Source organism: Corythoichthys intestinalis, chromosome 11 (assembly GCF_030265065.1).
Source record: "Corythoichthys intestinalis isolate RoL2023-P3 chromosome 11, ASM3026506v1, whole genome shotgun sequence".
NCBI classification, from domain to species: Eukaryota; Metazoa; Chordata; class Actinopteri; order Syngnathiformes; family Syngnathidae; genus Corythoichthys; species Corythoichthys intestinalis.
Genome location: NC_080405.1, coordinates 35171946 through 35404654, shown reverse-complemented (window position 1 = coordinate 35404654; position 232709 = coordinate 35171946). Strand labels below are relative to the sequence as shown.

The following is a 232709-nucleotide window of genomic DNA, read 5'->3' as shown; positions in this document are numbered from 1 at the left end:
TGATTGACGTGCACTTCTCGACACAAGCCAGAGCTATCAAGCTATCTGCCACGCATTAGGCATGGCGTGCCCCTCTGGGAGGGGCCTAAGTGGTAAATGATGTTGCCGAGACACTCTCTGTCAACAATGTGTGTGTTTTTTAGACTGTGTGAATGCTGAGGAGAGCAAAGTATTCAATCAAAGATTTGATTGAAAAGCCCATGTGTCCTGAAAGATCAGAAATCTGTGCCCTGATGTGTGGATAGCGTGGTTGCATGTGGTGAAGCAAGCTTAATTGTTTTGATCCAAACAATATCGGACTATTAGAGTTGAACAATTTGTAAAAATAAAAGCAAAATACTATTCCACACTTGTCTGATCTCACGGAGCAACAATTTGCTGGTGACAACTTTTCTGATTGTACTGATTTAAAGAAAAAAAAAAACAAAAAAAAAAACAAAAAAAAAAAACAGTACAGGCCAAAAGTTTGGACACAACTCATTCAATGCAACACAAATGACGGTCTCAACCCCATTGATAAAGAAATAAATTCCACTACCCTCGTGAGGAATAAGCGGCATGGAAAATGAATGAATGAATGAATGAATAATTAACTCTAAAAAGGCATCCCTGTGAAGTCAAAAACAATTTTAGGTGACTTCCGTTTAAAACTCATCGAGAGAATGGCAAGAGTGTGGAAAAAAGTAATCAGTGCAAAGGGCGGCTTCTTTGAAGATACTAAAGTATTATACATGTTTTTTATTCATTTTACTTTTTTTTTTTTGCTATTTTTTTATTGCACACGTGTTGATTCATAGTTTTATTACCTTCAGTGAGAATTTACAATCTAAATAGCCATCAAAATAAAGAAAACGTACGAATGAGAAGGTGTGGCCAAACTTTTGGCTTGTACTTTATATCCTGTATTTATGACACTGGCAGCTAGGGGGCACACTGACTTTTCTAAATCTGTGACATGAATTCCCTGAGCAAAGCCTGTGGTCTGCTGCCTTTGTGTAAGCATATTCAAGTATTGTACAGTACTGTAACTGTTACTATAAATGACAGGATTGAAAGGCCAGACTGTGTTTACGAATCCAAACTTACTATCATAAAGTCGTCAACTTATGTGGCTTTCACAACAGCCACAGCTATGCCAAAAAGCTTTGTAGAGCACGTGACTTTGCATAAACAAAAACAACAATACAATCAACCCAATCCTTCGATAAACACAACACTTCCTGTTCATTGCTACACCCTCTTTCAGGATTGAAGCATTTCCTACAAATGTGCTTAGAACTTTGCATTAATCATCTCAACTGGAAAGAAATGTAAACTTTTGTGACATAATTCTTTATTAAGATTTCCTAACATGCTTATTGTTTTTACCACATTAGCTGTAATTTAACTGCTCCGTTTCTCTGGAATAATTTTGTTAGGCTGAACTTACTTCCCTTTTGTCCATGTGAGTGTTCTCTCTCCACTGATATATTCGGTGCTGTTTTTGTTGGCCCCCTTGCAGCCGCAGTTAGATCTTCGGTCCTTTTCCCAAGCGATACAACCCACGCTCACATCAAGCAGTATCTGACCCCTGTCTCCATGACACATGACAGGTCCACAGTAGTGTGTGTGCTTGTGTGTGTGTTAAGGTTGTAAATATTTCTGTGCCTCTTACAGATATGCACTCGATTACACAGAGCAAATGTGAGTATGCATATATAGCAATGAGTCCAATTGTGACATCCTTAAAGTCACACCCCCCCCCCCACACACACACACACATCCTGCTGTGATCTTAAACCACACACACAGATGTTCCTAATGGGACAAAAGCAGCATTCCCATTCCTGTGGATAACCATTCTGTTTATTTTTCTCTTTAAACTAGACTTGACTGCCACTTTCTCTGGTGAGAAAAAGGATGAGAGATGATAATAATAAAAAAAAGTGCAGAGAAAGGCTCCCACGGCAGTTAAGACTTCCAAAGTCAGCTGTCAGAACCAAACTGAAAAAGCTAAGCAACTGTGATTTAAAGGGGGCACTCATGTCTTGTATAATGGAAGCTGATACCTGTGCAGATTTGTGCTTTTTCCAACATGAGGAAATGAGCTTGTTGTAATGTTGAAAGCTTATATTTACGAGTCATGATATTACACTAAGTCCTTTTTCCTTGAACGTGGCCGAGCATAGGAAGCCACGCAGGTACGCTCAAATCCAGCAAGCATCTGCTGCTTTACAACCAGATTGAATTAGCAATTACAGTGAGTAAAAAGCAGAACAAAACATCTGGAGCTGTAAGGAATAGAGGTTATAAATCTGAGCAAGAGCAAGGGGGGTATGAAAATGAGCCAAAGTGAGATTCTCAAGGACAGTGTCTCTGATTGGTTCATTACTATGGCAGAGGTGTCAAAGAAGGACCTTAGGCAATGGGAGAAGTGGGACCAAGCACCAGGTTTTAGAGGGCATAAACGAAATACAAATGGATATAGAGTATAGAGTGCTATCACCAGTCCGTAAACTGAAAAGGTGTTTAATGTTCTTACAGGAAAGTAAGTAGATAATCGAAGAGAAGTACTGTAGTTTAATAACCGATAATGGGGACAACACTTAATTTGGTTCATAAGAATTTGATCTTCAAGGGCAGAATGAATACTGAGGTGCTGGAGAGACCCATATTAGGAAAAAAAGTTGATAATTTTGTTGTCATCTGGTAGAAATGGGGTGGATTTCTTTCTTTCTTTCTTCTCCCCCCCACAACTTTGTGAACATTGCACAAGACATATTCCCATTACCCCCTAATATTTAGAGAAAAATAAAATCATGACTAATATACAATGCAGTAATGTGTAGAGGACCACCTTAAGCTTAGTTATGTTCAAGCCTTTGTAGTACTATAATGTAATTTTGGCATATACAGTGACATAAAAAAGTTTGAGCTTACAATAAAAACATTTTCTCTTGCGACTGTAAGGAAATAGTGATGCAACTAATGAGGAATCCCAAACAACTATACAGCTGTCCGGAATTTGGTTGTGATTTAAAATGGCATTTGAGTGGTAATGAAAAAGTTATCAAATAAGGAAACCTAACGTTCCAAATTTAAATAAAAAAAACAATTTGTTGGGTTTTTGAAAGACAGCAAAGTGCCCCGGATTGAGGGGGTGATTTCAGTGAAAGTTCTGTATGTGTGATCTATGTGTGAGTCTGTGACCAAGATTGCCAACTACCTGGAAAAAAACCCCATAAAGGACACCTCATTGGTCGAGCCCGCCCGATAACCGTCACTGTTTAAATTTTTTTTTTTTGTATTTTTAAAATTGTAATTATCATATTATAATAATTTTACTCAAACATGAATTAATTAGGAACATATTTGAGTGGTATAGCCTAGGGCTCATGGAAAAACAATAATTATGATCAATGTATTTGCAATACAAAAAATATTACAATAAAATGAACATTTGTCCTGCTAAATGTAAAACTGATTTAACACCTAAGGTTCTGAGCCCTTGTATGTGCGCGTGTGTGTGGTTGTGTGTGTATATATGTGTATTTTTGCCCCCCCCCCCCTTTTTTTCTTTAATAAAAGTGCAAACAAACTCTGAGGTAAACTTTTTTTTTCTTTTTAACTCTAAGTGCATTCAAGGTCCCCTCAGCAATAACATTTCCGCACATGATCACTCCAAATATAATGTGAAAATACAAATTAAATTTACAGAACACAAAAAATTATAATACAATTAGTGAAAATAAAGTACACAGTGAAAAACAAGAAAACAAATGATCATCATTTTTCAACATACTTCTTTCTCGCGCTTCACTCAGACGTCTTATCTCTCACACTCTCATGTTAAATGTACCTCGACCAATGAGATGAGTGGGACTTCATATTGTTCCGTCAGCTCATTGGTCAAAAAGCAGGAGCAGTGTGGAATGCGTTTCCATGCATATCCTTGTAAAGCACCATACCAATATTCGTTCGGTATACAAATAGGACACTATTTTCAAGTTTCATTATAATACGGGACAAAGCGCGTTGCTTGAAAGCTGGATAAAGGACGCGTACTTTAGTTTCTGAATACGGGACGATTCTGTTTTTCAAGGGACAGTTGGCAACCCCATTTGTGAGGCACCAGATGTTTGTAAGCTAGTACTGAGTAAGAATAGTTAGCCAATTAAAGTATGAAATTAAACTCATAATCAGTCAAAAAAATCTTAACCATTTGGTGGTTATTTTGTATGGGTCCTTACTCCATCATCGCAACATTCAAGTCATTTACCAACTTGGAGATGTCTTGCTTGCTAGAGTATTTTAGCTAATGCTATCAGTAACGAAGCCAGTGTGGCAGTGTTACCAGCCTTAGGCTGCTTTTCCAATTCCAAATGTGGCTTCTACCCTTTGGCCATCACACATTCGGGAACCTGTTTTAAGTAAGACACTTTAATTTTATTTAAAAAAAAAAAAAGCTGTAGTTCCAAGCATCTGGCAAAATGCGCTCGTGTTCACAACAGCTTTCAATCTAGGGAATGTGAGGTTTTGTAAATTATAGCTGTCAGGGACACCGAAAGATTACAGATTTAAATCTGCATTGTCTGAGGCTTTGGAGTTCCCGTGTTCTCCCTCTACTTGTGTCGGTTTCTTGCACGTATACACCAACTTCATTCCATGGTTCAAAAACAGGCATGTTAGGTTAATTGAAAACTCTAATTGCCCGAAGGTGTGAATGTGTCATCTAAGATCAGATAGGCTCCAACGCCCTTCCAATCATGAGTTGTTTTACACAGTCGATAATTATTATAGTCATAAAATCACATTTCCAGTTTAAAAAAAGAAAAAAGGCAAAACCACTGACAGGGCAATCAGTGAAGTAAGCCACATCAACCTTGGAATTGAGAAAATTGTACCTGTCATGATTCACCTACACCAATTCAGATGCATAAGTAAGACACTGCAGATGTACAATTGTAAATGTCCTGTACCGTTAAAAAAAAAAAAACCTACAAAAAGGGACAGTCATAGTTTGAATAAAATAAAAAAAAAAACATGACACAAATGAAAGCATTCATGAGGGACAATAACAAATGCATCCTATCAATTAAAAGCCCGTGTTTGCATTCCCACTCCAAGCCAGACACTTGGTGGATGTTTCAAATAGGTCAAGGTTGAAGTGAAAAACAAAAGTTAGTCAATAATCAGTCGAGGTACGCCATTCCTAATTTGTATGCTAATCTGGACGATCATTGCGCAGGCCCTGCTTACCATTCTACATCTGCATGCACTCATTTAATTATCCAAACACAATTCACAAAAGTCACTGGAAACAAACCAAACCAAAATAAAATCATTTGCATATATTTAAAAGAGCAGATAAACTCCCTGGAGGTTGGTTAATATTTTAGAGGCATAATAATAATATGCTAAATCATTCACATTTTATCCAGCACCAAAACAAAGTGGCTTTGTCGATGTAATTAGGGTGTTTTAGAGTTGAATCACCCTGGCAAATGACCATGTTTTTCTCTCTGGGAGATCGGTGTGTGAACGTAGATATACCTCTCTACATGTTCGTGTGTGTGTGTTTGTGTTGTATTGTCATGGTTCTCCTCCATGTGCGTGCGTCTTAGAAAAGGATTGATTAAAGAGCGAGTGTCTGTCTCAGAGCAGTTAATGAGGTTTAGTCCCATGAGCTGTGAGGATTTTGGTGTGTGTGAGTGCACACGCATGTATGTTTGTGTATGTGCACGTAGACCTAGTAGAAGACACTGTTAATTGGCTAAGACTTACTTTCAGCAGGGGGATAGTCAAGGGCACAGTGCCTTCGCAATTGTGAAGTTATGTTGAGCACTTGCAGAACACTACGATTTTGTTATTTTAATGTAATTTGTCTATGTTCCACAATGTTTGCATGTTAGGATAAAACATGAAGATGCCCCGCTGTGTTACTAATCGAGAAAACAAGATGCTCATAGAAAATTGAATGGGAAATCATTTGCCATTCTGGGCTTTACCTGAAGCCCAGGATGTGAATGAAACATATTCATTTCTATCTCTGGGGATGAGGAAAAAAACAACAAAAGAGGAGATTAAAACAAGAAATGCATAAAGAGAAGGCAGCTCAAGACAGAAGATTGGAGGAGAATAGTAAAAGAGTGGCCATGGTGGAGAGACACCATGTTACCTGTTTGGATTTCGTCACACACCTGTCCACCTACAAGAATATAAAGACCTGTATGTTCCTTTGCAGTGCAACACTCAGCTAGTCTCAAACAAGGGGGAGCATTGATGCTTTCAAGTGGAGCACAGCTCAAAGTAGAGCAAGACTGTGTGCATGTGTATGCGTGTGTGCGCACGCGTGCGTGTATCTGTGCACGTGTGTAAAACCCAGGCATTTCCCCCCTTGGGACCCACACAAACACGCTTCCCATCTTTCCTTTGAGTTTTACATTCAAAGGTTCCACTCGTTCAACTGTCAATCATCCTCTCAGCCAATCAAGGCCCTCCCTTCTCAGTCTGTTTATAGATCAAGGGTGGTTTAAGCGTATGTATGTGATGTGACTGGAATTTTGACTATGACTAATACTAATAGTGTAAATATTCATATTTTTTTAGACCCTACCAGTAGTGTCAATCAAAATCAAGTCTATTGTGTCATATACTCGGAGCACGCTGGAAATTTTTTTATGACTTTAAGCTCTGGAAACACACTAACTATAAATCTGAAAGGAATCTGGACCAAGAGAAATATGTTTAAAATGACTGAATGAGGTAGTAACAAGGATGCATGAAGCAAAGGAAGAACATTCTTTGCACAGACGGAGGTTATTAAAGACATATCTTTGTGTTTATTAAGGCTGGTGAGTGTGTGTATGTGCAGATTTGTGTAATCAGTGCTGCATAGTAGCATTATTCCTTGTACAGGGTTATCGCAACCCAGATATGTCATGCTTAATTTAGTAGCTAGGGGTACAAGAGAAATAACTATATTGCTTAGGAAATTTACAGTATGGTGTAAAAGTCTTATTTGTTCTTTTTGCATTGCTCCAATGAGCATATACTTGTAATAGCCATATCTTAGATGAGGCCAACCTGTTAACACAAACTACTTTTGGTTTAATGGTGGATGAACATACAAATACCCAAATGGTAAGAATTCATTGATGCATATACAACTTTAATCAGATATAGACTAAAATCTAAAGGCCCAAACCGGATCATAGTTCTGTGTGGTGTGTACAGTATGTGCTGATACATCACAACTACACCTGGGATGCTATGTGTGATAAACAAATAGAGCATCAGGTAGGTGACATCTGGCATCACCTCTGATTGCCATCCATTATGATGGAACAATAGTTTCCTGTGGGCCACGCTAACGATGTGTGTGCGCGTTTGTGTGTATTCGTGTGTGTGCGTGAGATCAACAGGGGAAATTAACCCAGCCATACTTTGTCTGCTTTATGCCAGCAGGGAAATTGACAAAAGTGAAGGGGCATGGTGGGAAAGAGAGGAATCGCTCACACACCTGCTATTTGGGGAGATAGACAGCTGGCATATGTTGGTTGGTACCTGCCTGCCATGCCTGGCAATGAATGGTTAGTAGTAGTGGCCAACAGAGGGCAGCAGAGAGCTTCTGAGCCGATTTGGCCCTCAGAGGCCAGTTAGGAAACTTCAGTTTGAACTAAACTGTCTCCTGGAAATGTCACCTCAGTGAAGAAACCCACTCGACAAGTTCTGCTTCTTAATTTAAGTATAATTAATGGACTGATGCAGTTTGTGCATGAAGCAAAGTTCAGTTCATCACCGCCAAACTGCCATGGTGGGATAACTTTGTTTTTTGTTTACACCCAGATGAAATGAGGTGACAGTTTGTTTTGACCTGTAGGCCATTGGTAATAGTGGACTGTGTGTTCATAGCACGTCTCAGAGAGAAAGTAGCTCGATCTATTCACACGACATGCAGAGCCGTGGCCTCCAGGCTTGGGTTCCTGCTTCGGTAATGATTGTGTTCCCCTGTGGAATGTACAACATTGTCTTTCCTCAAACGAGGGAGACACACAGACACATGCACTTCAATATGCATGAACCACACAAGGTTGTAAACGTGCACAGACCAAATATGACACACACACGTGTCACATACATTAGCTCCACACTATCCGAAGCATTGATTTGGACTCCTTCTCAGGCTTGCTGGGCTCTGCTGTGATCAATCAGCAAGCTTATAGCCCACAATGTGTGGCAGCTTGTATTGCTCTTTCTCCCTCTTCTCAAGCGATCAGAGAAAATCCCACTCCAAGCAAGCGCAATGCACATTCATGCAATTTTAATGACTCTTAAATTAACCATCATATTTTTTTGCTTCACTTCTTCACTGACTAAATCGCTTAATATGCATCAACGCTGGCCTCACTTGTGGATTAGCCCTGACATTTTTATAATTCCTTTGCACAGGCATTGTGTTTATTTATGAGTGTGTAGGCTTTTTTGGCTGATAAATGGCACAATTAAGCAGCGCTCAGACACTTGAGCAGGCATTTCAGGCTGCTGACAGATTTTTAGTGTCCTCTTCCTTGGCTAACGATGAAAGTAAATAATGCCTTAACGAGGTTGCCGGAGCAGTTGTTTTAGGATTCATTTTATGCCTTATATGTGCTTTGAGCAGCAGCGGCACTTGAACAGACGCACCCCAGATTCTGATACTTTGAATTTAATTTGGGAAGCTTGTTAACAAATTCCCCTTATAATCACTTTCAAGGTTACGTGTGAAAATTGTTTTTCTTTTTTTGACACTTATTAAGATTGTCCCCAATCAAGACTAACTGCATTATTTATTCCTGTGTCTCATTTTTCACAACATTATTTTTGATTTCTTGATAAATTTCAGCTGTATATTAAAAAAAAAAAAAAAAAAAAGACTTGTGAACTTCTCACTTCCTGTATCTGGTAATGAAGGGTCCCTATTGGCTGCTGCGGGTTCTGAGAGAAAAGCAGTCTGACGCAATACTTTGCAACAGTGTTTTACAGTATTGTTTTACAAATGATCGTAAAGCATCGGTACAACAAGGGAGAGTATTAGCCTGCTACCTGGGAGGAGGGGGGCAACTTTATGAGCCCTCTGAGGCAGAGCATTGAGCGCCAGAGCTCCTGTGCAGTTAAGCAGTGGGCTGTGGCCCTACAAGCTGCCCCCACATTTCCAGAATGCCCTTGGACGGAGTGTGTGTCTGTGAGAAAAAGTGTGGGGCATGCATGCTCATGGGCTAATGAGTGCATGTGTTAATGCCTACGTGTGTTTGTGTGTGCGTCTGAGTGTGCACGGACGAGATGTTGCTGGGTTGAGTCAGTCTCCAGAGGAAAGGAGAAGGACAAATGCTCCTTAAAAATAGCCCCTGGGCAGCTGGTGTACACAGTCTATCAGCAGTCCGTCCCTGGGGCCAATGAGGGAGGGGGATGGAGAGACGGGATGGATGTAAGAGGGAGAAGTGTAGTGAGAGAAATGTGGAAAAATAGGCTAGAATGCGAGTGCAATTGAGTGAAAAGAGGAACAAAAGGTAGAGGAGAAATGACCGAGCATGGAAAAAAAGACCAAAAAAGCTAAGCAAAAAAGAACAAAGTTGGTGGTCAGTGAAAGAAAAAAGGATGGAGAGCACGTCTTCGTCTCAGCGGATGTCACAGTGCAGGCGTAGGATTTTAGAGAGCAGCTTTGTCCCCAGACATCTTCAGTTACTAATATACCAGTGTGCCTTTCTCTAAATCGCTCCCAGTCGGCGAGAGTAGAGATCCACAAGACCCACTGAGACCCTTTGTGGAAATAACTCAACTCCATTTGCTCTCGATAAGGGCTTCTAACAACTTGCACTTATACAGTATGTGTGTATGTGTGTGAGGTTGACCGTGTATATTGAATTTACTGTTCAGTGAAAGCAACGGACATGCACTTATTAGGAATCTCGAGGATTTTCAATTCTCTTCAACAAAGTTATCAAGCTATTAGATATTTATGGCGCTGCAAGTTTTCAGATTTTAAGGATCCTGTGTGTGTTTTATGCAGAAAAATGATTAAACCCAGAGAGATCAGATAAGATTCTCCAAAGGAAAATCAGGTAGGTACAAGTGTGACTGGGAAAATTTGTGGGTGTATTTTAACTTTAAATGAGAAATAAAGAAGTGGAAGTCATTCTGTTTGCCTGAAGGATCCCACACTCTCACAGTATCATCTACACACCAATTAGAGTCCCTGACTTGGGAAGGATCAATGCACTTCTGAGTGTGTGTAGGCGGTGTATGTGTCTATGGATGTATTTCGCTAGTTCCTCTACTGAGCTAATTGAGCTGTTTTTTCAACAGTTGGGAGCTCTTTGGCTGCGGACAGATGCCCTTGGGCACAAGGTGTGTATGTGTTTGTCCCAACGGTCATGTGTTCCACCCCTCCAGAGTGATTGTGAGAGTTTGTCCGTGACTGCTCAAAGAAAATGCATGTGTGTTTGTGTGTATGTATAAAGTGTTTGTGTGCATGGCATTCAGGCTGTTGGTCTGTCATTGGCGTATTTAGCGGTCTCTAGACATCATTAGTACCCTGACTGTCACATTGGACTGTCTTAGTTGAGCTCTTTATAAAGCTTTGTTTAGAATACCCTGGCCACATGTGCTCCGTTGCGACTGATGAGGCTTGAGCGGGTGCTGATGGAGTGTGTGTGTGCATGTGGAAGTGGGGTGGTGATGGAGCAAAGCCACCCTGACAGAGATGTTACCCAGCAGCGGCATCCTGTGCTTCACACACGCACACCAACACACACATATGCACACACACTATAACCTTTTCTCAAAATGGTCCATCTCTCAATAACATGGTATCAGATTTAACTTAAGAGTAAGGGATACTTGTTGACAATTCAGATATGTTTTCTTTTCGGACATACAGAGCCCAAAATGTTTGCTATGGTCAAGCTGTCATCCTTTATTTTGATTTTATGAGCATTGTGTTCTCAGTCGTTTGTCAACAGGTTTACATCTGCATACAAATGCACAGACATGCTGCAGAATGCTCCTTATAACAAAGTTAGGTGTAAAAATTTGGTGTCAGTTGTCTATATAATCTTTAATTATCTGTTGTTTTATGTAAGAGTAAACTTGTAAAGGTGCAAGACAAAACTTAGTAAAAATGACATTCATATAAAAGACAGTTCCTCAAAGTATTTGACTATGCATATCGCAAATTTCTTAGACTGCTGATGATTGAAAACGTAGTATTTAAACACAAAAATTGACAAAGTGTATGAGTGCAGTCATTTTGTGATGTCAGTTATGCACAGTGTTGTCACAGATTACATGAAAAAGTAATTGCTGATTACGCCTCAAAAAAGTTATCTAATTACTTTACAGATTATTTTATCATCAAAGTAACTAAGTTACTTTTAAAGTAATTTATTGGTTACATTTGATCCATTTTTCTCCATTTGCTGCCTCAACATAAGAATGACAACAGAAAAATGTCATCGCGTGTAATTCACTTTCTGATAATTGAATTAAAGGGGCATATCAGAATTTTTCACTTAAGGCTTAATCTTCGAGTTAGCTGGGGTTTAATTTGTCGATAGAGTTGATTTCAACCACCATTGACTTGTGCTAGTTTAGCCACTCTGGAGCCCTGAAACTAACAAAAAACTGACAAAGTACATGGAAAGTTACTTTAAAAGTAATTTATCAGTTACTTTTTACCAATTTTTCTCCATTTGCTGCCTCAACATAAGAATGACAACAAAAAAATGTCATCGCATGTAATTGACTTTCTGATAATTGAATTAAAGGGGCATATCAGAATTTTTCACTTCAGGCTTAATCTTCGAGTTAGCTGGGGTTTAATTTGTCGATAGAGTTGATTTCAACCATCATTGACTTGTGCTAGCTTAGCCACTCTGGAGCCCTGAAACTAACAAATAACTGACAAAGTGCATGGAATTTGTTGAAATCAACTACACCTACTAATTAAACCCCTGCTACCCGAAGATTAAGCCTAATGTAAAAAATTCTGCACTTCGGGTTAGGGTTTAGGGGTTAACAGCATATCAGTGCCAATGTAAAAGAATGCAATTTTACAGCACAATAATCAACAACCAAAAAATAAATTGCACAGTAAAAAAAACACAAAGGTGGGGGCGGGCGTAAATGCGCGCACAACCCTGAAGTACACCGTACACACACGCGGTCAATTTGGCCACAAAACGTGGCAAAAAATAAGCTCTTTACACTAAATCGGACTTCCAACACATCCCAAAGATGCTAAGCGAACACATCAACTCATGGCATAAATGTGCAACACAAATATGATGTGAACAATGCTCGTTGATGACTTCCCGCCGTTGCAATGGCAAAGCTACGAAACGGCCACGTATGTAGTGGCTCCAGCTTATAGCTGGAACCTTCCAGAATAAAGGAAAAATACTCACGTTCATTCATGGACGCCTACAGATTAACATACCCTCTCACATCTCAAGGTGGCTGCACTCGGCTCGAATGTGTGGTTGCTATCCTCACGCATCCCAAAACACTTAGCGTGTGTGACTCAAGACCAAAACAGGAAGTAACTATTAGCGGTTACCATGGAAACGAACGCGTCTTGGGGACCTTTCTTACATTTTCTATTCAAAATGCTCTTCGTACATGACTACAATATTCTTCAGTCTACATACTTTATGAGGCAATAACAAAATAGTAACGCACAGACACTAAGGAAATTAAACTTGAATCAAATTCCTGGTTTGAAAAAATGAACGCGTTAGATTGCTCGTTACTGAAAGAAAGTAATCAGATTATAATAACGTGTCACTTAGTAACGCTTGATAACTTTATGCCAGCCCCTTGTCAGGGGGACACATCCTGGAAATACTGCCGTTTAGGTTTTTCTCTTCTACTACACAACAGAAAAATGAAATTATGTGTTTTATTATTTATTAAACAAGAAGATCAAATGGATATTTCGCTTCAGTGGAGATAATAAAGGTGTTGTCTTTCCTTATTTGAGAAGCGTGTCAACTGGAGAGAAGTTTAATCTCTTCTCTTTGGATTTGGCCTGCAATTTTTGCTCCAAAGTGACTCCTTAATGTTTTTGTTTCCTCAATTCAATTACAGAATTATGTGTCAAATTATTTACTTATTTAAAAAATGCATTTTATCAAATATTTCTGGTGTGGCGCCAAAACCTTTCTTACCAATAATGATTTTCCCCCTCCACAAATCAATTGACTCATAGGTTATTTTTTACAGATTGAGAAATATACAGTCTTGAAAATGGCTTGTTGTCTTTGCTGATGCAATGTTAATTTCTTGAAAAGGTATTGTTTTTCAGATATGAGGTTTCCGCTGATGTCTGAATGCTACAAAAAACTAAAATACAAACACCAAGAACAATTTAAAAGTTCTAATGTTTTCTGTTTATTACTGAACTTTTGTCAAAACTACAGCAGTTGCAGTAGAGACAAGTAACAATTCACATGTGCCTCAAAGAACTAGAACTAGAGAAACTCAGAACAGGTGCGAAACAAACTTTGAAGAAATTTGCTGAAGGTTCATAGTGTTTACTAAGAATGTTGAACACAATTGTCATAATTGTCTTTAAAGAAAGACAGGGTAATAATGTCCACTGTCCGTCTACAAACGAGTCAAAGACAATTTAAATTTGACCTGAAATTGTGTGTTTAAAGATAAGTTGAATTAAAAAAATGAAAATAAAAAAAGTATTTGTGTGTTCTATGCTCACGACAAAGCACACTAGAAATCAGTTAAATTTCTTCAAATGTGGCCAGATTTTCTGGGGGGGGGGTTGCTTGGCTTGAGTACATTAAACTAGTGGAAAAGGGAGCTAAATTTGATAATTACAAAAAAAAAAAAAAAAAAATTATCCTAGAATATGCAAGAAATGTTTCCTAATCAAACATATGACAGAGGTGAAATAGTCATTCTGAGTACAATACTAAGTGGAATAAAGTCAAAACTAATTAGACTATTTAGATTTTTTTTGTGTTTTTTTTTTTTGGATGACTTGCTTCTTACTCAGTACAAATTGAAACTAGAGCAAATTGGGAAGCTGTTTCTTCCTTATTCAAGCGTTATCAGTGTGTGTGAAAAATAATTGGTGAACTCTCTACCTGAATGGGAATTCAGTCGGGTACAGCCGCATCGCTACTTCTTTTACATTTTAACCGACATGGGCTAAGATACATGTTCCTAACAATATGGGCAGGATAAGTCAAAGTAAAACTCAAGATTAGCTTGATTTTGTCTAACTACTGGCAAAGAATGTTGCAAAAAATGCTGGAAAGTAGAAGAACTTCACTATAGTGGTTGATAAAATAGTACTGTAACATTTTGAGAGACTATATTATTTTCACAGGCCTACTTAGGATAATAGGAAAGAGCACCTTCTGGTTCTTCCGGCTACAATCACATAATGACCAGCATTACCTGTTTACTTGCACACCTATATCAGTTGATTTAAAAAAAAATGGTCACACCTTCTCAAAGGTGTTTGGCGTAGTGACGAGCACTCTGCACGTGACCTCTACAATGAGCTCTCTCCCATGGGAGTAGACTGTGAACACCAAGTGTATATACAAGCACAAAACAACAATTATCCTACAGTGGTGCTGCACTGTTTGTGTTTGTTCTATTTACTCAAGAGATTTTAATGATCACTCTCTTGTATAATCATATTTTGAAGCATGTGTCTCTTGTTATAAAATGCTTAACCAATGTGGTGTTATGAATTTTACTATACATGCACGGAATTATTTGCATGCACAGTATTACAGTTGAGTACAGTATCTTCATAAATATTTCCAATGAGTTCATAGATACAATGCAATATACTATACTGTAAAATATTCTTTGTTCAGTGTTCAAATTAGAAATATTTACCCTAATTGTAGGACTACAACATGCTACATCTTTTCTTTTATCTCTTTCTTACTTTCCTCATTTGATGTAAATATCCCATGATATGATGTGGACGCCTGCGGTTTATAGTCCAGTGTGACTTATATATGGCGGAAAACACAGACAAGCCTGAAAAAGCAGTTTCTGCTCTTGCACTCCTCTTTAAAAGAAACTGCTGTATTTTAAGCCAAAAGAAGTATTGTGTTTGATAGAACAATATGTCTATATGCTGCCATAGGAGATTCATGGCTCATTAAACCCCCTAACCATTTTTAATTTGTCCATTTTACCCTGGAAACCCCCGTTTACAGATGTCGCGCAACAGCTTTTGTTTCAACCCAGCCATAACACGAAGGTAATTAATTATATTTATTATTCAAAATGTCATTTTTTTGCTCAGAATCATTAATTGATGTCTAATATTTCGTTTAAAAAAAAAACGACTTTAAAACATTATTCACTCGCATATTTTTAAACAAATGGTGTCACACTGAAAAAAATGGTGTCTGTAAAAATGTCATGAATATCTACCTCATAACTATCGCTTATCGAATTTTTTTTTTTTTTGTTACTGTTGCATTTTCTCTGATATGTTAGGTGATAAATAATCGATCCAAACAAAGAAAAATTGAAAAAAAAAAAAAAAAACATTTAAAAGGGTAAATATGTGAAAAAGAACATCTTGACCACTCCTTGATGTCTGCGATTTCTGCATCGCGACTCTTGTTATATTACCATGTTTCACCCATAAAAAATCCCAAAAAATACAGCTGTGGCCATTCACATCTGTGTCTTCACACTCAGTGATACATGCTACGTGGAGTTTTTGGATCGGAACAAGGTAAGTACGCGATAATATCTCGATAAAGTCATGGCGTCTGTAATTCTGCTCTCACACGGACTCACCTCCTGATAGGATTTTGCTGTTTAAAAAACATTAAAAAAAAAAAAAAAAATCCCTCCTGTTCAAAATTCCCCCCCCCAAAATTGAGATTTTAAGCTTTCCAATGATGCCATGACACATGCATATCGGACAATTTTGGAAATTTGGCCAAAATGGGGGTATCAGAGCGGAACTTCAAGTCACCTGAGTGTTTTCCGCCATAAACAAATGTTCCTGTAGATTTGGTCAGTGCGGTTTATAGTCAGGCGCGGTTTATAGTCAGAAAATTATGTTGTGTGACAAATATGTTGCAAACCTTTATACAATGGTCCGACAATGACCACCTGATAATTGTAAAATACATGTTAAAAATAAATTGAAGAATTATTATTAAAAACAGTACTCATACAAAAATTAGCCATGTTTGCAGCATGCTGAGAAATCCAAATGTTCATCTCGACCGTATACACTTTTCATTTGATGTTTCAACACTAATTTATAACATTGGTACATGGGGCCATAACAATAAATTATTTTGAAACAGTTTTATATACACAAAATAATATCTAATATTGATCAAAATGGTCAATGATAATGGTACATTGAGAAAAAAATCTTTTGAAATTTTGGGGGGTACAACGACACATTTTACCTGCCACTTTCACCAACACAACAGCCCCCCCGCCTCCCCACACTTTTAATCTTAAACTGATGATAAACTAAACTAAAACATATGAAGTACTGAGCTTTATCAGAATTTTACTTCGAGAATAGTGCATAGACTATTGGGCATAAGATAAGAAAGATACACTCATGACCCTGGAATTACAGGCTATGGTTACCAGCATCTGGTAACTAGCATCTGTCACCAGTAAATTTCTCAAGGTCTAACAATATGGCACAAGTGTTAGTTTTGAAAAAAGCTGGAGCAACAATTTATATATATATATATGTGCATGTTCACTCATAATCATAAACATATTGCTAAATGAAAACCCTGTTCAAAGAATATGTAAAATATAAATCCAGTTTTTTTTCGTTTTTTTTCTCCCTGAAGTTGTGTCATAATGTAATGAGTCTTTTAATAATTTTAGCATTTTGACAAGAAAAAATAGGGTTCTATACAGAATCAATCAATTATTAAAAAAAAAAATTATAGGCAGTAAAAAAATAGTAGGTTCCATGTTGAAGTAAATTGGCATAGTATTCAATGTATGTACGCAACAAAGCATGAACCATCAATATTTGTTGAAAAAACATTTTTTTGATCAACTCTTTTTAATAGAATCATTTAATTTATATATGTTTTACCACTTTGACTCTTTTTAAAAAGTGCTTTGTATGCAGTAGGCGACTAATAATTGGATTACATCTTTCACAAAGCTCTGACCTGTTGAATCAACAAGTTATCAATGCTGTTTTCAAGAAAATATCTAGCTGGTGTTTGCTGTCTCTCTCCACCAGAGCAGCTGGCTCTGATGGTTATCTCTCATTTATTTTCAAACATACACGCACACACACTCCTTCAGCTCATACACTTGCACACACATTTCTTTTCTCTTACATTGTTTTTGATAACTTGCAGCAGAAATGCTCCACTCAGTCCTCAGGCGTGCGTGTGTCGTTACTTTGAGATATACACCAGAATATCGTCTAAGTTTCTTTCCCAATACTAGTCATTGGCTTCCTCTCCAGGGACCTTCAAAACCTAACTTACACTTACTTTATAGGACTTTTGAATGTTTTTGTGACAGAATCGAAGCAAGAGTTGGGATAAAGCTATTTGGTGAGCGCATCCGAGGTTGCGGTTAGTGTGTGAAAGGGCTGCGGCTTCGTGAGCGAAATGACAAAGTTAGTTTGGACCTTACAGATCTTTAAATTCCCATGGGTCACCCTCCCTCTCTGTGCTGATTGTGCGTGCGTGTCAGATGATTGCTACCTGGGCTAACAGAGACGAGTCCCTCAGGTCCCTCTGTGGAGCTTCACAGGTCTGGTCAGTTAACCTCCATCTTTCTCTTTGATCGCCGCCGCTCAGATGACCCACTGGGAAAACAAAACAAATCTCCGTCAAATGTCTTTGAGCACAAACACACACACTCACACACACATGGAAAGTCTTCCCTGATTCGCTACACACACACACACAAATAAACTTACACATGGACATATGCCAATGCCCACATCCCCTCGTTCGCACTTCTAGACTAACGGAGTAATGCTATAGAGGCGGTGTCAGTGAGAGCAGGGTACTTAAGGTGCTATTACACCTCCATTACCTTTACTCTCATGTGCAATCAGAGAGAGGTGATGGCCCACGCTCTGGCAACACTCTTGTCTCTGCTGACAAAACTATGGACACAAGCCTCAGGCCAATCATAAGGCAAAGGTAGAAGATTTAATCAGATGTGTGGATGTGTGCGTCAAATTGAGAAGGGCAGTAGTACAGCTAACCAAGCGAGGCCTCAGTGCACCAGTGATGAATGGAATGATGGATACGCCAAGTTTCATGCGACTGTGAATTCCCTTAATGAAACATATGAAAAGAAAACAGATTCCCTCCCATCCTCTCCTTTCCTTTATCTCTCTCTCTTTTTCTCTCTCTCAACTGGCCCTAGATAGTTTTGCCCACCCCCCACCCCCATGCTCCTCTGGGACCCCTTCTCTGTGTCGTTAATCAGAGCTCCTCTGCTCAGCTTCCCTCTCTTTTTTCTTTTTCCAGCCAACACACATACACACACATGCAGTACATGCACATGTGCAGTCTTCTTACCCCCCACACCCCAACACACACACCATCCTCCCATGCATCCTCAGTCCCATCCATCATAAAACAGCAGTGGGGAAGGTGGTACGACGTGTGCGTCAGTGTAAGTGTGCGTGAGATTGTGAGTGTGCACGCAGGCACACATCGCCGTGTCTCCTCAGCAAAAATGAATTGAGACTTTACAAGAAGAAAGCAATTAGGCCGGGGCTTTGCCCTATCATTCACTGGCTAATGTATCAGAGGCAGAGTGAATATTATTAACACACAGGGAGGGGTAAGACTCTGTGGGTTTTTACACCCAGAAGGTAGGACAAGAAAAGACTAATGATTGTGATGAAGTAACCCTGAGTTGACGGGTTTTAATCACTTGTAGGCTTTGTGGCTTCGCACTTGATGTGTTTTATATGATAACTGCATGGCTTCCAGCTCCATGTCCCTGTCATTCTCCACAGCACTGGAATGGAAAAATCAAAAGTGTCATTATCAAACATGGACAAGGATGACTGCATGCTATGCAACAAGATTACTCATTCATCAGGGCGTGAGTGTGTGTGGGCCGCAGGGCTCACCAAAAAATGGAAAGCATGAAGCACTGATGAAGAGCATTGGTATCAAGTACTTAAGCTCTATAACTTGCTATTTTAAGTATTGTTTGTCACAAGTTACTACATTATATTTATTCATGTAAACACAATGTAAACTAAGGGTGTGAAAAAATATCAAATGGTGATATATCGTAAGACTTGGCTTCTCAAAGGTTATCGATACGCTCATGCCAAGAATCTAGATATCGTTTTAAAGAGTTGTCAATGTTTAAAAAAAAAAAAAAAAGGAACCAACAAGTTGCTACCAACCTCTTCCACCATGATAGTGTTCTACAGCTGCCATTACCAGCGCTCAACGCCCAATCCATTAAGACTGGGAAGGGTGAATCAACGTTAATTCGAAACCAGAGCACAAAACAGTCCCTGTTTCCAATTTTCGGGGCATTTACAGGTCACTTTCCGTTCATTTTAGGCAAGGGCGTAGGTTTGGTCTCAACATTGGTAGGAATGATTTAACAGCATAACCTGCATGTACACTTTTTTCCTGGGGATGGAACATTTATAAGACCAAACAGATTATTGAGCGAGGGTCAAGGCTACATTTCTCCCAAATAGGAACCCAATTACCGTATTGGCCTGAATATAAGATGGCCCTGATTATAAGAAGACCCCCTCTTTTTCAAGACTCGAGTTTGAAAAAAGACTTTATGAACACCAAATTATTTTTTATACAAAAAATAATTACAGTACATCTGAAACAAATGATTATAACAATATATTTGAGAGAAAAAGCATGTTATTTTGCCTTATTCAAATCTTAACATCTGAACATTTAAATATGTAAACTAAAGTGCAATCACATTCGTAAATGAAGGGCTTCTGGTTTTTGAAATGTTAATAAACCAATCTATTGTGATAAAACAACAACATTGCAATTACTGCATTGATCATCAAAGTGAGGTCTAACTGTAACTGTAGTCTTGAAACAAATCTGAATAAGGAAAAACATTGCAATAAAATAATGCAAACTGGTTAAACTTGAGAGTAGCTGAGATCTGACATGACAAAACTTTACTCCTCAAGTTCAGCATTCGCTTCAATGATATCTGGCACCATCTTGCGTCGTGAATGGGCATAATGTCTAGACCCCGAATATAAGGCGACTCCACTTTTTCAGTCTTATTTCAATGCAAAAAACACCGTCTTATATTCTGGCCAATACGGTAATTGATAGGCTGAATGATCAATGAAAAATAAATCTGTATTGATTTATAATGTACTGACGTTCATTTGAATTGGTTTAGGTGATACAACGTTCGATTGGAACCTTTGTTTTCAAAAACTACTAAATAAACAGTTTGAAGTGCAAGTCCCTTGTGGTGGTTTGTTGTGGCGTTTCCCCCGCCTTCTCAACATTGACGTCTATTTACATTCCTTACAGTGGCTGCTGCTGGCCGAAAAAAAAATTCTAATATCCCTCCCCTTCGAAGGGGACGGAGGAGGTGGCATGTTGTCGACATGAATCTGTCAGGGCTGTGTGAGTGTGCGTTTGTGTCTGTGTGGCGGGGTGGGGAGTGGGGGTGGGGGGTTGTCAAGTCATCAGCCAATCAAACGTGCGTTTCAGGGGGGGAAAAAAATTGAACGGCACATTCAGCAAGTGAAAAGGGATAGAGGATGTAAGTCTGAACATAATGAAAATGATTCACTTAATAATGGTAGGGTCTCCTCACTACAAGTGGGAATACAATCTAAATTACCTATGGCTCAGGTGACTTGAAGTTCCGCTCTGAGACTCCCAATTTGGCCAAATTTAAAAATTGTCCTATATGCATGTGTGATACATCATTGGAAAGCTTAAAATCTCCATTTTCTGGGGGAAGAAAAAATTTAAACAGGAGGGCATTTCTTTTTTTTTTTTTTTAACGGCAAAACCCTAACTGGAGCTGAGAGCATGAGAGCGCATAATTAAAGACGCCGTGATTTCAACGAGATATTATCGCATACTTGCCTCTTTTCGATCCAAAATCTCCATGTAGCATGTACAGTATCACCGAGTGTGAATTGAAGTGTGAGTGCCAGTGAATGGCCACAGCCGGATTTTGGGGGATTTTATGGGTGAAACATAGTAATATAACAAGGGTCACGATGCAGAAATCGCAGAGATCAAGGAGTGGTCGAGATTTTTATTTTCATATATTTACCCTTTTTAACGTTTTTTTTTTTTTTTTTCAATTTTTTTTTGTTTGGCTCGATTATTTACCATCTAAGATTTCGGGGGAAATGCGACAGTTACGAAAAAAATATAATTAGTTACCTTCTTTTTATGGCTAGGTTGAAACAAAAATGGTTGCGCGACGTCTGTAAATGGGGGTTTCCAAGGTAAAACGGACACATTAAAATAGTTCGGGGGCTTAATGCGCCCTGAATCTGCTATGACAGCATATATACACATAGTGCTATCAAACACAGCAGTTCTTTTGGCTTGAAATACAGCAGTTTATTTTAAAGAGGGGTGCAAGAGCAGAAACGTTTTCAGCCTTGTCTGTGTTTTTCGCTATATATAACTGAACTCACTGTATATTGTAAATAAGGTTGCTTACAAGTTGGTGGGGACAATTCGAGCATCCTGAAAAGTTGGTAGTGTTATGTCCCTACCATCCCTATGCAAAGCTACAAACTTGAGTTTAGGGCATTTACAGGTCATTTCCTGTTGAGATTAAGTCACTGTCTATTAATTCCTGGGTCACTACCTGTTGTGTAACCCAAAATCAACAGAGAGTGACCATTAAAATCCCTGAAAATCAACAGGTAATGACATGAAATGGCCCAAAAAACATATATAAATCGCACCGGAGTATAAGTCGCATTTTGAGGGGGGAAATTTACTTGATAAAATCCAACACATAGAACAGATATTTATTTTTGAAATGCAATTTAAAATAACAATACAACAGAGAACAACATGCTGAATAAGTGTAAAGTGTGTGTAAAATGTGAATGTACTGTCCTCACCAGGACGCTACGGCTCGGTCCTGGCTATACAGCAAGCTAAACTCCCAAATGACGATGCTGGACGTCCTTATAATTTGCTGACTTTATTTCGGCCGTCATTATGACACCATCATTTGAAGAGTAAAACTAAAAATAGAAATAATACAAATCAATTTCGTCCTCGATACCAAACAGGTTCGCATCAACGTAAATAAATGAAAATTAGCTGCTATTACAGCAATGACACAAACGATTAGCATGCGTTCGCTAGCATTAGCACATCTTTCAAACAACCACACAACTGGCTCTAAGTGTACGTTCGCGGGTGGAAAACACACAACAACAACAGAAAAGATGATACGCACAGGCGCTGCCTCTGCAGAGATATTTTACAAGCATAAACAATAAACGTAGGTTCGCAGCCGTGTTTCTCTCTCTCTCTCTCTCTCTCTCTCTCTCTCTCTCTCTCTCTCTCTCTCTCTCTCTCTCTCTCTCTCTCTCTCGCCCACTCGCTCAGACGCTGCGTAGCTGTCCGCCTTCTTCTGGCGTTTGAGCGCTCTTCTTTGCGTAAACAAGTGCGAGTGCACCCCCACTTAGGCGTTAAAGCGCCACACACTAAAAGTGTGCATTTCATTATAAAAAAGTCAATAATACAATTGAACACACATTGCCAAAGGCAGACCCCGAACGTGTCGATAGCTATTAAGAGTTATTCCGATACCTATAACATAAAGAACATGCTAACAAGTTTACCAAACCATCAGTGTCACTCCAAAACACCAAAATAACATGTGAAATGATATAATAATGTGTTAATAATTTCACACATAAGTCGCTCCTGAGTATAAATCGCACCCCCAGCCAAACTATGAAAAAAAAACCTGCGACTTATAGTCCGAAAAATACGTATATCCTAGAGCAGGGATGGGCAAACCGGTCCCCGAGGGCCGCAGTTGGTCCTGTTCTTTGTTCCAACTGATTCAGCATTGACATTTAAACCAATGAGGTTTCAGCGGAAACAAGAAGCACCTGACTGCAATTTACTAATTGCACTTTTAAGATATTGTGGGGCAAATATGTATTTAGTCAATCACTAATTGTGCAAGTTCTCCCACTTGAAAATATTAGAGAGGCCAGTAATGGTCAACATGGGTAAACCTCAACCATGAGAGACAGAATGTGGAAAAAAAATCCAGAAAATCACATTGTTTGATTTTTAAATAATTTATTTGCAAATCATGGTGGAAAATAAGTCTTTGGTCTATACCAAAAGTTCATCTCAATACTTTGTTATGTACCCCTTGTTGGCAATAACGGAGGCCAAACATTTTCGGTAACTCTTCACAAGCTTTTCACACACTGTTGCTGGCATTTTGGCCCATTCCTCCATGCAGATCTCCTCTAGAGCAGTGATGTTTTGGGGCTGTTGTTGGGCAACACAGACTTTCAACTCCCTCCTCACCCTCTTGCGTCAAAATGATAAGAACGGGGAGCAAGAATCCCAGAACCACACGGGGGGATCTAGTGGATGTCCTACAGAGAGCTGGGACCACAGTAACAAAGGCTACTTTTAGTAACACAATGCGCGTCCAGGGACTCAAATCCTGCACTGCCAGACGTGTCCCCCTACTGAAGAAAGTACACGTCCAGACACATCTGCGGTTCGCTAGAGAGCATTTGAATGATCCAGAAGAGGACTGGGAGAATGTGTTATGATCAGATGAAACCAAAATAGAACTTTTTGGTAGAAACACAGGTTCTCTTGTTTGGAGGAAAAAGAATACTGAATTGCACCATACTCACTGTGAAGCATGGGGGTGGAAACATCATGCTTTTGGGCTGTTTTTCTGCAAAGGGACCAGGACGACTGATCTGTGAAAAGGAAAGAATGAATAGGGCCATGTATCGAGAGATTTTGAGTGAAAATCTCCTTCAATCAGCAAGGGCATTGAAGATGAGACGTGGCTTTGTCTTTCAGCATGACAATGATCCCAAACAAACAGCCATGGCAACAAAGGAGTGGCTTCGTAAGAAGCATTTCAAGGTCCTGGAGTGGCCTAGCCAGTCTCCAGGTCTCAACCCCATAGAAAATCTGCGGAGGGAGTTGAAAGTCCGTGTTGCCCAACGACAGCTCCAAAACATCACTGCTCTAGAGGAGATCTTCATGGAGGAATGGGCCAAAATACCAGCAACAGTGTGTGAAAAGCTTGTGATGAGTTACAGAAAACGTTTGGCCTCCGTTACTGCCAACAAAGGGTACATAACAAAGTATTGACATGAACTTTTGGTATCGACCAAATACTTATTTTCCACCATGATTTGCAAATAAATTCATTAAAAATCAAACAATGTGATTTTCTGTTTTTTTTCCACATTCTGTCTCTCATGGTTGAGGTTTAACCACGTTGACAATTACAGGCCTCTCTAATATTTTCAAGTGGGAGAACTTGCACAATTAGTGGTTGACTAAATACTTATTTGCCCCACTGTACCAGATTGGTGAAAGGAGGGCCTGGTGATGGGTTGGAAGAAAATCTGGCACCCACTAAGGCCTTTTGTGGAATAGTTTCCCCACCCCTGTGCTAGAATGATTTCCTGACCAATGTAACGATAATTTGTATCGTGAGATCATCATTATCGTGATTGTGTAAATCGTGTATTGCAAATCGTATCGTATTGTGAGGTACAAGATGTTTCCACCCCTAATGTAAACATCTATTAAAAACGTTATATAGTGCACCCCTGTCATACTGTAGCTCATCAATAACGCCCCTCCTACAACACCAATTTTCATTATACAGTCACATCAGCTCAAGTGCAGTTCCATGTTGTGCTGCAACATGCCAAGCGGCACTGAAAACTAACTGGAAGAGATGCAGTGTAATTCACAGCAATAAAAAAATCTAGTGAAGGTCCCCAACTGCTGTGAGCTCCCAGCAATAGTCGTTACCACACTTGTGTACGAGACATGCAACCTATGTAACATGTAATGTCAACAATCTGACATTTTTCTAGTTTGAATTGGTAGCTGCCTTCTTTGTGATTGAACGGAAGGTTAAAAAATAAATCTACTTTCTTGGCAGTGCAATTGCGGTAGAGCGTAAAAAGCAGCACATCTTAATTTTCAAAACTCCCTGCACCTTGTTTGGGAATTTTACAGCTGCCTTGTGCCAAACCTGGAGTACTGGCGTCACGAGGGTGTGTCTTTGTTCTGTTTTAATAAATTATAAATGGTGTGGACTAGGAGTCAAAATGGCTTTTACTGTATTAAAATAGTGATGGTCCTAACCTTGGAAACCTTATTGCAAATTATAGCCAGAAGCGACAAGGACTTTTAAACTGGTAGGTGAGGTGTTTCTTTTACGACCACTTCAACTAAATTACAATTATTTATTTATGTCTCCCTTTTTCTGCTCCCCTTTGCCCTTCCCATGATACACAACTGTTAAAGTGAGGAAGAGACAACGCTATAAAAGAGACAGGGGTGACTAAGGTGGACTTTTGATGGACAGAGTCAAGAAGGAGCAGGCAGGGAAGAGAAATGGTGAGCGAACAGTGTTGATTCACTGATGCGTAGAGACAAACCATTTGCACCTCAGCAGAGTGTCCCTTTTCTGCCCGTGAGTGTGTAAGGGAAACTGGGTTGGGATCTAGGATAGGTCACAGACTAATGGCGAAGGTTTTTTTAAAGAGCGTTTTAGTCTAACATCTCCGCAGCGGCCTTAAATGTCATGCATTTTAAAAAAGTCAGGACTCACCGGGGACGTGCTGACATGGCTGTGTGCTCTCTCTTCAAACGGGAACCTGATTTAAAGCAACATTTCATGCTCTCTGGTTACATTTGTTGACATCACTCAGCTCTTAACAGCAAATGTGATATGATAACTCAATCAGGCAAAACGCTAAATATTGAGATAAGCCTGTCGTGACCCTGAAGAAAAATAGGAGGCCCATGTGTTCCAGCCTGTTTCTGTGTTACAGTCACAATTACTGGAGATTACAGCTAAATCACTTCCACATGGGCTCAATGAAAACTTTACAATCTCCCACAATACATGGCCAGGTGACTTTGTTTGGACAGAACTAGAAAAGGAGTGGACGTAAAGGAAATAAAGCAGAAAGCCTCTGTACAACAGGGACTACATGACCTGGCCTTGGTTCAAGTTTTTACATGTGAACCATCATGCAGCTATCATTCACTCTCCCATGGACGTCTTTTCCAAAATCAAATCAAATTGAAAGCAAATGTGCCGGGTCAGACCACACGAGAATAAAACACATTCTTGTTGTTTCACAATCTACCACCAGAAAAGCTGGCTCAAAGGAAGACTGAAAAAGAATGAGCAAGCAAATGTGAAAATCAAAATCAGCTTGAACATCAGAGAAAAGAGAGAGGAATGCTGAAGAACGGAAGCCCTTGAAATATATTTGTTTTGCAAAAGAGAAGAGACAGCAGACAAAAGTTTCATTCCGATAGCTAGGAGGTTTATCATTGTTTTTCTTTTGACTGAATTAAACCCATTCCAAATTAACATTTTATTTATTATTTTCCCAAGATTTACAACAAACATTTCGAAGGGAAGCATAATAAAACTCTTTGGCAGCAGTATTTTATATGGAAAAATGGCGCGAACCAACCACAACATAGTTGGAAAATTCACTACACTCTCTCAGCCTTTATAACTCCTACAGTGTTCTAAATTTGCACGTATAACGCAAATAGTTTGTGATTTATTATAAAATGTCAATATTTACAGAAGATTGGGATTTGACTATCCAGTGTGCATAAATTTGCTCAGGTTTATTTTCACATCTTTTGAGCACATCCTCTTGAGTTGATGGAGTTCAGAACTGCCCTGGACTTCAATGAAAAGCCTAGAATGCACAATTTGCACACACTAGATTTCTAATAAATGATACAACTGAAATATACAGTGGAATGAAAAAGTATCTGAACCTTTTGCAATTTCTCACATTTCTGCATAAAATCATCATCAAATGTGATCTGATCTTTGTCAAAATCACACAGATGAAAATACAGTGTCTGCTTTAAACTAAAACCACCCAAACATTTATAGGTTTTCATATTTTAATGAGGATAGCATGCAAACAATGACAGAAGGGGGAAAAATAAGTAAGTGATGTAAAGGGCGTATTGGTTTGTGTGAATTTACGGGCACTTCCCTCTGCGTTTATTTTTAAAGGCGCATCGCGCACAACCCCATGCTTACAGTTTTATCTTAATGAGCAAACTTTATTTTAAATATATTTTAAAATATCATATTAAAATATGAAAACCTATAAATGTTTGGGTGGTTTTAGTTCAAGAAGACACTGTTTTTTCATCTGTGTGATTTTGACAAAGATCAGACCACATTTGATGATTTTATGCAGAAATGTGAGAAATTCCAAAAGGTTCAGATGCTTTTTCATACCACTGTATATTGATATAGCTACTATCAAATAATATTAACACAGCATTATTAGCATTATGAAACAAATTCTCAGTTCTCAAAGGGTCACATTTAGTCCCTCTTCACTTTGAGGATAAACAATTTTTAAATAATTTAATTTTTAGAACAAAATTTAATAAAATAAAAACAATAAATCAAATAAAAGCAAACAAAGTTAGACATGGCAATTAAAAAGAGATGTTTTCTCTAAAATACTTGGTTCACTGCTGAATTGTACTAGTGCTGCAACGATTAATCGATTAACTCGAGTATTCGATTAGAAAAAAAAAGATTTGAATTAAATTTTGCTGCTTCGAGTATTCGTTCAATTAAAGTGGTGTTGTAATGGTTTATTTTGAAATTGTTTGCATTTAGTTTTTTATTGATTTGGGTGGATACACTGCCCTCTTGTCTGCCTCTTTTCACATGGCTGAATCCAGCTGCTCCATGTTAAAACCAACATAAGCCAAGTTTTTGTTTGAGCTAATGTTTCATGTAATACATTTGTAATTTAGATTATTGGTATATTTAGCCGTTTTTTTTTTTTTGTTTTTTTTTTTTTTTTGTTGAGGGAATATGTGTCTGGACCATTTGTTAAGAGCTTTGTAAAAAAAAAAAAAAAAAAAAACATTAGCATTTTATAGCATTTAAGCTATCGGACTTTTGCTATGTACTAACTAACTAGCTAGTTCATCGATTAATCGACTACTAAAATAATCCATAGCTGCAGCCCTGCTTTCAACAATTTACATCGAAAATAAAGACATTGGTGGACTGAAAATGGTTCAATATTACATGAGATGTCTTGTTTTCTCATGTATATTTATAATTGCTCTCTACCTAAAAAAAATATGTTTTATCCGATTACTCGATTAATCGATAGAATTTTCAGTCGAATACTCGATTACTAATATATTCGATGGCTGCAGCCCTAAATTGTACAATTTCAGAATGTTCAATTTGTAAGGATTATGACACGGATTATATTCATGCAAATATTCAAAATTGAATCAGCCCTGAATTCAGTATAAATAAGGACAAAACAAAGACAAACATTGTCATTTGATGAGTCATTACTGGTCTATGTTCCTGAAGCCTTATTTGGTACTTCATTACCAAAATAAATGTACGGATGTAAATAATAGCTTCATTGACATAATCAAGTTTTAACTACCTTACAAAAAGTTTTATCCAGTGCACGTTACCAGTCATGAGAAATGCAACCAATTTAGAGCTTTAATATCATTTTATATGGTGGGGGAGTGTGCTACATTTTTTTCTTTGGCTTGCAGCTTCCAAAAAGCATCAATTACCAATGCTTGCCTTTTATGCTCCTCTCCCCAGCCAATCATTTTATATAGTCTCTGTCAGTAAAAGGAAGGAGACATTTGCTAAGAAAAGGGAAGTTATTTCTACTTTCCCCCTTTTAGTACATACTGTAAAGTAAATGTGTTGAAATGTACAAAAAGTGAAACAATGGAGGGTAAAGTCAGAGCATGCGCTCGTTAACTCAGGCTGGAATACCTACCTTGCTTTTATAGGTGGCAAAAGATACTAATCCCTCAGTCCAATATTTATTTAGCCCAAGTTTTTGCTTTCCTGGACCCTTGCTATGCATCTCCCCGGCTCACTGCTTATGTATTCCTGGCCCTTGATGTATTCCTGGCTCAGGAAACAAGTTTTAGTGGCCCGCAAGGGCTGAGTGAGAATTGACAGTGTGTGCCAGAGTGAGAGGGAGACGCAAGGGGGGGCCTGTTTTACTTTGTAAGGTCACTCAGAGTACATCTGTATGGAGTGGGAACTCACTCGCTTTCACTGTCACAACCACTCACAACAGCCATCTGTAATGTTGTTATGTGGAGCACTGTGTCCCTTTGTCCCTTGCACACACACTCACATACTAAAAAAGGTGAGCATACATGTGCATTGACCTCCACGCTGCGTGCTGTGTCGCTGTTTACACGACAACAAATGAACCGGCGCGAACACACATCACGCCGGCTTCTAATTGCAACTCCATGTGGTTCTCATGAAAAAGTTGTTTTAGGGTTTTATTCCGCTCAGCTGTCAAACAATCCAACCGTGTTTTGAAATATAATTGTGGGGACCGTAAGAGTTTCAAACCCAAACCAAAACATCGCGGCGATTCTGGTTTCTAATGTTTCTAATTTGTTAAAATATGCTGAGTGAATGACAAAAGTAGAAGTCCGAGCTGCCAAGAAAAACATATCAGAGGCCGGGCCGTGTGGAAATACAGAGTCTCTTTTAGAAACATGATCAATGTAACCTTTGTTACAGGAAGGCGAGGGAGAGCGAGGGGCGAGTGGGAGTGAGGGGGCCAAAGAGACAACTTACACAGACACTTGTGTACATGTTTATTTATCACCATATCCTCTCTGGATGCAAGGGTCAAAGGAATCCTCCAAATCGGAGCTGCCTTTTGGGTAAGTATGCAGCACGCAGCGATATACAGTACGCTGTAGATGTACACACATGCACTGTTGTGGTGAAGCCAATTGCGGGGCGAATATGTTAGAGAGCAATTTTGGTGTGTCAAAGTGTCAAAAGTGGAGTGGAAGAGGAGAGGTTTAATCATTCGCAGATGGGAAGTGGATCTTTTACTTCTCGTTTATGCTTGTTCGCTCCCAGGCTGGACCAAGAAGGATGTGTAACCCACCCCCCAACCCCACCCTACTTCCACCCCTCACTTTTCAACCCAAAACTAACATACAGCCTGGAAATGATGTGTGTGCGATTGAGAGAGAGAGAAGAAAATTCAGATGGTTGCAACATATCTCTCCTCCACCCCACCCCCGCTGCTTTCTGTTACTCTTTCCCTTGCTCTCTCGTTCCTTCCCCACATATCTGTTTCGCCGAAGAATAACATACAAACCTCTGTGAAAGGATTCATGGTTTATTAAACCAGAGGTCCTTTTCCTGTTTCAACACGGACAAGAAAAAATAAATAACATCATTTGCTTTCTCTCCCTTCTAAGCTATATATCTGTCATTTTTTTTAAAAACTCCGCCAGCAAAGTTAGTCTCAATGTGGGTTTATTTGTTGTTTTTTTTGTGGGGGTACAACCGCCTGTCATGGGTTTTTGATGTAGACAGTGACACTTTCATTTCTACCTGAGCTAAGTGCAAAGGTAGGGAATATCTTAAGTGTTAAAGGTTGAAATGAGTCCACTTACATTTTAGTCAACATTAATCACAGTTTTCAGACATATCTCTGTCTTCATGACTCCTGCCCATTATGTCATAGAAAGACATGGGGGTGTATAATATGACGAGGTAACGGCAATTATACAATAGTTACGTTTCAATTGCTCCAAACGGATTTGATATCATTGAAAATAATTCTTAGTTTTATTTTATTGAGGAAACATTTCATCAACAGAACTTGTCATTAAAATTTTGGCCATCTGGACACGACAGGTCCTTGTGTGATTAGATGGCAATGTGCCATCCGTTGCCAACATTTCTGGTTATAAAAACACGGATCAGTTTAATCATACTTTATTCCATTGTGTACATGTATTTTATGTTGTTACAGACTAACAAATGACGTATGTCAAAATAGTCGAACATGTGCCAAGATACCGTGACTGCAATACTGACTCACCGAGCTGCTGAATGTGTAAGGGAATGTCTATATAGATCATGTAAGCTATGGCTTGAATTTAACACAAATCTAACCAAATATTACATAAAAGCTATACACCTATACCTAAATATATACAAATACTAGCAAAAAGAGACCTAAATATTCTTAAATGTCCTGAATCACACCCTAAAATGATTTCTAAATATTCCCAAATGAACTAATATACTATCTAAAAGTAACACCCACTTGATAGAATACTGGAACACTCCCTAAAATGTATCTAAAAACTGGATTTAATCAAATACCACCTAAAATTGACTAAATACTTTGAAATCTACTGAAATACTTAATAATTGTTGAAAAACACTCTAAAAGTAACTTAAATGCTTTAAAGCATCATAAAAGTCTCACTGAAAATAATTTAAATACTCATAGACGTACTCGAACACTTTAGGAAAAGTGACACTAATTTCTCTTAAAGGGATCCTCTATTTTTAAGACAAGTAATTCTTAAATATAAATGTTAGTATGGGTTATAATAATTTGATATTAAAACCCCTCTTAATGTTTTTGTTTTAATAAAGTTTGTAAAATTATTTTAAGTGATAGGTCGCCATTCTTGTTACGTCGCAGTGCGTGACGTCACCGGGCCCGTTGCCGAAATTCCAGCATGTCATTCGTTAGCTTTCCCAACATGTCGTCAGTTCTACCCTTCCTATTTTAACCAGATCTGAAAAGTGAAGAGCAGGACAGCACTGTCGGTCGTTCACAAGACGAGCTTCAAGGTAAAATGCGTGCAGCAAATACTTGATCAGACAAAAGTTGGGCAAAACTGGTGATGCACTCGCTGCAAGTGAGTCTCAATGGCAACAGAGCGAGAGAGTGCTGTTGGGAACACCGGTTGGGAGCGAGAGTGTATGCTGTTGGGAACTCCGGTTTTATTAGCAGATATTCAAGGTAAGCATTTCAAACTTATCCCAATATAATTATGTAGATTGTTAGCATCCACAGCTGTCGTGTGCTTTACATACAGTACAGGCCAAAGAGCACACAATGTGTAATCCATGTCTTGTACATTGTAACGCGTGGTAAGTAGGATACATGTATTAAAGTACCAAAAAGGGGAGAAGCTTCCACTTATGCTCATTTATTCACAAAAAATAATATTTCCACCTTGACCACTCTTCACTCGGGAGCAAAGCAGTACGCAAACACGCGTTCCCTGACAAACTGCAACATTGTTGTAAGGTCCACGTCAGAGTCACTGTCGTCACTGTAGCGTGCCATAGTGCTTTAATTATTTAGTATGATTTGGGGAAAACTCCCACGCACGAAAAATAGTCAACAAAAAAGATAGCAATAGTAATCCAAATCTGCGTTTTTTACTCACTTGAAGATCCAGGAATTAGACCGATCCCATGGCAATGTTGCAGCCGCGATCAGGCCGTAGATTCCACAAAACAGACTGATCCAAAAAGCCGCTGTGGGACCGACGAATCAAAAAAATGGACAGATCCGAAACCAATATTGCAGGACGGATAGATAGACGGATCCCTTACTTGACTAAGGATCCAGGAAAAATGTTCGGGCGCCAGTTGTAACGCGTGGTGGGTAGGATACGTGCATACAGGGACCAAAAAGGGGGAGAAGCTTCCACTTATGCACATTTATTCACTAAAAATAATAATTCCACCTTGACCACTCACTTCACTCCCCTTGTTTCCATTTGACTGGAAATTGCATCCAAAACCAGCACATCGTGGCATTTTACTTCGCGAGTTTAGGCAGCAATAAGCAATTGTTGAACACCTACACATTTGGAAAGATCCCAATTACGTCATCACTGTGAGCCCGCAAACCATGGCGCCAACTTACGGTCAAAATTTGTACTAAATATTATAAAATATTGCCATTGATTTAACATTTTATGTGTTTCTAACAACATATTTTAGTACAAGAGAACAATTGTGGTTTATTAGAGCCTACATGTATTTAAGTTAGAGGATCACTTTAAATATAAGTATCGGAAAATAAAATCTGTCCTTAAATAGTGATTCAAAATGTATTGTACATCTAAGAAAGACCCTTCACTGACTGAATCACATGGTAAGGCAAATACGTAATATTTTGCCACGTTTTGCTTGTATTTAATAAACGTTACTGCTTCTAGTGCTTACTGGAAGTTAGTTTGATTGTAGCTGTTCAAAACTCCTCAACTAGCTTCAGTAAAATTAATCCGGCTCCACAGAAGATAAGGAATATGCCTTTGAGTATTCTTATATTGTCTGCCTTCGTGTGGTGTTCAATAGTGCAACACTCGTGCTATCATTAGCCTGTCCATGAAATTCAGCATTGTTTGCTAGCAGTAAACAAAACAGACTTTGTAGTACAGTGGTACCTCTACATAACCTCTACATATTTGTAAATCAAAATGGTCGTATGTACAGCGGGATTTTCCCATAAGAATACATTATAATTCGATTAATTTGTTGTACAGCCCAAAAACCTACGCTAAATCCCTCATAAATACTGCAGGTATAGATAAAATTACAAATAGCAATTAAACATAGCAAAACAAATAAATTATGAATAAAAATCGGACTAACAATAATACTGTCTAACAATAATAATAATGTAATAAATTGGGTTCTAATGTGGCTGTTGTGTTTTGCATGCTGTTCGTGAACAGAGCGTGAGAGAGTTGGTGAGGAGTGGGAAGTTTTTACTGTCTCTTATCATTTTCTGCTGTTGTGGGCATCGGCTACGGCGGACAGTAGTCGTGTTTTGTTGCAAACGTTCTGAAATAAATGATTAAAAACCTGACGAAGCTGGCGACTTTCTTGGTGATGTTGCAGTAATAATAAATCAGAAATAAAAAAGCGTTTTTATTGTCACCTAACTTATAGAAACTGGTGAAGAGAGGTTGGAAGAGAAAGCAGGTGGACGTAGAGGAGGACCGTTAAGATCATAGACATATTCCAGCGGTATTGTTGAGCCAGTTCATTGACGCGCACGCTAATATTTTTCTATCATTTCCATCTTAATTTTAATGGTTAATGTCACCGTTTTCCTTTTTTCACCACTTACACTAATCTTCTCGGGACCCATGTTGGTTTCTCTCAAAAGAAAATCTGCCGTACTGCTGTTTTGCGTGAAAACAATGAAATTGTGACGCTGTTGTAAATCGTCGTATTTTGAGCATGTCGTCATATGTCGAGACTAATGACGAGTCAAATTTTACGTCGGATATCGAAAAAATGGTATATCGATGTGTTTGTATCTTGACGTACCACTGTATTGCTGTGAAGTTGTTTTACATTCTCAATTTTCTTTGTTTTTTTGTTTAGTTTAACCGTAAGAATTGGCACGGCAATAAGAAATTTGACACTGACACCATATTTTTTTTTCTTAATCATCATCATAACATAACAGGTTGTTATTCATTTTTGTGCCACAAAAAATTTACAGCATCTTGTTTCCAACCAATGGAAATTGTGCCGCTTCTTTTACGATCCTTGGCCACACATTGATTTAACAGGGAAAAAAATGTTCAAGCCTTGAAGGAGGTCTCTTGTTTTTGTCCTTAATTGTAGTCGTGTCGCTCAGTCTTTTTAAATTTAAGTGTTTTGAACCTTCCCTACGCTAACGTTCTGTTGTCAAGCGAACTTTTGTCTTTGGGACACCAATCAAGCACACGGCCCCATTAATGCAGAGAGTGTGACCGCAGAATGAGTCCCTTGGTTTACAAGCTGTCTCTGCAGGGCCACCGCGTGTGTTAGAGATGGCCACACTAGGATAACTCTGGCTAATGTATTGTCCTGAGCCTGCACCCTGACACTTCCCCCTGCTGGCGCCTGCCCATTCATTACTGCTAATTTGACATGTTTACGGACCCCCCCTCCTTACATTACATACTTAAGGCGATCGACTGACCTTAAATGGAAACACCTACAGCCGAGCGCCACATCAATACCACATGAAGATGTTTGTGTCTGTGTCCGTGCACGAGTCTTGAGTCTGCACATAGCTGTGACGCAGTGCATCAATACTGAGTTAGTTATTAGTGGATAATCAGGAGGAGCAGCTGAGTTATGTCTCCCAGCATTACAGCGATAAGTGTGTATAATGCGACTAAGAGGTCAACAATTCAAAGTAATCTAAGATGTGTGTGAGTGCGCGGGGGTATGTGTATGTGTTTGGATGGTAAGAAGATGCAAAAGATGTGTAAAAGATCCACACAAGTCCTAATTTCTTTTGTTTGCATTTTCACATATTCAGCACTTAAATACAGTGTTGTGTCATTAAATGAGCAATCTTGCGTTGTCTTTCACTGATACACAACATTAATCACCAATTAGCTTGTCCTGCGACCGGCCACCTCTCTCATTAGAATATGATCGAAAATAATGGTACTTAATGATGCTTAGGAAACATAATTAAAAGACTGAGCTGTAGAACATGTGGATGGACTGCGGTGCATCAATCAAAGAGGACCCTGTCAATCCATCGTTCATCGAGAGTGCACAGACTAAAAGAAACAGGGTGTGCATATGTGCCGAAAACCACTGGCCTCTATCACGACCTCATTAGGGAAAAATGAAGGGCGGATGTGTCCTCATCACAAGATACCGTTGGTGCTTCAAAGAGTGAATGACATTAATATGAGACTCAGTCACTCGGCCTATCTAGAATACTGGAATACATGAAGAAAGAAAAAAATAATAAAGGGTGTTTCTCTCTGAGGTAGCTGCTTCCAGCCCTAATTAGCATCTGAATAAATGGAATAAATATCCTACATTATTTATGGATTTGCTTTTATCATTAATCAACATAACAAAAAGCGTGTCTAATATGCTCACTGAGGGGGGGATGCGTACGGCGAAGAGATAGAAAGAAAAATAGTTTTTTTTCTTTAGTAGAACAATAAAGATAAGTGTCCTAACATGCTTGCTGAACCCCCCCGCCCCCCCCCACACACACACATTTTGCAGGCCTCCCCTCGCTCTATATATACGATAAAATCTATCTTTGTATCTCTATCGCTCTAACATCCATTACACACCTCAGCCTCTTACCCTCCCCACTCATTAGACCACTGCACAGTAAATTAGCAGCAGCAATTACAAGGCGTATAAAGCATGTGCTCTGCCGACTTCCCTCTGACAGGTACCACACAGATCATAGACAGACACACCGAGTCACCGCCATAATTACTGTGGGAAACGACCACACACCCTCATAAGTGAGAGCACAAACCTCAAATGTGAGTGCACGCTCATCCGCCGTGTAGCCGCGCAACTCAAATGTGCTCTGTCTTGCTGGCAGCCAGATGTAGAGTGGTGCTTTTTGCACCTGCAAAAGAAACATACAGTAGCCACAAATACACATTAGAGACATGCCTCCACAGTAGTGGTAGCTGCAGCAGTACACTTGATTTGGCAACCACAGTATGTTCTGAATGCTACACTCTCATCATGGATTTGTAGGTGCATAAAACAACAGCAATCAGGTGTGCTTTGGGAAATTATCCAGTTTCGAATTCTTTATCTGAAAAGGTATATTTTCTTCAAAGAAAGTATTTTGAGGCATATTGTGACTAGCAGAACAAGGAAATCCCCATCCACAAGGTGTCAGAGGTTGCAATATTATCTTGTGTATACAATATTTTTGACTTATTGTTTGGTGTTCAGCCATAACTTTGATGTAAAATATGTGCCTTGGCTCAGTAAAGTTTGGGAAACAGTCATTTAATCAGTTAAATGTTGGTAGTACGTATACTGATTCCCATGTAAACTTGGATGGTGTAGAACTAGGATATTTAACCTTTTTTTGTATAATGAGAAAACTTTTTGACATGTTCTTGCTCCTCCAATGAAAGTAATAAAGTATGATTTGTGTTATATACAGTGTTGGGCACGTTACTTTAAAAAAGTAATTAGGTATAGTTACTCACTACTTCTTCCAAAAAGTAACTGAGTTAGTAACTGAATTACTCTATAGTAAAAAGTAACTAGTTACCAGGGAAAGTAATTATTTCCGTTACTTTGAAAAAAAGTTGTTGTATGTCAAAGAATTTGAAATTTTCTGAGCAGTATTCGCGTCAGTTGAATAAAGAAGAACAGACAGGTAGTTAAGTTATAGAACCTTGTAATATTTATTGCACCTCACCAGCAACATATTTATCCTACACTTGAAGTGCAACAAAAATAAACAGTAAACAATAATACAATAAACAATAAAATAACAATCAGCTGTAAACAATATAAAGTGAGTTTAATAAATTAAATCTAACTTTCACAAGCTGAGACAACTGGTCAAGTAGACATAGCCGACTGTACTTCAAGTATTTTGACTTGAAATAGTGTTTATATCTCCAACTCGTAAAGGACAAATTTTCCTCTGAATGCTCTGCCATCATATCCCTCTGCATCTGTTTTGCGTGTGTGTGTTTGCCGCACGCGCTTTTCCGGTTTGTGTGTGAAAACACTGGCTCTGATTGGCTTACCATGACACATGACTCTAACCCTCAGCCAATCACAATCCCTTCCATCGCATATATCCAGGTGGTGCATTCAGGTAGCCTCGTCCCCCTACTCCTCCCGTCACCCTCAAAGCGTCTGCCGCCCTTAAGATGGAAGCAGCATTCTTGCTAGCTGACAGTGGGGGATGGGAACAAGGCTAGCATTCAGTTGTAGCAAACACAGAAACGTTAGCAAGCTTTGGAAAGCATTGTCTAATTGAATGAGCAGGGACAAACAGCCTGGAGTTATAAGAAGTACGTGCTGTAATATTCTGAGACAGAATTATCCGAGGCACCCTAAAGTGCACACGGCGCCAATATTGTTTTACTCACGTGATGCGGGAGTGAGTTAGAGACACGGCCTGCCGAGAGCCGTACCATTGTGTTAATGTTGAAGTTATATGTGCTATTATAGAAACAGAGTGCCAGTACGTCCTGTGTGGTATTTCTTTGCTAAGAAAAAGCACAAAACAAAACACGTGCGCTATTCTCGAACCTGAACGCACCCCAAGTCTTGGATGACAAATAAACAGAGCAGAGTAGATTAGCTACGGCTGGTAATTTCTTCAATTTATTTAGAGTAAGTAACGCACCGCTTTTGACTGTCAGTAACGGTAATGGTGAAAAAAAATAATTAGTTTGATTAATGGCGTTGTTTATAACGGCGTTATTCCCAACACTGGTTATACAATGACTAATGACGCTATCTAAGAACGAACAGTCAGGAGAGAGCATGGATACATCAGGGCTGCAGATAAGTCACCAGCTCATTTAATTGGGTGCCCACTTTCATTGTCTTTTGTCAAGCATTAGTGACAATCTTTGGTAATGTACTGTTTTCTGCGTAATGTACAGTAAAGTTCTCCATGTGACATGAAAGCGTTGCATTTTAAGGGGTTGAGAGGAGACACCTTCATTGGTGGCGAATGGAATCGATGTATGCCACCCACAGCAAGTCACCTCTCTCATATGTGCCAGCATGCCTGTGAAAAGTACTATCATAAAAAATAAGCATGAAGGCAACAATATGAGCATCCTAGAGTTATATTAGCACACCATAAATCATGCTGTAAATTTAAAAGACATGTACGGTCGAATATGGGGGGCTAGTCAAGTAAAGCTACATTCAAAAAAAGGCAGTAGTTATTACACTGGAAACTCCCCCTTTCACCCTTGGTACATGATTATTAACACATCTGTTTTTACATCTAAAACAACATGTAAAACACAACCAACCTACCCAGTTATTGTGCAACTTTAATGTTCGCAGTTCGCACGACAAAGGCATTGGGGCTGACAATGCAAAATCTTTTTCAGACAACCCTATCATTTACATGGTGATGGCGTTTTGGGGGCTGAAAATGCAAAAATTAAAGGGAAAAAAAAAAAAAAAAAACGCCTTCCAGAGTGGAAATCTTGAAAATGCTCCCTCCTGTCGTTCCCTTCCAAACAGTTGACAATGCAAAAGTGAGTTTTGAAGAAGGGGGTGAAAATACTGATGATCTCAGTGCATTCAGACAGTCCGACTGTATGAAAAGTGGTCCTCAAGTAGTAACCTTGTACATGGCCTAACTGCATTCAACCATAGACATCATCATTATTGACGAGTAAGCTGCACAACAGCACTGCACAACTCCTTCAAGCAGGGGGCCGCCCACATCAATAGGATCTATGGTATTCACAAACACGCACACAGCGAACACGGTAGATTTCGGTTCAAAAAGTATGAAAGCTGTACCACATACAAACAGGAAGGATTGTCTCAGGAGCGATTTGTCTGAGGATTCAAGGTAATTATTATATTTTTCGTACCATGCATGCATTTTGAAACGTTGTGAAAAAATTGAGAAATTCGCCGCTAAGGCATTGGCATTGGCATCACAGTTCGCAATATTTACATAAAATAAATGCTAACTGCATGTTTTTTTTTGTTTTTTGTTTTGCTTTTAATCAAGAATCGATACTGTTTTACATCCATATCTATAAGGAATTCAGGGATTTAAGCATTTATTCACAATAATTTTAATGTAAAAAGCTCTTTGTTGTGGTAAGGCTGTGCCACGGTGAACTTAAAGATGAGCTGCATATTCGACATATTTACATAAAATATATGCTACCTGCACGTTTTTTTTTTTTTTTTTTTGCTTTCAACCAAGAATCGAGACTGTTTTACGTCCATATCTATAAAGAATTCAGGGATTTAAGCATTTATTCACAAGAATTCTTAACTTTGTCTGTGATTCCACTCGGTCAGCTTTGACGGCCTCGCCAACAATGCAGGCCCCCTATTTGTCGGCCCCGCATCCCACGTCCTGTCAATTACATTATGAAGTCTATGATTCAACAGTATTCAAGAATTTGATCAACTAAAAAAAATACTCTGCCTGAAGCACTTAGCTATGTTGTTATTTGACCAGGATGAAAGAGGAAACCGCAGAAGGGAAGGGTAACATGCAGGAATGAAGTTTTGGTTATGCTGCCCCCTAAACATTGGGAATGCATACTACATTGGGAAATTTGAGGTTTCATGCACTTTTGCACTTCCATGTGCACGCAGTTTTCCCCACACATAACGGTCGTGTAAACGTGGAATTAAAATAACGGCAAAACGCCACTTTTGCGTTATTGCGTAAGATCGCTGTGGCCTTAGACAGTAGTTTAGGCAGGTTTATCTATACTGTACTATGAGAGATAAAATCAAGTACAATATTTTACCTTTTTCTTGTAATTGTTTTATTTTTTGTTTTAGCTTTTTATTGCCAGTTGTTGATAATCAAATCAGGAATTGCCTTCTGTTTTAATGTATTCATGCTCATTTAATAGATACGGCTATTTTTTGTTTCATTCTCAGCTGCTCATATATACGTAGAATACTGATAGATTTATTGTCTGTTGCTTCATAGAATGCTACTGTTCACATTTATATTTCTATGTACCACTTGTCCTCATTAGGGTCATGGGTGAGCTCAGCCTATCCCAGCTGATTTAGGGGGAGCGGAGCTGTGACAACCTGGACTGATAGCCAGCCAAATGCAGGGCCCACACAGAAAAAAAACACCCACACTCACGTTCACTCTTATGGACAATTTCAATTAATCTGACATGTTTCTAGAATGTGGGAGGAAGCTGAAGTATCCATGTGCCCTCATATGTACAAGAGCATATACTATCTAATTATTCACGTACAGTTTGCAATCCGCATCTGCATATTCTGCTCTTATTGCCTGATGAAATCAAATTTAATATATTTATTATTTTTGATGCATTACTTTACTGAGAAAATAATTTAAAATTTTCTTTTTTGAAGGGCTAATATAATAGTTTGATTCTATTCAAATGTTATCAATATTGTTCAATTATAGTGTTATCTTTGACAAACTGTTTACTTTACTACTAGGATTCTCGACCTGTAACCTTGGAAAAGAGCTCTTAACCGATATTAAGTGTGATGAGGAATGCAGCTCTTTGTCCATTGTAGCGATTTCCCAACACTGAATATTATTAATATTCATTCCTTGTCTTTTTGCTCACTGACTAGCTGTGCTTCCATTGTCAAACCCACCCCCGACTCCCCCCCCCATCCATCCTTTCCTCTCCATTTCTTTCCTTTCTTTATGCGGGATCCCCATGGGGGGATCCTGTTTTTGCTTTCAAATACGCCTCTCCACCACCCTTCCTCTCTTCATGTGTCCATACAGAAAGGAGAATGTGCGAGACGGTGCGGAATATGTGCATTAATATATTTCATTAGGATACTAGTAGCACAGAAACTCCTGAAGAGCAGTGCACTTGATGTGTGCCGAGGTTGTTGGCGCCTCTGGTTCTCCAGGAATAGTGTCTTTGAATACAATGTCTCCAGAGGCTGTAGAGGTCTGCCCCAGGCCTCCTACTCCTATTGTCCTCCTCCACACTGACCACTCTATCTGGGCCTGTAAAGCTTGAGCAAAATGGCTTCACCTTTTGTCTCAGTGTATTTATGATTTATGTGTCTGAATGTGGGTCTGCTAAAATGCTGTGTGTGTGCGTGTGTGTGCGCATTTGGGGAGTCCCTGGAGCCGCGTGTTGATGCTCGGCGCTAATCAAAAACATTAGGCTCCACAACTCATTTTCCTCTGCATGTAGTCACCTCCGTAATTCAATATTCTACCTCTTACAGCTAAATCATGCACAGCACTTTACTGTTTGTCAGCAAACTATCAACTCTCTTATTGGATATACAGCTCTGCACAATTATAAACCTGCAAGCAATTAAAGAGTGCACACAGTGTTTACAAGTCCTTCATTCGTCTCGACTTTCAGGTTACGAAAGCCTCCAGTTACCACAGAGACCCTGCAACACTCGGAGGTCAGCAGAATCCCAGGATCCGCCAAGGTAATCCAATCGCGGCCTACCTAAATTACATATGCAAAAATAAAAAGAAATTAATTTTCTGCTGATGACCGGGTATGCAAATGATGACTCAATTATGGTGGGCTGGTGCGTTTGCAATTAATAACCTTGGAATCATCATTAACTAATATGTTTAGGAGGAAACTTGCCAGGCTAACCATGTTCACCATGCCATTGATAATGCATTAATGAATTTGATTCATTAGGGAAAGAGTCCTGGTGAGAAGGGGGAAGGGATACAGACCTTAGCAATTAGTCTCTGCAACTCCTGTTCTTGTGCGTCAGTTGAGTTTACCAATGGTTGCTGCCAACCGTCCCAGTCAAAATGGATTGGCCGTCTAGCACGGTCAAGTGCACTCAAACTTGAGCATTCACAGCCAGTCCTCCCAGTTTAAAAGAGTTGGACGTCTATTATTATTAATGGCAGGTGATGAGTTAAATACTATAAATAAAAAAATCAACTTTGGAGTGTTATTGGGGTCAATAACCAGAGGGCATTTCTGTTTTTGTTTTAGATTATTATTATTTAGTTGTTTTAATTTGGTTTTTATTAATATTTTATAAATTTTTAAAAATTCATTAAACATGTATAAAAACAATGATAAATAATTAAAAAAAAACAATTGAGAGTTAAAAATAACTTAAACCAATAAAGACCTGGTTAACATCACATTTTGTGTCATGTGGACCACAATATTAACATTTGGTATACAAGTTAACCCTTAAATACCTGCAATATGAAGCAATTATCAGACAAATCCCAAACTTAAAAAAAAAAAAAAAAAAAAAAAAAAAAAAAAAAAAAAAAAAAGGTCCTAATGAAACCTTTTTTTCAAATTTGTAAAAAGAAAAGTCAAAAAGTCAAAATAATATGTGTAATAAGCCCTCTAATATCTATAAGCCTTGCTAAATCCTTTTTTTTTTTTTTCCTCATGGAACCTGCAGATGCATGCGTTGACTTTCATCCATCATTTTTTTTTTCAAAAAGAAATGTCCAAATTCTTAATTAGTCTCAAAATCATGAAATTTTAGGTGTATCAATAGGTTTTTATTAAAATATCAAAAATAGTCACTTGCCTGATAAAGCCTGAAAAAATCTATAATGGAATATATCTATGTATATACAGTATATATGTCTTTTTGCTTGTATAAATGAACAAATTACATTTACACCACTTTATAGAGGAAATTATACTTGGTGACCTAATAAGAGTACAAATGAGATTTAAACATAATTTTAGTTAAAATGGATGGCAAGCACCGTATATAAAGAACCACGCACATAATAGTATTTAGTGTTGTATGAATTAATGTGGTCATATGTACATAGCACACTTTGATTTCACTGGAGAACGATTTTTTTTTTTTTTTTTTTTGGGGGGGATGTTTAAAATTAGTTTTTTTTTTTTTTTGATGATTTGAATAAATGAATGAAACTAAAATGAGCATGCTCAGTCCAAAATTGCAGTCAGCTTTTTTTTCAAGCATGTCAAGTTTAAAATAAAAATAAAATGCGATAATGGAAACATTCTTATACATACAGTACCATGTAATGTTCATCCAGTTACCACACTGCTTGTCCTTATCATGGTAGCAGAGAAATTTGGCAAGAGATGAAGTAGACTCCTGGGCTGGTTGTCGTCTAATTGCAGGGCACATATAAACTAAACAACCATTCGCACATTACATTCACACTTACTGACAAATGAAATCTTTCAATTAAGCTTACATGCACATTATTGGAATGAATCTCACACAACCTCAGCCAAGAAATCCTAATCACAAGACTACCAAAGTTAAAATCTATTCCTGCAGTTTCAATTCATACATTGTCTACATCCCTTTTATAATCACTAACTTTTGCATAGATACAAAATTAACGCTAGATGAATAATAATAAAAATGCAGGACAAAGTCACAGACAAGAGGTAACTTTAATTCAACATTGTGAGAGTCCAAAAGTTATCTTACAGCTCATCAAAAACAATAACAATCTATACAGTAGATTTTTTTCCCCTTCTCTTAGAGCTTTGTAGTGTATTTGCAGTCACGGACAGAAAAACATAACGGGAAAAAACAACTGAGGAGGAAAAAAAAAAAAAAAATAGACACCGGCTATTTGGTTTGCATCTTTCATTTTCGTTGTACAAAACTTTACCAATAATCATAATGGGGATGGAGCTAAGTTTCCAAAGAAGCCATTCATTTGTGTACGACAATAGACCTCTGTGGTGTGTTTGTGAAACAGATATGGCGCGGCCCCTCACAGAGAACAACAACACAAGTGCTTGAAAACACCCGTCTGTCAGCGGGCGCCTCTCTCTTTAAATGCTCCTTAACAAAACCAGAAAAGCAGAGAGAAAAGCCCCATTCTCTGTCTGTCTGTCCAACAACAACTTGAACGCACACACACACACACGCACACGAAACAATTGTTAAAAAAAAAAAAAAAGGCTACAGAAATGAGCTCCTGTTTAGCTTGAAACGAAGCCATGTTGTAAAGTGGACGCGTGGGGTGAACGACACAGGGATGGACTACTCAGGTCTGAACTGTGATTCGATGTGTGTAATAAGATTGTGCTGTGGCAGCGCTTCGCTGTGCTACTTACAATTAAACAGTTCTGTAAGGTGAAATGATTCCTTGAAGCAAGTCAAAACGCGCCATTGCTGCTGTATTTTTGAATGTTGTTGAATTATGGCTCTTTGTGTTCTCGTGTGTGTTTGTGCTTTGTCCCCCAAGTTCCCATGAATTCCTCTGTGGCAAAGAGACAATTGTGGCAAGGCTAGAAAACTGTACATGTGATTGAATGAAGAATGGAATTGCATTGTTAAGGCATCTAGACTGCTGGTAAAGATTACAGGGACAGAAAACAAGTGTGTAGAGATAGAGTATGTAAGCAAGCATAAATAACATGGGGAAAGAAAGAAAGAATGTGCACACACGCTCACACGCGCACACACAAGGACAGTGCCACTCGAGAGAAGAACCCATGCATATTAACAGTATCAATCTGGAAAAACAAAAAGATATATCTTTACAGTATATATTAATGTGTGTATATATTCTTTAAAAAAATCTACTTCAACCAAATACTCTGAATAAGATGCTACTTTTTGCCATACAATAAACATTTTCAAAAGGAACCGGGAAAAAAAAAAAAAAAAAAAAAACATCAGACACGTTTTATTAACTTATACAAAAATAGACAACGGTGTGTTGGTGAGTCCCATACAAAACCAAAAGAAGTCACATTTAAATAGTGAGAACAACAGTGATTCATGTAACAGAAGACAGTGAAGTATGTTCACAACACAACTAAACAAAGGTGACGTACAAATACAAGGGATAAATACATTATTTATAGGATATTTTACACAAACCCCCTTTTGTATCCAAATCCTTGCTGTATTTCTAAATCTTCTGTACTGAGAAGCTGCCTTAAGACATTTTTCAAACTAGAACTATTGCAAAAAAAAACCCCCAAAAACAATAATAAAGCCAAACAAAATAAACCAAAAATTCACCTTTTTATATACAAAAATATATCACACATTTATTTTAATGTCATATTTGCTTCCCTCCTTCAGTACATTGCTGGCTGGACACACACGTCATTGGGCTTTTCAACGTTGTACGAAATCATCACATCTTTGTTTTTAAACTTCTGTGACAAGCTCCATGGTGACAGTTTTAGTAGAATTCAATCAGCATTAATACAACAAAATCCTTGTGTTTTGTTCTTTTTAATTCTGTTTTATTTCTGTGTGTGTGGTTTTTTTTTTTAAGTAAACAAGCTAAACACTTTAATCGTTGTTTGTGCATGTTACAATTGGCTTCTCCAGTAATCAAAAGAACAAAGATACATAACATGAAAATGAATCCCGGAGCTACACTAATTCAACCAAAAGGGATATGACATGGCAAAGTTGTTCCATCTTCGCAATCCCAGTGGAGTGGAAAGGCCTGAGTTTTGAACAGAGTTCTTATCGTCACTTCGGCTCCAGAGTACAACACGCACTCGAGTCTTGTTCCTCTCAACATTCTTCTTTTCCAGATCCTCTACATGGGTGGAACAATCATCCCCGGAATCGCTGCTTGTGGGAAAAGAGGGGGAGGAAAGAGGGAGAAAGCAAAGGGGTGAAGAGAAAAAAACGAGTGAGAGGTCAGTCATGTGATAGCTGGGTTTCATCTGTCATCACAACAGTGCCATAACCCAAATGTGCTGCAGCAAGGACACGTCTCACTCCCTCATTATCTCTTCAAATCAAAACATTTTCCTGCTAACTCGCCACACACGGACCACATCATTCCAGTCTGGCACAGGCTTCTTCCCAAATAGTTTCATGTGAGCCCTGCCATTGCTAATTGTTAGCAGTTACACTAGAGTATGTGTGTGAACAAATGTAACATGGACAACAAAGGCTATCAGATGATGTTTGACTCATGGAAATGAATCTAAAAGCCTTTTATACACTCAATATTTGTATAATCACATTTGCATTAAGTACACTTGCACAATATCAGATGTAAGAATTTATTACAAATGCCTTTACTAAAATAATCAAGGTATTCTTTTAATTGAACAATATGCTTATTCTTGTGTTTGGAGTTAGCCTGTAGGTGTGAAATAATGCTTTCTAATATATAAGCAACCTTATCAACTAATTGACGGTCATTGAGGGCGATAGAAAATTCCATTTCAACTGCGAGGGTTGGCAATACACGTCGATCTTCGTCAATGGCAGTCATTTTGTTGGGTTTCTGATATGTCCTAAAGCAAGGGTTAGGCATGTGCCGGTATGATATTTTGACGGTACGATAACCGTGAGCAAAAATACCGCGGTTTCACGGTATCACGGTATTGCAATTATAGCTCCAAAAAATTTTGAGATGTATGGGTTAAAAAAAAAAAACTTTTTTCCATTGAACAGGATTTTTTTTTTCACACCATAGTTGGAAATTGGAACATGAATATATTGTTAAAATAAATAAATTATCAATAAAAAATATTTTAAATACAATTAAACTAAATATAATTTATAGACTATACTCACAGCCACAGCTCAAGTTGCTCAAGATTAGAGCAAGAACAAAATAATTTCTATAAAAAAGTAAAAACACTTCTGAATAAAATTTTTTAAAAATTTATACTGCATGACTTTTTTTTTTTGAGGGTGGAAAAGCTTAAGGGAAGTTTCGCCATTTTCAGCCACTGTGTCAACTCTAGTGTACATGATGTCATGCCTTTGTGTTAAAAAGAACAAAGAATTCATAAGTTAGTTAAAATTGTATAAGTTAGTTAAAATGTAAATATTGTTGTGGAAAGGTTTCATCTAAAAAATAAAATAAAATTAAAAAAAAAACATTGGGAGTGAGACCCCCCCCTTGATCCAGCGAACGTGGATTTGTGCTTAGGGCAAGATCATCTTTCGCAATTAGCGATCTTTGACGTTATCACTTTTTCCCCTTCATTCAAGCGAATCAAGCTTGTTTTCTCACTCTGCGGCTGTCACACTCAACGAAGTTGCTCTCCCAGGTAAGCCTAGGCTAACAATCATCTTTGTAAGCTTTTAGTTAGTTTGTATATTGAATTTGAAAGGAAAATCTGTGTTTTGTTTTTGGCGAACTTTTTCCATGGTGCTAATCTGTTGAAGCTACTCACATGGAAAAATCTAATTGTACAACATTTTAAATGTATTCATTTTGTATATTGCACCTACCACGATTTGAGAGCTCAATAAATTGAAGAACAGTACACCTTATGTTTGGAGTATTTGTTTTTGGGTTAGCTGGCTGGCTAGCCGATAGCGTCACTTTCACACACAGCAACAAACGGGAGGGGGTGAGCGCTGCTGCGCCAAGCCGCTTCTGGCTGCATTTTTGACACAAGAAAAATAGCGAATACCGTACTACGGTCTGACGGAAAATTTTAGTGGTTTTGAAACCGCGACGTTTTCACACCACGGTAAACCGTGAAACCGGTAACTGGCACATGCCTAGAAGGGTGTAGGTTTGGTCTCAACATTGGGAGGGACGATATAACAGCATAACCTACATGTCCACTTTTTGCTGGGGACGGGACATTCATATGACCAAACAGATTGGGTGAACGGGGGTCAGGGCTACATTTCTCATGAATATGAACCTAATTAATTGATAGGCTAAATGATCAATGCAAAATAAACCTGTACTGACTTATACTTTAATGTGTATTGGTTCAGGTGATAAACAACATAAATCTGTATTGACTTATACTTTAATGTGTATTGGTTCAGGTGATAAAACGTTTGATTCAGACCTTTGTTTTCAAAAACTACTAAAACATTTTGAAAACTTCCAGAATAAATGTCTGGATTTTATTAGCAAATTTAAATTGCAATATTTGAACATAAATTATATTAATATACACGTGTTAATCATCCCTTAACTATCCAGGAATGCAAAAAAATAAACATTTGTCTTAAGACCACTCAACGTTGTGTGTCTAAATAAAGAAATTAAATATAACTGAAAAAAAAAAAAAAAAAAAATCGTAGTCAGGGATCAACAAAAAAATTTTTTAGTAAGTCTAATAAATGTTAACAGCTTCATACTTGTATTTTGCAGGTTTAATGTTAACTCTGTGGTCGGACTTGTAGTAGCAAAATTAGTAGTGTGTTCCCCACCTCCACAGCATTGATTTCTTTTTACATTACTTACAGTGGCTGCTACTGCTAGTGGTCGAAAAAAAAATAATTCAAAGGGGGCGGAGGAGGTGGCATGTTGTCGACATGTTGCATTTTTGTGAGGGCTGTGAGTGTGTTTGTTGGGGGGGGGGGGTCAAGTCATCAGCCAATCAAACGTGCATTTGAGGGGAAAACATGGACTGGCACATTCAGCAAGTCAAAAAATGTAAATGTAAGTCTGAACATAATGCAAATCACTTAATAATGGTAGGGTCAATTCTATCCTTGCAACTTTTGGGAAGACACTCTAAATTACCTATATGATATAAAGTCATTATATAATGCAAATAAGGTTGCTTAAAAGTTTTTGCTGGGGACGGGACATTAATATGACCAAACAGATTGGGTGAACGGGGATCAGGGCTACATTTCTCATGAATATGAACCTAATTAATTGATAGGCTAAATGATCAATGCAAAATAAACCTGTATTGACTTATACTTTAATGTGTATTGGTTCAGGTGATAAACCGTTCGATTCAGACCTTTGTTTTCAAAAACTACTAAAACATTTTGAAAGCTTCCAGAATAAATGTCTGCATTTTATTAGCAAATTTAAATTGCAATATTTGAACATAAATTATACTAACATACATGTGTTAATCATTCCTTAACTATCCAGGAATGCAAAAAAATAAACATTTGTCTCAAGACCACTCAACATTGTGTGTCTAAATAAAGAGTTTAAATATAACTGAAAAAAAAAAAAAAAAATCATAGTCAGGGATCAAAAAAATAAATAAATAAAAATAAAAAATAAGCCTAATAAATGTTAACAGCTTCATACTTGTATTTTGCAGGTTAGCAAATTCACACAGTTTAATGTTAACTCTGTGGTCGGACTTTTAGTAGCAAAATTAGTAGTGTGTTCCCCACCTCCACAACATCATTTTACATTACTTACAATGGCTGCTACTGCTAGTGGTCGAAAAAAAAGGGGGCGGAGGAGGTGGCATGTTGTCGACATGTTGCATTTTTGTGAGGGCTGTGAGTGTGTTTGTATGAGGGTGTGGGGGTTTAAGTCATCAGTCAGCCAGTCAAACGTGCATTTGAGGGGAAAACATGGACTGGCACATTCAGCAAGTCAAAAGATGTAAATGTAAGTCTGAACATAATGCAAATCACTTAATAATGGTAGGGTCAATTCTATCCTTACAACATTTGGGAAGACATTCTAAATTACCTATATGATATAAAGTCATTATATAATGCAAATAAGGTTGCTTAAAAGTTGGTGGGGACAATTTGAGCGTCCTGAAATGTTGGTAGTGTTATGTCCCTACTGTCCCTATGCAAACCTACACCCTTACCCTAAAGGCAGTACGTTTACATGTTATATGCTTATGTGTCAACAAAAATATGTCGGTTCACTTTTCTCCAACAATACACAGTAATAAAAACTAGCGATCAAGTCACATTTCCACATTATTAGCAATAGCTGTAGTAGTTGTTTAAGTGCAAGCTGTAATGCTTTGCTAAGGACACAGTTTGATGATGTACAGTAGATGTCATACGAGTACAGCGCTTGCCGAACTACTCAATGAACATAGATCAAGGACATTTAAACAAATAAGAAAGTCTGACAGTTGCTTGGTTTTAGGGATGAAAAAGAGACAAACTTTTGAATGGGATGGCGTGGGACGCAATGGTTTATGGCTGCATATCTACCAAATTGCAATAGACAGAGACAGCTGTGCATTGCGCAGAAATATTTTGCAAATATTGTGTAGTTAAACAATATGGTGTCTATTATCAAATTAAAATAAAAAATAAAAATAAATAAATCTTGTTATTAAAGACGCATCATTGTTAAGTCTTATTTTATAGTCCACCACGAACAGACATGTCTGAAAGCGGCCAGCCGGGAATGATCCGACACACGGCTCTATGTTTGATGAGCCACATTCAGTGTAAATTGTGGGTCACATCACGTCGTGGTATTTCAGCCTGAAAGCAGCCTTAGAGTCAAAACATCTTCCTCCATGATGCTTCACAGCTCTAAATGCATGCAAGAAAAGTTGAACTTCTAACCCTTAAAACGGTAGTACTTTAGTGGAACCTCCAAGGTCACACCAAAATGTGTACAGTTTGGACTTTGGAACAATATACTTTGGAAGTAGAACAAAGACGTGAACTTGAGGTTGAACAGTCTCGCGGAAAGACACGATAGACGGCCATAAATCTTCAGCGTTGTGAGTGAAGCATCATTTTGGTCAGAGGTCATTTGAGTTTTTCTAAAGCTTTCTAACGACTCTACTTAATTTATGGAAAAATATAACTCAGCACTTGAACAGTTGTGTTATATTATATATTGTTTGGCTTCCATTTTAACTTACTAAAGATAAATAATAACTAGAGATGTCCCGATCGATCGGGATGTCCGATCACGTCATTTTCAAAGTATCGGAATCAGCAAAAAATATCGGACATGCCTTTTTTTAATATATATATATTTTTTAATTAAATCGTTTTCTAACTGTATTTAACGTTACAGACATAATGTGTTACACTCTTCCAGAGTCTTTACTTTAAGCTTAAGGTAGAGTTATCAAATTTATCGCGTTACCGGCGAGAATTAATATTTTTTACATGTATCACGTTACAATATTTAACGCAATTGACGCATGCGCTGCACGACCCACTCACGCATTGTCGCGTTCAATCTATAATGGCGCCATTGTACCCATACAGTATATAGAGTTAAAGGCAGCATACATTGAGTAGAGTGAATTTTGGCAGCCTTTGGAACCTTTTTTTAAATGGCTAGAGCCTTACAATCCCTCTCCCAACAATTAGAATAATCGTGGGAAGCAATGTGGGGAAGAAAGGTAGTAGTTGATCTTTATCTTAACACCCTATGTTATTTCCCAACGCAGAGAAGATATATCAATTGGTACCACGACGCACAGTCATGGTTGCACTTCCCATCATGCATTTGGGCAGAAGCTAAATGGCTACAGTATCATTTACTGAAAGCTCAACAAATACACCAGATGGCGATATTTAGCCACAATATACAAAGTCACATTTATCCTTTAAGAATTACAAGTCTTTCTATCCGTGGATCCCTCTCACAGAAAGAATGTTAATAGTGTAAATGCCATCGTCCGAGTTTTATTCATTTTTTTCTTAATGCATTGCCAAAATGTATATGATCGGGAAAAATTATCGGGAATGATTGGAATTGAATCGGGAGCAAAAAAAAAAAGCAATCGGATCGGGAAATATCGGGATCGGCAGATACTCAAACTAAAACGATCGGATCGGGAGCAAAAAAACATGATCGGAACAACCTTAATAATAACTCTTTCACTGCCATTGGCGATGATAGATGTCCAATCGTATCATCCTTCCGCTGTGAACTGAAAAGAGTTCATCACTAGTAGACGTCCAAATCCATTTGAACTGGGAAGGTGGCAGTGAGTAAACATTCGTTCATTTGCTGCCAAACCTCCCACTTATCTGGTCAACTTTTTATAAGTGCTCTGATATTGGATCGGGCCTCTGATTTAACGAGTATGACTGGTGATGGAACAGATAACCAATCTGGTCTATCACCAGTCATGCTTCACTCCTTAAGTCGTTCCCTCCCCCCAGTTTTACACATAAGCCATCACATGGGGGAATTTTTCATATAAGATATCGGCTCCCTATTGATTCTCCTCTCTCTTCAACCCACTAATTCCCAGGTTATTTCCTAAATGCGTCCTTCTTGTTGGGATTAACTGAATGATGTGTGTGTGTGCCCGCTTATGTGTGTGTCAGTATGATCAGCGTGCAGTGGCCCCAGCGCTCATCAACGCCGACAGAGGAAGTGAGGAAGTGCTTAGCTCGAGGCTCTGATAAAGATTCCCATCCATCATTTCTCTGGCTTGGGATCTCAACACCATACAACATCCTGCCTAGACGGGCCGAGTATGAGTGCTGTTGGATGGAAACGGGACAGCAGAATGACCCCTGGTGGCACAGCGCAAACCTCCCCGTGGACAGCGGACACAGCACAAGGCAGGAAGCAGGAAGTGAAAACAGGAAATGGAACACATATGCGTTCTCACTGACAAGTGAAGCGTGACAAATAAAAAATGAGAAGGAAAGGCAGGGCAGGATGAGCCGCGGCTGTGAACGAGCTGGGTGGGACAGCGTGGGATGGAAATCAACAGAGGAATAGTTGACCAAAAAAAGAGAAAAGAGCGGGGTAACATACTTCAGGAGAAGGCCAGGCCCTGCAGGGAGCTGGCTGATGAGTACTTGCTAGAGTCCACAAAAGACTGATCTAAAGTCAGGAGGGACAGTCAGGGATCAAGGAGTGGAGAGGAAGAAATAAAAGGGTGAGGTGGAGGAAAAGGTGAGAAATTGTTATTAAAAGGAGGCTAATGAGGCAGCATTGGCACTTAAAAAGTCGCAGGAAATGGTTTGTTTGAGGAAGTACAGGAGAATAAATTATGCTGTCCAACTTAAAAGTTTCTATGTATCATTAATACCATATTGGCCCAAATATAAGACGTTTTTTTTTTTTATGCATTGAAATAAGACTGAAAAAGAGGGGGTCGTTATATTCGTGGTCTAGACGTTATACCCATTCACGACGGTAGATGGCGCCAGATATCATTGAAGCGATGTTCTGTCATGACAGATCTCAGCTACTCTTTTTAGTTTAACCAGTTTTCATTATTTTATTGCAATGTTTTTCCATATTCAGATTTCTTTCAAGACTACAGTTACAGTTAGACTTCACTTTGACGGTTAATGCAGTTATTGCAATTTTGTTGTTTTATCACAATAGATTGGTTTATTTAGATTTCAAAAAACAGAAGCCATTCATTTACGAATGTGATTGCACTTCAGTTTACATATTTAAATGTTCAGATATTAAGATTTGAATGAGGCAAAATAGCATGCTTTTTCTCTCAAATATATCGTTATCTTTATTTGTTTCGGATGTACTGTAATTTTTTTACTGTATAAAAATTTGGTGTTCAAAAAGTCTTTTTTCAAACTTCAGTTATGAAAAAGAGGGGGTTGTCTTATAATCAGGGCTGTCTTATATTCAGGCCAATACGGTACATTGTTAAAGGGAACCTCAAACTTAAAGACTTGTAAGTTCGAATAAGCCACAATTGTTCTCTTTTACTAAAATATGTTATTAGAAACACATAAAACACATGAACATTGCCATTGATTTAAAAATCCATAATATTTAGTACATGTCTTGATCTACGGAGGGCGCCATGTTTTAGTGCACAATATACGCTTAGGGTGATGACGTAGATTGTCACTGTCACCAGACGAATACTACCAGGTTACTGCAATTCCTTCTATGTGGCGAGACGTCCAACACATGCACAAGTACTTACTATTTGTGTTTTATTGGGTCTTTTATTACCTTTTAATTGCCTCAAAGTACTTTTTTGCATGTGTTTCCCTCTCAGACTTTCAAGCATTGTGTTATATTGTAGTAGCTATAAAGCAGATTGTTCATCTGTGGACCACATTAGTCACGTAGCATATTTAAACCAACCTTATTTGATATTACTACGTTTAGGTATTTGCTTAAGGCATCTTTAGTATGTTCTTTCTGTATGCATCTAAACAAAACAAGCTGAAAGCGCACGGTAGTACTTTGGGTGTCAAATTCGCCCCTTGAAGGATGTTTCCCAGATGTACCGTTTTTTTCCCCCCTTCCCTCGTCTCGTCTCATCTCATCCCGTATTTCCTGTTCATTTTGCATTTGCTGCTTGTTTTGTGAAATATCAACAGTGCTGTCATGTTAATTAATGTTCCCCTCGAGTTCAAATTGAAAGGTTTGAACAGATAACATGTTTATGTCAATAGAGTCATACTCTGGAAGCCCAGCAGCGTAAGCATGTGCATGTACAAATTGTATAAAAGCAAAAACATCAAGAGGGGTTTCATATCAAATTATTTTAACTCATAATAACGTTTATCTTTCAAGGACTACAAGTCTTTCTATCTATGGATCCCTTTAAGAAGATTAAAAAGAATCAGATTTGAAGATGAGGTAATCCTTCATACATCATGTTATGTTGTTTTAGTTGTTTTTCTCCTTGTCTCCTTGTTCTGCTAACCTATAGGAATTAGAAAAGGCAAACTGTGATTTTTTTTTTTTGGGAGGGGCTGCCTGGTCATCGTAAAAGGGGAATCCCACCCTTCTGTGGTGCCTTCTCAAGCTTTCTTTTTTCCCCTTGATGTTTATGTTTTTTTCTTTATTCAGATACCTACAGCCTAAAAACACAACATTACAGTTATTTTTTAATACCAAACTCTTGATCTAACTTCCTTCATTTTTAGTATCACTTTTGAACTCTCTGCTAAACCTGGAATTAGAAGGCAAGCCTAGAACATATCTAAAGCACGCTTTTTCCACAGCTGTCAATATAAGAGTCGCAGGCATGGCTAAATTATGATACAAAGTGTGATCTATAGTCTGGAAAATACAGTACTCTTAAGTAATATTTTCCAGTATTATTACAAGAAATGTATTAAATAACGAAAAGTGAGTCAATCCGAATCTCTTAAGGCATTGTGTTGGACTGTGAAGTTCCAGTGTGCACCAGTCACTTGTCAGCTACATCATTCTTACCTTGCAGGCTGTTAGCGGTGGCGCTGGTGCACGTGGGCGGCGGCGAGTTTTGGGGTCGTACGACAGGGGCAAAGGCGCTCTTCTGCTTGACGGCGGCGGACACCATATTAGCAGGGGAGAAGGAGAAGATGCCGGAGGAACTGCTGCAGTTGGAGGGCAGGCTTGTCGACGACGCCATGGTAGGGCTGGACGGGACGACTGAGAGGTGTGGAGGGGGAAGGGGAGGTTGGACAGAGGGCATGAGAGGGGGATGGAAGGTGTTTGGGAAGAGGGATGGGAAGGAAAGATGAAGACGGAAAAAAGGGAAAGATACGGGGTTAGAGAGAGGGCCGAGGGCAGAGGACGGGCACACGGGACGAACAGAAGGGGACTGGTCAACGGATGATGGCAGGAGGGACAATAATTCAGATAACTACAGTAGCTCACATGTGTAGCAATAGACAAATGACTTTATACAGGAGTTGAAATATAGGATTTTAATTGTTATAGCTTCTCATAGGGTAACGAAAAATGAACGGGACATAAGGAATGGATTGAATTTATTCATATAAAATACAAATTCAGCTGAAATTCTGCACTGACAAACATTCTAATGCTCGAACAAAAGTATTGTAATTTCATAGAAAATAATATAACATAATTTGTGAAAAGGCCAAAAAGAGAAAATTGAATAATTTTACTCAATGGCTATTAGTTGGATTTACTGTACGTGTTAGACACCATCTTCCTCAGCCAAATTCTGTCTCTCCCACTGACATCATCCCATCTATCCACTTCTCAAGGGTTTGTCTTTTGTCTGCTAATACACTAAGAGCATTTTCCCCCTCAGTGATTTTACAATCAGCCAAGTCGTATTTCACCTGCCCTCTGATATCTGCTTCTGCCTTTATTGTTGTTATTATCCAACACTTAGCTTTTATGGCCCTCCCTGCCAAATCCTTGCAATAAAGTCATAATCCATTTATGAAGGGGCCTAACTAATCAATTAATGAAAATTGGACCTACAAAGGCAAGCTGAGGGGCCATTGATTGAAAGTGTCTGTGTGGGGCCGATGAGCCTGTTAAAATACTTGTTAACACCCAGGAATCAAAGAGCCGAAATGGAATTGCTTCTCTAGCAATTAGTTTATTGATTTAATCAAGGGTCTTTAATGTAGAGAGTGAATGTGCGTGAGCTCTGCTAGTACAGGGTGTGTATGTATTGGGGGGGACGTTAAGGTGATCTGCTCCCCTTTTCCAATAAAGGGAGGATTTGTGTTTGACTCTGTTCTTAAAGAAATAGATGAGCCAGCTAAACGGCTCAATTTGCTCCTTGTACATCAAATTTTGTGTCCACCTCACAGTGTTTAACGAGCAAAAGGCGCTGGCCCTGCCTTTCGTACCTCCTTATTTGACTCATGGTCATAAGCTCGAAGATGTGATGCATTTACTCACTAGCATATGGGGAGTTGCCTGCGGATCCATTGAGGAAGTTGGGCGAGGTGCCCAAGGTTGCCATGCCAGAGTTAGCGTAGCCATTCATGCTAGTGGAGACAGAGCTGTAGCTACCCTGCTGGGGAGTGGAGCTGGGGACATAACCATGAGGGGACACACTGCTTGTAGTCCTACTGAAACCTATGGACACGGAAAGAGGGAGAGGCACGGTAGAAGGGAGTAGAAGAGAGAAAAGATGTTAAGGATATAGAAGAAGGCAGATAATAATAAATCCATGCAATGCTGCCATTGAAAGAGTATGCATGACACCGGAGAGAGGCAGATTTTCTGAAATCTAACCCACTGAGTTAAAAGTGGTAGATACTAGGGGTGTAACGGTACACAAAAATCTTCGGTACGTACCTCGGTTTTGAGGTCACGGTTCGGTTCATTTTCGGTACAGTAAGAAAACAAAATGCAAAATATAAATGTGCTAGTTGTTTATTACAAACTTTTGTGCTTTCAACAATAGGAACATTAGCCTTTACAGAGCTAGAATTTTGCTCAAAAAGTAGCGGGTATTTAAAGATAATCCAAGAACAATTTGCCTTTCAGACCCCGCGTATTGGTCAGCTTCCTTTCTGAAAGAAAGAAGAAAAAAAGAAGTCCTGTGCTAAAGAGAAAAGCAAACCCAATGACAAAGAATTTAACATGTATTTTACAAATGAAATGCCTCAATGAATAATTTTTTCCCCTTATGAACGGTTTTCAAAAGCTTTATTGGTGGATTTTCTCAAGTTAAAGCGCCACACAGAAATTGATAAATTTAATTGTGTAAGCAGGATGTGTGTATTATTCTTATTATCTAATTACAGGTGTTTTAGCTCATTTCAATTTATTTTATTTAAATGGACTATTATTTATTTTATTATGTGTTTATATTTTACAAATGTGATCTATATTGTATATTTTATGTGGTATAACATTAGTTCCTATGTGAATATTAGTTCCTACTTGTTTGTTGTGGTAGGAGGGTTTTGTATTGAACACGGGGCCGTGTTGGTTATTATTATAGCAGAGAAAACAGCAGTAAATCAACAAAGTCAACTGTGCCCCGATCTACCACTCAAGAGATCTGATGGACTCAAAAAGTAGGTTACGATTGCATATTAGTTTGAAAATCGACCGGATCCACTGTATTTTTACACGAGTGACTTCCGGCCCGATCCTAGCTACCGGTAGTAGTATTGACGCAGGAGGGCCACGTCTCGCCTCAAATAATAAACTGCCGTTCTTTTCGCGTGCGTCGCGTTGAGCCGCTTCTGGGACGCGTCTAACACGCGGCCGCACTGCAACTAGTGTGCATTAGCTGATTGACTAACGCCCGCGTTTCGCTGCGTTCTCGCGGCGGCCACGTTGTAGCGCCGTTGACGTTTCTGGGTTATACTGTCCTACCGTGTTGGTCCTCATTATAGTAGAGAAGACGGAGTAAATATAATCTACACAAAGAAACTGTAACCCGATCGACTGACAGCCTCGAAAAGTAAGGGTTAGATTACGTCAGACACTCTTTCGGTACGCGTCCGTTCCGAACCGAGCACCACGTACCGAAAGGGTTCAATACTATTACATGTTCCGTTACACCCTTAGTAGATACCACACATTTCAAACCAAAGCCACTGCATTGTGTAATTGGCTGTAACAAGGAGTAGAGAGATGTTATCTCTAGTTACTTTCAGCTTACTGTTCCTTGAATTTAAATAGGAAATGGTAGAGGACAGCTCAAGAGCTGTTATTTTAAATTGCTCAGTTATGCAATGTGACAAGCAGGGGTACAATTGGATTCCATTTGTGTCCCTCAAAGGTACAATTAAACTATTTTACCCCAGATGTGACTTCTAAAGTCAAATGCTCCTTGCATTGAACAAGGTTATACAATTCAGAATTGAGAAAAAGGGCCTCAGGAGTATCGCAAAAGTGTTTGAACCTCTATAAAGGGTACCATCACGCAACATGTGGCCTCACTAGACCTCAGTTCATTGAGCGGTAAGACATGTGTTTGTTTTTCATTGGCTTTTCTAACAAATCCCAAAAGAAAAAAAAACTAATCCAGTCGTGTTAACCGAAGGGCATGAACGGACAAGAAGTATATGATGGCTGTTCCACCGAGACTAGAGACTTCTTACCCTGTGTTAATATGATATACGGACACCTTCTAGATGCAATGAAAATATTGAATCGATTAATTTTTCCAAAAGATTGTTTGTAATAAACTCATTCGTTGTCATTGATGGTGATAGAATCAAAGATCAAAATGGATTGACTGGACGCCTATCACAGTCAACGGCATTGAAACATGATCACTCAATCCCAGCGGAACCATTTCAAATGGGTTTGATGTCTATGACTATACCAGTACTTCTCAAATAGTGGGGCGCAGAGCATTGCCAGGGGTGGCGCATGTGACCTCGGGGAACATACTTTTTTGCCATACTAGTATAATGTATCATTTTCAAAGTGTGCACAGTATTTTTGAACAAAACAAGAGCACACAGCAAAGACCACTGGAGATATGACGAGCTAAGACGAGGAAATACGACTAAGCGTATGTAGCGTTTGGCTTTGACTTTTAATACAGTGGGAGACGAGAAAAGATCAGTCTGTGTCTAAAAATGTTTGCAACGGACAGCAGGAAGCCACATCAAATAAGATGTTACTTATAAACATTAGACCCCACTCACATTGATAAGCCACTTGATTTTTTTTCAGCCAAGACATGCCGAATATTGCCAACAATCATCCCGCTTTGTTTCGCAGTATTACATCAGTAAACCAGCAAGCACTGTTAGCATCATATAAAGTGGCATACCAAGTTGCTCAGTGCAAAATAGCAAAAATAAAAACTGTCCCACTGTCCAATGACCCTGTTGTTTTTGTTCGATTATTTTTTGTTTTTACGGTTGAATGGTTATTTGAATGTATTATTTATTGATTGATTTTATTAAAATTTATTTGTCACTATTAAATGGTCAAAAAAATGTACCGTGAATGTATTTTTACAGATTGGATGTGACTTTTTTTTTTTTTTTTTTTTTCAGGCAAAGTGATGCACTTTAAGTCTTTTCTATACTTTATTGTAAGTTGAGCTATATTGATTCTTTAATATTAAAAAGGACAAAATATTATGCAGAGTTATACTTATATTCATAATTTATAGGCAAATGATACAATTTACAGTGGCGGCAGAGAGTTGTGGGGGGGGGGCGCGAAACGTTTACGTCTTCCTGGGGGGGCGGCGTAACAGAAAATAATTGAGAAGCACTGGACTATACAGTGGGGCAAATAAGTATTTAGTCAACCACCAATTGTGCAAGTTCTCCTACTTGAAAAGATTAGAGAGGCCTGTAATTGTCAACATGGGTAAACCTCAACCATGAGAGACAGAATGTGGAAAAAAAAAACAGAAAATCACATTGTTTGATTTTTAAAGAATTTATTTCCAAATTAGAGTGGAAAAAAGTATTTGGTCACCTACAAACAAGCAAGATTTCTGGCTGTCAAAGAGTTCTTCTAACGAGGTCTAACGAGGCTCCACTCGTTACCTGTATTAATGGCACCTGTTTTAATATTATCGGTATAAAAGACACCTGTCCACAAGCTCAGTCAGTCACTAAACTACATACTTATTTGCCCCACTGTATATGGCAGTAAATGAGTCCGTACAAGAAATTCCAATTAATTTGAGGAGTTCAAACATATAGATACTGTATGTTCACAAGCTGTCAAGGTTACTAATACGATAAAAGCCTCTAATTTTTAGGGTACAACCCAGTAGCACCCAAATGTCTTTCTAGAACTACATTTTTTTGCAGGACACAATAAAATGAAGAGGTCAATTTCTGGTTTGACAGATGCACCACTTTGTACTTTGTACATGGATAATTGCCAAACCGATATGAGTCTAAAGCAATGTTCGAACAATCTTAGATGGAATGTGGAACTGTGAAAAGGTAAAGAATGAGAGGAGGAGGAGCGATAAAAGAGCGATCCAAGTATTACAACAAGAGGCCTCTAACCTACCTGGCTTGTCTCCAACAACAAAAAAACAGATATAGAAATGGCAATTCATACTAAGAAATCGTTTAGCCTCTTCAAATATTTCTGCTCTTTATTCTTATCGAGCTGCTGGCTATAAGCCTGTGAACAGTAGTAGGGGAAGATAGAAGACTCTAAATACTGTGCATCCCAGGTCCAAAAGCTGACACAGCAGAAAAAACACCTGGAACTGATCACTAGTGTACTCTCTAGTGCAATAGTAGCTGCACTTTAAACATCAAAGTAGCCTCTTCTAGCATATTTAGCACATTTGCGGTAGCAAATAAACCATAAGTCAAGAGGCTATTTTCTTCACAGCTTACAAAGTATTTCGAGAGGAAGCTCATTGAAATTATTGAGACACTTCCAGTGGCTGATCCATCCAGCCGATTTTCTCTTCTTCCCCAGATACATGTGATGAATCACCACTGACTGCACCCACATCTCTCTTTGTCAGACAGGGGCCGACCCCAGTCTAATATACACACCCCTAGGACCCACTCATATTTCTCCATCGTGCCTCATCTGTGAATCTCAACTTCTCCGTTTCTTACAATCTCTCTGTCTTTCTTGCTCTATCTGCACTGTTGGCTTTGTCTTGTCACTAATCGCTTCCTTGTTTAACTTTTACGAGCTAAAATTACTCACACCTTCTAATCATCGCACTTGATGACGAGATGTCGAAATTATGACAATCAGGTACGTTTCATTTTCACTCACCCTGATTGGCTGTTTGAGCCACTTCCGACCCAGTGAAGGAGTTTACGGCCATCATGCCCGCGTGGACGGATCCAGTGCCGAGGCCGGCTAGCTGGTTGTGCCCTCGCGGCACAGTTGTATACAGGGCCTCTGCGATATCCGCTGCTCGTTTTAGAATCATCTCCTGATAATAGGGGAGAATAGAAAGAAGAGCGGTCAGATTCTATCTTTTGTTTGTCTATGTTTTTCAAGCTTTAGTACACGTGAGAATTTACGTAAAATAAAAATCTTTCAATCATGCGTTTGGGTTGGAAATTTAAAGTGCCTATGACAGCAAAAAGCATGTTTATTTCATATTTCACGCGATATTTTATACTCCTGAATGAAACGGACCTCTTGGATGTGTGTGGAATCGATCGATTTAATATTTAATTTTTTGAATCCTGTGCCATGAAAATGAATACCTTCCCGTAATTGAGGAGGAATGCGAATGTGACGTCATCTGGGTCAGCATCTCACAATACAGCATTGTAGCATACTTTATAGCATGCAGATGGATTGCGGATTCAACTGATTTTGCGGATTCGTTTATTTTTGGCATCACGCCAACCAAATGTGCTGCAGGGTTTTGTTGGTGCACCAGGGAAAGGTGTGTGAGCGTTTTTGGGTTTCAAAAACCCCCACCCCGAGATTGGCCAAAACAAGTTCGACAACTGTGGGACCAGTGGACTTATGAGGAAGTAAGTAAACATCGTGTGCTCCTTGTCCACGGAGAATGCCACTCGGCCAACGACCGGCGGCTTGTCGCACAACCCCCTCAGTCCTATTCACATGCCCACCTGGAGAGCGCTATACTAGTTTTATGCTCGTGCGGTTCTCCATATCATCCAGACTTCCAGCCCCCTCTACCCTTTTCGTGTGCCCGCCAATAGACCACTATCCTCGGGTTGGACTCTGGCAGCTACGTGCTCCTCTGATGTCGGCCGGTTTGTCCGGCGGTCATTCTCCAGCTGCTTCCCCGGCAAACGAGCTCTCCTGCCAGCAGCAAGGGAACGACGAGATGTAACTTGCTCGCCGTCGGAGGAATTGCCGATCAGTAAAGACAATCAACAACCCCGCCGCCGTGTGACATGAACCGGGGTAGTTTTGTGGGATTTTCGCTTTGAAAGGTGAAAATAAGGCTTTGAAACGCCGTTCGGTTCGGGTTAGCATGTCGGCTACCTGTCACGCCTCCTGGTTTCTTTATACTCTCCGAAGCCGGGGCAGGGAAATGTCAAAAGTGGGACTGACTCCTGCGGTGTAAAATATCATTTGGGAGGTGCAAGAAGTCGATAGTTTTGACCATTATGGAGTAATTTTGTCATGCCATACTGAATAAATGTATTTTGAATATTTCATATTCCATTCAGCAAAAGACTGTTATTTGTCATGACCATACCATATATTTAGCAATTGGGGAAAAATGCTTAGATTTAAAAAATATCCTTTAAAAATATTGGAGAAGAGAGATTGAAACAATGACATTTTGCTGTACCCTTCTTCACATTTTTCTCATTCTGAATACCGTAATTTCCCGAATATAACGCACACTTTTTTTTCCCCAAAATCAACTTGTAAAATCATGGTGTGCATTATAAACGGGTACATGGATGGAGACAGAAATATATATATATATATATATATATATATATATATATATATATATATATATATATATATAAACCGATTTTTTTTATTGACATGGCCACGTTGTGTTGAAGAAACGTCTGCGGCGATCCGTTGCCGACCATTACGGTACGTGACGTCACCATTTTGTTTCGGTAATACTTCACTCTAATCGACCAAATGATTTCATCTGTGCTAAATTCTGCTTTTTTTCACTCTTCATAAAGCACAGAATTTAGTTTCTTGAACTCATTTGAATCGACGTTTATTGCAGCTCCGCAACTCTGACCATAACAAACGTAAGCATACACACTTCCTGTGTCCGTCAACTATATCGGTCCCTTGGGAAACTCAAACACAAATAACAATAGTTCCTATTGTTACTGTCGTGTTGACAGCGATGAGCGCTCACGGATTTCCGACTTACGTTTTCACTTTCATTTTACCGTATCCATGGAATAAACATTTATTCATCATGATGAAATGAGCAAGTTATACAGCAGCCTTTAAAAGAAAAGTCACATCAGTTTTGTTTTCTCCTAGATTCTGCTAAATTGGAGAAGTTGTCAAATCATATTATTACTGTAAATATTGTCAGTTTATGGTAATGTTTTGAACTACAAATGTGCTATGCTTGTGCTGTGTTTCAACAGACAGTAAAATGACATTTGTGTATCTTTACACGAGCTCTGTTTTCTTGTATTCTTCTATTTATTGGTGCTAAAATTAGGGTGCGCATTATAAACGGGTACAATAATTTCCCCTAGATTTTACAAGTAAATTTGGGGTGCGCATTATACACGGGTGCGCCTTATATTTGGGAAATTACGGTAATTCCCCCTCATTGGGTTGAATTCTAAATCAGATGAAATCGTGACCCTGCCAATATCATCCTCCTGTTGGGGACCCTAGAGCGCTATAATGACAGCCAGGGTTAAACGGCAGATTAGAAGACTAATTTCTTGTCATCTGCGCTTTGCCAAAATGATGTATATAGTCGAATCGTCTCAAAATATGATTGTAATTCACATAATAATGCTATTTAAGATTTTTTTGTGCTGTCGCAGGCAGTTTAAGCTCCTTTTATAATCATTTGATCGAACAAAGGTGCAACGAATGAAAAAAAGTTAATTGTGATCCATAGGTTATGAATTAAACAATCATATTATTTCTATTTTCACAAAATTGAACTTAATAATAAAAAACAAAAATAAAATTTGAAAAAAATAAATAAATAAATAAATTAAATTAAATTTGATTTTGTCGGTGGGTGTGTGATTCCAAAACACAGGTGTCAAACATCATTTTGTGTGGCCACGAAAACAAATCATGTGCATTGACCTCATGTTTCCTGATAAAATACCACAATCGCAGGTTAATGTCAGTTTTAAACCCACAAACAAACAAAAGCACTATCTAGACCACCTGCAAGGGTGCTTTGCATTTTGTCTTCTTCTTGGTAAGGAAACTAACTAAAATGGCTAGTCATCTTTTATTCATAGATGGATCTGAATGATATTTGGTAGCTGTATTCTAGGAATGTATACACATCGGTTTCAGAGCTGGATTTATAAGTTTTTGTCTCAGGGCTGATTAATTCATTTTGGACTTATTGTTAACGGTAGGTTCGGAGCTTGCCAGTAGAGGGCATGCACGTTCTTCAGGTGTGCTTATCATGTCTGTGGGCTGATGATACTTTTAGTGGGGCGGGGGGTCATAGTTGGTCTTGTTGGTGGCACATCCTACAATGTTTTTCTGGCATCTGATTTCACAGGTACATACCTGTACATTTACCGTATTGGCCCGAATATAAGACAGTGTTTTTTGCATTGAAATAACACTGAAAAAGAGGGGGTCGTCTTATAGTCGCGGTCTAGACATCATACCCATTCACGACGCTAGATGGCGCCAGTTATCATTGAAGCGATGCTCTGTCATGACAGATCTCAGCTACTCTCCCCATTCACGACGCTAGATGGCGCCAGATATCATTGAAGCGATGTTCTGTCATGACAGATCTCACCTACTTTTTTTAGTTTAACCAGTTTGCATTATTTTATTGCAGTGTTTTTCCTTATTCAGATTTGTTTCAAGACTACAGTTACAGTTAGACTTCACTTTGATGGTTAATGCAGTTATTGCATTACTGGTTTATTTACATTTCATAAACCAAAAGCCATTCATTTACGAATGTGAGTGCACTTTAGTTTACTTATTTAAATGTTCAGATAGTAAGATTTGAATGAAGCAAAATAACATGCTTTTTCTCTCAAATATATTGTTATACTCGTTTGTTTCGGATGTACTGTTAATATTTTCTGTATAAAAATTAATTTGGTGTTCAAAAAGTTTTTTTCAAACTTGAGTCTTGGGGAGGAGGGGGTCGTCTTATAATCAGGGCCGTCTTATATTCGGGCCAATACGGAATATAGGCCCTATGAGGAAACCCTAACTACTATGTTGTGGCCCATGACAAAAATGAACTTGAGATTGTTGTATTATTTTGTATTACATATAAAGGTGCTTATCCAGGTTAGAGTGTTACATTGTTTTTATTTTTATTTTATACTTCCATAGTTAGTGTAAAAAGGAATATTTGCAAGGGTTTCATCTAAAATAGGTATGGTAATATGTGACGGGACTTTTGATTGTCAATAAAAATGGTTAAATGTTTCTTCAAAATTAGTTAATATTTAACAAGAGTGTCTAATACCAAGTTTGGTTTTTTACCTCAGAGGTTCAAGTAATCCCCAAAAATAGACTCCAATATAAATCTCAAACAACGGCAGAGTAGGTGAAGATGATGACACTGAAGTTTCTGTGCCTTACCTGGTTATTGTGAGGCATCCCGTACAAGGCTTCCACCAGGTCTGCCGCTCTCTTTAAGATTACTTCCTACAATCAGGAACAAAAAGAGGAGGGAGATTGCTCATGAGTGTGGCAGCTGGAGGACTTCAGTCACTTTCATTACATTTCACTAGCAGCATTATGCTGTGAATGCAGAACAGAGGCTGTACGACAGGAAGACGGCAGTGAGAGCAGGCAAGAGGAAGAGAAATGGGTCTGTCCGTGCACTTTGTTACTGGCTGGGCAGTTTGGGAGCGCATGGGTAAGATACGGTTAGCTGTGAATAAAACATGAGCCTGTATCTCTTTATCAGTCAAGCATCTTTTGCATCTTCTCCCTCCTTCCTGCTGGATCATGTATCCCCTGCTCATGATCACGTATCAATCTAGCTTAGCACAACATATCAGCAGTCTGACAGCGATACAACTCCCCTCTTAGCTGACTTCAAACCCTTCTCGACCGTGATAATGTTCCACATGAATAGCCCGACACCCATGTTTATGCAGTGTTGAATGGAGTGGAATATCCCATATCAAACATTTATTCTTGCATAGTGTTTCTGGTCTTTGTGCTCATTTTCTTTCACTTACCCTCCTTTTAGCCTGTCTGTTCTTTTCGTTTAGTCTACGTGTGTCTCAAGGCGGTCCTTATACTGGATGTGCGTGTATGTGTGTGATGTAGACACCTTGAGCTCTGCGAAACCCTTTTTAAAAGTTAATGTGCCGGGGCCAGGATATATGCTGGAGGCGCGACAACCAGAAAATTGCTGCCCCTTTCCCTCCAATACTCCCTCGTTTCTTTCTCTCCCTCTAACACACACACACACACGCTGTGCGTTATACCCTCCTCAGTGTATCCCTCGCTGTGAACAAGCCCTGGAGCATGTGTGCTCTCTGTTCCGTGACACACCGCCTTTCAATCAGACCTCATATCACACACACAGGCGCGCACACACATGCGGAGGCTGTCGAGCACGCCCAGGACATGACGGGAGGGTCAGCAAAGCAATAAAGATTGTAGAGCGCTGTCCGAGGTGCTAAATTCACTCAATAATGGGAGCGCTGCCTCTGTGTTAACCTCCCATTACTAGCAGTATCTGGGGGAGAGTGGGGGGCATGCTAGGGGAGGAGACAGGAAAAGAGGGGGACCAGAGAGGAGGCCCGCTTGGTGTGATTGAGAAATGTAGAGGCCCGAGTGAGGTAAGTGGTTCTTTAGTATGTATGCGTCGTTCCTCGCCTGCTTGTCGCTACTTTTCCTCCATGCCAGATGCCTCCTAGGGATTGGTGGATAGGTAAATGGATGGATGGGGGAGGAGGAGAGGAGGGAGGATGGGGAAATGAGGGAAGAGTGAAGCATTATGGCACAAACAGATCCCCAGCTGGAGAAGGACAATGTTCATGGAAAACGTGCGAGATGCCAAAAAAGTGGTTCAAGGCCTTCATGCTTACTGCTCATGTATTAAAAGGACATAATCATGCTTCTTCACACAATTAAAAACATGCACTTCAGGTTAATTAAATACTGTGGGTGTTATAATGAGTTTAAGTGCCCAGCAAGTGACCAGTCCTTGATGTACTGTGGGAAAAGTGAACCCACCCCACCCCCGTACTGTATAAAACATGCTGCTGGTTTGACTACTTTTATTTTACTTAGTAAGTGACAATATTGTTTTCGTCAATGATGACTATAACGAAAATAATTCGTTGACAAAAAAATGTTTTCATGACAATGACGAGACGATAACGACCAAAAAACCTGTCTTGGGAGACTAAAACATAATGACACGAATGCCAGTTTTTGTCTGACAAGACGAGAATGAGACGAAAATGCACCATAGTTTTTTGCCACACGTGTGACATTTTATGTGTTAGCCTCATCGTAGCTGTGTCTGGTTGTATCACTCATGTGACGTGCTGCGCCCCCCCTACAACACACCTGCTAGTGTTGTCTCCAGTCTCTCAATTGCTTGTTTTGAGACGTACACGCTAAGATTTGTCCTTTTATCCCGGGAAGAGGGCATAGCATTCACATTCGCGTTAGCATCAGGCTATTGCTAAAGGCAAACGTCCTCTTCAACTCTCGGACAACTTTTTTTTACATATAGTACGTGGCATTTAGGTGGGTATAATCAATTTTTTAAAATTTTACAGACAAAAACATTTTCATTAAAAGTCGACTAAAACTGGACAAAAGTAGTCTTGAGTTTTTGTCAACAAAAACCAGACGAAGACAAACACATTTTGAGATGACAAAATTATGATTGAGACTAATAAGGATTATCATCCAAAAGATATAGGCTAGGTTCATACTACAGGTCTTAATGCACGAATCCGATTTTTTCGTGTTTTTCCGACTCGAGTCAGGTATTAACTTGACGGTCTGAACGGGACAAGTCGCATAGAAGTGGACCATTTCAAATCCGATCTGAGTCATATTCGTATGTGGTTCAAATCTGATCTGGGCCACATTTTTTCAGAACGTGACTGGTGGTCTGAAGTTTCTGAACTGTCAAGACTCCCAAATCGGAATTCATGCAGCAATTACGTCAGCAAAGAGCAGGAGGCACGGAGGACGGCAGCCATGTAGGCATTAGCACCTAGCCTGAACTCTGCTTTTAAGCATGTAGCAGGCTTGACCACAGACATAAATACATAAAATGAAGAAAAGAATAAGCCTTACAATTTTCGATTTTCATTCTGTGCGCCGAATGAGCAATATTTCATTATTGCACACATGGCTGAGTCGGGGCAAACTGACGTACCCACGTCATTTCTTGCACACACGTCAAGCCTCGTGTGTGCGTGAATGTGTTCTATCAGTCCATATAAACTTTGAATATAAGACTAAACAGGGATTATTAATGTCTGTTATTTGGGTCGTCTTTTTGGAAATCAAAATATGATCACTCTGGAATGACATAAACTAGCATGTGTAAGTTGTTTGATGCTTCTGTGCATGCGGGTCTCTTTGCTGAGCGCATCTCGGACTGCAAATTAGTGCGCATGCCTGATACTTGAACAGTCTCAATGGACAAAGGCAGTCTGAACGGGCACGCCAAAAAAACAGATATGGCAAAAAATCGGATTTGTGCATTAAGACCTGGAGTATGAACCTAGCCTAAGACTAAGACGAAAATTACAAGGGCCACCAAAAACAACACTGGTTAGTGATTCTATTTTTTTCATTCTCTTTTTAACTGGCATGAGACAAAAGTTGAATCACATCCTTGGTCACAAAATCAAAGGTTTTTTTTTTTTTTTTGCTGCCAATGACTGTGATGGATGTCAAAATGACTAGTAGGGTTGGCACTGAATGATCGAAATCAATTGCATGTCTATCGTTGTCAATGCCAGCCTATGTTTAACCCGCACAGCCCCCCAAAAAAAGTTACCAAACATAGTTTGCTGCCAACCGTCCCAATCAAAATGGCTTGGTTGTCTTTCTGTCTTCAATGGCAGCCAATGCTTTTATTTTTATACATTTGTTTATTTAAACAAGGATTACTTAGAAAGAAAAGGTGGGGGTACATTTACCCACCTCAAAAAAACAGTGAATGATCAATACTAGCTCCTCCTTCAAATGGATTGGACATATAAACCCGTCAGAATAGTATATTAATCTCATACTGTTTTAATTAATAAAAATGTTTTTGATTGAATTGGGATTGTTTTATTCCTACATGCAAAAGTGACAACCTGGCCACATGAGTATACAGCATCAATTTAATGTCTCCTCTCTCCGTTTCCCATTTTCTCTATTAATCACTCTTTCATGGTCCAGTGCCTCTTCTGCTTATCGGTCTCTCGTTAGCAAAGGGATCTGTCCAGAAGCTAAACGCGATTAGGCAGCGCTCCAGAGTCATTCTGATAAACAGATAAATGTGGTTAGCGCCGTGCTGCCTGCCTTGCCCTGCTGCTGTAAGGAGAGACCATTTCCTGGGCGCAGGGTCTCTTCCCGTAAAGTCAGGCCCGCCGAGACGTCAACAGGAAGGGGAACCTGATCCAGAGCAGAGCCTGGCTTCGTCTGGCAGGACGGTCACTCATTAGCCGGGCCCAGATCCCCTCCCCTGCACCACAACCTGAGCTACTAAGCACCGCACGGTCCGCCTGTGATACGGCTTCCAGCACTCGCTGAACTATTAGCAGCAGTGTGGTGCAGCTGGACGCTGGCTCATCATCTCAACATATGGAGACAAAGCAGGCATTTCCAGGGTTCATTAAGAATCTCCTCACTAAAGGCGCCTCGGGGAAAACTTTGTTCCTGATTTAAGAATTGTGTGGGAAAAACAGGCTTGGCTTGCACTGAATGGGCTCAAAAAGTTGCCAGTGTGTGCCCCTCTAATGATTGAGGCCAACCGTTGAGAGGAGTGTGGTCAACAAACTGTTATTACCTAATAAAGGCACAAATCAATAGTGCTGAAATGAACAACCGGGCCTGCCAGCAACTGCTGTTCATTTAGAGGAGGAGACACCACACAGCGAGGGAGGATCAGGAGCCGAACAAAGAGATGTAAAGGGTTAAAGACATCACCAGGACAAGTCCTGTATCCAACAGACATGACACACAACCAGGACAAGTGATTTCTTTATCTTCCTTCTACATCTACCTGGGCTTTCCATCTCCACCGCACTGTGACGTTTTCTGTGTATGTGTGTGCACGCCGCTCTGCCGAAGCGTGTGTGTTGGAAGTAATAAAGTCCACCCGGGGTTGACTTCGATCCACTGACCCGGCAGGAGGTAAGACTGGACAGCTATGATGGATCACCTAACCTCCTTCTGCCTCTCTCTCTTTCCTCAACCTCCTCCTCTGCTTCTCCCCCTTTTCCTCCCACCATCAGTCCCCCTTTGCCAATCTAAACGACCTTACGCGCAGCGCGAGCATGAATAGAGCTGCTTGTGCGTTTTCCCTGCAAAATAAACTGCAGAAAATGACCATGAGCGAGTAATAAAATGTTAATGTTCACGCTGCAAAGTGTCTCAGTGTCCAGGGAATACAGTCATTTGTCTGTATGTGAGGTCATGCTGCCCTTGTGGCACGTATATCCGTACGCCATATGAAACTGTAGGAGACGTAAATACATCTTGGTATCAGTGTTACCAAGACAAATTGCCATGTAATAATTGCGTGTGGCAGAGCGACATGAGCACGGACAAATGAGAGGAGTTGTGGATGCACGGTACCTTGGGTAATCTCTCTTGGTCTCCAGGGTGTCTGGGGATGACCTTTTGTAACCTCTGGAAGCCGTAGTCTATAGTCGGTTCGTTCAGCGCTGCGTACAAACAAGAAAAGACAGATGGGAAATTCAAATGCTTGATTCTTGCTCATGAAAACACTTGTGTGCTATGATACCAAGAAGATAAATGAGTGATTTATTTCCGCTGTGGAAATGACTGAATTAAGCAACGGCGCGCATGAATATTGCAACGTTTAGGCTAAACATGCAAAAAATGCGGCTGTTCTTTTCGTCCGGCGTGCGCCTTTGTTTGCTTGTAATGAATCTCTTTCTGTCGTCTGCTTCGCTGCTAATAAAAAGCCAGGATTGAGTGTATTTTTGGATGTAAATGTGTGTAAATGTGTGTGTCTGAGCATGTGTGTCCTGTGGTCCTGCGTTGATCAGCGACTAATATAAGCAATTACAGAGCCGGGTTCCAATATAACAAAGGCTTGATCGCTCCGGGGAACAAGCTAAACACACACGCACACACAAATATGCACACACATGTACAGTATATACAGAGAGAGTCAGATCATCCAGACAGCAGGGAGTGAGCACTCTCTCTGTATGCTGCGGTCGTGCTACTGTAATTGAATATGAGAAGATTTACCATGAATATTTAAACATTTGAATAAATACAATGAAGATCTGAAGCTTACAGTACAAACACTTCAGAGGAGGATTGTTGGATAAATGCTCTCCCCATATAATTAATTCCTAATGTACTCTTCTCTTGCTCCCTATTCTTTCGAAGCTCATATCGCCTCCCCAATGCCTCCCTGCCTCATAGGGGTTGCCTGGGGAGTCAGGGCGAAAAGCAGGGATAACAGTCTTGACTAGCTCACTGTCACTGATCTGCCACAAAGCTTTGTGTGGATACGAAACAGACCATTAGACAATGTCAAGTTTACGTTGCAAATTAAAAGCATTGGTAATTACCAATATAATTATTATTATTTATTTACTAGTCAAGAAAGCAGTAACGAAACATTATATACACATACTGTATGCTATCTAGCTATAAATAGCATTGCAAATTCATCATTACTACTAGGGCTGCAGCTATAGAATATTTTAGTAATCGAGTAATCGACTGAAAATTCTATCGATGAATCGAGTAATCGGATAAAACAAATATATTTTTAGGTGAAGAGCAATTATAAATATACATGAGAGAACAAGACATTTCATCTAATCTTGAACCATTTTCAGTCAATCAATGTCTTTATTTTCGATGTATATTGTTAAAAACAGCCAACAATTGCATCTCAGATGTAACTAGAATAAAAAAAGACTAATTCACTGCTTTCCCTGATTTATATATATATATATATATTTCTTACCTAAAAATGCCGTTACACTTGATAACACACATCACTTAAAAGTTAGGATTTTTCCCCTCGTGTTTCAATTTAATTTCTATTTGTGTCAAGCCATTTTTAAGTTCTAGTTAAGTTTTAAGTTAGTCTAAACTGTAAGTCCTTATAGGATTTTGAGTTTTTGCAGTGTTCAAAATACATGTATGATACAGGCTGTATTGGAGCACATTAGGGACCAGTGCTACTTGGTGTTTTATCCAGCAGTGACTACTGAGCTAAAATTGATAGTTAGCATTATTAAGTTTTTATTTTATACCCTCATCACTCCACAACGCTGTTATGTTAAAGCCTGTATGTAAGACAAGTTAGCCACGCATTGACAGTGGTCATAATTAATAGAAACCTAGCCCTCCGCAGGGCTAACGTTACGTGAGCTTGTGACAGTAACGTTAATCTTATTTATTAGCGCCTAGCGCTCTTTATTAGCGCTTAGCGTTGTACTGCTTTAAGATGGTGGATGTTTACTAACGCCGCTGACTCTGTCATTTCGCATCTAGTTCAACATACATGTGATCTCTATGAGACGCATCAGACGCTACCTGCTACCAACGTAGCATCGTGCGGGCTAGTATTTCGCAACGTCGGCGTCGTTTGTAGCGGCTGTCGGCTGCAGTAAGTTTTTTTTTTTTTTTTTTTTTTTTTGCTTCTTCCTCTACGCACGTGACATCAGCGCGTTGTCCCGCATTAAAAGTAGTCCAAGCAAAACGTGATGCTTAGGGCTGTCAAAATAAACGATTACTCGATGTGAATAAAATTACTCGGATAAGTTTTTAAACTCGATTTACTCGAGTTGCTCGAGTATTCGTTTCAGCTCTAATGACTACCCTTTCCAAGGTGACACCATATGGGCAGGGGATACACCTAAAATCATTAGGGGAGGAAAAGGGAGACTAGGAAAGATTTGGATGTGATAGGGCAGGGTGATGCATTTTTTTGCATCATTATGGAAGTTAATTGTGAGTCTTAACTTATTCCCATTGTGTGTACCACATTTAAAAGAAAGAAGACCAAAGAACTGTCTGAAGACTTGAGAAGCAAAATTGTGAGGATGCATGGGCAATATCAAGGCTGCAAGTCCATCTCCAAACACCAGAATGTTCCTGTGTCTACCGTGCGCAGTGTCATCAATAAGTGTAAAACCCATGGCTCTGTGGCTAACTTCCCTAGATGTGGATGGAAAAGCAAAATTGACGAGAGATTTCAACGAAAGGTGAATAAAGAACCTCGACTAACATCCAAACAAGTTCAAGCTGTCCTGCAGTTCGAGGGTACAACAGTGTCAACCCGTACTATCCGTCGGCGTCTGAATGAAAAGGGACTCTTTGGCAGGATACCCAGGGAGAGCCCACTTCTGACCCAGAGACATGAAGAAGTCAGGCTGGAGTTTGTCAAAACTTACCTGAGAAAGCCAAAAACGTTTTGGAAGAATGTTTTCTGGTCAGATGAGACAAAAGTAGAGCTTTTTGGGAAAAGGCATCAACATAGAGTTCACAGGGGAAAAAAACGAGACCTACAAAGAAAATAACACGGCCCCCCACAGTCAAGCATGGTGGAGCTTCCCTGATGTTTTGGGGTTGCTTTGCTACCTCTGGCACTTCAAAAGCGCTAGAAAATGGTTTGAGAGAAAGCACTGGAGACTTCTAAAGTGGCCAGCAATGAGTCCAGACCTGAATCCCATAGAACACCTGTGGAGAGATCTGAAAATGGCAGTTTGGAGAAGGCACCCTTCAAATCTCAGAGACCTTGAGCAGTTGTCCAAAGAAGTATGGTCTAAAATTCCAGCAGGGCATTGTAAGAAACCCATTGATGGATACAGGAAGCGGTTGTTCCCAGTCATTTTGTCTAAAGGTTGTGCTACCAAGTATTAGGCTGAGGGTGCCAATACTTTTGTCCGGCCCATTTTAGGAGTTTTGTATAAAATGATAATGATTTTTTTTTTCATTCTCTTTTTCATAGCAAGCAAAATAAATGAAGGTATCACCACCAAAGCATTTGTGATTGCAATCATTTTCTGTGAGAAATTGAGCATTACCAGACAGAGTTGCATGGGTGCCAATACTTTTGGCCAGCACTGCATCCATCCATCTATCCATCCATCCATCTATCTATCTATCTATCTATCTATCTCATCTCATCTCATCTCATCTCATCTCATCTCATCTCATCTCATCTCATCTCATCTCATCTCATCTCATCTCATCTCATATGTATACCATAGATATTTAATCTATTTTAAATGGGAAGGTTGGCAGTGAATTATGCTTCAGAGCCAATTAAAATAATAATAATAATAATGTGGTAGTGAATTATGTTTCAGTGCCAATGACAGCAACAGACATACCATGCATTTTGACTGATCATTCGATTGCTGCCAGCAGTTCCAATCAAAATGTATGCAACGTCTATCACAGTCAATGGCAGCCAATGAATGAAAAGATGACTTTAGTTTAAAATTCTTATTCAAAGCATTCCATGATGCTGGAAAGTCTCAAACAAATGTTTGGTGTGGTCTAATAAATCTCCAAAGTACTACATGTGAGGGATTGCCCTTATGTGTTTGTGCCATCCGTCTGTCTCCCCTGTGGGTCACAGCTTGGACGTTTCCTGGGGGCTGATGCCCCGCTCGCCTCACATCTGAGCAGCCAGGCTGACTAGGCGGCCCCTAGAAAAGAGGCCCCCAGAGGCTATGAGTACAAGCTGTCCTGCTGGACCTCTAGTGGCTTCTGCACCACTCCTCCCTGAATGGCTCATTCAAACAGAAGCTGAAAATAGAGCAAAGCGAGAGGATGGTGGATTCTCTGTTTTAACAGCAAAGAGTGTTATGCTTAAGAACACCGTATCTAACGCTTAGATATGCCAAGACCAGAAGTCTTATTGGAACACCAAGTCTTTAAAAAATGAGAGTTGTAACACTACCATATGCAATTAAACAAGATATTTAGATCTTTTAATGGCAATTTTTAGCAAAGAGCAGGAACAGGCTATGGAACTCTATATTTAGGAGAAAAGAAAGCAACTGCAGAGTAACTGCGGAGGTCAAACCCAATCTGTTCTAGGACACTTGATCTCCAATTTAATTTCAAAATGTTCCCATAAGAAAAAAGTACGTATAATTGAATTGAATCATTTCCAAAGTGAAGTCATTCGGACTCGTGAGAAAACGCTATTAGCGGTACAGCAATGTTTAAAATGCGTATGACAGGATAAAAAAAGTCTTAAATAGCATTAATATGTGAATTAGAATCATATTTTGAGACGATTCAACTATATACAATAATTTGGCAAAGCGCAAATGAAGAGAAATTAGTGTTTTAATCTGCTGTCTAGCCGCGCCTACCATTATAGGGCTCTAGCGTCCCCAACAGGTGGATGACGTCAGCGGGAGAATGGTTTCATTTGATCTAGTATGCAGCCCATTGAGGGGGAATTATTCATAACGAGGAAAATGTGACGAAGAGAGCCGCAAAATGTCATTGTTTCAGTCCCTCTACGCCAGTATTTTTAAAGGATATTCTTTTTATCGAAGTATTTTTCCCAATTGCTAAAAAAATGGTATGGTCATGACAAATAACAATCTTGTGCTAAATGGAATATGAAATAATAAAATTCCATTTATTCAGTACGACATGGCAAAATGACTCCATAATGGTAAAAACTGTCGACTTCACTGTCGCACCTCCCAAACGCTACATTATGCCACCGTGGTTTGTCAGGCTTTTGACATTTCCCTGCCCCCTGGCTTCGGAGAATGTAAACAAACCAAGAAGAATGACAGCTAGCGGACATGCTAACCCGAACTGAGTGACGTCCCAAAGTCTTATTTTCGCTTTCGAAGTGAAAATTCACACAAAACTAGCCCGGATCATTTCACACTGCTGCGGGGTTGTCGATTGTCTTCGCCGATCGGCAACCCGCCCGGCGGAGAGCAAGTTAGAGCTCGTTCCCCTGCTACTACGGACAAAAGAGCTCGACAGGGAAGCAGCTGGAGAGTACCGCGGACAAACCAGCCGACGTCAGAGGAGCGCGTAGCTGCCACATGGTCAACACGAATATAATGACAAATAATGCTTTACTACACGGCGACGACGTAAACAAAGAGCAGTGTGCAGTTGTTGTGCAGCTAACATGACAGCAGAATGTGTCTTAGGAGATCTTTTCTACCTGCCCATCCATGATGAAACGTGAGTAAATAGTCCTTTATTGAAAGAAAATTTGTAGTGTTTACTTTGCAATCGCTGTATTCGCGGCCATTTTTAACACAAAGTTGCAATTTCTGATGGGTTTGAAAATTTGACAGAACATCGGGCACACGAAGAGGGCAATAAACCTAGTATAGGGCTCTCCCGGCGGGGGGCCGAGTCGACAAGGAGCATGACAGCCACAAAATGCAAGCCACCTGCGTATGAAAATGATCCCAGTATTTGACATAATACAAAACACGATGTTTACTCACTTCCTCGTAAGTCCAGTGGTCCCACAGTAGTAGGGTTTATTTTGGCCAATATCCACCGGTGAATGGGAACCTTTTGAAACCCCAAAAAGGCTCACACGCCTCTCCCTGGTGCAGCTACATTTTTCTGCAGCCGTTTGGCTGGCGTGATACGAAAAATAAACACATTAATCCGCAAAATCAGCTGAATCCTTAGTCCTTCTCATACAACAGTACGGCTGGATAGTAAAGAGGACTCCTTCTACTGTACACGTCACAGTGGCCTCTTTCTCCACTTGAGACTGGATCACTCATTTTCATGGCGCGGGATTCAAAAAACTAAATAAATATAGCGATCGCTTTCACACACATTCAAGTGGTCCATTTCATTCAGGAGCATAAAATCCCGTGGAAAATAGAAAAAAAAAACATGCTTTTTGCTGTCATAATCACTTTAATGGAATATTTGTGAAAAAGTGAACTGTAATAATATGCTTTGAGTGACTTTCAACTAATGACTAATGATAAAAAGGAGGGTGGAATAAAAGTTCTCATTTCAGGATGGTATAAATAGAAGTTAACCAGCACAAAATCAATCGATCGCTTGATAATGGGACAGGGAACTAATTTCGCAAGAGGTTTATATTACTTGACTTCCATTTCTCCTGACTCAAAGTCTTCCCCTATTTTTTTTTACCCAAAAGAGTAAGGCTGGGCAATTTGGCCTAAATAGAAATCTATGATTTAGTTCACCCAAAACTATTTTATTTCAGGAGACAACTAGAACAAAAGACAGAAAGCCAAGAAAAGAATAAATAAATACAGTAAATGAAGTGCAAGACTCGAACAATCATTTCTCATCCCTAATTTGTGCTGTCAGTCCCCAAATACAAAGTAATAACTTTACAGAAAAACAAATTCTCCGTCATGGAAAGTGGTTGCTAGAGTTCACTTTTGGTAAAACAGCAACAATAGCAGCATAAAAAAACTCCAATAAATTACATATTTTTTAAATAATTCGCAATAAAAAAAATAAATAAAAAAAAAGCAAAAAATAAATAAATAAATAAAACAATTCAAATAATTCGTAGATTTATCGCCCAGGCCTCCTATCAAATGTCATTTCCTGCTTTAATGTTGCATCATCTTGACAACTTCTTGGAACACTTTTTATTGCAACGTTTACTTCACAGAACATTCCAGAAAAAAAATGTTCTGTTTGCCTTTTTACCACCCTTTGTCAAGTTTGTTTACAACTTTTGAAATGAGTATTCTCCTCCAGAAGCAATTTCAGATATTTTGGAAGGAATTTAAAAGTACAGTGGAACCTTTACATACGAAGTTAATTAGTTCCAGGACCTTGTTTGTAAGTCGAAATGACCATATGTCGAGCAGGATTTTCCCATAAAAATACATTATAATCCCATTAATTCGTTCCACAGCCCGAAAACTTTCAGTAAGTCCTTAAGATGCTGGTACTATTGCAAATAGCAATTAAAAATAGAAAAACAAATAAATTATGAATAAAAATCAGAATACTAATAATAATATAATAATAGTAATAATAATAATAATGACTGTAATAATTTAACGAATCGGGTTCTAATGTGGCGAATGTGTTTTGTGTGGTGTACCTGAATGCACACCGGACACCTGACTTGACAGAGTGAGAGAGGACATTTTAATTTCACTTTGTTCAGCTGCGGCAGACAGTAGGCATACTTGTTGCACGAGTTCTGAAATAAATGATTAAAAACCTGACGAAGCTGGCCATTTTTTGCTGATATTACCGCAATAATAATCGTCACCTTAACTCATAAAGACTGGCGAACGGCGATCGGAGGAAGACGGTCGAGATCGTAGACATTCTACGGCCGTAATGTCGAGCCAGTTCACAGACGGCACACCACGCTCATATATTTTTCTATCATTTCCATCTTTATCTCAATGGTAAGCCTGAACTTTTTCCTTTTTTTTCACCACCTGCACTAACATTCTTGGAACCCATGTTAATTTCTCTCACAAGAAAATCCGCTGTGCGTCTGTCTCGCAGGAATATAAAGAAATTGCGGTGCTGTCTCAACTCATCGTATTTCAAGCATGTCGTTGGATGTAGAAATAAATGGTGAGTCAAATTTTTCGTCGGCTGTTGAAAAGATTGTGTGTCGAAGTGATCGTATGTCAAGGTACCATTGTATACAGTGGGGCAAATAAGTATTTAGTCAGCCACCAATTGTGCAAGTTCTCCTACTTGAAAAGATTAGAGAGGCCTGTGATTGTCAACATGGGTAAACCTCAACCATGAGAGACAGAATGTGGGAAAAAAAAAAAAAAAATCACATTGTTTGATTTTTAAAGAATTTATTTCCAAATTAGAGTGGAAAATAAGTATTTGGTCACCTACAAACAAGCAAGATTTCTGGCTGTCAAAGAGGTCTAACTTCTTCTAACGAGGCTCCACTCATTACCTGTATTCATGGCACCTGTTTTAACTCATTATCGGTATAAAAGACACCTGTCCACAAGTTCAGTCAGTCACACTCCAAACTCCGCTATGGCCAAGACCAAAGAGCTGCCGAAGGACACCAGAGACAAAATTGTAGACCTGCACCAGGCTGGGAAGACTCAATCTGCAATAGGTAAAACGCTTGGTGTAAAGAAATCAAAAGTGGGAGCAATTATTAGAAAATGGAAGACATACAAGACTACTGATAATTTCCCTCGATCTGGGGCTCCATGCAAGATCTCACCCCGTGGCGTCAAAATGTTAACAAGAACGGTGAGCAAAAATCCTAGAACCACATGGGGGGACCTAGTGAATGACCTACAGAGAGCTGGGACCACAGTAACAAAGGCTACTATCAGTAACACAATGCACCGCCAGCGACTCCAATTCTGCACTGCCAGACGTCTGCGGTTCTCTAGAGACCATTTGGATGATCCAGAAGAGGACTGGGAGAATGTGTTATGGTCAGATGAAACCAAAATAGAACTTTTTGGTAGAAACATAGGTTCTCGTGTTTGGAGGAGAAAGAATACTGAATTGCATCCGAAGAACACCATACCCACTGTGACGCATGGGGGTGGAAACATCATGCTTTGGGGCTGTTTTTCTGCAAAAGGACAAGGACGACTGATCTGCGTAAAGGAAAGAATGAATGGGGCCATGTATGAGCGATTTTGAGTGAAAATCTCCTTCCATCAGCAAGGGCATTGAAGATGAGACGTGGCTGGGTCTTTCAGCATGACAATGATCGCAAACACACAGCCAAGGCAACAAAGGAGTGGCTTCGTAAGAAGCATTTCAAGGTCCTTGAGTGGCCTAGCCAGTCTCCAGATCTCAACCCCACAGAAAATCTGTGGAGGGATTTGAAAGTCCGTGTTGCCCAACAACATCCCCAAAACATCACTGCTCTAGAGGAGATTTGCATTGAGGAATGGGCCAAAATACCACCAACAGTGTGTGAAAAGCTTTTGAAGAGTTACAGAAAACATTTGGCCTCCGTTATTGCCAACAAAGGGTACATAACAAAGTATTGAGATGTATGATGAAGTATTGAACTTTTGGTATTGACCAAAAACTTATTTTCCACCTTGATTTGCAAATAAATTCTTTAAAAATCAAAACTTGTGATTTTCTGTTTTTTTTCTTTTTTTCACATTCTGTCTCTCATGGTTGAGGTTTACCCATGTTGACAATTACAGGCCTCTCTAATATTTTCAAGTGGGAGAACTTGCACAATTAGTGGTTGACTAAATACTTATTTGCCCCACTGTATGTGTTCCAGAGGTCTTGGGTGAATACTACGTTGTATGACTTTTGTTCTGTCTTTTTTGCACACTGTACTCTCGAATGTCAGACTACAGTTGAGAGCGAATGGGGTCTAGAGATAAATATTTGATGTTATTTCGCAATTCAGTGACCTTCCACAGTCTGAAGGAGCAAAATTTGCTTTCAATTACAATTAGGCCTGTGATATCAGGTAAATGTTCCAACAAAATCCGAAAGCCTCGTGTTGTTATTGGCAATTTGTTTTTCATCAGTTCTCCACAATGTGACACATGAGTCTCAGATGCAAAATTAAAAAAAAAAAAAGATGTACAGAAAAGCCCTTATAAATAAAGAGGCAATTTTGGTAATTGAGAGTGGAAGTCACATTCTCTGCTCATTTTCAAGGACCATAAAAAAGAAAGAAAGTATCCACGCAGGGCAATGTGCACCACGCGCTACTTGCCGAAGTCTCTTTGGGGATTTTCCCTCATACATCTGCTTTCGATCTTGCCCATTTCACACGGGGAATTAATGCTGGAAGAAAACTCGAAAAGAGTCCAACTGTAGAGCCTAAGCATGCAGGTGCACCCCAGAGTCCACGGCGTACTCTCCTGTACAGGTATATTTATAATCTTTAGCTGTCGCTCTCCAGAAGAGCAAATCAAAGCCAGTAAAACATAAATGCCATAAATAAATGAATAGATGAGCAACAGCCCTGGACTGGAGGGATTCACCTAGCAATCACCCACATCAGATCAGATCAATGCTCATGGAAATTTCATGAAGCTTAGAATCTACACCGCTTCATATTTCACTATAATAACCCACAGAGCCGCAGGGGGAGTGGGTCTGAATGGGTGAGTGGCTAAGAGGAAGACAGAGGTGGGATGGAGAGATGGAGGTGTGTGCTTGAGGGGAGGAGAAAATGGGGGGCTGCAGAAGGTGGAGGACTATAATTGAGAGGTCAGATCCTTGGTTGTTACCAAGAGTGGAGGAGGAAAAGACAGAAGAGAGGAGGGGCAAGTACAGTGTCCACTAGTCTTGTGTCACTACTTGTACTTGCAGGGTTAGGTAATTGGCTCTGAGGCTGATGTTAGCACCTTCTCAGGCCCTTAGACAGTGGGTTAGGAGCTGATCGCATCACAGCTCCGCGTCTCTCTGTCTTTCTCCCTCTCAACTCATTCGTAATCTCCCCCACTTGCGAGCCAGCCCCCCTCCCTCCTACAGTCTCCAGTGCTCAGGTGTGATCTCATAAGCGCTGCTTGGCGATCGATGCCGCCAGTGGCAGGGGGTTCAATAGCCCTGAATTACGGCTTCATTTCTCCCCCCCCTACACACAGATGAGAGCTGCCCCCCTCACCCACCACTACACACACATACACACTCCACCCACTACTCGCAATCCAGATCAATACCCTACAATCTAATTTTTATCCATTTTTCCATAAACCCCGAGATTGCGTTTATTTGGAGAATCCGACAAGCTAAATAAAGCATTGCTTGAAAATGTCAGGGAGACTAATGCATGGCTGGAAATTCATACAGAGAAAACAGATGAGTGGAGCTTTTTGCTCTTAAAGCAAAGTAGAGAATGGGAGGTAGGGGAGGGGTGCTAAAAGATTCTACAAATCAATTGAGGTGTGGAAGCGACTACAACCTAAGCTCTAATTATCTGTAGCAAAAAAAAAAAAAAAAAAAAAAAAAGCGCATGTCGACGCTTAACAATACCTGACAGCATGGATGCTCAGTGGGAGAATGCAAATTCTGGAAGTATGGATGAAAAGTGCGCTTGAATTAAGATACAACAAAACAGGGAATCATTTCCCTCGGTGTGCGCCGCTCATTTCGGCTGGGGTATAAAACAACCTACATTTCCAAATTCATTTACATCATCATCATGGAGCAGATGCTTGTGTAATAAGAACTGAGCATGCTAAAGAGGGAAGACAAGCCACATGGTGCAGAAAATTAATCTCAATCTCAAATAGAGGTGTGAATTTCCCTGCAGTTAAGATGGCGTAAATGTGAACGTGCGGCGCTATCTCAGCTGGCCCTCTGTCTCCAGCTGGAGACCAGCCGTTTTAATCAACAGCAGGCCTCCACCCAGGCTCAATAAAAGACAGCATTCACAAATAGGCGCAAGACAAGTAATTGATCTCCTCATGCTTGCACCCCACTTTTATTGCCAGATGACTACATGCTGCTGTTGAGTGTCGGGGATGTGCACGAATGTGCTCATTGTATCGCGTGTGCATATGAATGAGGAGTATATCTGGGAGTCTGTTTGGATAGAAAGGTAGGCAGTGGATTTCCACTCTCATTATGCTCCCTTTTGCGCAGGCATTATTGATGGATGCCTGCATTGACACCTGCACTATCTAATGAGATCCAATACGAGAGGTGTATCAAAAATTCTGCCGCAACACAGATAATAATACTCGCTTTTGATTGACATTGACGGAGAGGCAATAACTTAACAATATGTTACAAGTGCAGGTGTAGTTTGCAGTGGTGTAAAACTGCTCTCGATCAAACTGAGAGTTGCTGTACAGCTTCTCCACCCTGCATTTGCGGGGGATAAGAACCAGGCCCGACCGTAAATGTACATTTTTTTAAATCCATGTATGATTGACAGCCAAAGAACATGCATTAATAACCCCCCCCCCAAAAAAAAAAAAAAGATAACAAATAAGACTATTCTAAAAAATATTGAAAAAAAACAAACAAAACAATAGGATGATCTGCAAGTACAAGTGTGGATATGTCGTAGTATATGGACAAAACCAACCAATATTAATAGAAAACCATAATTCTTTAAGGAGGTTCCATCCATTTTGTAGGCCAAGAGGTAAACTAGATGCCAGTATCGTAGGGCGCAACCATTGTATTTTCAGGACGATACATCACATCGGACAGAACTGAAAAAGCAGTTTCTGCTTTTGCACCCCTCTTTAAAATAAACTGCTGTATTTCAAGCCAAAAGAACTGTTGTGTTTGATAGAACCATATGTCTATATGCTGCAATAGCAGATTCATGGTGCATTAAGCCCCTGAACTATCCTTAATTTGTCCCTTTTACCCTGGAAACCCCCGTTTACAGACGTCGCGCAACAGCTTTTTTTTTCAACCTAGCCATAAAAAGAAGGTAAGTAATCGTTTTATTATTCGAAATGTCTGTCAATTTTAGCTTAGAATCATTAATTGTCTGATATTTTCTTAAAAAAAAAAAAAACGACTTAAAAAAATTATTCACTCGCATATTTTAAACTTTTAAACAAATTAGGTCACAATGAAAAAATTGGCGTCGACAAAAAAGACACGGATATCTACCTTATAACTATCGCTTAATTGTATTTTTTTTTTCGTTACTGTCGCATTTTCCCCAATATATTAGATGATAAATAATCGATCCAAACAAAGAAAAAAAAAGTTTAAAAGGGTAAATATATGAAAAAGAAAGTCTCATCCACACCTTGATGTCTGCGATTTCTGCATCATGACCCTTGTTCTATTACCATGTTTCACCCATAAAATCTCCCAAAAAATCCAGCTGTGGCAATTCACAGCTGCGTCTTGACACTCAGTGATACATGCGACATGGAGTTTTTGGATCGAAACAAGGTAAGTACAGTATGCGATAATATCTCGTTAAAGTCATGGCGTCTGTAATTCTGCTCTCGCGTGCTCTCACCTCCAGATAGGGTTTTGTGGTTTACAAAAACATTTTTTTCATAAAAATGCCCTCCTGTCCAAAATTTTTCTTCCCCCAGAAAATTGAGATTTTAAGCTTTCCGATGATGTATCACACATGCATCTCGGACAATTTTGAAATTTGGCCAAATCGGGGTTCTCAGAGTGGAACTTCAAGTCACCTGAGTGTTTTCCGCCATTGGTTGACTTATATGACATACAGTACATGTTTATTGTGTGTGCCCTCTACTTCAAGAGTTGGCAGAGTTGATCAGAAGTAATACTGAAGACTTTAATGGGATTTGGGAGTGATTTGGATTGAGATTGAGAGTTTGGGAAGCAAGTTGATATGTTGTGTTGTTGAACCTTATAGTTACTTGAATAACTATTTACCTTTCAAGGGGCAAGTGACTATTTTTGGTAATTTAAAGTAACTAAAAACAGAATTTACTAACTCATTGCCTGCCATTGACAACAATAGACGTCCACTTCATTTGAACTCGCAGGACTGGCTGTGAATGCCAATGTTTAAGTGCCCGATAAAGGGTCAATATGGCTAGGTTCATGTCTTAAAGCACAAATCAAGATTTTTTGTCACATCTGTTTTTTAAGTGTGCCCGTTCAGACTGCCTTTGACCATTGAGCCGATTTAAGTACAGTGGTACCTCTACATACGAAGTTAATTCGTTCCAGGACCTTGTTTGTAAGTCGAAATGGTCGTATGTCGAGCAGGATTTTCCCTTAAGAATACATTATAATTACATTCATTCGTTCCACAGCCCGAAAAAAATACATTAAATCCTTAATAAATGCTGCTGGTACTATTGCAAATAGCAATTACACAACGCAAAACAAATTATGAACAGAAATCGGAATAATACAATAACAGTAATAATAATACCTGTATAATGTAAAAAAACGGGTTCTAATGTGGCGAATGTGTTTGCGTGGTGTACCTGAACGCATCGCGTGGCTGACTTGGTGGAGTGAGCCTTTTTACTTTCATATTGTTTACTTGCTGCGGGGGAGACTAGGCGTGTTGTGTTGCACAAGTTGATAGAATAAATGATTAGAAACCTGACAAAGCTGGCGATTTCTTTGGCGATGTTACCACAATAATAATTGCCACCTTAACTTATAAAGACCGGCGAACAGAGGAGGACCGCCGAGATTGAGTCTACAGTTGTATTGTTGAGCCATATCACGGATGCGCACCTGACGCTCATATTATTCTATCATATCCATCTTCACGTCAATGGTAAGCATAACCGTTTTTGTTTTTTTCTCACCACGTGCACTAACATTGTTGATTTCTCTCACAAGAAAATATGCCCTGCGTCCGTCTTGCGGGAAAACAAAGAAACTGCAGTGCTGTCATAGATCGTCGTATTTAGAGCATGTCATCGGATGTAGAAACAAATGGCGAGTCAAAATTTTGCGTTGGATGTCGAAAAGATCATGTGTTGAAAAGATCGTGTGTCAAAGCGATCGTATGTCAAGGTACCACTGTATTATTGTATTATTATTAGCATTAATTCGCAGTCCGGCACGTGCTGAGCAAACTGACCCGCATACGCAGAAGCATCAAAACAAGTAACTACGCTTACTTGCTTCAGTTTGCCCCGACTCGGCCATGTAAACAATACTGAAATATTGCTCATTTGGCGCACAGTAAGAAAGTGAGCATTATCAAGCTTATCCTTTTCTTCATTGTATTTTTTTCTGACTGGTCAAGCCCGCCTCTTGCGTAGTAAAAGCAAAGCGCTAATGCTAATGAACAGCTACATCGCTGCCGTCTTGCGTCTGCTCTTTGCTGACACAATTGCTGTATGAATTCTGATTTGGCAGACTTTACAGTTCAGACCGCCGCCACATTCTGGAAAAATGTGGCCCAGATCAGATTTAAACCACATACAAAAGTGACCCAGATCAGATTTGAAATGGTCCGCTCCTATGCGACTTGCCCCTTTCTGACTGTTAAGTTAATGCCTCACTCGAGTCGGAAAAACAGGAAAAAATCGGATTCGTGCATTAAGACCTGCGGTATGAACCTAGCCTATGTGATGTTAACAAACACCTACTCAGCCCGTTGTTTTCCAATTTGTTGTTATTATGCATTTATTTAGCTGTTGATACCTATATGCTCAAAAAACAAACAAAAAAAAAAACAGGATACAGAACAATGTATTTTATTAGCATTTTATGACACCATTTTAAATGTATTACATTTTGCTGGCATGCACTTAATTTATTTTACTTAATTTACTCATCCGTCACGGTAATTTCAAAGATTACTCAAGATGTATCCCAAAAGTTTATCGATGATGAGCACACCATCAGCCTTTACTGCATTCTCACCGTATGTTTACCTCCGCTGTTTGTATTTTGTCAAATAAGTGAACAACTTAAACAAATTCTGCGCTGAGTACATGGACGAAAATGTCACTCACCATCCTTTCTGGCTGAAATTCAGCTTTGGACTTTTGTCTTTTCCTCTCAATCTGCCTGCTCCCGAATTATGTCCCTTGTTCATCTAATATCCAGCGAGCACAGAGCGACTACCCCTAATATTTGTCCGCGCGCGTGTGCAGATGCCTCCCGCTGTATGCGGCGGAAGCCTTAATGTGAGCAAGCGGGCCTTTTAATATCAGCCCAGACTGGAGTGGAAGCACTAAGCAGACAAGGCTGCATACTGAGAAGGACGGGATTGCCTTTTGAACGACAAGGGCGATTCATCAATTTTCTCAATCTGTGGCCAACACCTCAGTGCCACACACAAACAAGCACCAAAGGGCCCCTCTGACACGCACTATTATTGCATGGAGAAAAGAAAAGAGAGCACTTGGCTGATGAATGATATAAAGACAGCAATCCGGTTAAAGGTGACACAGAGCCAAACATGTAAATGCATTTTACAGGGTTGTGAGTAGAAGAGGGTGGTGGTAGGCAATGACCTGATAATAAGAGAGCGAGAGAGAAGCAGCCAGATTAGGGGGGAATCTAAGCCCCAGAGGTGGGTAAGGCAGAGGGCAGAGAGAGGAACAGAAGTGGGATAAGGGGATGAAAAGACAGAGGAAGAGCAGAGAATGAAAAACATTCTTTTATTCTTATCAGTGGAGAGCTTAATTGCCTTTGATGAGTCTAATTGGAGCTTTCTGAAGTCTAATGGCAGAGGAGTCCTCAGAGACAGCGGAGAACACATTACAGTAATGGCTTCTCTCCCAATCTCTTCTCCACCAAAAGTCCCCTCCTTCTCTCCTCTCTTCTGGACTACTACTGTGCAGAATGTTTGTGTTTGTGCTGTCACACGCGGAATCAAGTGGAGTATCAATGATCATGCTGAGCAAGCCCATGGATGGTTCGACGTATGTATGTTCACGTATGCGCGCGTGTGTGTGTGTGTTTGCAAAGTAGCAGTAGCAGCAGTATTGGGTAGTGTTGACTTAATTAGGTCTGTGCGCTGCTCGCTTTCCTTTCCTCAGCAGAAGTTGATTAGCAATGCCAGCTGTCCCCAATGTAATTCAGGGTGGGCATGTGTGCGTGTGTGTGCGTGCACGCGACGTACGAACGTATGTGTGTCTGCGAGGGGGGGGACTGTGGTGCTGTGGTGGGTGCGTATGCTGCCAGCTGCCACGCCGCGCTGCCAATCCTCCATGATTAGTACCCACTGGCAACTGGGCTCAAACTGGTGCCAAACAGACCCAGGAGGGCAACATGGCCCATGGTAATCCACCATCTCTCTTCGCCGTCCTCCTGTTCTCAGCCACCTCTCACTACTCTCTTCGATTGCTTTGTTTCTCCAAATGGTCTGCCTATGGTTCTCATTGGAAACGCCGATGGGAAGTGGGGTTGCCACGATTTATCAACTAATCGACTATTAATCGATTATCAAGGGAATCCACATCTATTTTGACAGTCGATTAATCACAGAGACATTGTTGACCTCGGAACTGTCCAAATACTCAATTTTTAAGCCTCTTAGCACATTTCTGCTATTGATGGTGATATATATATATTCACTTATGTATTTTATTATGGCTGTAACACTTTATAATAACTATCCGTGATAACTAGTTAATACATCATTACTAAACTGTTAATAAATTATTTATTGTTGACTTGTTAAGTGTTTGTTAATATTTTTTTGTGATGTATGGACATTAAATGCCCCTCATAAATTCAGTTTATCCTGGCTTTAGCACAAAAAGTGTCGCAAACTCATGGGTTTGTTCTAGTATTTTGTTGTTTTGCCATGTGATGGCTTCGTATGTTTTTTTGCATTAAACAAAATGTTCAACATTTCATTTTTGGTGTTTCTTTGGTAAAGCACAGCACACAGAAAGGTATATGGGTTGAACAGTCTTGAGGTACAAAAATTTGATATTTTAACCATCAGTTTATTAATGACATATTACCTATCTACAGTATAGGGCATCATTATGAATGCTTTAAAAGTTGTTAACAAACACTTCTCAGATCAACAATAAATCATTTATCAACAGTTTACTAATGATCTATTAACTAGGTATAACAGATAGTTATTATAGACCGTGTCCATTATTTCTTTTTAGAATTTTTATTCATTAAAATAAGAAAACAAAGGCTGCAAATATTTTGTATTTTAATATTTTGTTTTAATTAACATTTTATAAATAAATCAAGGAAGAAAAAAAATCTACACAATCTTTTCTCATGCAATTTTTAACTAAAAAAATGACAGTTTCTGATTTATATAATACATAGTGAATCTAAATTTGATTTATACATACATAATTAAAATAAAAATAAAAAATAAACAACTTCTTTTGATCTATTTTAACTTTATTAAATTTCATTTTTTAATGAAAATAAAGCAAAAAAAATTTTTTTTTAAAAAGGCACAAATTAGCTATACCCAGATTTCTGTAATATAGAATAAATGATATGATTCATATAGTATATGAACGGATTAGACGGAACGGAAAAATAATCAGTGATTGTTTGACTGTCAAAATAACTTTGTGGCAGCCCTAATTGGAGGAAAGCTGCAAAGTAGTCTCTTGAAATGCCGACTTTGAAGAGGGCAAAGTGGGATCTCTGCCTTGACACAGTTGACTGTATCACTGTGAAGGTGCCAGTGCTTGGCAAGTAGCATCATGTGTGCACATGCGTGTATGTGTGTATTAAGCTCCCAATGGATGACCTCTGCTAAATCTCACCTGTTGAGATTCTCCAATGTGCCTCCATAGAAGCCAAAGAGGCAGAGGGGGGATGAATTCATTCACAGGGGCAAGTTTTGAATAAGTGAATGTGACAAGGTGAAAGAGTGGAGGGCTGGGAAAAGATGGGGTGTTTATGCATACGCTTCCCACATGTCTGGCGCATTAAAAGTCTGAACACACACACACGCGCGCGCGCACAAACCTACACACATTTATAGGCTTGGCAGAGTTGAGGTCTGTTGGACAGCTCTGGCATGGCAAAGTCTGCCCACCCATCTGCCCTCTGTCTTCGTAATGCAGTTAGTGTCAACACGCGTGTGTGTGCCTAGACTACCTTCACACTTATATACCAGCCTAGGAAGGAAATCGTCGCCTTTGCCACAAGTATGCAAACACGAACACGGATTCTGTTAACGTAGAGTCATTAAAAGACGCGCAAACGCATGGTAGGGACGCAGCCAGCGCGCTCGCACAAATGTGATTTTGTCAAATGTTGGCACTTCCAGCAGGGGCTTACATGCTAAGTCCATCAGTAGTTGAGATTACAGACAGATTTATGTGATTCACATTCTCCCCAGAGACCTGTGTCCACGCGTCGGTTAATCACTGCTTCACATTCACTCTCTGTGCTGCTCTTTTCATCGCGTGGCCATAAATCTACACCGATACATTCGGATGTAACACTCCCGTTATTCACACCATCAGAAATCACGCTCTCTGTATGGATCTCACTCTTGCTGTAGCCTGCCTTCGACAGGGTTAAATCTCAATAATCCTACTAATCAAAAGGTTAAACCTCCCCCTGACCTTCACATGCTTCATAAACGACAGCAAACACATTTGTTCTGTGGTATCAGTTTTGCTACTGCATCAGTCATTATAGTGAAATTATGTTTATCTTTCTCTCTCTATCAGCATTTGACCTGTAATACCTTTAGCAACTTCACCTGTCAATGGCTGCTGATGAGTTAATTACACCGTAAATTGAAAAAAAAAAAAAAAATCATCAGCATTGGTGCTTAGGTAATACCTGTGTAGATGAAACGTCCAGGTGTGCCTTTGCAGAACTGTTTGGATTTGTAGGACAGCGTGACCTCCACGACCCCGGGGATGTGTCTAGGTGGAGTCTGCACACGGATGGCATGTGGGGTAATCAGCTACAAGGAGGCAGAATGGGCAGAGAGGTTATTAGGAATAATAGCTGACAATACAAAGTTAACCCTTCATATAATTTGCCATTGATGGCGCTAGATGTCCAGTCCACTTTGATTAGGAGAGGTTGGCAAAAACGATTGCTGCCACTCCTCCTAGACAATTCACACAGATTGTGTCATTTCCGGCATAGGGCAGTGTGTCGGATCATTCTTTGCTGTCAGACACGCTTGTTAGTGTTGGGCTCTATAACAAGACTGAACAATGATGTGCTCCAAACTCAATGACTGCCATTGACGGTGTATGGTGTCGGCTATTGTTGTCAGTGGCAGGCAATGTGTTAAATACTATGCAGGCATGAAAATGGGTCAGGGGTTAAAAAGGTGAGAAGGGTGTGGAGGAAATATGTTCCGGCGTTCTGCCAAAATGTCCTCCGTCGGCGAAACATGAGGCGAATTTGACAATTTTAATTTTTCACATAAGGCTTAATATTCAAATTAGCAGGGGTTTAATTAGTTGAAGGAGTTGATTTCAACCACCATTGACTCGCGCTCTCACTCCGAAGCCCTGAAACTATCAAATAACTGGCTAACTGCACAGAATTTGTTCAAATCAACTCCAGCGACTAATTGAACCCAGGCTAACTCAAAGATTAAGCCTAATGTAAAAAATTCTGAACTTCCCCTTTAAAGTATAGACCATTGAATATAACCATTAAAATGTTGTCTATAAAAGTTTTAGAGCAATAAAACAACAAAAATGAATGAAATGAATAAGAATCCTTCAAAGTATTTCATAATGGGTCCAAATTATTTTTCGAACAGATCCTGTGACTATAGCACCTGAGAGACAGCCGTTTGCTTTGCTTAGCCAAAACTACAGCTGAGGAGGCAAGATGGATATTTAGAATTTCTTTAAACCTAAGCTTTCAAAACCCTCAACAACAACTGAGCTTGAACAGAGGATTGAGCACGAGCAGTATCACAAAGTCCTGGCTGTCTTGTTACCTGTTGTGCTGTAATTCCAGGTCGTGCTTGAATTGGATGCTTTAGCGGTCAACAGTCTTTTAGAGCCAGCGCAAGGGGATATTTTTGTCATCTTTACTGGACAAAAATGTGTAGTAATGGCTGTGTTTCCAGTGTGCAAATGCAGCCGTTTGTAGTATATCTCCTGCCTATTTAATTGCATCCTGGCGAGATAGCAAGGCTATGTTGTTTTGACCGCAAATTCCCAGTGCTCACGGCTCACGCATCATGGTAAAACACATCACCTGTTTTTTTTCCATCCCCGATTAGAAAATGTGACATGTGATGTCACTCCCATGACTACAGTATTCCTCATTATACATACATTATGGGGCAATAACAAAATAGTAACGCACAGGCATCAAGGAAAGTAACTTTAATCAGATTAAGGATTTAGAAAAATGAACGCGTTAGATTGCTCTTTACTGAAAGAAAGTAATCAGATTACTGTTACGCATTACTCACATAACGCGTTACTGACAACACTGCTTTTATATTACCATTAAATACACAAGCTTGACGTTAACTTAACGGGAGCTATTTTTTTCACCAGAGATTTGGCTCTGGCAGTGTTCAATGCAAGCTGGAACGAACGGCAGTAACTTGTCATAACGTAAAATATGAAAACGATTGAAACCATTACTCACCAAATTCAATATGCTGGCAAATGCATTCCTCTAAAAAAAAAAAATTGGGAGTGAGACCTCTCCTCTTCCAGCGAACGTGAATTTGTGCTTAGAACAAGATCATCTGTCGCAATTAACGATCTTTGACGCTCTTTTCTCCACCCCTGCATTCAAACTTGTTTCTCTCTCAGCGGCTGTGATTAACCTCAATGAAGTTGCTCTCCTTGCTAAGCCTTGCCTATCATTCTGCTTTGTAAGTTTTTAGTAACTTTGTGTATTGAATTTGAAAGGAAAATGTGTGTGGGGGGGGGGGGTTTGGCGAACTTTTTCATGAAGCTAAACTGTTGAAGCTACTCACACTTGGAAAAATACGATTGTACAACGTTTTAAATGTATTCATTTGGTATATTTCAGTTGCCACGATGTGAGAGATCAATAAATTGCAGAAAAGTACGCCTTGCGTTTGGAGTGCTTGTTTTTGGGTTTGCTGGAATAGCGTCAGTGGCACACGCAGCATCAAACAGGGGAAAGGGTAAGCGCTGCCGCGCCAAGCCACTTCTGGCTGCATTTTTGACACATGAAAAATAACGATTACGTACTACTGTATGACGGAAAATTTTAGTGGTTTTGTAACCGCGACGTTTTAATAGCATGGTAAACCGTGAAGGTAACCGGCACATGCCTACACCCGACCCCCCCCGCCCCCTTAAAAAATTTCTCCTCGGATCTACACGATTCACGTAGGTCATCCTTTTTTTTTTCGCCGAAAGGTGAGAGATTTTCATGCTTGACTATGAAATACAAGATTTTAAAAATTATGAAATTCTACCTTAGAGTGTTAGTCGGGGCCATATCCGAAGTGTAAGTCTGTTTTTATTCAAATTGTAATATTTTTTATGGTAAATGGTAGAGATGTCCCGATCGATCGGGTCCGATCACGTCATTTTCAAAGTATCGGAATCGGCAAAAAAATATCGGACATGCCTTTTTTTAATATATAGATTTTTTAAAAAATAAATCGTTTTCTAATTGTATTTAACGTTACAGACATAATATGTTACACTCATTCAGAGTCTTTAGTTTAAGCTTAAGGTAGGGTTATCAAATTTATCCAGTTAACGGCGGTAATTAATTAAAAAAATATATATATCACGTTAAAATATTTAACGCAATGAATGCATACGCTGCACGGCCCACTCACGCATTGTCGCGTTCAATCTGTAATGGCGTTGTTTTATCTATATATAGAGCTAAAAGGCAGCGTAAAATGAGTAGAGTGATTTTGGCAGCCTTTGGAGCCTATTTTTAATTGGCTAAAGCCTTACAATCCCTCTCCCTATGATTAGAAACATCGTGGGAAGCAATGTGGGGCAGAAAGATAGTAATTGATCTTTTTCTTAACACCCTATGTTATTTCCTAACGCAGTGAAGATATATCAATCGGTACCACTATGCACAGTCATGGGTGCACTTCCCATCATGCATTTGGGCAGAACAGATGGCTACAGTATCATTTACTGAAAGCTCAACAAATACACTAGATGGCAATATTTAGTCACAATATACAAAGTCACAATTATCCTTTAAGAATTACAAGTCTTTCTATCCGTGGATCCCTCTCACAAAAAGAATGTTAATAATGTAAATGCCATCTTGAGGATTTATTGTCATAATAAACAAATACAGTACTTATGTACTGTATGTTGAATGTATACAGTATATTCGTCCGAGTTTTATTCATTTTTTTCTTAATGCATTGACAAAATGTATGTGATCGGGAAAAATTATCGGGAATGACTGAAATTGAATCAGGTGCAAAAAAAAAGCAATCGGATCGGGAAATATCGGGATCGGCAGATACTCAAACTAAAACGATCGGGAGCAAAAAAACATGATCGTAACAACCCTAGTAAATGGTGCTATACTTGTACACGGCTCTCAAAGGGCTTTATACTATCTCACCATCCACCTACTGGTGACGGAGCACTAGGAGCAGCGTAACGTTCAGTATCTTGCTCAAGGACACTTAGACCAGTTCATCAGGGCAGAGAATCGAACCCACAACCTCTGGGTTGGGGGACAACTACGCTACCATTGAGCCACGCCTCGCCACGCCACCCCACCCCACCACATATTAACATTATGTGGATACAGAATTGATTTGGCCCACAAGACCCAAAATGTGATGCCCACAGATGGGGATGCAAGGTCTTTGTTAAGGTCGCGAGAAAAGATAATAGGCTGTCCACAGGTCTCCTGAACAGATACTTATGAGAGGCAGGTCATGAGGAAGGCAAAACACATACTGAATTGTGTACATCATCCCCTTCATTGCTTGTTTGAGGTCCTCCATTCAGGCAGGAGATTCAGAGTCCCTTGTTTTAAGTTAAATAGGACAAAGAACTCCTTCCTACCCAGAGCAATTCGGTTGCTAAATTCTTGCACTTAGATGCACTTAGATGCAAAACTGTTTATAGCATTTTAAATTTGTAGTCTGTGTTATTTTATTGTATGTGTATGAGTTGTTGTGTTATCTGTTATCTGTATGTTTACCTGCTGTAAGACAAGTTTCCCCTTCTTCGGGGACAATAAACTTAAACTGAACTGAAACTCTAAACTGAACTTTATGGGGTTTTTCATTACTAAAAATATTCACTTGCCCTATAACTGTTTATTAAAGTATAATCATTATCAAATGAAAACCATGTACCATAAGTTATATATCCACCATTTGATTTAATGAGAAAACGTCTAGAAACCTTTGACCAAGGGTGTAGGTATCTTTGATTTTTATGTTTTGGAAAAAAAAAAAAAAAAATGCAAGGACCAATGAAGGTTAATTTTAAATAAACTCTATTCTCCTTGCTCTTAAATGTATCTAAACAAAGCACATGTCTTCATGCTGTAATAATATCGAGTCAAGATTTTTTCAAAGCAACAGATGACAACCATAACACCTAAAACTTTGACATTTGTCACATTTTCCTAGTCACTTCTGTGCGTTTTGTTTTGAAATTGTAAGCTGATCAACACTTCAGCATGTTTACATAGTGAAATGAGTCATTACAGCTGAAAAGACTCCAGCTCTCGCTTGCCTTTTAACAATAGAAAAATGACATGTGAAAGAACTGAGTGACACTTTGACAGATATTGCTATTTCAATATACCGTATTTTTCGGACTATACTAGTAAGTTGCAGTTTTTCATAGTTTGGCTGGGGATGCGACTTATACTCTGGAGCGACTTATGTGTGAAATTATTAACACATTATTACCGTAATTTCCCTAATATAACGCACACTTTTTTTCCCCAAAATCAACTTGTAAAATCATGGTGCGCATTATACACGGGTACAGGGATGGCGACAGAAATACAGTATATATATATATATATATATATATATATATATATATATATATATATATATATATATACAGTATATATATATATATATATAAGGAACAATTTTTTTTTAAATTGACACGGCCATGTTGTGTTGAAGAAACGTATGCGGCGATCTGTTGCCGACCATTACGGTACGTGACGTCACCATTTTGTTTCGGTAATACTTCACTCTGATTGGTCGAATGATTTCGTCTGTGTTAAATTCTGCTTTTTTCACTCTTCCTAAAGCATAGAATTTAGTTTCTTGAACTCATTTAAGTCAACGTTTATTGCAGCTCCGCAACTCGGACCATAACAAATGTAACACAAAACAGACTTCCTGTGTTCGTCAACTATATCTCGGGAAACTCAAACCCAAATAACAATAGTTCCTATTGTTACAGTGTAGTGTACAGCGATGCGCACTTTCTGATTTCCGACGTAAATCCTCACTTTTATTTTACCGTATCAATCCATGGAAGAAACATTTATTCATCATGATGAAACGAGCAAGTTATACAGCAGCCTTTAAAAGAACAGTCACATCTGTTTTGTTTTCTCCTGGATTCTGGTAAGTTGAAGAAGTTGTCAGATCATATTATTACCGTACATATTGTCAGTTTACGGTAATGTTTTGAACTATCAATGTTTTATGCTGGTGCTATGTTTCACCAGTCAGTAAAATGACATTTCTGTATCTGTACACGAGCTCTGTTTTCTTTTATTCTTCTATTTATTGGTGCTATAATTAGGATGTGCGTTATACACGGATACAATAATTTCCCCTAGATTTTACAAGTAAATTTGGGGTTGCGCGTTATACACGGGTGCACCCTATATTCGGGAAATTACGGTATATAATTTCACATGTTATTTTGGTGTTTTGAAGTGACACTGATGGTTTGGTAAACATGTTAGCATGTTCTCTATGCTATAGTTATTTGGTAACACTTTATAATAACTATCCGTTTTACTAGTTAATAGATCATTAGTAAACTGTTGATAAATGATTTATTGTTGATTTGTGAAGTATTTGTTAACAGTTTGTAAGCATTTACAGGGTCATAAGTTTTATTGGTTAAATATACAAAGAAAAGTACAAATATTTGTTGGTTCTATGGCAGATTTTCATAAATGTGCAACATGAGCGCTGCCTGCAAAATGCCTTATCAAAATGCCTTTTCTTTTGAAGTGAACGGCATTTCTTAACTAGAAAAGATAGAAATGCCAAATGTTACACACAAAAACTTGAAACGTTTCTACACAAACTGTGTTTCAGGTTACGAACACCCTGTAAATCAGTCATGTCCAAAGTCCGGCCCGGGGGCTAAATGCGGCCCGTGGTCAAATTTCATCCGCCCCCCAGCCTCTGTCATAAAATCAATAACATCTGGCCCGCACACAGACTTAACACACAGCCGACGCTTCAAGGATAGGTGGAAATTGGACTATTTCTTCACTAAATTACGCAACAGCTGTGTCTTGCCTCATTTGCAAAGAGACAGTCGCTGTTTTTAAAGATTTAAAAGAGAGGCGATATTACCAAACAAAACACGCTGACATGTACGACAAGATTACAGGGAAGATACGCAGCGAGAAATTGAAGCAACTTGAAGCTAGTTTAATTTCACGGCAGTAGTATTTCGCAAAAGCCCGAGATTCGAAAGAACGCCGCAAAGGCTAGTTGCGAGATTGTTGAAATTATTCATTAACAAAATAATAAAGCAAATGTGACAAATGGCTTGCTAAATTTAGCTTAAATATATTGTTCTACGTAAAGGACGTCAGCCAAGGTCGGCCCCCCACATTTTTACCATGCCAAATCTGGCCCCCTTTGCAAAAAGTTTGGACACCCCTGCTGTAAATGCTTAACAAACTGTTAACAAATACTTCACAAATCAACAATAAATCATTTATCAACAGCTTAATAATGATCTATTAACTAGTAAAACGGATAGTTATTATAAAGTGTTACCAGTTATTTTAATAACTCTTAATAGCTATGTTATGTTAACATACCGGACACATTCGCATTTCGTTGTTCACACATCATGTAAGATTATCATACTGTACATACACCATCATACACACTTATTCAGCATGTTGTTCTCTATGGTATTTTTATTTTAAATTGCCTTTCAAGATGACATATCTGTTCTATGTGTCGGATTTTGTCAAGCAAACTTCCCCCCAAAATGCATCTTATACTCCGGTGCGACTTTAATGTTTTTTTTTTTCCTCTTCAATGCACATTTTTAGGCTGGTGGGACTTATACTCAGGTGCGACTTATAGTCCGAAAAATACGGTACATGTGCATGACTCAATTTTTATACAAGGACTTTTGACTAAGCTTTTTTCCAATTGTTTTTAATTTCTCTATCATCATTATTTTGCACCCTTACCTTTGGTTTACTCTAAAGGCCTGAGGTGAGCTGACAAACCCCAAGGCGATGTCATGCTAAAGATTGTTATAGGTGCTGGCATGGATCTTTACAGAGGGCTTCAAAGGTAATTATGTGTATGTGAATAATAAAAAAAAAACTCCCTCTGCAAACATCCATTATGCCGCATAAGTAAACGTATGATAGGCTCATCCTGGCTGCCCCCTTGTCTCTGTGTCTGTCAGCGTTGGCTGTCTAGTTTACATTAAAGCGCCACGGTGTCTTTAAGAGGCTCACTTAGTGTGGCTGATGGGCCCACTCGCCGTGCATGCGTGCGCGTGTGCTGAAGGCTCTTTGAAGGAGGAAAGCGGCAACAAGACAAAACACAGATGAGACCTCGCTGAGTGCTCGTTTTCCGCATCCTGTCTCGAACTAGCACTCAAAGCTAGCGGCGCTCAAAAGCTATCAGTGCTCCTGCCAGCGTGCAATCTATGTGTACGTGCATGTGTTTTGTTCAAACCGTCTCTTTTATTGCTCACTTAACTAGGCTTTCATTCTGCCATTGTCTGACCCCAACTCACGTTCCGGCGCCATAATATAGGAGCTTTTTATAGAATAATTCTTTTACTAAAGAGAAAGCTGTTTGGCGGTGCCGCACGCTGACCTTCAATTTCTCACATAGACTGAATTTACATTTTTGTTATGTGGCAGATGCTCCTTGCAAAGTGATTCACACGGTACAGTGTGCAAATTCCTGAGATACAAATGTAACAAAAGACATAGTGGGAGTTGACAAATATAAGATGTGACAATGAGGGAGACAAAAAGCTCTTATTCACGTCAATAATTAGACTGATTTTTTTAACAGGCAATATCTTGTTTAAAACAAAAATCATTAACAGTAGTTAATCTTTTCACACAAATAACATTCCCAATTTTTTTTGCGATGACCTAATCTGTTTTTGTTTTGTTTTGTTTCTTCCACTGAAGCATGGCCTTGTGTATTATGTAGGTAACTCCACAAGGTTATAACATCTGTGTCAACTGGGATGTGTTTTGACACAGAGCCTTGGGCCAAATCCACACAAAAACAGAGATTTTTTTTTTTTAAAATAAATAGTTTAAAAAACAACAAAAACATGTATTTTTAATGTGGCTTGGCCTTAAGGATGTAGAATTATCTAGGGTGAAACCTTTCATAAACTAAATTCAGATGTTGTGTAAAGACTTATGGTATTTTTTTTAAATGTCATTCATTTTTATAATTATTTTAGGAGGGGAAGAATAGACAGATCATTATGTTAACTTTATATTCAAGCTTGACAGTTATATGCAGCTTTGTGTGGGTGCGTGTCACTCAGTTGGAAAACAGACTTGTTTTGACAGTTGTTGCTTAGGAATACCTGGCAGTAACTTTGTTACACATTGGAATAAATCTCAAGTGTGTGATTATTATATAGAAAAGTTTTGTTCACCCAAGTGGGATATTAATGGAGTGACATTATGGGCTTTGATTGCGGAGTTGAGATTCAACCTACTAGCTCATTTGACAATCAATGATAAAACAGTTGTTCATAAATTCCCCTGCTGACAAAATATATTGACTTTCATCATTAAATTGTTGTCTCAAATAGGATTGCAACTAACGATTATTTTCATAATCAATTAATCGGTCGATTAATTAAACAGTTAATCGACTGTACGGATAAATGTCACTTTTTAAAATTACCTTCACAATTTATCTTGAAGTGGTTTTAGGCATGTCTTAAGTAACGGTGAAGACAAAATGAATGACTATTTCCTTCAAAAATAATATTTCATTACAGCTTCCTTACTTACAGTAACTGTAGTCAACAACTGTATCGATTATCAAATTTGTTGGCAACTAATTTATTAATACTAGCTTAACAAAATTGGCAAAAATGTGAATTGTTGTTTTCCAAAGTAAAAGCAGATTTTCCGATTTCATGTCCAAATTTGACGTAACAAAAATTTAATGAAGTAATCTGATAGTATTTACCAACAGAGAAGTTATATGTATTTTATAATTCCAAGAATTTAGACATTTTAAAGGCGTAGAAGGTCCTAAATGAGTAATTGGTTATCAAAATAGTTGTCGATTAATTTGCTAATCAAATAGTTGTTGATTAATTGAATAGTTGTTGCACCTCTGGTCTCAAATCATTCAAACTTTTAGACATTTTAATAGGAAGTACTGTAACTTGTTTTCAATAAGAATGAATTGACTGCATGGCAAAAAAACAAAAAGGATTGATTTTAATGTAGTGCTGCAATGCAATTAATCGATTAACTCGGGTATTCGTGTAGAAAAACATATTCGAAATAAATTTGGCCGCTTCGAGTATTCGTTTAATTAAAGTGGCGTTGTAATGGTTTATTTTGAAAGTGTTTGCATTTAGTTTTATTGATTTGGGTGGATACACAGCCCTCTAGTCTACCTCATTTCACATGGCTGAATCCATCTGCTCCCTGTTAAGACCAACATAAGCTAGGTTTTTGTTTGAGTTAATGATTTTTTAAATGATTTAGTTTAAAGGTATATTTAGCCATTTTTTGTGGGAATGTGTGTCTGAACTTTTTGTTAAGAGCATTGTAAAAAAAAAAGTTAGCATTTTATAGCATATAAGCTAGCGGACTTTTGCTATGTAAGTTAACCAACTGTTCTTTTGTTGTATATAGATCCTCTTTTTTTTTTTTTTTTTTTTTTTAAAATACCGTTTGAGGCTCAGCTCAAGTATTTTAATTTTTTATGGTCCTTATCCGATTACTTGATTATTCGAACTAAATAGCTAATCGATTAATCGAATACAAAATAATCGATAGCTGCAGCCCTATTATAATGTGCTTGCAATACGACCACTTCATTAGTGCTTTATAGCTATTTTTTTGGCAACATAAATCTGCATATACTGTACTGTTATTCGACAAATATTTGGTAGGTGCACGTATTTTTGCCTGATTTATGTGATATTATTACCAATTTTAGGCAATTTGTTGACCATTTTCTTAAAAATATATAAAAAGGTTCTTCCTCTGTCCTCGATGCACCCACCCAAACTTTGATGACCATGAAATTCGTAGATTCCGAATAAGCCGGACAGACAGATGAGTAGATTGTGGTGAATTAAATTATGACTATTACAACATTGATGTATGTAAAGTGGAACTGGAGTTCTAAATATGTTAAAAATGGACAATATAGAAAAATCTGGTAAAACGTCATGAACCAATTTCCCAGAACATAAGCAATAAAACAAAAGATATTTGTAAAAGGTCCAGATAAGAGATTACGGTCATGCATTTCAATGTAAATTTCATAATGAAAGATGTTCTTTTACACTGTCTTTTTAAAACAAGCTGTTCTTGGATACACTTAAAAAAAATAATCAGAGAGACAGTTTATATATTGTTTGGTGCTGCTGTTTTGGTGTTAAAAACTGAGCTTGGAGGACCACCACGTTAACTCATTTTGCTGCCATTGACGACAATGGACAATTGGTTGGCTACCATTCCAGGGCCCTATTGAGAGTAAGCATTACATAAAATACAGTATATCCTCCAATCTAGCATGAAAATTACACTATATACTTTTAAAAGACAAAAGGGCGACCAACCTCACTCCAAACCAACATGGTACCAAAAATGACTTGCAGTCCGTCAAAGAAGTTGTCCCCGATGATGATAACTGTAGCGCCCCCTGTGGTCCAGCCTTCACTGGGGCTAATGGCTTTAATGCTGGGGGTTGCTGTGAAAATGAAGGCACAGAAAAGATGAGATGTTAAGTAACCTAATGACAAGCCCATAAAGGTCTTTGCTACTGGCACCACAGAAAAGACCTTTATGGATATGACACATGTAACAGTCCCCTCTTCACACACATACGCACACACACACTACCTGCTCTCCTCGTTTATCCCTGGGGTTGAGTGCAAGCGAGGAATACTAATCAGAGTGATTATACGCACCCCGTTATTAAACATCACCCCTGCCCCGCGTGCGAGGGCAGCAGCGGTGTGCTTGTTTTATGACACGTGGCAACGCGTGAAGGCGTGTAAATGTCAGGTGTGCTGAGTGTCTGATCAAAGGCCACGCGACCGGGGAGAGGGGCCGGGCCAACAGTAACGCTGCCCTCGGAATACGCCGCCCTCATTAAGCAAACACTTAGCACTTGCTCAGCTATCTTCTTCCTGAATGCGAATGCACTTGTCTTAGTGCCTGGCCATGCAGTCAGCACACAGTAAGTAACGTGGGTTCATTTGGATGAGTGGATGTTTGACTTGGTCAAGATACATGACGCTAACATTGTCTTCAATAGCGACTGCAACTAACTACGAGTACTGTGCCTGCTACCAAGAGACAAAATGTTGCTAATTAGCATGGCTATTATAATTTAAATCACATTGAAAAGAGCAGTGTTGTTAAAAAGTAATTAGTTGCACTTACAAATTTCTTCTTCCAAAAAGTAATTGAGTTAGTAACTAGGTTAAATAATTGTATGAGTAATAAGTACTGAGGTATGTACTGAACCATGACTTGTGCGTATCGTCACACCCCTAATATGTAGGCCTATAGATATAATTTTCAATATCAGATCAGATCGGATCAGCTCTATACCCTCAGCAGGGTTCTTGTGGGGTCATGGGAATTCGCCCAACCAGTCTACGTGTATTTTGTGGACTTGGAGAAGGCGTTCGACTGTGTCTGGGTGCATGGGGTATCGGAATCCCAGATACGGGGGGTCCGGTCCCTGTATGATCAGTGTCAGAGTTTTGTCAGTGTAGCTGGTTGTAAGTCGGATTCGTTTCCAGTGAGGGTTGGACTCGGCCAAGGCTGCCCTATGTCACCGGTTGTGTTCATAACTTTTATAGACAGAATATCTAGGTGCAGCTGAGGCGTTTAGGGGGTCCAGTTTGGTGGCCTCAGTATTGCATCCCTGCTTTTAGCAGATGATGTAGTATTGTTGGCTTCATCAAGCCGTGAGTTTCAAATCTCACTGGAATGGTTCGCAGCTGAGTGTGAAGCGGTCGGGATGAGAATCAGCACCTCCAAATCTGAGACCATGGTCCTCAGTCAGGACAAGGTAGAATGCCCTCTCGGGGTCAGGGATGAGATCCTTCCCTAAGTGGAGGAGTTCAAGTATCTCGGGGTCTTGTTCATGAGTGACGGAAAAATGGAACAGGAGAGTGACAGGTGGATCGTTGCTATATCTGCAGTGATGCAGACTCTGCATCAGTCCGTCGTGGTGAAGAGGGAGCCTAGCCGAAAGGCGAAGCTCTCTGTTTACCGGTCGATCTACGTTCCTACCCTCACCTATGGTCATGAGATGTGGGTCGTGACTGAAAGAACAAGTTCCCGGGTACAAGCGGCTGAAATGAGTTTCCTCTGTAGGTTTCCAGGCTCTCCCTTAGAGATAAGGTGAGAAGCTCGGTCATCCGAGGGGGGCTCAGAGTAGAGCCGCTGCTCCTCCGCATCGAGAGGAGCCAGATGAGGTGGCTTGGGCATCTTCAGGATGCCTTCGGGGTGCCTCGCTGGTGAGGTGTTCTGGGCATGTCTCACTGGGAGGAGGCTGCCCCAGGACACGCTTGGGAGACTATGTCTACCGACTGGCCTGGGAAACGCCTTGGTATCCCCCATGAAGAGCTGGATGAAGTGGCTGGGGAGAGGGAAGTCTGGGCTTCCCTGCTGCCTCCGCGACCTGATCTTGGATAGGCAGGAGAAAATGTATCTGTATGTATGTATGTATGTATGTATGTATGTACGTATATTTTCCAATATGAAAGTGAGACTCTGAATCTCCCGCCTCTCCTGTCTTTGCTCTAGTTGATTGATTAAAATTTTCACACGAGGTTCATGGACACGTCATTCAAGACAAGTTTACGGCAAATGACTATTTTTGGTCATAAAAAAACAACTCATTATCATATTGTAGTGTCTACAAGGACAATGCCAGCTTGCTGATGATGATGCACACTTAGCAGGAAAACAGTACATTATTTAAATTTCAACTAATTGTACCAACCTGGACCCCACGAAGTGTATGTAAAAAAAAAAAAGTTGCCCGAGAGTTTAAGATGCTGCTTGCCATGCTAAATGCTAATGATAATGTGAATGCTATGCTAACGCTCCGAACATCCTAGCCAATCATCAAGGTGTTTGCAACGGCGTCACTGCCCCTTTCCCTTCTGCCCCCTCCCGCTCTGCACTCTACAGGGCAGACAGGCAGACAAATGTGTGATAAAATCAGACAACTTGCGCTTCATTCAACCAAATTGTAGTAACACGCCCCTTCGCATCCTCAATAACGGTAACGGCGTTGCAAAGATGGGAAAAGTAATTAATTAGATTACTCACTACTGAAAAAATACTGTACTACAACACTGGAAAGGATTATTCAGTTTTTGCAAAATTTCAGTACCGTATTGTGCTCATATTTTTTAGTTGCTGTCACATCTGTCATTGTTTTTCATTCCCCATTTTGTCCAACTGTTAAATAAACAGCAACAAAAAGTGTTTTTGTACCCCACCACACACAGAAAAGTAACTTTTACCTTCAGTACATTTTTAAATGAGATACTTTTTACTTTTGCATTGAGTAGATTTTTATACCAGTACTTTTACTTGAGTAAAATTTCATCAATGTAACAGCACTTTCACTTGAGTAGTTTTTTTTTTTTTTTTTGGTCACCTTCCCACCCCTGTATTTTTGTAGTGTGTTTTGCGAGCTCACACAGAATAACAACAGCAAACCACGTTTTCAATAACCAGTGTTTGATTGTTCTTTATGACCTTATCTGCCGGTATTATGGATTTAGAGATTTTGGGATGTGATTGAAGAAAAGAACAACATGAGGAAAATGTATGTTTATACAAGCTAAACCTCTTTCTTTTGCTTGTCAGACAAGCTGTAATTCTGCAAAGCGGCATAATCCACTTTAGACTAGGCTGACTTTTTTCCCCCCGCAGCCTAGCCTTTGCTCTTCGCCTGACTCGGTGTTCTGCTGATCCTCCCCAACAAGCCGGAATGATATTTAGCCTGCCGATACGCCTGCAGAGATCAACATTCACCAAGCGGCAATCTGTGGCTCTAATCACGGCCTAAGATGCCTCCTTTTCACAGCCGCCGATATTATGTGCGCTCCATGCATGCGCGGATGTGTGTGTGTGTGTGTTTGGATTAACCAGATGGTGGAACGTGAATCCATGTGATAGGATTATACTTTGGGGTGTTCCTCTGTGCCATCTGTTCAACTCTATGCACTGTTATCTATTATCGCCTGAAATGAGACCCCCCCACCCAAAGTTGTGTACGCTGTACATACACCCGACACAACGTTGGATGAAAAGTGAAGACGAAAACAAAAAGGCAGCGCGGTGTCTCCTCTCTTCGCATTTCATCTTTTCTTTGTAGCATCAAGCACTTTTGCTCCCTCCTCATGTCACGATTGCTCCCCCCCTTCCTGTCAGGCCTTCTCTCTTCTCTTCATTCACTCCTGTTCTGCCTCCTTCCAACCCCCATCATCAGGAGAATAGAAAAATCACAGGGAGGAAATTCCCAAACAAATCTCTCTGACACAGGGAACATCTGTTAGCGGGGTGTGTCGCACTGTTTTTTCTTTGTAAGAGCCAAATCTTCATGATGACTGCAGTATGTCTTGCCTTTGTGAACTTTTCTAATCGGCTATGAGACCAGGCCAAGTGGTCCACCGCACCAGAGAATAGATCTGGCTCATGAATTCTTTTTCATATTCTTTTGTATGTGTTTTGTTTTTTTCTTTTAACTGAATCTATTATTTAAGAATTCACATTTTTCTAACTCGCTGTCAACATTAAGTTGTCATAGTTGACTGATTATTAGACATTTCAGGACTTTGGCAGCAAAACAGTACAGTACATGTCACAGTGTCCCTATTGTTGGGCTCTGCAAATTCTGCAGTTCTCTAAAACATAGCGTAACAACTATTATTTTGCTTTGTATTTATACTATCAGGCTTTTTTTTTTTTCTGGTTATATTGTTTAAAACAAATATGCACCAAAAGGCACCAAATGCACCAAAATATTCAATCTTGAGTTGCAAAAATATATATGGTGGAAAACACAGACAAGGCTGAAAAAGCAGTTTCTGCTCTTGCACCCCTCTTTAAAATAAACTGCTGTATTTTAAGCCAAAAGAACTGTTATGTTTGATAGAACAATATGCCTATATGCTGCCATAGCAGTTTCATGGCGCATTAAGCCCCTAAACTACAGTATTTCTAATTTGTCCGTTTTACCCTGGAGACCCCTGTTTACAGACACCGCACAACCACTTTTGTTTCAACCCAGCCATAAAAAGAAGGTAAGCAATTATATTTATTATTTGAAATGTCTATCATTTTTAGGTTAGAATCATTAATTGATGTCTACTATTTATGGTTCGTTCCCTTGTGTTGTGTGGTTGTGGCTAGGACCCTGGAGTCTGTCAATCAATCAATCAATCAATCAATCAATCAATCAATCAATCAATCAATCAATCAATCAATCAATCAATCTATCTATCTATCTATCTATCTATCTATCTATCTATCTATCTATCTATCTATCTATCTATCTATCTATCTATCTATCTATCTATCTATCTATCTATCTATCTATCTATCCATCCATCCATCCATCCATCCATCCATCCATCCATCCATCCATCCATCCATCCATCCATCCATCCATCCATCCATCCATCCATCCATCCATCCATCCATCCATCCATCCATCCATCCATCCATCCATCCATCCATCCATCCATCCATCCATCCATCCATCCATCCATCCATCCATCTATCTATCTATCTATCTATCTAGTTAAAAAAATGACTTAATAAAATTATTTACTCGCATATTTTAAACTTTTAAACAAATTACGTCACAATGAAAAAATTAGTGTCTGTAAATAGGTCAGAAAATCGTTCTTAACTTATTTGCATCAGTTTTTTCAACAGCTGTCCTCCATACCTGAGAAAAGGCAATCAAATACAAGAAAAAGGAAACAAAACATGAGTACTGGAAAAGGAGTGACAATAAGTGAAACTTTTTTACTCCCACCTCTTGTCCTTCTGTTCTGATGTATCAGTTTCCGTCCATACAATTAAACATACTGTATACCCATTGCCTATTACATTCTTATTTAACACATACAGTACCAAATCCCACCATATAACTTTACATGTTACTTAAATACAAATGTCGCAAAAGCCTATTCCATAAATCAAACGCGGAAAAACATAAATAAATAACCCCAATATCCCATATCACAGTATGTGTCACAATTGTCACGACACACCTTGTTATTGCCAGTGTTGTTTATATTACTTAAAAAAAAGTAATTAGTGACAGTTACAAATGACTCCTCCCAAAAAGTAATTGAGTTAGTAACTCAGTTACTAGTTAGGTCATGGATATCTAACTCATCGCTATCGCTTATTTATTTATTTTTTGCTACTGTCGCATTTCCCCCGATATTTTAGATGATAAATAATCGATCGATCCAAAACAAAGAAAAATTGACCAAAAACAAAAAAAAAATGTTTCAAAGAGTAAATATTTGAAAAAGAAAATTTCAACTCCCTCCTTATGTTTACGATTCCTGCATTGCGACCCTTGTTATATTACCGTGTTTCACCCATAAAATCCCCAAAAAGTCCGGCTGTGGCCATTCACGGCTGTGTCTTGACACTCGGTAAGGCATGCTGCACTGACTTTTTGGATCAAAACTGGGTAAGTACAAAATAATATCTCGTTAAAATCATGGTGTCTTTAATTATGCACTCTCATGCTCTGACCTCGAGTTAGGGCTTAGGGGTTTACATTTTCATTATTTTTTTAAATGCCCTCCTGTTCAAAAATTTTCTTTCCCCAGAAAATTGAGATTTCGAGCTTTCCATTGATATGATGATTGATCCATTATTCATTTACATTATTCATATATATTTTTTATGACTGGAAAAAAAAAGAAAATAATGAATTGACAAAATGCATCAAAGTAAAATCAATTAAAATAGAAATACACTGGTTATGACCCCTAATAATACTGTAATGTTTTTTTTTTTCATACTTAACTCATTGCCCGTCATTGCCAACAATCCACTGCAAAAACACACTTCCTTAAAACTAGTTAAATCATCTTCTTTTCAGTGTAATTCTACTAGAAATAAATGAAATTATCTGCAAGTGCTTTGAGTACATTTTAATCACTTAGATTTCTTGAAAAAAGAAAAATAGCTAGCTGAAAATAAGCTTAACAGACTTATTTTAAGCAATAAATAAGTATATTTAATCCTGTAAAAAAGTTTGAAATGTCAAAATATTCTTAATTCAAGAATAGATATCGTTCAAAGCATTATTTGAAAGCAAATTTTTCATAATTTATTTGAAAAATTAGCATCTTTAGATTTATGGGCTTAATAAGAACAAATAGTAATATTTGCTTAAAATAAATGGAATAATGTGACAAATTAAATGTTATTCGGTCTTTAACACTCAAAATAAGATGGCGAAAATTATTTAACCAGATTTAAGAAAAATTATCTGATTAAAATGTTATAAATTTGCAGTGTAGATATCCACATTATTTAAAGTGGGAGGCCTGGTAGCGACCATTCGCTGTCAGGCTCTCCCAATCAAAATGGATTGGACGTTTAGCACTGTCAATTGCAATGAATGAGTTAAATGGTCGCCCTATAAAGGGTTGAAAATACTTAACAATAGCATTCAAGCCATCATGTAAATCCTTGCTTATTTTTATATTTTTGTCATTATCATCCCCGAGGTTGACTTTCCTCAAAGAGAAAAAGAAATATGTTTCTCTTATTCAATCTCTAGGAAAGAGAAATGAGAAAATAACTGGATTAGAGATTTGGGAATCAGCGCATGATCCCTAAATCATGTGCACATGTCATTATGAAGTATTAAAGGTTTTGGTCTGACAGTGCAAGTGCGATGTGCATGGGTGTGTTTAAAAACCTGAGTGATAGGGAGTGATGGAGGGCTGCGGGATAAAAGCGGGTCTCTGAGGAAATAAAGCTAGTGTTGGCTTTAAGCAGAACAGACCTCATAAGACACGTAGTGCTTATGTGAGACAGAGTAGAAGGCCTAGAGGCAGAGACCTGAGGGGAGCAAGCCACCAGGGACATACAAAAGACTCACTAGCTACCACTTTCCCCTCTCTTAGCACAATTTGGAAACTCTACAAGAGGCGAAAAGGGAGGAATACAACATGAAAGATGGGAGGCAGGAAGGGTGTCATTTCAGAATTGGAGGACAGTTTATGTTACACTCTTCAAACTTTAAATAATCCTTAAGTAGCTTCTGAGTAAATTTACTTATCCTGAAACTAAATGTAAAAACATCAACACTCAAATATTGCAAAAACATATTTTCTATGCTATAATAAGGTGCCTTTTCAGAAATTTTGATATTAAAATCTATAGCAAACGTGCAATCGAAACACTTTGTTCAAATTTATGTATATGCCAGAGCATGTGACGTAATCAGTCACGTTTGCTTCTCCACACACGAAAGGTTTTAGAATTCAATCTTTCAGTAACATCACATTGAGATTTCACAGTTACAAAGCTTTTTTTGAAAAACTGCCTTTTAAAGAAAATTGGCTTGAAATTTGAAATTTTTTGAAATATCGCTTTTATTTCTCAAAAAACTAATGGAAACTCAACTACTCTACCTCGTGCAACCCTGTTATGCATATAATCAGAATAAGACAATTACTTTTTTTTTTTCTCAAATATGTTTTTCTTGACTTATTTGCATGTTTTTTTAACAGCTGTCCGCCACACCTGGGAAAAGGCAAACATTAAATTGGATTTGCAACCCTGATACCTGTAACCCTGTTCATGTGATAATGTGAAATACAGTACAGTATTGATTGATTGAACATGTTAATTTGAATATTTAATTCATATGTACCGTAATTTTCAGACTTTTACAGTCCTGTGCGGCTTATTTGTTGATTTATTTGGATTATAAGTAACACTTCATTTGACAGCGGCGTCATAAGACTGTCATAATTATGACATGACACTATCATGGGCATTACTGAATGCTTATGACAGATGTCATTAAGTGTCATCCGGCAAATTATGTCAATAACTCCAGTAACTCCATCTTGGATCTTTTATATCTATTCAAAAGTAAGATAATTTGCCGGATAATACGAAATGACATCTGTTATAAGCATTCATTAATGCTCATGACAGTGTCATGTCATAATTATGTTTTTCTAATGTCAGTCATATGGCGCCACCGTCAAATAAAATGTTACCAAATACCATAACTAGCAATTAATGAAACAACTGGAACAGTAACTGAAGAAATAATTAGCACAGGACATGAATTTTGATGGTCATTTACATCTGTAGCACTGCAATGCATGCTAGGAAGCATGTTGGACAACAACAGTGTTGACAGCAGGTGGCAGCAGAGGTTGACTGTCACCCCCAAGGGAGCAGTGATGGCCAAATGAAGCTTCTTGAAACAATGAAGCTTTGCAGCCAATTGGTTTAAAGATTCTTGGTGGTCTTTTAACAGTCGTATGATATCGCTGTCAAATAAAGTGTTACCGTTATCTTTTGGTGTAAATATCCCATAATACAGTGAGGACAGCTGAAGCATATAGTCCAGTACGGCCTATCTATGAACAAATACAGTTTTCGTGCCAAATTTGGTGGGTGGCGGCTAACAGTCAGATGCCCCTTATAGTGTGAAAATTACGGTACCAATAATCAGTAACAATAATCAAATACAAGAAAAAGAAAACAAAATATGAGTGCTCGAAAAGGAGTGAGAATAAGTGAAATTTAATTACTCCCACCCCTTTTCCTTAAGTTCTGACATATCAGTGTCGGTCCATAGATTTAAACATACTGTATACCCATTGCTTATTACATTCTTATTCAACACATACATAATCCCACCATATAACTTTACATGTTACTTAAATACAAATGTCGCAAAAATAAAAAATAAATCAATCATAAATCAAACCTGGAAAACCATAAATAAAATCAATAACTCTAATATCCCATATCACAGTATGTGTCCCAATTGTCACAACACACCTAGTTATTACCAGTGTTGTTAATCTTACTTTTACAAAGTAATTAATTTGTTACAAATTACTTCTCCCAAAAAGTAATTGAGTTAGTAACTCAGTTACCTCAATGTAAGAGTAATTAGTTACTTGGCAAAGTAACTGAAGTTACCTTTCATGTTCTACACGTTATTACATGAACCATTCTATAACGTTTACATCAAATATGTTTATATTAACTGATTGAAGTGGACTGAACTGAACTGTCTTTTTCATTTAAAAAAACACATTTTTTACACACTTTTTACATTTTTGTAATTTTTATTTTTTTTTAACCAATATAACAGTGTAATGGTATCCAAACTTAAACATTCAAATGCTGAGAGAAAAAGCCTCTTTGTTTTTCCTGTTGTGCCGAACCGTGACTTGTGTGTACCGTCACAACCATATGTATATATTTATCAATATGCAGGTCAGGCTCTGAATCGCTTCCCTCTCCTATCTTTGCTAATCACACAAGGTTTATGGATACGTCATTCAAGAAAAGTTGAGGACAAGTGACTATTTTTGGTAATACAAAACAAAAACAAATTAATGATTATTTTGTAGCACGCCTACTTGGTGATGATAATGCATACTCAACAGGGGAACAGTCCATTCTTTTCAATTTATTGTACCCTCCTGAAGGCCAATAACTGTATGTAAAAATAAATAAATAAATAAGTTGCCCGAGTTTTAGATGATGCACGCCACGGTAATTGCTAAGCGAGACAGCGAATGCTATGCTAAAGCTCCGAGCCGCCTAGCATCGCTTTTGCATCGACGTCACAAGCGCCAGCCCCTCCCCTCTCTGCTGTCTCCGCATCGCCTGCTTCACTCAATCAAATTGTAGTAACGCGCGCCTACACATCCTCAGTAACGATGACGGGGTTGCGAAGATGGGAAAAGTAATTAATCAGATTACTCACTACTGACAAAAATAACGCTGTTGGTAACGCTGTTATACTGTAATGCCTTCATTAACAACACTGGTTATTAACCTCATCCTTGTATTTTTTTGAAAATCATACTTTTATACAGTTTCTTTAACTGTCCCATATTTGTCTTTTAAATCGACACTAAATTTCTTCAGTAGTCTCACTGATAAGCAAAAACTTTTTCTTGTTGTCCGATATCTGGATTCTTTGAAATCCCAATATCCCAGTAAGTTGTAAAATTTTTCATAGTTTGAAAACAACTGCTGAATATTCTGAGGTAATACATTTTTTCTAGCTTTGAACATTATTTGTGCTGTTTGGTATCGTACGTTTTCAGGAAACCTGAACAATTTTTACTAAAAAAAAAATAAAAATAATAATAATGTGTTTGTATGATCCTGATAACCAGGTTTGCGAATAATCCGTAATGCCCTTTTCTGCAGTACATTTACTGAAAGTGGTACCTCGACATACGATCACTCCGACACTCGATGTTTTCGACATCCGACATAAAATTTGACGCGCCATTTGTTTATACATCCGACGACATGCTCGAAATACGACGATTTATGACAGCGCCGCAGTTTCTTTGTTTTCCCGCAAGACGGATGCACGGCGGATTTTCTTGTGAGAAAAATCAACAAGGGTTCCAAGAATATTAGAGCAGGTGGTGAAACCAGGAAAAAGGTGAGGCTTACTATTGAAATGAAGATGGAAATGATAGAAAAATATGAGCGTGGTGTGCACGTCCGTGAACTGACTTGACAATACGGCCGTAGAATGTCTATGATCTTGACGGTTCTCCTAAGACCTCTGTTCCCCAGTCTTTATAAGTTAAGATGACAATTATTATTGTGGTAACATCGCCAAAAAATCGCCAGATTCATCAGGTTTTTAATCATTTATTGCGGAACTTATGCAACACAACATGCCTTCTGTCCGCCGCAGCTGAACATGGGAAGTAAAAAGTCCTCTCTCGCACTGTCAAGTCAGCCACGCGGTGCGTTCAGGTACAATATGCAAAACACATCCGCCACATTAGAACCGGATTTGTTACATTATTACATGTATTATTATTATTATTACTATATTATTATTCTGATTTTTATCCATAATTTATTTGTTTTGCTCTGTGTAATTACTATTTGCAATAGTACCAACAGCATTTATTTAGGATTTAGTGTAGGTTTTTGGGCTGTGGAACACATTTATGGAATTACAACATATTCTTAGGAGAAAATCCTGCTCAACATACAACCATTTCGACTTGCAAACAAGGTCCTGGAACGAATTAACTTCATATGTAGGGGTACCACTGTATAGAGAAGTTTTGTAAATATCGCCCTAAACCTCGGAACTGTATAGCAAGGTCAGGGACAATAATTACAAAACTTCACTATACTGTACTGTATTGTAAATATCAAATAAATCATGTAATGAAGTATTTAGCACTGATCTGCTAGTGCAGCATATTACCTATTATTGTTATTACTCACTTATTACTATTACTATATGTAGCAGAAATTCAAAGAATTGAAGGCTAATTTTTTTTCAAGAATGTTGAAGCCAAAATATCATCCAATTCTGGAAGACGAAGAGATTGAGAGAAACAGTAAGGAAGGGATGAGATTTGTAGACAGGACGTAAAGGGAAGACTACAGAGATTTTCATAATACCGTGTTCTAGGTAGGACTGCGTTCCTTCCGACGGGTCAAGCCTTCGAGCTCGACGTCCATGTTTGGAGTTGTTGTGCACAAACATGTTGTCGGACACAGCCAACACGTGACCCTCCACGCTCACCGTAGTTGACACCACCACCTGAGATATAGAAAGACAGTTGGAATTTAACTGTATGCAGTTGGAAAATGACAAAAGAAAACTGCAACAAAGCACTGAATGCTGAACAATCCTAATTTGGATGGGTACCAAATTTGGAATCTTCATAGAAACTCATCCCTCCATATGCCAGGATTTTATCTTCATTCATTATCCACTTGGATTCAAGGGAAATAAAAAACGAAGCAACTCGTATTGTGAAATCGACTGAATCCAGTTCCCAATTTGAGAGAAAATGTATTTTCTTGGCCCACACCCCAGACCTACACTAATTAGCTCCACTGAGTTATTTTTATGTAATTCTGACCACTTGCAAAGAACAAAATTGATAATCAATACACAACAAAACAATAATGAGAATCAAATATAGAAGATTATTGAAAGGCCTCTATGGCAAATGCATTTTTAAACTTGTCAAACGTTTGAAGGGGTTTGCTTCTTCAAATTATTTTTAAAAATTTATCCTACTTCTTGACAAGTTTAGACCATCATCATCATAACAATGCAATACTTTTTTTGAACTCATTGGCTGCCATTGACTGCCGTGGATGTCTAATCTATTTGAACTGGGAGTGGCTGGCAGCATATGATTGCTGTGATAACAAAACAAAATAAAACATACAAGTGCATTTTCTTGTCCTTTTAAAAGGACAAATTATTGGATTGGGACTCGACATTGGCAGATACTAAAACTCAGGTGACTCGTAATAGGACAAAAAAAATACAGTGGTACTTCTACATACAAAGTTAATTCGTTCCAGGACCTTGTTTGTTAGTCGAAATGATTGTATGTCAAGCTGGATTTTAACCATAAGAATATATTATAATTCCATTAATTTGCTCCATAGCCCGAAAACCTAAACTAAATCCTTAATAAATACTGCTGATACTAATGCAAATAGCAATTTCATAGAGCAAAACAAATAAATAATAAAAAATAAATAATAATAATAATTATAGCTATAGTAATGTAACGAATCGGGAACGCATCGTGTGGCTGACGTGACAGAGTGAGAGAGGACTTTTTACTTTCACTTTTCATGTTCAGTTGCGTCGGACAGTAGGCATATTGTGTTGCACAAGTTCTGAAACAAATGGTTAAAAACTTGACAAAGCCAATTTTTCGGGCCATGTTACAGTTATAATAATTGTCACCTTAACTTATAAAGACTGGCGAACAGAGGCTGGAGGAGGACCGTCGAGATTGTAGATATTCTACGGCCGTACTGTTGAGCAAGTTCACGGACGCGCCCACCGCAGTCATATTTTTTTTATCATTTCCATCTTCACTTCAATGGTAAGTCTCACCATTTTTCCTTTTTTTTCACCACCTGCACTAACATTCTTGGAACCTATGTTGATTTCTCTTGCAAAAAAAATCCAACATGCGTCCCTCTTGCAGGAAAACAAAGAAACTGCAGCGCTGTCATAAATCGTCGTGTTTCGAGCATGTTGTCGGATGTAGAAACAAATGGCGAATGAAATTTTATGTCGGATGTCGAAAAAATCGTGTGTCGAAGCGATTGTATATCGAGGTACCGCTGTATATCTAATCGGGACATCGTTATTTATGTGTATGTATTATTATTATGTATGTACCCTTAGAGGAGCGACTATGAATATGGACAATCACTTCTACAATAATGACTGGGAATTCAAAATGTCTAGCTTTTGTAAATATAAAGTCTTTTGGAGGCAATATTGAGAAAATGTTCCTAAAATTAGAACATCCAGATGGCGGAAAACACAGACAAGACTGAAAAAGCAGTTTCTGCTCTTGCACTCCTCTTTAAAAGAAACTGCTGTATTTTAAGCCAAAAGAACTGTCGTGTTTGATAGAACAATATGGCTATATGCATTAAGCCCCCGAAATATTTTGAATTTGCCCGTTTTACCCTGGAAACCCCCGCTTACAGACGTCCCGCGACCGTTTTTGTTTCAACGCAGCCATGATAACAAGGTAAGTAATTATATTTATTATTCAAAATGTCTGTCATTTTTAGCTTAGAATCATTCATTGATGTCTAATATTTTGTTTAAAAAAACAAAAACAACTTTAGAAAATTGTTCACTCGCATATTTTAAACTTTTAAACAAATTACTTCACAATGAAAAAAATGGCGCCTGTAAAAAAATCACGGATATCTACCTCATAACTAGCGCTAAATTGTATTTTTTTGTTACTGTCGCATTTTTCCCGATATGTTAGATGATAAATAATCGATCCAAACAAAGAAAAAAAAAAAAAAAAAACTTTAAAAGAGTAAATATATGAAAAAGAACATCTCGACCGCTCCTTGATGTCTGCGATTTCTGCATCGCGGCCCTTGTTATATTACCATGTTTCACCCATAAAATCCCCCCAAAATCCAGCTGTGGCCATTCACAGCTGTGTCTTGACACTCGGTGATACATGCGACATGGAGTTTTTGGATCGAAACAAGGTAAGTACGCGATAATATCTCGGTAAAGTCATGGAGTCTGTAATTCTGCTCTCACGTGCTCTCGCCTCCAGATAGGGTTTTGCTGTTTAAAAACCGTTTTTTTTTTTTTCTTTTCTTTTTTTTTTCTTTTAATGCCCTACTCTCCAAAATTTTTCTTCCCCCAGAAAGTTGAGATTTTAAGCATTCCAATGATGTATCACACATTCATATCGGACAATTTTGAAATTTGGCCAAATTGGGGTTTTCAGAGCGGAACTTCAAGTCACCTGAGTGTTTTCCGCCATATAGTGCAATGTTATTAACAGGTCACTTTATTCTATATTAACATATCTTAAAATTAATTTGTTACTCTTAGCCAAGTTTCATTTAATACATGCACTTACTCGTGTTTTTATTGAATATCCCAACTCCAAGACCGTCGACGGGGAGGGGCAAACCGGGTATGTTGTCCCTGGCCTCAGGACGATAGGGGCCCCTGAATGACCCTTAATTTATTTTACTTTACATTCACATGTTTCTTTTTTTATTTCAATCATTGTCACTGAAGCGGGAAATTAAAATCTGTCATTGTTATAAACTCTAAACATGGTGAGTCGTCATAAATAGCAGTGCGCAGAAAATAAAATAAAAAAGAAAAAGAGATTAAGATCATAGAGTTGAATGAGAAAAAAATGATGAAGTTTTTAAAAGGGGGACAAGAAGCCAGAGAATTAGGGCTAGATTTGGCTGTGTATGGTGATGTCGGTGAGTGAACAACAACCGCTAACATGTTTACACTCGCGATCACCGTGACCAAAGCCCGATTCGAGTCTGTCACCGGCCGCTTGTAGCCTACTGAGCTGCGGCATGACAAGACATGCTGCTCGCGTTGAGCCGAGAAGAGAGAAGGTGATGGGAAATCAGGGATATAAGTTAGTCTGTGGGGAGCAGGTGCGCGAGGCTGAACAGACTCGGGTCCGGCAGCTGGATTTATCTTGGGTTTACAACCCACTGTGTATTATAGCAAACGCTAATATGAAGCACGCTGTTACACACGTGCACACACGTAGCACACTCCTTCGCATTTTCTTCTCTTTGCCAGTGACTGTAGCTGGAGGAGAGCGAGCCTTCAGTTAAATGAAAAAAAAAAAAATGAAAAACTACCTACGCTCCACCATTTCAAAGGGCAGGCTTAACAACCTAGCCGTTCTCTCCATTGAGCGTGTGCTTGCTCAAAAACTGGATTTCATTGATGTTATAAATGACTTTGTTGTCATAAAATCTCGGCACATCACTGTTTGAGGGCTTGATAACCCCAGGGATGTGAAGGGGGCAGGCACAGGATGCTTAGTTATACTGTTTTGTTGCTTAGCAGGCAGGCATAGCACTCTCAGTTGTATTGTATTGTAGCCTACATGGAACAATAGATGGAAATTGTTTGTTTACAGTGGGCCAAAAAAGTATTTAGTCAACCACCAATTGTGCAAGTTCTCCAATTTGAAAATATTAGAGAGGCCTGTAATTTTCAACATGGGTAAACCTCAACCATGAGAGACAGAATGTGGAAAACCCGCCAGAAAATCACATTATTTCATTTTTAAAGAATTTATTTGCAAATCATGGTGGAAAATAAGTATTTGGTCAATACCAAAAGTTCATCTCAATACTTTGTTATGTACCCTTTGTTGGCAATAACGGAGGCCAAACGTTTTCTGTAACTCTTCACAAGCTTTTCACACACTGTTGCTGTTTTTTTTTGCCCATTCCTCCATGCAGATCTCCTCTAGAGCAGTGATGTTTTGGGGCTGTCATTGGGCAACATGGACTTTCAACTCCCTACACAGATTTTCTATGGGGTTCCAGGACCTTGAAATGTTTCTTACGAAGCCACTCCTTTGTTGCCCTGGCTGTGTGTTTGGGATCATTGTTATGCTGAAAGACCCAGCCACGTCTAATCCTCAATGCCCTTGCTGATGGAAGGAGATTTTCACTCAAAATATCTCGATACATGGCCCCATTCATTCTTTCCTTTACACAGATCAGTTGTCCTGGTCCCTTTGCCGAAAAACAGCCCCAAAGCATGATGTTTCTACCCCCATACTTCACAGTGGGTATGGTGTTCTTCGAATGCAATTCAGTATTCTTTCTCCTCCAAACACGAGAACCTTTGTTTCTACAAAAAAGTTCTATTTTGGTTTCACCTGACCATAACACATTCTCCCAGTCCTCTTCTGGATCATCCAAATGCTCTCTAGCGAACGGCAGACGGACCTGGACGTCTTCAGCAGGGGGACACGTCTGGCAGTGCAGGATTTGAGTCCCGGGCGGCGCATTGTGTTACTGATAGTAGCATTTGTTACTGTGGTCCCAGCTCTCTGTAGGTCATTCACTAGGTCCCCCCGTGTGTTTCTGGGATGTTTGATCACCGTTCTTGTTATCATTTTGACGTTACGGGGTGAGATCTTGCATGGAGCCCCAGATCGAAGGAGATTATCAGTGGTCTTATATGTCTTCCATTTTCTAATAAATGCTCCCACACTTGATTTCTTTACATCAAGTGTTTTACCTATTGCAGATTCAGTCTTCCCAGCCTGGTGCAGGTCTCAAATTTTGTCTCTGGTGTCCTTCGACAGCTGTTTGGTCTTGGCCATAGTGGAGTTTGGAGTGTGACTGACTGAACTTGTGGACAGGTGTCTTCTATACCGATAATGAGTTAAAACAGGTGGCATTAATACAGGTAACGAGTGGAGCCTCGTTAGACCTCATTAGAAGAAGTTAGACCTCTTTGACAGCCAGAAATCTTGCTTATGTGTAGGTGACCAAATACTTATTTTCCACTCTAATTTGGAAATAAATTCTTTAAAAATCAAACAGTGTAATTTTCTGTTTTTTTTTTCTCATATTCTCTCTCATGGTTGAGGTTTACCCATGTTGACAATTGCAGGCCTCTGTAATCTTTTCAAGTAGGAGAACTTGCACAATTGGTGGTTGACTAAATACTTATTTTCCCCACTGTATATTGTTTCACATCACATTACGGTCTGTTAAATTTACCTGTCCATCTCAAATTAAATAATTTGAAAATTTACACTGTCATTGCTTGCAAAGCGTTAAAAGTACTGCGTATGTTGTTGTGAGACCCCGGTAGCAGGGGTGGGGTGGGGTGGCCCTATAATGGTCTTTTGTCCCCGGGCCCCTGCAAGTCTGTTGACAGCCCTGAACAACTCAAGTGTGGGTCGAACGCTTCTTTTTCTGCCCAAATCATTTCCTTTATTTTAGGGCTGCAGCTATCGAATATTTTAGTAATCGAGTAATCGACTCAAAAGTCTATCGATTAATCGAGTAATCGGATAAAACAAATACATTTTTAGGTGAAGAGCAATTATAGATATACATGAGAAAACAAGACATTTCATCTAATCTTGACCCATTTTCAGTCAATCAATGTCTTTATTTTCGATGTATATTGTTGAAAACAGCCAACAATTGCATCTCAGATGTAACTAGAATTAAAAAAAAGACTAATTCACTGCTTTCACTCAAAAAACCTTTAGACCTTATAAAAAAAAAAAAAAAAAAAAAAATATATATATATATATATATATATATATATATATATATATATACACCTAAAAATGCCTTTACGCTTGATAACACACATCACTTAAAAGTTAGGATTTTTTCCCACGTGTTTCAATTGAATTTCTATTTGTGTCAAGCCATTTTTAAGTTCTAGTTAAGTTTTAAGTTAGTCTAAACTGTTAAGTCCTGATAGAATTTTTTGCAGTGTTCAAAATAAATGTATGATACAGGCTGTATTGGAGCACATTAGGGACTAGTACTACTTGGTGTTTTATCCAGGAATGACTATTGAGCTAAAATTGATAGTTAGCAATATTGAGTTTTTATTTTACATCCTCATCACTCCACAACGCTATGTTATGTTAAAGCCTGTAGGCTATGTAAGACACGTTAGCCACGCATCGAAACTGGTCATAATTAATAGAAACCTAGCCCTCCACAGGGCTAACGTTACGTGAGCTAGTCACAGTAACGTTAATCTTATTTATTAGCGCTTTAGCGCTCTTTATTAGCGCTTAGCACTCTTTATTAGCGCTTAGCGCTCTACTGCTTTAAGATGGCGGCTGTTTACTAACGCTGCCCAGACGCGGCCGAGTCAGTCAATGCGCATCTAGTTCAACATACATGTGATCTCTATTAGACTCATCAGACGCTACCTGCAACCAACTAAGCATCCCTGCGGGCTAGTATTTAGCAACGTCGCCGTCGTTTGTGGCGGCTGTCGGCTGCAGTTAGTTTTTTTTTTTTTTTGCTTCTTCCTCTACGCACGTGACATCAGCGCATTATCCCGCATTAATAGTAGTCCGAGCAAAACGTGATGCTTAGAGCTGTCAAAATAAACGATTATTCGAGGTGAATAAAATTACTCGGATCAGTTTTTAAACTCGAGTTACTCGAGTTGCTCGAGTATTCGTTTCAGCTCTACTCTATTTACAGTTTAGCGTTTTCCATACTATATACCAGAGCTCACTAAATCCGGACCTCGGTGCCACTTTTCCTGTCGTGTTTTCCATGTCTCCCTCCTCCAACGCACCTGAATCAAAATAATCAGGATCATTATCAGGCTTCTGGAGAGGTTGCTGATGACATAATCATTTGATTCAGGTGTGTTAGGGGAGAGAGATGTGGAAAACACGACAAGAAAAGTGGCACCGAGGTCTGGATTTAGTGAACCGTCATATATACTATGTTTCTACATTGCAGTTCACCTGAAAACGTCTCATGTCTCGAGGGTTGCCAGCATTCTTCAGACAGTTCTGGTTGCACTTCAAGAAGAACTTGAGGAAGAACCTAAATGCACACATGCAGGGAACAAAAGGCAACAAAAATTAGTTGTTGAGCTTGAATGAGATTACCTGACTATCAGTGAAACTATTGTGTCTGTGCGAAAACATAAAACAGGAAGAAAACAAAATAAAGCAGCAGCGGTGGCAGACAGGGCTGACGCACGGCATGCCGCAGCCTCATCCATCAGCTCTTTATGACAAAAGGCAGTTTTGGATGTAAAAACTGCTCCGGGATATTGAGTAAGATGCTACCTTGTATATCCATCTTGGGGCTGCTGTCACAGCTTGCCATAAACTCAAATGGGCAGATGCAGCCCCCCCTCTTCCCCCTCATAGCAGAGCCCAGTGACGAAGGTTGTACTGTAGCTACTACGCGGCTCAGTGTTGCCATTCCTGCCGCTCTCAATCTCAGTGTGAGAGACCACATCAACAGCACCTGCCATGCATTATTAATAGGCTGAGATGGCAAGTATGGCTACCCACATCAATACTTAATGAGGGAGGGAGGAGGGTGGGTCGGAGTAGTAAAGGGGGGCGGGGGTGCGTGTGGGGGGGCACCGGAGGCCTGAAAAGCAGAAAGAGGATGGCTGGCAATTTATTCTCTAACACCCCCCCTCACACACACCTCCACGCTATTGCTTGAAGCTTGACAACTTCTTCCTTCACAGATTCTACAGTAAATCTCTCCTGCTTCACACTGCTGCATTGTCTGTCTACCTGACAAATAAATCACACTATCAAATGAATGACTAATATAAACAGCACTGTGAACAAATAAACAGGAACCCTCAAAAAAGGGATTTTTTTCCCTTTTTTTTTTGTTTTAGAAGAAAAGCTACATTTCCTGATTGTGCCCCTCCTCATCCTCCCTTTGAGGTAGCTCAAAGAAGTGCTGACAGCCGAAAGTGCTTACAATACAGATCTCCACCAGCTCGAGAGAGAATCGCTCCTTTGCTCAGCTTTTCTTTCTTATGTCTTATTTTCTCCCCTCTGTTCATTTATTACGGCTGGGATTCTGCACTGGGCAGCGCGTTTGGAGCGAACTCGCCTCAGATATATAATCATGCACTGGCAAACGTGTCACATGCGCACATATAGCGGCGTGTCAAGTGAGACACAGAGGAGAGAAAAACAAGAAAGGGACAAAGATAAACGAACAGAGCAGAGTTCCATCTCATTTCAAGGGCCGCCCTTCTGTTGTGCGCATTACATGCGTCTGATGTAACTCAAGAACTTGTGAATTTATCCCTGACAACTTTTAAATGCATGACAGCTGGTTAGTGGTAGACGCTGTTCCTTAAGCAAAGAAGAAAAAAAAACCCTCTTATGATCTGAATAACAAAGTGTCTTTTGGCGCTGCCTTCTTCTTCCCCCTCCTGCTTTGTTTGTGTTCTGATTTACAATCTTGTTGGTGCAAAGAAGATACACTAAATCTGAAAAAGGGGTGGTGGTAGATGAAGAAACCGATGGAAAAAAGGACGAAGTGGAGGGTATGTGAAATCCGAAAGGAGAGACAGACCACCCTCCTGTATATTTTAGAAGCTGTGGACCAATAGCTCAATAATTCATGAAGCTGAGAGATGGAGTTTTTTCTCCTTTTTTTTTTTTTTTTTTTAAACAGTGCCTTTTGAATCCCACAGGCTGAGGGTTTCCTAACTTCCTTATCCATGATGGGTCAAAGGGCATCTTCGCAGACAGCTGCGGACTACATCCTCAACCTTCCTATCGGCACTCCTGTTTAATTCATTGACTCCAATCTTTCCCCAAGTGTCCTCCTTTTCCTCCTCGCAGGCGTTTATGATCGCGGAATGATGCATAAGTGAAAGTAGGAAAGCTAAGGTCAATGCAGTCATAGGTGGCAAAATCAGGAGGTTAAATATCAAGTGAGAAAAAGGAGGTGTTTCGGGATATTACCTGAGATGCTCTGTACAAAAAAAAAAGAGCAAGAAGGGCCCATATGCCAGCATGTCCCACACATGGATCATCTGATTCATTATTTACATGACTTAAGGTGTCTGGAATCAGTCGCACGGAAACATTACAAAACTGCAGTATGTTGATTCCACGGTGCTCTATCTCATCACTACGGGTGTCAAGGGACTGGAATCAGCCCTCTGCACATTTACAGTACATGGATCGACGTAGTGGGTGGGTAAGGACGGGGGGATAAAAGGGCAATGCATGTTGATATGCAATAGCAAAGAGATTACTGCAAGGATTTATGGATAATCTGATTGACAGATGACCAGTAAGTATGGACAGAATGCTGATGATAGCCTATAATTTCTCATTTCAACTCATCATATTTTTATCCTCTAAAGATTGTTTACTGAACAGGAGTCGAGATTAAAAAAAAGAAGAAAAAAAAACAATGGAATGGCAACACACAAAAAAAAAATATTTGCGTGTTTTGCAAGTGATTTTTATTTTTCACTTTTTGATTTTTGTGGCACCTCAGTTAAAGAATATACTGTATAGCTACAAATAAACTAGTTTATTGACAGTTTGACTGAGGGAGAATAATGTATTAGAGAACAACAGGCTAAACGGGCATCTGCTAACCTAACATATTATCAGTTATCATTATCCTAGCATAACCGACACAATGTAACCTGTTTACCAAACTTTCAATTTCACTCAAAATCACGACCAAATCCATTAAAGTCTTCATTTTATGCATCTCTTTTGAAAAACTGTCAGTTTGCAGGGGAAAAAAAGCAAAAACGAATAAGTCGCACCTGAGTATAAGTTGCAGGAAACGCTAACCAATGAAAAAGAGTATAACTTAGTTTGGAAAATACCATAATAAAAATTGAAATTCTCATCACCCTAAAGGCCGAGTTATGCTTCTGCAGCAGACCTACGCCATCAAGGCAGACACGATTTACGACCCTCCGCCGTAGCCTGCCGCGCCGTGTCAACAAAATCTTGACTTGGCGCAGATGGACTGTGATTGGTCCGCTCAGACTGTTGTTTCCGGTTCAGCGTGAAATCACCGCCATTTTCAAACATTGTTTTGTTACACCCAAAAATGGACCAAGCCGACGAGAGTACCATTGAAGAGCAAGTACGACAACTTCTACAATGTCTCGTCAAGACATTATAAAGATTGCCAAATGGCAAGCAATTTGTGGGAGGAGATTGCTGAAAATATAGGGCTGGAGGTCAGCGATTGCATAAAAAAATGGAAGAACCACCGAGACAAGTATGTGTGTGTTCGGAAGCGAATGGCCACACGAAGCGATGACACAGTTGGCAAAAACTGCCAGCTTTTTATCACTCTATTTCGTTTTTTTGGTTGGTGCACTTAATCATTTATTGAGTACATATGTTTGCTGTGAGTCTGTGACTTACTTACATTTCCCACTTCAGGTATATGAATAATAAAGCACAGGTTTGGTGTCAAAAGCGTTGTTTTGATGTTTCATTTTCAACAACAGACAGTTCACACATTTGACACATCACTGATTGAGAGTTCCTCGGTGCTTTTATGATAACGTGTTTACCATCAAGGCTTCCAACGCAGTTTGGGAAGTTCCATAGCCACCAGATATCTGCTATGGCTTCCCACCCACTGGTTGTAGGACACGGCAAAAAATCGGGCTGGAGGGCTGTCCACGATGCTTTGCAGACCTCGGACAAAACGCTGGACACAGTGCTTGACGCCAGTTTTAAGCTAACTACTACAGCTTGCCTGATTCCACCCGAGGCTAGAAGTCTCTGTGCGGCATCAACAGTCGGACAGACCACCTCTGAAACATTTTTTTTTTCTCAGTTAGCATTGTTGTGTAGCCATAAGAAAACTAGAGGAAGTCGACAAGTCCCCCAAAAACGTACAAACACAACGCCACACCCCTCTAGTGGCTTGGCGGTGAATTACAGAGCAGCGAGTTCCCTTGCCGCAGAACTATCGAATGCTCATTGACGCCGTAGTTGCTTCGCTGTCACCACAACGCAGAATCATAACTCGGGCCTAGGCCTTTATAGAGCAATTTTTGGTCTAAAAAAACACTTAAGTTAACCCCATAAAGACTAATTATGTACAGTATATATTTCTATTATTTAACAATATATAAATTATAAATGAATACATTGCAGATAAAAAAAAAATTAAAAGGTTGAGTTCAACTCTTGAGCATTTTACTCGGTTAAATTGGATTGAATGCATCACCCGCTGTGTCAAAACGCATATTACAAAAAAAAAAAATAATTAATTGACCGCGAAGTTTTTGAGTTACTGCCAGTGTAACACCTTAGCAACAAGGGACGCGCTTTGCTACCAGCTGCTACCTGATGATGTCAGTTAGAGAAGACCTTGCCAGCACTCCAATACTGAAGTATAGTAGTATGCTATCCTTGCCATATATTGCAAAAGATTTTCTGGATTTTACTTGCGAGATTCATCATGTCATCTCGATGCATAGTGATGAATTGCTCATACGAAGGCAACAGACTCTATCAGTGACCCAAACATCTTTTGTGAGAGTCAAGCGGAAGAACTTCTCTCCGGCTTCTCGATCACTGCTTTGTTTTCAACATTTCAGCGACGACAGCTTTGAAAGCCTTTTTATGATTTTTCAAAGACTTAAGACTAAGTAGACCCTTACTGGCTTTTCTATTTCTGAAATTTGATACAATTCTGTCCATATTAGAGGGCAAATCCCACTGGCTGTTTGTTGAAGTGCGACCTGTTTTTGTTGTTGTTGTTGTTGTTGCTGGCCTGTCAGAAGTAGATAGGACAGCCGGTAAGTCGTCTATTCATGTGAATTTGATACATTTACTAAATCTTGTTTGTTGTTGCAATTATTGATAATTATATCACAGAATAACTGGAGAAAAATCACAATGCTAGACATAAGCCCCTGTCACAAACATATCCCAGTAAATTACCGTGTGAGGTGATGCAGGATTTACACACGTCATTGCTTTCACGCATATAGAGATATCCTGGGAATGAAGCGGTTTTGACACTTTCACAAGCTTGTCCTGTGTTGCCGAATAGGCAATCCCTGTGTGGGGAGGGCTGCTGCGCGATTCTTTAACTCAGACATTGCGTCATTTTTGGTCGGCATAGGCTGTCACAATGTTGGTCAAATCGTGTTTTGTTACAGAGCCGGTTGTGGGAGCATTCCCGACGTCGTAGATGCAGCCAATTCAAGCTCAGCAAGACTGTATTGATCCAAGAGAAGGGTGCTGAGATATTAACTTGCTGCACGCCATTCAACACCTTGTACTCTCGGATTTCGTGCATTTGCTAGCTTGTTTGTCCGCCGCCCTTGTTTAGAATTCCCCTACGTTGTGCTGGTATTTGAATGCTCTCTGCCTACTGCTTAAATTAGTATTCTTTATCCCTGTCAACCTGCTGTAACGGACCCACTGTGTTATCCACCTTTTTTCGCGATCACGTGTATTTTTGTTTGTATTCAATAAACCCTTGAACGCGTCCCACCGTTGTTTTGTGCTTTGAGGTACAAAGTTGTTTCCGCACTTGCAGACCCTAACATCGGCAACAATATAAACCACACATTTCCAAAGATGGACGATGGACTCTCTTCCTCGGCTCTATGATCCGGTAGCAATTTAATTTTGTTATGTTTTAAGTTTAATTTACAGTGCCCTCCATAATTATTGGCACCCCTGAAAAAGATGTGTTTTTTAGCTTCTAATATGTATATTTCTTAATTCAAATAATATGGGACCTTAACAGAAAAAAAGAGAAAAATCCAACCTTCAATACAAGTGCATTCATTCAGTGGGGAAAAAAATCCTACATAAAGAAAAAATTATTTGACATCAAATAATGTGTGTCACAATTATTAGCACCCCTGGTGTTAATACTTTGCACAACCCCCCTTTTGCCAACAAAACAAGGTCTGGGGACTGAGATGGCCATGGGAGGAGCTTGATTTTGTGTCTGGTGAACCATTTCTGTGTAGATTTGACCAAAGCACACTGTCCCAGTGGAAGCCTGGGACCGTGTGTATTTTTGTGTGAGACCAAGATTGAGCTTTTTGGCAACAAACACTCTAAGTGGGTCTGGCGTGCCACGAAAGATGTGCATGCTGAAAAGCACCTCATACCCACTGTGAAGTATGGGGGTGGGTCAGTGATGCTGTGGGGCTGTTTTACTTCCAAAGGCCCTGGGAACCTTGTTAGGGTGCATGGCATCATGAATGCTTTGAAATACCAGGACATTTTAAATCAAAATCTGTTGCCCTCTGCCCGAAAGCTGAAGATGGGTCATCACTGGGTCTTTCAGCAAGACAATGACCCTAAACATATGGCCAAATCTACACAGAAATGGTTCACCAGACACAAAATCAAGCTCCTCCCATGGCCATCTCAGTCCCCAGACCTTGTTTTGTTGGCAAAAGGGGGTTGTACAAAGTATTAACACCAGGGGTGCTAATAATTGTGACACACATTATTTGATGTCAAATAATTTTTTCTTTATGTGGGATTTTTTTCCCCTCTGACTGAATGCACTTGTATTTGAGGTTGGATTTTTCTCTTTTTTTCCATTAAGGTCCCATATTATTTGAATAAAAAATATATGTATATTAGAAGGTAAAAAAACACATCTTTTTCAGGGGTGCCAATAATTATGGAGGGCACTGTAGCTACTGTATTTCCAGCTTCCTATGCTGATAATTGTGATGTTTGTTTACTGCTTTTTGTCTTGTGTTGTGACCCAGGAATTTAACGCTTGCTTTCACATACGCCTCATCCCGGGAAAGTCCCGGACATTATACTAAGACGCGACCAGTGAAATGTCCACTAAATCTTCATGTCAGTCGACCCGGGAAATTGGCTTTCACATACAAGGCCTGCCCATTTAAATCCTGGGATTTAAATAACGTTTTTGTGTATGTGAAAGGGGCTTTAGGCTTACTACTGTTCCTTTCGTGAAGTGTCGAGCCGCCCATCGGCGTCATCGCCACCATCTTCTGTGCCGAGTAAATCGTTGTCATTTGACGCCCCAGGTAGAAACGTGTAAGGATTAATTGTAGATAATCTTTCCTGAGAACACTCGTCATTGCCAACAACACAAAAAAGCGGTCCTGAACGGGTACTTTCCCTGGAAATATTATTATCGCTGGTGCTGCTCTGGATAAAGTCTGTCATGTCTTCTGTTGCCTTCTGTAAATGACATCACACTTCCATGTTTGGGAAGTCAGTATTGACGGAATGCTAAAATACTACAAAATAAAAACAAAAAATCCCAATTCTTCTCGGACTTACGCGTTAAAAATGACATAGTTGTTTCGACCAACTTGTCTAAAGTCGTTCGTCAAATTACACCGAAATCCGACAAACTCTTCATTCTTGATTTTTCTTATTTTTTAATATTCTTATTATCATCTTTTTTAGTTTCATAGTACTTATTTCAACTTTTCATTTGAACACATTAAATAGGGATTGGAGATTTTCCTGAACAACATTCCCAAAGCACATTTTTGCATCTACACATAATCACGGCCAATGTGTTGCTTGTTTTTTCCACCTCCTCCAAATACCTTGTGTTTTTGGGCACTGGCAGGTTTCACGCTGTTTTAACTGCATGGACTCCACTGCTACAAATATTACCGCTGCAAATTGCTTCATGGGCTGGATTAAATGAAATAAAACCATTGTAGTCTCCCGTAATTATCCTCCCCCTTCTCCCCTCTAACTCCCAAATCCAGAAATGGCTGTGGAAGTGAATTTGTGTAAATTACCGCCCGGCCTCTTGACGGCGCATGGCAAAAAATGTGCAGCAGCGCAAACGGGTGAATTACACACGCAGTGGAAGTGTTATACTGTAGTAATTTAATGATCTCACACTTTCATCATGAGCTGGCATTATTTGTCACTCTGGAGCAATTAAACACAAAATCACCCTCTGCCCATAAAAACAAAACAAGGAAAGCAATTATAACACAACTTTTAAGTAATCCCTGTAGCACCAAAATATTATTACTCGGGTAGAGATACAGAATGTCTATGTGATTAGCCAACAGCAAGCAAGCCTCAAAGGGACCATTGTGTTAAATTCTCTAATAATTTTCCTACATTAGTCACAAATGAGGAGAACAGTATACTTCCTTGTCAAATTTAACACGAGGCGGAACTTTACAACGATCTGGTTTTATCTACCTCAGTAGTTGCAGTTGATTCATCTTCTCTCTTGTTCTCATTGTGTTGCACGTCTTTGTGTCACATTTCTTTATTATTTGCTCCTCTCTCTCTCTTTTTCTCCCTCTCTGCTGTCAGTTTTCTTACGATGCTGACACACACCGCAAGAATAGTGATGCCATAACTCAGCCTTCTCCGCCTCTCTCCAACCATTTCTGCCAAACACATCATCTCCACAAGAAAAGCTCTGTATCAGGCCCCTAATATGCTTCATGAGGTGTGTAATTCAGTGCGCTCCGGAGGGGAGCCATTTATCTCCAAGGTTAACTAAGTGACACAACAGCACTTCCCTGCGCCTGTTAACCACCGTGGGACATGTTGAACTAATCTAGGCAGGTAGAGGAATGGGACATCCTCCTCTCCGGCAATTAAGCAATGTGATTTGTTCAGGAAATCCATCCTAATGAAGTCACTGGCGCCTCAAATTAAGTGTAAATATTTGTAACTACAATGTAACGCCAGGTCGTTGGGGAGAGGAAAATGTCACATAAAATGTCCTTCCTCTGTTTTCTGCGTTTTCTTTCCCTCCCCTTGTATGTCATTTCTCGTATTCTTTCTTGGCTCCGCAACTCTCTGCTTCCCTCCTTCCGCCATGCATCACTGACACTTCAACCGTGAGCCCGCCTGCCTGCCTGCCTGCCTGCCTTGTTTTCCTGGTGACCTGTCTCCCTTCCTGCAGTACATATTTAAGTCTGGAAGCACACACACACATAAACACACGCACACACTAATTTAAGGAGATTTATGAGGGGAGCCTTGCACCAGGAGCCACGAAGGCTGACCCCAGGGGTGTGGGAGGGGACTAGGTGGGGGAGGGGCCTTGGCTCCACAGGAGGGACATTAATAATCCAGAACCTGGTCTGTCTTTGGGTCTGGCCCTTGGACATGAACACGATTGCAAACGTCCAATTCACGTTGAGATCCGTGGATGGATAAAAGCAGTGTAACAATTACTTGATCTGGATCGATATATCGATTCGTTGTTCGAAACAGAATCGGAAGCGATCCCAATACAAAACATCTGTAAGTATAACGCGTCGCTTGTTCATAGTTATTCATAGTTAGTGTAGGCATATTTCTTGTTGTTGTTTGTGCTTCCTCTGTCTCTCTCTTTTTCTCTTTTCTTCTGAACCCCAATAACTCCTTCTTTTTCACTGCTTTCTCCTAATAAACAAGGCACGTTAAATGATAACAATGGAAGTATGTCATACTCCCATGTGCAGTGGCGCCTCCAGAAATTTTTCATAGGGGTGGCCAGACAGGGCCACTTAAAATCTTGGGGTGGCACACCAAAACTAAAAGCCATAATCAGGTTTTCATTATATCATTGCAGTAAAAAGGTCAGGGGAAAACTATCAGAAAGACTTAAGGACACGGCTACTGATATGTATTGTGTAATATTTGATGTTACTAATGATTTAATGTGCATAGTCCATAATCCATAGTCCATAGTCCTGGCTGTACATTTGGGATGAAATGCATAATTTATGCTACAACAATCTAACGATATACTGGCAAGCGGGGTGGCCAGTGGGGCGGCCAACATATTTATAGGGGGGGCCGTGGCCACCCCTGACCATTCCCTGGTGGCGCCACTGCCCATGTGATACATTAAAACTGTTCAGACCGATCGGACACTTACATTTCCATTCTCCGTGTCAATAAGCTGAACAGGACAGGTTTTAAAAAATAAATAAAAATGACGCGCCTGGTGTATTTCAGCCTTTAGAAAACAATTTCGAAATACATCCGTCAATGGAAACAGTCTTAAATTATAAGAAATGTGGAAAAATTGGAAATGCAGCTACTGATACTAAAGAAACAGAACCTTCCTACTGTAGTAGCTGCTTTAAAATTACAGTGGTAACTCTACATACGAATATAACTCGTTCCAGGACCTTGTTTGTAAGTCGAAATGGTCGTATGTCAAGCAGGATTTTCCCACAAAAACAAATTATAATCCCATTAATTCATTTCACAGCATGAAAACCTACACTAAACCATTATTAAATGCTGCTGATACTATTGCAAATAGCAATTACACAGAGAAAAACAAATAAATTATAAATAAACATGGGAATAATAATATAATATGTGGAATAATAATAATAATACCTCTAATAATGTAACGAATGGGGTTCTAATGTACTGGACTGTCTCAGAAAATTAGAATACACAATATTCTAATTTTCTGAGACAGTCCTATACATTAATCCACCATTTAAAGCAGGGGTGTCCAAACTTTTTGCAAAGGGGACCAGATTTGGCGTGGTAAAAATGTGGGGGGCCGACCTTGGCTGACGTCCTTTACATAGAACAATATACAGGACTGTCTCAGAAAATTAGAATATTGTGTATTCTAATTTTCTGAGACAGTCCAGTAGCAGATGGGTTTTTGTGTGGTGTACCTGAACGCACCGAGTGGCTGACTTGACAGAGTGAAGGACGGAGGACTTTTTACTTTCACTTTGTTCAGCTGGGGTGGACAGTAGGCATGTTGTGTTGCATAAGTTCTGAAATAAATGATTAAAAACCTGAAGAAGCTGGCAAAGACTGGCGAACGGAGGTCAGAGGAGGAGCGTGGAGATTCTAAACATTCTACGGCCGTATTGTCAAGTCAGTTCAGGGATGTGCCCACCATGCTCATATTTTTGTATCATTTCCAGCTTCGTTGCAATGGTAAACCGTTTTCCTTTTTTCACCACCTGAACTAACCTTCTTGGGACCCATGTTGATTTGTCTCACAAGAAAAATCCACTGTGCGTCCATCTTGTGGGAAAACAATGAAATTGCGATGCTGCCGAGACAAATGAGGAGTCAAATTTTACGTCCGATGTCGAAAGGATCGTATGTCGGTGCGATCGTATGTCGAGGTACCACTGTACACAAAGTTGCTTTGTATCTTTATTGCTTTGATATGGGTAGATATATCGTCATAAAAATGGTGTTTCATAGCTCTGATCGCAATAGATGGACAGACACACATAGTAGGGGTGTAACGATTCATCGATATATGGTGATATTTTGATAAGTTATGCGAAGTGTATCAAAACATCGATCAATACGGTCATGTTTTAGATATGCCGTTTTGTAAAAAAGTGGTTTTCATTCACTGTCTGAAATGTTTCATTAACAAAATTGTTAATCACCAAATTGTATAGCAATTTTGATATCGCTTGAAGAGTAACGATTAGGTTGAACATGTACATACAAAGACCATGAATCAAATCACATCGAATCATGGCAAACTTTGTAATACCAGCAATTATATTACAACTTTATAATATTGTAACGCTGTCCGAAGAATCAATATCGTATTATATCTTTGTGAGATTGGTGAGTTACAAACCTAACAGAAGGACAGACAGACAGACAGGTAGATGGATTTTACGGAGTGCAACTCCTCAAAGTAGCATTGAGCACCTCTATATTGCCCTCATGTCTATCTTAAGTGTCATGATTTATTCAAATAGAACATCTCACTACGCTGAAAAATTCATTCCCAGCTCGGTCGCCGCATCGTCCCATCCTCCCACTCCTCCATATCTGCCGCCTTGTCTGTGCATGTCATGTCAGCCGAATTTGCCCCGTCGTTAAATATTTCTCAGAACAAATGGACCCTGGAGAAGAGAGACGGCGGGTCGGACGAATCCGCACGGTGTCGTCGACGCTCGGGAGAAGCCTCGCCTGGGAGATACAGCTGCAGTTGGACTTGCAGTCGTAGCTTGGGGACAGAAGTCCCAGAGACACTTAACAAATTGTGTTTCATCCATTTCATCTGAAAAGGATCATTCAAAATTCAACTGAGAGCGCAGTGAAAGACAGAAGGTGAAACGTGTCCAGCTTGTCAGCGCTGGCTTCAACAACTTGTAGCTCGGTAACATTGCTACCGGTGACCTGCTTTTTACACCATGGCACACTGAAGGGCCGAAAAGGCAGCCAAATAAACATCAAACATGTAAGAGTGTGTGCTTTCGTATGCCATGAGGAATAAGTGGCTGTCTGAGTGATGGACAAGCTTGGCAGGCGGTGCTGATTGAAACACTTCCTCTGTCGGGCCTGGCCCATTAATCTGATGAAGACAGAGACCGAGCGCACCAGGCTGACACACAGAGGCAGTGAGAAGCAAAAGAGAGGGGGCTGCCGGCCTCCAGATCAGAGGAGTAATGAAGGGTCCTGGTCCTTCTCACCTCAGCGACATCCTGCCAAGCCGGGACGCTCCACTACCCTGTCCAACCCAAACACTGCACTCGTGGGACTGACCGGTGAATAATGGCCCTGTCATCAGCTTGGGTGGATGCCACCGCACAGCCCCGAGTCATTTGTGACCATGTGTGACCGTGTTTATTTCCCCTAGAAATTCGCAAAGCCAAAATTTTGCATTGAAAAACCGGTAACGGAAATGTCTGACTTTCGAAAAAAACACATTTATATCGCTAAAAAAAGGTTTTACAGTTTTCAAGAGGAGGTTTTTCAAAGGTTTTGATACTAATAAAAATATACAACATAAGAGTGTAATGGAAATACATTATTTTTCTCGAATTCATAGGCCACAGGACACGACGTACACAATCACGTGGCATCATACAGCTTAATGAATGTGCTACAAGTCATTCTAAAGTTTGAATCCACAGTTCGTCTGTGAATTCATTAGCTGCATTTCCATTACATTTTTTGGTCATGAAATAAAAAACATCACTGAAATATTTTGCACAAATATAATTGAGACTCAAGTCTATTACTACAGAAGGCATTTTTTTCTGAAAAAGCAGCAAAGCTTTCGTGAAGTCTTATCCTTCAAGATTTTACTGCTAAACTGCCAAAACCTTTCATCTGTACGTCATGTTTTGTGGTATCTATTTCTGTAAAAAAAAAAAAAAAAAAGTGTTTCCATTGCTCTCTATCTTCATATCGAAATTTTTGAAAAAACACTTAATGAAACGTGATGGCGTGGCTCAGTGGTAGACTTGTTGTCCCCCAAACCAGAGGTTGTGGATTCAATTCTCTGCCCTGATGAACACCCCTAAATATCCTTGAGCAAGATACTGAACCCCACATTGCTCCTGGTGCTGCGTCACCAGTAGGTAGATGGCGATGTAGTGTAAAGCGCTTTGAGCGCCTTGAAAGGTGGAAAAGCGCTATATAACACCATTTACCAAACGTAAACACTTTTTTGTGATATTTGGTTATTCTTTCGATATTCAGGAGTTTCCATTACCAGTTTTTCATAACGAAATTTAAATTTTGCATCTCAGGAAGCACTTATATGTGCCATTTGGCAAACATACAAATTTGCCTTTGTGCTATCATCCATTGTTATGTTTTGTTTAAAAGAGTCATGGCAACCGTCGTAAAAGACAACACCCACACGCAAAAGGTTTTAAGCGTCCATCTTCCATCAGCGAAATCTCACAAGATTAGACTTCACGAGAGTTACCCCTGTAATACACCCGGCGCGTCTGCGGCGCTTGAGTGTTGCCGGCACATCAACGCACCGCTGACGAATTTCCACTGGATAGGTTTTACGAGCAGAGTGTCTGTGGAGCGGCTCGATTGGTTCACGCGAAGATTGCAAGAACGTGCGAGAGTTGCGGGTATTTAAAGTAGGGCTGTCAATCGATCAAAATTTTTAATCGAGTTAATTACAGCTTAAAAATTCATTAATCGTAATTAATCGTAATTAATCGCAATTCAAAACATCTCTAAAATATGCCATATTTTTCTGTAAATTATTGTTGGAATGGAAAGATAAGACACAAGATGGATATATACATTCAACATATGGTACATAAGTACTGTATTTGTTTATTATAACAATAAATCAACAAGATGGCATTAACATTATTAACATTCTGTTAAAGCGATCCATGGAGAGAAAGACTTGTAGTTCTTAAAAGATAAATGTTAGTACAAGTTATAGAAATGTTATATTAAAACCCCTCTTAATGTTTTCGTTTTAATAAAATTTGGAAAATTTTCAATCAAAAAATAAACTAGTAGACCGCCATTGTTGATGTCTATAATTACACAATGCTCATGTGTGTTTAAGCCCATAAAATCAGTCGCACCCAAGCGCCAGCAGAGGGCGACAAAACTCCCAAAAACAAAAGTAACAAGTTGGCATTGCGCTGTGCTGTCATTTTAATGTTTGAGCGGGGCATGTGCGTCAATCGCGTCAAATATTTTAACGTGATTAATTTAAAAAATTAATTACCGCCCGTTAACGCGATAATTTTGACAGCCCTAATTTAAAGATAACAATACAACTGGTCAACTTTCTTTCTGAATGAAAGAAGAAATAAAGAAGTCCCGTGCTAAAGAGAAAAAAAAATTGCAATGACAACAATTTTAACATGTATTTTACAATGAATCAATTTTTTTCTTATAAACTTAAAAAGCTTAATTGATCATTTTTTCAAGTTAAAGCGCCACACTGAAATGAATAAAATTAAATTAATTTTATTTCAAAAATCGACCAGAACCACCGTACTTTTACACGAGTGACTTCGGATCTGCCTGATCCTAACTTGTAGTATTGATGCAGGAGGCTTGCGTCTCGCGACAAATAACAAACTCTGCCGTTCGTTTCCAGTGCGACACGTTTCACTAGTTCTGGGACGCGTCCGAAACGTAGTAGCTTCATAACTGGTGTGCACTCACTGCTAAACTTTAACAGGCTCGTTTCACCGTGTTGCTGACGTGCCACAGATGCGCCTGGTATATTTAAGCCTTTAGGAAGCGTTATCGAAAAACAGCCTTCAATGGAATCAGTCTTAAATCATTAGAATTGTGAAATATTGGAAATACTGAAACTAAAGAAATATAACCTTCCTGCTGTTGAAACTACTGTAAAATTACAGCTGTACCTCAACATACGAAGTTAATTTGTTCCAGGACCTTGTTTGTAATTTGAAATGGTCGTATGTCGAGCAGGATTTTCCCATAAAAATACGTTATAATCCCATTAATTCGTTCCACAGCCTGAAAACCTACATTAAATCCTTATTAAATGCTGCTGATACTATTGCAAATAGCAATTACAAAGAGCAAAACAAATAAATTATGAATAAAATTCCGAATAATAATTACAATAATACCTGTACATAGACTTCATAATGATATTGACGGGTCAGATTCGACCTTCAGTGCGCCACGCCTCAAGTAGGGGGCCATCCCACAATCCGCTTCAGTTATTCGCAGTCGGTCGCAGCGACACATGCAGCGATCCACCGCCAGATTTATGTTGAAAAAGTACGAAAGCTGTACCACATACAAACATGAAGGATTGTCTCAGGATTGATTTGTTCCAGGATTCAAGGTAATTATTATATTTTTCGTACCATGCATGCATTTTGAAACGTGAAAAAAAAATCAATGGGATATTAGCCGCTACAGCACTGGCATTATACTTACAATATTTACATAAAATAAATGCTACCTGCACGTTTTTTTTTTTTTTTTTGCTTTTAACCAAGAATCGAGGCTCTTTTACGTCCATATCTATAAAGAATTCAGGGTTTTAAGCATTTATTTACGAGAATTTTCAACGGAAAAAGTTCTTTGTCATTCCACTCGGTCAGCTTTGATGACCATGCCAACAATGCAGGCCTTGCATCCCGTCAATATCATTATGAAGTCTATGACCTATAATAATGTAACGAATTGTGTTGTAATGTGGCGGATGTATTTTCCGTGGTGTACTTGAACGCACCGCGTGGCTGATGACGGAGTGAGAGAGAGTGCATTAGAGTTTTTACTTACGCTTTTCGTATTCGGTTGTTAGGTGTCAGCTGCGGCGGACAGTAGGCATGTTGTGTTGCACAAGTTCTGAAATAAACGAATAAAAAACTGACGAAGCTGGCGATTCCTTTGGCGATCTTACAATAATAATAACTGTCACCTTAACTTATGAAAACTGGCAAACGGAGGAGGATCGCCAAGATTGTAGACATTCTACGGCCATACTGTCAAGCCAGTTCACAGATGCGCACACCACGCTCCTATTTTCCTATCATTTCCATCTTCATTTCAATGGTAAGCCTCAGCTTTTTCATTTTTTCACCACCTTCACTAACATTGTTGGAACCCATGTTGATTTCTCTCACAAGAAAATCCGCTGTGCGTCCTCGCGGGAAGACAAAGGAACTGCGGTGCTGTCATAAATCGTCGTATTTTGAGCATGTCGTCGGATGTAGAAACAAATGGCAAGTCAAATTTTACGACAGATGCCGAAAAGATCGTGTGTCGATGTACCACTGTATTTCAGAAAGCAACTCATTGGCTTCCAGGCGATCATCCACTGGCAGTCTCTCCCAGTCAGAATGGATTGGATGTCTATCACCATCATTGAGTATATTAATATGAATGTTCTGTTTTTTTACTAACAGCCATAACACATACTCTGTGAATAACTGCATATGCTGCCAGTTCCCTTCTCTAACTTGGACGAAGAGCTTATTCATATTGAACACTGTTGATTTAACTACACATTAAACTCAATGCATAATGCATCCACTATTTATAGCTTGATAAAGAGCATTGTGTCAACGCGGGACCCGCTCCATACATTGTGCGGATGAATGTACTCTTGCAAAACTTCTTCTTTCTTTTTGTTCCATTTAAGCAGTGTATTAAATCATAACTATGACTGTGAGTGCTCATGGGCTCAAGGTTACCTTTCTAAATTCAGGAGGATCAGAAATCTGGGACTAAATTAGAGCACTGTGTTTGTTCTTGGGTGAAAAGTTGCAACTCCAATGGGTCTTAAGGGAGAAATATGAAAAGAGCGAGTGAGACGTAAACGAAGATACACCAGGGCTTGTGTGAGTGTGTGTGTTTTGGCCTTGTGTCCCTCTGTGTTTATCAAACATATTACAGCTCCTTCTAGATTCCTCACCTGCACTCCCCCAGCTTGCTACATATGGCCCACCAATCACAAAATAAGGAATCATGCATATATTAGCATAGTTAATGGCCTCCCCTCTCCATTTAATATGCAAATTTCCTGAAACATTACTGAATGCCGTCTGTTCTAAATGAATAAATTTGAATCGCAATTAGAATAATCCTTTATAATTAATGAAAACTGTCAATTTTGGTTCATGAGTAATTTGATTAAAGTGGTGATGGGACACTTATGAAGTTCACGGGGCGGCGAGAAGTGTGAGCTCATACTTGCACATGCAAACACATAAGCTGCATGGCGACCAACAGCGCGGCTTCGGGTACATTACTGATGACAATGATTAATAATCTTTAAGATGGCTCTCGTCACACGTGGGAAGCCCCTAGCCCAGCCCATTTTTAAAAGTTTTTTTTATCCTTCCTTTACGCCTGTAGAGCAACAACAGATCAATCTGGCACCTGACAGAGGGGAAAAGTGGGGAAGTGATTGAAAAGGTTTAGCGGCCTCATGGCGCTGTGTCAGTGGCCTGCCTGTCCAGTGAGAGAGTGTGATGGACTGTCACGCGGGAGGGCACCACACACACACTTGCAGAGTCATTACAAGGTGTTTAAAGCTTCCCAGAGGAGGGCACGGACCAGCACTGCTGTTTGCTCGCTTTCATTAGTATATCACATACATACATTAAGACGTTATGAGGAGAATAAAGAGGGTGAACGGTGTGTAACTGTTCATAACCATCCGCTTCTTCACCATTAACCCTCTCACGCTGCGTGATATGTGCTGAAGCGCGTAATGGTGTCACTTAAAATAGGGTCACTCAACTGTAGGCAATTGTCACAAATGCATACACACTGCAAGCGCTGTAGTGTTTGCGCGTCAACTTGAACACGAGTGAGCGTATTTGCATTGCTTCAACCCAATAATAATGGTCCAGATAGTGTAGCGCCTCGCAGACTAATTAGTCAAATCACTGAGAAAATAGCAGCCGGCTAATTAATGGGTATTATGGCATTTCAGAAATCACTGCCCTAATTGGGAGGGAAGTGAGCCTCACATTTCCATACAGCAATACTAGCGGCTTTATCCATCCGTCTATCTATCCGTCTGTCGACCTACAAAGTACTTGGAATGCTTGCTTTTAGACACAAACTGGCAAAACAATTATCTGGTGCACACTCATGCATACCTGTTAAATTGTACGGTTTTTGTGTAATTTGTACAAGTGAGCACTGACTTTTAAAATGTGTACGCCGTGCGTTCAAAATCTGTACGTTTTTCGTGCATTACGTTTTTTTTTTCTCCGTTCGGAATTTGTCACCGTTTCGGCAACAAGACAATGCGCGTTACTATTGAATAAGAAAAGTCAGAGACACGGAGAGAGAAGAGTGGGAGTAAGAAGGAGGGAAGAGTGTTGTGACGCTGTTGCAAACGCTATGCTAGGCTAGGTGGCTCCAATATTTCCTGACTGTAACCGACAGCCTACAATCTATGTCCACGTGATGCTACACTAGATATAACATGCATATCGAACTACATACGAAATGACAGACTCGGCGGCGTTAGTAAACAGCCGCCATTTTAAAGCAGTAGACTTCTCAGAAAGGCTCTGTTGTAGTGAACCTTCCTAACGAACCTTAGTAACTTTTTATCTAATATACGCACTTTTTTGAAAAAAACATGAAAGGTAACACCAGTTACTTTGCCAAGTAACTAATTACTCTTACATTCAGGTAACTGAGTTGCTAACTCAATTACTTTTTTGGAGAAGTAATTTGTAACTGTAATTAATCACTTTTTATTTTTTTTATTTTTTTTAAGTAAGATTAACAACACTGGTCATAAAGATGAAGTCTGCAGAATGAAAAGTGACGAAAGTGGAGATATCATTGTGCCAATTTGTTGAAGAACACAATTTGCCTGCAACTATTGCTGACCACTTCTCAGAATTGGCAAAATGAATTTTCCCTGGATCAAAGATTGCATCTGTAAGTTAATTTTTATCAACTGACCTTTTAAATTTCATAACTGGACACACTAATGAACTACCTTTAAGTCAAACTGAATTGCGAGCTGAAGTGCCATGAAGTGCAGCCAACAAGACATGATAGAAATTGCCAAAAGTGCTACATACAATTATAACTAGGGTTGTTCCGATTATGTTTTTTTGCTCCCGATCTGATCCCCATCATTTTAGTTTGAGTATCTGCCGATCCCGATATTTCCCGATCCGATTGCTTTTTTTTTTGCTCCCGATTCAATTCCAATCATTCCCGATAATTTTTCCCGATCATATACATTTTGGCAATGCATTAAGAAAAAAATGAATAAAACTCAGATGAATATATACTGTACTTTCAACATACAGTACAAAAGTACTGTATTTGTTTATTATGACAATAAATCCTCATGATGGCATTTACATTATTAACATTCTTTCTGTGAGAGGGATCCACGGATAGAAAGACATGTGACTTTGTATATTGTGACTAAATATTGCCATCTAGTGTATTTGTTGAGCTTTCAGTCAATGATACTGCAGCCATTCAACCCAAATGCATAATGGGAAGTGGAACCATGACTGTGCGTAGTGCTACCAATTCATATATCTTCTCTGCGTTGGGAAATAACATAAGGTGTTAAGAAAAAGATCAATTGCTAACTTGTCTCCCCACACTTCCCATGATATTTCTAATCACAGGGAAAGGAATTGCAAGGCTTTAGCCTTTTTAAAAAAGGCTCCAAAGGCTGCCAAAATTCACTCTACTCATTTTACACTGCCTTTTATCTCTCTATGTAGGTAAAATGGCACCATTACAGATTGAGCGCGACAATGCATGAGTGGGTCGTGCATCACATGTATTAATTGCATTAAATATTTTAACGTGATACATTTAAAAAAAAAAAACTAATTACCGCCATTATCGGGATAAATTTGATAATAATACCTTAAGCCTAAACAAAAGACTCTGAATGAGTGTAACATATTATGTCTGTAACGTTAAATACAATTAGAAAATGATTGAATTAAAAAAATAAATATATTTAAAAAAGGCATGGCAGATATTTTTTTGCCAATTCCGATACTTTGAAAATGACGTGATCGGACCCGATCGATCAGCAACTGTTAAATTTTTAGTAATCATGATGTAGCTAAAGATATTGATTGTTCTTTGATTGCACTAGGTTGTATGTGAAAATATTACCAACAAATTCATATTATTTAAAAATTTGAGTTTTATTTTTGTTTCATATTGCACACTATATAAAACATCGTAAGATTAATCACCAATTTGCAAGGGCATACGTTACTATTTGTAAGATTGCCAACGGCCTCAGGTTGACTGATATGCTCATATGTCCAAACCTACATACAAAATGTATGCATAATATATCATTTTTGCAGGAGGGTCCCCATCCTTTAACCGTAAAGAGTCAAAGATCGCCACACTAAACATATTTGTATCTTCTAAGTTATTGTTTTATGTTTTATGAGCGAGCTGCCGTCTTATTGCTTCCAGAGCAAAAGTACCTGATGCAATTGAATCGGCGAGTAATATAATGCATCTGAATAATTCCTTATTTTCTATGTGTGCGTGTCCCCGGACGGAAAGCCCCTTGACACGCATGCATACATGCATGCACATCCCCAATAGATTCCTCTTAACCCTATCAGACAGTGGGACGATCAAAATAGATTTGCATTCAAATGCCACATGCTCGGTATCAAATATCAAATCAAGTCGGTGAGACAGACAGGCAGTCACCTCCTCCTTTTTTCTTTCGGGGTTCCAAGGGAGTCCCGGTCCCCCCCGGACCAGCTCTATCGAAGAGTGACAGGCCGTGGCCGGCGCTTGATTGACAGGCAGTTGAGGCTCGGTCTTCCACGCCACACAACTGTCTCTTTGGGTGCCCGCACACTTACACTGCCTCTGTTCACCTCCACCCTCACCCCTGCCCACGGACTGCTCTCTTTCTTTGCGACAGCCCCTGGGCTTGTGCCCTGCAGGCTGCAGAGCACTATACATACAAATCACAGAGTGTCAGTACTGTGAAAGGGCTGATTTTGACTTTGCCCTTGTAAAGTCAGGCACCCTCTTGAAGCAGTGACAAATTTATGGTAAAATACATGATGTTTCTAGAATTGTAGTGTTAAAAATTGGAAAACCACAAAAACACATGGAATAATCACAATGGGAGTATGTCATACTCCCATGTGATACATTAAAACTGTTCAGACCAATAAGACTCTCAGATTCCCATTCTCCGTGTCAAGCAACTGAACAGGACAGGTTAAAAAAAAAAAAAAAAAAAAGGAACACCCTAAAAAAGTTTGCTGTCAACAAAATAACATAAGAATAACTACATTTTAACTGGTATTATACAGCAAACAACTGTAAAAACTATATATGTGTAACTAGGTCCATAGACTCCACCATCAGTTGACAAGACAGCTTTCACAGACATAGGAAGCAGACCCGGGAAGAATGTTGAGTTGGCTTTGACTGTGATATACTCAAACACACGCTGCGTTCTAACACCGGATTTCGGTGGAAATAGGACGAAGGTTTTAATGTATACAAGCAGGCAAGAGTGTCTGAAGAGTGACTTGGTTAACAATTCGAGGCAATTATTAGATTCAATAACACCATGCATGCACTTTAAAACGTTGTGAATAATAAATCAATGGATAAAATTAGTGTAACTTTGGCTTGAAATATATACATAAAATAACTGACAACTACCCGTTTTTTTGCTTTTAACCTAGAATATAGACTTTTTTTACATTCATATCAATAGAAATTCTGCGATTTAAGCATTAATTTACAAGAATTTTCAACTTAAAAAGCTCTTGTTTCGTGATGGCAGCTATGTTGGATTACACAATACCATAACTTTTGCTTGAAATATTTACGAAAAATGAACGATAACTGCCTGTTTTTTGCTTTTAACCAAGAAACTAGACTATTTTACATTCATATATACAGAAATTCCGTGATTTAAGCATTCATTTACAAGAATTTTCAACGTACACAATACCGTAACTTTTGCTTGAAATGTTTACATAAAATGAACGATATCTGCCAATTTTTTGCTTTTAACCAATAATCTAGACTGTTTTACATTCATTTCTACAGAAATTCCACGATTTAAGCATTTATTTGCAAGAGTTTTCAACTTAAAAAGCTCTGTTTTGTGACGGCGGCCATGTTGGATTTTGTATCTCTACGTAATAGCAGAATTCAACCTAAATAAGTTGTGAATGTATATAGAAAAATGTGATTGTATATAGAAAAAGTTTGCTTTGGTTGAGTAAAATTAAGATTATTCTGCATGCTTTATGCAAGTATTACGTTTCTGATGTCAAAATTGAGTGATTTATCATCTGTTGAAAATGTACACTAAATGAAAAAAAAAATGAAGTTGCTATTTTAGGCAAAAAACTTATATGATAGGTAAAATATTGCTATTGATCCTGAAAATATAGGTGAATACCAGTGAAAAATAGGTTTTGGTTTTAGGTCATTAGTGGCTTTGGTTTTGAAAATATTTGAAAATAGACCCCCTACGGATCGGCCCGGAGCCCTGTGTCCCATCCACTGATTGTGAAGTCTATGCTAGGTCTATTGTGACGTCACTGCTGGTATAGTTGAGCATGCTGACTACTGAGCCAATAGCCGAGTAATTAGAGAATAAGGTTTTAAAAAGCTTCTGCATTCTCAGCATTAGCTCGAAACGGTCCTCAGTAGCTCAGCAGTCAGCACGCTCAAAAGCGCCGTTCCATACTAATGTTATTTCTTCTAAACGTGGGAGAATTAGTAGTTGTGAGATGTTTATGCTGTATGCACAATGCAATGCAAATTGCTATTTGTGCTCCACACATATTTCGGTAAGTTTTCTTTCTTTTAGTGGCAATTATTTCTCTCTTGTTGTATTTTGGGTAAGATATGTACAGAGATATATATTTTATAAGGGCGAGTGGACACACATTCTTTGGCATAAGCTTCAGCAACTCCTTCACAACAAACATAAGTATCGTTTAGTGAAAGCACAACAAAAATAATATTCCTATCACTCAAAAAAAATAATGTTCACAAAAAGAAAAGCACTTCAGTCTATAGTAACGAGGCCCTATTCTCACACAATTAAACAACAATGCAAAATGAATTGGCATTCCATATCAAAATAGATATGCAAAATACACCTAAAATGGACTCAGAGTTTGATCACTCTATTCTTATTATTGTTATTTTTATTCTTATTATTATTATATTAACTCTACTTTTGATTGAAATTTTTACAAATTTTATTAAAACTAAAACATAAAGAGGGTTTTAATATAAAATTAATATAAAATATAAAATAGTCTTTCTATCCGTGGATCACTTTAACAGAAAGAATGTTAATAATGCCATTCGTGGATTTATTGTTACAATAAACAAATACAGTACTTACAGTAAGTACAGTCTGTGGTATGTATATATCCGTCTTGTGTCTTATCTTTCCATTCCAACAATAATTTACAGAAAAATATGGCATATTTTAGAGATGGTTTGAATTGCGATTAATTACGATTAATTAATTTTTAAGCTGTGATTAACTCGATTAAAAATGTTAATCGTTTGACAGCCCTACTTTTAATATATGGCTGAAAACACTGAGGTGATTTGGAGTTCCGCTCTGAGACCTCCAATTTGGCCAACTTTCAAAATTGTCCGATATTCATGTGTGATACATCATTGGAAAGCTTAAAATCTCAATTTTCTGGGGGAAGGAAAATTTTGCACAGCTGTGAATGGCCACAGCTGGATTTATTTTGAATTTTATGGCTGAAACATGGTAATATAACAAGGGTCGCGGTGCAGAAATCGCAGACATCAAGGAATGGTCGAGATGTTCTTTTTCATATATTTACCCTGTTAAACATTTTTTTTTTCTAATTTTTCTTTGTTTGGATCGATTATCTATCATCTAACGTATCGGAGAAAATGTGACAGTAACAAAAAAAAAAAAAATACAATTCAGCGATAGTTATGGGTAGTTATGTCTTTTTACAGACACCATATTTTTCATTGTGATGTAATTTGGTTAAAGTTTAAAATATGCGAGTGAAAAAAAATTTTAAGTCATTTTTTTTCTTTTAAACCTAAATATTAGACATCAATTAATGATTCAAAGCTAAAAATGACAGACATAATAAATATAATTACTGAGCTTCTTTTTATGGCTGGGTTGAAACAAAAGCGTTTGCGCGACGTCCGTAAACAGGGTTTTCAGGGTAAAACGGACAAATTAAAAATAGTTCGGGGGCTTAATGTGCCATGAATCTGCTATGGCAGCATATAGACATACACAGTTTCTTTTAAAGAGGAGTGCAAGAGCAGAAACGGCTTTTTCAGTCTTGTCTGTGTTTTCCGCCATATATATTTTTTAATTTTACTATTCAGCCTGCTTCCATGACTTCCTTCTTTTCTAATATCTACACACAATAGGACACTTAAAACATACTGAAATACAAATGCTCACGTTGCAGAAATGGCATATTTATTGGGCAGTACCTCACAGAGGCGCAGTATAAATACATCAACAACAACGCACGCAGACAGTCAAGACACACTACAATGGGCCAAGACCCGAGGCCCAATCTCACACACTCAGCAAGTACACCTGGTTAATGTTAAGAGGGCAGTTATAGTCAATTACATTCCCATATAACGCATAAACCTCCACCCCGCCTGTGCCGAGAAAGTAATTGGAAACAGGCGCCCAATGCACAAGGGCCCAAGTAAAAAGTTAACTTCCCATCCCCGACTTTGCCAATCATGAGAAGTCTTTCCACTCCGTGTTGGAGGGCCTAGGGGCAAATGTAAAGGGGTAATAGGACGCAGGGCTGCCATTTCAATATACGGCAGCGAAAAGAGCAGGCAGGATATGAAGTCATATAGCGAGAGGAAGACAAAAGTAATAGAGCGGAGCCACTGAAAGCTTTGTCTATCCGTTAAGGTCTTGCATTGGGAGGCGCTGCCGGGTCAGGGTGAAAGGCTGTTGGCTGTGGTTTTGGTGGGCGTGCGAGGGGGAACGAGGGGGTGGCAGACAGTGCTTGTAAGTGGGAGTTCGAGACTGACAGGTGACATTACCCTGCGTCATGGCTGGACGGACTGGGGGACAGGGGGCTCGATGGTTATCCAAGCAGAGAAATGTCACCGTCCAGACGCCACTGTCACACACACACGCACATATACATACAAAGTCCACACACAGATTCAGGACAAAGGAGTCTGCAGTCTTTGAACAGAAAAAAGGCAAGCTGCAGTGGACAGAGATGAAGAGATTACATCTTCCCCATTTAAAATAAAGCGAGATGAGAATAAAAAGAAAACGCCAAAGAAAAGGCCAAGAGTTAAAGACTGATACAACCTTGCATTTATTCAAACAGTCTTCTTTCTAAACAGAAGCTTCTCCCCCTCAAATTCCTCCAATTTCCTTTATCATTTTTTTCCCCTCATTTCTTCACAATCTGTTGTCTGCGGTTTTCATTAAAGCCTAACCTAATTTTGGCAAAGCTTATAAAATGTCCATATTGCTGCTCATTCGACCCCATTGATTTAGCGTTTGGTTAAATATTCACGACTGTGGATGCAATTAACATGCTGTTAATGAATAATTGATCGCATCTTAAGCGGCCATAAAACTCATGCATATTAATTATTGAAACAGGAAATATGAAAAAAACAACCTTCCTTGTTTTGCCTCAATCAAGCTTCTTTCATTTTTCTTTAGTCAGGAAGGCATGTGGAAAGTATTCAAGAGGGAAAAGTGCAGCGTGTTGGGATGTGTGTGGTGGGGGGGTGTATGAGTGCTGAAGGAGGCAGCAGGCAGAATGAGCGATGAACACTATGCAAATGCATCCTATAAACACCACTTTAACAGCTCTTATATGGCTCTAAGCTGCTCGTCAGTACATCTATTCCGTTCATGCAAACATTTCAAAGTACAGTATGTAACACAGAATGCCAAGAACGATCACACCCGAACGATAGTCTTTTGGTTGTTCGCGTACGGACATTTAAGAGTTAACTGCTTAGCCCTGCAGAAATTCTTAACTCTAATGCTAACCAACAGCACCTAGCGCAGAGTGTAAATAGTCTGTCAAATGAATTAAGTGTAAAATATACTAGCAGCCTTTCAGATTTGGAAACAAACTCCCTTAGCAACATTGAAAGCGAGTTATGTTATGTGGACACTGCATCTTCGTTGCATTGCGCGGTGTGTTCCATCTGCAGTGTTACAGTAGAGTAGTGGACTGTATGCCCATTTTTATGTTATAGGAGCAATGCATCTGCGGATTTAATTTTCTCTATCTGCCAGTTAATGGAAATGGTAAATGGACTTACACTTGCATAGCTATTTTCCACCTTCAAGGCACTCAAAGCGCCTTTACGCAATATCCTTATTTACCTAGTGATGATGCAGGATCATAGGCGGAGTTTGACTTTTGGGCCACAACATGTTGATGACCCCGAAACGCAGTGTCAGCAATAAAATTAACTTACAAGAATATTTATAATCATTAATCTCAATATTATCAAAATCTCAAAATCATCAATATTTATAATCAAGTTATCAATGAGCGTTTTTTGTTTCCCATCATTCTTGAGGGAAATTCTAAATCAGGCTGCTTAGGCAATACTTTTTGCCAAGATCGTCATCCATTGAATATAGTATGCCCGACGGTGTCGATGTAGTTACCCCAGTCAAAAATTGTATCCGCTGGGCGGAGCCACATGGAGGTAGATTTGTGTCTCTATTATTCAATCAAATAAAAAGTTGCTTCAATCAAAATTTATATTTTCAACAAAAAAAAAAGTCGCTTCAATTAAAAAAAAAGTGTTTCAATGCAAAAATAAATTTGAAACTCAAAAAAATGCATGTGAAAGCTATTTTTCCTTGATTTAATTTTTTTTCGATTGACGCAACTTTTTTGATTGAAGTAATGTTGATACAGTGGGGAGAACAAGTATTTGATACACTCACAATGGGAAAACCCATTGGCAGTGTATCAAATTCTTGTTCTCCCCACTGTATGTGTTTGGGCCACATTTAGTCTAGGACATTTTTGTCTTTATGATTCAATAAAAAAAATAAGTTGCTTCAAAAAATATATATTTTCAAAAAGAAAAATCACTTCAATCAAAAAAAGAAAAAAATCAATCATAGAAAAAGTTTTTTAATGCGAAAAAATATTTGAGATTGAAAAATTTGCATTTGAACGCTTAATTTTTCATTGAAATTTTTTTTTTGATTGAATCTTTTTGTGTTTGGGCCATTTATGGACAGGATATTTGTATCTAAATCATTCAATCCCCCCCAAAAACTTGCTTCAATCAAAAAAAAAGTATTTTCAGTCAAAGAAAAAAATCATTTGAAAAATAAAATTGCCCTCCCCTAATTTTATTTTTTATTTTATGCAAAGCAAATGACTATCTAAGGTGCTAGTCACATGATCTGTTTGAAAAGTAATTTTGACCCATTATAAAAATATATTTTCTTGTTCATTTCATTTATTTTTGTTGCAGTTTTATTGCTTTACAACTTATATATACAGTGGGGAGAACAAGTATTTGATACCCATTGGCAGTGTATCAAATACTTGTTCTCCCCACTGTATATAGGAAAGTCAATTTCATGCAATAACACTTTTCGGCCACCGGGGGGGGGGCCTGCCCCCCTTAAAATCCGCTTATGTGCAGCTTCTGGAACAATGTGGAGTTCGGTATCCTGTTCAAGAGTACTTTGACAAGGTCACAAGGGTGGAGACTCAAACCAACAACCTCTGGGTTGGGGAACGACTACTCTACAACTGAGCGATCCTGGCCCACACACTTCTTTATACTGTAATACAGTGTGGTCTTCCTAGTTTTTTAGCAATCACGTTTTTAACAGCACTGTAAACAGTCGTGACAATTCCAAGCAAATAGCAGCTGCACTGTCTTCTCTTTTACCGTTTGTGATGCTGCTTCCTACCATAGTATTTATAGTAGTATAGTACTGTATTTGATGTGCGAATAAACTGAACTGAAACTCTATTTATGCCAATAGCCGTTAGCCTGTTGTTGAAGTTTCATGTTGTATGCCAGCACCAGGCTAGCCAACGGTCATAATATGTTAGGGCAGTGGTCGGGAACCTATGTCTCGCAAGCCATATATGGCGCTTTTGTTGAGCGCATTTGGCTTTCTGCCAACCCGTCATCTTAAATGTGGAACCTGCCAGCTCGCTTGACATGAACCACCTATGACGGGCTGATGGCACATTCGCACATTAATCTTGGACACTTCAAATGTGCATTGCAATAATATGCTTCAAGTCGGGTCGTGTGGAGATGGGCGAGATCGCCCCGTGCGTTGAGTAACGACTTGACTAGCGGCCGAGCGAACTGGAGTATATAAAAAATACATAGGGGAAAATTAAACCACGAAAGGGACCCGCATGGTACCCCAAGTCACACAGGCGCCTCACTTTCGTGACTTTTTGGACTGTCCAATTGTCGCCACTTCCAGCAGAACGAAAGGCTGCGACTGTCTCGGCCACTGTTACTGACACGTCCCCCGGTTGTCCCCGATTTTTGTTTACTATTCCAGGAGTTAGACGCAGTGCCCCACCACGTTTGCATTTGTTATTTTCCTTGTGGTGAGTGCACAACTGCACAATGATCGTAACAACCCAAGTAATGATGTTACACTTACTTTGTTGTTTTGTCAAGATTTATTTCAATCACAACTCGGCGACTGCTCGTAAAAGCAGAGCGTGACCACCCTCTGCCTCCTGTGAAATGCATTCAAATGCATTCACGAAAGTAACAGTGCTTACAAAACGGACTCGGACAAGCTGGCAAAAGAACATAGAATATACAGTGAGTGTTTATATACATGCATACACATAGACACACACTGTATGGCTCTTGTGGAATCACATTTTAAAATATGTTGGGTTTTGGCTCTCTCTGTCTAAAAGGTTCCCGACCCATGTGTTAGGGTGACCAAATGTCTTCTTTTGCCTGGACATGTCCACTTTTTACATCCTGTCCGGGGCGTCCGGTGGGGTTTTATAAATTTATGAAAATATCCGTTTTTATGACTGATGATTTGCAGAGAATACTACGGTACTATCAGGCCTGTCACGTGTTGCTAAAAAGCCTGCCCAGTAGTTTAGACTTGTGTTAAATACGTAAATAATCAAATGCTCATGTACCTAAAAGCGTAATTAAGTCAAAAATACCTTTATTCTACTTTGGATACAAATTTACGCATGTGTGCGCAGTCACAGAGTGGCTTTATCATGGCGTCACCTGTCAATTCTCGTTCACAAACAAACTTGTGGTTATTGTGTGCGTGTAATCTAGAACAATGAATGAGAATAATAATTGAGTGGGAATAACAATTTGTCAACGAAAATTGTAGTGGTAGTCTTGAAGCTACGGTTTATTTACATTATTTTACTGGAAAGAGAAATGAGCTTTTTGCTAAAGCTGGATTTTCTCCAGAAGAGGTATTATTTAGAATATTTTTTCCAGATTATTCATTTGTACAGTAAGAATTGAAAAGACAGCTATAATTTTGTTCAAGGATTCAAGGATTTGCTAATACAGAAGAGGCAATTTTTTGATCACTATTTATTTCCAGTGTTTTTTAGCGTTATTATTTTGGGAATAATAAAGCCTGTTAGGTAACCTCTGCGAATTTGAATTTGTGTCTTTGGTTATATAGCTATTTTTTATTTTTTTTATTTTTTTATAAAACCAAATTTTTCTATCCAGACCGGTAGGCACTCTTAAATATATTAGAGTGATAAGACATCTTCGAGTGAACTTGAAGTAAAATTTAAGTATCTCGAGGCTGGGCTGATTGTCCTCTTTTTTGGAAATCAAAATATGGTCACCCTATAATATGCTGATTGAAAATGTTGGTGTCTAAATATAGAACAATGTTAAATTCACTTTTTTATTCGTCAGTTCTACACTGTAAACGTCACCTGGTACTGACAAATAGCTTGAAGCAATGATGCTTCATCGTTTATTTGAAGAACTGTGCAAGCGGGATTTTGACAACAAAGGGTTGCTTTAAAGCATACTTATAATATTACTAATACTACAAAGGAGTATTCTAAGAAGAGTTTTTTAATAGGTTTGAAGGCGTCTAAAGCATGAGGAAGTAGTAAAAATATATTTTAAATTTCATGTATATCAGGCTTTTCCATAGGGTTCACTTTATACTGTCGATAATTAACTCATTCACTCCCAGCCATTTTCACCGGTGCAATCCCCTTCGCTCCCAGCCGTTTTACTGGATTTTGACTGGTTTTGCAAGGTCCACAGAAAATTAGGTTCTATTGCTATATAAACATGGAAAAGAAAGATTACCAAAAGAAAGATCAGACTCTTTTCTTTCAGCAGGAAAAAAAAGTAAGTTAATATCTTTTTCTATTCTTTAGAAATCCGCATTAGAAAATAGCTTAGTTTTTAGCAATTTTCCAATTTCCGATGAAAAAAGAGAGAAATTTAGCTTTTTATGAAAGCATACATTTCAAACATAACTTTGACTTTAACACAGCTATTTTTGCTTTAGTTACATCCCAAACTTCTGAATAATGTTTTCCTTTTACAAAATAACATAAACAACAAGACAAATGGCACTTTTGATAGCAAAGTAACAATTAATTTACACATAACTAACTGAGAGATGATGACGCTGTTGTGGCTGCGACAGCCGGGTAAACTTTTCCCTCATCGCCACCTGTCTCATAAAGATGGATTTTTTTTTGTCTCTACGGGGTCTGCACGGCGAGCTGCACGGACTCAACGGCATCGTCTGCTGCACTGGTGGTCCCGGTCGTTCTGCTCCAGCGCCTGGCATCCCGGGTGTACCGGTCCATGGCGCATTTGCAACCGGGCCGCACAGAAATAATAATTTATTAACGACCGCATCCTGGCCGAATTTACCCACCAATATACCTGTCTACTCTGGATATAATACTACTGGATAGATTAGAATGTCGTCATAGAAATCCATTGATTGGACTGCTAGCAGTACATCTTGTTTTGTGTATATAATAGGCTATATCTATGTGTGCTTGTCCTTGATCATAAAGTATTACGAGGCCGCGGGCGCAACACATTTGTTCCCAGAAATAATTAGCCCCCACACAAGCGAAGATGACTGGAAAACAGACGTCTTTGGAGATATTTTTTATGGCAAAAAGGGCACCTGACGAGCCAGAAGATGAGCCTACAACCTCGAAGACCCACGAACTGCGAAGTAGTGGATTCGTGACCCTTTGGGAATAAACCGAGTGATTCAAGCATGTCTGTGCAACAGGAGGATCAGCTTGTAGAGATTGCAAATGACGGCTACCTGAAACGTACATTTCAGACAACAACTCTATCGAGGTTCTGGATTAAAGTCATTCCGGAATATCCTGACATCGCTACGAGAGCATTGAAAATCTTGATACAATTTCCAACATCGTATCTTTGTGAAGCGGGCTTCTTAATTAATGCTTAATGACAAGGCGAAGCCGTTAATGGTGAGAGAGCGGTGTGCTGTTGTTGTGTGCAGCTAATATGGCAGGATATATCTGATAAGAACGTTTCTACACGTCCTTCCATGATCAAACGTAAGTTAATATTCCTTTCTTTAAAGAAAGTTTGTAGTGTTTATTTTGGAATCGCTGCATTTGCGCATTTTGTGGCCATGTCTAACATTACGCGCATGCGCAGAACCGCATCGTTGCAGTTTTTGATGGGTTGCTAAATTTGTCAGAAAGAACACCGGTCCGTGAAAAAAAGACCCAAATTACACCGGTCCGTGGTGCAAAAAAGGTTGGGGACCCCTGATCTAGGTTGTTCTTCATTCGGTCGTCTTACGGCCGTGCGGCCTGGCCGTTCGTTGCTGTTGAATAGGGTTGCGGTTCTTACCAAATGCGCTACTGCTCTCCAGTGGCCAGTTTTATTGCTTTAAAATGGATTTTAAGCTTTGTGCTTTGGAGCTAAATTGAATCAGAACCCCGAGATGTCTCTTGTTAAAAAAAAAAAAAAAACAATTTAAAACGTAAAAGACGTATAAATACATCTTTGGGACACTGAAACAATTAAAAATAGAACATATTTATACGTTTTTGGGAGCAAATGAGTTAATTGTAATGATAACAATTAAATGTTTTGTTTGTTTGTTTGAAAATGGCAGAACTAGCCAAACTATGAAATAAAGTTTGACTTATAGTCCAAAAATATGGTAGTTAAGTGTGAATATGAATGTGAATTGTTGTTTTTCTAAACAGAATTCAACCTGCTATTGACTGGCAACCATTCCAGGGTAAACCCGAATCACCTGGGCCAATGTCCAGCTCACCTGCAACCCTTATAAGGTAGGCAGCATAGAAAACGGAAGGATAAATTGCTCTAAAAACATCTTAAAGACCCCCCAATATTCCTTTTCAGGTGAGTTATTACCTCGGCCATCCCCACGCCTGCAGCCACTACATAGGAAAATGTCCAATATAATGCAGTTCCCCTTTAGCATGTGCAGCATTTCCTACTGTAGCCTAAATGTGAATGTAAAATTGTCTAGTCAGTATTTGGCCGGCAATAATTATACAGTATGTTTTCAGGGTAAGTATAACTAATTTGCACACTGATGGGTGAGATGAATTATGTCTCACATTTGCAGTATATTTTCCGTCAAATGACTATCACTCCACATGGGTGTGTGTATTTATGCACAGTGTTCCAGGGATGCTGGGGGCAGGGTTACATTTATTAAGCATGCACTCCTAAACCACTGTAAAATGTTTTGACATGAAAAATACATCCCAGAAGCAACCACACACTCCAGGAAAACACCAATTTACATCGTCGCTTGTTATTTATTTAGCACGCCAAGCTCTTGAAGGTGTGTGTGTGCATGTGTGTGTTACTTTCCACCATCTCCCTCTGAAACACCTCACTAACTACTCTGCAACGACGGTGCCTCGGAGCTAAAAGTGACAAGCCGTCAATTGTGCTTCGATTAAAAAAAAAAGAAACTTCTCGTTGTCTGCGCGCATGTCTTCCGCTCTGTGATGTTGGTTTGATCAAAGAAACAGCACTTTGGTAAAAATAGGAAGACACCATGCTGCTACACAGACTGATGAACGACGGCCAGACTTTCTGCAAAAACACAATTTCTTTCAATCGTCTGTCCGTCTCTGTCTTTCTCATTATCTCCTACATTCGCTCTCGTAGTAGTCATGCCTCCTATATACAGCCAGCAGGTAAGTAATGCCTTGTGTAGTTTTATAGAGAAGGAAAGCATGGCTTGAAGGCTATATCGCCACTGTAAAGCATTTTTTAAAAAAAATATATAAGGAGAGGAAGTGGCTGGTAGGGGATAAAAGCGTGAAGCACACCAGCAGCAAGACAGAATATTATAGAAAAATGCCCCATGCTTGTGTTTCATCTCATCTTAGCAGGTTCACCTCGCGGTGAAATTCCTCAAACGCACCTTCAGTCATCATTGACGGAGGGGGGGCTTAAGAGAAAAGGGATGAGGCGGAAAACCGACAAAGTAAGCAAGAAAGGCGAAGGGGGGACATGTGCACGGCAGGTGGATCTCTGTGGCTAATTCTCAGGGTGTGGGAAAGCAGAGCACCTAACACAGGTTGGCCTGGTTTCTGTAATGAGTTTGATTCTTCTCTCTGCCTGCTAAGTCTCACTGGGGACCCATGCTGCATAATAACATCTTACACGCGCGCGCACACACATGCACGTTCACAGGTCTATGGGGAGCTAATTATTCTCACCTGTGTTAATTATTGCTGTAAGCCAATCAGTGGACTCTGTGCTAATTAGGCAGCGTTAGGTCTGATTAGTGTTTTGCAGCCGGCTCCCTCAAACAGTTATCCACCATACTAGTGCCCTCAGGCGAGAGAGGAAGAACAGGTGGATGCTTGCCCTGCGTGCATGCTGGTGTGTTTGTGTATGTGTGTGTGCTCATCCTTCATAATAAATAACTGAAGGACAGCTTGGATTCACAATAAAACTAAAGTTTAATCAACTACTTTAGGATTTCAACTTTGGGATAAACAAAGCAACTTGTGCTGTCAATTCTTTCCAGTTAATTGGCCGGGCTTTGGGGTCATTTTCTTTTATCTGGACAAACAGCCCCGCTGCCCTTTAAGTTAATGAGGGATGATCCAGGATCAGTTCTGTCACTAATGGCTGCCTTTGCCAGGATAACCTCGCGGATTGATCCACAGATCACACATGCAACCTTTGTTCTGACCCGGGAGTCCTATTGCTTGTGTGAGTGTGTGTGTGAATTTTTTTTTTCTTAAAAAAAAACAAAAAAACAACAAAGAAAATCGAAAAGATAGAGAAGAAGTGGAAGGTAAAAGTCTAAAGTGGAGCTACTACAGATTCTCCCAACTGAAAGGAGAATAAAAAAGGGAACGAAGAAGAAAGAAAAAAGGCTTGAGGAAACCTTCCTCTTATGACACGATTGATTTTCCTTCAGATGCTTGAGCCTGTCACTACTGAACACTTGGTCCTCCATTCCTCCTCCTCCACAAACACACACACATGCAATCACATGCACAAACTCTGTGCCCTGACCTCCACGTGTGCCTGCTGGTCCATACTGGGTCTAATGACACGGGGCCTCCCACCGATCAATACCAGGCTGTCACTCAGGTGGCAAGCCCACACACATAAACACATCACAAAGTCACAACACACGGACACACATGCAAGGCGTATATACACACATGTGGGGTCAGGTACGCGTTTGCACATTTGTGTATGCTGGGAGCGACGTTTTCTACAACCTCAGCAGATACCCTCCTCCACACACACAAACAGTATACTAAGGCCATATTCTCTCCCCTCAGCCATTTTCTCCCTCGCCATGAGCGTCAGGGTCCTGATGTAATATTGATGAGCGAGGGTGGAGGCTCCATAAAAAAGTGATAGGTCCTTGCGATTGTGAATTACAAATTGTCATCGATTTAACGTCAATTACCACATACATGGAAATGCTCTCAGACAAATAAAAAGAGGACACACAAGCTTTTAGATGAGGAGTGTGTGTGTGCGTGTGTGTGTGTGTGTGTGTGTGTGTGTTGGGGGGTGCACCAGCACACCCTCTTGACTAACTGATTCCTTGCCATTCAGCACCATCACTTCCTGTGTCTTTTTCTTCTTTTCTCCGCCTCCTCCTTAACTGTTTCAAGCACTCATCCTCCTCTCTCCATATAGATCTCAAGTGGCACTTAGAAAAGCAGACTGGGGCACGAGCCAAACCATCCGCCAAGGGTTTCAGTGTGTGTTGTGTATGTGTGTTTACTTCTCTCAGTGACAGTGCTCAATGTAAAAGAAAAGAAAAAAAAAGGTGTGTGCACTAATTGTAGAGCTAAAACGAATACTCAGGTTTAAAAACTGATCTGAGTGATTTTATTCGCCTCGAAGAATCGTTTAATTTTGCCAGCTCCAAGCATCATGTTTTGACCAAACTACTTTTAATGCAGTACAACGCGCTGACGTCACATGCGTAGAAGAAGAAGCAGCAGCCGACAGCCGTTACAAACTATACCAATGTTGCTAAAAACTACGGCCGCATGATGCTATAGTGGTAGCAGGTAGCGTCTGATGCTATGGTGGTAGCAGGTACCGCCTGATGCGTCTCATAGATATCACATGTATATCGAACTAGATGCGAAATGACAGACTCGGCGGCGTTAGTAAACAGCCGCCATCTTAAAGCAGGAGACTTCTTAGCACTAATAAAGATTAACATTACTGTCCCTTGTTCACGTAACGTTAGCCCTGCGGAGGGCTAGGTTTCTATTAATAATTATGACTTCTGTCAATGCGTTGCTAACATGTCTTTATTTAATCTGTAAAAACATAGCGCTGTAGAGTGATGAGGGTGTAAAATAAAACCACAATAAAGCTGTCACTCAGACAGAAAACTGCAAACTGCCATTAGCACAATAACTGTAATAAACTGAATTCCGTACTGCTAACAACCAATATCAGTACTGAATGCTAGCACATGTCACTTTACCTATATCACTGCGGCAGTCTTCAAATGGACGCATACTGCTAACGAGAACAGTTTAACTTTTTTTTGCACTGTTAACAACCAATATTTATTTCTGACTTTTTGCACTGTTAATAACCAATCATTACTGACTGCTGCTATCACCTTACCTATACTTCAAGAGGACCACTGTTACAAGTCTTTTTATGGTGTTTTTATTGTGTACATACTTTTTAATCCATTTTGTTTGTGTGTGTGTGCACTCTATGGGGCAGCTTTGAATCTCATGACACTTTGTGTAATGACAATAAAGGTGTTCTATTCTATTCTATTCTATTCTATTCTATTCTATTCTATTCTATTCTATTCTATTCTATTCTATTCTATTCTACTCTATTCTACTCTATTCTACTCTATTCTATTCTATTCTATTCTATTCTATTCTATTCTATTCTTTTTATGTTGAACATTGAAAAAACTCAAAATCCTATCAGGACTTACAGTTTAGACTAACTTAAAACTTAACTAGAACTTTAAAATAGCTTGACACAAATGGAAATTCAATGTAAAAACCTGTGGGAAAAACACCTAACTTTTAAGTGATGTGTGTTATCAAGTGTAATGACATTTTTAGGTAAGAAATAAGATTTTTTTCATGAGATGTAGAAGTTTTTTGAGTGAAAACAGTGAGTTTTTTTTCTAGTCACATCTGAGATGAAATTGTTGGCGGCTTTCAACAATGTACATCGAAAATTAAGACATTGATTGACTAAAAATGGTTCAATATTAGATGAAATTTCTTGTTTTCTCATGTATATTTATAATTGCTCTTTACCTAAAAAAAAAAAGTTTTATCTGATTACTCGATTAATCGATAGAAATTTTAGTTGAATACTCGTTTACTAAAACATTCAATAGCTGCAGCCCTAACTAATTGTGATTTCTTTTTCTTAAATGTTTGTATTATTTTATATTTATTTAGGAAAGGGGTCTCCAACATGCAACCCAGGAATCAACTGCTGCCAGTAGGACAATATTCTGTGGCGCCCGTTTGACATCCAATTCTTGTAAAGAATTAGCTTTGCCCGCATGTAGTTTGCAAATAAATTGAATTAATCAATTGAAGGATATATTTTTTGGAGAAAATCAATCATCAATGATTTAAATTGTAATTAATATTGTATATATTTTATTTCTTTAAAGGGAACCTCAGACTTAAAGACTTGTAGGCTCTAATGTTTTGACCTACAGAAGCCACCATGTTTTAAGCGCACAATAATTACGTAGATTGTCATTATCACTCGATGCAATTCCTTCTACGCGGCGAGACGTCCAACCCATGCGCTTATCGGTTTAAAGCGACGAGTACATAATATTTGTTTTTTTATTGAGTCTTTAATTAACTTTTCTTTGCCTCAAAATACTTCTGGCATGTGTTTCCCTCTCATACTTATAAGCATTGTGTTTTCTTTTGGTAGCTTTAAAGTAGATTGTTGATCTGTTGACCACATTAGTCACGTAGCATATTTAAACACCCCTTATATGATATTACTACGTTCAAGTATTTTCTTAAGGCATGTTTAGTTTGTTCTGTCTGTATGCATTTAAACAAAACAAGCTGAAAGCGCACGGTAGTACTTTGGGTGTCGAATTCGCCTCTTGTAGACGTTTTGCCGGTGTAGCACATTTTGGCAGAACACCGTTTTTTTCCCTCCCTACTCTCGTCACGTTTCATCCTGTCTTTCCTGTTCATTTTTCCTTTGCTGCTCTTTTTGTGAAATATCAACAGTGCTGTTATGCTTAATAATGTTCCAATCGGGTTCAAATTGAAAGGGTTTAACAGATGACATGTTTATGTCACTAGAGTCATTCTCTGGAAGCCCGGCAGAGTAAGCATGTGACAGCGCCACCCTGCGACGTCAACAACAATGGCGACCTACTAGTTTAAATAATTTTACAAATTGTACAAAAACCAAAACATCAAGAGGGGTTTCAATATCAAATTATTTTAACTCATAATAACGTTCAACTTTTAAGAACTACAAGTCTTTTATCCCTGGATACCTTTAAAGGCATGAGTATCAAAAAATATAAACAATCTAATTCAAATAAAATATTTTTAAAATTTGACCTAAAAAAAATTGTACCAAACTGAAAAAAGAAGGAGAAAAACATATATTCAAATAAATGTGGCCAATGTGTATTTTTTTCTGGGATTTTAATTTATTTTTTGTTTTGTTACCTCACATACAGTAGCTTAATGCACATAGCTCACATGGCTTATTCGATTGCCTTCAGCCTTCCCAGTTGAAATAGATTGGAAGTCTATTGTCGTCAGTAAGTTGTTGTCAATATCAAGTTTGCTCTTTTACTAGCTACCACGACACATACTAAGTGGCCTAAGGAGGCAGTTATGAGTAAAGCTAATGATAACTTTTGAATATACTGTATGTCCACTGTAGTGACCACTGTCCCTGAAATTATTATACTTACGGTAACATTAAAAAAAAAAAAAAAAAAAATTGCAGGTGTGGTCGCCAGAACTGTATTGCTAAAAAAAAAAAAAAAAAAAAAAAAAAAAAAACAGGAAAACTAAAAATACTTTACTATCAAATGCAACTAAACGGATTTTGACATCACTCTGCTTCCTTTTGTAAGGCCGGATTTATGCTTCTCCGTTTTATTGATGGCGGAGCGACGCCGTAGACCATACGTTGTCACTGAGCATTCGAAGTTTTGCGTCAAGGGAACGCGTTGCTCTGTAATTCACCGCCAAGCCACTAGAGGGGTGTCGCTTTGTCTTTGTACGGTTTTGTGGGACTCTTGTCAAATTCCTTTAGTTTTCCTCCGGTCATAAACAGCAATGGCAATGGAGATGGAATGCATGTATTAGCAGCTGGAGCTAGAGGTGGGTAGAGTAGCAAAAAATTTTACTCAATTAAGAGTAGCGTTACTTCAAAATAATATTACTCAAGTAAAAGTAAAACAGTATCCAGTAAAAAGAATACTCAAATAATGAGTAACATGTAACTGCTTATTTTTGTTTGATTCTTTTTTTTTTTTTTTTTAACAATGGTATTTTTTTTCTCTCAGCAAAAACTTATATATATGATATGTTATAATGACAATCTACAATAACCCACTACATAACCACATTAAGCTAAAGGAATACAAAAAAGTCATTGAATTTCAGCAAGAGAGAAAAAAAAAAAGACAGAAATGAAGCATTATTTGTACAAAGAGCATAAGTGCCCTCTAGTGGAGAAAATAGTTCCAAGTTTGAATAGTGAATACTGTAGTTCCTTCATAGTTACTATTATGAAATTAAAAGGATCATATCTCCGGTTTTCCGTGGTCAATCGGTGCCAAATTAAAACTGGGAAAGAGGTTTAAATCTGCGCTTTTGAGTTATGTTGAGGGCAGCGCTCTATGTCAAATACTTCAGGTTTTTTTTTACCCTGCTTTAAAGATGCCACGTGACTGAACTGGCTGGCGATATCATAGAACGGCAAGCTTGTGTCTGTTTGGTGTAATGTGTTCATGTGATTATTTTTGCAACGTCTCATTTTGAAATCAGTAGTGCTGCTCTTGGCAATGGCGTCGCGACTCTTGTTTAGCCCAAAGTAGAGGAGTAAGCGTAACGTTTTTTCTTCACAAATCTGCTCAAGTAAAAGTAAAAAGTATGGCTTAGTAAAACTACTCTCAGAAGTAAATTTTTCTCAAAAAGGTAATCAAGTAAATGCAACGCGTTACTACCCACCTCTGGCTGCAGCTAATATTGAACAACAAATTGTCGTGTTGCCGACACAGAAGATGTTTGCGGAGGAGTTTGAATGTTTGAAAATGGTGTTGTAGTTGCGCTGAACTAGAAACAACATTCTAAGCAGACCAATTACAGTCCTTTGACGTCCATGTCACGACGTGTTGACGTGACGGGTAGTCAGGATTTTTTGGAGGCGCACGTCAGGCTACAGCCTAGGTTCGTAAATCGGGCATGCATTACCAGTGTATATCCGCCGTCACCACAGGGGAGAAGTAGAACCATGGTTTGAATCCAGGCTGTCACTGTGACCGTCGAGCGTGCTGACTGCTGAGGAGTCCACTCGAGCTTCAGCTCTCTCAATGAGCAAAGTTTTCCTAACATGCACAGCACTCCTGAAAGCAGTTTTTAGTAGCTCAGTAGTCAGCAAGCTTGACTGCCAAGTTTTAATCCAACTTGGATTCAGGGTCAAGAACATGAATAAGACCGCAGCGATGTCACCGCTACCAAGTACAATATTACATTAATTTTCAGTTGAAAATAGATCCATGTAAAAATATACAGTAATGAGATTACCATATCGCTTATTTCCGTTTTCACATGTATTTACTGTATTTTTCGTTTGTTTGTTTCTTTGGTTGGTTAGTTTGTTTTTGTTTTAATGGTAAAATTCTTGCAACCACAGCTGGTAGTATTTTACCGTAAATTCCATGGGGGTTTTTGTGTGTGTGTGTTGTTGTTGTTGTTGTTTTTTTTTTTTTTTTCAGTACTGGGGACATGTGTTTCTCAAAGGAAACTTGACAAATTATCCCCAAGCCACAAGTTTCCTTTTAATTCCCGGCCAGGGAGATAATAAATAAAACGCACAAATGTGCAGCGTTCGGAAAACTCTGGGAAAAAAAAAAAAAACATTTGTTTGTCTTTGTTGAATCACTAATTATAGTTTAGCACAACAGAGGGCAGATGCAGGCTAATTCACCATTAGGCCGTTTGGTGTTTATTAAACTTTTATAATGTGATCACTCTGATAAGGCCACAATTGTTTCCCAGGGCGTGTGTGATTACAATGTTGTACCTTTCAGTCCGCTTATAATGGTTCCCGCCGAGTGTGTGTCCACGTGTTGTGTGTGTGTGCGTGTCTTGAAGCATGTGGAGCCGTGTTTTCCATTTCTCATTAGAATGGCAGAGACTCCTGCTGCAGGGTCAATGCACGGGGAGAGGGGTGTGTGTGTGTTTGAGGGGGAGTGGGGCGGTAATGAGAGCAGGAACATAATACTACGGCGTCCATTAATGCTCGGAGGCAGTGACATTAGGCATACTTAACTAATAGAGCCAGTCTCTGCAATTACCCACTGTTATCTCTGCAGCTTTAGAGAGAAACCGGCTTTAATAAATGTTTGTAGTAATGTGATAAATGCCAGGTTTGCTCATTTGTAATCAACACTGCAGGACTGCGAGGGGGAAACGGGCACATCTAATTGTTTTCCTTTGGATTCCAAAATGGCAGTTTCTGTTTCCAGAGCATTTTTCCACAGGTACATCTCCCTCTGTGTGGCTGGTGAATCCTCCCCAAGTCTCTGTGTGTGCGCTCAGTGTGCTACCATTACAACTGTCCTCCTGTCAAACAGAAAGAAGCAGACACTCGCCATCACGTCCCTGCCTCCACTTCTTTCCTCCTCTCTCGCATCTCTTTCATCCCCGCCCGCATCAGAGGCGCCGCCGTGATTGTTCGTGTAAACATCTTGTCACACTAACAGAGGCGTCATGACAGAAGAGAGACGCGCTTCATTAACGGCAACGCTTGCAAGTTTGTCTCTGTGTTTGAATGCGGGAACGACAGAAACCCTTGCCAAGGAGGTGTAAGGGAAGCGGGGATTATCCAGGGTCAGGATCAGGATCTTTTAATGTACAAATAAGACACAATTTAAGTATTCCACCAGTCCTCTTGTCATATCAATGCTGGGTAATCACTTGCAGGAGGACACAGTACCAAGTACTGTACTGCAGTAGTGGGGAGGAAAGTTTAGAAACTAATTTTATCATAGTATCGATTTTTATGTTAATATATTCTGAGTTTTCTATCAGTAAGTCATTAAAAGTAGAAATTAACACTTTGTGTTATAGGGCTGTCAAACGATTAAAATTTTTAATCGAGTTAATTACAGCTTAAAAATTAATTAATCGTAATTAATCGCAATTAATCGCAATGCAAACCATCTATAAAATATGCCATATTTTTCTGTAAATTATATATATATTCTGTAAAATAAATTGTTGGAATGAAAAGATAAGACACAAGATGGATATATACATTCAACATACAGTACATAAGGACTGTAGTGGGCATTTCACTCTACTGTCATTTAAATCTGTCTATGCTGTCCTCACTCCGAAGCGTCTACTTTTTCCAAAGCTAGACAGCTAGAGAACGACACCTTAATAATCAGACTTCTTCCTTTTTCATCTGATTTATTAATAAAATGGCCTCAAACCATTGTCCACTTTAGACCGTCGAAAAACTACAAAAAAAAGTACACAAGCATTGCATTAGCAACAACGTTAGCTTAGCACACTATAAAGGTTCACTAAACATAAACAAAAAGCGTCTCATACAAAAAATATAACATTTCGCTTACTAACATAATATGTACATTCTTTACAACAACCATACTTACGGACAAATCTTGTCCAAGGATCATATAAGCACAACATTACAACGTAGGCGTCAGCCCGAGACGTCGTGCAGCCATATTGAACTGGCAAGAAGACAATAAACCATGTCGCAAAGCGACCACAAGAGTTCGCTGTTAGACAGCACAAAAAGCCTTGCTGTAAAACTTACCAAAAGGCAGATTACTGTCTGAGCGGGACATGTGCGTTAATTGCGTCAAATATTTTAACGTGATTAATTTAAAAAATTAATTACCGCACATTAACGCGATAATTTTGACAGCCCTAGTTATTGTGTTTGATTAATGGCCACTAAAAACAGCAGCCTCTCACACACTGATTGACAAAAATGTTCAGTGTACAGGCAGGCCTACAGTACATGCAAGGGCGTAGGTTTGTTCTAAACATTGGTAGGGACGATATAACAGCATAACTTGTATGTACACCTTTTGCTGGGGACGGGACATTAAAAAGACCAAACAGATTATTAAACAGCGGACAGGGCTACATTTCTCACGAATATGAACCTAATTAATTGATAGGCTAAATGATCAATGCAAAAATAAAACTATATTGACTTAACCTAACTTTCATGTGTACTGGTTCATGTGATACAACGTTCGATTCAAACCTTTGTTTTCAAAACCTACTAAAACATTTTGATGTGTAAGTCCCTTTATAAAAAAAAAAAAAAAATACGGGGAGCTTTCCAAGAATGGGTCCACTTCTGGGAACACCCCTCGAGTCAAACTACAGTGTTTTTTTTTTTTTTTTTTTAACCTAGTCCTCTTCAGCTGTTTGACACAGAGAATGGAAGTCTAAGTGCCCGGATAGTCTGAACAGTTTTAATGTTTCACATTGAGAGTCTGACATACTCCCATTGTGAGCATACAAAACACCTCGTTTATTATGACAAAGCAGCGAAGAGGAAAGGGTTATGGGAGAACAGAAGAAAAGAAACACAAAAGAAGAAAGAAAAGAAACACAACAACAAGAAATACATTGAACGTCTAGACTAGCTACTAATATGTTGGTGCTATCTTCAGCTAGATGTATTTCTGGTTAACACCATGTGGGGGCCTGTTGACCAGCGAAAGAGGGGGACGGGGCTGGGGGTGTCTATAAGCTAAGTGATTGAAAGGGGTAGAGTGTACACAAATCAGTTCTGTGATCTAGAATCCAGTAATCGTGTGAATCCTTTGTGAGTGTAGGGAGTGTAAGCCCGTTGGCGACACACCAAACTAAAGTGTTGTAATATAAAAGTGATTTGGGGAAAAATTAATGAAAAAAAATCTGAGCTATTCAAGGACCGATCTACATCGGAGGCATACTAGACTAGCCCAAGACTTGAACCAAAATACTCATGAAATTATGATGTATGATTTCATTTCACAGATTTTTTTAAAATTTCAGTTCATGTCAGTGTCCCCTTGAAGTTGACCCATTCTTTAATAGCTCCCCGTTTCTTTAAATAAAGGGACTTGCACTCTGAAACCACCAAGTTGCATTACGGAAGTGCACATAATGCAAACAATGATCCAAATGAGGGACAGCTAGCTTGACTTCGTTGTTCCTTGTGGAGGCTGGCCTGACCGCAGTAGTTTTGCATGTTTGCAAGTTCATACATTTTAATGTTAAGCTAACTCTGATGCAGGTCGGACTGTCATTAGCAAAATTAGTCATGTTTCCCCCACCTACACAACATTGACGTCTTTTTACATTACTAACAGCGGCTGCTGCTGGCCGAAAAAAAAAGAATTATCCCTTCTCTTCGAAGGGGGCGGTGGAGGCGGCATATTGTTGACATGAATCTGTCGGGGCTGTGTTAGTGTGCGTCTGTCGATGTGGCGACAGAGGGGGGTCAACTCATCAGCTAATCAAAGTGCGTTTGAGAGGGAAAAATGGACCGGCACATTCAGCAAGTGAAAACGGATAAATGTAAGTCTGAACATAATGAAAACGATTCACTTAATAATGGTAGGGTGGTCTATTCTATCCTGATGAAATCCTTATGGAAAGACAATCTAAATTACCTATATAGCTGAATCATTATATAATGCAAATAAGCTTGCTTAAAAGTTGGTGTGAACAATTTGAGCATCCCTATGCAAACCTATATGCCCTTGAGTACATGACAGATAACTGAATTTTTAAGTACATGTACATACTGTATAAAGTTTTTTTTTTTTTTTTTTTTTCTAAGCATTTTGTTTTGGCATTTTTTCCTTATTATTATTATTATTATTTTTTATATCTTTTGCAGATAAACAATTGTGAGATATTTTGTCAAGTCTTAATGCTGTTGCCAAGCCCAGAAATTGGTAAAGGTTGACATGTCACAGCGTATCATAACAATACCTACAGTAGATGGCATGCAAATTCTTTACCCCCTAGGTGCTGAGAACACCCAAAAAGCAGCCTGATGCGAGATCAAATCTCACTAAGGGGATGTCATCTCTGCATCTCTTCATTACTGATGTTTCTGCTACAATATTTAACTCACACACTGCCATTGACGGTGATAGACAAATGAGTAAAGATTCCTTTACTGAGGGGTCTGCAACCTGAGGCTCTATAGCCTCGTGCGGCTCTTTCATTCTTTTGCTTTGGCTCTTCATGACTATGGCAGTGAACTTTTCAGTGCCATTGACAATGTTAGATGCCCAGTCATCCTTCTGCTGTGAATTTCAATGAGTTCAACAAAAGTAAACGTCCAGTCTATTTTAACTGGGAATGGGTTATGAGCTGTGGCGTTCCCCAGGGGTCAATCTCAGCACCCCTACCATTCATTCTCCATTAAAAAAACGCAAAAATCAAAGAAAATAAAATCGATTGGAAGTCTAATGTCATCAATGACTAGCACTGAGTAAATCGTAGATGCTTTGACATTGACGAAATAATCGTTTAAGAAATAAGCTATTTATAACTTCATTTTAACGTCAATGCACTGACTTTGATGGGAATGTCGCCCCTGACAATATGGCGAACCTGAGGCCATGTTTGTAGGGGCGGTGAAAGGTCTTTTCATGCATCTGCCATAATTGAAATGAGTTTATCACTAGTAGACGTCCAATCCATTTCAAGTCGATTGGACATCTAACAGCATCATTGGTAACCAATGAGTTAACGAGTATTTTATTGGAATTTAAATTGGATTGTACGTTTTCAAACCTAGTTCTAAATTTGAATATGTTGGTGTAGACCAAAAGCAAACTATAGATAAACTAAAAAAAATGTTTTTTTGTTGCAGTTCATTAAAATGTTGGATGTCAAAGGGCTTTTGTGGCTCCTAGTATATTTTTTGGAGGGGGGCGGTCAAAACGGCTCTTTGACTATTTAAGGTTGCTGACCCCTGTATTAAAGTGATATTTTGGCATAATGTCACTATTGAAAACTCATATCTTTATATTATGTATGAATTTTGTATTTCTATCCAAAACATAAAGATGTAGGACCCAGGTGATATCACTGGAATTTTAATCCCTTCAGGTTCATCCTGATTTTGTAGAAACAGTTTGAAAGATCACACTGTTATTGTTTGGCTAAAAGTAAAACTAAGAAACTCGAAGATTTGGAGATAAACGCTTTTCATTGGACAGCAATACATGTATGTTTCACTCTCAGCACTGACACAATAATAGGGCCCTACTTTGTGTATTTTTACACGCTCACATCTTTGCCTGCAAGTCTTCTGTATTAGTGAAGACAATAGCCAGAGGAAGAGCGCGAGGGAGTGGTGTATCAGGAGCAAAAGAGGATACAGGAGAACGCCGCACTGTTAATTGTTTTCCCCAAAAAGGCTGCGAAGGTCTGTGTGTTTGAACTGAATGTCACCTCATGTAAATCAAGGCCCCTATGCAGGAGAAGCCAATAACTGGGATAATTAGCGTGACTCACCCCCGCGCCACACACGGGAACAGACAAAGATGCGAGGAAGGGTGTTCAAAAGCGGGAAGACTCCATGTGTGATTAACCAAAAAAAAGAAAAAGAGGAGTTATGAGTGGGAGGACCAAAGAAAAACACATCGTCAAAAGGGGCAGAGTGCAAGAGTGGAGGAGAGACGCACTGGTGGCAGTCAGCATGGCGAACACAAGGAGGAGCGAATACTCCTCTCAGCGAGGTCAAGTCGCTCAGCAAACAAACAAACAAGCGTAGACACAAAAGGGCTGAGGCAGTGTAAAACAACAAAGTGTCTCAGTCGATTGCCTACGCCTTACTTTGTCTCCTCCATCAGTTACATAAACACAAACAAAGGCCTCTAAATTTGAGCTGGGCTTTTTGAAGAGAAACAGTGACATGCGCAAGGTCTCATTTGTCGATGATTAATGCGAATCTTTAAAAAAAAAACGGAGAATATATTACGAAGGATGGAATATATACATTCCTTTGATGAACGCTGCTGCTGACCGTAATTGTCTGCTTGCTGACGTGCCTGCTTCAGGTTTTAATTATATCCCTTGAAGAATTGTTTTTCACCTTAACATTGAAGCTCAAATTAGTCAAGATCACTGTCTTAAACGGACAGATAACTCCTAGTATAAATGACCTTGAATTGAAAGACGACTGCTCAAAGTATCAAGAATGAAAATCAGGAATTTCTTAGATCTTTGATATTGGGCCAGGCGGTTTTAAGATCAAAATCGAAGATCGAATAAATTTTAGATCTCCCTCAGTGATCAGCCATGTAATATTTAATCGATCATATGCTGATGCAAACTATTTAGCGTGCCAGATTTTGAACAGTTCCTCAAAAATAGTCCAATGTAGATGTTTTCAAGATGTTATTACACTCCTAGAGAGGTAAACTGCAATATTAAACACAAATGAAGAAAACTATATTAGATATTGCGCACTAAAATACAAAACAGATTTAATTTTTCTTGGTACTGCTAGCTTAATGCTAATTAATATACAATGGAAGATGCTGTTGTACAAAAAAAATAACAGCTGGAAAAAAACAAGATAAAAACCAGGTTTTACAAATATGGTTTAAAGAATTGATAATGGACAATGTTAAAAATATATATATATTTGTGGGGGGTGGCTAGATTGCCCAGCTCTACTCTGATATCGGAGAAAATAATTATTAAACGAATGCAGCCAGTTTGTAGCGCCAGTTAAACTGATGCGTCTAAACACAGATAGACGCTGAATTAAGTCTTTCAGTGCCTTTATGACGATCAGTGTTGTTAATCTTACTTTAAAAAAGTGATTAGTTACAGTTACAAATTACTTCTCCCAAAAAGTAATTGAGTTAGTAACTGAGTTACCTCATTATAAGAGTAATTAGTTACTTAGCAAAGTAACTGACGTTACTTTTCATGTTCTACACGTTATTACATAATACATTCAAGGACCTTTCATATCAAAGATGTTTACATTAACTGATTGAACTTTAAAAAAGCCACCTACACTACCATTGAAAATAACCGTAGTGTACATAATGAAAAATCCCATCTGATACACTACGGTTCAAAAGTTTGGGGTTGCTTAGACAGTGTAATGGCATACAAACTTTAAGATTCAAATGTTGTGAGGGGAAAAAAGCCTTTTTGTTTTTCCTGTTGTACTGAACCCGCACCTTGACCAACCATGACCACCGTACCGAAGTACGTACTAAACTGTGACTTGTGTGTATCGTCACTCCCCTATAATATTTACAATGATCCCTAACTACTTCGCGCTTCAAACATCGCACCCTCAGTCCATCGCGGATTTTTTTTCAATTAAAATAAACAATTTTTAAAATGCAGGAACATATAGTGATGTCCAATCCAATCACGTACAGCCTCTCACGCTCCCTCCTGAAGCGTTTCTTTCTTGCCAGGCAACTGCAGCTAGTTAAAGTAAACGATGAGTGACAAGGGAGCTGCTTTGAAGTGGCCAGACAACTAGCTTTCAAAGGCCGCCGCCTCTTTTAATGTTTTAAACATTGGCTGTAGTCGCTATGACAACTCATTGTGTTGTGTCGTGTGCTGTTGTAATTAGCATGAGTTGATTTGAGAGGACTCACTCAATGAAGAATTTAATAAAGAGTTATACTTTGGAGGAAAAAGAAAGGGAAAAATCATGTCTTATATGTATCTCTTTCTGATGCTAAATCTGAATAAATACATTGAACACACCAGGAAAAAAAAATCATTAAAACATAAATAGATAAAGCCTTGTTTGCTTTCTTTTTTATTTAAATAAGCTACACCTCTACTTCGCGGACTTCAATTATCGCGGGGGGGTCCCATTTAACAGCTAAAAACGTTACGCAGGTGAGCCTGTGAATCTCCTGCCTATCCTATCTTTGCTCTTGTTCAATGGTCTCCAACCTGGTCCTCATAGGCCCACTGTGGGTGCAGGATTTCATTCCAACCAGACAAATGACAACACTTTTTCACCAATCTTGTGTTTTACAAGTGCAATCAGTTGATTGCAGTCAGGTGCTGCTTGTTTTCGCAGAAACCTCATTGGTTCCACTATCTGTTCTGGATCGGCAGACAAAAACCACGACCCACAGCGGGCCTTTGAGGACGGGGTTGGAGACCACTGCTCTAGTTGTTTTGATTAAAGGTTCATGAATACGTCATTCAAGAAAGGTTTGGGGCAACTGACTGTTTTTTGCTAAAAAAAAAAAAAGAAATATATATATATATATGTGTGTGTGTGTGTGTGTGTGTGTGTATATATGTAGTATTATAATGTAGCATCTACAAAGACAACACCAACTTAGTAGTGGTAATGCACACTCAGCAGGAAAACAGTACATTGCTTTGAATTAATTGTACACACCAGGAAAGTATGTAAAAAAAAAAAAAAAAGTTGCCCGAGAGTTTAAGATGACGCTTGCCATGCTAAATGCTAGTGCTAATAAGAACGCAAATGTTATGCCAACACTCTGAGCCACCTAGCCAATCATAATCGCGTTTGCAATTGTGTCATCATTCCCTTCCATCCTCCCCCCCTTGCTATGCTATCTCCAAGGTAGCTGTGATAAAATCAGACAACTGTGCGCCTAATTCCAACAAATTGTAATAACGCGCCCCTTCACATTCTGATTAACGGTAACGGTGTTGCAAAGTAATTAATTAAAGATTACTCACTACTGAAAGAAAAAAAAAACGCCTTTAGAAACACCGTTATACTTTAACGCGTTTATTAACATCACTGGCGACAGACTTTTTATCCTTCTGTGACTTTAAATTAATGTATCACTAGTGGATGTATTTGAACTAAGAGGGGTGGCTTTCAGCCCTCAAATGGATTGGATGTCTATCACCATTAATGGCAGCCAATGAGTTAATGCAGGGGTCCCCATCTACCGGGCCGCGGACCGTTACCGGTCCGTGGCGCATTTGCTACCGGGCCGCACAGAAATAATAATTTAATAACGACCGCATTCTGGCTGAATTAACCCTGTGCCCCTGCTTAACACACCAGTATCCCGGTCTACTCTAGATATAATACTCCGGGATGGATTAGAATGTCGTCATAGAAATCCATTGATTGGACTTCTAGCAGTACATCTTGTTTGTGTATATAATATGTCTATGTGCGCTTGTCCTCGATAATAAAGTATTGCTAGGCCGCGGGCGCAGCACATTTGTTCCCGGAAATAATTAGCCCCCACACGAGCGAAGATGACTGAAAAACAGACGTCTTTGGAGATATTTTTACGGCGAAAAGGGCACCTGACGAGCCTACAACCTCGAAGACCCACGAACTGCGAAGGAGTGGATTCGTGACCAGTTTGTGAATAAACCGAGTGATTCGAGCATGTCTGTGCAACAGGAAGATCAACTTGTTGAGATCGCAAATGACGGCGATCTTATTAAACGTACATTTGAGACAACAACTCTACCGAGGTTGTGGATTAAAGTCATTCTGGAATAGTTCTGGATTAAAGTCATTCTGGAATATCCTGACATCGCTACAAGAGCATTAAAAACCTTGCTACAATTTCCAATATCGTATCTTTGTGAGGCGGGCTTCTGTTTAACGACAAGGCGAAGTCGTTAATGGTGAGAGCTGTGTGCAGTTGTGTGCAGCTTACATGGCAGGATGTATCTGAGGAGAACTTTTCTACAAGTCCTTCCATGATCAAACGTAAGTTAATATTCCTTTCTTTCAAGAAAGTTTGTAGTGTTTACTTTGGAATCGCTGCATTTGTGCATTTTGCGGCTATGGTTAACGTTACGCGCAGGCGCTGAACCGCATCGTTGAAATTTTTGATGGGTTGCAAAATTTGTCAGAACACCGGTCTGTGAAAAAAAGACCCAAATAACACCGGTCCGTGGTGCAAAAAAGGTTGGGGACCCCTGAGTTAATGGCATCAGGGGGAAGGGCCGGTGTTCTGTCAAAATTTGCTCCCTTATAAAATGTTGTTCCCAAAGCGTTTGTGGCGATGAAAATGCCCTCTTTTATATTCAGCTGGACTCTCAATGTTATCCAAAGGTGCTAACTAAACTAGATACATCATAAACATACATGTGCAACACGAAAATGGCGTAAATTAATACTTAATGACACGGCGACGTCGTTAACAGTGAGAGTGCGGGGTGCAGTTGCTGTGTGCAGCTAACATGGTAGGATGTGTCTGAGAACTTTTGTACATGTCTTTACATGATCAAACCTAAGTAAATATTCCTTTCCACTGGGATGAACATGATAAAGGTGTTGTCTGTAATCTTTAACAAGGTTAGCGATGTTTCCTTGAGGAGGCCAGATATGACAAATCTTAAAAAGATCTGTCAAGAATTGTTTAGTTGCACTGCCCCGATGCTACTATCACTGTACATATATAGTCCCCCTCTCTACCACCCCGCTCCCTCCTCCCCCATGCCGTGCAGGTCTTCCTTCAATTGTGGCGTGTGAAACTGAGAGCGACGCTCACATCACCGGGCCAACGATCCATTCTTCCTGAGCAGATTGATGAAAAACAATCAACAGACTATACATTGCGTTCGGGCACAGCGGGTCAACACAGCGCTCATCCTGGACACCTGGTCTTACATCCTGGGCTACGACGCTGAGGTAACCCTCCCTGGAAGAGGGGCTGGGATGGAGACGGCCCAGTAGGAAATGAGACGCCAGCTCTGGGGGTATCGAGCTGGCATGAGACGAGCAGTCTGTGTTCTCACTTAGCAGGAGTAAACAATGCATCATTGGGCCCGGGATCAGGGCGAGTATGCGTGCGTGTGTGAGACAGAAGGCCGGGATCAGGGAGCGCATGCAGCTCAGTGACACACTGCCGCTGAGTCTTTTCTATTACAGGCACAAACAGACAGCCGTGTAACACATTGGCCATGAGAGCGCACTTAAGCCGTGCTCCGACTGTCTACAGGCATCAGCAGTGAGAAAACAAAGCCTTGCTCCTGCCACACACACAAGCACACGCACAGGGACAAATATACCGTCACACTGAGAGGCACACGCTTGTGCTCTTCACGCCTCATTTGAAAAGCAAATTGAGCGCATCTTCTAGGGCATGGACTAAGTCCTGGAAAATGTTACTCTTTCATCACTTACACACACAAGCGCACCCACATAAGACCTTTTGTACAGTAACTATATCTTCATTCTATTTATCTCCATCTCCCCGGCCTGCAATTTCCACACCAAAAATGTCTTTCAGAGAAGTAGGACGCTACTCATTTGGAGCGCCTCTGGCCGGCCGAACCCTGTCATTCCAGGACAGAACAAATACTGGCACGGCGGCAAAGGGGACGACCAAGGAGAGCGCCAGGTCAAGGAGGGAAAGTAAACAATAATGACGAAGCAGTTTGGGCAGAAATGTGAGCTACTTACTGGCCAGTTTGGGTGTTATGACATTTGTAAATTGCCTTTTATGAGGCCTAATAAAGTGTTTGTTACCTGCGTTCAGCTGGAGGGTATTACTTTTACAACCTACAAAGTGTGATAGCATCATCAACCCTACATGGAAATATACACACATTCTTATGTCTAGTGTACACTTACACTTAAAAATCCTAAAATAAGCCCCCATATTGTTTCCTTGCCCTAAAGCAGCTTTTGAAACTGATGTCTCATATATGGAAAAACTAAACCAACTCATGAATGCTGTGTTTTTCCTCCTTTTGCAAGTGAAAGCACAGCAGTTGTTGGGGGTTACAGTGCTGCGGCGAGAAAAAAAGAGGCAGCCCTGTTTTAGAGGCTCCTCGACCTCCAAACTCTCTGCTGTCAATCATCCCAGCCGTCCGTCCCCTGGGGCCGCGCTTTCTTCCAACCCTGAGGGGGGAAACCACTGCAGGGAAGAAAGAACACAGCCAAACAGATGCAGGGAACTGCAGGTCAAAACGTATTTGTGTACGTGAGTGTTTATAGTCATGGTTGTGGAATCTTGAGGGTCTGCATGTCTCCATACATATTTGGATTGAGTTTGTCTGCGAGTGAGAACTCTCTGTATATATTTGTGTTCTTATTAGAGCAGCCAACACCTGAGGGAGGGGACTTTTGCATATCGATGAGGCAGTAAGTCAGCCTCTTTGGCCCGAAGCCCTGCACAAGCAAATGCAGCTTGAAGCCAAGCCTTTGAAATGCCCCACCAAATGTCTACTGCTGTTGACCCCGAAACCTGCAAAAAGTGCAATGGAAAGCCATCTACTAGCAAAGTCAAGTACAAAAATACCATATTGGCCCGAATATAAGACGGTGTTTTTGCATTGAAATAATACTGAAAAAAGAGGGGGTCGTCTTATATTCGCGGTCTAGACATTATACCCATTCAAGGCGCTAGATGGCGCCAGATATCATTGAAGCGATGTTCTGTCATGACCAGTGTTGAGAAAAACGCCGTTATAAATAACACCGTTACATAACGACGTTATGTTTTTTCAGTAACGGGGTAATCTAACTAATTATTTTTTCCGCCGTTACCATTACTGACGGTCAAAAGCGGTCCGTTACTTACTTTGAATAAATTAAAGAAACTAACAGTCGTAGCGAGTCTACTCTGCTCTGTTATTTGTCATCTAAGACTTGGGCTGCGTTCAGGTTCATGGCAATGAAAGTAGTAAACACACATAGCCTACCTTTGCAAGAACGATGGAGCTGCCGTTTGATACGGTCATAATGTGCAGGTCCTCCACCCATTAGCAGCAAAACTGTTCGTAGCTTTGTAGCGATTTGTAATTTGGGAATCGCTGACTAGTTTAGTAACATACACCAAACAATAAATACAGCAGAATGTCCATTTCGTGTAATTGTGAAAGCCCGTCGACATCTTTACTCCATTTGTCTTCGGCTTGCTCGTAAGTGTCAACATTGTTCACATCCTTAAGTTTGATCACATATCTGTTCTTCGCCTTAGTAACGGGTTTGTCTCTTTATCGAACTGGCAAGTTAACGTTTAATGTCCAGCGAGCCGGACCTGCTTCCATTATGGCTGTGTTGTTGTCAAATCTCACATGATCCCCCATTCTGTGGCGTAAACGCTCGAGCCTAATAGCGCACGTACTTCAGAGCCGGGTGATGGATTTTTTTCTAGGTGAGCTGGTTTTTCTGTATTACTGTTGTTTGATATGTATGTTTATATGTATGTGTGTCTGTATGTATGATTATTGTTCAATTAAAAAAAAAAAAAAGTACTTCAGAGCCGGTGTTTTCACACTCAAACCGGATAAGGGCGCGTGCGGCAAACACACACGCAAAACAGATGCAGAGGGATATGATGGCAGAGCATTCAGAGGAAATTTGTCCTTTACGAGGTGGAGATATAAACACTATTTCAAGTTGGTCGAAATTAAAGGAAAGAACGTGCATGTAAAGTGTGATTTATGTCCCAGGGCAAAGCTTTTGTCGACATCTGTGGTAAGCAATTCAAATCTGATTATTTTTGTTGCACTTCAAGTGTAGCATAAATCTGTTGCTGGTGAGGTGCAATAAATATTACAAGGTTCTATAACACAACTACTTGTCTGTTCTTCTCTATTCAACTGACTCAAATACTGCTCAGAAAATTTCAAATTCTTTAACATACAACAACTTCTTTCTAAAGTAACGGAAATAGTTACTTTCCCTGGTAACTAGTTACTTTAACTATAGAGTAATTCAGTTACTAACTCAGTTACTTTTTGGAAGAAGTAGTGAGTAACTATAACTAATTACTTTTTTAAAGTAACGTGCCCAACACTGGTCATGACAGATCTCTGCTACTCTCAAGTTTAACCAGTTTGCATTATTTTATTACAATGTTTTTCCTTATTCAGATTTGTTTCAAGACTACAGTTACAGTTAGACTTCACTTTGATGGTTAATGCAGTTATTGGAATTTTGTTGTTTTACCACAATAGATTGGTTTATTTACATTTCAAAGATCAGAAGCCATTCATTTACGAATGTGATAGCACTTTAGTTTACATATTGAAATGTTCAGATACTAAGATTTGAACGAGGCAAAATAACATGCTTTTTCTCTCAAATATATTGTTATAATCATTTTTTCGGATGTACTATAATTATTTTCTGTATAAAAATTAATTTGGTGTTCAAAAAGTCTGTTTTCAAACTTGAGTCTTGAAAAAGAGGGGGTCGTCTTTTAATCAGGGCCGTCTTATATTCGGGCCAATACGGAATTATTACAATATTTCAGTACGGTAGGCCATGATATAAAGTGGCACTGTCTGTGGCATGAAACTCCCGGGATCTCAAGCAAAGTTGATAGTACAACCATGGAGTGGAATGTTGAAATGACAACCGCCAGAAGTATCAAACCAAATGTTCCATCAAAAAATTAACATATAATCATGATATGAGGAATGATATTTCTTTGAATATATCCTGTTTTGTTCCACTACATTAAGATTTCTACTTTATTATCCAAAATAGAAAATCAAAAACAAGACTTCAACTGATTGCAATGGGATTGGCATGATGATTGTAAAAAATGTAATACATAGTATAGTAAATCCACTAACCTACATCTGCAACCTCTCTTTTAGTACTGGAGTTTTTCCACAGAAAATGAAAACGGCCAAAGTCATTCCACTTTATAAAACAGGTGATAGCAAATTATATTCCAATTATCGCCCGGTGTCTTTATTGTGCCAGTTCTCAGAAGTACTGGAGAAAGTGTTTGAAAAGAGACTTAAAATTTTCTTGGAAAAATTCAATATTTTGTCGGAGTATGGGTTCAGGGAACAGAGATCAACTGCACTTGCATTGCTTGACCTTACTGAAGCAATATCTAGCCGTATTGATAAAAGTAATCACGTAGTTGGTGTTTTTGTGGATTTAAAGAAGGCATTCGATACAATTAATAATGATATATTACTTGTGAAAATGGAAAGATACGGGTTTAGAGGCATTGTTCTAGAATGGTTAAAAAGTTACATGGGAAATCACAAACAGTACGTACAGATTGGTGATTACAGATCATCATTATTGGACATTACAGTTGGAGTACCACAGGGCTCTGTAATGGGTCCAAAACTCTTTACCATATTTATCAATGACTTATGTATGACATCTAAAAATTTTTTACTCTTCGCAGATGACACTAACATCCTATGCTCAGGAAAATTTTTAAAGAATCTGATGCATGAGGTAATGACTGAATTAACATATCTGAATCACTGGTTCAGGCTAAACAAATGATCAATAAATATACAAAAAAATATATATATATTATTTGGAAAAGACAAAAACTGAAGAAAAGATTGTAATAGACAATAGCGAAACCGAGCGAGTAACTGAGACTAAATTTTTCGGTGTCTTTTTTTCAAACTTAAGTCTTGAAAAAGAGTGGGTCGTCTTATAGTCGGGCCAATACGGTAGTAGCGCGGTCTGCACTGATTTCTCCAAAAGTGCAGCAAAGATAGGTCACGTGACTGTGTTTTGCTTTAAACTGGTTTAATGGGGCGTTTTTAAGTGAGAAATTGAGTAAAAAAAAAAAAAAGAAAAAAAAACAAAAAGAAACAAAGAAAAAGGCAAATTACTGTGTCATTGTCATCCTTGATGGCCCCGTGTATGTTTTCACCTTCTCGTTGACAAAATCATGGATGTGAAAGTGAAACTAAGCTGCAGGAAGGGAAGGCACAGCCAGTAAACCACATTAGCATCAAATGCAAATTAGAAGCGGGCTAATGGCTGGACAGGTGCAGACTGGGCCTCTAAATGACACAAATTCGCAAGCGTGTGCGCTCACAAACGCACACGCGCGTGGACACACAAATGAGACGGATGAATTAAACATGGGTGGGCTCGGCTTGGGGGGCTGGCAGAGCTGACATAAAGTCAATGAAATACATTATTCACAAGCGCACGTTAGCTCAGCCAAGGCAACACATGAACTCTCACCTCAGGAAGTGCATCCAAACACAACAACCAAAACAATGAGGGGCTTCCCCGCTAAAGAGAGACAATTAGCTGGAGAGTGACAAACACAAGCTTGCAAAACAACATTTTCAAAACACGGTTGACTCCCTCGTGTATTTCTATCTCGCACGTATGTTGCCAGGAGAGCCAAGCAGCAAAGAGGTGATCAAAAATCTGCTACTAGCCACTCGGCTCCAATAGCAGAACAGGAAACCGCCATGACATCATCCTCTCCGGGAGGAGCACTTCCTGCCCGACATTCTTCACTCAAGACACACACACACTCGCCAGGAAATGGCCTCTATCACCACACACTCTCCCAGGGAAACAAGCAACATCGACGCCGATGCACAGGCACAGACGCGCACGCGAGGAAATGGGCCACATCAACAGCGGGCTGCAGAAGCGTGCGCAAACACAAACACCCATGAGCACACACTTGAAAACAGCAATCAACCTGAAATAACATTGCCTCTGCATGTAAACAAGGCCACCTCAAAACACACACTACAAAACACGGTAACCAGAAAGATGCGTGGGCACTTTTTAGGGTGGTCACGCGTCCGCTTTTATGCGGTGCAGTCCACAATTTAAATGCCTCATCTAACGTACAGCTATAGACATTACCTATTGACATGACACTTCGTCATTCATTCTTTGCGTCACGCCTTATCAGAGGGGGCCGCGCTTCATTAAGTATAGACCCTACTCACCTACGTCACAAAATGACGTATCGCTGTATCCGGCCGCCATATTGTCCGTATTTTTTAGACCTATTCTCATTGTTTTCAATTAGTCGTGCAAGTTATAGAGCAATTCATGGAAGCCCCGGTGTTATCTGACGCTGTAAACTCATTGGATGCGTTGCATAAAAGGCGTTATGTAGAAAAGCTTCAGTTTATCCATTCGGCAGATCCATATTTGATGCCTAAATCGATGTTTTTCGACCCGCTGTCTTCGCCGTCTTTGGCTGACATCTGCTACCCTGATATTTACAACTATCTTGTCCACACAAAATCAGCCTATTCTCACGAAAGTTTGAAAAACTTTAAGAGCTTGGAGGCTTATAAATACTTCGTTGCTGGTTGGGTGAAACAGGTCCTCGTCCACGAAAATTCGGCAGGAATCTATCTTGTGCTCGGGAAGGTGAGTTACGAAATTTTCAATTCAAAATCTTTTGTTCTTGCTAACATCCTTTGTCAAGTCTAATGTATTTCATGTCATTTGTCAATGGAGCTAGGGCTTTTAATGTTTATATGGTTTAGCGATAGCACTCTCACTACATACATATATAATATGTAATAAATATGAAGTGCGATAGCACTACTCCAGATTGTCCTTAGTTGAATTTATTTTTTGGCTTTTGACCTCAATAGTGAAATTGTAAATTAATTGTATGACAACTGTCTTATTATCCCCTTATAATTATATATTTTCAGGTAGTTCATTCACAACGTCTGAGTGTATGTTGTCGGCGATTAGCCTAGCAATGATCTTAATTGTGGTTGTCAGCCCAAAACCCTCTAAATATATATTAAATGCATCTTACCAGATATAAAATGACTACTACATAATCTGTGGTAGTCGTTTGGAGCCCAGTTTTCTCGTCGAATTGCAGCAGTCCATCTCGCTCTCCTCTCCGGGTCTCTAGGAATACGGTAAAACCTCAAGTCTCTCCTGTCTATCTTCTCTGTTTTTGCAACCGACTGCCACACACGACTTCACCATTTTGATTATAAATGTTAACGAGCAGAAAAACACGCCATAATAAATTATCGATGCAAAAAAATTAAAAAAACAGTATTGACTTATACTAACTTTCATGTGTATTGGTTCAGGTGATACAACATTTGATTCAAACCTTTGTTTTTAAAAACAACTAAAACATCTTGAAGTGCAATTAATGAGAAAAAAAAAAAAAAAAAAATCTGAGATATCCAAGGACGGGTCTACATCTGAGGCATACTAGACTACCCCAAGACTAGGACTAAAGTACGCTCATGAAATTCTGATGTGTGATTTCATTTCACAGATTTTTTTTTTCATGTCAGCTCATGTTCATGTTAGTGTCCCCCTGAACTGGGGCCATTCTTGGACAGCTCCCCATTATTTTCAATAAATGGACTTGCACTCTGCAGCTACCACATTGCATTACCGTAATGCACATAAAGCAAACAATGATCCAAATGAGAGACAGCTAGCTCAACTTTGTTGTTCCTTGTGGAGGCTGGCTAGTTTTGCAGGTTAGCAAGTTCAAACAGTTTAATGTTATGCTAACTCCGATGCAGTTCAGGTTTTCTTAGCAAAATTAGCTGTGTTTTCCCCACCTTCACAACATTGGTGTCTTATTATATCACTTACAGTGGCTGCTGTTGGCCAAAAAAAAAACTTCTAATATCCCTCTTCTTCGAAGAGGGCGAGAAGGTGGCATGTTGACATGTATTTCTGTCGTGGATGTGTGAGTGCGCGTGTGTGTGTGTGTGTGTGGGGGGGTCTAGTCATCAGCCAATCAAACGTGCGTTTGAGGGGGGAAAAAATGGACCGTCACATTCAAGTGAAAAGGGATAAATGTAAGTCTGAACATTATAAAAAAATAATTCGCTTAATAATAGTAGGGTCTAATCTATCCTTACAATATATGCAAAGACAAAGTAAATGACCTCTATCGCTGTCATTTGCTTAAAAGTTGATGGGGAGAATTTGAGCATCCTGAAAAGTTGCTCGTGTTATGTCCCTACGGTCCATATGAAAACCTTTGCCCTTGCTGCAAAGTATCTTCCTTTTACGTGTATTGGAAATAACATCCAAATGCATGGGCGATTTTAAGGTATCCTATGTGTTCGATGGATGCTTATCTCCAGCCACAGAGGGGAAGCCTGCTTGGGGGACTCCCTGCGGAAAGCCTACGGGAACAGGACAGGCAAGAAAGGGCCACGGGACACAGGTGGCATGAGGCAGTGGGCAGAACTGACAGATTAGCCTGCAATCAAATGCATGCAGCCAGTTCAAGAAAGAACAGGAAATGGATTGACAGAAGCTATGCAAAGAGATAGCAAAGGTGTCCGCGGGTGAGGGGGAGATGTTTTCATGATGTTAAGCCCATCCAAGCAAACCACAGAGTGACTGGCAGTGTCTGCATACAATTAACCTTGTGCTAAGCAGGAGTGATGAGGAGAGCTGAAAGTGGAGGTGAAGGGGTTAAGGGCTCCCCCTCATATTATCCTGTTTCTATAAGAGGCTAAAGTGGACCACATGTTTCCCCGGGGAAGACATAGAGAGGCGCACAGGAGCATCTCACCTTTCGCCACTGCTTCCTCTGACACACATTTCCCAAAGTAAACCAATTCAGTTTGAAGATAACTTTTTAACTCGTTGGCTACGGTGATAGATGTCCAATCATGTGGCGTACAATTATCGTTCCTCTCTGAATTTAAATGAGTTTATCACTAGTAGACGTCCAATCCATTTGAACTGGGACGGTGGCAACGAATTAACATTTGTTCGTCAACCGTCCTACTTCAAATGGATTGGACTTCGGTGCTGTCAATGGTAGGGTGACCATATTTTGATTTCCAAAAGAGAGGACACTCGGCCCGGCCTCGAGAAAAAAAAAAAAATCAAATCATGATAAAAAAATAATAACAATAGCATGCAGACCCGTGAAAATGTAGTCCAGTCAATACACACACACAGTAGGCTATGTGTCAACTAAACATTTTTACAAATTACTATCACGACAATTGCCGTTGACAAATTGTTATTCCCACTCAATTGTTATTCCATTCAATGTTCTAGATTGTAGGCAAACAATAACCGAAATAAACTGACAAACGACTCAACCAGCATGTTTCCAAACGGAGCATTTCAAAACTATATTTTCCATAATGCCTAGCACGACTTAGCTCACTGACAGCTACCCTATTAGCGAGCATCGGTAGTCGAGGCAAAATCAAACAATGCTATAAAAGTCAATCATCGGCAGCGCAACGATCGGACACCAAATGGGATTTTACAGCTCACACCAGTACAAAGCTCCGACAGAAGTCAACAGCTGCCGAAAAATAAGTTTACCAAGTGTACATTCGATAGCATGTGAGCTCCTGTCAGGATGAAGGTTTGTTTCTGAATGAAAATTGACAGTTTACGCCATGATAAAGCAAGTCTGTGACTGCGCACTCATGGGCAAATTTGTATCTAAAGTAGAATTAAGGTATTTTTTGACTTAATTACACTTTTGGGTACATGAGCATTTGATTATATACATATTGATCGTAATAAAAGTTTTAATAACTGGGCAGGCTCTCTGGGAACACGTCACAGGCATTACAGTACCGTCGCATTCTGTGCAAAGCGTCAATTTCAACACACGCTAGTTGGTCTCATGAAAAATAATGAAAACCGGACATTTTCATGAATTTATAAAACCCTGCCAGACGCCCCAGACAGGATGTGAAAAGTAGACATGTCCGGGAAAAATTAGATGTTTAGTCACCCACGTCAAAAGCAGCCAACGAGCTAACAAATTCTGTCCTCAACCAGGGCAAGTTAGAAGATGTCTCCTAGTGAGAATTATGTATACCCAAAGCGATATGCTCACTGTACTGATTTGTTCTCCTAACAATCAAATAAGTTTCTCATTAGTTGCCTTTATTTTTCCTCATTCCTGCGGTTTTGCTGCCATGGCCTGTTTCTCCAATCTTAACGAGAGAGAGAGCTAATTAGGCAATAAGACCCATTACTCTTCCACAAGAGTTTGAGCTAGCCCAGCTAATTAGGGCTGTAAAATCTAATCATCTCTGCGAAACAGAAGCGAGCTAACGAGCCCTTATTTAACGAACTAAATAACTTCAAGGGTGGAGAGGGGCTGCTGATGGTATTTCTTTATGAATTTGGAGGAGGGGGGCTCATGTTAATTGAGTCAGCTTCGGCGTCACAGTTGTTTGTTTGTTTATGAATCCCTCCTTACAACTGCCAAGATTACAGTATACAGATTCTAAATGAGCAAATGCATAAACGCGCCTCCTCTTATTTCCCTCAAATCTTTAGTTCGGGTGACCAGTTTCACACCCCAAATCACGATCCTCTCACCTGACCTAATTTCCCATCCTGGAAGAGTGTTCGTCGAAGAGGAAAGCAGGGATGTTTTTCCTACGCCTGCTCTAATTTGATGCCGCTTATACGTGGCCTTGGCACACCTGAGCCATTAAGCGTCGGGGGAGAAATGCCGCCAAGCGACCGTAGCACGCTCAGACCGAGAAAGTCGCCTCTTCGGCCTCTTTCTCTAGTTACGACCGTTCCAAAAGTACAAGAGGAGAAATGAATACATGCAGTTACACTGATAGGGAATTCAACAAGTACGGGCGCTGAAAAACCAAAATGGTTGCGGCAAAGAGTGATGGGCAGGCGTGTTTTTAAAGCCATGTGGTTGGGGTGCAGCTGTCTCAGGGAGCACTGAGGTGAGGCCTTCCGCTTCACTGGAGCGGAACCAGGGTGGCGCGCGCACACTCCCGCACACACACGCTAACACACACATACACAGGTAAAAGAGTAGCTTTTGACAGAGCAGCAGTGAGAACAGGACAGCTGTGTTCATCAGATAGCACAGGTCACTGCCTCATTAACACACATATACTCTTGTACATGTCGACTCGACATAAAAACTCAAGTAGCAAATATGTTTTTTTTTTCTAACCCGGTCGGAATATAAATCAGAAAATGCAATTCCTTGAATACAGTATTTTGATTTGTTAAAGTTAGCAATAATGATTAAACGTCACGATGAAATATATAGGAATAATCACTCTGCCACACAACAGAGGCCTGACTGTAAATCTGCATGCGGGGCTTTTCCTTTTTTTTTTTGTTTCCTCTTTTACGAAGTGTAAATCATGTGAGCTACTGCATTAGTCATCGGTCGTTTATGACGACAGGAGGATCATTGCACACTCCAAGAAAAAGTACAAGGAGTGTGTGCTAAAAACTACAGTGTCTATGGTTGGTGAGCACTTATCCAGCAATACACACGCATACACACATCAGACTTGAGCAGTAACTCTAACTGCTCATCAGCTAAGTCATCAACCTAACCACTCAAACATTGTGTCTGACCACACATGAAGGAGTGCAGACACACACACATGCATGCCGCTGCATTGGTATTTACTGCTGCTTCACACATTTTGCTCACAGATGATTATAGCTGCTGAAATGTAAACAACTTCTTCCCTCTAACCAATCGCACATCTCCGCCGTGTGACATTTTCCCCACATTCTTTTTGATTTATTAAATGTCAACACACGACTTGTCTTCCCCGCACGGGTCAAACTTTGCCTACCTGTCGATGATGACCGGGTCAGACGGGGTCTCGTTCCTGTTTCCACAACTCTTCTTATCACAGCATCGACTGCGGGGTGACAAGAGGGCAGTTAGCCAATGAAATGTAAAGAACGTGCAGAAATGATCATGTGTGACTTGAAAAATGGAGGAAAGAGAAGTGAGGAGGGCGTGAGAGTTTTCAGAACGGTAAAGATATCAACAGGGTAGTTTGGGCCACAGTTGGTAGAGGTGCCAAAGCAGTGTGCTTGACTCAAACTGGATAGGAACTTCAATCACACTCGGGGACTCAGGTTAGCTCCATTTCTGTCAAACATCACACAAGCAGACATCTCGCGTTCTCTATTTTTCCTCCTCAGAGCTCGTCCCCTCCCTCTATCCCGCCTCGCTCTTTCTCTGCCTCAGAAGTGGGTCACAGAGTGGTCCCACCGGACCTGGGGAGTAGTGCATGCTGGGTAAAAGGGGGTTGCATACTGATGTGACGAGTCCTTTTTCCAATGATTTGACTGCAGCGCATTGTAACAGTGTGTTGTCATGCCGCTCATCTCTTAAAACAATACATTTATATCAAATCTACCTTTCCTTTTCTCCCTCTTCAACGCATTTACAGGTCTGCATGTACCTGTGATGACGGGAGGTGGAGAAATATACAAAAGAGAGTACGGAGAGGGATTGACCCTCCCCCTACTTTCTTGCGTCCCCCAGGACAGGAGGCTTGCAGAGTCAGATCAGATTTCTGATCTGGAGCCGTTTCCTGCAGCATATGAAAACAAGTGGTCTAAATTGCCTTGTGTGATAACCGGGAAGTGCCACAGGCCTTTTATTCCGACGTGTAAGTCGACATGTACAGTATTTTTAGATGGTGATAGGCCGTGTGATACCTTTATTGTTATGTGACAGGGGTCTGCTTGTTTGATTGTGTGAGAGTGTATTTTAGCGCGCAGTCCGAGTGTGGCCTCATCACTGCATAGCTCACTGTCAGGACGATGCAAAGCACGAGTGTAACGCACACTAAGGAGGATGGGTTTGAGTAATGAGCTTTTCCTTGTCCTAATTAGCTGAACATGAGAAGGATACACACACACACATTTTCTCATACCCCTACCAACAGAAATAGGCCAGGGCCAATCTTCTCAACCCACTTTGAAGAAAATGATAAGATTTCTATAGTAATTTAGCACTGCTCTTCTTATCTTTGCCCTCTCTATACTCCAACAGAGACACCTTCAGTGTAAAAAAAAAGGCTGATTCTGGACTAAAATAGCATTTGCATCTTACCTGCACATGATCTCATGGGTCAGCAGAACCCGGCACATTTCTGGATTTTTATCCTGGCCTTCATAGACGATCGCCTGGAGTAATGCAAAAGACATTTTAATGGGTTATTCTCTGATTAGTGTGATGTTACCGCCGCAAAAATATTAAAGCATGTTTGTAATTGTTTTATCGTGGGAACCCTATCCTCTAAACACTCATTTCTGTGCGAGTCCTGCCTTGTCCTGTGTGTACAAACGTGTTTGCGTGTGCATGTATGTTTATGTGTGGTGTACAGTGAGCAGTTGGGCTGCCAGACTGGAGTATAGTGCACCATCTGCTACATATAGCGTCCAAAATTGCAGTGCGGTTTCCCCTGCAACCCCACTCAACATGATCTCAAGGGCCATGATCGTGCACACACATAAACACATGAAACATCAGTTCAAAATAAAATATAACCCTGTACTTTAGTGTCAATTCCCGACGTAATGTCACCTAATATCAAACGACCTTTACAAAGGTTAATTTTGCCACTGTTATTTAATCTTAACAAAGAATCCTCACACTTTTGTGTCAGTCCATATGTATGACTTTGTGTTTCTTGATGTGATTGGCGCTAACTCTGGGATCGAGTTTGTTCTGTTTCACATTGAGGAAATGAGGGTCAAGGTCCTCAAAGAGTGAGCTGGCATGCATCACTGTCTCTCCCGAACGCTGACACTCTCCTGCATTTTACACACACACGCACACAGCACATCTCACAACTACACACAGACGCTTATAAAATTCCACATTCTAGTTACTGGCCGCTATAAGTGGAGGTAGGGTATAGGAGGACACATGTCCTCTACATTCTCGGGCCTTCGTAAATGTATTCCACAGGTAAGACAGGTCATTTATCACACTGGCTGTGCTGGGCTGAAGTTGAGGGTCTTAGACACAGGGTGAAGGGGTGAAGAGGGGGTTGGGTTCAGCTTTAAGACCAGTTTTAGTGAGGAAATGTTGCAAAGTTTAAATCTGTGTCGGTATAGTAAAATGGAAATTCTCACCTGTTTAGTCATGGAGTCGATTAGTCGCACATACAAGTCCTGCTCTGTCCTGATGCCTTGGAGACAGACAGGAAGTTTTTATTTATGATTTAACATCCCAAGCGAAGTAACACCACTTTGTATCATTTTGGGGGCAATTTTGAAAAGCTGCTCGAGTCTAAACTTTGCAAGTCGAAATTACAAATAACTTTTTGTTTAAAACTTAGCTTGAAAGTGGGAATGACTTACCTTTATGCATGTAAAAACAATATACGTTCCTAAAATGTAATCAATTAAATGAAAGAAACAAGACTTAAAAATTATGGTTAAAACTGTATTAGTATTTGTAGGTTTTATTGAAAACATGTTACACGCTAAAAAAATATTATTATTGTAATTACAATAATTATAATAGGAGTAATTGTTAAGCATTTTCATAAATTTCTGTCTTCTCATTTTATTCTCCAAAATGAATATTGTAAAATCTTGTTTGACTTTTGCTTTCTACTTTAAGCGCAAAAAAAATCTACATAACGTGCGTTGTAACAAAATCTCGGCACGGAAACTCACCATTACTGTAGAGCAGCTGAAGTCTATAGTGGATCCCATTGTTGGTCTTTTCTCCTGTCGTTTCCTACAATAACATTTCAAATTAACAATTTAAAGTGCGAGGTAAAGGGATATTTTCATTTAAAGTGCTTATAATTACAATTATTTCCTAGACAAAAATGTAACTCACTTACATATCTCTCTCGCAAAGTGTTTTATTTATATACAAATACACGAATTTGATTTTCATTTTGATAATACAAAACTTTACATTTTGAAATTACACATTGCAAAATAATTAACGATCTTTTTAACGTTGATCAATTAATAAAATTAAAAAAAACAAGTATACATCAGATTTGAAGCAAACCATCGTTTCATTCTAAACATTCAGTTTTATCTGAGCTTTTAGAATAAATAATAAAATGTACATTCTATAAAAAGAACGTTCGTTTCGTTTTTTTCTTAATTAAATGTGTTTTCTGGCAGCACCGAAAAATGCAGTAAAATGTTTTAAATGTTTTCATATAATTAATGGATACGTGTGACCACGCGTGGTTTTATACACTTTGCAAGACTCAATAGTAAAACTCACATTAGCATTGAGTTGTAACGACGCCTGCTGTGACACTCTGGGCACTTGATTTTCGGTAATAAATTACTTTAATTGAACAAGCCATCTAACGGTACCCATACACCCACAGTATAAAAAAATTGACTATCAACTTTACATATATATTTTTAAATGTGTAAACTCAAAAAGAAAGTTTCAACTCACCTTTTCCTTTTCCACAAAATCAATAAAGGTGGTTCTCTCGATCTCCACCGGCTGACCCTGCCGGTCGTATAAAGCCAGGACGAAGTGGAAGAAGTTGGATTTGCGCAGGTTAGAAGGGGGCTGTTTCTCAAAGTGCGCCCGGGCCAGACCCACTCCGCTGCGGACACGAAAGGCATAAAATCAGCGCCACCCATTGCAATAAAAAAAATAATAATAATAATAATAAAGCTAATAACGCGTGTATTGCATTAAAATCACTGCATTTTATCGCTTTTTAAAAAATGCCAAATTGATGTGTAATTTAATCAATTAATTCTGACACGATGTTTAAACTACAATTATCACCCAAATATCAAACAGAATTAAATACGTTTGGAATTTAGAATTTCATTAACAAGCAGGCCTGCAGTCAATAATAATGTGGATTTTAAAAAATTGAAAAAATCCACCCTAAATATGCGTGACATCACGAAACAAAATAAAAAGTCAGAAGTAAAAGTTGATATTTCAAGCTTGCACGCCTAATTTGCTCGAAGTGAGCTGCATTTTCACGCTGAGATGACACGCCGTTTAAGTCCTGCTCGGCATAAAGCAGATCAACTCATGAAGACAAAAAGCCAGCGGTGCTTCTGGTTATCCAACAACTGCGTCCTTTGGGACCGCGTGCTGCCCCAAGTGGTACCGGCTCGTGGAGCTCTAAACGCCGCAGATGTGACGATCGCGTTTCGCTCCCTCGCCCGCCCGTGCATGCCATGCATGCGCGCTCTCCCATCTCGCAGCAGGCCGCCTCGGGCTCACCTCTGGGCGGCTGTGTTGGCGTCCAGCACTCCGGCACCTTGCATCCATGTCCGAACCGCGTTCATGCCGGCCACCATGGGCTCTTCTTTCATACTACTCCCACTCCTGTGGATGCTCTCGTGGATGCCGAACATCAAAACGCACCTTCACGCTCTCTCCCTCTCTCTCTCCCTCTCTCTCTCTTCCTCTCCACTCTCTTCCTATGACTCTCCGTTTGAAGGCGCTGTCACGGGAGCGAGGTGTCGCGCGCTCTATTTCACTTTAGCGCTTCTCAAAGTCAACAAAAGATGCGACATGTGGAAGCGGCGAGAGGCTGTCAGCGTGCACCTCGTGTCAGTGAAAGCGGAGGGAGGGAAATGGGAGAACACAAGGCTGCGGATCAAGGTGCAAGCTGACAAAAAAAAAAAAAAAACCAAAAACAAATGCAAAATGTCAGTTTTGGCAACAAACAGTCCAGGCGAGGAAGAAACACCCAGGTGACATCACTCTTCCCTCTCTTCCTTTATTCACTGAGTCTTCCCCGGCGCAAATTGAGGCAGTCCTCCTCGGCTACAGCGACTGCGGCTCCTCGGCAGCTCAAGCTCGCGTGGTTTGCGCTCTTTTCTTCCCAGAGGAATCACTTTAGACCTTCCGTGGCACGCCGAAGAGGAGTGGGCGATGGGGGGCGTGGCCTACGAGGAGAACAGCAACGCCCCCCTACCCCAACACGGTTAATAAGACGGACAATCAGCTGTCCGCCAACTAGACCGCTTGAAGCAACCCTTCCCCATTTCCACCATGCACTTGCAGTGTCCCGCCCCAGCCACTTAGTCAGAAGCTGTGCACGGCGTGAGCGTACGCGCCCACTGCGCGCCTGTGTTGGGTCTCCATGTGAGCGCGTTTGCTCGTGACAAACGATACACACTCCAGTCATTCAAGTAATCTGTGCGCGTTTGAGTATAATGTCAATAAGCACCAAGGGGAAAACACCACATCGTTGCTCAAAAATGATTCAAATGGTGTCTATTCATGAGTGCAATGAATATTATATTGGCTGGATGGGATGAATTTTTTCCAATTTAAACAAATTTGTTATGAAGTTGGTTTTATGTTATAGGACATTAAATGTAATGCATTAAACTATCTTATATTTAACTCTTAATAGGGAAAGGGCAATTTTTGGGCATTAAAAAAACAAACAACAATCTAACGCCATACATATTTGGTATCCACATCACATTTTGGGACATGTAAGCCATATACATTCAACATTTCTTATAATCATTTTATGTATAAAAAATATATAAAATAATAAAATGTTAACGAAACAAAAAAGTACAAAGAAAATGAAAAATTAAAATAAAATTGAAATACACTCTGGTAACGGCTCCAATAAAACTTTCAAGTTTTTGGCTGGCAGTGATCGTTCACTGTCAGTTTATCTCAATCAAATTAGATTGGACGTCCAGCGCCGTCAATGGCAGCCAACAGGTTGAGTGTCCTACATAGGGTTAAGAAGACATCTACTTTTAAAAACAAATATATCCCTACAAACCTTGCAATAATATTAATTTATTTAAAAAACACAAAAAGAAAAAAAAAAAAAAGGAAACAAAGATGCTATGCAGATTTTTCAGTTTCAATCCAACTGAGAAAGAACAGAAAGCTTCGATTTGATGCACGACATAAATCATTTGGGACCAAGTGGTGAATGCAACATGAATGTGAGGATTACAGCTCATCTGTGCTTCGTCTTACAGTTGTCCCACAGCATCGCCACAAGCCAAGAAATAACTGCAGACATGGAATAACAAGAAAGAAATGCATCACACTTCGTGTGCACCACACTCGAAAGTGATTTCCTATAAGGACTTTACTGCTGGCCAGGCACACACTCGCCTGAATGAGATCCCTGGAGCAAACATTTTGCATTTATAAAAAATAATATAACACAGTAGTCGCGTTTCACACTGTAAGGATTTTAAAAAAAATAAAATAAAAAAAAATTGTGGAGTGTAAATAGCAGGAGTGACAATTTTGGAATTTCCTTACTCGACATAGCAGATGGTTACTGTAAAACCATAATACACATACTGAATAGAATAGATGCCTTATATTGTGTACTGATTGTTATGTATATCTAATTTGTGCCTAGACTCAATATATCTGCCAATATAATAATAGTACATAATAAGAAATAAATCATATTTTGTCGCCATGCTTATATATTTCTAACTAACATTGGATCACTCGTAATCATTGGGAATAATCACTTAATACCAATTCAAGTTACATTAAATATACTTTAATTAGGCTCAAAATACTTCAATGTTAACATTTCGTATTATTTTCCTTTAATACTCAAAACAAGCGACAGTCATGTCATCCTTTTTATCTGTTAATGTCTCCTGCATGCTGTGGAATGAAGAATTGGAGCGCCTCCCTACTTGAGTAGCACTATTCTCACTGCTGATAAATAAAGGGAATAAAATACACATATATACGCACTCCCACTCCCACTCACACACGTACAGAGTTATCCTTCGGCACATTTGTTTGATTGTGGCTCGCCATGATCCGCCTGCCTCGGTCGGCATGCGGGTCAGCGGAGGCCCCACGGGTGGCTTATATTTATATCCGGGCCGCTAACAAACACACACATACGCGCAAACACACACATTGTACAAACAAACACACGCACTTAGCCCAAATATCACTGTATCACCATCAACAAACGGAGATGTCACTTGGCTCCTGATGATCCCCAACACTGATCTACGAACTCCATGGCACCCACAATCAGCCTTAAGGTTGGCAACATTCTTTCTGGCTGTGCAACAAAGCGGGCGCGCGCACGCGCGCGCGTGAGAGCGCATATGGGTAGGGCCATAAAAACATCTGCGTTAAAACTCATCTCGAAGGAGCTAAGTGATCAGAAAGGAGTTGTTAGAGCCAACGACCGCATGCACCGCCAGATGTTGTCGTATATCAAAAAGGTTGGGCTGATGATAATAATGGCCTGATTGGATTGAAGACTCGTAAAATGACCCGTTGTAAAACGCAGACATATGTTTATGAGAGTGCCTATCGTGTCTAACATTATACTCTCTTGTCGTCATAAAAAGAGACAAATATGCAAGTGTATGCGTGTAAGCCAGTTTAATATGCAGATTAGTGCAGTCTCTAATTTGGTCAATATATAGAGTTATAATACAGTCAAGCAGTGTATTTGGAAAATAATGGAAACTATAGATGTGTCTTTATTCATATTGTAATTTAAATAGGTATTTACTAGCAGTGAAAGTACTGTACATACATTACGTAAACCTTGTGAAGCGTGTCATCTCGGTATTTGGTGCAACGTTGCTATCTAGTGGCTAAAAGTAGACATTGCACGAGTAATTTTGTGTTGGCAATTATGTAATTATATTCCATTAGATCAATGCTTCTCAATTATTTTCTGTTACCCCCCCCCCCCCCCCCCCGGAAGACGTAAACGTTCCGCCCCAACCCCCCATTCTCTGCCACCACTGTAAATATACTGTAGTATCATTTGTATATAAAATTCATATTATTATAAGTACAACTCTGCATAACGTGTTCTTTTTTATATTTAGTAAAACGTAACATAGATCAACTTACAATAAAGTGTAAAAAAAAAAAAAAAACACATCCATATAGTAAAAATACACTCGATACATTTTTTGACCGTTTGATGCTGAAAAATAAAATTTGATAAAATCAATAAATAATAATACATTCAAATTGATTAGCAACATTGAGTCATTAGAACAATATCTCAAACAATTAGCCCGAAAAAACTAAAATTACCACAACAAAAGGACTGTGTCATTGGCGAGAGGGACAGTATTTATTTCTGCTGCATGCAGTACTAGCTCCTTTGCAATGGTGTGGAGTTATTTTGCACTGAGCAGCTTGGTATGCCACCTTATATGATGCTGACAGTGCTCGCTGGTTTACCGATGTAACACTTACAAAGCAGGAGAATTGTTGGCAATATTTGGCACTCGCTGAAAAAAAAAATTCCTGCTGTCCGCTGCGAAAGTAAACAGTCTGGTCTTTCCTCGTCTCCCACTGTACTAAAAGTCAAAGCCTAAAGCTAAATGCTACATATGCTTCGTCATATTTCCTTGTCTAAGCTTTTCATATCTCCAGAGCTCTTTGCTGTGTGCTCTTGTTTTGTTCAAAAATACTGTGCACGCGTTAAAAATGACAGTGGCACTGCCACTGCCACAGTGGATGTGCCATTACACTTTATTCTAGTATAACAAAAATGTATGTTCCCCAAGGTCACATGCGCCACCCTCAGCATCGCTCTGCGTCCCCCTGGGGGGGACACTACTTGAGAATTACTACACTAGACAAAGCAGCTATGCTGATTATGATGGTAAACTGCATGGTAGACTATGGTGGTGCTGAGATGTGTCTTATATTTCGTGTAGAATCTAAGATACATACCAGAACATCGAAATGGAAAACATGAATGAATAAAACTGCACACTGACACTCTATAAGCGAAATGTCAATATAAAAGAAGGTATTGTACAATTTGATTGGAAAATAATTTCTTGAATTATTATTATTATTATATTTTTGTCTTTGTATCTACGATAGTGGTATATGGAAACAGGCGTGTTGTGTTCTATATATAATTGACGTTTTATTATTATTATTTTTTTTACCGACACTACTGTAATTAGGCAACAAAAGCTAGGTTAATACAAACTATATACTAGTATACAGTACATAGGGCCGAAAACACAGACAAGGCTGAAAAAGCAGTTTCTGCTCTTGACCCCTCTTTAAAATAAACTGCTGTATTTTAAGCCAAAAGAACTGTTGTGTTTGATAGAACAATATGCCTACAGTATATGCCGCCATAGCAGTTTCATGGCGCATTAAGTCCGCAAACTATTTTTAATTTGTCCGTTTTACCCTGAAGACCCCTGTTTACAAACACTGCGCAACCACTTTTGTTTCAACCCAGCCATAAATAGAAGGTAAGTAATTATATTTATTATTTGGGATGTCTATCATTTTTAGCGTATAATCATTAATTGATGTCTAATATTTAGTTTAGAAATATGACTTAGAAAAATTATTAACTCGCATATTTTAAACTTTTAAACAAATTACTTCACAATTGAAAAAAATTGTGTCTGTAAATAGGTCACGGATCTCAACCTCATAACTATCGCTTAATTGTATCTTATTTGTTACAGTTACATTTTCCCCAATATTTTAGATGATAAATAATCGATCCAATCTAAGAAAAAATGGGAAAAAAAGTTAAAAGGGTAAATTTTCAAAAAAGAAAATCTCGACCACTCCAAGATGTCTGCGAATTCTGCATTGCGACCCTTGTTATATTTCCGTGTTTCACCAATAAAACCTCCAAAATTTCCGGCTGTGGCCATTCACAGCTGTGTCTTGACACTCGGTGAGACATGTTACACAGAGTTTTAGGATCGAAACAAGGTAAGTACGCAATAATATCTCGGTAAAATCATGGTGTCTTTAATTATGCTCTCATCTTGAGTTAGGGTTTAGGGGTTTAATAATTGTTATTTTTTAAATGCCCTCGGGTTAAAAAATTTTCTTCCCCGAGAAAATTTATATTTTAAGCTTTCCATTGATGTATCACACATGCATATAGGACAATTTTGAAATTTGGCCAAATTGGCGGTCTCAGAGCGGAACACACCTCAATCAATGCAATATAAATGATGGTCCCAACCACATTGAAAAAACAAGAAATTCCACATATTAACCCTGATAAGGCATACCTGTGAAGTGAAAACCTTTTCAGGTGACTGCATCTTGAAGCTCATTGAGAGAGTGTGCAAAAAAAGTAATCAAAGCAAAGGGTGGATACTTTAAAGTGCCTAAGACAGCATAAAAAAATCTTAAATAGCATTATTATGTGAATTAGAATAATATTTTGAGACAATTCGACTATATAAAACAATTTGGCAAAGTGCAGATGACGAGAAATTCGTCTTTTAATCTGCCGTTTGGCCCCTGCCTGTCATTAGAGCGCTCTAGCGTCCCCAGCTGAAGGATGACGTCGGCAGGGTCACAATTTCATCTCATTTAGAATTCAGCCCATTGAGGTGGAATTATTCAGAACGAGGAAAATGCGATGAAGAGAGCAGCAAAATATCATTGTTTCAATCTGTGTACTCCAACATTTCTACAGGATATTCTTTTTATCCAAGTATTTTTTCCCCAATTGCTAAATAAATGGTATGGTCATGACAAATAACAGTTTTGTGCCAAATGGATATGAAATGATAAAAATGCATTTATTCAGTTAGACATGGCAAAATTACTCCATAATGATCAAAACTGTCGACTTCTTGCACCTCCCGACAACATTTTATGCCACCGGAGTTAGTCCAGCTTTTGTCATTTCCTTGCCCCGGCTTCGGAGAGCGTAAACAAATCAGGAGCCGTGACAGCTAGCCGACATGCTAACTGGAACCAAACGGCGTTTCAAAGCCTTATTCTCGTATTTCGAAGCAAAAAATCACACAAGACGACCCCGTGTCATGTCAAACAGTGGCGGGGTTGTCAATTGTCTTCACTGATCGACAACTCCCCCGGCGGGGAGCAAATTACATCTCGTCATTCCCTTGCTGCGGGCAGGAGAGCTCGTTTGCCGGGGAAGCAGCTGGAGAATGACCGCCGGACAACCTCAGAGGGGCGCGTAGCTGCCCGAGCCCAACTCGAGGATAGTGGTCTATTGCTGGGCACATGAAGAGGGCAGAGGGGGCCGGAAGTTTGGACGATATGGAGAACCGTGCGAGCATAAAACTTGCATAGCGCTCTCCCGGCGGGCATGCGAATAGGACCGAGGAGGGTGTGCGACAAGCAGCCGGTCGTCGGCCGAGTGGCATTCTCGGTGTCAGCCGCAAAATGCAAGCCACCTTCGTACTAAAACGTAAGCCATGATCCCAGTATTTGACATAGTACAAAACACAATGTTTACTCATTTCCTCGTAAATTCAATGGTCCCACAGTTGTCGGACTTGTTTTGGCAATTCTTCGAGGGTGAACGGGAACATTTTGAAACCCAAAAAGGCTCACAAGCCTCTCTCTGGTGCAGCAACAAAAACCTGCAGCACATTTGGTGGGTGTGATGTGAAAAATAAACGAAAAAATCCGAATCAGCTGAATCCGCAGTCCATCTGCATGCTATAAAGTAATGCTGTTTTGTGAGATGCTTAACTTGACTTTTTTTTGTCAAGTACATAATTCCACATCTTCATTCATAGTTTTGATATTTTCAGTGAGAATTTACAATATAAACAGTAATAAAAATGTAGAAAACGCACATATGATGAGGTGTGTCCAAACTTTTGGCCTTTACTATATACCTGTATATCACCACAGTCAAATGTTTTTAACATGCTATTATGTGGTAAGTTTTATCCAGTTGTTCCCTATTACTGTTACTTTGACCTTCTACATGATTTACCATAAAGTATTCATTCGACTGTGGAGAGGAACAAACATTGATAACAAATGGTCCATCAAAGGTTAAATTATAATTTTGGTATTGGGTTAAACATCTGATACATCAGACATCACTATCTCTTGACCTCTTCTGCTTTTCCAGACAGGGAAGTAAAGAGAGGGTTCCCTACTTCCTCCTGAACGACCATCCTATTGTGTCATTATATTTTGTGCCTATGGCGTACTTCATTTGGGCTTTCCCATGTCAAACTAGTTTGGAAGGAAATACATCTTTGTTTTGCTGTGAAAATCACATAATTATCATACATTACCCCTTTAAAAACATAAATTAGCATGATGAAATGATCATAAGTTTTTAATAAGTAGTAAGATACATATTACAGTACACTTAATTTTGATACACTGCAAAAATACAACACAGGCTACATCTCACAGTGACAATTTACTAAAACCTCTTAATGATTTTTTTTTTTTTTTATCAAATACCACAGACAATTCAGTCTGTTTTGAAAAAGAGGAACAAAATGAGACACTAACATGAGCATACCGCATGTGAAAGAGAAATTAATCACGTCACTAGCAAAGACTATAATGCATTGAAACTGGTAAAGGTAGGGGCGCATTTTGAAATAAATGAGCAGTTGTCAGCCAAATCTTTGCTTTGACTTGCAAGCAAAAATAACATGAGATATGAGCAGTGTATAACGGGTTGACTGTAATCAGAGCAAAAAGAGGAGTGTTTCGCCACCTCCAGTCCAAGGTTATTGTTAAAATGAATATAATGAATGAAAGTGTTCCGTGTTCATAAAACAACCTGTTGGCCTCTGGTGAATAGTTGTACTAGTTTAATATTGACAAACATTACAATTTTCAGTGTCAGTGCCACATCATTGAAATCTTTTCAACACAAATGGTGTAAATGTGCTGATAGGGTAAAAACTAGGGCTGTCAAATGATTAAAAATTTTAATCGAGTTAATTACAGCTTAAAAATTAATTAATCGCAATTAATCGCAATGCAAACCATCTATAAAATATGCCATATTTTTCTGTAAATTATTGTTGGAATGGAAAGATGAGACACAAGATGGATATATACATTCAACATACGGTACATAGGGACTGTATTTGTTTATTATAACAATAAATCAACAAGACGGCATTAACATTATTAACATTCTGTTAAAGTGATCCATGGATAGAAAGACTTGTAGTTCTTAAAAGATAACTGTTAGTACAAGTTATAGAAATTGTATATTAAAACCCCTTTTAATGTTTTCGTTTTAATAAAATTTGTAAAAATTTCAATCAAAAAGTAAACTAGTAGCCCGCCATTGTTGATGTCAAGAATTATTTACACAATGCTCATGGGTGCTGAAGCCTATAAAATCAGTCGCACCCAAGCGCCAGCAGAGGGCTGCAAAACTCCATAAAACACAATTAACATGTGGGCATTTCTCTGTACTGTCTTTTAAACCTGTCTGAGCGGGGCATGTGTGTTAATTGTGTCAAATATTTTAACGTGATTAATTTTAAAAATTAATTACCGCCCGTTAACGCGATAATTTTGACAGCCCTCGTAAAAACATTTAAAGGCATATATTCTTGATCCTCTCCACAAAGGGGTAGTATAACTGAAGCGGTCCTTCATTGATATTTATCTGTATTTTAATCCCCTCGGGACTGCTTCGTGGCATTTCGATTCTTTTCTCTGGTGAAAGATTATTTAAGGTACGAGTATTTTGCATGGTGAATATGGTCATACAACAAATCAAACTCATATTTTAGGCACCACTATATTTCATTATCCCGCAGATTGCAATTGTATTAACTGGCAAACAATCTTCAATTACACATGGCAAGAACATTTTATTCATAAAATCAAGACATCAATAATAATAGAAAATACAATAAATACTGTTCCTAAAGCTGTCCAGGTCTTCCTTTTCATCTAATCCACACATTCTCAGCTGGTATGTTTTCGCTGGTTGCGCTTCCCCTTCTTTCTCAGTCTATACTGGAATATTGATTTTAAAAAAAAAAAGAATGTAGGAGAACAATTTCTATGGACACATAAATAACAACAATATATTCCAAACAAGAGGAAATGCAGGGCATATGAATGGGACAGATGCCACAATGTGCTGGAACGTTCAAATGTCTAGTAGAAAATGAATGAATTACAAACCATTCCAATAAATATACTGACCTCAAGTGGTTCCATTCACCCCATTGCGAGTTGCAGAATGCATCCTTGGCTCGGACACAGACAGTCCACTTCTTTTTTACCTCAACTTGGCAAGTGTTTGACGAGTTCACCATCACAGTCTGACAGGAAGAAACAAATTCAAAGACTTATGTACACCTTTTGTGGTAGCTACCCAAAAAGTTACAGTGTATGATTTCATTCACTGCAGCCACAATGTAATCCTTACCTCTGCACTAGTTGAGTCATCACAGGGGTTTTTGCAATTTTCACAAGTATGTCTGCTCTGCGAAACTTGGAAAATGAGAGGGAAGTAGGAGTAGGGACTGCTCCAGGAGCCCGGGTAAGTCAATTCTATCATTGTTGTGTTGAGTCTACTGATCGTCACTTTGTCAGGTTTCACTGGTAAAGCATAACAGAGGAAGGAAGAATTGCATCAATGCATTCAAATCAGTGTGCTACAAAACAGTCAATCGCAATACTGAAAATTTCCAAAAATACTGGCTTTACTGTTGTCAGAATGAAAAAACAAAACATAAAACAACAAAATGGTCTACTTAATCTGACAGATAAATATTTGCATTGTGATTTTACAATATCTTCAAAATTTTCTGTCCAGAGGTGGCTAATAACACGTTACATGTACTGCGTTACATTTACTTGAGTAACCTTTGGAGAAAAATTAACTTCTAAGAGTAATTTTTAGTAAACCATACCTTTTACTTTAACTTAAGTAGATTTGTGAAGAAAAAACACTACTACTCTGCTATTTTGGGCTTCACAAGAGTCGTTACATTTTTCCTCTTTATTTTACATATTAGATTTATTTATTTTGACACCGATGCCTAGAGTAGCTCTACCAATTTCACCAATGAGACGTCGCAACATTAATCACATGACTGCATTATACCAATCAGACACAAGGTTGCCGTTCTTTGTTCACGCCATCCTGTTCAATCATGTGGTGTCTTAAAAGCACCATAAAAAATGAAGTATTTGACATAGAGCTGCCCTGTACATGACTTGAAAGTGCTGATTTTAACCACAGAAAACTGGTGATATGATCCTTTTAGCTTCATAATAGTAATTATGAAGGACATATTCAAACTAGGATCTATTTTCTTTACCAGAAGGCACTCGTTCTCTTTGGACGAATAATGCTTCATTTATGTAATTCAATGATTTTTAAACAATTTTTTACATTTTGATGTTTTTTCAATTTCTTTGGCTTAATGTGGTTATGTAATGGGTTCTTGTACAATATCATTACTGTATAACAACAGTTCATATAGATGACTTTGCTCAGAAAAAAATACCATTTTTTAAAAAGTAAAAAAAAGAAATAAAAATGTGAGCAGTTTCTCACAATGTTACTATTTACTTGAGTATTCTTTTCACCAAATAATTTTTTACTTGTACTTGAGTACATTTAGTAACGCTACTCTTCCTTGAGTAAAATTTTGGCTACTGCACCTCTGTTGCTGTCTATAGAAGCAGAACCAAAGCGAAACTATATATTTCAGAATCAGCTGGCAGGTGTTTGCACAAACATGACATTTACCAATTTCAGACAAGTAGAAGTGTTTTGAGTAGTCCTCCACCAAGAACCCTTTTGTTCTAACATAGACTTTGAAGGAGATGCGTTTTTTCTCCTCTGCAAATGCACAATGCCGCTTGTCCTTGCAGGAGATCCCGTCTCCGGTGGCGTCCACAGAGCAGTTGATATTATCGGAGGAGCATGACCAGTGATGTCCACTGCTATCCACCGAACATTCACCATATGTCTCTCTGGATACACAGCATATAATAATTCATATTTTTGTTCCCAGACAATTTACAGTTTTTAATGTGGCCAATAATTTTGAGATTATTCATTCTTCACCATTTACGACTATTTCTTTAAAATCATAGAACTGAGTCCAAAGATGCACATTTGGCACTGAATGTGTTTTTGCTTTTAGAAAAAAAGACACACTTCTGGCTGAGCCGGATTACTGTTATTGTTGGACTGTGAGCAAAAAACTGTGGCTAAAAGTGTGTGAGCTTACCGTCCAACTCTGATAAGTGCTACTTTTCCAACCCGAGTCCTGTGCCAGGTCCATGAGCATTGGAATGCTCCCTCGAAATTTTGAGTTGAGCACTTCAAATAATCCCCTACACACACCAAGACATATCAACACAAACATTTCGTGTGAGTTGAAATTAAATTTTGACATCTTGAAATATCGTGATGGTTTAAAAGCACTACCCAGGTCACTTTTCACTAAAATCTTCTTTTTCTCGGTGATGTCCTCTTTAATAAGGACAACAGTGTGATTGAGAAGAGATCCGTTGGTGCTGTGGCAGCTGTAGTTGCCTCCTCCCAAACTCTCTTCGAGATACACCTGATATGAATTACCCCTCTGTGCCTCGTCTTCACCGTTCTTCTTCCATAATATATCCTTGTCATTGCCGTTCATTGCTCCATCTGCTGAGTGCAGGCACTTGAGGGCTTGCTGGCCCACCTTTCCATTTACCTCCAAAACCAAAACTTAATGGAAAAAATACACAAAGCGACATAGTAAGCAGAGGATCACTTGAACTGTCTTCTGAAGTGTTTTCGTGGGGATCAAACGTACTGTTAGGTTGCAACGTCCAGGATTTCAGTGGGGTTTGATAACCCACATGAAGAATTGCACAAATAAGGGTGACGTATATCAAATTCATCTGCATGGAAAAATATCATTAATACAAAATCTAATCCAATAATACTAAAGATGATTCTAATCTTTATTTATATACTACTGATTTATTGGCTGGCACATTTTTCATACTGTGCCCTCTTTTAAGTTGTATGTACTGGATTATCAATGCTTTTATTTAAAAAAAAAAAACAAATAAATATAGTTAATTGTCTATATACTTGTACACATAATGGACAGTAATGCTCTGTGCTTTTGAATATGTATATTTAAAAAATATATAACATGCATTTATTAAATCTGAGTGGTGTCTTACCTTGTCATTGATGTAATTGTCAATAAAGGAAAGTGTCCGCTTACTCTTTTATAAAGGAGAGTGACCTTTATTTGCAAATTTCCCCAGAAAACCTCTGAGGAACTGTTGTTGTTAGCAGCAGTCGTCAGTTACCTTTTGTCACTTCCACTCCAGCAAACACACGTGATTCTTGGATGTATTCACATTCACATTCGGGTTGAGAATGTGTTTAATTTTTTTCCCTAGATATAGCTTTAGGTATTTCATCACTAACTACTTTTTACTCTATTTCAAATTTTATTTTTTCAAATGAAATTGATACTTTATTTTGGGTTTAATGGAATATAACATCGTCATTTGTAAATTCCAACTGTGCTTAGAGATTAAAGCTAAAGACAACTGAATAAAGTTACATAATTTATATAATGATCTGCTTGTATTCCAACAGTATTTATTGTGTAAAATGAAACGAATGAGTGAACTAGTCTAGTTTTATACAGTAATGAATGTCTTCCAGTTTTTTTTTTCTATATTAATCATTATCAAGATATCATGGCTGATAAGTTGTACAGTATACAGTGCTGTACGAAAGTATTGGCACCCCTGTAATTCTGTCAGATAATGCTCAATTTCTCCCAGAAAAATGATTGCAATTACAAATGCTTCGGTATTAATACATTCATTCACTTTGCTTGCAATGAAAAAACACAAAAGAGAATGAAAAAACACAAAAGAGAATGGATAAAAAAATCATTATCATTTTACACAAAACTCCAAAAATGGGCCAGACAAAAGTATTGGCACCCTTTGAAAAATCACGTGATGCTTCTGTAATTTGTGTACTTAACAGCACTTGTTACTTACCTGAGCCACATAACAGGTGGTGGCAATAACTATATCATATTTGCAGCCAGTTAAAATGGATTAAAGGTGACTCAACCTCTGTCCTGTGTCCTTGTGTGTACCACATTGAGCATGGAGAAAAGAAAGAAGACCAAAGAACTATCTGAGGAATTGAGATGCAAAATTGTGAGGAAGCATGGGCAATCTCAAGGCTACAAGTCCATCTTCAAAGATCTGAATGTTGACGAGAGTTTTTAATGAAAAGATTGTGCGGATGGTGGATAAAGAACCTCGACTAACATCCAAACAAGTTCAAGCTGCCCTACAGTCCGAGGGTACAACAGTGTCAACCTGTACTATCCGTCGGCGTCTGAATGAAAAGGGACTCTGTAGTAGGATACCCCGGTAGCCCCCACTTCAGGCCCAGAGACATAAAAAAGCCAGGCTGGAGTTTGCCAAAACTTACCTGAGAAAGCAAAAAACGTTTCGGAAGAATGTTCTCTGGTCAGATGAGACAAGAGTAGAGCTTTTTGGTAAAAGGCATCAACATAGAGTTTACAGGAAACAAAACAAGGCCTTCAAAGAAAAGAACACGGTCCCCACAGTCAAATATGGCAGAGGTTCCCTGATGTTTTGGGGTTGCTCTGCTGCCTCTGGTACAGGACTGCTTGACCGTGCGCATGGCATTATGAAGTCTGAAGACTACCAACACATTTTGCAGCATAATCTGGGCCCAGTGTGAGAAAGATGGGTCCCCTTTTGAGATCATGGGTCCTCCAGCAGGACAATTACCCAAAACACACTTCAAAAAGCACTAGAAAATGGTTTGAGAGAAAGCACTGGAGACTTCTAAAGTAGCCAGCAATAAGTCCAGACCTGAATCCCATAGAACACCTGTGGAGAGATCAGAAAATGGCAGTTTGGCACCCTTCAAATCTGAGAGACCTGGAGCAGTTGGCTAAAGAAGAATGGTCTAAAATTCCAGCAGAGCATTGTAAGAAACTCCTTGATGGATACCGGAAGAGGTTGTTCGCAGTTATTTTGTCTAAAGGTTGTGCTACCAAGTATTAGGCTGAGGGTGCCAATGCTTTTGTATGCCCCATTTTTGGAGTTTTGTGTAAAATGATAATGATTTGATTTTTTTTTTCATTCTCTGTTATGTTGTTCATTGCAAGCAAAATAAGTGAACCAAAGCATTTGTAATTGCAATTATTTTCTGGGAGAAATTGAGCATTATCTGACAGAATTGCAGGGGTGCCAATACTTTTGGCCAACACTATAGGTTTAATTTCTATAGTTATTAATTACACTATAAATGGCAAATATACCAGAAAAGTGTTTGTCCAGACAACATCCCTTTCAGGGATAGTGGTGAGAACAGTGGACAGCTTTTCAAAAGTTGGTTTTAACCCTTTAAAGAGCATTTCAAAATACTTAAATATTGGCATTTATATTTGTATACATATATTTTTAATTATTAATGATTATTCTATTTTTATATTTTTATAACAATTAAAAATAAATGTATAAATTGATACAATGATAATAAAAAAAATCAATTAAATTGAATAGAAACTGAAATACACACCGTTTACGGCCTAAATTACACTCTAAAGCAGATTTATTTTGTCATAGTATTTAACTCATTAAATGTCATTTACGGCAATAGACGTCCAATTAGTTTAAACTGGAACGACTCGCCGTGAATGCCCACCGGTCAGCGACGTCAGTCCATTTTGACAGGGAGGGACAAATGAACGAACAAGTTAAAAAAAAAAAAAAAAAAAGGTCAGCATTTACACATGAAAGGGATTTAATGTGGTTAGTTTTTGTTTTTTTCAATGGCTTTAAATTATTTGTTCAGGTTGAGTGTTTCTTACTTTGGTTAATAACTAGAGTGTTAGTTAAAAATAGTAAACTTTAGGTGATTCACTATTTCTGTATTGCACATATTTCAGTCTGATGAAGCTATAACTATACACTTATAGCTCCAGAGCATATATTTTCCTATTTATATATTCTATTTTATTGAATACATATTTTTATACTGGAGTGCCACGTCCAATTTCGTTGTTCACAATGTTTGTTGTTGACAATGATAATAAAGATATATTCTATTCTATTCTATTCTATTCTATTCTATTCTATTCTATTCTATTCTATTCTATTCTATTCTATTCTGACTCAGAAGTTTTATACTGTATATGATACTTCTTACTTCATTTTCCCTTTTCAAGTTCCTGTGTGGATACTGAAATGTCATCTTTCAATGATTTTTGGCTGAGTCAGAGTGACGACCTCTTTCAATAAAACTCAACTTTGCACACACATGCCCAAAGGCCTCCCACCAACCCACACATATGCATGCACATGTACAAGTCAAACAATCCAAGCCATTGTGGTTTTACCTTTTAAAAAGAGGATTTGAATATGAATGAGCAGTAAACATTATATTAGAACTCTGTTACAATCATATCTTCTTTAAAAAAGACATTTTAGATCTTGGAGCAATTTTACAATCGAGAGTCAACCATGTTGAACACTATTACTGATGTCCAATGTTGTAAAAAAGAAATTGGTCATCAGGGGTAGATGCATTTAGAAAAAATAATATTCTGTATTTTCCCAAATGATATGTTGCATGGTGTTTTGCTGATGGAGAGATGTACGGTAGCTTCACTGTGAATGAGAGGAATTTTGGTTGTTGGAAGTTCATCGATGGTAAAATCAGAGGAGTGATACTTGAGCAGCAAAATAAGCTCAGAGTGTGTCCTTTGGCGCGCGTGGGAGGTGTGACAGGTTTTTGGCATCCGAAACTCTCTAGACAGGAAATAATCTATTTGGTGATAGGTAAGCTTAATTGGTATTGTCCAATTGTGTCCTGTAATCAAGCAGAAAAATCAAATATTCCAGTTTGATTTCAATACAATAATAGGAGAGACTGCAAGGTTTGCATAGGGACGGTAGGGACATAACACTACCAACGTTTTAGGATGCTCGAATTGTCCCCAACAACTTTTGGGCAACCTTATTTGCATTATCTCCCGGTTTTGTTGGGGGGCTATCAGAGGCGTAGCAAGGGTCCCCAGGGGCCCCACGCAACAAGCAACATGGGGCCCTTCTGAGTCACGTGACACACATACATACTCGCGCAGTATAAAGAACACAAAGGTGGGGGGGTGCGAGTGCGCGCTGCGTGCACATACGGTCATCTTGGCCATAAAAGTGGCGAAAACTAAGCACTTATTTACAATGACTCATATGGATGTACTTACATTCGTTCATGGACACATTTTAACAGGTGGCCATCCTCTGCTCGAAATGCGCACCTTACGCCTATTCTCGCTCCCAGAATACGCAGCGCTTGTGACGTAGGACAATAACAGGACTGGTTGCTATGGGAACGTATGCATAACCAAGGAACCTTACTAAAAGGAGTATTAAAATTGCTAATAAAATCGTTTAGGACTACTTTAGATGCATATATGTTATATTTTTCTTATAGAGTATTCGACGAGGAATACGATAGACCCATTAACAGACTTTTTGGGAAAAATCATCATTTCTTTAAGTAGTCACATGAATAAGGAGGTGGCCTGTGAAAATCAACGTAAAACAACTCGGTAAGGACTTTTAAGAGAGTACTTGATGAGTTAATCTTTAAACAATCATGTGGTATCAACAGCTGATTGGACTTTCTTTGAAGAGAATGCCACCGGCCGCTAGGAGGCAGCGCCGTTCCATAGTAATTTTATTCATCTCAACAGTGGGAGAGTTAGCAGTTGTATGAAACGTTTATGGTATTGCTATGTGCTATTTGTGCTCCAGACTTATTTCTGTAAGTCTACTCTCTGTTAATGTCAATTATGTGCCTCTTGTTGTATTTTGGCTTATATATGTACAGAGAAAGATATGTTATCTGTTGTGTTAGTACTTGTTCTGTTTTCTTCTATTCACTTAAGTTAGTATGCTGTGGCTAATTAGCTATTTTCTTGTTCTTCAGGGATCCCTCATCTTTGACAATAAATGAGAATTATAACTTGACATTGAGGGGTATTTCTTCATTCTTAAACATGTATAATCAACGCAACATGGTTAGTGCTGATTAGGATTGATAACAGAATCGTTAGATAATCTGCCAAATGATTCCATGGTATTGAAACACTCCCTACACTTGTCGCTGTGACAGTGCAGCAAAGCTGCGTGTGCTAAATCTGTTGGCCCTCTGGGGGCCCCTGTTGGCAATTAGGCAATTGCCTGGTTTGCCTAATGGGACGCGACGCCTCTGGGAGCTATAAAGAAAGACCAGAAAGGCGTCAAATGACCCCGATACGAAACTGACTACATGGCTTTGTCAAACAATAGACCACTCGAACAAGCAATCAAGCATAAAACCCCCATACACACTCCTGTCGAGTCGCTGCCTAGGTGTGAAGGCGGGGTGTGGTGTGTGTGTGTGTGTGTGTGTGGGGGGGGGGGGTTCACTCTGGATAGCTGCAATTTGCATCTTGAATATTTGCAAATCCAGGGCTCCCATTGCTTTGTCAAACACGGAGGAATATGGAGATGGCCAGTTGCAGTGTTCAACAATATGATTGACATGGCAGCACTGAATGCATGCATGCAACAGAAGGCAAGAGAGATGGGTGGACTTCTTAGTGGGTCTTGCAAAGGAATTGGCTCACTCTCATGTGGGCGCAAAGAAGGCGCAGAAGGAACAATTGCTTCGGCAACAACCTCCAACACCTAGCCCCGGGAAAAGGGTGAAATGTCATATATCATATATAGTTTTGTTTTTTATTACACTGTCCCTTGTACAGTATATATTTTCTTTTGTTGTCTTTTTCCATATATGTTTTTTTATTCAATAAAAACCTTTTTTTTTGTGCAAAAATGACTTGTTTTGTGCATCATCAGCAATATGACAATTATAGATCCATATACATGAAACAGTGCAATTAAATATTCATAGAGATTGAGACAGCTGTCCTTACTCAATGTTGTAATGTCAGACAGTCCTCCGCAAACAGGCAGCCCTTCCCTGCAAACATTCAAGATGCTAATTGGAGCAATTCAACCCTGTGATTTTGCGACTGTGAATGGGAATGACTAATAAGGACCTCAATGCTCACAAAAGATATGCTGATTAAGGTCAGGTGACCCTTCTCTGGATACAAGAGGGATTTGTATCAACTGATCCATCCTTGGTAGTTGTATCAAAGTTAAATAATGAGTACAACTATACCGGTCATTCAGATTGTCTTCCCATATTTTGTAAAGATAAAATAGACCTTATCGTTATTAAGTGAATTGTTTTCATTATATTCAGATTTAAATTGACCCCTTTTCACTTGCTAAATATGCCAGTCCATTTTTCTACCCTCAAACTACAGTTTGATTGGATGATGACTTGACCCTCCCCTACCCCCAAATACTGTATGCCGCCTCCTTCACCCCCTTCGAAGACGAGGGATATTAGTTTTTTTTTCCGCCAGCCACTGTAAGTTTAGTAATAAGACTTTGTCAATGTAGGTGCAGGGGACACAGCACAAATTTTGTTACTGAAAGTCTGACCTGCATCAGTTAGCAATTTAGCATAACATTAATTTGTGTGAATTTCTCGAACTCGATGAGGAAGCTGCTTTGAGCGAAATATCCTTCTGTATGTATTCGACTGTTAACATTAATTAAACTGTAAGAAATATAGTGAACCAAGGTTTACCCCCTTCTCCCCAGTTTTCATTTTTGGGTTTATTATGGGATCTTAAAGCAGCACAAATGAGCTTTCATTTTTTTGTTGAGTTTGACTGTACTTGTGGACAAAAGCGGTAGTGTTTTACCTGAAGGAAGGCTCCATTTTTTATTTATTTTTTGTTATTCCCTGACTATTTTTTTTTTTTTTTTTTTGGTGATATCTAATTTATACAGAAAATTTTGAGTGGTATTTAGACAAATTTTTAATTTTTTTGCATTCCCGGATAGTGATGAGATGATTAACAATTATGTAGTTCTTTGCATGTTAGTACACAAACTTGTGTTCAAATATTGCAATTTAAATTTGCTAATAAAATCCAGAAATTTGTTCCGAAAGTTTTCAAAATGTTTCTTTTGTAGTTTTTGAAAACAACGGTTTGAATCAAATGGTGTATTACCTGAACCTACACATGTGCATTACATGTGCAAAAATAAATAAATAAATAAATAAATAAATAATAAATATCATCGTTTTCCATGTAAATCTACTAGAAACAAGTGAAATTATCTCCCAGTGCTTCAAGTAAATTTTTACTCAGGTTTCTTGAAGTATGAAAAATAGCTAGCTGAAAATTAGCTTAACAGACTTATTTTAAGCAAAATTTAATATGTTTAATCTTAAAAAAAGAAACAACAACAAAATTTGTCAGAAATCTTCTTAATTCAAGAATAGCTGTTGTTCAAAACATTATTTGAAAGCATTTTCTTCTGAAAAATGACCAATTTTTAGATGTATGGACTTAATAAAAACATATAATGTGCACTTTAAGTAGAATAATCAGACACATTCATCTGTTAACTAGCATTTAAAACCCAAAACAAGATGGAGAAAATTATTCAACTGGATTTAAGAAAAATGATCAGATTAAGACGTTATAAATTTGCAGTTTGAAAGTTAGTATAAGTCAATACAGATTTATTTCGCATTAATCATTTAGCCTATTTTAATTAAGTTCAAATTGGTGAGAAATGTAGCCCTGACCCCCGTTCACGCAATCTGTTTGGTCTTATTAATGTCCGTTCCCCAGTTAAAAGTGTACATGCAGGTTATGCTGTTAAATCGTCCCAATATTGTGACCAAATTTACGCACTTGTGAGAGAGGATAGATACTGTAGGTGAGAAAGACAGGTCCCATATACATTCAGCATGACAATGATGTTTTGTGTTGTATGTTCATATACTAACCACTAGATGCTACCAGAGGACAATATATGAACTTAGACCGCGATACAAGTTAAAGGCGGCCAGGACCTTCGTATGGAAGCCGTTTCCTACCACTAAAAACCTCCAACAAAACAAGAAGCCCAATTTACATGCCTTTTCAATAGCTGTAGATTTTTTTTTGGGTTTAGGTGCTGTCTTGGTTCTGCCGTTGTTAAGGAACGCACTACTACTGTATGAGGCAGAGTAAGCGAACGAATGAATGAATAAATGAATGAATAAATATTACTGTTTCATTCCTAGACCAATGTGGGTTCTAGTTTGGAAAACAAAGCCTGCTTTATCTCACGAGTAAGATAATGTTTCCTATGTTAATAACATTTATGACAAAAATAAAAAATGTAACACTTGAATTCGGTGTTTTTTCTACCCCATCAATCCTCTCGAGTCTGGTAAAGAATTCATCAGATAAAAATGATGTTATCTTGTTTGTAGAAACAAAGGCTCTTCAACTTGTATTCTGGATATGTGTGTGTACTCATAAACTCTTCTTCAAATCCTGACTTTTAATGGGACCGATAAGAAAAGCAACAACAAAACACTATTTGTGTTTGATGAATATATCACTTGCTATGTGGTATTCCTTTAGTTTTTTTTCTACCTGACATGAAGCATTTGTTATGCTAAGACCCAGGGCCGGCCCAGGCCATTTGGGGGCCCTTAGCAAAATAATGCCAAGGGGCCCATATTTTTGGCCCACAATCTCGTCACAGTGTAGTGTGAAACCCATACATGCAATCCAACCCATACGTCCATATTTTGTATATCAATCAGATTTTGTTGCACTGCATACTTCGAACTTCTCACCCCAAATGATTGTCAGTACTTACAGTAGATGGCGCCAAACCTTTTTCTAAAAACTTTTATTTTTTAAGCTTGTAATCAAGTATCAAAACTCATAAATTCAAGGGTAAATTCTCTTCGACATATTCGTGCATCTATTTTCCAAGCAAGTTTGAGCACCAATCATCGCAAAGCAGGTTCAACGTCCCTCCCCAGGTTGCCAGATTGTAATGACAAGAAAATGGATGTTTGCATAGATAAACGGCAATGCGCACCACATTATTCCCGATGCTCTATTAACAACGTATAAAATTAGGTTGCCAGATTGGGGGCCCCCTAGTGGTCAGGGGCCCTAAACAGCTGCATAGTCTGCATATAGGCTGGGCCGGCATTGCTAAGACCTGGCTAGCTACCATGTATACACTGCTGGTCAAAAGTATTGGCACCCCTGCAATTCTGTCAGATAATGCTCAATTTCTCCCAGAAAACAATTACACATGCTTTGGTAGTAATATAATTTATTTTGCTTGCAATGAAAAAAACAAAAAAATGAATTATATACTGGACTGTCTCAGGAAATTAGAATACACAATATTCTAATTTCCTGACTGTCTCAGGAAATTAGAATACACAATATTCTAATTTTTTGAGACAGTCCTGTATTCTAATTTCCTGAGACAGTCCAGTATATTTTTTAAATCATTATCACTTTACACAAAACTCCAAAAATGGGCCGGACAAAAGTATTGGCACCCTTAGCCTAATACTTGGTAGCACAGCCTTTAGACGAAATAACTGCGAACAACCACTTCCGGTATCCATCAATGAGTGTCTTACATTACTCTGCTGGAATTTTAGAGCATTCTTCTTTGGCCAACTGCTCCAGGTCTCTGAGATTTGAAGTATGCCTATTCCAACCGGCCATTTTCAGATCTATCCACAGGTGTTTTATGGGATTCAGGTCTCGACTCATTGCTGGCCACTTTAGAAGTCTACAGTGCTTTCTCTCAAACCATTTGCTAGTGCTTTGTCCTACTGGAAGACTCATGACCTCTGAGTGAGACCCAGCTTTCTCACACTGGCCCTACATTATGCTGCAAAATTTGTTGGTAGTCTTCAGACTTCATAACGCCATGCACACGGTCAAGCAGTCCAGTGCCAGAGGCAGCATAGCAACCCCAAAACATCAGCGAACCTCTGCCATGTATGACTGTGGGGACTGTGTTCTTTTCTTGGAAGGCCTCGTTTTTTTCCCTGTAAAGTCTATGTTGATGCCTTTTCCCAAAAAGCTCTACTTTTGTCTCATCTGACCAGAGAACATTCTTCCAAAACGTTTTAGGCTTCGTCTTTTAAGTTTTGGCAAACTCCAGCCTGGCTTTTTTTTTATCTCTCTGAGTCAGAAGTGGGGTCTTCCTTGGTATCCTATCATAGAGTCCCTTTTCATTAAGACGCCGACTGATAGTACAGGTTGAAACTGTTGTACCCTCAGAACTTGTTTGGATGTTTTTTATCCACCATCCGCACAATCCTTTGTTGAAATCTCTCGTCAATTTTTCTTTTCCGTCCACATCTAGGGAGGTTAGCCACAGTGCAATGGGCTTTACACCTATTGATGACACTGCGCACGGTAGACAAGGGAACATTCCTGTCTTGGGAGATGGATTTATAGCCTTGAGATTGTCGATGCTTTCTCACAATTTTGCTTGTCAAGTCCTCAGCCAGTTCTTTGGTCTTCTTTCATTTCTCCATGCTCAATGTGGTACAAGGGCAGAGGACAGAGGTTGAGTCAACTTTAATCCATTTTAACTGGCTGCAAGTGTGATTTCGTTATTGTCACCACCTGTTATGTGCCACAGGTAAGTAACAGGTGCCGTTAATTACACTAATTAGAGAAGTATCACATGATTTTTCAAAGGGTGCCAATACTTTTGGAGTTTTGTGTAAAATGATAATGATTTATTTTTTTTTCCATTCTCTTTTGTGTTTTTTCATTGCAAGCAAAATAAATGAAGATAATACTTCCAAAACATTTGTAATTGCAATCATTTTCTAGGAGAAATTGAGCATTATCTGACAGAATTGCAGGGGTGCCAATACTTTTGGCCAGCAGCGTATTAATCCAAGGTCAAACACCGGATGATAGGCCAATGGGGCTTTGAGATTCGTTTCTCTGCTAAACTTCACTGGTTTGAATCTTGCCAAATTAAAATGGGGACTCGAGTTCCCATCACGCCCCAGCTGCCTCTGCTCCCTTTACTAATCTTCTAGAAACATGATTATGTCAACATGAACATATATAAGTATAAAGGACGGTTAAGCACATGCGAAGTCATGCAGCGACTGACACACGACTGGACTAACCTATCACTTTTCATCAGTTTGCAGGGTTCTAATGGAGGGATGGCAGAATCACTCTTGTCCATGTGTGTCCAGTGTTTTATTGAACGGATGAATGCTGCCCAGGGGATTTCTACCAAAGCAAGGTCTGTGTGGTTGTTGGCCTGAGCTAACACGGTGTTGTTTTTAAGGTCATAAAGCACTTGAGACTGAATTGACAGCAAGGCTGCTGATTGCTGCTGAGAAGTGCATTCGATTTGGTTTTTACTTTATTTAAAAGAATTTCCAATCACACAAATAAAAAAACCTTGTTGGGATTAAACAGAAAGTGCTGTGATGTCATGAAAACTGAACTCATTAATTCACCCTAAGAAAAAAAAAATGCTTTCAGTGGACTCTGTATTTGATTGTTGATTTTGATCATCTTAAAGTCATTCCAATGTGATACAACTGTAGTGAAAAAATACTGCTTGAACTAGCTTCAATTAGCTTTGCAACTGTTAATGAAGTATTCATGAACCCGCGTCAGTTTTGAACATTCTCTATCGTTCTCTCTCAGGAAAGCTGGTGAGTGGCAAACCGTTTATCACACTCACTCAGGAAAAAAAAAACATGGTCACTGAAGGGAAACCAAGCTAGCCCGAGAGACTTTACTTAAAGTTATATCAACTTTCACCAGGCTGTCGACTTAAGTTTTCCACTTTCTCTGATAGATGGATGCTGTTTTAAACTTTGACAAAATTTCAAGGAGGAATCGAGGTGATATAACAAGACTGACTTCAGGGTAGGTAAGTTGAACCTATGATTTTCTCCCCAGACAAGAGGAAAGGGCTCAATCAATAGAAAACACAAAAGCCATGGATTTTGACAAGTGAGAAATTATTACAAGATCTCAGGCACTTGAATTTTTGTTCATGATTGTGATTGTTAATATATCAATTCCCTTTCTTTTCAATGCACTGTAATTTCAAGAAAATTGATAAGACCATTTTATCCTCTGAGTATGTAGTATTAACTTACAATATAATTAAAATAAATAAATAAATAAAACCCCTATAAGCTAAACATTACTAACCACATTAAGTATTAGTTTCTGTGGGTCACACTGGTCCCCTTTATTCAACCTTGGAATGTTTTTACAAATGCCAAAGGAAGATCATGTTTCCTTTCACACAGTCTGCGGTTAGAGGAGTACACTCAGTGCTCCATGTTTCAAATAATTGTCGGGTGATAGTCCTGTACTGAAAGAGATGTTTGCCGACGAACGAAAATGTTGTTCCGTGTTGAAAACCTTATCGGACGATCTAATGAGGTCAGTATGTGCATGCAACCGTGTGTGAGACAGCTCAAATGAACCTCATCAGCTTGCTTTTAAGAGTTATCATTTTCTATCAATTCCTGACTGGTGAATGTCCGGAACAACTTGTGAATCAGACATGAAACAAGTCAGACGGGGCTGTTAGGCACATTGCCTAGAAATACCAGCACATTGCAATGCAATCATTTGGTCCTCAGTTGCACTAACTCGTACATATGCATATGTTAAGTACAACCGACTGCATAAAGCTGAAAATAGTTATCATAGGTCCGCTAATAGCAGAGAGTTATAATACTGGATTTTTTTTATTTCCACATTTGCACTTTTTATTAGGCACTAACTGACTTTTAGTGGCCTTGTACCAGAACAAAGACGACAAAGTTGGAATATATTATGTATATAAGTGTTTAACTTCCTGGTCTGGTGATGTCTTTATTGTCACACAGCAAACAAGAATGTATTTTGGATGAAACATTTTTTTTTCTGATAATCCTTACTGGTATGTGCAAATGAGTGTGCTTTACCCTAGTAATGTTAAGCCTTTTGCATGCAAAGAGGTGCACATGAAATGATAACAAAAGGTCCAAAATAAACCAAGCATTAAAAAAAAAAAAAAACTTCTCCTTAAACTTAAATCGATTTTAACATGTACAGCGGTGGCGTCATTAGGCCTATTTTAGAGGGGCTTCAGCCTTTGGTGTTTTACGAAAAAAAAAAATGCTGACATATTCACTTGAAGTTGCCAGAATATTAGTTTAAATTAATAATCATACAACCTGTCGTTATTCAGTTAAATATGATCATAAATCTGTCAGTTTCCCCTCACTTCATCGAGTAAGTTAGAGAGTCCCTTCACTGCGTCGTTGTCCAATCCATTCCATTGTTCATTTAGAGAACGCCCACATCACTAACAATCCAGTCCTCGTTTACCCTGTGATCTTGCTTGTACTGGCACCGTGTGTGTGTACCTGTGACACACACAGAGCAGGGCGTGAAGGTGAATAAATGGATGAAGGATGGACATAAGAAGGTTTTTCAAGAAAGTGAGTATATATCAGTGCTGGTAGTAGCAGTTAGTTAGCTACACCCTCCCAGGTAACAGCAGAAAGTCCCATGTTATTAATAAACCAAATGCTCCATGTTAGACAAATAAAAACCTGGCGTGCACACTAGTACTGACAATCTCTGTGCCTGTCTTACCTTCGTTGTTTTGCGGTCTAAAGTTAGGTCCAAGCTGTAAAATATCGCTGCTACTTAGCTGCTGCTATCTAGTTGGTCTGAAATGCATTGTGTAGGTCCAGGTTGTGTATAGAGTTGTTTACCACTAACTTTGGGATGACTTCCTTCTGGAGCATTGGCTGTGTTTCCCACTTTATGCATAGATGAGTACAGGAGTTGAGCTCATTTACGTACAGTACAGGCCAAAAGTTTGGACACACCTCATTCAGTGCAACAAAAATGACGGTCCCAATCCTAACTGGCAAGAGTTTGTAAAAAAGTAATCATAGCAAAGGGTGGCTACTTTGAAGATACTAGAATATTATACATGTTTTTAGTTATTTCGCCTTGTTTGTTAAGTACATAACTCCTGGGGGCTAAGCCCCCCCCCCCCCCCCCCCCCCGTTCTTAAAACCTAGTGACGCCCCTGATTTACAGTATGCACAAATCCTGCTCTCCTCCGGTAGAGGAAGCACACCTGCCTGTATGAGTAATGGGAAACCGCAGTTTGAAACCAGCTGGTGGCAGCTTACTCCAAATCTAGAAAAGACTGTTTCCTGTTGTGCATGTATGTTGGGTGTAGAAATAAATCTCTGCTAATTCCAAGAACTCTATCCGCTCTCAGTTAGAGTACTATTTGACCACCCGCATCACTTCCTCTATATTGAATTGCCTGGAGGTGTCCTCAAGCAATATAAGCATTTGATGTCAGTAGTTTCCAAAGCTTGGCTTGGCAGCTAAGGCCAACAGCCGAGCACTAGCTTCACCAGCCAACCAGCTGCAGAAAATCACAATCTTTAGTTTTCCAGTAAGCTACACCCATTCCTTCTCCAGCTTTTCCTGCTCCACTTCAAAATCCGGCTGCATTACTCCCCTCACTTGACATTTAGCCCCTATGGGCACCCAGTGAGATCTGGTTGTCCAGTTTGATCTCAGCTGAGACTACTCAGTGATGAAATGCTTTGGGCAAGACACTGTACTATATATGTTACTTACAGTGGACATGGACATTGTTTGACATTAATAAATATTTGATGTAACAGTTTAGTTCTTTACATTCTCATTTATATTTTTAATGCAAACTTTTATTTATTATTTTTCTTCAAAATACATAAAATCGTAATTATAATGGCCTTTCAGGGAAAAGAAGAGTAGCTAAATGGCAAACACAGCAATTGATTTGATGTATGTGCTTGGTTAAGGAAAGTGTTAAACCTTGAATCAAGGTACTATTAAATTCTTCTCTGAAACTTCACTTTTCCCCTTGTCTTTGCTCATGCCTCTTTTGGAAATGGGATGGTAAATAGTGTCCCCTTAATGTACATAGCTATTTATTTACTTACACCATCACAGTAGCAAAAACGCATTACAGTGACTCCAGTGGCAAATGATGGTCTTTCAATGAAGGGAAGCTCAAAGTGTATCCACCTGTGAGAGCTTTGTGATGGTGAATGGGCTCAGTGGAACCTGCTGCTCGGTAGGGAAAGAAACCAAAGTGCCAGAAGTCAAGTTTCCAAACACGAGCAGCTACAATAGAAAAAAAAAAAAAAACCCACCACAAATAAGCTTGATTTTTCGCTAGTCGCTTTTAACAAAGCAAGTGTGGTTAGGATGATTATGAAAGTCTCCGGTTTAACTCAGAACAGCAGAATGAAAATTTAAAAATGCTTCCCGTAAGATGTTAAGACAACAAGATCACTGATTCGGTCATTTCCCTGTCAAACAAAAAGGGTTCTATTTCATCCCTGCTAACCGCCAGAGGCGGTGCTGAAAGCACTGAATGATCCCTTCGCGCATGCGCAGTGCGAGTATTAATACCAAAAAAGTCACCTGTGACCCCAGGTTGACCTCCTGCCGGGGTATAAGTTCCGGCGTCAACCTCGTACCAGCCCCTTTTTTCTTCTCGCGTGGCAGTTGCTACTTGTGTCGCGTATAGCCTTGTTAGACTTTGAGTCGGAGCTGCGGGTTCGCCCTCCTAAGGCTGCGTCACTCTATTGGCAATCGGGAAGTCTTGGGCTTTCTTCTTGTTTCGTTTTCCGGACTTGGGACTACTGCCGACCCGCGCCGGTGACGGCTTCGTGCGCGACCCCTCTCCCGGCCGGCGGCGTCTGTGTTGGGTGAGTGATCACGGCTGGCCCGCTGTTTGCGCGGCCGCCGGCTCCGTTCGCCCGTTTGATTGTCCCCGCCGGCGCGTTGCTCGACCGCCGCGTCGGCTTCCGTGCCGCCCTGTTTGGCCGCGCGCGGGCATTCGCCGTGTGGCGTCGCTTTTCCGCCGCTTGTGGGCGATCGGTCGCTGGCCTACCTGTGGTTTGCCTTTTTCGCTAGCTTACCTGTGGTTAGCCTTTTTCGCTAGCTTACCCGTGGTTAGCCTTTTTCGCTAGCTTACCCGTGGGTAGCCTTTTTCGCTAGCTTACCTGTGGTTAGCATTTTTGCTGGCTTGCCTGCGCTTGCCGTGTAGGTGCCGTTCGCGCCACCTTCCCTCGGCTCGCTGTTTTCACGGTCGCGTCGCTATGGAGGGCTCTCACTGCTGTGTGGCCTGCGGTTCCCTCCTTGGGCCGTCCGACACCCTGAACCGGTGTGCGGCTTGCCGTGGCCTATCTGACGACCCACGCGGGGGGTTTGCGGATGTTTGTTCGTCCCCCTCCCCCGTCGTGCTCGGGGGCCCGTCCGCATCTGAGACGCGGCCCCCTTCTGGGCTTAGGCGCTCGAAGCGTCGCGGTCCTTCGGCTCCTCCGTCCGGCCCCCGTCCGAAGAGATCGAAAGTTGACGAGCTGCTCGCCTCTGATGTCGAGCGGCTGCGCAGGGAGGTGGCTGAGTTGCGGTCTCTATTGGGTGACCGTCCCCCGGGTGACTCAGCGGCTGCTTTTGATCCGCGTTCGCCTGGCATGCCCGACCTTGACCTGGAGGCCGATGCCGTCTCGCTGGCGGCTTCGGCTTCCATGTTCCATGATGACGTGGGTGAGTCGGCGTTTGTGCCTTCGGAGCTCGGCTCCTCGTCCTCTGCGCTGGGCTCGTCAGCCGGCTCCCCTGACGCTTCCATACTGGCGGTGCTGCGCGGCGCGTTGGCGCGTCTACAGCTGGACTTGCCTCAACGGCCCGCTTCGGCGCCGGCGAGCGCATTTTTTCGGCACCAGCGGTCCGCCCCGAATTTTGCGGTCCCTGCTTCGGCCGACTTTGTTAGGGAGCTCCATGCGGGCTGGAGGGATCCGGCGGCTCTCTCTCGTCTTTCGGCCGATGGTCGGGCTCTGGCGGCCATGCATGACCCGGCCGCTGTGGGCCTGGACCGCATGCCGGGTGTTGAGCCCGCCATTGCATCCCTCATCGTGTCCCCTGAGGAGTCTCTCCGCCCGGTTGTGCGGTGCCCTCAGCCACAGGGTCGGCTGACGGATGAACTCATTCTCCGGGCCTATGGTGCCGGTGCGCGTGCTGGGCGCATCGGTAATTCCATGGCTCACCTCTTGTTGGCCCTCTCGGCGTCCTTGCCCGAGAGCGGTGCTGACACCTCTGCCGTGGGCTTCTGCGACGCGGCGTTGCACGCGTTCGCCCTGGTGACGCGGGAGCTCGGGCGGACGATGTCCTATCTTGTGCAGGCTCGTCGTCAGGTGTGGCTTGCTCAGTCCCCCCTGACTGAGCCTGCCCGGAGGACGCTCCGTGACGTTCCGGTTGAACCCGGCCATCTTTTTGGCTCGGCGGCGGTGTCTGCCTTGGAGAGGACTATTTCGGCCCGTGCGACCAGGCAACAGCTGTCGGGCCTGCGTCGGGGCTCCGCTCCTGCAGGTGGGCTGGGGGCTCCCTCTGCTGGTTTTCGTCCTCGCCGTGCGGCGCACCTTTCCCCTGATGGGGGCTATGGTGCCCAGCCAGCCTCCCGGCATTCAGCCGATTCCTTTCGTGACCCCGCCCGCTTGCCTCCACGTCGGGCGCAGGCGGGGCATCCCGCCCGCCAGCCCCCCAGGGCCCGTTGGGGCCGGAGGGGCAGGGACTGAGGCCGTTGGGCCGGCCGTCGGATTTTTTTCCCACCAGCAGCTCAGGTACTGGGCTGCTCGAGTTTCGGACCCCTGGGTGATATCCACCTTGACCCATGGGTACGTGCTCCAGTTCCGACGCCGGCCCCCCGTGTCCCGCCGGGTCCGGGTGACTACTGTCTCGGACCCGGCGAGGGCTCTGGCTCTGAGCCGGGAGCTGTCTTCTCTCCTGGCCATGGGGGCCATCGAGCCTGTGGATCCCCGGGCTTGCCCCCGGGGTTTTTACTCAACTTATTTTCTGGTTCCGAAGAAGACCGGCGGTTTTCGGCCGGTTCTGGATTTGCGGGGCCTCAATCGGTACCTGAAGGTACTTCCGTTCCGCATGTTGACCGTCGCGGATGTATTGCGGGTGGTCGCCCGGGGGGAGTGGTTCACCTCCGTGGACCTGAAGGACGCCTACTTTCATGTGCCGGTCGCTCCTCGCCACAGGCGGTTTCTCCGCTTCGCCTACAGGGGTCGCCACTGGCAGTTCAGGGTGCTCCCCTTCGGGCTCTCCCTTTCCCCGAGGGTGTTCACCCGTGTTGTGCGGGCTGGTCTGGCTCCCCTCCAGTCGGTGGGCATGAAGATTCTGCCCTACCTCGACGACTGGCTGCTGTGTGCGCCGTCGCGCGCTCAGGCGTACGGCGATACGGCAGTCCTTCTTGCCCACGTGGATCGCTTGGGCATCAGGGTGAATTTGGGGAAGTCGTGTCTGGTTCCTTCTCAGCAGGCGACCTTCCTCGGGGTGTCTCTGGACTCGGTGGCCATGTTGGCTCGACCGTCGTCCCGTCGGGTGGAGGCCGCTCTTCGCCTCCTCTCGCATTTTCCGGTGGGTCAGGTACGTCCGTATCTGACCTTTCTGCGTCTCTTGGGCGTGCTGACGTCCCTGACCGCGGTCGTGCCCCTTGGTCTTCTCTTCTTGCGCCCCCTGCAGCGTTGGCTGAATGGCTTTCGCCTGGACGCCAGGCGGCACCGACGACGGTTACTGAGAGTCTCCAGCCGGTGCGCGGTGGCCTTGGCGCCGTGGAGGAACGGGGCTTTCTTGTTGGAGGGCGTTCCATTGGGGGTTGCCCCAGTCCGTCGCGAGGTGGTCACTACGGACGCCAGTCGCTTGGGATGGGGTGCCGTCTGGCAGCGCAGGGCTGCTCGGGGCAGCTGGTCTCTGCGGGACCACGCTGTCCACATCAACGTCCTGGAGCTGCGTGCGGTTCACCTGGCTCTCCGGCACTTTTACCCTTTCCTACGGGGAAGGCACGTGCTGGTGCGTTCAGACAACGCTGCCGCCGTGTACCACATCAACCACCAGGGGGGCACGAGGTCTGCTCATCTCTTGGAGGCCTCCCGCCGTCTTCTTGTGTGGGCGGCCCCTCGTCTTGCGAGTCTGCGGGCCGCCTATCTTCCCGGCCAGTTGAACCGTCTGGCGGACTCCTTGTCCCGCCGTCGCCTCCAGCCGGGGGAGTGGCGCCTCCATCCCGAGGTGGTGCGCGCGATTTGGGGAGTTTTCGGCCAAGCCGAGGTGGACCTCTTCGCCTCCCGGGAGTCGGCCCATTGCCCTCTCTGGTTTTCCCTGGGGGAGCGCTCCAGCCCTCTCGGTCAGGACGCGCTGGCCCACCCCTGGCCGAGGGTCCTGCTCTACGCCTTCCCGCCGCTCCCTCTGATCTGGCTGACGCTTCGGAGGGTGTCTTTGGAGGGGCACTCATTGCTGCTGGTGGCCCCCTTCTGGCCGGCTCGCCTATGGTTTCCCCTGCTGCGCAGCCTGTGTGTCGGCGAGCCTTGGTGCCTCCCCGAGAGGCGGGATCTACTGTCCCAGTTGGGGGGCCAGTTATGGCATCCCGATCCTCGCCGTCTCCGCCTGCACGTCTGGCCGCTGAGGGGACCGACTCGCTGTTTGACGCCTGCTCGAGTTCAGTCAGGCGGACACTTTTGAACGCCCGGGCGCCCTCCACCCGGCTGCAGTACGCTGGCCGGTGGAGGTTGTTCGTGAAGTGGTGCGGGGACCGTGGGGATGACCCGGTGAGTTGTTCTGTCCCCACTGTTCTGGACTTCTTACAGTCCCTCCTTGATATTGGTCGCTCTCCGTCCACCCTCAAGGTCTACGTCGCTGCCATCTCTGCTCATCACGCCAAGGTCTCTGGTGGATCTGTGGGGAACCACGGCCTGGTCGCTACATTCCTCAAGGGGGCTCTGAGGCTCCACCCCCGCAGGTGTCCTCGCGCCCCGGTCTGGGATCTGCAGCTGGTGCTTGACAGCTTGTGCCGCCCCCCCTTCGAGCCTATGGATGCGGCCGGGCCTCAGTGGGTCGCCCGCAAGGCGGCGTTCCTGCTGGCCGTTGCCTCTGCTAAGCGGGTTGGCGAACTGCACGCACTCTCGGTTAGCCCGTCGTGCATGTTTTGGCACCCCGAGGGTTCAGGTGTCACACTGTGGCCTAACGTTGCGTTTATGCCCAAGGTGTTGGCTGGCTCCCGTTGCAATCGTCCCTTACGCCTTGCTCGTTACCGCCCCCCGCCTGGGGAGGGTGGGGGCAGACAGGAGCTGTTGTGCCCGGTGAGGGCCCTGAGGCTTTATGTGGACTCCACGGCAAGTTTTCGTAGGTCGTCCCAACTTTTTGTCTGCTACGGGGCACGTGGTCGGGGCTCTGCCCTCTCCAAGCAGCGCCTCTCTCATTGGGTCGTTGATACTATTTCTTACTCCTATCAGATGGCTTGTCGCCCCCTGCCGTCGGGTGTGCGCTGTCACTCTACCAGGGGCGTGGCCACATCCTGGGCTGCCCTGAAAGGGGTGCCTCTGGAGGACATCTGTGCCGCCGCCTCATGGTCGGCGCCTGGCACCTTCTTCAGGTTCTACTGTTTGGACGTCACCTCTCCCCACCCGCTGGGTGCGGTCTTCGGATCGGAGGGGACTTCCCTATGAGGTTTGTGTCTGTTTCTTCGTGACCCCGCTGGTATTGGTCATTCAGTGCTTTCAGCACCGCCTCTGGCGGTTAGCAGGGATGAAATAGAACGAAAGTTACGTATGTAACTACGGTTCTATGAATCCCGAATGACCGCCAGAGCGTTCCGTCACTCAGAATCCTCGTGCCACACGCGAGAAGGTTCTGTAGGGGCTGGTACGAGGTTGACGCCGGAACTTATACCCCGGCAGGAGGTCAACCTGGGGTCACAGGTGACTTTTTTGGTATTAATACTCGCACTGCGCATGCGCGAAGGGATCATTCAGTGCTTTCAGCACCGCCTCTGGCGGTCATTCGGGATTCATAGAACCGTAGTTACATACGTAACTTTCGATTCAGCCGCAGACAGGTCATATAAACATCGTGCAGGGAACCAGAGCATCCAATAGGTGGGATAAATCCAACCTTTAGCCAATGACTTATCTGGTTTTGCTACCGTGGAACATTGTAATCAAAACTCTGAAGAAGCACAGCTTCCATACAGGACTGTGAAGCTGCGCGAATGAATGAAAACAGGATGCATTACAACCAGTGATAAGAAGCTAATTCACAAAAAAACGTTAAGTGTGTGGTAGCGTAAATTTAGTCAATGACATTTACACACAATAGTATATGTTTGATCAGTTATTTTTGCCATTTTGGAGGACGCTGGCCGTCTCTTAGAGCAACCGCATCTGAGTGACTCATAGTCAATCATACAGGAAGATTCTACTTCTATTGAAGCCACTGACATGCCCACAGGGAGCAATTTCTGTTTCAATGCTTTGCTAAAGGACAGTTAGGCTAGGTTCATACTGCATGTCTTAATGCACAATTCCGATTTTTTTATCATGTTTTTTTTTTGGTGTGCCCGGTCAGACTGCCTTTGTCCATTGAGCCCGTTCATGTATTACGCATGTGCACTAATTCGCAGTCCGAGACGCGTTGAGTAAGCTGACCCGCACGCGCAGAAGCATCAAAACAAATAACTATGCAATGTGCGTGTATTACGCACACACATAAGGCTTATGTGTGCTGGTCAGTTTGCCCTGACTCGGCCATGTAAGCACTACTGAAATATTGCTCATTTGGCGCACCGCAAAAAAACGAGCATTATCAGGCTTATCTTTGTCTTCATTCCAATTTTTTATGGCTATGGTCAAGCCCTCATAGTAAAAATTGAGTTTGCGCTAACGCTAATGAACAGCTACATCGCTGCCGTGTTGCGTGCTGCTCTCGCTCTTTGCTGACGTAATTGCTGCATGAATTCCGATTTGTGAGACTTGACAGCTCAGACTGCTGCCACATTCTGGAATAATGTGTTGGGTTTCTAGGTGAGTGTGGGACCCAAGCGCAGGGATAATAAGCAAACTAGCAGTGACAACAATTTATAGAGAGGTTTGGCCGAAGGTGTTGAAATAGTCAGGTGAGTCTTTGCAGTGGGTGAGAAGGTGGGCAAGCAGGCGTTCAGGCAGGCAGGTTGTGTAGGGTCTAGGGAACAAAAGAACAAATAGCTAAATAGCAGATTTTAAGGTTTTCTGACTAAGCTGGAGTCACGAACTCGTTGAGCTGAGTTGTTGATCTGGCGATGAGGTGAGGCCAGGGACTGGCTTAAGTAAGCCGTTAACGACGATCACCTGCACATGGTACCAGGCTCACCCATCTGTCCAATCCTGCAATCAAGGCAGACACGTACACACACACACACACAAAGAGAAGGAGCAGGGCTCAGGGGGCTGGATCCCTCACAAAATGTGGCCCAGATCGGATTTAAACTAGGGTTGGGAATCTCTGGCATGAAGCCAATTCGATATGTATCTAGATACACAGGTTACGATTCGATTAAAAAACGATACATTTTTAAGGCCGATCGACTCGATACGATTCGATACAGTGTAAGAACGATACGGTTCGATAGAGTGAAAACGATACGATAGTAAACATTTGTTGTGTCTGTTTTTAAACATAAAAATACCACATTTCTAATATAGCAAAATTAATTTCATGCCAATGTTATGTTTTTTTTTTTTGTTTTTGTTTTTTGTTTTTAATGAAAAAAAAGGCTTACTATATGACCGTCATTTTGTTGGATGGGATTGATAATAAAATAAAACTCCAGTGACAGACAACAATAAAGTGCAGTAATTCAATTACTGTATTTCCTGGTGTTTTTAACAAAAGAGGTAAGCAATTTAAGTGCAAACTTTCAACGTAAAAATCTTACAAACAAAAAATATTAATTATATGCAGCAGCTCTAGAAAAAAAAAGAATTAAACCTGCTGGTGTTATCATAAATAAATGATAAATTATGCTTTACCACTGGTATAATTGGGGGAATAAAACATGGCATTTTAGACAGGTCAATAATCATTACTTTAACCTAATACACAGCAAATTCATTCACTTATGCCTGTGCTTCCTCATTTTTTATTCCTCATCACTGTCCATATCTTTTTTGAAGGGCAGATTTTTCTTGAGGAAGATCAACTAATCCACATGTTCATGTTTAAGTAGAATGCGTTTCGTGGAAACAATATGCCGCCCTTTCCACCATTGTAGTGAGTTATTTTCCAGGGTAAAAACTCACGATCTCTGTACCGCTCCACACTTCACACTAGCTCTGTCCCATGCGAACAGATCTGGCTGCCTTCATCTCTTCAAAGTCCGACTTTTATTTTCCTGGGTGCTTTGAAAATCAATCGCTGCACGTCGCTGGCGTCGGTGATCACACTGTCCATTGTTTTAGCATGTTGCTTCGTTGCCACTACTAGTTTCGTTTTGGGCTGTGAAGAATATGCTATGGAGCGTGCATTACAGTGGTTTCGTTAGCTCTCGCGTTGTTATGACACGCCCGTGACGATCGGGTAATGACGGCGACTAGTAGCGGTTCTGCCGAAATGCATGGGAAGTTAAGGAAACCACGACTATGAGTAGTGCTTGTCCATATTATATCATGCGTGCGGTCTCGATCTAAGTGCGCTGTGTGGTGAATGACGCAAGCGCAGCATGTGAAGTAAAAGTTAAAATATTATCATATTAAGCAATGCATTGAACTAGGCATTAGAAGCCGATTCTTGTGCTCGCAATAGCCGAATTCTATCTCTACTATCGGTTCATTGAATATTTAATGGCTAGTTACTGTCGAATGGTAACTTTACTATTGATACATCTGTATCTCTCACCTGTAAAACCGGATATCCAGTCGTATCGGTCTATCGTTCTGAAGCTTAATTTAAACCACATACGAAAGTGACCCAGATCAGATTTGAAATGGTCCACCTCTATGCGACTCTATGCCTCACTCGAGTCGGAAAAACACGGACAAAAATCAGATTCGTGCATTAAGACCTGCAGTATGAACCTAGCCTGAGTGGGAAGCCTGGTTTTGAAGCACTGATCCTTTCAGTCACTAGATAACCAAAAAATGCATAGTCTGCATCAATCTTGATCACTGAACAGAAGTCTCTTGAGGAACAACAAAGCCTCACATGAGAAGATGAACTGTTACGCTTAATTATCCATAGCAGTGATAAGGTCAGATTGCTTTCCATGAAAATATAAGTGAAATTTGATATTGTAGATGTTCATGAGCATTTGGCTGTCTATAGGTTTCATTGAACTCTTTGTTGTTTCAAAGTGCCATAGTAGGCAATAGTAAAGGCAATTTGTATCACTCAAGTACCTCAGCACATACGTTAGCTACAGTAGATTGTGGTTTATGAATATAGACCCTGAGGTTTCAACCCCCTGGTTAAGTCACCTTTTAAATGAACTATGGAGTCATTTCAGCTTGCCTTATGACAACAAAAATCACTGACAAGAACACTGTGACCCTTGTTTTCCTGGTTTAAACACTGGCTTCCCTGTACCGAGTTGTCAGCTGTTTCTTTTCCATCTTTAAAAGCTTTGCCAATCCATTGGGAGTGATCTTCTGAGAAATATTCCATTTTAAGTCAGAAATTTTAAATGATGCTCAATATTCTGGTTGCACATGCAGTAAATGAAAATAATTTAGATGTGTCGGTTGTTAAATTAATGAATTGAATAAAGAGTGGCATGCAGTTAGGAAACTGTGCACCTATTTCCATCCATTTACTTTATACAGTATTATCTTTAATACACTTGCTGATATGTGATACAATGCTCTGAAGCTGTGCCAGTGGAATTCAAAATATCGAATGAGGCGGCCACTTTAAAGGCAAACGGTTGTTTTCGTTCTTCTATAGATATTGTGTTAAAAACAAATGTTCAATCTAGCCAAACAAAGCAAGAATTCACTGTACCACAATCCGTTCTGTGCTTGTTTTGTACGGTGTAAACTTCAGGGGTTGGAAGGAGGACAGGCAGGCGGAGGTTTTGACCACGCTGGGCCATTGTGGCCTGTTTTTATTCAAACAAAAATCAAAAATACAAAACAACAAGCAAAAAACAAACTAAACCTTCGTGTGTGACGCTGCAGGTAATGTAGCTTAAACGCACCCTGGTCCACCTGCATTCACAAGCGTAGCAGGGTGCACTTTAAGCAGACCAAGACCCACGATTTTTTAGCAGACAAGAGTTTGTTTGTGTGGTCCGAACTCAAGTTTGGATGTGCGTTCACATTTACAAAACAAAGCGGACTATCGGAGAAAAAGAACTGTGGTCTGTTTAAAAGTGACCAAATAGTGCTAGTGTGATAGTGTCTTAAAAGAGAAAGTAAAAACTTCCCACTCTTCCGCAGCTCTCTCACTCAGTCACACGGTGCGTTCAGGAACAGCATGCAAAACACAACCGCCACATTAGAACTAATTAGTTAGATTATTATTTTATTATTTTATTATCATTCAGATTTGTATTTATAATTTATTTGTTTCGCTATGTGTAATTGGTATTTGTGATTATACCTGCAGTAGTTATGAAGGATTTAGTGTCGTTTTATAGGCTGTGAAACTAATTAATCAAATTATAATGTATTCTTATGGGAAAATCCCACTCGACATACGACCATTTCGACTTACAAACCAGGTCCTGGAACAAATTAAATTCGTATGTAGAGGTACGACTGTATGTCGCAGATCATTTGTTGTCATATGTGCAGCAATTCCCAAGCCAAGTCATTTTCTTGAAGAAGCATACAAAATTTTGCAATGTAGCAGGGTAAAAGTATTTTGTTATTCTAAATAGAATATTCATGAATCTTTACTTTGCATCATTTATTTCACTACGTTTTCTCAGACATTTTTCCTTTAAGATTTCATTCGGGGTACTTTAATTTTACTCAGTTATCACTTTCATGTACTACAGTATGCATGACTAGCTATTATTATTAGTTTTATAATGACAACTTTGACATCATTGTGAGTCTAGTTGTAAATCTCAGTCACTGCACACAAATACTGCATAGAAAATTAAATAATCTACCTCTCGGCTCTCCCTCAAATCACTGCTAAATATTCATTCATTTATTCATATGCAGGTGACTGAGCAGGTGGATGCCAGTCGATTAAGTTTTTCATTCATTTTTTGTAAACAACACGTCAGAGATGATGGTGGAGATGGAGCGCAATCAGATTCCACAATTATGTCAGCTCTCTTCTAAACACAAACCTATTAATGAAGATTCTGCTAATGTATCCTTCAGAATTAAAAAGGCGTATTATTCATCACCTGGGATCTGGCTATGCGTGTAAGCCAGTGGGGAAAACAAGATCCACTCAGGGCTTGATAGAGTACCGGTATATTCATCTGGAAAGAACTGGTATCTGGTAAGATAGAACCTGTTTAGATCTCCAGGAGTGTAGCCCGTATGTAATAGAAAGTGTGAATTTATGACTCTTATGTCACAGCTGAAATTTTCTGTTAGATAGCAAAACATGAATGTGAACTGGAAAGTTAGCATGCATAGTGCTAAGACACCTAGCGGAGCTTTGAAGTGCTAACAAGATGTCAATTTCAGAGGATTGGTAACAGTATGGTAGACAATGGCCACCGTTCAGTGGGATTATAGTTTAACAGTATTTAGCAACTCCTTCAAGCAGAGGGCCGCCTACATCTAAAGGAGCTATTAGGCTCGAGCGTATGACGTGGCACTCGCGAGGTTTCCGCCCCTATTGCCATGTTGGAAGCAGGAAGTTCGGTGTCAGAACTCCGGAAAACATAAACAGTGAGGCATTTCGACTCAGGTCGCTCTTTAAAAATGATTGGAAATTATTGTTCGGTAAAGAATTGCAACAACCGATCGAATAGAAAGGAGAATGTACAGCTCGACGGAACACCAATGAGTTTCTTCCGGATCCCTACATGGAGAAAAGGCGAGGGAAAGCTCATGTCTGAACTTACCAAACGTCGAAGAATGGCATGGGTGGCCTCGATCAGAAGTAAGGGCATAACGTTTGATTCTCCTGTTACGCACAGTTTGCTCTATGCCAGGGGTCGCGTTAACCGAATATTTTCCGTCGTTGACCGATTTTTTAAAACGGTGACGGAAAAAACTTAAGTCCATCCGTCATTTTGACCGGTTGCAATTCACACCCCAGACCACAGGGTGGCGAGTGAGCTTATTAATTAGCTATTGTCTCTTTTGATGCATGACGTCGTTGGCCTTACTCTGAAACAATGTCAAGGCAAGTGAGTGTCCGAAGTTTCTTCAAAAAGCCCCAAAACGACGATGGTGTTGATAAAAGAGGTGAAAAAACAGGGAATGCACAAGCGGGCACGCAATTCAAGTCCATGCGCACCAGGAGGAAAGTGTGAGACTACGTTCAGGCCACAGCAGGTGAACTGTTAATTTCATTGTTCCATATGCTACATATGGTAGGCTACCTACCTAATGGGGACCACTGTCAGCTGTTTTTGTCACTGCGGAGAAAAAGTTACATATTCATCTGCTTGATGTGTGATGGCACGGTGTGGATTCTCTGTTAAGCTTGTTCGGACAGAATATTAATCTAAAATGAATGAAAACTAAATACTGTTGAATATGTTGAAGCGGTATGCAATGTTAAGAGTCTTGTTAGCTGTAGGCGCACTATCCAATTCCCCTCACTATCCACTCGCGGGGGCCTGCGCTTGTCAGTGACGATTCTTATTCTCGCTATATGATTATACAACTTTAACATTTGTTAATAATACGCTCTGTGTGTAGTATCATCCATCGCGTTTCCTTTTTAAACGGGCACTTATAAGCGAACGCAAGAAGTAACAACGGGAACATTTTTAAACAGGCATTTCACGGGAGAGCATTTCGACTCTTCGGCCAATCATATAGCAAGAGCGAGTGGATAGTGAGGGGACCGCGCACGGCTCTTAAGTGTCTCTGTCACGTGACTGTCGTAGCCTGTGTAGGCGCTTGAACCTACACTGGTAACGCGCTCGGCCAAATGGACACACAAGTACGGAAGGTGAATTATGCCAAACAAAGGGTCACCACAATGTCATTATCATCATTTTAAAAATTTAAGTGACGGGTAAAAATGGATTATGACCGGATTTTTATGACCCTGTCAGTCAAAATGACAGACAACGAAAAAGTCTAGCGCAACCTCTGCTCTATGCACTTCCACTCCACTAAGTTAATTTCGTTTGTCTACGCAAATTTCAGTAACTTTATGCCCTAAGTCGGCCTGTTGTTAGCGATAGCTACAGCTAAACAACTAGCATGCATACATGTGCATTGTCTTCATAAGACATAATTCCTGTTGTTTCTAAATGAAAAAGCTGTAACATGTTGCCGTGAGATAGTTGCAAAGAATTTGTACACTGGCTACATTTTCTGCAACAAATCTGTTTTCTAAAACACAGCATTGATTTGTCACTTAACTATCACAGCTCAGCACAGCACAAATTCAGATGTTCATGACAATGAAAATGTAAACACATATTGCCTACCTTTGCAAGAACAATGGTTTTGCCGTTTGCTACGGTCATAATGTGCAGGTCCCGCACCCATCCGCAGCAAAACTGTTCGTAGTGATTTGTAGTTTCGCAATTGCTGATGAGTGTAGTAACTTACACCAAACACTAAATACAGCATGATGTCCATTTCGCGTAGTGGTGGAAGCTTGTCGACATCTTATTCCATTTGTGTTCGGCTTGTTCGTAAGGGTCAACATTGTTCACATCCTTAAGTTTGCTCACATATCTGCCCTTCGCCGTGGTAACAAGTTTGTCTCTGTATCGAACTGGCAAGTTTTCCTTACTTTTTTCCATCTTTGGCACTCGTAGTTGAATTGTATTTGCCGTTAAGTTTAAATGTCCCGTGATGCAGACGTGCTTCCAATATGGCTGCGTTGTCGCAAATCTCGCATGATGCCGTGTTGCTGTGACGTAAACGCTCGAGCCTAATTCACAAACACTCACGCAACGAACTAACGGTGGGTTTCAATACAAAAAGTATGAGAGCTGTACCACATACAAACAGAAAGGATTGTCTCAGGAGTGATTTGTTCGAAGATTCAAAGTAATTATTATATTTTTCGTACCGTGCATGCATTTTGAAACGTTGCGAAAAAAAATTGAGAAATTAGCCGCTATGCCATTGGCATCATAGTTCGCAATATTTACATAAAATGAATGCTACCTGTACGTTTTTTTTTTGTTGCTTTCAACCAAGAATCGAGAGTGTTTTACGTCCATTTCTATAAAGAATTCAGGGATTTATGCATTTATTCACAACAATTTCAACATAAAAAGCCCTTTGTTGTGGCAAGGCGGTGCCACAGTGAACTTAAAGACACTTAAAAACACACTTATTCACAAGAATTTTCAACAAAAGAGCTCTCAGCCTGTGATTCCACTCGGTCAGCTTTGACGGCCTCGCCAACAATGAAGGCCCCCTATTTATCGGCCCTGCACCCCGTGGCCCGTCAATTACATTATGAACTGTTTGATTTATCATTATTCATCCATTTTAAGCAGTGATTTTTGTCATTACTATTCCCCAAAAAATATTTGGTGAGCTACTTTTGCTGTGAGGCTATTCATATATTCAAATAAAGACACATCGCCATAAACATATCCAAAAATGTTTTCTCACATTGTATCAATTAGTTATTCCGCTGAAGCACCAGCCATGCAATTCAGCAAATCATGAATTTGATTAGCAGACAGCCACAAGGCACATGGAGGCTTTTTTTGTTGTTGTTGTTTCTGAGAGCCAACTCCTGAGGCAGCTTAACACATAAAAAAGCCACTGTTGCATTTCACGTTCATCCAAACAAAAACTGATTAACTCCACATTTTGTCACAGATCATTTAAAAGATTCTCTTTGTTTTGACTACTTAAAGGAAGGCTTATATACTCTTATTGCTTGCAGCTTTTGTTTTGTCTCATGAAAATTGTTGCTCACAGATCAGAATGGGGATGCGACGCTTGAGATTTAATGTCAATATAAAGAACATAATTTGGGGCTTTGACTTACTGTGTAATTCTACCACTACGCAACTAGACAATTTTGTTCCCGTACACATACTTGTCAACCCGAGGCCATTGGCAATCTTACAAATAGTGATGTATGCCCTTACAAATTGGTGACTAATCTTACAAAGTTGTATATAGCGTGGAATATGAAACAAAAATAAAACTCAATTATTAAAATAATATGAATTTATTGGTAATATTGTAACATATAACTTGGTGCAGTCTAAGAACAATCAGTATTTTCAGCCACATCACGATTACTAAAATTTAACAGTCACTTTTGTTATAATTGTGTGTAGCACTTTTGGCAATTTCTATAACGTCTTGATTAGAGGAGTTCCAAAAAATCGATTATTACATGCATCGCGATTTGACACGTGACGATTCGATTACGATTCATAAAGGTTCAAAAACGATGTTTTTCCCTCATAACTTTATGGCAGCCGCTCATAGCAGAACGAAATTCAAGACACGTCTGCCGCCAGGCACCGTTAACAAGCGCGCACGTTATGATGGATGCTGCTGGTTACTGAGAGTTTTACTCCTTTTTAAAAGACTGAAAAATAAATTTGTGTATGAGATAGGCATGTATAGAAGCGCAACCCGGTGGTCGCACTTTTGTGCACTTTATTTTTTTAGAACAAGAGGGGAAGAGAGATAGTCTGTTGCTCCGTGTCATTTAGATGTCCAGCATTAGTTTTAAGGCATTTCAATTGAAAAATGTCCAGAGTGTGTTGCTAAGACCCGTGTGTTGAGTACACGAACCCTCTTGTACTGTTAAGCCTTGTTGTTTTTGAGGTGTTAATAGTTAGCGCCGAGCGCTTAGCTAATTAGCTAATTCGCTAACGTGTATTTCATACAGAACGTGCAAAGCCACGATTAAGCGGTAACACTACAAACATGCAAATAGTACTGTACAGAATTCTGTGTAAACAAAGTATATTAGTTAAAAGAAGTCTTATTTCTAAATACACTTTGTTTGCAGAAAATGTGGAATTCATTCCACCTGTGTAAATTTTATTGTATTGTTGAGAGAAA

At 39.8% G+C, this 232709-nt stretch overlaps 2 protein-coding genes across 6 annotated transcripts; both read right to left on the bottom strand.

Annotated features, from left to right (window-relative positions):
* Positions 1-43975: 43975 nt before the first annotated feature.
* ebf1a (EBF transcription factor 1a) lies at positions 43976-190961 on the bottom strand. Of its 5 annotated transcripts, none has more exons than XM_057849685.1 (17): positions 190923-190961; positions 188411-188567; positions 187654-187717; positions 187105-187160; positions 186077-186150; positions 184800-184868; positions 121486-121567; positions 114113-114254; positions 101998-102128; positions 90824-90950; positions 71288-71376; positions 66089-66154; positions 61616-61778; positions 56822-57001; positions 55388-55585; positions 52991-53059; positions 43976-46152 (listed from the first exon to the last, which is right to left on the bottom strand). In XM_057849685.1, the coding sequence occupies exons 4-16, from the start codon at positions 187114-187116 to the stop codon at positions 52992-52994; spliced, it is 1401 nt and encodes a 466-aa protein (XP_057705668.1). In that variant the 5' UTR covers positions 187117-187160; positions 187654-187717; positions 188411-188567; positions 190923-190961; the 3' UTR covers positions 43976-46152; position 52991. The 5 variants fall into 5 exon arrangements, with proteins under 5 accessions (XP_057705668.1, XP_057705665.1, XP_057705664.1 ...); XM_057849682.1 differs by lacking the exon at positions 190923-190961 and adding an exon at positions 189209-189893 and having other exon boundaries at positions 43976-46155; XM_057849681.1 differs by lacking the exon at positions 190923-190961 and adding an exon at positions 189209-189893.
* Positions 190962-198406: 7445 nt separating this feature from the next.
* il12ba (interleukin 12Ba) lies at positions 198407-202016 on the bottom strand. The gene is made up of 8 exons (XM_057850787.1): positions 201890-202016; positions 201511-201598; positions 201141-201422; positions 200941-201046; positions 200454-200680; positions 199122-199294; positions 198896-199014; positions 198407-198698 (listed from the first exon to the last, which is right to left on the bottom strand). Exons 2-8 carry the CDS (start codon positions 201596-201598, stop codon positions 198653-198655), a joined length of 1041 nt encoding a protein of 346 aa, XP_057706770.1. The 5' UTR covers positions 201890-202016; the 3' UTR covers positions 198407-198652.
* Between the last annotated feature and the right edge of the window lie 30693 nt (positions 202017-232709).

Coding starts and splice junctions, on each gene's coding strand:
- il12ba (XM_057850787.1), bottom strand. CDS start 201,598: ATGAATTTGATATACGTCACCCTTATTTGTGCAATTCTTCATGTGGGT. Junction 200,681..200,940: donor GCACTTATCAGAGTTGGACG/GTAAGCTCACAC, acceptor CTGTGTATCCAG/AGAGACATATGGTGAATGTT. Junction 198,699..198,895: donor GGTGAATGGAACCACTTGAG/GTCAGTATATTT, acceptor ATTCCAGTATAG/ACTGAGAAAGAAGGGGAAGC.
- ebf1a (XM_057849682.1), bottom strand. CDS start 189,342: ATGTTCGGCATCCACGAGAGCATCCACAGGAGTGGGAGTAGTATGAAA. Junction 114,255..121,485: donor GAGACATGAGACGTTTTCAG/GTGAACTGCAAT, acceptor TCTATATCTCAG/GTGGTGGTGTCAACTACGGT. Junction 90,951..101,997: donor CCATGTTGGTTTGGAGTGAG/GTTGGTCGCCCT, acceptor GCCTCCTTGTAG/CTGATTACCCCACATGCCAT.